Source organism: Cetorhinus maximus, chromosome 10 (genome assembly GCF_964194155.1).
Source record: "Cetorhinus maximus chromosome 10, sCetMax3.hap1.1, whole genome shotgun sequence".
NCBI lineage: Eukaryota > Metazoa > Chordata > Chondrichthyes > Lamniformes > Cetorhinidae > Cetorhinus > Cetorhinus maximus.
Window position 1 is genome coordinate 79,067,675 of NC_135888.1, and position 288,358 is coordinate 79,356,032.

Here is a 288,358-nt window from a genome sequence, read left to right on the forward strand (position 1 = left end):
TATTCTGATTAAAATACCTGCAGTGTGCTGGGATTTTCGTGGTTAAAATACCTACAGTGTGCTGAGATCATCCCGGTAAAAATAATTGCAGTGCGCTGGGATTATTCTGATTAAAATACCTGCAGTGTGCTTGGATTATTCTGGTTAAAATACATGCAGTATGATGGGATTATTCTGATTAACTTACCTGCTGAGTCCTGAGATTGTTCTGGTATTACTCTGGTTAAAATACCTGCAGTGTGCTGGGATTATTCTGGTTGAAATCCCTGCAGTGTGCTTGGATTATCTTGGTAAAAGTAGCTGCAGTGTGCTGGGATTACTCTGGTTAACATACCTGCAGTGTGCTTGGATTATCCAGGTTAAAATACCTGCAGTGTGCCTGCATTATCCCAGTAAAAATAGCTGCAGTGTGCTGGGATTATTCTTTTCAAAATACCTGCAGTGAGTTGAGATTAACCCGTTAAAAATACTTGCAGTGTGCTGGGATTATTCTGGTTAAAATACCTGTAGTGTGCTGGGATTATTCTGGTTACAATACCTGCAGTGTGCTTGGATTATCCCGGTTAATATACCTGCAGTGTGCTGGCATTATCCCAGTAAAAATAGCTGCAGTGTGCTGGGATTATTCTTTTCAAATAAAACCTGTAGTGAGTTGGGATTAACCCGTTAAAAGTACTTGCAGTGTGCTGGGATTATTCTGGTTAAAATACCTGTAGTGTGCTGGGATTATTCTGGTTAAAATACTTGAAGTGTGCTGGGTTTATTCTGTTTAAAATACCTGCAGTGTGCTGGGATTATTCTGGTTGATGTACCTGCAGTTTGCAGAAATTATTCTAGTTTGAAGACCTGCAGGTTGCTGGGATTATTCTGGTTAAAATAAATACAGTGGGCTGAGATTATCCCAGTCAAAGTACCTGCATCGTGCTTAGATTATTCTGGTTCAAATACCTGCAGTGTGCTGGGAATGTTGTGGTTAAAATACCTGCAGTGTGCTGGGATTATTCTGGTTAAAATACCTGCAGAGTGCTGAAATTATTCTGGTTAAAATACCCGCCGTGTGCATGAATTATTCTGGTTAAAATACCTGCAGTGTGCTGGGATTATCCGGTAAAAATACCTGCAGTGTGCTGGTCTTATTCTGGTTCAATTACTTGCAGTGTGCTGGGATTATCCTGTTTAAAATACCTACAGTGTGCTCGGATTATTCTAGTTTAAATACGTGCCGTTGCTGGGATTATTCTGGTTAAAATACCTGCAGTGTGCTTGGATTATTCTTGTTAAAATACCTGCAGTATGATGAGATTATTCTGGTTCAAATACGTGCAGAGTGCTAAGATTATTCTGGTTCAACTACCTACAGTGTGCTGGGATTATTCTGGTTAAAATACCTGCACAGTGCTGAGATTATTCTTGTTACATTAGCTGTAGTGTACTGGGATTATTTTGGTTAAAATACCTGCGGTGTGCTGTGATAAACTTGGTTAAAATACCTGCAGTGTGCTGGTATTATTCTGGTTAAAATACCTGCTGTGTGCTGGGATTGTCCTGACTAAAATACCTGCAGAGTGCTGAGATTATTCTGGTTAAAATACCTGCAGTGTCCTTGTATTATTCTGGTAAAAAATACCTGCAGCATTCTGGGATTATTCTGCTTCAAATACCTGCTGTGTGCTGGGATTGCCCTCACCAATATACCTGCAGAATGATGAGATTATTCTGGTTAAAATGCCTGCAGACTGCTGAGATAATTCTGGTCCAGATACCGGCAGTATTCTGGGTTTATTCATTTAACATTACCTGCAGAGTGCTGGGATTGTCCTGACCAAAATACCTGCGGAGATCTGGGACTTTTCTGTTTAAGATACCTGCGGTGTGCTGAGATTATTCTGGTTCAAATGCCTGCAGAATGCTGAGATTATTCTGGTTCAAATGCCTGCAGAATGCTGAGATTATTCTGGTTCAAATACCTACAGAGTGCTGGGATTATGCTGGTTAAAATACCTGCAGAGTGCTTGGATTATGCTGGTTAAAATAGCTGCACTGTGTTCGTATTATCCCGGTAAAAGTAATTGCAGTGTGCTGGGATTATTCTTATTAAAAACCGGCAGTGTGCTGGGATTATTTTGATTGATAAACCAGCAGTGTGCTGGGATTATCCAAGTAAAAGTAGCTGCAGTGGGCTGGGATTATTATGATTAAAATACCTGCAGTGTGCTGGGATTATCCCGGTGAAAATACCTGCACACTGCTTGGATAATTCTCGTTATAGTACCTACAGTGTGCTGAGATTATTCTGGTTCAAATATCTGCATTTTGCTGGTTAAAATACCTGCATTGTGCTTGGATTATTCTGGTTAATGTTCCTGCAGTTTGCTGGGATTATTCTGGTAAAAATACCTGCAGTGTGCTAGGAATTCTCTGGTTAAACTACCTGCACTTCTCTGAAATTATCCCGGTGAAAATACCTGCAGTGTGCTACGATTATTCTGGTTAAAATACCTGCAGTATGCTGGGATTGTTCTGGTTAAAATACGTGCAGAGTTCTGGGATTCTTCTGGTTAAAATTCCTGCAGTGTGCTGGGATTATTCTTGTTCAAATGCCTGCAGTGTGCTGAGATTATTCTGGTTCAAATGCCTGCAGTGTGCTAAGATTATTCTGGTTCATGTACCTGCAGTGTTCTGGGATTAATCTGGTTAAAATACCTGCACAATGCTGAGATTATTCTGTTTTAAATAGCTGCAGAGTGCTGGGATTATGTTGGTTAAAATACCTGCGGCGTGCTGGGATTATTCTGGTTAAAATACCTGCACAGTGCTGAGATTATTCTTGTTACATTAGCTGCAGTGTGCTGGGATTATTTTGGCTAAAATACCTGCGGTGTGCTGGGATTAACTTGATTAAAATACCTGCAGTGTGCTGGGATTGTCCTGACTAAAATACCTGCAGAGTGCTGAGATTATTCTGGTTCAAATACCTGCAGAATTCTGGGCTTATTCTGCTTAATATACCTGCGGAGTGCTGGGATTCTCCTGACTAAAATGCCTGCAGGGTGCTGCGATTATTCTGGTTCAAATACCGGCAATATTCTGCGATTATTCTGTTTAACATTCCTGCGGAGTGCTGGGATTGTCCCGGGTAATGTACGTGCAGTATGATGGGATTATTCCCGTAAAAATACCTGCAGTGTGCTGGTATTATTCTGCTAAAATACATGCAGTGTTGTGGGATTATACTGGTTAGAATACTTGCAGTGTTCTGGGATTATTCTGGTTAAAATACCTGCAGCGTGCTGAGATTAATCTGACTATTAAAACTGCTTTTTGCAGAAATTATTCTACTTTGAATACCAGCAGGTTGCTGGGATTATTCTGGTGAAAATAAATACAGTGGGCTGAGACTATACCAGTTAATGTACCTGCAGTGTGCTGGGATTATTCTGTTTAAAATAAATACAGTGGGCTGATATTATCCCAGTTAAAGTACCTCCAGTGTGCTGGGATTATTCTCGTTAAAATACCTGCAGTGTTTTGGATTATTCTGGTTAAAATACCTGCAGTGTGCTGAAATTATTCTCGTTAAAATACCTGCAGTGTGCTGGGATTATTCTGGTTAAAATACCTGCAGTGTGCTGAAATTATTCTCGTTAAAATACCTGCAGTGTGCTGGGATTATTCTGGTTAAATTACCGGCAGTGTCCTAGGATTATTCTCGTTGAAATACCTGCAGTGTGTTGGGATTATCCGGTAAAAAGTCCTGCAGTGTGCTGGAAATTTTCTGGTTAAAATACCTGCAGTTTGCAGCGATAATCCCGGAGAAAAAACCTGCAGTGTGCTGAGAATATTCTGGTTCAAATGCCTGCAGTGTGCTGGGATTGTCCTGACTAAAATACCAGCAGAGTGCTGGGATAATTCTGGTAATAGTACCTACAGTGTGCTGAGATTATCTCAGTTAAAATACCTGCAGTGTGCCGAGATTATTCTGGTTAAATTACCGGCAGTTTCCTGGGATTATTCTGATTGAAATACCTGCAGTGTATGGATTATCCGGTAAAAATTCCTGCATTGTTCTGGGAATTTTCTGGCTAAAATACCTGCAGTTTGCAGCGATAATCCCGGATAAAAAACCTGCAGTGTGCTGAGAATATTCTGGTTCAAATGCCTGCAGTGTGCTGGGATTGTCCTGATTAAAATACCTGCAGTGTGCTGGTATTATTCTGGTTAAATAACCTGCAGTGTGCTGGGAATTTTCTGGTTAAAATACCTGCAGTTTTCTGAAATTATCCCGGTGAAAATACCTGCAGTGTGCTGAAATTATTCTCGTTAAAATACCTGCAGTGTGCGTGGATTATTCTGGTTAAAGTACCTGCAGTGTGCTGGGATTATCCGGTAAAAATACCTGCGGTGTTCTGCGATTATTCTGGTTAAAATACCTGCAGTGTGCTGGTATTATTCTGGTTAGAATACCTGCACAGTGCTGAGATTATTCTTGTTACATTAGCTGCAGTGTGCTGGGATTAACTTGGTTAAAATACCTGCAGAGTGCTGAGATTATTCTGGTTCAAATACCTGCAGTATTCTGGGATTATTCTGCTTAATATACCTGCGGAGTGCAGGGATTCTCCTGAGTAAAATGCCTGCAGGGTGCTGCGATTATTCTGGTTCAAATACCGGCAATATTCTGCGATTATTGTGTTTAAAATTCCTGCGGAGTGCTGGGATTGTCCTGACGAAAATGCCTGCAGTGTGCTTGGGATTATTCTGGTTCAAATACTTGCAGTGTGCTGGGATTATCGTGTTTAAAATACCTACAGTGTGCTGAGATTATTCTGGTTTAATTACGTGCAGTTGCTGGGATTATTCTGGTTAAAATACCTGCAGTGTGCTTGGAATATTCTTGTTAAAATACCTGCAGTATGCTGAGATTATTCTGGTTCAAAGACCTGCAGAGTGCTAAGATTATTCTGGTTCAACTACCTACATTGTGCTGGGATTTTTCTCGTTAAAATACCTGCACAGTGCTGAGATTATTCTTGTTACATTATCTGCAGTGTGCTGGGATTATTTTGGTTAAAATACCTTCGGTGTGCTGGGATTAACTTGGTTAAAATACCTGCAGTGTGCTGGGATTATTCTGGTTAAAATACCTGCAGTGTGCTGGGATTATCCTGACTAAAATACCTGCAGAGTGCTGAGATTATTCTGGTTCAAATACCTGCAGTATTCTGGGAACATTCTGCTTAATATACCTGCGGAGTGCTGGGATTCTCCTGACTAAAATGCCTGCAGGGTGCTGCGATTATTCTGGTTCAAATACCGGCAATATTCTGCGATTATTCTGTTTAAAATTCCTGTAGAGTGCTGCGATTGTCCTGACCAAAATGCCTGCAGTGTTCTTGGGATTATTCTGGTTCAAATACTTGCAGTGTGCTGGGATTATCCTGTTTAAAATACCTACAGTGTGCTCGGATTATTCTAGTTTAAATACGTGCAGTTGCTGGTATTATTCTGGTTAAAATACCTGCAGTGTGCTTGGATTGTTCATGTTAAAATACCTGCAGTATTCTGAGATTATTCTGGTTCAAATACCTGCAAATTGCTAGGATTATTCTGGTTCAACTATCTACAGTGTGCTGGGATTATTCTGGTTAAAATACCTGCAGCGTGCTGGGATTGTCCTGACTAAAATACTTGCAGAGTGTTGAGATTATTCTGGTTAAAATACCTGCGGAGTGCTGGGATTGTTCTCTCCAAAATACCTGCAGAGTACTGAGATTATTCCGGTTAACATACCTGCAGAGTGCTGGGATTGTCCTGTCCAAAATACCTGCAGAGTGCTGAGATTATCCTGGTTAAAATACCTGCAGAATGCTTAGATTATTCTGGTTAAAGTACCTGCAGTATTCTGGGATTATTCTGCTTAAAATACCTGCAGAGTGCTGGAATTGCCCTCACCAAAATACCTGCAGAGTTCTGGGACTATTCTGTTTAAAATACCTGCAGTGTGCTGAGATTATTCTGGTTCAAATACCTGCAGAGTGCTGAGATTATTCTGGTTCAAATACCTGCAGAGTGCTGAGATTATTCTGGTTCAACTACTTGCAGTGTGCGGGGATTATTTTGGTTAAAATACCTGCAGAGTGCTGGGATTGTCCTGACCAAAATACCTGCAGAGTGCTGTGATTATTCTGGTTCAATACCTGCAGTATACTGGGATTCCTCTGGTTAAAATACCTCCAGAGTGCTGCGATTATCCCGGTTAAAATACCTGCAGTATGCTGGCGTTATTCACGTAGAAATAACTGCAGTGAGCTGGGACTATTCTGCTAAAATACCTGCAGTGTGCTGGTATTATACTGGTTAAAATACCTGCAGTGTACTGGGATTATTCTGCTAAAATACCTGCAGTGTGCTGGGGTTTCTCTGGTTGAAATACCTGCAGAGTGCAGGTATTACTCTTGTTAAAATACCTGCAGTGTGCTGGGAATATCCTGGATAAAATACCTGCAGTGTACTGGGATAAACCCGGTAAAGATACCTGCAGTTGCTGGGATAATTCTGGTTAAAATAACTGCAGTCTGCTGGGAATTTTCTGGTTAAAATAGCTGCAGTGTGCTGGCATTATCCCGGTGAAAATAGCTGCAGTGTGCTGGAATTATCCCGGTAAAAATAGCTGCAGTGTGCTGGGAGTATTCTTATCAAAATACCTGCAGTGTTTTGGGATTAACCCGTTAAAAATACTTGCAGTGTGCTGGGATTATTCTGGTTAAAATACCTGTAGTGTGCTGGGATTATTCTGGTTAAAATACCTGCAGTGTGCTGGGACTATCGTGGTCAAAATACCTGCAGTGTGCTGCAATTATCCCACTAAAGATAGCTGCACTGCCGCTGGGAATATTCTGATTAAAATACCTGCAGTGTGCTTGGATAATTCTGGTTAAAATACCTGCAGTGTGCTGGGATTTCCCTCACCAAAATACCTGCAGAGTGCTGAGGTTATTCTGGTTAAAATACCTGCAGAGGACTGGGATTGTCCTGACTAAAATGCCTGCAGAGTGCTGAGATTATTCTGGTTCAATTACCTGCAGTATTCTGGGATTATTCATTTTAAATTACCTGCAGAGTGCTGGGATTGTCCTGACCAAAATACCTGCAGGTTTCTGGGACTATACTATTTAAAATAACTGCAGTGTGCTGAGATTATTCTGGTTCAAATACCTGTAGTGTGCTGGGATTCTTCTGGTTAAAATACCTGCAGAGTGCTGGGATTCTCCTGACTAAAATACCTGCAGAGTGCTGAGATTATTCTGCTTCAAATACCTGCAGGATACTCGGATTTCTCTGGTTAAAATACCTCCAGAGTGCTGCGATCATCCCGGTTAAAATACCTGCTGTATGATGAGATTATTCACGTAGGCTACCTGCAGTGAGCTGGGAGTATTCTGCTAAAATATCTGCAGTGTTCTGGGGTTATTCTGGTTGAAATACCTGCAGTGTGCTGGGTTTATTCTGGTTAAAATACCTGCATTGTGCTGTGATTATCCGAATAAAATACCTGCAGTGTGCTAGGATTATAAACTTTAAAATACCTGCAGGGTGCAGGTATTACTCTTGTTAAAATACGTGCAGTGTGCTGGGAATATCCTGGATATAATAACTGCATTGTACTGGGATTAACCCGGTAAATATAGCTGCGGTGTGCTGGATTTATTCTGGTTAAAATACAAGCAGAGTGCTTGGATTATCCCCATTAAGATACTTGCAGAATGGACGGATTATCCCGGTAAAGTTACCTGCAGTTTGCTGTGATTACTCTGGTTAAAATACCTGCAGAGTGCTGAGATTATTCTGGTTCAAATACCTGCAGTATTCTGGGATTATTCTTCTTATAATACCTGCGGAGTGCTGGGATTGTCCTGTCCAAAATATATGCAGAGTGCTGAGATTATTCTGGTTAGAATACCTGCAGAGTGCTGGGATTATACTGGTTAAAATAGCTGCAGTGTGCTGGCATTAACCCGGTAAAAATAGCTGCAGTGTGCTGGGATTATCCCGGTAAAAATAGCTGCAGTGTGCTGGGAGTATTCTTATCAAAATACCTGCAGTGTTTTAGGATTAACCCGTTAAAAATATTTGCAGTGTGCTGGGATTATTCTGGTTAAAATACCAGTAGTGTGCTGGGATTATTCTGGTTAAAATACCTGCAGTGTGCTGGGATTATCGTGGTCAGAATACCTGCAGTGTGCTGCAATTATCCCACTAAAGATAGCTGCACTGCGCCGGGAATATTCTGATTAAAATAACTGCAGTGTGCTTGGATAATTCTGGTTAAAATACCTACAGTGTGCTGGGATTTCCCTCACCAAAATACCTGCAGAGTGCTGAGTTTATTCTGCTTAAAATACCTGCAGAGGGCTGGGATTGTCCTGACTAAAATGCCTGCAGAGTGCTGAGATTATTCTGGTTCAAATACCTGCAGTATTCTGGGATAATTCATTTTAAATTACCTGCAGAGTGCTGGGATTGTCCTGACCAAAATACCTGCAGGTTTCTGGGACTATACTATTTAAAATAACTGCAGTGTGCTGAGATTATTCTGCTTCAAATACCTGCAGGATACTCGGATTTCTCTGGTTAAAATACATCCAGAGTGCTGCGATCATCTCGGTTAAAATACCTGCTGTATGCTGAGATTATTCACGTAGACTACCTGCAGTGAGCTAGGAGTATTCTGCTAAAATACCTGCAGTGTGCTGGGGTTATTCTGGTTGAAATACCTGCAGTGTGCTGGGATTATTCTGGTTAAAATACCTGCATTGTGCTGCGATTATCCGGGTTAAAATACCTGCAGTATGCTAGGATTATAAACTTTAAAATACCTGCAGGGAGCAGGTATTACTCTTGTTAAAATACGTGCAGTGTGCTGGGAATATCCTGGATATAATAACTGCATTGTACTGGGATTAACCCGGTAAATATAGCTGCGTTGTGCTGGATTTATTCTGGTTAAAATACAAGCAGAGTGCTTGGATTATCCCCATTAAAATACCTGCAGAATGGACGGATTATCCCAGTAAAGTTACCTGCAGTTTGCTGTGTATACTCTGGTTAAAATACCTGCAGAGTGCTGATATTATTCTGGTTCAAATACCTGTAGTATTCTGGGATTATTCTTCTTATAATACCTGCGGAGTGCTGGGAATGTCCTGTCCAAAATATCTGCAGAGTGCTGAGATTATTCTGGTTAGAATACCTGCAGAGTGCTGGGATTGTCCTGACCAAAATGCCTGCAGAGTGCTTAGAGTATTGTGGTTCAAATACCTGCAGAGTGCTGAGATTATTCTGGTTCAACTACCTGCAGAGTGCTGGTATTATTCCGGTTAAAATTGCTGCAGAGTGCTGGGATTATGCTGGTTAAAATAACTGCAGTGTGCTGGGATTATCCTGTTTAAAGTACCTGCAGAGTGTTGAGATTGTTCTGGTTAAAATACCTGCAGTATGCTTGGATTGTCCCTGTTAATATACCTGCATTTTGCTGGGATTATCCTGGTAAAAATAGCTGCAGTGTGCTGGGATAATTCTGTTTGAAATACCTGCAGTGTGCTGGGATTAACACGTTAAAAATACTTACAGTATGCTGGGATTATTCTGGTTAAGATACCTGTAATGTGCCGGGATTATTCTGATTAAAATGCCTGCATTGTGCTGGGATTATTCTGGTTAAAATACCTGCACTGTGCTGGTATTATTCTGGTTAAAATAACTGCAGTGTGCTGGGATTATCGTGGTTAAAATACCTACAGTGTGCTAGGATTATTCTGGTTAAAATATTTGCAGGGTTCTGGCATTATGCCGATAAAATGCCTGCCGTGTGCTGGTAATATTCACATTAAAATATCTGCAGAGTACTGAGATTATTCTGGTTAAAATACCTGCAGAGGGCTGGGATTGTCCTGACTAAAAGGCCTGCAGAGTGCTGATATTATTCTGGTTCAAATACCTGCAATATTCTGGGATTATTCATATTAAATTACCTGCAGAGTGCTGGGATTGTCCTGACCAAAATACCTGCAGAGTTCTAGGACTATTCTGGTTAAAATACCTGCAGAGTGCTGAGATTATTCTGGTTCAACTACCTGCAGTGTGCTGAGATTATTCTGTTTAAAATACCTGCGGAGTGCTGGGATTGTCCTGACTAAAATGCCTGCAGAGTGCTGAGATTAGTCTGGTTCAAATACCTGCAGTATTCTAGGATTATTCTTCTTAAAATACCTGCGGTGTGCTGGCATTTCCCTCACCAAAATACCTGCAGAGTGCTGAGGTTATTCTGGTTAAAATACCTGCAGAGGGCTGGGATTGTCCTGACTAAAATGCCTGCAGAGTGCTGAGATTATTCTGGTTCAAATACCTGCAGTATTCTGGGATTATTCATTTTAAATTACCTGCAGAGTGCTGGGATTGTCCTGACCAAAATACCTGCAGGTTTCTGGTACTATACTGTTTAAAATAACTGCAGTGTGCTGAGATTATTCTGGTTCAAATACCTGCAGTGTGCTGGGATTCTTCTGGTTAAAATACCTGCAGGATACTCGGATTTCTCTGGTTAAAATACATCCAGAGTGCTGCGATTATCCCGGTTAAAATACCTGCTGTATGATGAGATTATTCACGTAGACGAACCTGCAGTGAGCTGGGAGTATTCTGCTAAAATACCTGCAGAATGCTAAGATTATTCTGGTTCAACTACCTTCAATGTGCTGAGATTATTCTGGTTAAAATACCTGCAGTATGCTGGGATTATAAACTTTAAAGTACCTGCAGGGTGCAGGTATTACTCTTGTTAAAATACGTGCAGTGTGCTGGGAATATCCTGGATATAATAACTGCATTGTACAGGGAATAACCCGGTAAAAATAGCTGCAGTGTGCTGGATTTATTCTGGTTAAAATAGAAGCAGAGTGCTTGGATTATCCCCATTAAAATACCTGCAGAATGGACGGATTATCCCGGTAAAGTTACCTGCAGTTTGCTGTGATTACTCTGGTTAAACTACCTGCAGAGTGCTGGGATTGTCCTGACTGAAATGCCTGAAGAGTGCTGAGATGATTCTGGTTCAAATACCTGCAGAATTCTGGGATTATTCTTCTTATAATACCTGCGGAGTGCTGGGATTGTCCTGTCCAAAATATCTGCAGAGTGCTGAGATTATTCTGGTTAGAATACCTGCAGAGTGCTGGGATTGTCCTGACCAAAATGCCTGCAGAGTGCTTAGATTATTCTGGTTCAAATGCCTGCAGAGTGCTGAGATTATTCTGGTTCAACTACCTGCAGAGTGCTGGTATTATTCTGGTTAAAATTGCTGCAGAGTGCTGGGATTATGATGGTTAAAATAACTGCAGTGTGCTGGGATTATCCTGTTTAAAATACCTGCAGAGTGTTGAGATTGTTCTGGTTAAAATACCTGCTGTGTGCTTGGATTGTCCCCGTTAATATACCTGCATTTTGCTGGGATTATCCTGGTAAAAATAGCTGCAGTGTGCTGGGATAATTCTGTTTGAAATACCTGCAATGTGCTGGGATTAACCCGTGAAAAGTACTTGCAGTATGATGGGATTATTCTGGTTAAAATACCTGCAGTGTGCTGAGATCATCCCGGTAAAAATAATGGCATTACGCTGGTATTATTCTGATTAAAATACCTGCAGTGTGCTTGGATTCTTCTGGTTAAAATACATGCAAAGTGCTGAGATTGTTTTGGTTAAAATACCAGCAGTGTGCTTTGATTATTCTGGTTGAAATCCCTGCAGTGTGCTGGGTTTATTCTGGTTAAAATACCTGCATTGTGCTGTGATTATCCGAATAAAATACCTGCAGTGTGCTAGGATTATAAACTTTAAAATACCTGCAGGGTGCAGGTATTACTCTTGTTAAAATACGTGCAGTGTGCTGGGAATATCCTGGATATAATAACTGCATTGTACTGGGATTAACCCGGTAAATATAGCTGCGGTGTGCTGGATTTATTCTGGTTAAAATACAAGCAGAGTGCTTGGATTATCCCCATTAAGATACTTGCAGAATGGACGGATTATCCCGGTAAAGTTACCTGCAGTTTGCTGTGATTACTCTGGTTAAAATACCTGCAGAGTGCTGAGATTATTCTGGTTCAAATACCTGCAGTATTCTGGGATTATTCTTCTTATAATACCTGCGGAGTGCTGGGATTGTCCTGTCCAAAATATATGCAGAGTGCTGAGATTATTCTGGTTAGAATACCTGCAGAGTGCTGGGATTATACTGGTTAAAATAGCTGCAGTGTGCTGGCATTAACCCGGTAAAAATAGCTGCAGTGTGCTGGGATTATCCCGGTAAAAATAGCTGCAGTGTGCTGGGAGTATTCTTATCAAAATACCTGCAGTGTTTTAGGATTAACCCGTTAAAAATATTTGCAGTGTGCTGGGATTATTCTGGTTAAAATACCAGTAGTGTGCTGGGATTATTCTGGTTAAAATACCTGCAGTGTGCTGGGATTATCGTGGTCAGAATACCTGCAGTGTGCTGCAATTATCCCACTAAAGATAGCTGCACTGCGCCGGGAATATTCTGATTAAAATAACTGCAGTGTGCTTGGATAATTCTGGTTAAAATACCTACAGTGTGCTGGGATTTCCCTCACCAAAATACCTGCAGAGTGCTGAGTTTATTCTGCTTAAAATACCTGTAGAGGGCTGGGATTGTCCTGACTAAAATGCCTGCAGAGTGCTGAGATTATTCTGGTTCAAATACCTGCAGTATTCTGGGATAATTCATTTTAAATTACCTGCAGAGTGCTGGGATTGTCCTGACCAAAATACCTGCAGGTTTCTGGGACTATACTATTTAAAATAACTGCAGTGTGCTGAGATTATTCTGCTTCAAATACCTGCAGGATACTCGGATTTCTCTGGTTAAAATACATCCAGAGTGCTGCGATCATCTCGGTTAAAATACCTGCTGTATGCTGAGATTATTCACGTAGACTACCTGCAGTGAGCTAGGAGTATTCTGCTAAAATACCTGCAGTGTGCTGGGGTTATTCTGGTTGAAATACCTGCAGTGTGCTGGGATTATTCTGGTTAAAATACCTGCATTGTGCTGCGATTATCCGGGTTAAAATACCTGCAGTATGCTAGGATTATAAACTTTAAAATACCTGCAGGGAGCAGGTATTACTCTTGTTAAAATACGTGCAGTGTGCTGGGAATATCCTGGATATAATAACTGCATTGTACTGGGATTAACCCGGTAAATATAGCTGCGTTGTGCTGGATTTATTCTGGTTAAAATACAAGCAGAGTGCTTGGATTATCCCCATTAAAATACCTGCAGAATGGACGGATTATCCCAGTAAAGTTACCTGCAGTTTGCTGTGTATACTCTGGTTAAAATACCTGCAGAGTGCTGATATTATTCTGGTTCAAATACCTGTAGTATTCTGGGATTATTCTTCTTATAATACCTGCGGAGTGCTGGGAATGTCCTGTCCAAAATATCTGCAGAGTGCTGAGATTATTCTGGTTAGAATACCTGCAGAGTGCTGGGATTGTCCTGACCAAAATGCCTGCAGAGTGCTTAGAGTATTGTGGTTCAAATACCTGCAGAGTGCTGAGATTATTCTGGTTCAACTACCTGCAGAGTGCTGGTATTATTCCGGTTAAAATTGCTGCAGAGTGCTGGGATTATGCTGGTTAAAATAACTGCAGTGTGCTGGGATTATCCTGTTTAAAGTACCTGCAGAGTGTTGAGATTGTTCTGGTTAAAATACCTGCAGTATGCTTGGATTGTCCCTGTTAATATACCTGCATTTTGCTGGGATTATCCTGGTAAAAATAGCTGCAGTGTGCTGGGATAATTCTGTTTGAAATACCTGCAGTGTGCTGGGATTAACACGTTAAAAATACTTACAGTATGCTGGGATTATTCTGGTTAAGATACCTGTAATGTGCCGGGATTATTCTGATTAAAATGCCTGCATTGTGCTGGGATTATTCTGGTTAAAATACCTGCACTGTGCTGGTATTATTCTGGTTAAAATAACTGCAGTGTGCTGGGATTATCGTGGTTAAAATACCTACAGTGTGCTAGGATTATTCTGGTTAAAATATTTGCAGGGTTCTGGCATTATGCCGATAAAATGCCTGCCGTGTGCTGGTAATATTCACATTAAAATATCTGCAGAGTACTGAGATTATTCTGGTTAAAATACCTGCAGAGGGCTGGGATTGTCCTGACTAAAAGGCCTGCAGAGTGCTGATATTATTCTGGTTCAAATACCTGCAATATTCTGGGATTATTCATATTAAATTACCTGCAGAGTGCTGGGATTGTCCTGACCAAAATACCTGCAGAGTTCTAGGACTATTCTGGTTAAAATACCTGCAGAGTGCTGAGATTATTCTGGTTCAACTACCTGCAGTGTGCTGAGATTATTCTGTTTAAAATACCTGCGGAGTGCTGGGATTGTCCTGACTAAAATGCCTGCAGAGTGCTGAGATTAGTCTGGTTCAAATACCTGCAGTATTCTAGGATTATTCTTCTTAAAATACCTGCGGTGTGCTGGCATTTCCCTCACCAAAATACCTGCAGAGTGCTGAGGTTATTCTGGTTAAAATACCTGCAGAGGGCTGGGATTGTCCTGACTAAAATGCCTGCAGAGTGCTGAGATTATTCTGGTTCAAATACCTGCAGTATTCTGGGATTATTCATTTTAAATTACCTGCAGAGTGCTGGGATTGTCCTGACCAAAATACCTGCAGGTTTCTGGTACTATACTGTTTAAAATAACTGCAGTGTGCTGAGATTATTCTGGTTCAAATACCTGCAGTGTGCTGGGATTCTTCTGGTTAAAATACCTGCAGGATACTCGGATTTCTCTGGTTAAAATACATCCAGAGTGCTGCGATTATCCCGGTTAAAATACCTGCTGTATGATGAGATTATTCACGTAGACGAACCTGCAGTGAGCTGGGAGTATTCTGCTAAAATACCTGCAGAATGCTAAGATTATTCTGGTTCAACTACCTTCAATGTGCTGAGATTATTCTGGTTAAAATACCTGCAGTATGCTGGGATTATAAACTTTAAAGTACCTGCAGGGTGCAGGTATTACTCTTGTTAAAATACGTGCAGTGTGCTGGGAATATCCTGGATATAATAACTGCATTGTACAGGGAATAACCCGGTAAAAATAGCTGCAGTGTGCTGGATTTATTCTGGTTAAAATAGAAGCAGAGTGCTTGGATTATCCCCATTAAAATACCTGCAGAATGGACGGATTATCCCGGTAAAGTTACCTGCAGTTTGCTGTGATTACTCTGGTTAAACTACCTGCAGAGTGCTGGGATTGTCCTGACTGAAATGCCTGAAGAGTGCTGAGATGATTCTGGTTCAAATACCTGCAGAATTCTGGGATTATTCTTCTTATAATACCTGCGGAGTGCTGGGATTGTCCTGTCCAAAATATCTGCAGAGTGCTGAGATTATTCTGGTTAGAATACCTGCAGAGTGCTGGGATTGTCCTGACCAAAATGCCTGCAGAGTGCTTAGATTATTCTGGTTCAAATGCCTGCAGAGTGCTGAGATTATTCTGGTTCAACTACCTGCAGAGTGCTGGTATTATTCTGGTTAAAATTGCTGCAGAGTGCTGGGATTATGATGGTTAAAATAACTGCAGTGTGCTGGGATTATCCTGTTTAAAATACCTGCAGAGTGTTGAGATTGTTCTGGTTAAAATACCTGCTGTGTGCTTGGATTGTCCCCGTTAATATACCTGCATTTTGCTGGGATTATCCTGGTAAAAATAGCTGCAGTGTGCTGGGATAATTCTGTTTGAAATACCTGCAATGTGCTGGGATTAACCCGTGAAAAGTACTTGCAGTATGATGGGATTATTCTGGTTAAAATACCTGCACGGTGCTGGTATTATTCTGGTTAAAATACCTGCAGTGTGCTGAGATCATCCCGGTAAAAATAATGGCATTACGCTGGTATTATTCTGATTAAAATACCTGCAGTGTGCTTGGATTCTTCTGGTTAAAATACATGCAAAGTGCTGAGATTGTTTTGGTTAAAATACCAGCAGTGTGCTTTGATTATTCTGGTTGAAATCCCTGCAGTGTGCTTGGATTATCCCGGTAAAAGTAGCTGCAGTGTACTGGGATTACTCTGGTTAACATACCTGCAGTGTGCTTGGATTATCCCGGTAAAAATATCTGCAGTGTGCCTGCATTATCCCGGTGAAAATAGCTGCAGTGTGCTGCGATTATTCTTTTCAAAATACCTGCAGTGTTTTGGGATTTACCCGTTAAAAGTACCTGCAGTGTGCTGGAATTATATGGTTAAATTACCTGCAGTGTGCTGAGATTATTCTGGTTCAAATACCTGCAGTGTGCTAGGATTATTCTGGTTAAAATACTTGCAGGGTTCTGGCATTATGCCGGTTAAAATGCCTGCCTGTACTGGTATTATTCTCATTAAAATATCTGCAGAGTGCTGAGATTATTCTGGTTAAAATACCTGCAGAGGACTGGGATTGTCGTGACTAAAAGGCCTGCAGAGTGCTGAGATTATTCTGGTTCAAATACCTGCAATATTCTGGGATTATTCATCTTAAATTACCTGCAGAGTGCTGGGATTGTCCTGACCAAAATACCTGCAGAGTTCTAGGACTATTCTGGTTAAAGTACCTGCAGAGTGCTGGGATTATACTGGTTCAACTACCTGCCGTATGCTGGGATTATTCACGTAGAAATACCTTCAGTGAGCTGGGACTATTCTGCTAAAATACCTGCAGTGTGCTGGGATTATTCTGGTTAAAATACCTGCATTGTGTTGCGGTTATCCCGGTTAAAATACGTGCAATTAGCTGGGACTATTCTGCTAAAATACCTGCAGTGTGCTGGGATTATTCTGGTTAAAATACCTGCAGTGTGCTAGGATTATTCTGGTTAAAATACTTGCAGGGTTCTGGCATTATGCCGGTTAAAATGCCTGACTGTGCTGGTATTATTCTCATTAAAATATCTGCAGAGTGCTGAGATTATTCTGGTTTAAATACCTGCAGAGGACTGGGACTGTCGTGACAAAAGGCCTGCAGAGTGCTGAGATTATTCTGGTTCAAATACCTGCAATATTCTGGGATTATTCATTTTAAATTACCTGCAGAGTGCTGGGATTGTCCTGACCAAAATACCTGCAGAGTTCTAGGACTATTCTGGTTAAAATACCTGCAGAGTGCTGGGATTATACTGGTTCAACTATCTGCCGTATGCTGGGATTATTCACGTAGAAATACCTTCAGTGAGCTGGGACTATTCTGCTAAAATACCTGCAGTGTGCTGGGATTATTGTGGTTAACATACCTGCAGTGTGCTGGGGTTATTGTGGTTGAAATACCTGCAGAGTGCTGGTATTACCCTTGTTAAAATACCTGCAGTGTGCTAGGATTATTCTGGTTAAAATACCTGCATTGTGCTGCGATTATCCCGGTTAAAATACGTGCAGTGAGCTGGGAATATCCTGGATAAAATACCTGCATTTTACTGGGATTAACCCGGTAAAAATACATGCAGTGTGCTGTGTTTATTCTGGTTAAAACACAAGCAGATTGCTGGGATGATCCCTATTAAAATACCTGCAGAATGCAGAGATTATCTTGGTAAAGATACCTGCAGTTTGCTGGGAAAATTCTGGTTGAAATACCTGCAGTGTGCTGGGATTATCCTGGTTAAAATATCTGCAGTGTGCTGGGATTATTCTGGTTAAAATACCTGCAGTGTGCCGGGATTATTCTGGTTAAATTACCTGCAGTGTGCTGGCATTATTCTGGTTGAAATACCTGTAGTGTGCTGGGATTATCTGCTAAACATTCCTGCAGTGTGGTGGGAATTTTCTGGTTAAAATACCTGCAGTTTGCAGCGATAATCCCGGAGAAAAAACCTGCACTGTGCTGGGATTATTTTTGTTCAACTATCTACAGTGTGCTGGGATTATTCTGGTTAAATTACCTGCACAGTGCTGAGATTATTCTTGTTACATTAGCTGCATTGTACTGGGATTATTTTGGTTAAAATACCTGCGGTGTGCTGCGATTAACTTGGTTAAATAGCTGCAGTGTGTCGGGATTATTCTGGTTAAAATACCTGCAGTGTGCTGGGACTTCCCTCAACAAAATACCTGCAGAGTGCTGAGATTATTGTGGTTAAAATACCTGCAGAGGGCTGGGATTGTCCTGACTAAAATTGGTGCAGAGTGCTGAGATTATTCTGGTTCAAATACCTGCAGTATTCTGGGATTATTCATTTTAAATTACCTGCAGAGTGCTGGGATTGTCCTGACCAAAATACCTGCAGGTTTCTGGGACTATACTGTTTAAAATACCTGCAGTGTGCTGGGATTATCGTGGTTAAAATACCTACAATGTGCTGAGATCATCCCGGTAAAAATAACGGCATTGCGCTGGTATTATTTTGATTTAAATACCTGCAGTGTGCTTGGATTATTCTGGTTAAAATACCCACAGAGTGCTGAGATTGTCCTGGTTAAAATATCTGCAGAGTGCTGAGATTATTCTGGTTAAAATACCTGCAGAGGGCTGGGATTGTCCCGACTAAAAGGCCAGCAGAGTTCTGAGATTATTCTGGTTCAAATACCTGCAGTATTCTGGGATTATTCATCTTAAATTACCTGCAGAGTGCTGAGATTGTCCTGACCAAAATACCTGCAGAGTTCTAGGACTATTCTGGTTAAAATACCTGCAGAGTGCTGGGATTATTCTGGTTAAAATACCTGCAGAGTGCTGAGATTATTCTGGTTCAACTACCTGCAGTGTGCTGGGATTATTCTGTTTAAAATACCTGCGGAGTGCTGGGATTGTCCTGACTAAAATGCCTGCAGAGTGCTGAGATTATTCTGGTTCAAATATCTGCAGTATTCTGGGATTATTCTGCTTAAAATACCTGCGGTATTTTATAAATACCAGCAGGCATTTCCCTCACCAAAATACCTGCGGAGTGCTGAGGTTATTCTGCTTAAAATACCTGCAGAGGGCTGGGATTGTCCTGACTAAAATGCCTGCAGAGTGCTGAGATTATTCTGGTTCAAATACCTGCAGTATTCTGGGATTATTCATTTCAAATTACCTGCAGAGTGCTGGGATTGTCCTGACCAAAATACCTGCAGGTTTCTGGGACTATACTGTTTAAAATAACTGCAGTGTGCTGAGATTATTCTGGTTCAAATACCTGCAGAGTGCTGGGATTCTCCTGACTAAAATACCTGCAGAGTGTTGTGATTTTTCTGCTTCAAATTCCTGCAGGATACTCGGATTTCTCTGGTTAAAATACATCCAGAGTGCTGCGATTATCCCGGTTAAAATACCTGCTGTATGATGAGATTATTCACATAGACTACCTGCAGTGAGCTGGGAGTATTCTGCTAAAATACCTGCAGTATGCTGGGGTTATTCTGGTTGAAATACCTGCAGTGTGCTGGGATTATTCTGGTTAAGATACCTGCAGTACGATGGGATTATAAACTTTAAAGTACCTGCAGGGTGCAGGTATTACTCTTGTTAAAATACGTGCAGTGTGCTGGGAATATCCTGGATATAATAACTGCATTGTACAGGGAATAACCCGGTGAAAATAGCTGCAGTGTGCTGGATTTATTCTGGTTAAAATAGAAGCAGAGTGCTTGGACTATCCTCATTAAAATACCTGCAGCTTGGACGGATTAACCCGGTAAAGTTACCTGCAGTTTGCTATGATTACTCTGGTTAAAATACCTGCAGGGTGCTGGGATTGTCCTGACTGAAATGCCTGAAGAGTGCTGAGATTATTTTGGTTCAAATACCTGCAGTATTCTGGGATTATTCTTCTTATAATACCTGCGGAGTGCTGGGATTGTCCTGTCCAAAATATCTGCAGAATGCTGAGATTATTCTGGTTAGAATACCTGCAGAGTGCTGGGATTGTCCTGACCAAAATGCCTGTAGAGTGCTTAGAGTATTCTGGTTAAAATAACTGCAGAGTGTTGAGATTGTTCTGGTTAAAATACCTGCTGTGTGCTTGGATTCTTCTGGTTAAAATGCCGGCAGTGTGCTTTGATTATTCTGGTTGAAATCCCTGCAGTGTGCTTGGATTATCCCGGTAAAAGTAGCTGCAGTGTACTGGGATTACTCTGGTTAACATACCTGCAGTGTGCTTGGATTATCCCGGTAAAAATACCTGCAGTGTGCCTGCATTATCCCGGTGAAAATAGCTGCAGTGTGCTACGATTATTCTTTTCAAAATACCTGCAGTGTTTTGGGATTTACCCGTTAAAAGTACCTGCAGTGTGCTGGAATTATATGGTTAAATTACCTGCAGTGTGCTGAGATTATTCTGGTTCAAATACCTGCAGTGTGCTAGGATTATTCTGGTTAAAATACTTGCAGGGTTCTGGCATTATGCCGGTTAAAATCCCTGCTGTGTGCTGGTATTATTCTCATTAAAATATCTGCAGAGTGCTGAGATTATTCTGGTTAAAATACCTGCAGAGGGCTTGGATTGTCCTGACTAAAAGACCTGCAGAGTGCTGAGATTATGCTGGTTCAAATACCTGCAATATTCTGGGATTATTCATCTTAAATTACCTGCAGAGTGCTGGGATTGTCCTGACCAAAATACCTGCAGAGTTCTAGGACTATTCTGGTTAAAATACCTGCAGAGTGCTGAGATTATTCTGGTTCAACTACCTGCAGTGTGCTGGGATTATTCTTGTTAACATACCTGCATTGTGCTGCGATTATCCCGGTTCAAATACGTGCAGTGAGCTGGGAATATCCTGGATAAAATACCTGCATTTTACTGGGATTAACCCGGTAAAAATACATGCAGCGTGCTGTGTTTATTCTGGTTAAAACACAAGCAGAGTGCTGGGATGATCCCTATTAAAATACCTGCAGAATGCAGAGATTATCTTGGTAAAGATACCTGCAGTTTGCTGGGAAAATTCTGGTTAAAATACCTGCAGTATGCTGGGATTATTCTGGTTAAAATACCTGCACTGTGCTGGGATTCTCCTGGTAAAAATACCTACAGTGTGCTAAAATAATCCAAGATAAAATACCTGTAATGTGCTGGGAATATTCTGGTTAAAATGCCTGCAATGTGAATGGATTATTCTGGTTAATATACCTGCAGTGTGCTGGGATTATCCGGTAAAAATACCTGCGGTGTGCTGGGATTATTCTGGATGAAATACCTGCAGTGTGTTGGGATTATTCTGGTTAAAATACCTGCAGTGTGCCAGGATTATTCTGGTTAAATTACCTGCAGTGTGCTGGCATTATTCTGGTTGAAATACCTGCAGTATGCTGGGATTATCTGCTAAACATTCCTGCAGTGTGCTGGGAGTTTTCTGGTTAAAATACCTGCGGTTTGCAGCGATAATCCCGGAGATAAAACCTGCACTGTGCTGGGATTATTTTCGTTCAACTATCTACAGTGTGCTGGGATTATTCTGGTTAAATTACCTGCACAGTGCTGAGATTATTCTTGTTACATTAGCTGCATTGTACTGGGATTATTTTGGTTAAAATACCTGCGGTGTGCTGCGATTAACTTGGTTAAATAGCTGCAGTGTGTCGGGATTATTCTGGTTAAAATACCTGCAGTGTGCTGGGATTTCCCTCACCAAAATACCCGCAGAGTGCTGAGATTATTGTGGTTAAAATACCTGCAGAGGGCTGGGATTGTCCTGACTAAAATTGGTGCAGAGTGCTGAGATTATTCTGGTTCAAATACCTGCAGTATTCTGGGATTATTCATTTTAAATTACCTGCAGAGTGCTGGGATTGTCCTAACCAAAATACCTGCAGGTTTCTGGGACTATGCTGTTTAAAATAACTGCAGTGTGCTGAGATTACTCTGGTTCAAATACCTGCAGTGTGCTGGGATTATTCTGGTTTAAATTGCTGCAGAGTGCTGGTATTATGCTGGTTATAATAGCTGCAGTGTGCTGGGATTCGTCTGGTTAAAATACCTGCAGAGGGCTGGGATTCTCCTGACTAAAATACCTGCAGAGTGCTGTGATTATTCTGCTTCAAATAACTGCAGGATACTCGGATTTCTCTGGTTAAAATACCTCCAGAGTGCTGCGATTATCCCGGTTAAAATACCTGCTGTATGATGAGGTTATTCACGAAGACTACCTGCACTGAGCTGGGAGTATTCTGCTAAAATACCTGCAGTGTGCTGGGGTTATTCTGGTTGAAATACCTGCAGTGTGCTGGGATTATTCTGGTTAAAATACCTGCATTGTGCTGCGATTATTCGGGTTAAAAAACCTGCAGTATGCTAGGATTATAAACTTTAAAATACCTGCAGGGTGCAGGTATTACTCTTGTTAAAATACGTGCAGTGTGCTGGGAATATCCTGGATATAATAACTGCATTGTACTGGGATTAACCCGCTAAAAATAGCTGCGTTGTGCTGGATCAATTCTGGTTAAAATACAAGCAGAGTGCTTGGATTATCCCCGTTAAAATACCTGCAGAATGCACGGATTATCCCGGTAAAGTTACCTGCAGTTTGCTGTGATTACTCTGGTTAAAATACCTGCAGAGTGCTGGGATTGTCCTGACTAAAATGCCTGCAGAGTGCTGAGATTATTCTGGTTCAACTAACTGCAGTGTGCTGGGATTATTCTGGTTAAAAAACTGCAGAGTGCTGGGATTATTCTGTTTAAAATATCTGCAGTGTGCTGGGATTATTCTGGTTAAAATACCTGCACTGTGCTGGGATAGTCCTGGCAAAAATACCTACAGTGTGCTGAGATAATGCAAGTTAAAATACCTGTAATGTGCTGGGAATATTCTCGTTAAAATGCCTGCAGTTTGCTGAGATTATCACTGTAAAAATAGCTGCACTGCGCTGGGATTAATCTGGTTAAAATACCTGCAGTTTGCTGGGATTGTTCTGGTTAAAATATCTGCAGTGTGCTGGGATTATTCTGATTAAAGTACCTGCAGTGTGCTGGCATTATTCTGGTTACAATACCTGCAGAGTGCTGAGATTATTCTGGTTAAAATACCTGCAGTGTGCTGGGCTTATTCTGGCTAAAATACTTGTAGAGTTCTGGGATTATGCTGGTTAAAATACCTGCCGTGTGCAGGTATTATTCTGATTACAATATCTGCAGAGTGCTGAGATTACTCTGGTTAAAATACCTGCAGAGGACAGGGATTGTCCTGACTAAAATGCCTGCAGAGTGCTGGGTTTATTCTGCTTAAAATACAAGCAGTGTGCTGGGATTATCCCCATTAAAATACCTGCAGAATGCAGGGATTATCCTGGTAAAGATACCTGCAGTTTGCTGGGATACTTCTGGTTAAAATACCTGCAGTCAGCTAGTATTATTCTGTTTAAAATACCTGCAGTGTGCTGGGATTATTCTGGTTAAAATACCTGCAGTGTGCCTGGATTATCCCGTAAAAATACTTGCGGTATGATGGGATTCTCCTGGGTAAAATAACTGCAGTGTACTTGAATTATTCTGGTTAAACTACCTGCAGATTGCTATAATTACCCTGGTTAAAATACCTGCAGTGTGCTTGGATTGTCCCAGTTAATATACCTGCAGTTTGCTGGGATAATCCTGGTAAAAATAGCTGCAGTGTGCTGGGATAATTCTGTTTGAAATACCTGCATTTAGCTGGGATTAACCCGTTAAAAGTACTTGCAATATGCTGGGATTATTCTGGTTAAGATATCTGTAATATGCTTGGATTAGTTTGATTTAAATACCTGCATTGTGCTGGGATTATTCTGGTTAAAATGCCTGCACGGTGCTGGTATTATTCTGGTTAAAATAACTGCAGTGTTCTGAGATTATTGTGGTTGAAATACCTACATTGTGCTGAGATCATCCCGGCAAAAATAACTGCAGTGCGCTGGGATTATTCTGATTAAAATACCTGCAGTGTGCTTGGATTATTCTGTTTAAAATACATGCAGTGTGCTGAGATTGTTCTGGTTTAAATACCTGCCGAGTGCTGGGATTATGCTGGTGAAAGTACCCATAGCGAGCTGGGATTATCCTGGTTAAAATACCAGCATTGTGCTGGTATACTATGGTTAAAATACCTGCACTGTGCTGGGATCATTCTGATTGAAATCCCTGCAGTGTGCTTGGATTATCCCGGTAAAAGTAGCTGCAGTGTGCTTGGATTATCCTGGTTAAAATACCTGCAGTGTGCTGGCATTATCCCGGTAAAAATAGCTGCAATGTGCTGGGATTATTCTTTTCCAAATACCTGCAGTCTTTTGGGATTAACCCGTTAAAAATACTTGCAGTGTGCTGGGATTATTCTGGTTAAAATACCTGTAGTGTGATGGGATTATTCTGGTTAAAATACTTGCAGTGTGCTGGGATTATCGTGGTCAAAACACCTGCAGTGTGCTGAGATTATTCTGGTAAAAATTCTTGCAGTGTGCAAGGATTATTCTGGTTAAAATACTTGCAGAGTACTGGGATTATGATGGTTAAAATACCGGCCGTGTGCAGGTACTATTCTCATTAAAATATCTGCAGAGTGCAAAGATTATTCTGTTTAAAATACCTGCAGTGTGCTGAGATTATTCTGGTTCAAATACCTGCAGAGTGCTGAGATTATTCTGGTTCAACTACCTGCAGTGTGCTGGGATTATTCTGGTTAAAATAGCTGCAGAGTGCTGGGATTATGCTGGTTAAAATACCTGCAGTGTGCTGGGACTATTCTGGTTAAAATACCTGCAGAGTGCTAGGATTCTCCTCACTAAAATAGCTGCAGAGTGCTGTGATTATTCTGCTTCAAATTCCTGCATTACACTGGGACTTCTCTGGTTAAAATACCTCCAGAGTGCTGCGATTATCCAGGTTAAAATACCTGCAGTGTGCTGGTATTATTCTCGTAGAAATACCTTCAGTTGGCTGGGAGTATTCTGCTAAAATACCTGCAGTGTGCTGGGATTATTCTGGTTAAAATACCTGCAGTCTGCTGGGATTATTCTGGTTAAAATACCTGCAGAGTGCTGCGAATATCCCGGTTAAAATACGTGCAGTGAGCTAGGACTATTCTACTAAAATACCTGCAGTGTGCTGGGATTATTGTGGTTAACATACCTGCAGTGTGCTGGGGTTATTCTGGTTGAAATACCTGCAGAGTGCTGGTATTACTCTTGTTAAAATACCTGCATTGTGCTGGGATTATTCTGGTTAAAATACCTGCATTGTGCTGCGATTATTCTGATTAAAATACCTGCAGAGTGCTGAGATTGTTCTGGTTTAAATACCTGCCGATGCTGGGATTATGCTGGTGAAAGTACCCATAGCGAGCTGGGATTATCCTGGTTAAAATACCAGCATTGTGCTGGTATACTATGGTTAAAATACCTGCACTGTGCTGGGATTATTCTGATTGAAATCCCTGCAGTGTGCTTGGATTATCCCGGTAAAAGTAGCTGCAGTGTGCTTGGATTATCCCGGTTAAAATACCTGCAGTGTGCTGGCATTATCCCGGTAAAAATAGCTGCAATGTGTTGGGATTATTCTTTTCCAAATACCTGCAGTCTTTTGGGATTAACCCGTTAAAAATACTTGCAGTGTGCTGGGATTATTCTGGTTAAAATACCTGTAGTGTGCTGGGATTATTCTGGTTAAAATACTTGTAGTGTGCTGGGATTATCGTGGTCAAAATACCTGCAGTGTGCTGAGATTATTCTGGTAAAAATTCTTGCAGTGTGCAAGGATTATTCTGGTTAAAATACTTGCAGAGTACTGGGATTATGCTGGTTAAAATACCGGCCGTGTGCAGGTACTATTCTCATTAAAATATCTGCAGAGTCCAAAGATTATTCTGTTTAAAATACCTGCAGTGTGTTGAGATTATTCTGGTTCAACTACCTGCAGTGTGCTGGGATTATTCTGGTTAAAATAGCTGCAGAGTGCTGGGATTATGCTGGTTAAAATACCTGCAGAGTGCTGGGATAATTCTGGTTAAAATACCTGCAGAGTGCTAGGATTCTCCTCACTAAAATAGCTGCAGAGTGCTGTGATTATTCTGCTTCAAATTCCTGCATTACACTGGGATTTCTCTGGTTAAAATACCTCCAGAGTGCTGTGATTATCCTGGTTAAAATACCTGCAGTGTGCTGGGATTATTCACGTAGAAATACCATCAGTTGGCTGGGGGTATTCTGCTAAAATACCTGCAGTGTGCTAGGATTATACTGGTTAAAATACCTGCAGTGTGCTGGGATTATTCTGGTTAAAATACCTGCATTGTGCTGCGAATATCCCGGTTAAAATACGTGCAGTGAGCTGGGAATATTCTGCTAAAATACCTGCAGTGTGCTGGGATTATTCTGGTTAACATACCTGCAGTGTGCTGGGGTTATTCTGGTTGAAATACCTGCAGAGTGCTGGTATTACTCTTGTTAAAATACCTGCAGTGTGCTGCGATTATTCTGGTTAATATACCTGCAGTGTGCAGGGATTTTTCTGGTGGAAATATGTTCAGTGTCCTAGGGTTATCCCGGTAAATGTAGCTGCAGTGATTTGGGATTACTCTGCTTAAAATACCTACAGGGTGCTGCGATTATTCTGGTCAAAATACCTACAGTGTGCTGGGATTATTCTGGTTAAAATACTTACAGTGTGCTGGGATTCTGCTGGTTAAAATACCTGCACTGTGCTGGGATTGTCCTGGCAAAAAATACCTACAGTGTGCTGAGATAATGCAAGTTAAAATACCTGTAATGTGCTGGGAATATTCTCGTTAAAATGCCTGCAGTTTGCTGAGATTATCACTGTAAAAATAGCTGCACTGCGCTGGGATTAATCTGGTTAAAATACCTGCAGTTTGCTGGGATTGTTCTGGTTAAAATATCTGCAGTGTGCTGGGATTATTCTGGTTAAAGTACCTGCAGTGTGCTGGGATTATTCTGGTTACAATACCTGCAGTGTGCTGAGATTATTCTGGTTAAAATACCTGCAGTGTGCTGGGCTTATTCTGGTTAAAATACTTGTAGAGTTCTGGGATTATACTGGTTAATATACCTGCCGTGTGCAGGTATTATTCTGATTACAATATCTGCAGAGTGCTGAGATTATTCTGGTTAAAATACCTGCAGAGGACAGGGATTGTCCTGACTAAAATGCCTGCAGAGTGCTGGGTTTATTCTTCTTAAAATACAAGCAGTGTGCTGGGATTATCCCCATTAAAATACCTGCAGAATGCAGGGATTATCCTGGTAAAGATACCTGCAGTTTGCTGAGATACTTCTGGGTAAAATACCTGCAGTCAGCTAGTATTATTCTGTTTAAAACATCTGCAGTGTGCTGGGATTATTCTGGTTACAATACCTGCACTGTGCTGGGATTGTCCTGGCAAAAATACCTACAGTGTGCTGAGATAATCCAAGTTAAAATACCTGTAATGTGCTGGGAATATTCTGGTTAAAATGCCTGCAGTGTGCTGGGGTTAATCTAGTCAAAATACCTGCAGTGTGCTGGGATTATTCTGGTTAAAATACCTGCAGTGTGCCTGGATTATCCCGTAAAAATACTTGCGGTATGATGGGATTCTCCTGGGTAAAATAACTGCAGTGTACTTGAATTATTCTGGTTAAACTACCTGCAGATTGCTATAATTACCCTGGTTAAAATACCTGCAGTGTGCTTGGATTGTCCCAGTTAATATACCTGCAGTTTGCTGGGATAATCCTGGTAAAAATAGCTGCAGTGTGCTGGGATAATTTTGTTTGAAATACCTGCATTTAGCTGGGATTAACCCGTTAAAAGTACTTGCAATATGCTGGGATTATTCTGTTTAAAATATCTGTAATATGCTTGGATTAGTTTGATTTAAATACCTGCACTGTGCTGGGATTATTCTGGTTAAAATTCCTGCACGGTGCTGGTATTATTCTGGTTAAAATAACTGCAGTGTTCTGAGATTATCGTGGTTGAAATATCTACATTGTGCTGAGATCATCCCGGCAAAAATAACTGCAGTGCGCTGGGATTATTCTGGTTTAAATACCTGCAGTGTGCTGGGATTGTCCTGACTAAAATACCTGCAGAGTGCGGTGATCATTCGGGTTCAAATACGTGCAGTACATTGGGATTTCTCTGGGTAAAATACCTCCAGAGTGCTGCGATTATCCCGGATAAAATACCTGCAGTATGCTGGGATTATTCACGTAGGAATACCTTCAGTGAGCTGGGACTATTCTGGTTAAAATACCTGCATTGTGCTGCGATTATCCCGGTTAAAATACGTGCAGTGAGCTGGGACTATTCTGCTAAAATACCTGCAGTGTGCTGCGATTATTCTGGTTAATATACCTGCAGTGTGCAGGGATTTTTCTGGTGGAAATATGTTCAGTGTCCTAGGGTTATCCCGGTAAATGTAGCTGCAGTGATTTGGGATTACTCTGCTTAAAATACCTGCAGGGTGCTGCGATTATTCTGGTCAAAATACCTACAGTGTGCTGGGATTATTCTGGTTAAAATACTTACAGTGTGCTGGGATTCTGCTGGTTAAAATACCTGCACTGTGCTGGGATTGTCCTGGCAAAAAATACCTACAGTGTGCTGAGATAATGCAAGTTAAAATACCTGTAATGTGCTGGGAATATTCTCGTTAAAATGCCTGCAGTTTGCTGAGATTATCACTGTAAAAATAGCTGCACTGCGCTGGGATTAATCTGGTTAAAATACCTGCAGTTTGCTGGGATTGTTCTGGTTAAAATATCTGCAGTGTGCTGGGATTATTCTGGTTAAAGTACCTGCAGTGTGCTGGCATTATTCTGGTTACAATACCTGCAGTGTGCTGGGCTTATTCTGGTTAAAATACTTGTAGAGTTCTGGGATTATACTGGTTAATATACCTGCCGTGTGCAGGTATTATTCTGATTACAATATCTGCAGAGTGCTGAGATTATTCTGGTTAAAATACCTGCAGAGGACAGGGATTGTCCTGACTAAAATGCCTGCAGAGTGCTGGGTTTATTCTTCTTAAAATACAAGCAGTTTGCTGGGATTATCCCCATTAAAATACCTGCAGAATGCAGGGATTATCCTGGTAAAGATACCTGCAGTTTGCTGAGATACTTCTGGGTAAAATACCTGCAGTCAGCTAGTATTATTCTGTTTAAAACATCTGCAGTGTGCTGGGATTATTCTGGTTACAATACCTGCACTGTGCTGGGATTGTCCTGGCAAAAATACCTACAGTGTGCTGAGATAATCCAAGTTAAAATACCTGTAATGTGCTGGGAATATTCTGGTTAAAATGCCTGCAGTGTGCTGGGGTTAATCTAGTCAAAATACCTGCAGTGTGCTGGGATTATTCTGGTTAAAATACCTGCAGTGTGCCTGGATTATCCCGTAAAAATACTTGCGGTATGATGGGATTCTCCTGGGTAAAATAACTGCAGTGTACTTGAATTATTCTGGTTAAACTACCTGCAGATTGCTATAATTACCCTGGTTAAAATACCTGCAGTGTGCTTGGATTGTCCCAGTTAATATACCTGCAGTTTGCTGGGATAATCCTGGTAAAAATAGCTGCAGTGTGCTGGGATAATTTTGTTTGAAATACCTGCATTTAGCTGGGATTAACCCGTTAAAAGTACTTGCAATATGCTGGGATTATTCTGTTTAAAATATCTGTAATATGCTTGGATTAGTTTGATTTAAATACCTGCACTGTGCTGGGATTATTCTGGTTAAAATTCCTGCACGGTGCTGGTATTATTCTGGTTAAAATAACTGCAGTGTTCTGAGATTATCGTGGTTGAAATATCTACATTGTGCTGAGATCATCCCGGCAAAAATAACTGCAGTGCGCTGGGATTATTCTGGTTTAAATACCTGCAGTGTGCTGGGATTGTCCTGACTAAAATACCTGCAGAGTGCGGTGATCATTCGGGTTCAAATACGTGCAGTACATTGGGATTTCTCTGGGTAAAATACCTCCAGAGTGCTGCGATTATCCCGGATAAAATACCTGCAGTATGCTGGGATTATTCACGTAGGAATACCTTCAGTGAGCTGGGACTATTCTGGTTAAAATACCTGCATTGTGCTGCGATTATCCCGGTTAAAATACGTGCAGTGAGCTGGGACTATTCTGCTAAAATACCTGCAGTGTGCTGCGATTATTCTGGTTAATATACCTGCAGTGTGCAGGGATTTTTCTGGTGGAAATATGTTCAGTGTCCTAGGGTTATCCCGGTAAATGTAGCTGCAGTGATTTGGGATTACTCTGCTTAAAATACCTGCAGGGTGCTGCGATTATTCTGGTCAAAATACCTACAGTGTGCTGGGATTATTCTGGTTAAAATACTTACAGTGTGCTGGGATTCTGCTGGTTAAAATACCTGCACTGTGCTGGGATTGTCCTGGCAAAAAATACCTACAGTGTGCTGAGATAATGCAAGTTAAAATACCTGTAATGTGCTGGGAATATTCTCGTTAAAATGCCTGCAGTTTGCTGAGATTATCACTGTAAAAATAGCTGCACTGCGCTGGGATTAATCTGGTTAAAATACCTGCAGTTTGCTGGGATTGTTCTGGTTAAAATATCTGCAGTGTGCTGGGATTATTCTGGTTAAAGTACCTGCAGTGTGCTGGCATTATTCTGGTTACAATACCTGCAGTGTGCTGGGCTTATTCTGGTTAAAATACTTGTAGAGTTCTGGGATTATACTGGTTAATATACCTGCCGTGTGCAGGTATTATTCTGATTACAATATCTGCAGAGTGCTGAGATTATTCTGGTTAAAATACCTGCAGAGGACAGGGATTGTCCTGACTAAAATGCCTGCAGAGTGCTGGGTTTATTCTTCTTAAAATACAAGCAGTTTGCTGGGATTATCCCCATTAAAATACCTGCAGAATGCAGGGATTATCCTGGTAAAGATACCTGCAGTTTGCTGAGATACTTCTGGGTAAAATACCTGCAGTCAGCTAGTATTATTCTGTTTAAAACATCTGCAGTGTGCTGGGATTATTCTGGTTACAATACCTGCACTGTGCTGGGATTGTCCTGGCAAAAATACCTACAGTGTGCTGAGATAATCCAAGTTAAAATACCTGTAATGTGCTGGGAATATTCTGGTTAAAATGCCTGCAGTGTGCTGGGGTTAATCTAGTCAAAATACCTGCAGTGTGCTGGGATTATTCTGGTTAAAATACCTGCAGTGTGCCTGGATTATCCCGTAAAAATACTTGCGGTATGATGGGATTCTCCTGGGTAAAATAACTGCAGTGTACTTGAATTATTCTGGTTAAACTACCTGCAGATTGCTATAATTACCCTGGTTAAAATACCTGCAGTGTGCTTGGATTGTCCCAGTTAATATACCTGCAGTTTGCTGGGATAATCCTGGTAAAAATAGCTGCAGTGTGCTGGGATAATTTTGTTTGAAATACCTGCATTTAGCTGGGATTAACCCGTTAAAAGTACTTGCAATATGCTGGGATTATTCTGTTTAAAATATCTGTAATACGCTTGGATTAGTTTGATTTAAATACCTGCACTGTGCTGGGATTATTCTGGTTAAAATTCCTGCACGGTGCTGGTATTATTCTGGTTAAAATAACTGCAGTGTTCTGAGATTATCGTGGTTGAAATATCTACATTGTGCTGAGATCATCCCGGCAAAAATAACTGCAGTGCGCTGGGATTATTCTGGTTTAAATACCTGCAGTGTGCTGGGATTGTCCTGACTAAAATACCTGCAGAGTGCGGTGATCATTCGGGTTCAAATACGTGCAGTACATTGGGATTTCTCTGGGTAAAATACCTCCAGAGTGCTGCGATTATCCCGGATAAAATACCTGCAGTATGCTGGGATTATTCACGTAGGAATACCTTCAGTGAGCTGGGACTATTCTGGTTAAAATACCTGCATTGTGCTGCGATTATCCCGGTTAAAATACGTGCAGTGAGCTGGGACTATTCTGCTAAAATACCTGCAGTGTGCTGGGATTATTCTGGTTAAAGTACCTGCAGTGTCCTGGTATTATTCTGGTTACAATACCTGCAGTGTGCTGAGATTATTCTGGATAAATACCTGCAGAGTGCTGGGATTATTCTGGTTAAAATACCTGCAGAGGGATGGGATTGTCCTGACTAAAATGCCTGCAGAGTGCTGGGTTTATTCTGGTTAAAATACAATTTGTGTGCTTGGATTGTCCCCGTTAATATACCTGCAATTTGCTGGGCTTATCCTCTTAAAAATAGCTGCAGTGTGCTGCGATAATTCTGTTTGAAATACCTGCAGTGTGCTGGGATTTACCACTTAAAGGTACTTGCAGTATGATGGGATTATTCTGGTTAAAATACCTGTAATTTGCTGCGATTATTCTGATTAAAATATCTGCATTGTGCTAGGATTATTCTTGTTAAAATATCTGCAGTGTGCTGGCATTATTCTGGTTAAAATACCTGTAGTGTGCTGGGATTATTCTGGTTAAAATACCTACAGTGCGCTGAGATAATCCCATTAAAAATAATTGCAGTGCGTTGGGATTATTCTGATTAAAATACCTGCAGTGTGCTTGGATTATTCTGGTTAAAATACATGCAGTGTGATGGGATTATTCTGATTAAAATACCTGCAGAGTGCTGAGATTGTTCTGGTTAAAATACCTGCCGAGTCCTGGGATTATGCTGGTGAAAGTACCAGCATTGTGCTGGTATTACTCTGGTTAAAATACCTGCAGTGTGCTAAGATTATTCTGGTTGAAACCCCTGCAGTGTGCTTGGATTATCCCTTTAAAAGTAGCTGCAGTGTGCTGGGATTACTCTGGTTAACATACCTGCAGTGTGCTTGGATTATCCCGGTTAGAATACCTGCAGTGTGCCTGCATTATCTCAGTAAAAATAGCTGCAGTGTGCTGGGATTATTCTTTTCAAAGTACCTGCAGTGTTTTCGGATTAACCCGTTAAAAATACCTGCAGTGTACTGGGATTATTCTGGTTAAAATACCTGTAGTGTGCTGGGATTATTCTGGTTAAAATACCTGCAGTGTGCTGGGATTATTCTGGTTAAAATACCTGCAGTGTGCTGGGATTATTCTGGTTAAAATACAAGCAGTGTGCTGAGATTATCCCAGTAAAAATAGGTGCACTGCGCTGGGAATGTTCTGATTAAAGTAACTGCAGTTTGCTAGGGTTCTTCTGTTTAAAATACCTGCAGTGTGCTGGGATTATTCTGGTTAAAGTACCTGCAGTGTGCTGGTATTATTCTTGTTACAATACGTGCAGTGTGCTGAGATTATTTTGGTTAAAATACCTGCAGAGTGCTGGGATTATTCTGGTTAAAATACTTGCAGAGTTCTAGGATTATGCTGGTTAAAATACCTGCCGTGTGCTTGTATTATTCTGATTAAAATATCTGCAGAGTGCTGGGATTATTCCGGTTAAAGTACCTGCAGTGTGCTGGGATTATTATGGTTACAATACCGGCAGTGTGCTGAGATTATTCTGGATAAATACCTGCATAGTGCTGGGATTATTCTGGTTAAAATACCTGCATATTTCTTGGATTATGCTGATTAAAATACCTGCCGTGTGCTCGTATTATTCTGATTAAAATATCTGCAGAGTGCTGAGATTATTCTGGTTAAAATACCTGCAGAGGGATGGGATTGTCCTGACTAAAATGCCTGCAGAGTGCTGGGTTTATTCTGGTTAAAATACAAGCAGTGTGCTTGGATTGTCCTCGTTAATGTACCTGCAGTTTGCTGGGATTATCCCCATTAAAATACCCGCAGAATGCAGGGATTATCCTGGTAAAGATACCTGCAGTTTACTGGGATACTTCTGGTTAAAATACCTGCAGTCTTCTGGGATTATTCTGGTTAAAATATCTGCAGTGTGCTGGCATTATTCTGGTTAAAATACCTGCACCGCGCTGGGATTGTCCTGGCAAAAATACCTACAGTGTGCTGATATAATCCAAGTTAAAATACCTGTAATGTGCTGGGAATATTCTGGTTAAAATGCCTGCAGTGTGCTGGGATTAATCTAGTCAAAATAACTGCAGTGTGCTGGGATTATTCTGGTTAAAATACCTGCAGTGTGTCTGGATTATTATGGTTAAAATACCTGCAGTATGCATCGATTATTCTGGTAAAATACCTGCACTTTGCTTGGATTATTCTCTTTAATTTACCTGCCGAGTGCCAGGGTTATTCTGGTTAAATTACCTGCAGTCTGCAGGGATTATTCTGGGTGAAATACCTGCAGAATGCTGAGATTATTCTGGTTCAAATACTTGCAGTGAGCTGGGATTGTTCTCGTTAAAATACCTGCAGAGCGCTGTGGTTATTCTGGTTAAAATGCCTGCAGAATGCTGGGATTATACTGTTTAAAATAACTGCAGTGTGCTGGGATTATCCTGTTTAAAATACCTGCAGAGTGTTGAGATTCTCCTGGTTAAAATACCAGCAGTGTACTTGGATTATTCTGGTTAAACTACCTGCAGAATTCTATAATTACTCTGGTTAAAATACCTGCAGTGTGCTTGGATTCTCCCGGTTAATATACCTGCAGTTTGCTGGGATTATCCTGGTAAAAATAGCTGCAGTGTGCTGGGATAATTCTGTTTGAAATACCTGCATTTAGCTGGGATTAATCCATTAAAAATATTTGCAGTATGATGGGATTATTCTGGTTAAGATACCTGTAATGTGCTGGGATTATTCTGATTAAAATACCTGCATTGTGCTGGGACTATTCTGGTTAAAATACCTTCACTGTGCTGGTATTATTCTGGTTAAAATACCTGCAGTGTGATGGGATTATCATGGCTAAAATACCTACAGTGTGCTGAGATCATCCCGGTAAAAATAAATGCAGTGTGCTTGGATTATTCTGGTTAAAATACATGCAGTGTGCTGGTATTACTCTGGTAAAAAAATACCTGCAGTGTGCTGGGATTATTCTGGTTGAAATCCCTGCAGTGTGCTTGGATTATCCCGGTAAAAGTAGCTGCAGTGGCCTGGGATTACTCTGGTTAACATACCTGCAGTGTGCTTGGATTATCCCGGTTAAAATACCTGCAGTGTGCTGGCATTATCCCGGTAAAAACAGCTGCAGTATGATGGGATTATTCTTTTCAAAATACGTACGGTGTTTTGGGATTAACCCGTTAAAAATTATTGCAGTGTGCTTGGATTATTCTGGTTAAAATACCTCTAGTGTGCTGCGATTATTCTGGTTAAAATACCTCTAGTGTGCTGCGATTATGCTGGTTAAAATACCTGCAGTGTGCTGGCATTATCGTGGTCAAAATACCTGCAGTGTGCTGAGATTATCCCAGTAAAAATAGCTGCACCGCGCTGGGATTATTCTTATTAAAATACCTGCAGTGTGCTGAGATTGTTCTGGTTAAAATACCTGCCGAGTGCTGGGATTATGCTGGTTAAAATACCTGCAGTGTGTTGGGATTATTCTGGTTAAAATACCTCTAGTGTGCTGCGATTATTCTGGTTAAAATACCTCTAGTGTGCTGCGATTATGCTGGTTAAAATACCTGCAGTGTGCTGGCATTATCGTGGTCAAAATACCTGCAGTGTGCTGAGATTATCCCAGTAAAAATAGCTGCACCGCGCTGGGATTATTCTTATTAAAATACCTGCAGTGTGCTGAGATTGTTCTGGTTAAAATACCTGCCGAGTGCTGGGATTATGCTGGTTAAAATACCTGCAGTGTGCTGGGATTATTCTGGTTAAAATACCTGCAGTGTGCGGAGGTTATGATGGTTAAAATACCTGCAGAGTGCTAGGATTATTCTGGTTCAAATACTTGCAGAGTTCTGGGATTATGGTGGTTAAAATACCTGCCCTGTTCTGGTATTATTCTGATTAAAATATCTGAAGAGTGCTGAGATTATTCTGGTTAAAATGCCTGCAGAGTGCTGAGATTATTCTGGTTCAAATAACTGCAATATTCTGGGATTATTCATCTTAAATTATCTGCAGAGTGCTGGGATTGTCCTGACCAAAATACCTGCAGAGTTCTGGGACTATTCTGTTTAAAATACCTGCAGTATGATGAGATTATTCTGGTTCAAATACCTGCAGAGTGCTGAGATTATTTTGGTTCAACTACCTGCAGAGTGCTGTGATTATTCTGTTTCAAATACCTGCAGTACACTGGGATTACTTTGGTTAAAATACCTGCAGAGTGCGGCGATTATCCCGGTTAAAATCCCTGCGGTGTGCTGGGATTATTCACGTAGAAATACCCTCAGTGAGCTGGGACTATTCTGCTAAAATACCTGCAGTGTGCTGGGATTATCCCGGTTAGAATACCTGCAGTGTGCCTGCATTATCCCAGTAAAAATAGTGGCACTGTGCTGGGATTATTCTTTTCAAAATACCTGCAGTGTTTTGGGATTAACCCGTTAAAAGTACTTGCAGTGTGCTGGGATTATTCTGGTTAAAATATCTGTAGTGTGCTGGGATTATTCTGGTTAAAATACCTGCAGTGTGCTTGGATTATTCTTGTTAAAATACCTGCAGTATGCTGAGATTATTCTCGTTCAAATACCTGCAGAGTGCTAAGATTATTCTGGTTCAACTACCTACAGTGTGCTGGGATTATTGTGGTTAAAATACCTGCACAGTGCTGAAATTATACTTGTTACATTAGCTGCAGTGTGCTGGGATTATCATGTTTAAAATACCGAAAGTGTGCTCAGATCATCCAGGTAAAAATAAATGCAGTGTGCTGGGATTATTCTGATTAAAATATCTGCAGTGTGCTTGGAGTACTCTGGTTAAAATACCTGCAATATGCTGGGATTGTTCTGGTTAAAATAGCTGCAGTGTGCCAGGATTATTCTGGTTAAATTACCTGCAGTGTGCTGGGATTATTCTGGTTGAAATACCTGCAGTGTGCTCGGATTATCTGGTAAAAATTCCTGCAGTGTGCTGGGAATTTTCTGGTTAAAATACCTGCAGTTTGCAGCGATAATCATGGAGCACAAAACATGCAGTGTGCTGGGATTATTATGGTTCAAATACCTACAGTATGATGAGATTATTCTAGTTTAAATATGTGCAGTTGCTGGGATTATTTTGGTTAAAATACCTGCAGTTTGCTTCGATTATTCTTGTTAAAATACCTGCAGTGTGCTAAGATTATTCTGGTTCAACTACCTACAGTGTACTGGGAATATTCTGGTTAAAATACCTGCACAGTGCTGAAATTATACTTGTTATATTAGCTGCAGTGCGCTGGGATTATTTTGGTTAAAATACCTGCGGTGTGCTGGGATTGTTCTGGTTAAAATACCTGCAGTGTGCCAGGATTATTCTGGTTCAATTACCTGCAGTGAGCTGGGATTATTCTGGTTGAAATACCTGCAGTATGATCGGATTATCTGGTAATAATTCCTGCAGTGTGCTGGGAATTTTCTGGTTAAAATACCTGCATTGTGCTTGGATTATTGTGGTTAAAAACCTGCACTGTTCTGGGATTATTCTGGTTAAATTACCTGCAGTGTGCTGTGATTATTCTGGTTAAAATACCTGCACTGTGCTGAAATTATACTTGTTATATTAGCTGCAGTGTGCTGGGATTATTTTGGTTAAAATACCTGCGGTGTGCTCGGATTATCATGGTTAAAATTCCAAAAATGTGCTGAGATCATCCAGGTAAAAATAAATGCAGTGTGCTGGGATTATTCTGATTAAAATATCTGCAGTGTGCTTGGATTATTCTGGTTAAAATACCTGCAGTGTGCTGGGATTATTCTGGTTAAAATAGCTGCAGTGTGCCAGTATTATTCTGGTAAATTACCTGCAGTGTGTTGGGATTATTCTGTTTGAAATACCTGCAGTGTGCTCGGATTATCGGGTAAAAATTCCTGCATTGTGCTGGGAATTTTCTGGTTAAAATACCTGCAGTTTGCAGCTATAATCACGGAGAAAAAAACCTGCAGTGTGCTGGGATTACCCTGTTTAAAATACCTACAGTATGATGAGATTTTTCTAGTTTAAATATGTGCAGTTGCTGGGATTATTTTGGTTAAAATACCTGCAGTTTGCTTCGATTATTCTTGTTAAAATACCTGCAGTATGCTGAGAGTATACTGGTTCAAATACCTGCAGAGTGCTAAGATTATTCTGGTTCAACTACCTACAGTGTACTGGGATTCTTCTGTTAAAACACCTGCACAGTGCTGAAATTATACTTGTTACATTAGCTGCAGTGCGCTGGGATTATTTTGGTTAAAATACCTGCGGTGTGCTGGGATTATCATGTTTAAAATACCGAAAGTGTGCTGAGATCATCCCGGTAAAAATAAATGCAGTGTGCTGGGAATATTCAGATTAAAATATCTGCCGTTTGCTTGGATTATTCTGGTTAAAATACCTGCACTGTGCTGGGATTATTCTGGTTGAAATACCTGCAGTGTGCTCGGATTATCTGGTAACAATTCCTGCAGTGTGCTGGGAATTTTCTGGTTAAAATACCTGCAGTTTGCAGCGATAATCATGGAGAAAAAAACCTGCAGTGTGCTGGGATTATTCTGGTTCAAATACTGGCAGTGTGCTGGGATTATCCTGTTTAAAATACCTACAGTATGCAGAGATTATTCTAGTTTAAATATGTGCAGTTGCTGGGATTATTATGATTAAAATACCTGCAGTTTGCTTCGATTATTCTTGTTAAAATACCTGCAGTAAGATGAGATTTTTCTGGTTCAAATACCTGCAGAGGGCTAAGATTATTCTGGTTCAACTACCTACAGTGTACTGGGATTATTCTGTTTAAAATACCTGCACTGTGCTGAAATTATACTTGTTATATTACCTGCAGTGCGCTGGGATTATTTTAGTTAAAATACCTGCGGTGTGCTCGGATTAGCATGGTTCAAATTCCGAAAGTGTGCTGAGATCATCCCGGTAAAAATAAATGCAGTGTGCTGGGATTATTCTGATTAAAATACCTGCAGTGTGATTGGATTGTTCTGGTTAAAATACCTGCACTGTGCTGGGATTATTCTGGTTAAAATACCTGCAGTGTGCCAGGATTATTCTGGTTAAATTACCTGCAGTGTGCTGGGATTATTCTGGTTGAAATACCTGCAGTGTGCTCGGACTATCTGGTAAAGATTCCTGCAGTGTGCTGGGAATTTTCTGGTTAAAATACCTGCAGTGTGCTTGGATTATTCTGGTTAAAATACCTGCACTGTGCTGGGATTATTCTGGTTAAATTACCTGCAGTGTGCTGGGATTATTCTGGTTAAAATACCTGCACTGTGCTGAAATTATACTTGTTATATTAGCTGCAGTGCGCTGGGATTATTTTGGTTAAAATACCTGCGGTGTGCTCGGATTATCATGGTTAAAATTCCAAAAATGTGCTGAGATCATCCTGGTAAAAATAAATGCAGTGTGCTTGGATTATTCTGGTTAAAATACCTGCACTGTGCTGGGATTATTCTGGTTAAAATACCTGCGGTGTGCTGGGATTATTCTGATTAAAATACCTGCAGTGTGCTTGGATTATTCTGGTTAAAATACCTGCGGTGTGCTGGGATTATCATGGTTAAAATACCGAAAGTGTGCTGAGATCATTCCGGGAAATATAAATGCAGTGTGCTTGTATTATTCTGGTTAAAATACCTGCACTGTGCTGGGATTATTCTGGTTAAAATACCTGCAGTGTGCCAGGATGATTCTGGTTTAATTACCTGCAGTGTGCTGGGATTATTCTGGTTAAAATACCTGCACTGTGCTTGGATTATTCTGGTTGAAATACCTGCAGTGTGCTCGGATTATCTGGTAAAAATTCCTGCAGTGTGCTGGGAATTTTCTGGTTAAAATACCTGCAGTTTGCAGCGATAATCACGGAGAAAAAAACCTGCAGTGTGCTGGGATTATTCTGGTTCAAATACTTGCAGTGTGCTGGGATTATCCTGTTTAAAATAACTACAGTATGATCAGATTATTCTGGTTAAAATATGTGCAGTTGCTGGGATTATTTTGGTTAAAATACCTGCAGTTTGTTTTGATTATTCTTGTTAAAATACCTGCAGTATGATGAGATTATTCTGGTTCTAATACCTGCAGAGTGCTTAAATTATTCTGGTTCAACTACCTACAGTGTGCTGGGATTATTCTGGTTAAAATACCTGCACAGTGCTGAAATTATACTTGTTGCATTAGCTGCAGTGCGCTGGGATTATTTTGGTTAAAATACCTGCGGTGTGCTGGGATTATCATGTTTAAAATACCGAAAGTGTGCTGAGATCATCCAGGTAAAAATAAATGCATTGAGCTGGGACTATTCTGATTAAAATATCTGCAGTGTGCTTGGATTATTCTGGTTAAAATACCTGCACTGTGCCAGGATTATTCTGGTTAAATTACCTGCAGTGTGCTGGTATTATTCTGGTTGAAATACCTGCAGTGTGCTCGGATTATCTGGTACAAATTCCTGCAGTGTGCTGGGAATTTTCTGGTTAAAATACCTGCAGTTTGTAGCGATAATCACGGAGAAAAAAACCTGCAGTGTGCTGGGATTATTCTGGTTCAAATACTTGCAGTGTGCTGGGATTATTCTGTTTAAAATACCTACTGTATGATGAGATTATTCTAGTTTAAATATGTGCAGTTGCTGGGATTATTTTGGTTAAAATACCTGCAGTTTGCTTCGATTATTCTTGTTAAAATACCTGCAGTATGATGAGATTATTCTGGTTCAAATACCTGCAGAGTGCTAAGATTATTCTGGTTCAACGACCTACAGTGTACTGGGATTCTTCTGGTAAAATACCTGCACTGTGCTGAAATTATACTTGTTACATTAGCTGCAGTACGTTGGGATTATTTTGGTTAAAATACCTGCGGTGTGCTGGGATTATCATGGTTAAAATACCGAAAGTGTCCTGAGATCATCCCGGTAAAAATAAATGCAGTGTGCTGGGAATATTCAGGTTAAAATATCTGCAGTTTGCTTGGATAATTCTGGTTAAAATACCTGCACTGTGCTGGGATTATTCTGGTTGAAATACCTGCAGTGTGCTCGGATTATCTAGTAAAAATTCCTGCAGTGTGCTGGCATAATTCTCGTTAAAATACCTGCAGTTTGCAGCGATAATCACGGAGAAAAAAACCTGCAGTGTGCTGGGATTATTCTGGTTCAAATACTTGCAGTGTGCTGGGATTATCCTGTTTAAAATACCTACAGTATTCTGAGATTATTCTAGTTTAAATATGTGCAGTTGCTGGGATTATTTTGGTTAAAATACCTGCAGTTTGCTTCGATTATTCTTGTTAAAATACCTGCAGTATGCTGATATTATACTGGTTCAAATACCTGCAGAGTGCAAAGATTATTCTGGTTCAACTACCTACAGTGTACTGGGATTATTCCGGTTAAAATACCTGCACTGTGCTGAAATTATACTTGTTATATTACCTGCAGTGCGCTGGGATTATTTTGGTTAAAATACCTGCGGTGTGCTCGGATTATCATGGCTAAAATTCCGAAAGTGTGCTGAGATCATCGCAGTAAAAATAAATGCAGTGTGCTGGGATTATTCTGATTAAAATACCTGCAGTGTGCTTGGATTATTCTGGTTAAAATACCTGCACTGTGCTGGGATTATTCTGGTTAAAATACCTGCACTGTGCTGAAATTATACTTGTTATATTAGCTGCAGTGCGCTGGTATTATTTTGGTTAAAATACCTGCGGTGTGCTCGGATTATCATGGTTAAAATTCCGAAAATGTGCTGAGATCATCCCGGTAAAAATAAATGCAGTGTGCTGGGATTATTCTGATTAAAATACCTGCAGTGTGCTTGGCTTATTCTGGTTAAAATACCTGCAGTGTGCCAGGATTATTCTGATTAAATTACCTGAAGTCTGCTGGGATTATTCTGGTTGAAATACCTGCAGTGTGCTCGGATTATCTGGTAAAGATTCCTGCAGTGTGCTTGGAATTTTCTGGTTCAAATACTTGCAGTGTGCTGGGATTATCCTGTTTAAAATAACTACAGTATGATGAGATTATTCTAGTTTAAATATGTGCAGTTGCTGGGATTATTTTGGTTAAAATACCTGCAGTGTGCTTGGATTATTCTTGTTAAAATACCTGCAGCATGCTGAGATTATGCTGGTTCAAATACCTCCAGTGTGCTGCGATTATCATGGTTAAAATACCGAAAGTGTGCTGAGATCATCCCGGGAAATATAGATGCAGTGTGCTTGTATTATTCTGGTTAAAATACCAGCACTGTGATGTGATTATTCTGGTTAAATTACCTGCAGTGTGCTGGGATTATTATGGTTGAAATACCTGCAGTGTGCTCGGATTATCTGGTACAAATTCCTGCAGTGTGCTGAGATTGTTCTGGTTCAAATACCTGCAGAGTGCTAAGATTATTCTGGTTCAACTACCTACAGTGTACTGGGATTCTTCTGGTAAAATACCTGCACTGTACTGAAATTATACTTGTTACATTACCTGCAGTGCGCTGGGATTATTTTGGTTAAAATACCTGCGTTGTGCTGGGATTATCAAGATTAAAATACCGAAAGTGTGCTGAGATCATCCAGGTAAAAATAAATGCAGTGTGCTGGGAATATTCAGATTAAAATATCTGCAGTTTGCTTGGATTATTCTGGTTAAAATACCTGCACTGTGCTGGGATTATTCTGGTTGAAATACCTGCAGTGAGCTCGGATTATCTGGTAAAAATTCCTGCAGTGTGCGGGAATTTTCTGGTTAAAATACCTGCAGTTTGCAGCTACAATCACGGAGAAAAAAACCTGCAGTGTGCTGGGATTATTCTGGTTCAAATACTTGCAGTGTGCTGGGATTACCCTGTTTAAAATACCTACAGTATGATGAGATTGTTCTAGTTTAAATATGTGCAGTTGCTGGGATTATTTTGGTTAAAATACCTGCAGTTTGCTTCGATTATTCTTGTTAAAATACCTGCAGTATGCTGAGGTTATTCTCGTTCAAATACCTGCAGAGTGCTAAGATTATTCTGGTTCAACTACCTACAGTGTGCTGGGATTATTCTGGTTAAAATACCTGCACAGTGCTGAAATTATACTTGTTACATTAGCTGCAGAGCGCTGGGATTATTTTGGTTAAAATACCTGCGGTGTGCTAGGATTATCATGTTTAAAATACCGAAAGTGTGCTCAGATCATCCAGGTAAAAATAAATGCAGTGTGCTGGGATTATTCTGATTAAAATACCTGCAGTGTGCTTGGATTATTCTGGTTAAATTACCTGCAGTGTGCTGGGATTATTCTGGTTGAAATACCTGCAGTGTGCTCGGATTAACTGGTAATAATTCCTGCAGTGTGCTGGGAATTTTCTGGTTAAAATACCTGCAGTGTGCTGGGATCATTCTGGTTGAAATACCTGCAGTATGCTCGGATTAACTGGTAATAATTCCTGCAGTGTGCTGGGAATTTTCTGGTTAAAATACCTGCAGTGTGCTGGGATTATTCTGGTTAAATTACCTGCAGTGTACTGGGATTACTCTGGTTAAATTACCTGCAGTGTGCTGTGATTATTCTGGTTAAAATGCCTGCACTGTGCTGAAATTATACTTGTTATATTAGCTGCAGTGCGCTGGGATTATTTTGGTTAAAATACCTGCGGTGTGCTCGGATTATCATGGTTCAAATTCCGAAAATGTGCTGAGATCATCCCGGTAAAAATAAATGCAGTGTGCTGGGATTATTCTGGTTAAAATACCTGCAGTGTTCCAGGATTATTCTGGTTAAATTACCTGCAGTCTGCTGGGATTATTCTGGTTGAAATACCTGCAGTGTGCTCGGATTATCTGGTAAAGATTCCTGCAGTTTGCTGGGTATTTTCTGGTTAAAATACCTGCAGTTTGCAGCGATAATCACGGAGAAAAAAAACCTGCAGTGTGCTGGAATTGTTCTGGTTCAAATACTTGCAATGTGCTGGGATTATCCTGTTTAAAATAGCTACAGTATGCTGAGATTAATCTAGTTTAAATATGTGCAGTTGCTAGGATTATTTTGGTTAAAATACCTGCACTGTGCTGAAATTATACTTGTTATATTAGCTGCAGTGCGCTGGGATTATTTTGGTTAAAATACCTGCGGTGTGCTGGGATTGTTCTGGTTAAAATACCTGCAGTGTGCTTGGATTATTCTGGTTAAAATACCTGCGCTGTGCCAGTATTACTCGGGTTAAATTACCTGCAGTGTGCTGGGATTATTCTGGTTGAAATACCTGCAGTGTGCTCGGATTATCTGGTACAAATTCCTGCAGTGTGCTGGGAATTTTCTGGTTAAAATACCTGCAGTTTGCAGCGATAATCACGGAGAAAAAAACCTGCAGTGTGCTGGGATTATTCTGGTTCAAATACTTGCAGTGTGCTGGGATTATCCTGTTTAAAATACCTACAGTATGATGAGATTATTCTAGTTTAAATATGTGCAGTTGCTGGGATTATTTTGGTTAAAATACCTGCAGTTTGCTTCGATTATTCTTGTTAAAATACCTGCAGTATGCTGAGATTATTCTGGTTCAAATACCTGCAGAGTGCTAAGTTTATTCTGGTTCAACTACCTACAGTGTACTGGGATTCTTCTGGTAAAATACCTACACTGTGCTGAAATTATACTTGTTACATTAGCTGCAGTGCGCTGGGATTATTTTGGTTAAAATACCTGCGGTGTGCTGGGATTATCAAGATATAAATAACGAAAGTGTGCTGAGATCATCCCGGTAAAAATAAATGCAGTGTGCTGGGATTATTCTGATTAAAATATCTGCAGTGTGCTTGGATTGTTCTGGTTTAAATACCTGCAGTGTGCTGGGATTATTCTGCTTAAAATAGCTGCAGTGTGCCAGGATTATTCTGGTTAAATTACCTGCAGTGTGCTGGGATTATTCTGGTTGAAATACCTTCAGTGTGCTCGGATTATCTGGTAAAAATTCCTGCAGTGTGCTGGGAATTTTCTGGTTAAAATACCTGTAGTTTGCAGCGATAATCACGGAGAAAAAAACCTGCAGTGTGCTGGGATTATTCTGGTTCAAATACTTGCAGTGTGCTGGGATTATCCTGTTTAAAATAACTACAGTATGATCAGATTATTCTGGTTAAAATATGTGCAGTTGCTGGGATTATTTTGGTTAAAATACCTGGAGTTTGCTTCGATTATTCTTGTTAAAATACCTGCAGTATGATGAGATTATTCTGGTTCAAATACCTGCAGAGTGCAAAGATTATTCTGGTTCAACTACCTACAGTGTGCTGGGATTATTCTGGTTAAAATACCTGCACAGTGCTGAAATTATACTTGTTACATTAGCTGCAGTGCGCTGGGATTATTTTGGTTAAAATACCTGCGGTGTGCTGGGATTATAATGTTTAAAATGCCGAAAGTGTGCTGAGATAATCCAGGTAAAAATAAATGCAGTGTGCTGGGATTATTCTGATTAAAATACCTGCAGTGTGCTTGGATTATTCTGGTTAAAATACCTGCACTGTGCTGGGATTATTCTGGTTAAAATACCTGCACTGTGCTGAAATTATACTTGTTATATTAGCTGCAGTGCGCTGGGATAATTTTGGTTAAAATACCCGCGGTGTGCTCGGATTATCATGGTTAAAATTCCTACAGTGTGCTGAGATCATCCCGGTAAAAATAAATGCAGTGTGCTGCGATTATTCTGATTAAAATACCTGCAGTGTGCTTGTATTATTCTGGTTAAAATACCTGCACTGTGCTGGGATTATTCTGGTTAAAATACCTGCAGTGTTCCAGGATTATTCTGGCTAAATTACCTGCAGTGTGCTGGGATTATTCTGGTTGAAATACCTGCAGTGTGCTCGGATTATCTGATAATAATTCCTGCAGTGTGCTGGGAATTTTCTGGTTAAAATACCTGCAGTGTGCTTGGAATATTCTGGTTAAAATACCTGCACTGTGCTGGGATTATTCTGGTTAAATTACCTGCAGTGTGCTGGGATTATTCTGGTTAAATTTCCTGCAGTGTGCTGTGATTATTCTGGTTAAAATACCTGCACTGTGCTGGGATTATTCTGGTTAAAATAGCTGCAGCGTGCCAGGATTATTCTGGTTAAATTACCTGCAATGTGCTGGGATTATTCTGGTTGAAATACCTGCAGTGTGCTCGGATTATCTGGTAAAAATTCCTGCAGTGTGCTGGGAATTTTCTGGTTAAAATACCTGCAGTTTGCAGCGATAATCACGGAGATAAAAACCTGTAGTGTGTTGGGATTATTCTGGTTCAAATACTTGCAGTGTGCTGGGATTATCCTGTTTAAAATACCTACAGTATGCGGAGATTATTCTAGTTTTACGATGTGCAGTTGCTGGGATTATTTTGGTTAAAATAACTGCAGTTTTCTTCGATTATTCTTGTTAAAATACCTGCAGTATGCTGAGATTGTTCTGGTTCAAATACCTGCAGAGTGCTAAGATTATTCTGGTTCAACTACCTACAGTGTACTGGGATTATTCTGGTTAAAATACCTGCACTGTGCTGAAATTATACTTGTTATAATAGCTGCAGTGCGCTGGGATTATTTTGGTTAAAATACCTGATGTGTGCTCGGATTATCATGGTTAAAATTCCGAAAGTGTGCTGAGATCATCCCGGTAAAAATAAATGCAGTGTGCTGGGATTATTCTGAATAAAATACCTGCATTGTGCTTGGATTATTCTGATTAAAATACCTGCACTGTGCTGGGATTATTCTGGTTAAAATACCTGCTGTGTGCCAGGCTAATTCTGGTTAAATTACCTGCAGTATGCTGGGATTATTCTGGTTGAAATACCTGCAGTGTGCTCGGATTATCTGGTAAAAACTCCTGCACAGTGCTGGGAATTTTCTGGTTAAAATACCTGCAGTTTGCAGCGATAATCACGGAGAAAAAAACCTGCAGTATGGTGGGATTATTCTGGTTCAAATACTTGCAGTGTGCTGGGATTATCCTGTTTAAAATACCTACAGTATTCTGAGATTATTCTAGTTTAAATATGTGCAGTTGCTGGTATTATTTTGGTTAAAATACCTGCAGTTTGCTTCGATTATTCTTTTTAAAATACCTGCAGTTTGCTTCGATTATTCTTTTTAAAATACCTGCAGTATGCTGAGATTATTCTGGTTCAAATACCTGCAGAGTGCTAAGATTATTCTGGTTCAACTACCTACAGTGTGCTGGGATTCCTCTGGTAAAATACCTGCACTGTGCTGAAATTATACTTGTTTCATTAGCTGCAGTGCGCTGGGATTATTTTGGTTAAAATACCTGCGGTGTGCTCGGATTATCATGGTTAAAATTCCGAAAGTGTGCTGAGATCATCCCCGTATAAATAAATGCAGTGTGCTGGGATTACTCTGATTAAAATACCTGCAGTGTGCTGGGATTATTCTGCTTAAAATAGCTGCAGTGTGCCAGGATTATTCTGGTTAAATTACCTGCAGTGTGCTGGGATTATTCTGGTTGAAATACCTTCAGTGTGCTCGGATTATCTGGTAAAAATTCCTGCAGTGTGCTGGGAATTTTCTGGTTAAAATACCTGTAGTTTGCAGCGATAATCACGGAGAAAAAAACCTGCAGTGTGCTGGGATTATTCTGGTTCAAATACTTGCAGTGTGCTGGGATTATCCTGTTTAAAATAACTACAGTATGATCAGATTATTCTGGTTAAAATATGTGCAGTTGCTGGGATTATTTTGGTTAAAATACCTGGAGTTTGCTTCGATTATTCTTGTTAAAATACCTGCAGTATGCTGAGATTATTCTGGTTCAAATACCTGCAGAGTGCAAAGATTATTCTGGTTCAACTACCTACAGTGTGCTGGGATTATTCTGGTTAAAATACCTGCACAGTGCTGAAATTATACTTGTTACATTAGCTGCAGTGCGCTGGGATTATTTTGGTTAAAATACCTGCGGTGTGCTGGGATTATAATGTTTAAAATGCCGAAAGTGTGCTGAGATAATCCAGGTAAAAATAAATGCAGTGTGCTGGGATTATTCTGATTAAAATACCTGCAGTGTGCTTGGATTATTCTGGTTAAAATACCTGCACTGTGCTGGGATTATTCTGGTTAAAATACCTGCACTGTGCTGAAATTATACTTGTTATATTAGCTGCAGTGCGCTGGGATAATTTTGGTTAAAATACCCGCGGTGTGCTCGGATTATCATGGTTAAAATTCCTACAGTGTGCTGAGATCATCCCGGTAAAAATAAATGCAGTGTGCTGCGATTATTCTGATTAAAATACCTGCAGTGTGCTTGTATTATTCTGGTTAAAATACCTGCACTGTGCTGGGATTATTCTGGTTAAAATACCTGCAGTGTTCCAGGATTATTCTGGCTAAATTACCTGCAGTGTGCTGGGATTATTCTGGTTGAAATACCTGCAGTGTGCTCGGATTATCTGGTAATAATTCCTGCAGTGTGCTGGGAATTTTCTGGTTAAAATACCTGCAGTGTGCTTGGAATATTCTGGTTAAAATACCTGCACTGTGCTGGGATTATTCTGGTTAAATTACCTGCAGTGTGCTGGGATTATTCTGGTTAAATTTCCTGCAGTGTGCTGTGATTATTCTGGTTAAAATACCTGCACTGTGCTGGGATTATTCTGGTTAAAATAGCTGCAGCGTGCCAGGATTATTCTGGTTAAATTACCTGCAATGTGCTGGGATTATTCTGGTTGAAATACCTGCAGTGTGCTCGGATTATCTGGTAAAAATTCCTGCAGTGTGCTGGGAATTTTCTGGTTAAAATACCTGCAGTTTGCAGCGATAATCACGGAGATAAAAACCTGTAGTGTGTTGGGATTATTCTGGTTCAAATACTTGCAGTGTGCTGGGATTATCTTGTTTAAAATACCTACAGTATGCGGAGATTATTCTAGTTTTACGATGTGCAGTTGCTGGGATTATTTTGGTTAAAATAACTGCAGTTTTCTTCGATTATTCTTGTTAAAATACCTGCAGTATGCTGAGATTGTTCTGGTTCAAATACCTGCAGAGTGCTAAGATTATTCTGGTTCAACTACCTACAGTGTACTGGGATTATTCTGGTTAAAATACCTGCACTGTGCTGAAATTATACTTGTTATAATAGCTGCAGAGCGCTGGGATTATTTTGGTTAAAATACCTGATGTGTGCTCGGATTATCATGGTTAAAATTCCGAAAGTATGCTGAGATCATCCCGGTAAAAATAAATGCAGTGTGCTGGGATTATTCTGAATAAAATACCTGCATTGTGCTTGGATTATTCTGATTAAAATACCTGCACTGTGCTGGGATTATTCTGGTTAAAATACCTGCTGTGTGCCAGGCTAATTCTGGTTAAATTACCTGCAGTATGCTGGGATTATTCTGGTTGAAATACCTGCAGTGTGCTCGGATTATCTGGTAAAAACTCCTGCACAGTGCTGGGAATTTTCTGGTTAAAATACCTGCAGTTTGCAGCGATAATCACGGAGAAAAAAACCTGCAGTATGGTGGGATTATTCTGGTTCAAATACTTGCAGTGTGCTGGGATTATCCTGTTTAAAATACCTACAGTATTCTGAGATTATTCTAGTTTAAATATGTGCAGTTGCTGGTATTATTTTGGTTAAAATACCTGCAGTTTGCTTCGATTATTCTTTTTAAAATACCTGCAGTATGATGAGATTATTCTGGTTCAAATACCTGCAGAGTGCTAAGATTATTCTGGTTCAACTACCTACAGTGTGCTGGGATTCCTCTGGTAAAATACCTGCACTGTGCTGAAATTATACTTGTTTCATTAGCTGCAGTGCGCTGGGATTATTTTGGTTAAAATACCTGCGGTGTGCTCGGATTATCATGGTTAAAATTCCGAAAGTGTGCTGAGATCATCCCCGTATAAATAAATGCAGTGTGCTGGGATTACTCTGATTAAAATACCTGCAGTGTGCTGGGATTATTCTGCTTAAAATAGCTGCAGTGTGCCAGGATTATTCTGGTTAAATTACCTGCAGTGTGCTGGGATTATTCTGGTTGAAATACCTTCAGTGTGCTCGGATTATCTGGTAAAAATTCCTGCAGTGTGCTGGGAATTTTCTGGTTAAAATACCTGTAGTTTGCAGCGATAATCACGGAGAAAAAAACCTGCAGTGTGCTGGGATTATTCTGGTTCAAATACTTGCAGTGTGCTGGGATTATCCTGTTTAAAATAACTACAGTATGATGAGATTATTCTGGTTCAAATACCTGCAGAGTGCTAAGATTATTCTGGTTCAACTACCTACAGTGTGCTGGGATTATTCTGGTTAAAATACCTGCAGAGTGCTAAGATTATTCTGGTTCAACTACCTACAGTGTACTGGGATTATTCTGGTTAAAATACCTGCACTGTGCTGAAATTATAATTGTTCCATTAGCTGCAGTGTGCTGGGATTATTTTAGTTAAAATACCTGCGGTGTGCTTGGATTATCATGGTTAAAATACCGAAAGTGTGCTGAGTTCATCCAGGTAAAAATAAATGCAGTGTGCTGGGATTATTCTGATTAAAATATCTGCAGTGTGTTTGGATTATTCTGGTTAAAATACCTGCACGGTGCTGGGATTATTCTGGTTAAAATACCTGCAGTGTGCTCGGATTATCTGGTAAAAGTTCCTGCAGTGTGCTGGGAATTTTCTGGTTAAAATACCTGCAGGTTGCAGCGATAATCACGGAGAAAAAAACCTGCAGTGTGCTGGGATTATTCTGTTTCAAATACTTGCAGTGTGCTTGGATTATCCTGTTTAAAATACCTACAGTATTCTGAGAATATTCTAGTTTAAATATGTGCAGTTGATGGGATTATTTTGGTTAAAATACCTGCAGTGTGCTTGGATTATTCTTGTTAAAATACCTGCAGTATGCTGAGATTATTCTGGTTCAAATACCTGCAGAGTGCTGGGATTATCCTGTTTAAAATACCTACAGTATTCTGAGAATATTCTAGTTTAAATATGTGCAGTTGATGGGATTATTTTGGTTAAAATACCTGCAGTGTGCTTGGATTATTCTTGTTAAAATACCTGCAGTGTGCTGGGATTATTCTGGTTATAATACCTGCGGTGTACTGGGATTGTTCTGGTTAAAATAGCTGCAGAGTGCTGAGATTATTCTGGTTCAAATACCTGCTGTATTCTGGGGTTATTCTGCTTATTATAACTGCGGAGTGCTGGGATTGTCCTGACTAAAATGCCTGCAGAGTGCTGAGATTATTCAGGTTCAAATACCTGCAATATTCTGGGATTATTCATTTTAAATTGCCTGCAGAGTGCTGGGATTGTCCTGACCATAATACCTGCAGAGTTCTGGGACTATTCTGATTAAAATACCTGCAGTGTGCTGAGATTGTTCCGGTTCAAATATCTGCAGTGTGCTGGGAATGTCCTGACTAAAATACCTGCAGAGTGCTGAGATTATTCTGCTTCCAATACCTGCTGTATTCTTGGATTATTCTGTTTAAAATACCTGCGGAGTGCTGGGATTGTCCTGTCCAAAATTCCTGCAGCGTGCTGAGATTATTCTGGTTAAAATACCTGCAGTATTCTGGCATTATTCTGTTCAAAATGCCTGCAGAGTGCTGGGATTGTCCTAACTAAAATGCCTGCACAGTGCTGAGATTATTCTGGCTCAAATGCCTGCAGTATTCTGGTATTATTCTGCTTAGAATACCTGCGGAGTGCTGGGATTGTCCTGTCCAAAATATGAGCAGAGTGCTGAGATTATTCTGGTTAAAATACCTGCAGAGGGCTGGGATTGTCCTGACTAAAATGCCTGCAGATTGCTGAGATTATTCTGGTTAAAATACCAACAGTGTGCTGAGATCACCCCGGTAAAAATAATTGCAGTGCGCTGGGATTATTCTGATTAAAATGCCTGCAGTGTGCTTGGATTATTCTGGTTAAAGTACATGCAGTATGATGGGATTATTCTGATTAAAATACCTGCAGAGTGCTGAGATTATACTCGTTAAAATACCTGCAGAGTGCTGAGATTATTCTGGTTCAACTACCTGCAGTGTGCTGGGATTGTTCTGGTTAAAATACCTGCAGATTGCTGTTATTACTCAGGTTGAAATACCTGCAGTGTGCTTGGATTGTCCCCGTTAATATACCTGCAGTTTGCCGGGATTATCCTCTTAAAAATAGCTGCAGTGTGCTGGGATAATTCTGTTTGAAATACCTGAAGTGTGCTGGGATTAACCCGTTAAAAATACTTGCAGTGTGATGGGATTATTCTGGTTAAAATACCTGTAATTTGCTGGGATTATTCTGATTAAAATACCTGCACGGTGTTGGTATTGTTCTGGTTAAAATACCTGCAGTGTGCTCGGATTATCGTGGTTAAAATACCTACAGTGTGCTGAGATCATCCCGGTAAAGATAACTGCAGTGCGCTGGGATTATTCTGATTAAAATACCTGCAGTGTGCTTGGATTATTCTGGTTAAAATACATGCAGAGTGCTGGGATTGTTCCAGTTAAAATACCTGCCGAGTGCTGGGATTATGCTGGTGAAAGTACCCATAGCGAGCTGGGATTATCCTGGTTAAAATACCAGCATTGTGCTGGTATTACTCTGGTTAAAATACCTGCGATGTGCTGGGATTATTCTGGTTGAAATCCCTGCAGTGTGCTTGGATTATCCCGTTATAAGTAGCTGCAGTGTGCTTGGATTATCCCGGTTAAAATACCTGCAGTGTGCCTGCATTATCCCAGTAAAAATAGCGGCAGTGTGCTGGCATTTTTCTTTTCAAAATACCTGCAGTGTTTTGGGATTAACCCGTTACAAGTACTTGCAGTGTGCTGGGATTATTCTGGTTAAAATAACTGCAGTGTGCTGAGATTATCCCAGTAAAAATAGCTGCACTGCGCTGGGATTATTCTGGTTAATGTACCTGCAGTGTGCTGGGATTATCGTGGTTAAAATACCTACAGTGTGCTGAGATCATCCCGGTAAAAATAATTGCAGTGCGCTGGGATTATTCTGACTAAAATGCCTGCAGTGTGCTGAGATTATTCTGGTTCAACTACCTGCAGTGTGCTGGGATTATTCTGGTTAAAATACCTGCAGATTGCTGTTATTACTCTGGTTGAAATACCTGCAGAGTGCTTGGATTGTCCCCGTTAATATACCTGCAGTTTGCTGGGATTATCCTGGTCAAAATAGCTGTAGTGTGCTGGGATAATTCTGTTTGAAATACCTGAAGTGGGCTGGGATTAAACCGTTAAAAATAGTTGCAGTTTGATGGGATTATTCTGGTTAAAATACATGTAATTCGCTGGGATTATTCTGATTAAAATACCTGCAGAGTGCTGGGATTGTCCTCACTGAAATGCCTGCAGAGTGCTGAGATTATTCTGGTTCAAATACCTGCAGTATTCTGGGATTATTCTTCTTATAATACCGGCGGAGTGCTGGGATTGTCCTGACTAAAATCCTTGCAGTGTGCTGGGATTATTTGGTTAAAATACCTGCACAGTGCTGGGATTCACCTGACTAAAATATGTGCAGTGTGCTGTGATTATTCTGCTTCAAATACCTGCAGTATACTGCAGTGGATTGTCCCGGTTAATATGCCTGCAGTTTGCTGGGATTATCCTAGTAAAAATAGCTACAGTGTGCTGGGATAATTCTGTTTGAAATACCTGCATTTAGCTGGGATTAACCCGTTAAAAATACGTGCAGTATGCTGGGATTATTCTGGTTAAGATATCTGTAATGTGCTCGGATTATTCTCATTAAAATACCTGCATTGTGCTGGGATTATTCTGGTTAAAATACCTGCACGGTGCTGGTATTATTCTGGTTAAAATACATGCAGAGTGCTGGGATTATTCTGGTTAAAATACATGCAGAGTGCTGGGATTGTCCTGACTAAAATACCTGCAGAGTGCTGTGATTATTCTGGTTCAAATACCTACAGTATGCTGGGACTATTTACGTTGACTACCTGCAGTTAGCTGGGATTATACTGGTTACAAAACCTGCAGTGTGCTGTGATTATTCTGGTTACAAAACCTGCAGTGTGCTGGGATTATTCTGGTTAAAATACCTGCATTGTGCAGCGATTATCCGGGTTTAGATACCTGCAGTCTGCTGGGATTCATCTGTTCAAATACCTGCAGTACGCTGGGATTCTCCTGGTAAAAATACCTACAGTGTGCTGAGATAATCCAAGTTAAAATACCTGTAATGTGCTGGGATTATTCTGGTTAAAATACCTGCAGTGTGCTGGGATTATTCTGGTCAAAATACCTGCAGTATGTGGGGATTACTATGCTTAAAATACCTGCAGTATGCTGGGATGATCGTGGTTAAAATTCCTACAGTGTGCTGAGATTATACCAGTAAAAATAGCTGCAGTGCGCTGGGATTATACTGATTAAAATACCTGCAGTGTGCTTGGATTATTCCGGTTAAAATACATGCAGTGTGCTGGGATTATTCTGGTTAAAATACCTACATTGTTCTGGGATTATTCTGGTTACTATACCTGCAGTGTGCTGAGATTTTTCTGGTTGTAATACGTGCAGTGTGCTGGGATTATCCCGGTAAAAGTAGCTGCAGTGATTTGGGATTACTCTTCTTAAAGTACCTGCAGGCTGCTGCGATTATTCTGGTCAAAATACCTAAAGTGTGCTGGGATTATTTTGGTTAAAATAACTGCAGTTTGTTGGGATTATTCTAGTTAAAATACCTGCAGTGTGCTGGCATTGTCCTGAATAAAATACCTGCAGTGTGCTGGGATTATTCTGATTAAATTCCCATCAGTTTGCTGTGATTATTCTGGTTAAGGTACCTGCAGTATGATGGGATTATCGTGGTTAAAATACCTACAGTGTGCTGAGATTATACGGGTAAAAATAGTTGCAGTGCGCTGGGATAATTCTGATTAAAATACCTGCAGTGTGCTTGGATAATTCTCGTTAAAATACATGAATTCTGCTCGGATAATTCTGGTTAAAATGCTGGCAGTGTGCTGGGATTATTCTGATTAAAATACCTGCTGAGTGCTGGGTTTATGCTGGTGATGATACCCGTAGCGAGTTGGTATTATGCTGGTTTAAATACCGGCATGGTTCTGGGATTGTTCTGATTAAAATACCTGCCAAGTTCTGGGTTTATGCTGGTGATGATACCTGTAGCGAGTTGGTATTATGCTGGTTCAAATACCGGCATGGTTCTGGGATTATTCTGATTAAAATACCTGCCAAGTGCTGGGTTTCTGCTGGTGATGATACCTGTAGCGAGTTGGTATTATGCTGGTTCAAATACCGGCATGGTTCTGGGATTATTCTGATTAAAAGACCTGCAGAATGCTGAGATTATTCTGGTCAAAATACCTGCACTGTGCTGAAATTATCCCAGTAAAAATAGCTGCAGTGTGCTGATATTATTCTGGTTAAATTACCTGCAGTGTGCTGGGATTACCCCGTTAAAAATAGCTGCAGTGTGCTGGGATTATTCTGGTTAAAATATCTGCATTGTTCTGTGATTCTGCTGGTTAAAATACCCATAGCGAGCTGTGATCATCCTGGTTAAAATACGTGCATCATGCTGATATTATTCTGGTTAAAATACCTGCAGCGTGCTGGGATTATTCTGGTTAAACTACCTACAGTGTGCTTGAAGTATTCTGGTTTAAATACCTGCAGAGTGCTGAAATTACTGTGGTTAAAATACCTGCAGTGTGCTGGCATTATCCCGGAAAAATAGCTGCAATGTGCTGGTATTATTCTGGTTAAATTACCTGCAGTGTGCTGGGATTACCCCGTTAAAAATACTTGCAGTGTGCTGGGGGTATTCTGGTTAAAGTACCTGCAGTGAGCTGGGATTATCGTGATTAAAATACCTGCAGTGTGCTGACATTATCCCGGTAAAAATAGCTGCACTGCGCTTGGAATATTCTGATTAAAATACCTGCAGCGTGCTTGGATCATTCTGGTTTAAATACCTGCAGAGTGCTGTAAGTACTCCGGTTAAAATACCTGCAGTGTGCTGGGATTATCCCGGTTAAAAATAGCTGCAGTGTACTGGGAATATTCTGATTAAAATACCGGTAGTGTTTTGGGATTATTCTGGTTAATATACGTGCAGTGTGCTGGAAGTATTCTGGTTAAAATACCTGCAGTGTGCTGGGATTATTCTGGTTAAAATACCTGCAGTGTGCTGGCATTATCCCGGTAAAAATAGCTGCAGTGTGCTGGGATTATTCTGGTCAAAATACCTGCAGTGTTTTGGGATTAACCCGTCAAAAATGCTTGCAGTGTGCTGGGAATATTCTGATTAAAATACCTGCAGCGTGCTTGAATTATTCTGGTTAAAATACCTGCAGTTTGCTGGGATTATTCTGGTTAAAATACCTGCACTGTGCTGTGATTATTCTGGTTCAAATGCCTGCAGTATGATGGGATTATCGTGGTTAAAATACCTACAGTGTGCTGAGATTATACCTGTAACAATAGCTGCAGTGCACTGGGATTATTCTGATTAAAATACCAGCTGAGTGCTGTGATTGTTCTGGTTAAAATACTTGCTGAGTGCTGGGTTTATGATGGTGATAATACCCGTAGCTAGTTGGTATTATCCTGGTTAAAATACCTGCTTTGATCTGGGATTAATCTGGTTAATATACCTGCAGATTGCTGTGATTATTCTGGTCAAAATACCTGAACTGTGCTGAAATTATCCCGGTAAAAATAGCTGCATTTTTCTGTTATTATTCTGGTTAAATTACCTGCAGTGTGCTGGGATTACACCGTTAAATATACCTGCAGTGTGCTGGGATTATTCTGGTTAAAATATCTGCAGTGTGCTGGGATTCTGCTGCTTAAAATACCTGTGGCGAGCTGGGATCGTCCTGGTTAAAATATCTGCAGTGTACTGGGACTATTCTGATTAAAATACCTGTCGTGTGCTGGGATTATTCTGGTTAAAATACCTGCAGTGTGCTGGGAGTATTCTGGTTAAAATACCTACAGTGTGCTGGGTTTATTCTGGTTAAAATACCTGCAGTATGCTGGGATGATCGTGGTTAAAATTCCTACAGTGTGCTGAGATTATACCGGTAAAAATAGCTGCAGTTCGCTGGTATTATACTGACTAAAATACCTGCAGTGTGCTTGAATTTTTCTGATTAAATTCCTGCAGTGTGCTGGGATTACTATGCTTAAAATATCTGCAGGGTGCTGGGATTATTCTGGTTAATATACCTGCAGTGTGCTGGGATTATTCTGGTTGAAATACATGTAGTGTGCAAGGATTATCCCGGTAAAAGTAGCTGCAGTGTTTTGGGATTACTCTGCTTAAAATACCTGCAGGGTGCTGGGATTATTCTGGTTAAAATACCTGCAGTGTGCGGGGATTACTATGCTTAAAATACCTGCAGGGTGCTGGGATTATTCTGGTTAAAATACCTGCAGTATGCTGGGATGATCGTGGTTAAAATTCCTACAGTGTGCTCAGATTATACAAGTAAAAATAGCTGCAGTGCGCTGGGATTATACTGATTAAAATACCTGCAGTGTGCTTGGATTATTCCGGTTAAAATACATGCAGTATGCTGGGATTATTCTGGTTAAAATACCTACATTGTTCTGGGATTATTCTGGTTAATATACCTGCAGTGTGCTGGGATTTTTCTGGTTGTAATACGTGTAGTGTGCTGGGATTATCCCGGTAAAAGTAGCTGCAGTGATTTGGGATTACTCTGCTTAAAGTACCTGCAGGCTGCTGCGATTATTCTGGTCAAAATACCTACAGTGTGCTGGGATTATTCTGGTTAAAATAACTGCAGTTTGTTGGGATTATTCTGGTTAAAATACCTGCAGTGTGCTGGCGTTGTCCTGAATAAAATACCTGAAGTGTGCTGGGATTATTCTGATTAAATTCCCAGCAGTTTGCTGTGATTATTCTGGTTAAGGTACCTGCAGTATGATGGGATTATCGTGGTTAAAATATCTACAGTGTGCTGAGATTATACGGGTAAAAATAGTTGCAGTGCGCTGGGATAATTCTGATTAAAATACCTGCAGTGTGCTTGGATAATTCTCGTTAAAATACATGAATTCTGCTCGGATAATTCTGGTTAAAATGCTGGCAGTGTGCTGGGATTATTCTGATTAAAATACCTGCCGAGTGCTGGGTTTATGCTGGTGATGATACCTGTAGCGAGTTGGTATTATGCTGGTTCAAATACCGGCATGGTTCTGGGATTATTCTGATTAAATACCTGCCAAGTTCTGGGTTTATGCTGGTGATGATACCCGTAGCGAGTTGGTATTATGCTGGTTCAAATACCGGCATGGTTCTGGGATTATTCTGATTAAAATACCTGCAGAATGCTGGGATTATTCTGGTCAAAATACCTGCACTGTGCTGAAATTATCCCGGTAAAAATAGCTGCAGTGTGCTGGGATTATTCTGGTTAAAATACCTGCAGAGTGCTGAAATTATTCTGGTTAAAATACCTGCAGTGTGCTGGGATTATCCGGTAAAAATACCTGCAGTGTGCTGGTATTATTCTGGTTAAAATACCTGCAGTGTGCTGGGACTATTCTGGTTAAAATACCTGCAGTGTGCTTGGATTATTCTGGTTAAAATACGTGCATCATGCTGGGATTATTCTGGTTAAACTACCTACAGTGTGCTGGAAGTATTCTGGTTTAAATACCTGCAGAGTGCTGTAATTACTCTGGTTAAAATACCTGCAGTGTGCTGGGATTATCCCGGTAAAAATAGCTGCAGTGTACTTGGAATATTCTGATTAAAATACCTGTAGTGTGCTGGGATTATTCTGGTTAAAATACCTGCAGTGTGCTGGCATTATCCCGGTAAAAATAGCTGCAGTGTGCTGGGATTATTCTGGTCAAAATACTTGCAGTGTTTTGGGATTAACCAGTCAAAAATACTTGCAGTGTGCTGGGAATATTCTGATTAAATCACCTGCAGCGTGCTTGAATTGTTCTGGTTAAATTAGATGCACTGTGCTGTGATTATTCTGGTTAAGATACCTGCAGTATGCTGGGATTATCGTGGTTAAAATACCTACAGTGTGCTGAGATCATCCCGGTAAAAATAACTGCAGTGAACTGGGATTATTCTGATTAAAATACCTGCAGTGTGCTTGGATTATTCGGGTTAAAATACCTGCAGTGTGCTGGGATAATTCTGGTTAAAATGCCGGCAGTGTCCCGGGATTATTCTGATTAAAATACCAGCTGAGTGCTGTGATTGTTCTGGTTAAAATACCTGCTGAGTGCTAGGTTTATGATGGTGATAATACCCGTAGCTAGTTGGTATTATCCTGGTTGAAATACCTGCTTTGATCTGGGATTATTCTGGTTAATATACCTGCAGAATGCTGTGATTATTCTGGTCAAAATACCTGAACTGTGCTGAAATTATCCCGGTAAAAATAGCTGCATTTTTCTGTTATTATTCTGGTTATATTACCTGCAGTGTGCTGGGATTACCCCGTTAAAAATACCTGCAGTATGCTGGGATGATCGTGGTTAAAATTCCTACAATGTGCTGAGATTATACCGGTAAAAATAGCTGCAGTGCGCTGGGATTACACTAACTAAAATACCTGCAGTGTGCTTGGATTTTTCTGGTTAAAATACATGCATTGTTCTGGGATTATTCTGGTTAATATACCTACAGTGTGCTGGGATTATTCTGGTTGAAATACGTGTAGTGTGCAAGGATTATCCCGGTAAAAGTAGCTGCAGTGTTTTGGGATTACTCTGCTTAAAATACCTGCAGGGTGCTGGGATTACTATGCTTAAAATACCTGCAGGGTGCTGGGATTATTCTGGTTAAAATACCTGCACATTGCTGTAATTACTCTGGTTAAAATACCTGCTGTGTGCTTGGATTGTCCCGGTTAATATATCTGCAGTTTGCTGAGATTATCCCGGTAAAAATAGCTGCAGTGTGCTGGAATAAGTTTGTTTAAAATACCTGGATATTGCTGGGATTAACCCGTCAAATATACTTGCAGTATGCTGGGATTATTCTGGTTAAAGTGCCTGTAATATGCTGGGATTATTCTGATTAAAATACCTGCATTGTGCTGGGATTATTCTGGTTAAAGTACCTGCACGGTGCTGGTGTTATTCTGGTTAAAATACCTGCAGTGTGCTGGGATTCTCGTGATTAAAATACCTACAGTGTGCTGAGATCATCCCGGTAAAAATAACTGCAGTGAACTGGGATTATTCTGATTAAAATACCTGCAGTGTGATTGCATTATTCTGGTTAAAATACATTCAGTGTGCTGGGATTATCGTGATTAAAATACCTGCAGTGTGCTGAGATTATCCCGGTAACAATAGCTGCACTGCGCTGGGATTTGTCTGATTAAAATACCTGCCGAGTGCTGGGATTATGATGGTGAAAGTATCCATAGCGAGCTGGGATTATCCTGGTAAAAATACCAGCATTGTGCTGGGATTATCCCGGTAAAAGTGGCTGTAGTGTGCTGGGATTATTCTGGTAAAAATACCTGCAGTGTGCTGGGATTATCGTGATTAAAATACCTGCAGTGTGCTGACATTATCCCGGTAAATATAGCTGCACTGCGCTGGGAATATTCTGATTAAAATACCTGCAGCGTGCTGGGATTATTCTGCTTAAAATACATGCAGTTTGCTGGGATCATTCTGGTTACAATACCTGCAGTGTGCTGAGATTATTCTGGTTAAAATACTTGCAGAGTTCTGGGTTTATGCTGGTTAAAATACCTGCCGTGTGCTGGTATTATTCTGATTAAAATATCTGCAGAGTGCTGAGATTATTCTGGTTAAAATACCTGCAGAATGGTGGGATTGTCCTGAATAAAGTATCGGCAGTGTGCTGGGATTATTCTGGTTCAATTACCTGCAGAGTGCTATAATTACACTGGTTAAAATACCTGCAGTGTGCTGAGATTGTTCTGGTTAAAAAAGCTGCATTGTGCTGGGAGTAATCTGGTTAAAATACCTGCAGAGTGCTGGGTTTATGCTGGTGATGATACCTGTAGCGAGTTGGTTTGTTGGGATTATACTGGTTAAAATACCTGCAGAGTGCTGTAATTACTCTGGTTAAAATATCTGCAGTGTGCTTGGATTATTCTGGTTAAAATACCTGCAGTTTGCTGGGATTATTCTGGTTAAAATACCTGTAGTTTGTTGGGATTATTCTGGTTAAAATACCTGCAGTGTGCTGGCATTGTCCTGAATAAAATACCTGGAATGTGCTGGGATTATTCTGGTTAAGGTACCTGCAGTATGTTGGGATTATCGTGGTTAAAATACCGACAGTGTGCTGAGATTATACGGGTAAAAATAGTTGCAGTGCGCTGGGATAATTCTGATTAAAATACCTGCAGTGAGCTTGGATTATTCTCATTAAAATACATGCAGTCTGCTTGGATAATTCTGGTTAAAATGCCGGCAGTGTGCTGGGATTATTCTGATTAAAATACCAGCTGAGTGCTGAGATTGTTCTGGTTAAAATACCTGCCGAGTGCTGGGTTTATGCTGGTGATAATACCCGTAGCGAGTTGGTATTATGCTGGTTTAAAGACCTGCATTGTTCTGGCATTATTCTGATTAAAATACCTGCAGAATGCTGGGATTATTCTGGTCAAAATACCTGCACTGTGCTGAAATTATCCCGGTAAAAATAGCTGCAGTGTGCTGGTATTATTCTGGTTAAATTACCTGCAATGTGCCTGGGATTACCCCGTTAAAAATACCTGCAGTGTGCTGGGATTATTCTGGTTAAAATATCTGCATTGTTCTGTGATTCTGCTGGTTAAAATACCCATAGCGAGCTGGGATCATCCTGGTTAAAATACGTGCATCATGCTGGCATTAATCTAGTTAAAATACCTGCAGTGTGCTGGGATTATTATGGTTTAAATACCTGCAGAGTGCTGTAATTACTCTGGTTAAAATACCTGCAGTGTGTTGGGATTATCCAGGTTAAAAATATCTGCAGTGTACTGGGACTATTCTGATTAAAATACCTGCAGTGTGCTTGGATTATACTGGTTAAAATACCTGCAGTGTGCTGGGATTATCCCGGTAAAAATAGCTGCAGTGTGCTGGGATTATTCTGGTCAAAATAACTGCAGTGTTTTGGGATTAACCCGTCAAAAATACTTGCAGTGTGCTGGGAATATTCTGATTAAAATACCTGCAGCGTGCTTGAATTATTCTGGTTAAAATACCTGCAGTTTGCTGGGATTATTCTGGTTAAAATACCTGCACTGTACTGTGATTATTGTGGTTAAGATACCTGCAATATGCTGGGATTATCATGGTTAAAATACCTACAGTGTGCTGAGATTATACCTTTAAAAATAGCTGCAGTGCACTGGGATTATTCTGAATAAAATACCTGTAGGGTGCTTGGATTATTCTGGTTAAAATACATGCAGTGTGCTGGGATAATTCTGCTTTAAATGCCGGCGGTATGCCGGGATTATTCCGATTTTAATATTCCATCTGAGTGCTGTGATTGTTCTGGTTAAAATACCTGCTGAGTGCTGTGTTTATGCTGGTGATAATACCCGTAGCTAGTTGGTACTATCCTGGTTAAAATATCTGCTTTGATCTGGGATTATTCTGGTTAATATATCTGCAGAATGCTGTGATTATTCTGGTTAAAATACCTGAACTGTGCTGAAATTATCCCGGTAAAAGTAGCTGCATTTTTCTGGTATTATTCTGGTTAAATTACCTGCAGTGTGCTGGGATTACCCCGTTAAATATACCTGCAGTGTGCTGGGATTACCCCGTTAAATATACCTGCAGTGTGCTGGGATTCTGCTGGTTAAAATACCTGCAGTGTGCTGGGATTATCTCAGTTAAAAATACCTGCAGTGTGCTGGGATTATCGTGATTAAAATACCTATAGTGTGCTGAGATCATCCCGGTAAAAATAACTGCAGTGAACTGGGATTATTGTGATTAAAATACCTGCTGTGTGATTGCAGTATTCTGGTTAAAATACATTCAGTGTGCTGGGATTATCGTGATTAAAATACCTACAGTGTGCTGACATTATCCCGGTATAATAGTTGCACAGCGCTGGGAATATTCTGATTAAAATACCTGCAGCGTGCTTGGATCATTCTGGTTACAATATCTGCAGTGTGCTGAGATTATTCTGGTTAAAATACCTGCAGTGTGCTGGGAGTATTCTGGTTAAAATACTTGCAGAGTTCTGGGATTATGATGGTTAAAATACCTGCATTGTGCTGGGATTAATCTGGTTAAAATACCTGCAGAATGGTGGGATTGTCATGAATAAAGTACCGGCAGTGTGCTGGGATTATTCTGGTTCAATTACCTGCAGAGTGCTAGGATTATTCTGGTTATAATACCTGCTGAGTGCTATAATTACTCTGGTTAAAATACCTGCAGAGTGCTGTAATTACTCTGGTTAAAATATCTGCAGTGTGCTTGGATTATTCTGGTTAAAATACCTGCAGTTTGCTGGGATTATTCTGGTTAAAATACCTGCAGTTTGTTGGGATTATTCTGGTTAAAATACCTGCAGTGTGCTGGCATTGTCCTGAATAAAATACCTGCAGTATGCTGTGATTATTCTGGTTAAGGTACCTGCAGTATGCTGGGATTATCGTGGTTAAAATACCTACGGTGTGCTGAGATTATACGGGTAAAAATAGTTGCAGTGCGCTGGGATAATTCTGTTTATAATACCTGCAGTGATCTTGGATTATTCTCGTTAAAATACATGCAGTCTGCTCGGATAATTCTGGTTAAAATGCCGGCGGTGTGCTGGGATTATTCTGATTAAAATAACAGATGAGTGCTGAGACTGTTCTGGTTAAAATACCTGCCGAGTGCTGGGTTTCTGCTGGTGATGATACCTGTAGCGAGTTGGTATTAAGATGGTTTAAATACCTGCATTGTTCTGGGATTATTCTGATTAAAAAACCTGCAGAATGCTGGGATTATTCTGGTCAAAATACCTGCAATGTGCTGAAATTATCCCTGAATAAATAGCTGCAGTGTGCTTTTATTATTCTAGTTAAATTACCTGTAGTATGCTGGGATTACCCCGGTAAAAATACCTGCAATGTGCTGGGATTATTCTGGTTAAAATATCTGCATTGTTCTGTGATTCTGCTGGTAAAAATACCCATAGAGAGCTGGGATCATCCTGGTTAAAATACGTGCATCATGCTGGGATTATTCTGGTTAAAATACCTGCAGCGTGTTGGGATTATTTTGGTTAAACTACCTACAGTGTGCTGGAAGTATTCTGGTTTAAATACCTGCAGAGTGCTGTAATTACTCTGGTTAAAATACCTGCAGTGTGCTGGGATTATTCTGGTTAAAATACGTGCAGTGTGCTGGAAGTATTCTGGTTAAAATAGCTGCAGTGTGCTGGGATTATTCTGGTTAAAATACCTGCAGTGTGCTGGCATTATCCCGGTAAAAATAGCTGCAGTGTGCTGGGATTATTCTGGTCAAAATACCTGCAGTGTTTTGGGATCAACCCGTCAAAAATGCTTGCAGTGTGCTGGGAATATTCTAATTAAAATACTTGCAGCGTGCATGAATTATTCTGGTTAAAATACCTGCAGTTTGCTGGGATTATTCTGGTTAAAATACCTGCAGTATGCTGGGATTATCGTGTTTAAAATACCTACAGTGTGCTGAGATTATACCTGTAAAAATAGCTGCAGTGCACTGAGATTATTCTGATTAAAATACCAGCTGAGTGCTGTGATTGTTCTGGTTAAAATACCTCCTGAGTGCGGGGTTTATGCTGGTGATAATGCCCGTAGCTAGTTGGTATTATCCAGGTTAAAATACCTGCTTTGATCTGGGATTATACTGGTTAATATACCTGTAGAATTCTGTGACTATTCTGGTCAAAATACCTGAACTGTGCTGAAATTATCCCGGTAAAAATAGCTGCATTTTTCTGGTATTATTCTACTTAAATTACCTGCAGTGTGCTGGGATTACCCCGTTAAAAGTACCTGCAGTGTGCTGGGATTATTCTGGTTAAATTACCTGCAGTGTGCTGGGATTACCCCGTTAAATATACGTGCAGTGTGCTGGGATTATTCTGGTTAAAATATCTGCAGTGTACTGGGATTCTGCTGCTTAAAATACCTGTGGCGATCTGGGATCGTCCTGGTTAAAATACCTGCAGTGTACTGAACTATTCTGATTAAAATACCTGTCGTGTGCTGGGATTATTTGGTTAAAATACCTGCAGTGTGCTGGGAGTATTCTGGTTAAAATACCTGCAGTGTGCTGGGTTTATTCTAGTTAAAATACCTGCAGTGTGCTGTGATTATTCTGGTTAAAATACCTGCAGTATGCTGGGATGATCGTGGTTAAAATTCCTACAGTGTGCTGAGATTATACCGCTAAAAATAGCTGCAGTTCGCTGTGGTTATACTGACTAAAATACCTGCAGTGTGCTTGCATTTTTCTGGTTAAAATACCTGCAGTGTGCTGGGATTACTATGCTTAAATTACCTGCAGGGTGCTGGGATTATTCTGATTAATATACCTGCAGTGTGCTGGGATTATTCTGGTTGAAATACGTGTAGTGTGCAAGGATTATCCCGGTAAAAGTAGCTGCAGTGTTTTGGGATTACTCTGCTTAAAATACCTGCAGAGTGCTGGGATTACTATGCTTAAAATACCTGCAGGGTGCTGGGATTATTCTGGTTAAACTACCTGCAGTGTGCGGGGATTACTATGCTTAAAATACCTGCAGTGTGCTGGGATTATTCTGATTAAAATACCTGCAGTATTCTGGGATGATCGTGGTTAAAATTCCTACAGTGTGCTCAGATTATACAAGTAGAAATAACTGCAGTGCCCTGGGATTATACTGATTAAAATACCTGCATTGTGCTTGGATTATTCTGGTTAAAATACATGCAGTGTGCTGGGATTATTCTGGTTAAAATACCTACTTTGTTCTGGGATTATTCTGGTTAATATACCTGCATTGTGCTGGGATTTGTCTGGTTGTAATACGTGCAGTGTGCTGGGATTATCCCGGTAAAAGTAGCTGCAGTGATTAGGGATTACTCTGTTTAAAATACCTGCAGGGTGCTGCGATTATTCTGGTCAAAATACCTAAAGTGTGCTGGGATTTTTCTGGTTAAAATAACTGCAGTTTGTTGGGATTATTCTTGTTAAAATACCTGCAGTGTGCTGGCATTGTCCTGAATAAAATACCTGCAGTGTGCTGGGATTATTCTGATTAAATTCCCAGCTATTTGCTGTGATTATTCTTCTTAAGGTACCTGCAGTATGATGGGATTATCGTGGTTAAAATACCTACAGTGTGCTGAGGTTATACGGGTAAAAATAGTTGCAGTGCACTGGGATAATTCTGATTAAAATACCTGCAGTGTGCTTGGATTATTCTCGTTAAAATACCTGCAGTATGCTCGGATAATTCTGGTTAAATTGCTGGCAGTGTGCTGGGATTATTCTGATTAAAATACCTGCCGAGTGCTGGGTTTATGCTGGTGATGATACCCGTAGCGAGTTGGTATTATGCTGGTTCAAATATCGGCATGGTTCTTGGATTATTCTGATTAAAATACCTGCAGAATGCAGGGATTATTCTGGTCAAAATACCTGCACTGTGCTGAAATTATCCCGGTAAAAATAGCTGCAGTGTGCTGGTATTATTCTGGTTAAATTACCTGCAGTGTGCTGGGATTACCCCGTTAAAAATACCTGCAGTGTGCTGGGATTATTCTGATTAAAATATCTGCATTGTTCTGCTGGTTAAAATACCCATAGCGAGCTGGGATCATCCTGGTAAAAATACATGCATCATGCTGGGATTATTCTAGTTAAAATACCTGCAGCGTGCTGGGATTATTCTGGTTAAACTACCTACAGTATGCTTGACGTATTCTCGTTTAAATACCTGCTGAGTGCTATAATTACTCTGATTAAAATACCTGCAGAGTGCTGTAATTACTCTGGTTAAAATATCTGCAGTGTGCTGGGATTATTCTGGTTCAATTACCTGCAGATTGCTAGGATTATTCTGGTTATAATACCTGCTGAGTGCTATAATTACTCTGGTTAAAATACCTGCAGAGTGCTGTAATTACTCTGGTTAAAGTATCTGCAATGTGCTGAGATTGTTCTGGTTAAAATACCTGCAGTGTGCTCATATTATTCTGTTTACAATACCTGCATTATGCTGGGATTATTCTGGTTAAAATAACTGCAGTTTGTTGGGATTATTCTGGTTAAAATACCTGCAGTGTGCTGGCATTATCCTGAATAAAATACCTGGAATGTGCTGGGATTATTCTGATTAAATTACCTGCAGTGTGCTGTGATTATTCTGCTTAAGGTACCTGCAGTATGCTGGGATTATCGTGGTTAAAATACCGACAGTGTGCTGAGATTATACGGGTAAAAATAGTTGCAGTGCACTGGGATAATTCTGATTAAAATACCTGCATTGAGCTTGGATTATTCTCGTTTAAATACATGCAGTCTGCGCGGATAATTCTGGTTAAAATGCCGGCAGTGTGCTGGGATTATTCTGATTAAAATACCTGCAATGTGCTGGGATTATTCTGGTTAAAATACCTGCACGGTGCTGGCATTATTCTGACTAAAATACCTGCAGTATGCTGCGATGATCGTGGTTAAAATTCCTACAGTGTGCTGAGATTATACCGGTAAAAATAGCTGCAGTGCGTTGGGATTATACTGATTAAAATACCTGCAGTGTGCTTGGATTACTCTGGTTAAAATACATGCAGTGCGCTGGGATTATTCTGGTTAAATTACCTGCAGTGTTCTGGGATTATTCTGGTTAATATACCTGCAGTGTTCTGGGATTATTCTGGTTAATATACCTGCAGTGTGCTGGGATTTTTCTGGTTGAAATACATGCAATGTGCTGGGATTATCCCGGTAAAAGTAGCTGCAGTGATTTGGGATTACTCGGCTTAAAATACCTGCAGTGTGCTGCGATTATTCTGGTCAAAATACCTACAGTGTGCTGGGATTATTCTGGTTAAAATACCTGCAGTGTACTGCGATTCTGCTGGTGAAAATACCCGTAGCGAGCTGGGATCATCCTGGTTAAAATATCTGCATCGTGCGGGGATTATTCTGGTTAAAATACCTGCAGTGTGCTGGGATTATTCTGGTCAAAACACCTGCAGTGCGCTGTGATTAACCCGTTAAAAATACCTGCAGAGTGCTGGGATTATTCTGGTTAAAGTACCTGCAGTGTGATGGGATTCTGCTGTTTAAAATACCCATAGTGCGCTGGAATCATCCTGGTTAAAAGACCTGCATCGTGCTGGAATTATTCTGGATAAATACCTGCAGAGTGCTGGGATGGTCCTGGTTAAAATACCTGCAGTATGATGGGATCTTTCTGGTTAAAATACCTGCAGTGTGCTGGAATGATTCTGATTAAAATACCTGCGGTTTGCTGGGGTTATTCTAGTTTAAATACCTGCAGTATGTTGAGATTATTCTGGTTAAAATACCTGAAGTGTGCTGGGATTATTCTGGTTAAAATACTTGCAGAATTCTGGGATTATTCTGATTAAAATACCTTCAGTGTTCTGGAATGACTCTGGTTAAAATACCTGCGGTCTGCTGGGTTTATTCGAGTTTAAATACCTGCAGTATGATGGGATTATTCTGGTTAAAATACCTACATTGTGCTGAGGCTATCCCAGTTAAAATACCTGCAGTGTGCTGGGAGTATTCTCGTTAAAATAACTGCAGTGTGCTGAGATCATCCCGGTAAAAATAACTGCAGTGTGCTGGGATTATTCTGATTAAAATACCTGCAATGTGCTGGGATTATTCTGGTTTAAATACCTGCACGGTGCTGGTATTATTCTGGTTAAAATACCTGCAGTATGCTGGGATTATCGTGGTTAAGATACCTACAGTGTGCTGAGATCATCCCGGTAAAAATAACTGCAGTGCGCTGGGATTATTCTGATTAAAATACCTGCAGTGTGCTTGGATTATTCTGGTTAAAATACATACAGTGTGCTGGGATTATTCTGATTAAAATACTAGGTGAGCGCAGAGATTGTTCTGGTTAAAATACCTGACGAGTGCTGGGATCATGCTGGTGAAAGTACCCATAGCGAGCTGGGATTTTCCTGGTTTAAATACCAGCATTGTGCTGGTATTACTCTCGTTAAAACACCTGCAGTATGATGGGATTATCCTGGTTGAAATCCCTGCAGCGTGCTTGGATTATCCCGATAAAAGTAGCTGCAGTGTGCTGGGATTACTCTGGTTAACATACCTGCAGTGTGCTTGGATTATCCCGGTTAAATTTCCTGCAGTGTTTTGGGATTAACCTGTTAAAAATAATTGCACTGTGCTGGTACTATTCTGGTTAAAATACCTGTAGTGTGCTGGGATTATTCTAGTTAAAATACCTGCAGTGTGCTGGGTTTATTCTGATTAAAATACCTGCATTGTGCTGGGATTATTCTGGTTAAAATACCTGCACGGTTCTGGTATTATTCTGGTTAAAATACCTTCAGTGTGCTGGGATGATCGTGGTTAAAATTCCTACAGTGTGCTGAGATTATACCGGTAAAAATAGCTGCACTGCGCTGGGATTATACTGACTAAAATACCTGCAGTGTGCTTGGATTTTTCCGGTTAAAATACATGCAGTGTTCTGGGATTATTCTGGTTAATATACCTGCAGTATGCTGGGAGTATTCTGGTTGAAATACGTGCAGTGTCCTAGGGTTATCCCGGTTAAAGTAGCTGCAGTGATTTGGGATTACTCTGCTTAAAATACCTGGAGGGTGCTGCGATTATTCTGGTCAAAATACCTACAGTGTGCTGGGATTATTCTGGTGAAAATACCAGCAGTGTGCTGGGATCATCCTGGTTAAAATACCTGCATCATGCGCGGATTATTCTGGTTAAAATACCTGCAGAGTGCTGGGATGGTCCTGGTTAAAATACCTGCAGTATGATGGGATTATTCTGGTTAAAATACCTGCAGTGTTCTGGAATGATTCTGGTTAAAATACCTGCGGTTTGCTGGGGTAATTCGAGTTTAAATACCTGCAGTATGCTGGGATTATTCTGGTTAAAATACCTATATTGTGCCGAGGCTACCCCAGTTAAAATACCTGCAGTGTGCTGGGAGTATTCTCGTTAAAATACCTGCAGTGTGCTGAGATCATCCCAGAAAAAATAACTGCAGTGTGCTGGGATTATTCTGATTAAAATACCTGCAATGTGCGGGATTATTCTGGTTTAAATACCTGCACGGTGCTGGTATTATTCTGGTTAAAATACCTGCAGTATGTTGGGATTATCGTGGTTAAGATACCTACAGTGTGCTGAGATCATCCCGGTAAAAATAACTGCAGTGCGCTGGGATTATTCTGATTAAAATACCTGCAGTGTGCTTGGATTATTCTGGTTAAAATACATACAGTGTGCTGGGATTATTCTGATTAAAATACCCGCAGTGTGCTTGGATTATTCTGGTTAAAATACATGCAGTATGATGGGATTATCCTGATTAAAATACCTGCAGAGTGCTGAGGTTGTTCTGGTTAAAATACCTGCCGAGTGCTGGGATTATGCTGGTGAAAGTACCCATAGCGAGCTGGGATTTTCCTGGTTTAAATACCAGCATTGTGCTGGTATTACTCTCGTTAAAATACTGGCAGTGTGCTGGGATTATCCTGTTTTAAATCCTTGCAGTGTACTTGGATTATCCCGATAAAAGTAGCTGCAGTGTGCTGGGAGTACTCTGGTTAACATACCTGCAGTGTGCTTGGATTATCCCGGTTATATTTCCTGCAGTGTTTTGGGATTAACCTGTTAAAAATAATTGCACTGTGCTGGTATTATTCTGGTTAAAATACCTGTAGTGTGCTGGGATTATTCTGGTTAAAATACCTGCAGTGTGCTGGGTTTATTCTGATTAAAATACCTGCATTGTGCTGGGTTTATTCTGGTTAAAATACCTGCACGGTGCTGGTATTATTCTGGTTAAAATACCTTTAGTGTGCTGGGATGATCGTGGTTAAAATTCCTAAAGTGTGCTGAGATTATACCGGTAAAAATAGCTGCAGTGCGTTGGGATTATACTGACTAAAATACCTGCAGTGTGCTTGGATTTTTCTGGTTAAAATACATGCATTGTTCTGGGATTATTCTGGTTAATATACCTGCAGTGTGCTGGGATTATTCTGGTTGAAATACGTGTAGTGTGCAAGGATTATCCCAGTAAAAGTAGCTGCAGTGTTTTGGGATTACTCTGCTTAAAAGACCTGCAGCGTGCTGGGATTACTATGCTTAAAATACCTGCAGGGTGCTGGAATTATTCTGGTTAAAATACCTGCAGTGTGCTGTAATTATTCTGATTAAAATAACTGCAGTGTGCTTGGATTATTCTGGTTAAAATACCTGCAGGGTGCTGGAATTATTCTGGTTAAAATACCTGCAGTGTGCTTGGATTATTCTGGTTAAAATACATGCAGTGTGCTGGGATTATTCTGGTTGAAATATGTTCAGTGTGCTAGGGTTATCCTGGTAAATGTAGCTGCAGTGATTTGGGATTACTCTGCTTAAAATACCTGCAGGGTGCTGCGATTATTCTGGTCAAAATACCTACAGTGTGCTGGGATTCTGCTGGTTAAAATACCCGTAGTGAGCTGGGATCATCCTGATTAAAATACCTGCATCGTGCGGGGATTATTCTGGTTAAAATACCTGCAGTGTGCTCGGTTTATTCTGGTTAAAATACCTGCAGTGTGCTGGGTTGGTCCTGGTTAAAATACCTGCAGTATGATGGGATTATTCTGGTTAAAATACCTGCGGTTTGCTGGGGTTATTCGAGTTTAAGTACCTGCAGTATGCTGGGATTATTCTGGTTAAAATACCTACATTGTGCTGGGAGTATTCTGGTTAAAATACCTGCAGTGCGCTGGTATTATTCTGGTTAAAATACTTGCAGAGTTCGAGGATTATGGTGGTTAAAATGCCTGCAGTGTACTGGGGTTATTCTGGTTAAAATATCTGCAGAGTATTGAGATTGTTCTGGTTAAAATGCCTGCAGTTTGCTGGGATTTTCCCGGTAAAAGTAGCTGCAGTGTGCTGGGATAATTCTGGTTAAAATACCCGCATTGTGCTGGGATTAACCCGTTAAAAATACTTGCAGTATGATGGGATTATTCTGGTTAAAATACCTATAATGTGCTGGGATTATTCTGAGTAAAATATCTGCATTGTGCTGGGATTATTCTGGTTTAAATACCTGCAGTGTGCTTGGATTATTCTGGTTAAAATACCTGCAGTGTGCTTGGATTATCTTGGTTAAGATACCTACAGTGTGCTGAGATCATCCCGGTAAAAATAACAGCAGTGCGCTTGGATTATTCTGGTTAAAATACCTGCAGTGTGCTTGGATTATCTTGGTTAAGATACCAACAGTGTGCTGAGATCATCCCGGTAAAAATAATTGCAGTGTGCTGGGATTATTCTGATAAAAATAGCCGCAGAGTGCTGAGATTGTTCTGGTGAAAATACCTGCCGAGTGCTGGGATTAAGGTGGTGAAAGTGCCCATAGCGAGCAGGGATTATCCTGGCTAGAATACCAGCATTGTGCTGGTATTAGTCTGGTTAAAATACCTGCAGTGTGCTGGGATTTTCCTGGTTGAAATCCCTGCAGTGTGCTGGGATTTTCCCGATAAAAGTAGCTGCAGTGTGGTGTGATTACTCTGGTTAACATACCTGCAGTGCGCTTGGATTATCCCGGTTAAAATACCTGCAGTGTGCAGGCATTATCCCGGTAAAAATAGCTGCAGTGTGCTGGGATAATTCTGGTCAAAATACCTGTAGTGTGCTGGGATTATTCTGGTTAAAATACCTGCAGTGTGCTGAGATTATCCCGGTAAAAATTGCTGCACTGCATTGGGAATATTCTGATTAAAATCCCTGCAGTGTGCTTGGATTATTCTGGTTAAAATGTCTGCGGTGTGCTGGGATTATTCTGGTTACAATACCTGCAGTGTGCTGGGATTATTCTGGTTAAAATACTTGCAGAGTTCTGGGATTATGCTAATTAAAATACCTGCCCTGTGCTGGTACTATTCTGACTAAAATATCTGCAGAGTGCTGAGATTACACTGGTTAAAATAACTGCAGTGTGCTGGGATTATTCTGATTAACATACCTGCAGTGTTCTGGAATGATTCTGGTTAAAATACCTGCGGTTGGCTGGGTTTATTCGAGTTTAAATACCTGCAGTATGCTGGGGTTATTCTGGTTCAAATACCTGAAGTGCGCTGGGATTAATCTGGTTAAAATACTTGCAGAGTTCTGGGATTATTCTGGTTAAAATGCCTGCAGTGTACTGGGATTATTCTGATTAAAATACCTGCAGAGTATTGAGATTGTTCTGGTTAAAATGCCTGCAGTTTGCTGCGATTATCCTGGTACAATTAGCTGCAGTGTGCTGGGATAATTCTGGGTAAAATACCCGCATTGTGCTGGGATTAACCCGTTAAAAATACATACAGTGGGCTGGGATTATTCTGGTTAAGATACCTGCATTGTGCTGGGATTTTTCTGGTTTAAATACCTGCACGGTGCTGATATTATTCTGGTTAAAATACCTGCAGTATGCAAGGATTATCATGGTTAAGATACCTACAGTGTGCTGAGATCATCCCAGTAAAAATAACTGCAGTGCGCTGGAATTATTCTGATTAAAATACCTGCAGTGTGCTGGGATCATCTTGGTTAAAATACCTGCATCATGCGGGGATTATTCTGGTTAAAATACCTGCAGTGTTCTGGAATGATTCTGGTTAAAATACCTGTGGTTTGCTGGGGTTATTCTTGTTTAAATACCTGAAATGTGCTGGGATTATTATGATTAAAATACCTACAGTGTTCTGGAATGATTCTGGTTAAAATACCTGTGGTTTGCTGGGGTTATTCTTGTTTAAATACCTGAAATGTGCTGGGATTATTATGATTAAAATACCTACAGTGTTCTGGAATGATTCTGGTTAAAATACCTGCGGTTTGCTGGGGTTATTCGAGTTCAAATACCTGCAGTATGCTGGGATTATTCTGGTTAAAATACCTACATTGTGCTGAGATCATCCCGGTAAAAATAACTGCAGTGTGCTGGGATTATTCTGGTTTAAATACCTGCACGTTGCTGGTATTATTCTGGTTAAAATACCTGCAGTATGCTGGGATTACCGTGGTTAAGATACCTAGAGTGTGCTGAGATCATCCCGGTAAAAATAACTGCAGTGCGCTGGGATTATTCTGGTTAAAATACACACAGTGTGCTGGGATTATTCTGATTAAAATGCCAGATGAGCGCAGAGATTGTTCTGGTTAAAATACCTGCCGAGTGCTGGGATTATGCTGGTGAAAGTACCCATAGCGAGCTGGGATTTTCCTGGTTTAAATACCAGCATTGTGCTGGTATTACTCTCGTTAAAATACCTGCAGTGTGCTGGGATTATCCTGGTTGAAATCCCTGCATTGAGCTGGCATTTTCCCGATAAAAGTAGCTGCGGTGTGCTGTGATTACTCTGGTTAACATACCTGCAGTGTGCTGGCATTATCCCGGTAAAAATAGCTGCAGTGTGCTGGGATTTTTCTGGTCAAAATACCTGCAGTGTTTTGGGATAAACCCTTTAAAAATACTTGCAGTGTGCTGGGATTATTCAGGTTAAAATACCTGCAGTGTGCTGGGATTATTCTGGTTACAATACCTGCAGTGTGCTGGGATTATTCTGGTTACAAAACTTGCAGTGTGCTGGGATTATCCTGGTTAAAATACTTGCAGAGTTCTGGGATTATGCTAGTTAAAATACCTGCAGTGTGCTTGGATTACTCTGGTTAAAATACCTGCAGTGTGCTGGGATTATTCTGGTTACAATACGTGCAGTGTGCTGGGATTATTCTGGTTACAAGACTTGCAGTGTGCTGGGATTATCCTGGTTAAAATAGTTGCAGAGTTCTGGGATTATGCTAGTTAAAATACCTGCAGTGTGCTTGGATTACTCTGGTTAAAATACCTGCCCTGTGCTGGTACTATTTTGATTAAAATATCTGCAGAGTGCGGAGATTGTTCTGGTTAAAATACCTGCAGTGTGCTGGGATTGTCCTGACTATAATACCTGCAATGTGTTGGGATAATTCTGGTTAAAATACCCGCATTGTGCTGGATTTACCCGTTAAAAATACTTGCAGTATGCTGGGACTATCGTGGTTAAGATACCTACAGTGTGCTGAGATCATCCCGGTAAAAATAACTGCAGTGCGCTGGGATTATTCTGGTTAAATACATACAAGGTGCTGGGATTATTCTGATTAAAATACCTGCAGAGTGCTGAGATTGTTCTGGTTAAAATACCTGCCGAGTGCTGGGATTAAACTGGTGAAAGTGCCCATAGCAAGCAGGGATTATTCTGGTTAAAATACCAGCAGTGTGCTGGTATTAGTCTGGTTAAAATACATGCAGCGTGCTGGGATTTTCCTGGTTAAAATCCCTGCAGTGTGCTGGGATTTTCCCGATAAAAGTAGCTGCAGTGTGGTGTGATTACTCTGGTTAACATACCTGCAGTGTGCTTGGATTATCCCGGTTAAAATTCCTGCAGTGTGCTGGGATAATTCTGGTCAAAATACCTGTAGTGTGCTGGGATTATTCTGGTAAAATACTTGCAGTGTGCTGAGATTATCCCGGTAAAAATGGCTGCACTGCACTGTGAATATTCTGATTAAAATACCTGCAGTGTGTTGGGATTATTCTGGTTAAAATACCTGCAGTGTGCTGTGATCATTCTGGTTAAAATACCTGTGGAATGATGGTATTATTGTAGTTATAATACATACAGTGTGCTGAGATTATACCGGTAAAAATAGCTGCAGTGCTCTGGGATTATGCTGATTAAAATACCTGCAGTGTGCTGAGGTTATCCCAGTTAAAATACCTGCAGTGTGCTGGGAGTGTTCTGGTTAAAATACCTGCAGTGCGCTGGTATATTCTGGTTCAAAGACCTGAAGTGTGCTGGGATTATTCTGGTTAAAATACTTACAGAGTGTTGAGATTGCTCTGGTTAAAAAGCCCGAAGTGTGCTTGGGTTATTCTGGTTAAAATACCTGCAGATTGCTGTAATTAATCTGGTTAAAATACCTGCAGTGTGCTTGGATTGTCCCGGTTAATATACCTGCAGTTTGATGGGATTATCCCGGTAAACATAGCTGCAGTGTGCTGGGATAATTCTGGTTAATATACCTGCATTGTGCTGATATTATCCTGTTAGAAATACTTGCCGTATGCTGGGGTAATTCTGGTTGAGATACCTGTAATGTGCTGGGATTATTCTGGTTAAAATACCTGCGGTGTGCTGGTATTATTCTGGTTAAAATACCTGCAGTGTGCTGAGATTATTCTGGTTAAAATACCTGCAGTGTGCTGGGATTATTCTGGTTAAAATGCTTGCAGAGTTCTAGGATTATTCTAGTTAAAATACTTGCCCTGTGCTGGTACTATTCTGATTAAAATATCTGCAGAGTGCTGAGAATGTTCTGGTTAAAATACCTGCAGTGTGATGGTATTATTCTGGCTAAAATACCTGCAGAGTGTGGGGATTGTCCTGAATAAAATACTGGGAGTGTGCTGGGATTCTTCTGGTTAAAATACCTGCCGATTGCTGTAATTACTCTGTTCAAAATACCTGCAATGTGCTTGGATTGTCCCAGTTAATATACCTGCAGTTTGCTGGGATTATCCCAGTAAAAATAGCTGCAGTGTGCTGGGATAATTCTGGTTAATATACCGGCAGTGTGCTGGTATTAACCCGTTAAAAATACTTGCAGTGTGCTGGGATAATTCTGGTCAAAATACCTGCAGTGTTTTGGGATTTACCCGTTAAAAATACTTACAGTGTGCAAGGATTATTCTGGTTAAAATACCTGCAGTGTGCTGAGATTATCGTGGTTAAAATAGCTGCAGTGTGCTGACATTTTCCCGGTACAAATAGCTGCACTGCGCTGGGATTATTCTGATTAAAATACCCGCATTGGACTTGGATTATTCTGGTTAAAATACATGAAGTGTGTTGGGATAATTCTGGTTAAAATGCCGGCAGTGTGCTGAGATTATTCTGATTAAAATACCAGCTGAGTGCTGAGATTGTTCTGGTTAAAATACCTGCCGAGTGCTGGGATTATGCTGGTGAAAGTGCCCATAGCGAGCTTGGATTATCCTGGTTAAAATACCAGCATTGTGCTGGTATTACTCTGGTTAAAATACCTGCAGTGTGCTGGGATTGTTCTGGTTGAAATCCCTGCTGTGTGCTTGGATTATCCCGGTTAAAATACCTGCAGTGTGCTGGCATTATCCCGGTAAAAATAGCTGCAGAGTGCTGGTATTATCCTGGTTGAAATCCCTGCAGTGTGCTGGTATCATTCTGGTTAAATTACCTGCAATGTGCTGGGATTAACCTGTTACAAATACTTGCAGTGTGCTGGGATTATTCTGGTTAAATTACCTGCAATGTGCTGGGATTAACCTGTTAAAAATACCTGCAGTGTGCTGGGATTATCGTGGTTAAAATACCTGCAGTGTGCTAAGATTATCCCGGTATAAATGGCTGCACTGCACTGGGAATATTCTGATTAAAATACTGACAGTGTGCTTGGATTATTCTGGTTAAAATACCTGTGGTGTGCTGGGATTATTCTGGTTAAAATACCTGTAGTGTGCTGGGATTATTCTGGTTTAAATACCTGCCCTGTGCTGGTACTATTCTGATTAGAATATCTGCAGAGTGCTGAGATTATTCTGCTTAAAATACCTGCAGAGTGCTAGGGTTTTTCTGGTTAAAATAATGGCAGTATGCTTGGATTATTCTGGTTAAAATAGCTGCAGAGTGCTGTAATTATTCTGGTTAAAATACCTGCAGTGTTTTGAGATTAACCCTTTAAAAATACTTGCAGTGTGCTGGGATTATTCTGGTTAAAATACCCGTAGTGTGCTGGGATTACCGTGGTTAAAATACCTGCAGTGTGCTGGGATTATTCTGGTTACAATAACTACAGTTTGTTTGGGATTATTCTGGTTAAAATACCTGCAGAGTGCTGGGATTGTCCTGAATACAATACCTGCAGTGTGTTGGGATTGTCCTGAATACAATAGCTGCAGTGTGCTGGGATTATTCTAGTTAAATTACCTGCCGTGTGCTGTGATTATTCTGGTTAAGATACCTGTAGTATGCTGGGATTATCGTGGTTATAATACCTACAGTGTGCTGAGATTATTCCGGTAAAAATAGCTGCAGTGCGCTGGGATAATACTGATTAAAATACCTGCAGTGTGATGAGGTTATCCCAGTTAAAATACCTGCAGTGTGCTGGGAGTATTCTGGTTAAAATACCTGCAGTGTGCTGGGATTATTCTGGTGCAAATACCTGCAGAGTGTTGAGATTGTTCTGGTTAAATTACCTACAGTGTGCTGAGATCATCCCGGTAAAAATAACTGCAGTGCGCTGGGATTATTCTGATTAAAATACATGCAGTGTGCTGGGATTATTCTGATTAAAATACCTGCAGAGTGCTGAGATTGTTCTGGTTAAAATACCTGCCGAGTGCTGGGATTATGCTGGTGAAAGTACCCATAGCGAGCTGGGATTATCCTGGTTAAAATACCAGAATTGTGCTGGTATTACTCTGGTTAAAATACCTGCAGTGTGCTGGGATTATTCTGGTTGAAATCCCTGCAGTGTTCTGGGATTATCCCGGTAAAAGTAGCTGCAGTGTGCTGGGATTACTCTGGTTAACATACCTGCAGTGTGCTTGGATTATCCCGGTTAAAATACCTGCAGTGTGCTGGGATTATTCTGGTCAAAATACCTGGTTAAAATACCTGCAGAGTGCTGGGATGGTCCTGGTTAAAATACCTGCAGTATGATGGGATTTTTCTGGTTAAAATACCTGCAGTGTTCTGGAATGATTCTGGTTAAAATACCTGTGATTTGCTGGGGTTATTCTAGTTTAAATACCTGCAGTATGCTGGGATTATTCTGGTTAAAATACCTACATTGTGCTGAGGTTACCCCAGTTAAAATACCTGCAGTGTGGGGATTATCCCGGTTACAATACCTGCAGTGTGCTGGGACTGTCCTGACTAAAATACCTGCAGATTGCTGTAATTACTCTGGTTAAAATACCTGCAGTGTGTTTGGATTGTCCCGGTTAATATACCTGCAGTTTGCTGGGATTATCCCGGTAAAAATACCTGCATTGTGCTGGGATTAACCCTTTAAAAATACTTGCAGTATGCTGGGATTATTCTGGTTAAAATATCTGTAATGGGCTGGGATTATTCTGATTAAAATACCTGCATTGTGCTGAGATTACTCTGGTTAAAATACCTGCAGTGTGCTGGGATTCTCGTGGTTAAAATACCTACAGTGTGCTGAAATCATCCTGGTAAAAATAACTGCAGTGCGCTGGGATAATTCTGATTAAAATACCTGCAGTATGCTTGGATTATTCTGGTTAAAATAGCTGCACTGTGCTGAAATTATCCCGGTAAAAATAGCTACAGTGTACTGGGACTATTCTGATTAAAATACCTGTAGTGTGCTGGGATTATTCTGGTTCAAATACCTTAAGTGTCCTGGGATTATTCTGGTTAAAATACCTGCAGTGTGCGTGGACTATTCTGATTAAAATACCTGCAGAGTGTTGAGATTGTCCTGGTTAAAATAGCTGCAGTGTGCTGGGATTATTCTGGCTAAAATACCTGCAGTGTGCTGGGTTTATTCTGCTTGAAATACCTGCAGTGTGCTGGGATTTTTCTTTTTAAAATACCTGCAGTGTGCCGGGATTATCCTGGTAAAATATCTGCAGTGTGCTGGGATTATCCTGGTTTAAATACCTGCAGTGTGCTGGGATTAGTCCATTAAAAATACCTGCAGTGTACTGGGATAATTCTGGTTAACATACCTGCAGTGTGCTGGGATTATCCTAGTTTAAATACCTACTGTGTGCTGTGATTATCCCAGTTAAAATACCTGCAGTGTGGGGATTATCCCGGTTACAATACCTGCAGTGTGCTGGTTAAAATACTTGCAGTGTGCTGGGATTATCCCATTTAAGATACCTGTGGTGTGCTGGGATTATTCTGGTTAAAATAACTGCAGTGTGCTGGGATTATGCCTGTTAAAATACCTGCAGGGTGCTGGGATTATCCTGGTTGAAATACCTGCAGGGTGCTGGGATCATCCTGGTTAAAATAACTGCAGTGTGCTGGGATTATCCTGGTTAAAATTCTTGCAGTGGCCTGGGATTGTCACTGGTAAATTTTTTATAGTGTCCATAGTAACAGGTTACTTGTAGATTTGTATTTAAGATGCTTTATTTTTCTGTGATTGTTATTGTTTAAATAGATTGGCATGAGTTCTTGATACTGTAGCATTGAAGATGCTTCTTCTGGGCCCCTGTAGTCATAAACTCATAGATAATTTTTCATTGATAAATTACACCTATACATCTTTACATTACTCCTCTCAGTTCTTCCTCATTCCAAAAACCCATCAAATTATCTCTTGAACACATTTATATTGTTCACTCCGCTTTCCTTGGCATCTTACCCAACTTTCTAGAACCCTGAAGGTAAACAAATTCTGTTTGATTTATCTTACTCCTAACTTCCTAATTTTTTACTTTTATCTCCTGGGGCATAAGAGGGGGGGCCCTGCACGTCAGCGCATAAAATAGCGCATGGTGATGTCGGGCAAACGTCCCAACATCACCACGCGCCATTGCGATATTTTGCTGGGTGGGCGCACGATGAAGTTCATCGCCCGCCCGCCATTAATTAACGGGCTAGTTAAGGCCCTTAAATCATCAATCGACAGCGGTTTTCAGGCGCCCGTGCAATCTTCCGGTTGGTACACGGGCGCAACGGGCAGGCGGGTAAGCGACTTTTCTATGAACCTCATGCAAGGGTGGAATAAGAGGGCTCAGAGGAGTCATCAAACTGGTGTGTGAGTATTTCTTGCAGAAAGTTTTTTAAACTTGCCTGTGTGATCTGTAGCAGTTCAGAATGAATTCCAGCAGCTTTCTGTGTGTTTTGAACCTTCAGGTCAGCGTTCTGCAGATAGTAATCTTAATCGGGCCTCCAGCTTTCCGGAGACCTCCCCTTAGCCAGGGTATGGGACCTGACATGTCCACTGGAGGCAGCTCCTCTGAGGAGGAAGGGAGGGTTAGAATGAGGAGGAGGCCAGGAGTGCACATTCAGCCTCCAGGGGAGCCACCTTTGGGAGGACAGGCACATGCACAAGGGGTGCAGGGCCAAGAGGTAGTCCAAGGTGGAAGGGGCCGCAAAAGATGCCAGTATCCTGCTGCCAGGGTATACAGGCAGCGAAGCAGCTACCTCAATATGTCTGAGGTGCAGTACCAAGGAGGCTCCGACTGTCAAGGGAGACAGTCAACTATATCTGTCAGATGATTGGGACTGAGATCTCCCCTAACTGTGTGGGCGGACACCCCGTGCCAGTGGCTCTGAAGGCCACACGCCCTCAACTTCTATGTCTCTGGTTCCTTCCAGGGCTTGGTGGGTGATCTTTGCAGTGTCTCCCAATCAGCTGTGCACACTTGTGTCAAACAGGTCACAGACGCTCTGTTCAGGCATGCATTGACCTTCATCCACTACTGTTGGGACCAGGCAAGCCAGACACAGCGAGCTAGAGGCTTCGCAGCCATTGCTGGCTTCCCCCGCGTCCAGGGTGCAATCGACTGCACACACATGGCCATTAAGGCACCAGTAGGTGAGCCCAGTGCCTTCGTCAACAGGAAGGGCTTCCACTCCATGAACGTGCAGATAGTGTGTGATCACAGGATGCTGATTCTACAAGTCTATGCAAGGTACCCAGGCAGCTCCCACGATGCCTACATCCTCGGACACTCCCAGGTGCCGGGGCTCTTCGGTGCTCCGGCACAGCTGGATGGATGGCTGCTGGGTGACGAGGGCTAAACCCTCAGAAGGTGCCTCATGATGCCTCTCCGCCATCCAATATCAGAAGCTGAGCAGCGGTACAATAGGAGCAACGCCTCCACAAGGGCTGTGGTGGAGAGAACCATCAGTCTTTTCAAGATGCACTTCCGATGCCTGGACCACTCAGGGGACGCACTCCAGTATCCCCCCAGATCGTGTCTCGGTGATAGTGGTTGCATGGTGCGCTCTCTGCAATCTTGTGCTGGAAAGGGAGGACGCAGTGGACAATGAAGACGTTGATGCAGTGGATGCGGCTGCACACGATGAGTCCAGCACTGATTCTGAGGATGAGGAAGCACAGAGGAATACTAAGGGGCTAAACACCGACCCAGGACTACACCAAGGAGGCAGGGACACCCGGGAGACTTTAATCCAACGATCCCTCAGCTAGCTTCACACAAATGGATCAGCAGGACCAGCCTTGCCTGGCGCTTCCATACTGGGCACTTAAACGCTACATCTGCCACTTCATCAGCTGCAACTAAGGGCTTTGGACATAAACTTCAATGTCGAAACAAACTCTCATGACATTTATCTTAAACATACAAATGCAGGACAAAGGAGCTACCCTCAGCCATGGTAACACATCTGGTTTTTATTTTAACCATCAGAAGTTCTCACAAATGCAAAACAAAACGTTAATCAAGCAGAAAAAAATTATAAGCACCTGATCTCGGGCCAACACAAAAGCACCAGTGAGAAACCCGTGTTGTGCCTAAGGTGCCTTATGCTTTCATTTACGGGTGCCACATCTTGGTGCCGCCCCATTGCTTGGAGTGGCATCTGAGACAGCCTGCTGACTCTGCTGTCCTGTTGGCCTCGATGACCTTAGTGGTCGTCCTCTGGCCTGTGGAGCCTGTGCTGGCCCTGCCTGGGAGGGATCTCCCAGTTCCACAGCTGCCATCTCCCCAGTCATCGCAGCCTCACCCAATGAAGCGATCACTGGGAGAGGGGCGGAGCAGCTGGTGCCCTCATCTGGAGCGCCCTGAGAGGAGCCCGCAGAGACGACAGGCAGCTGCTGCACCGATGTGAGGTTGCCCCGGACCTTCCTGCTCACCGTGGATGGATGAGTAATGAGCTGGGAAGCTTGAAGCCCACACCATCTGCCACATTGGCAGTGACCAGCTGTGGCCACTGGCGCTGTGAGGGCTTGCAGGTCCGAGTGTAACCCCAAGAGAACCTGATTGTTCTCCTGGAGGTGTCATGCTTCTTCCATGGAGAGAGTGGCGACTATGAGGCTCATTGCATCACTGATGCTCCAAGTGGACTCCTCCACCATGGACACCAAGCAAAGCATAGTCACATGTATCACTCCCAGATGCTCCTGCACACCCAGCCGCATTTCCTGCAGCTGCTGTGTCGGGGACGACTCCAGAGGCACATCATCAGGCACCGACTGAGCATGTGCCTGGTCCCCTGCAGTCCTCCAACTGCTGGCATCATGGGCACTCTCTGTCTCTGCCAGCTCCTCCAGCAATTGTGAAGTGCCCTCTCCACTGTGCCCCGGGACACTAGCCAATGTTGCAATGCTCAACGAGGTTCTAGTATATGCAGAAATGGTGTGATGCAGGTGACACTTGAGGGCCCTCAGGTGTGAGAGGGGGCATCTGCAATTCCTCCTGGCGGCCATGCTCTGGAGATGCTGAAATGAACAAGGATAGTGGATCAGTTAGCGTGCACACAGTGACACACTTCATCCCTTTCCCCCTGGCTCATTATGCGCTCAACCTTCCAGAACCTACAGACACGAATATTGGTGGGGTGGCTAATAGTAAGGAGGTTTACCCTTTCATTACAGACAGATACAGGTGGGCTGGTCAGATGGCTTAAGGAATGCCAAATGGAATGTTATGTGGATAAGTGTGAGGTGATGCACTTGGGCAGGACAAACAAGGCATGGGAATACACGATGAATGTTCGGACCGTGGAATGTAAGGAGGATCAGAGGGACCTTGCTGTACATGTCAACAGGCCCATTAAGGTAGCGGGACAGGTACATAAGGTGTTTAAGAAGGTAAATGCCATACCTTTATTAGCCGAGGAATAGAATATAGGATCAGGGAGGTAACGTTCCAAGTGCAGAAAACACTGCCTAGGTCACAGCTATAGTTCTGCGTGCTGTTGTGAAATGCATTTCTCGGGAGGGATGCGATTGGAGTGGAGAGAGTGCAGAGTACGTTGACCAGGATGCTGGCTGAGCTGGAGGGTTTGACTTATGAGGAGACATAGCATAGACTGGGGTTATTTCCCCTGGAGCAGAGGAGATTGAGGGGTGAGATTATTGAGGTTTATAAAATTATGAGGGGCATAGATAGGGTCGACAGAAAGGATCCTTTCCCCTTGGTGGAAGGATGAGTAACCAGGAGGCATAGATTTAAGGTAAGGGGCATGAGGTTGACAGGTAATGTGATGAGCAACTTTTGCACACAGAGTGTGTTGGGAATGTAGAACGCGCTGCCTGAAAGGGTGGTGGACACAGAAACCCTCCTAACATGTAATAAGTTTTTGGATGTGCAGTTGTGATGCCATGGCATACAAGGCTATGGGCATAGTGCTACGAAATGGGATTAGAAGACTTAGGAAGATGTTTGACCCATGCATCCTCAAAGGGACGAAGGACCTTTCTCTATGACCCACGCCTCTGACTCTATCAGTCTGTGACTGAGCAATGTTGCAACAATAACAAATCAAACAATCATCAGTGCTGTGGATGTTGGGAGGACACAGCGGATCTCACTGTTGGCCTCAAATACCTGGCCCTTCCACCCCAGCCTCACTGACGCCAGTTGACCTGGGCACATGGCGCCTTTCAAGCTCCAGGGCCTCATGTTCGAAGTGGCTTAACATCATCAGGTGAGCCTGGCCGCCTCCAGTCCTCAAACGCTCAGACGCATTGTGAGCATTCTTTTCCTGAAAAACAGAGAAGACCATTTGTTGCGGCAATTTGCACATGGACTCTGCACGTCCACGTCGCACCCCAACCACAGTGGCCCATGTCAGGCCTCCAGTGCTTTCTCTCCCCACTACTGCTGATCAGTCGCACAAAGATAGTACGCCTGCTCCCAACCCTCCCCCATCGGCCACCTTGGACACATTCTGCGTACATCACTTTAGGAAACACACGGACTTTGCTCCCATAGCAACTACGTGCAGCATCGATGGCAGTAGATGGTTCTTGGCCATGACACCTTGAGGCTCTCCTTCCACAATCTCATTACTGTGAATAGGACATGTGTTGGAATTCTGCGTATGCGCCTAGCTGCATCTCCTGCAGGTTGCCCCAGACTAGTCATGTGTGACTAAGAGCAACACATGGTGAGGGGGAGAACTCATCTCCTCATGAACCACTCAGGCTGATCTAAGCATGGGCACTATCTGCTTGCCCACCTAGCGTACGAGAAGTGCCCAACATGATTCAATGCAGTCACGACCGTAAGACTTGGGGAGGGGGGGCCTCAAAGGCTAAGGCTACCTGCTGGGTTGAATGCCCAATGCCAACATGGTACTCACCCTTCCAGAGTGCAACAAATCGTTGAAGTGCTTACGGCACTGGATCCAGGTGCGCTGCACCACATCGCGGGAGCTCACCACCTCCGCCACCTCCTCCCAGGCACGTTTGGTCATGTGGGGGGGCCTCCTCCTCCCATCCTAGGTGACCAACACCTCCCGTCATGCTGCCTCTACTTCAAGGAGGGCAGCAAGGCAGTCATCAGAAAAGCGAGGGGCACATTGGTCCCCTGCTGGCCTACCCTGTAGCCTGCCCTGCTCCTCTGCCCTTCCCTCCAGCCGACCCCCTGCGGTGTGATCTGGAAGTGGCCATTGTGAGCAGCATACAGGAGGCTGCCAGGCCTTCCTTTAAACAGACTGCCAGGTCGCCATTTGACCCGGCGGTCTGTGCACACCCGCCACAGCCCGCACGCTCCCGCTATTCAGGAGAGTTGGAAATGCGCTGGGCGGGCCTTAATTGGCTGCCCGCGCAAAATGGCAGCGCGGACCCATTTCGGCCGTGGCAATCAGCTGCCCGCTCACCATCGAGCCAGTGGGGCCTGCCTGCCCGCCCATCAAGGGCAAAATTCTGCCCTAGGTGTCTAGGACTGAATAAGGTGGAGTTTGTCCACTACTAATACAGCAATGATTTGACTTGTACACTATCATTATCGTTGCAAATACTGCACAGAACCTGGCTTGCCTTTTAATGCAGCTTCCATAGGTTTATCCATTGTAAACCCTTCATCTCTCTCCTGATTAGTAAAGTCTTCCAAGGCTTCATTTACACAATCTCTCCCTTTTGGTTTCTCACCCCATTACTATGTTTATCTACATTGAACTCCCTCTGATACCAGTTGATCTAAGTGCCTAAAAGGTCCAACTCCTTTTACATCTCATGTATCATTCCTTACTTCTTGCTCTGCCTTCACTCTTATCATTTACAAACTTGGAAATTTTGTTTCTGGAACTCTAATTAAAGCCAATGAGGCATATAAAAAACAGTAAGGATCTCCATCTGTAATTTCTTTCTACCCTGAAAATTCCCCAGCTCTGACACCTCATTTTCAAACCAATTCTTCATCCTGTGATAACTCTAACTCCCATTCTGTGACTCTTAAACTATTGATTGTTAATTTGGAATGTTGTCAAAAGCTTTCTCGAAATCAAAACATGTAACATCAATTGGATTTCCCTAGTTCACACATCCGTAATACTTTCAAAAAGTGTCCAAAGCGGCTCCAAAACATCAAGTTAAAAGTGATTTTACTTTCCTGATTCAATGTTGCAATTTTTTAATATGTTTGTCCAAAGTGCTCGCACACAAGAGATCTTAGAATTATTCCTAAACCTTTTCCTAAAAGTACTGCTCTTTAAGTCCAGGTATGTCTTTTGACCCTTTTTCAATTAACAATTATACTATTAGCTTTGCATTCCTCAGATATCCTTTCTGAATTTAGGAAACTTGTGAGATTATTCGTCAATACAGAGTGATGATATAGGTTCCCTCCTTCAATAGGCTTACCCTACACAAACGGAATGTTTGATCTCTGAGAGAGATCTAAGCCAACGCCATTCAGGCTCCCTGGTTAGTACTCATCCTGATGATGGTTCCAGCAGAGGAGTTTGTGGCTTCATGAAGCTCACCTTCCCAGATGAATCAAGATGCAAGGAAGCAAAGGGTTTTCAAAGAAGAATCTCATTCTACTTCCTTCCAGTAGCAAACATTGCTGTTACACTGCAAACTGCAAAGTAACCTGGCAGCAAGTGGGTTAAATGATTAAAAGCAAAGCAAAATGAAGCAGCAGTGTGCAAAATCCAGATGGAAGGATCAAACACATTAATTATCTGTTATAGTCATGCTCTGTCAGGTCCGAGTAATTGTTTGAGTAATTTTTTTGCTGTTGACTGAGCTGAATGTCTGTGTACTCACCGCAAGGTCTTGGAAGAGTAATATGTGATTATGGTTAATATTACTGGGTTGCTTTTCTGAGGATCATGGAATGATAGAAACGTAGAATGATTACAGCACAGAACAAGGCCTTTCAATCTGTCATGTCCATATTGGCTCTGTGTAAAAGCAACTCAGCTTTTCCTTGTGGCCCTGCAAATCTTTACTCTGCATATAATCCAATTCTCTTTTGAAAGTTTTCAGACTTGAAGCTACCTTCACCACTCTCTCAGGCACTGCACTCTAGGTTCTAACCACTCACTAGGTAAAAAAGTCTTTGTTCATGTTGCCTCTAGTTCTATTGCCAACACGTTAAATCAGTAAACAAAAACAAAATTACCTGGAAAAACTCAGCAGGTCTGGCAGCATCGGTGGAGAAGAAAAGAGTTGACGTTTCGAGTCCTCATGACCCTTCAGCAGAACTCAAACGTTAAATCAGTTGCTGGTTGAGTAGACTCTCCACAACTGTGAGCAGTGCTGCCCACTTTGTTGCCAACTGAAGTGAATGGTATAGCAAAGAGAGAGAATGCTTCAAGTAGTGCCAACATGTTGCACATTTCTACTGTTTACAGATGTTGAAGCCACTGTTGATTGAAACATTTCCTTATGCACACATACACAAATATATTGGCAAAAGCACATATATTTGGAGTTGCTTATCCTCTCATAATGCTGAACTGCTCAATGTCTACCTGTCCTATGTTTACCAATAATGTCTCAAGAATTCATTTTGAAACCAACGGAAGCTCCAACAGCTGCTGTAAAGTTGTGAGAAGTTAATTATTTTCCAATTACATCGTCACAAAGATTCCAGCCATTTTATTCTGATTTACAAAGTTCCCATATTCAGCAAGGCCACCAGAAGGATACGCTGAGGAGAAATAAGACGCTCTCCCTCAGTGTCCAATTTAATTGTTCTATTTATTTGTTCCATGGATGTGGATGTCACTGACAAGGCCAGCATTCTTTGCCCATCCCTAATTGCCCTTGTTGAGGTGGTGCTGAGTTGCCTTTGTGAACTGTTGTTGTCCCATGTGCTGTAGGTACTTCCACAATACTGTTTGGTGGCAAGTTTCAAGATTTTGACCCAACAACAATGAGGGAACAGCAATATATTTACAAGTCAGGATGACTTGGAGGGAAGTTTGCAGGTGTTGATGCTCCCATGCATCTACTGCCCTTGTCCTTCTAGTTGGTAGAGGTCATGGGTTTGAAAAGTGCTGCCGAAGAAGCCTTGGGGAGTTGCTGCAATGCATCTTGAATGTGGTACACACTGTTGTTGTTGGTGGTGGTGGGACTTAATGTTTAAGGTGGTGGATGGTGAATTGATTAAGTGAGCTACTCTGGATGGTACCAATTGTCTCCTGAGGGTTGAGCTGCACCAATTCAGGCAAGTGGAGAGCATTCCATCACACTCCTAACTTGAGCCTTGTAGATGGTGATATGGCTTTGGGAGTTAGGAATTGAGTTAGTTGGCACAGAATACTCAGCCTCTTACCTGCTCGTGTAGCCATGGTATTTTTGTGGCTGGTTCAGTTAAATTCTGGTCATTGGTGAGCACACCTGATGTTGATGGTGGGGGGATTCGGCTAAGCTAATGTTATTGAATGTCAAAGGGAAGCAGTTAGACTCTTGTTGGAGATGGTCATTTCCTGGCACTCATATCAGAATGTTACTTGCCAATTATCAACCCAATTCGGAATGTTGTCTAGGTCTTGTTGTAGTGGGCATGGACTGCTTCAGTATCTGAGGAATTGAGAATGGACCTGAATACTGTATAATCGTCAGGGAACATCCCCAGTTCTGACGATTGAAGAAAGGCCATTAATGAAGCAGCTCAAGATGGTTGGTCTTAGGACACTGTCCTGCAGCGATATCCTGGGTTCTCCAACAACTACAACCATCTTCTTTTGTGCTAGATGTGATTCCAGTCAGTGAGAGCTTTCCCCATGATTCCCATTGACTACAATTTTACAAGGGTTCCTTAAGGTGACATTCAGTCAAATGCTGCCTTGGTGTTAAGGGCCGTCACTCCCATCTCACCTTTGGAATTCATCTCTTTTGACCATATTTGAACCAAGGCGTGAATGAGGTCTGGAGACGAGTGGCCCTGGCAGAAACCAAACTGAGCACTGGTGAGTAGGCTAATGGTGAGTAAGTGTCACTTGATGACACTGTCAACAATACCTTTCATCAATTTGCTGATGATCGAGAACAGACTGATGGGGCCAGATCAGTTTTGACTTGCTGTGGACAGGACATACCTGGGCAATTTTCCATTTTATTAGGTAGATGCCAGTATTCTAGCTGTACTGGAAAAGCTTGGCTAACTTCTGTAAGTCCGTAAGCCCTACTCCTGCTCCTACTTTTGGTTCTATGTCATGGTGGGGACCTTAGAATGAGGCCGAGATGGATCATCCACTTGGCACTTCTGACTGAAGATAGTTCCAAATGCTTCAATCATGTCTTTTGCACTGATGAGCCTCCTCACTCCCATTAGTTGTTTAATTGTCCACCATCATACATGACTGGATGTGACAGAACTGCAGAGCTTTCATCTGATTCATGAGTTTTGGGATCAATTAGCTCTATCACATGCTGCTTCCGCCGGTTAGCATGCATGCAGCTCTGTGTTTCAGTGTCATCTGCCTGGCAACTCATTTTCAGGTATGCTTGGTACTGCTCCTGGCATACTCTTTTACACTCCTCATTGTACCAGTTGATCCCTTGGTTTGATGGTCATGACAGAGTGAGGGATATGCAGGCCACAAGATTACATGTTTGAGGAGGAATACAGTACTGCTGAGGATGATCGCCCACAGTGCCTCATGGATGCCTGGTTTTGAGCTCCCAGAATTGTTCCGTATCTCTTCCATTTAGCACAGTGGTACTGCCACACAACACGATGGAGGGTGTCCTCAGTGTGAAGATGCAATTTGGTCTCCATAAAGAGCTGCACCCTCTGGTGCCGGTGGGGCAGGACATACTTAGGGATGGCGATGGAGGTGGAACATTGTCTGCAAAGTGTGATTACGTGAGTATGGGCAGAATTTTCCCGTTGGCGTGCAGGGATGGGACCCGCACGCCGACGCATGACGCACGGTGACATCGGGCGAGCATCCCGACATCACCGCACGCCATCGCGATATTGCTGTGAGCGGGTGCGCGATGATATCCAATGCGCGCCCGCCATTAATTAACGGGCTACTCACAGCCCTTGAGGCGCCAATTGATGGCGATTTTTCAGCGATCTTCGGGTCGGCACACGGGCGCAATGGGCAGGCTGGTAGGATACATTTGTATAAACCTCATCCACGGGCGGGATAAGAGGGTCACTGGGGTCACAAATGTGCTCTGTCAGGTATTTAATTTGCAAAGCTACTGATACTTGCCTGTGTGATCTGCAATACTTCAAAACGCATACCAGCTGCTTAGTCTGGGCTCACAACCTTCAGGTCAGCACTCTGCAGTGAAGAATCTTTTTTGGGCCTGCAGGTTTCAGGAAGCCTTCCCTTAGCCTGGGAATAGGAGTTGAATTCTCCACTGGAGGAGGAATGGAGGGCTAGAAGGGGGAAGAGGCCAGAAGTGCACATTCAGCCTCCAGGGGAGCCACGTTTGGGAGGAGAGGCGCAGCCACAAGGGGTGCAGGGCCAAGAGGTAGTCCAAGACGGAAGGGGCCACAGAAGATGCCACTATCCTGCTGCCAGGGTATACATGTGGCAAAGCAGCTACCTCAACATGTCTGAGGTGCGGTGCCAAAGGAGACTCCATCTCTCAAGAGAGACAGTCAACCATATCTGTCAGATGCTTGGGCCTGAGATCTCCGCTAACTGTGTAGGTGGAGACCCCATGCCAGCGGCTCTAAAGGTCACAGCTGCCCTCAACTTCTATGCCATTGGCTCCTTCCAGGGGTCGGTGGGTGATCATTGCGGTGTCTCCCAATCAGCTGTCCTCACTTGTGTCAAGCAGGTTACAGATGCTCTGTTTAGGCATGCATTGACCTTCATCCACTTCCGTTGGGAGCAGGCAAGACAGAGGCTTCGCAGCCATTGCTGGCTTCCTCTGCGTCCAGGGTGCAATAGACTGCACACATGTGGCCATCAAGGCGCCAGCAGGTGAGCCGGGTACCTTCGTCAACAGGAAGGGTTTCCACTCCATGAACGTGCAGATAGTGTGTGATCACAGGATGCTGATTCTACAAGTCTGTGCAAGGTAGCTCCTGGCAGCTCCCACAACACCTACGTCCTCAGACACTCCCAGGTGCAGGGGCTCTTCAGTGTTCCAGCCCAGCTGGATGGATGGCTGCTGGGTGATGAGGGCTATCCCCTCAGAAGGTGGCTCATGATGCCTCTCCAAGAACAGAAGCTGTGCAGTGGTACAATAGGAACCACGTCTCCACAAGGGCTGTGGTGGAGAGAGCCATCGATCTTCTCAAAATGCATTTCCAATGCCTGGACCATTCAAAGGGTGCACTCCAGTACCCCCTAGATCGTGTGTCGCTGATAGTGGTTTCATGCTGTGCTCTCCACAGTCTGGTACTGGAAAGGGGAACGCAGTGGACGAAGAAGATGTAAACACAGTGGCTGCGGTTGCACATGATGAGTCCAGCAGTGAGTCCGAGGATGAGCATGCACAGGGAAATGCTGAGGGGGTAGACGCTGAACCGGGATGCGCTGGTGCCTGCCTGGTAGAAATGGTGTGACGCTGGTGAGTCTGAGACTTCAGGGCCCTCAGGTGTGAGAGGGGGCCCCGGCTGCTCCTCCTCCCAGCCCTGCTCTGCAGATGCTGAAGAGAAGAACGTGGGCATTGGATCAGTTAACGTGGAGACAATGTTAATCTGCATCCCTGTCTCCCGGATCATTATGCGCTCATCCTTCCATATGCAATGGTCAAGCCATGTTGCAAACTTCAATCACTGAACATTCAGCACTGCCATGGCTGCTGGGAGAACAATGATGACCTCATTGCTGGTCATACATACCTGCCCATGGCACCCCAGCCTCACCGACACCGGTGGACCTGGGCGCATGGCGCCTCTCCAAATCTAGGGCCTCCTGCTCAAACCAGCTAAGCATCGCCACCTGGGCCGACTTTCCGCCAGTCCTCACCTGCTCGGAGGCATTATGTGCATTCTTCTACTGAAAAGGACAGAAGAGCATTGATTTGCACTAATTGTACCTGAATTCTCTTTGCCGCCAGCCCACCCCAACCAGAGTGGGACATTGCAGGGCTTCAGTGCCTCCTCACCCCACTGCTGTCGAACACTCACACAAAGATGCCAGGCCTGTCCCCTCCGCCTCCACCTACCCCCTTGACCAAATGCTGCCCACATCACATTAGGCACCACACAGTCTAACCTTCCATAGCAAGGAGGTTCAAGCACGTGGAGCGCAGAGGACAGCAGATCGATCGGTGCCACACCACCTTGAAGCTCCCCTCCCAGCATGTCATCATCCTGACTTTGACATCTCCTGGAGTTCCAGCACTGTGACTAGATGCAGCTCCTCCAGGTTGCCCCAAAAACAGTAATGTGGGTCTCAGTGTACCACATGCTGCATCAGCAGAACCCATCTCATCACTAACCTCTCAGGCTGACCTCGGCATGGCCAATATCTGCTGGCCAACCAAGCAAAGGACACATGCCGTCAATGATTCAATGCAGTCACTGCACTCAGACTTGGGGGGATGGGGGTTTGTGGCACCAGGGGGGAAAGCCTACCTGCTGGGTTAAATGACCAATGCGAACATGGTACTCACCCTTCCCGAGTGCAAGAGGTCGTTGAAGCGCTTACGACACTGGATCCAGGTGCGCTGCGCCACATTGCGGGAGCTCACCACCTCCGCCACCTCCTCCCTGGCACGTTTGGTCATGTGGGGGGCCTCCTCATCCCATCCTGGGGTACGAGGATCTCCCGCCATGCTGCCACCTCCTCGAGGATGGCAGCAAGGTAATCGTCTGAAAAACGAGGGGCACAGTGACCCCCTACCCTACCGTCCTGCCTGGCCTGCTCAGCAGCAGCGCTCTGTGAAGGCCTTCCACTGGCCATGATTCGCAGCCTTTGAAAGGCTGCACCAGCTTTTTAAAACAGGCCGCGGGGTCGCCATTGGACCCAGCAGTCATTGTAGTCCCGCTGTCCTCGGGAGCTGCGATTCATGCTGGGCAGGCCTTAATTGGCCTGCCCGCGTAAATGGTGGCATGGACCCGATTGCGGACAGCGATCGGGTCCACACCCACCCGCTCCCGCTCCCGCTCCACCCACCAGCCAGCCAGAAATTTCTGCCCTATTCAGGCTGTTGCTTGACCAGTGTGTGAGACAGCTCTCCCAATTTTGGCACAAGTCCCCAGATGTCAGCGAGGATGACTTTGCAAGTTCAAATGGGCCTGTGGACTTTTGGCCTATCCAGTGCCTTGGTTAGTGCCAGTTCACTTTTATTATTATTGTTCTTTACAGAGCAAGATTGACAAACATTCTCATGGGAATTGTTTTCTTCTGTTTAAAAACCAAACACTGTTTGGACAGGGAGGTGGCATGTGCTGCAGGGGAGCTAAAAAGGCAGATTAATAAATTAAGCTATGTATGTGGCTGGACAAAATAAATTTGCCTCGAATTTTTTTTCCTCACACTCTCTGTTCCTCTCCTGAAGGTGATAGTTTATTCTATGGAGTTGTTCTATTACCAGCCTTCTAGTACCTCCCTCAGGTTCCCATTCTTCATGTGTACAGGATGCCTGACAATGATACACAATCAAATCCCATCAGGTCTTCACTGGGCATCCACACATGCACACTTTCCTTCAAGAATCTTGGTAGCCTAGGGATTATGAGGTCAAGTGTAGCATTCCTGCCAACACCTTGGTTAATATTAACCAACTTAGCAGACCACAGGTGGATCCTTAGATCTTCATCATAGAATTATAGAATGGTTACAGCACAGAAGGAAGCCATTTGGCCTGTTGTGTTTGTACCAAATCTCTGCAAGAACAATTCACCTCATGCTACTCATTTCCCATTTCCACATAGCCCTATAAAGATTTCCTCTTCTGATAATGATCCAAATCTCTTTTGAAAGCCATGATTGAATGCGTTTCCACCACACTCTCAGGCAGTGCTTTCCAGATCCTAATGACTCGCTGCATAAAGAAGCTTTTCCTCATTTCCCTCATTTCGTCGTTGCTTCTTTTGCCAATTATCTTAAATCAGTGTCCTCTGATTCTCAATCCTCCCACCAATGGGAACAGTTTCTCACTATCTACACTATCCAGACCCCTTGTGATTTTGAAAACCTATTTCAAGTCTCTTCTGAACCATCTCTCCTCCAAGAGCAGCTTCACCTTCTCCAATCTATCTATGTAACGGAAGTTCCTCATCCCTGGAACCATTCTCAAGCGTCTTTTCTGCACCTTCTCTCATGCCTTCACATCCTCCCTAAAGTGTGATGCCCAGAACTGAATTCAATGTTCCAGTTGAGGCTGAACCAGTGTTCTCTACAGGTTTGTCATAACTTTCTAGCTTTTGCACTTTAAGCCCCTATTTATAAAGCACAGGATCCTGCATGCTTTATTAACTGCTCTCTCAACTTGCCCTGCCATCGTCAATGGTTTGTGCACGTATACCCACTGGTCCATCTGCTCCTGCAACTGCTTTAAAATTGTACCCTTCAGTTTATATTGCCTCTCCAAATTCTTCCCACCAAAATGGATCACTTCATATTTCTCTGCATTAAATTTCATCTGCCATGTGTCCACCCATTCTAGCGACCTATGTCCTTTTGAAGTTTCTTCATAGTTCGCAATACTTCCAAGTTTTGTGTCATCTGCAAATTTTGAATTTGTGTCCCATACACCAAGGTCTAGGTCATTAATATATATAAAAGAACAGGAGTCCTAACACCAACCCCTGGGGAATCCCACAATGAACATTCTTCCAGTCTGAGAAACAAGCGTTCTCCGCTACACCCTGTTTCCTATCACTCAATCAATTTTGTACCATATTGATACTGTCCCTTTTATTCCATGAGCCCTAACTTTGTTCACAAGTTTGTTGCATGGCATTTTATCAGATGCCTCTTGGAAGTCCATGTACAACACATCAACTGCATTACCCTCATCAACCCTCTGTTACCTCATTAAAAAACTCCAGCAAGTTAATTAAACATGATTTTCCCTTAACAATTCCATGATAGCTTTCCTTAATTATTCATATTTGCCCAGGTGACTGTTAATTTTGTCCAGAATTATCATTCCTAGAAGCTTCCCCACCACCAAGATTAAACTGACTGATTGGTAGTTGTTGAGCTATCTTTATACCCTTTTTTGAACAAGGGTGTAACACTTACAGTTCTCCAGTCCTCTTACACCAACCCAAATCAAAGGAAGATTGTAAAATTATGGCCAATGCCTCTGCAATTTCTATCTTTACTTCCTTCAGTATCCTTGGACACATCGCATCGATTCCTAATGTCTTATCAGCTTTAAGTACAGTCAGCCTATCTAATGCCTCCTCTTTATCAATTTTTACCCCATCGTGGGTCCCAAATATTTCCTGTTTCACCATGGTCTGAGTAGCATCTTCTTCCTTAGTAAAGACAGATGCAAAGTATTCATTTAGTACCTTAGCTATATCACTGCCTCCATGTGTAAATCCCTCTTTAGTTCCGAATCAGCCCAATTCCTCCTTTTACCACCCTTTTATTATTTATATGGCTCAACAGCACAGCAGAGAGTGCATTTACTCACTGAATCATCTCACACTGACTGTTTTCAATTTCCAGCAGAAATATCAAGTTAAAGTGCCTCAGGGTAACAGATAAACATTCGCAACAGATCACCTCCTTCAGCACATTCTAACTTTCAATAATGGTTTTCAAAGAGGATGGAGTTTCAAACTGACAGAAACACAATATTTCAGAATGATGGGTGGTATCATGTGATTGCTGGGAAAAGGATCCTTAAAATCAGGTACAATATAATGGTTACTAATTGCACTAAATGTTACTTGGCAGTTAGTGCGAAAGGGAAAAGATTTATAGCTAATAACGGAATGTGGAAAGTCCAGTTTGTGCAAAGATTCCTGCCTCTGCTGGGGCTCGCAGCATCTGGAGCAGTTTAATGATCTTACTGGGAGTTGGATATATTGTTTGAAACTCAGTGCATTGGAGACATGTCAAACATCAGACAGGGGAAACCTTTGTTCTCTTTTGAGGCTGAATTCAGACACATGAAGCAGCAACCAACTCATTTATGGGGAGACCTTGACCCCAATATTAATGCAAAGAGGACTGGCAGGAACTTTGTGAGGTATAGACTGATGCGCCATGCATCTCCACAATATCAAATAGGATGGAGGAGTGCAACTCAATTGCTAGTGGATTGGTGGCGCAGATAATTACAAGAATGTCAGTCATGGAGAGAGTGAATGGCTCTCAAATGAGTCTATGCAGGCCATGGCTATGGTTGTACCGGAGATGTCTACCACTTTAAACATGATGACAGATATTTTAACCCTGGCCCTACAGTGTGTCGCTGATCTTCAGCATGCAGCTATCCAGCAGACTGGTAGAAGTGATATGACACTGGCCGGCCCCAGGAGAGGGATGATGGTGAAAGAGGACATATAGTCCACTCAAATACATTTGGAGTGAGTCACACCAAATGCTATGTTAGAGAAGGCGATAGTGTGCGGTGAATGACCTCCTGAAGTATGCATGAGGCCGTCTGCTACCCATTGTTGCATAAGGGAGGTCTCCATTTATTGAGGGCTAGCTACATTTCATTCTCTCTAGCAAGAGAGAAGCAGGCGAAGGGAGCACATAGCTTCATTAGTATTGCGGGCAGGCTCTCATTGACTGCACACACATCACTTTGAGACAGAGGCTTAATAGGAGCAGGAGGAAGAAGAGGAAAAGAGGAAACAGCTTAGATAGCTCCTTTCTGGTCAATGGGAGGATGAATGCCGTCTTCCTGAGAGAAGCCAACAGGTTTTTGGCTCCATGGAATCATTGCCACTCCTCCCTGGGACGGCACCTCAGCAATCCTAATAATCTGTTAGAGGACAGATTGCTGGACTGCGCTGACATCCTGCAAGCCCATTTCCACTCTGTAACACACAACCAAAATGGCAACAATCTGAGCTTGCAGGGCAGCAAGCTGACCTGGCGTGATTTCAGTCTGAGCTTCCGCTGCAGCATTTGGACATCTGGTGGAAGCTGCTTGTGCTGCAACGGAAGCTGAGACATCGGCCATCATGTTTAGGTCCACAAATGTGCTGATGGAGGTGGCCACCATGCAGGAAAGAATGGACTTCAAGCTCCACGCAAACCCTCGTGCCAAGTTTGTACTGGTCTTCCCTATGCTCCTTGTCATTGAGAGAAGCATTTCCAGCAGGATGTCCAACATATCAAGCAGCTCATTGTGCATTGCCCCATCAAAGTCTCATCTGAACCCTCTGCATCAACCCTCGTGTGGCCTTGCCCTCTGGTGAGCTGCCCCCTGCTCTGCTTGTGGGTGTCTTGTGCCGGTGCCCCACGTGCAGATCCCACCTCAATACTAGCCTCTAAATTATGTGCAGAATCAGAAGCTGGTTGTTGCAAATGTGAAATCGAGTGGCAGTGAGTCTTTGTCATCCTAATCCTCTTGCTGTTCCTCCACTGCTTGGCAAAGTTGCACTTCTTGGGTATCTAACAGGAGAAAGCCAAAAGGATAGGATTGTGGTGTGGGAGAAAGGGAAAGCAAGAGGTGTATGCTTACACTGCCTGCAGCTTTTATATCAGTGGCTCAGGATGAGATGGGATGTGAGAAGGAGGATTAGGGATGAGGATATTGTCATCTTCCGTGGTTTCAGCCACAACACTGCCACAGCCTCCATGGGGGTCAGGACATGCAGGCACACCTATCCTGCAGTGGTTACCTCCTGCTGCTTCTGGTTATGCACCACCTTGTCCTGTAAGAGAGAGGTGTGCCAGTAAATGTGGTGCACTCTGTTTCGTTTATGTGGCTGTCATGATTGAATAGCTGGCAGTTAGTTCAAGCTGTGAGATATGGGTGTGAAGCTTGTAGCAGTGCTAAGTATGTGAGGGAGAGATGAAGCTATGAACATTATGTACCAGTCCTGACTGATGAAGACTGTTTGTAGGCGAGTGAGGAGAGTGTGACAATTTGAGCAGTGTGTGAGGCTGGTGGTGTAGTTGGTAGGATATGGCATTTGGAGATGAATTAATTGACCTTGACCATTCGTGTGAGATAATTGAACTTCTTGTGCTGCTGCATCCAGGACTTGACAACTGGCTTTAACCTCCTGCTGCCTATCTGCTGCCACTATCTTCTCAGCATATGTCTGAAAGGCCTCCTGGCCCCTGGAAGATACAGGATATCTCATCTACTTTCCACCTCCTTCAACAAGGCCTCTAGTACAGTACCTGAAAATCTTGGAGCACACTGTCTCCCATGTTGTGCAGTTATTCACTGTTTCCCAGGTCAGATTTACTTCCTGTATGACTGCCAGTACCTGCTCCAGCCACCATGCACTGCCCCTTTAAGGAGTGCTTTAAGCAGTGTAAGCTAGCTTTAACCGATGGAAGTTACTTACACTATTGAGCCCTTGCTCAGGTGTCCAGCCAACATCAGCATAATTACAATAAAAGCAAAATACTGCGGATGCTGGAAATCAGAAACAAAAACAGAAAATGCTGGAAAAACTCCGCAGTTCTAACAGCATCTGTGGAGAGAAAGACAGAGTTAACGTTTCGAGTCCGTATGACTCTTCTTCAGATCTCTGCTTACTGGTGGCTGGAAGCTGAAATCATTTAAAACAGCAGACAGCACAAAGCTGGCGGGTGCTTGCAGTGCAGTCAATGAGCGTGGGTCAATTGAGCATCATAATCTCGGTGCCTGCTCTCAGGGATATCCAATTTAGCCCCCTGCTGCTTTCACTAGATGGTGAACTGCAAGATTCAGGCTTTGACTCAGGATTATCACAGGAAGAATAAAGGAGGAAGTTAGGCAAAATGTCTTCATACGTCATAATAGAACATGAAATGCATCGCTGCAAGCAGGTATTGAGATGGAATTTTACTTAAGAATTGAAAAAGAGGAAGAATGCGAGAGAATAAAAAAGTAGTGAATTGGAATTAAGTGACCAGCTCCAGCTGAAGGGCTAGTGCTAGAACAGGAACCACGGGCCAAATGACTTCTCCTGCACTAATTTCCACAAATTAGGATACTTGAAACATTGTAGACAACTTACAGTACAACCAAAAAAGGAAAGACTAAGTCACAAGACAACTATATTCACCAGTTTGTACTGTTCTCCAGTACCAGTTCTTCTGCTATGATAGGTCAGGAAGTGCACTAGAAGTGTACCACTCAAGTGGTACAATGTGTCATCACTTCCCTTCCAACAAAGACCTTGGATAAACAATTTGTCCCTGAGAAGTGCAAAACCATTGTCGGGATTACTACAAACCAGAACCAGTGCTGCCCAATTAATCAGAGGTTGTAAAAATACCTCTCTATAGTATCAATACTTCGGGAGATGATTAAATAAAATGGTGAGTGTAATTTAATTATAACATGTGTAACAAACTCACAATTCCAGAAATTGTTATAACTGTAGAAAGGTAAGAGATTAACTGAGGCTGCTCAATAATTTCAGCGTCTTTCATGCTATATATATTATACCCAGTAATACCAAATCTATGCTATGCACTTGGCAGTTTAAAGGGCCCCTTATGCCATTGCTGCTGTAAATTATGTTCTCTTATATCACCTGAAGAGTCTATTCTGATATAGAAACAAATACTTTGCATTACGAAGGTCAAGATTTTTTCCTTACTATCTTCATGCCTTAGGCATCAGGAAAACTAAGGCTTCAAGGCACTCACCCTGTAAACATTGCTTTACACTGTACACTGGTATCTTAGTGTGCAAGATGGTTAAAATGGCTTGTTGGCTCAGGTCATTGCAATGCACAGGTTAACTTTGTGATCTCCTGCTGAATACACTAGTAGGCAACCAATTCATCTCCCCCTTGCAATTCAGAGATGTTGAAACCATATCCTTTGATGGGATGACTGGTAGGATTGCTAGGTCAACATTAATGCCAACCTGGCAGTGCTCAGTTTGCGGTGAAATCAGTCAGATAATTCAACTAACAAAGTTCTATTTCTGATACTTAGTGCATTACTTTTTCTTATGTTAGAACATTTTATCCATCAGATTAAGGGTGAAGCTAACTTTTATCTTCTGTCAAAATTCTAATTTATTTCATTGGCGATTTCTAAATGTTCATTTCGAATCTGACATCTTGTCTGTTTCTTCTCAATACTGTTAACAAATTACAATGTCAGAATTCAAAAAGAATTAAATAAGGTGAAATTGCATTTCACTCCTATTGTCCTCTGAATTTTGATTTCCAAAGGCGTGTGGAGAGCTGTTAATTTACTTAAGTAGGATGTACAAAGTATGAATTTCATTTTATGTTAGCTAATAACATTTGTCTTTTGAATGAGACTTTGATCCGAAGCCTCATCTGCCCTCTCAGGTGAATACAAAAGATCCCATGACACTATTTCAAAGAAGAGCAGGGGAGTTCTCTCTCATGTCCTGGCCAATATTTATCCATCTGTCAACACCTAATAAAAACAGACTGTCTGACTTGTGGAAGCAGTGCAGCTCCCAGGTTTTCTACACCACAACTCTAACTACACTCATGCGTGCATGATTGTGTGCTTGCCAGTGCGTGTGTGCGAGTGAGCGTCTGAGTGAATGGGTGCATGAGTGAATGCGTCAGAGAGTGAGTGCGTCAGAGAGTGAGTGCGTCAGAGAGTGAGTGCGTTAGAGAGTGAGGGTATCAGTGACTGCATGAGTAAGTTAATGAGTGTGAGAGAATGAGTGCGTGCATGCAAGTGAGCGTGTGAATTAGTGCATGAGTGAGAGTGTGAGAGAGTGCATGAGAGAGTGTGTGAGAGAGTGCAAGAGTGAGTGCGTGAGTGACAGTGCATGCGTGAGTGAGTGCATGCGCGAGTGCATGTGTGAGTGAGTGCATGAGTGAGGGAGGGAAGGAGGGAGTGCATGTGTATGTGAGTGAGTGAGTGCCTGAGTGAGTGTGTGTGACTGAATGTGTGTGTGAGTGAATGAGTGTGTGCATGAGTCAGTGAATGAGTACGAGTGAGTGCGAGTGAGTGCTGGAGTGCGAGTGAGTGCATGACTACATGACAGAGTACATGAGCGAATGAAGCGTCAGGAAGTGAGTGCGTCAGTAAGTGAGTGTGTGAGTAATAGCAAGCATTAGAGAGTGCGTGAGAGAGTGCATGAAAGAGAGTGTGAGAGCGTCAGTGAGTGTGTGCATAAGAGCGAGCATGAGTGAGTGCTTGAGTGAATGAGTGAGAGCGTGAGAGAGAGCATGAGTGTGTCATTGAGTGAGTGCATCAGTGAGTGAGTGCATAAATGAGTGAGTGTATCATTGAGTGAGTGCGTAAAAGTGTTTGTGAGTGTGAGAGTGATAGCAAGCATGAGTGAGTGCGTGCATGAGAGAGTGCATGAAGAGAGCATGAGAGAGTGAGTGAGTGTGTTAGTGAGTGCATCATTGAGTGAGTGAGTGAGAGTGTCAGTGAGTGAGTGCGTCAGTGAGTGCGTAAGAGAGTGTGTGAGTGATAGCAAGCATGAATGAATGCGTGTGAGGGAGGGAGAGAGGGAGTGAGAGAGGGAAAGAGGGAGTGAGTGCATCAGCGCATGTGTGAGTCCATGCGTGTGTGTCAGTGAGTGTGTGCGAAAGTGATTCTGAGTGAATGAGTGCACGCATGCATGCGAGTGCGTAAGTGAGTGCATGAGAGTGTGTGGGAGAGTGCATGAGTGAGTGAGGGAGGGAGGGAGTGAGAGAGTGCGTGCATGAAAGCGTGAGTACAGAGTGAGCACGTGAATGAGTGAGAGCGTGTGTGAGTGAAAGTGCGTATGTGAGTGAGTGCGCAAATGCAACACGCGCACTCACGCATGCAACAGTGAGTGAGTGTTTGAGTGCATGCATGAGTGTATGGGTGAGTGTATGCATGAGTGCGTGAATACATGTCAGTGTGTGAGTACATGCGCATGAATGAGTGCGAGAGTGTGTGTGCATGCATGAGTGTGAGCGAGTGCATGGCTGTGCGAGTGCGTGAAAGTATGAGTGCATGTGTGAGTGTGTGGGTGAGTGCATGCGTCAGTGGGTGAGTGCGTCAATGATTGAGTACATCAGTGAGTGCGTGAGTGAGTGCGTAAGAGTGTGTGAGCGATAGTAAGCATGAGTGAGTGCGTGAGTGATTGCGTGAGTGCATGAGTAATTGCTTGAGAGTGCGTTAGAGAGAGTGAGTGCATCAGTGAAGGAGTGTGTCATTGAGTGTGAGTGAGTGCATAAGAGAGTGTGTGTGTGAGTGATAGCAAGCATGAGTGAGTACATGAGTGAGTGAATGCATGAGGAGTGAGGGATGGAGCAAGGGAGTGCTTACGTGAGAGCATGAGTGAGTGCATGAGTGAGCGTGTGAATGCGTGAGAGTGTGTGTGAGTGCAAGTGCGCGTGTGAGTGAGTGAGTGCATGCGTGAGTGAGTGAATGCGCGAGTGAGTGCATGCACGAGTGAGTGCATGCGCGAGTGAGTGCGAGCAACTGAATGAGTGTGTGAGTGTGAGCGAGTGCATGAGTGTGAGCGAGTGCATGGGTGAATGCATGAGTGTATGCCTAAGTGAGCAAGTGCATCAGTGATTGAGTGCATCAGTGAGTGAGTGCGTCCATGGATGAGTGAGTGCATGCACGAGTGAGTGCGAGCAACTGAATGAGTGAGTGAATGAGTGCATGAGTGTGAGCGAGTGCATAAGTGAGCGAGTGCGTGTGTGTGTGCATGCATGAGTGCATGTGTGGGTGAGTGCATGCATCAGTGAGCAAGTGCGTCAATGATTGAGTGCATTAGTGAGTGGGTGCGTCATTGAGTGAGTGCATCAGTGCTTGAGAGCGTCAGTGAGTGAGTGCGTGTGTGAGTGCATGAGTGTGTGGGTGAGTGCATGCATTAGTGAGTGAGCGTGTCAGTGAGTGAGTGCATCAGTGAGTGCGTGAGCGAGTGTGTGTGAGTGTGTGAGCGATAACAAGCATGAGTGAGTGCGTGAGTGAGTGAGTGAGGGAGGGACCGAGGGAGTGCATGCATGAGTGTGTGTATGAGTGCTTGCATCCAGTGTGTGCGGCAGTGAGTGTGCGAGTGAACGAGTGCATGCATGCGTGCAAGTGCCTGCGAGTGTGCGAGTGAGTGTGTGAGAGCGTGTGAGAGAGTGCATGAGAGAGTGCATGAGAGAGTGCATCAGAGAGAGCATGAGAGAGAGCATGACTGCGTCTGTGAGTGAGTGCGTCAGTGAGTGCATTAGAGTGTGTGAGTGATAGCAAGCATGAGAGAGTGCATGAGAGAGAGCGTGAGTGTGTGAATGAGTGTGTGTGAGTGAGTGCGTGAGAGCGTGAATGAGTGCATGTGTGCATGCGCGTGTTTGTGAGTGAGTGCATGAGTGAGCGAGTGTGTGAGTGCATGAGTGCATGCATGAGTGACTGCGTGGGTGAGTGCATGTGTCCGTGAGTGAGTGCATCAGTGAATGCGTGAGTGAATGAGTGCATGTATGCATGCGAGGGTGCGAATGAGTGCGTGAGAGTGTGCATAAGTGACTGAGTTACATGTGTGAGTGAGTGTGAGTGCACGCTGGAGTGCATGTGCGCATGACTGAGTGCGTGAATGAGTGCATGAGTGAGTGCGAGTGAGTGAGAGCATGTGTGAGTGCAAGTGCATAAGTTAGTGAGTGCATAAATGCAACAGTGAGTGCATGAATGCAACAGTGAGTGCGTGTGTGAGTGCTCATGTACATGAGTGCATGTGTGCGTACGTCAGTGCATGCATGAGTGCATGCAGCCTGCATGAGGGCCTGCATCAGCGAGTGAGTGAGAGAGCCATGTGCATGCCTGAGTACCTGCGTGAGGGTGTGCATGTATGCGTGCGTGCGTGAGTGAGTGTCTGAGTGAATAAGTGCATGTGAGTGAATGAATGTATGTGAGTGCGTGACAGACTGTGAGAGAGTGCGTGAGAGAGAGTGTGGGCGCATCAGTGAGTGTGTGTCAGTGAGTGAGTGCATGCGTGAGTGTGTACGTGCATGCATTTGTGCATGCATGCGTGAGTGTGAGCGAGTGCATGTGTGAGTGCGTGTGTGAGTGCATGCCAGCATGCTTGTGTGTGACTGAATGCAAGTGAGTGCGTGAGTGTGTGCATGCATGAATGCAACAGTGAGTGAATGTGTGAATGCGTGCATGAATGCTTGCGTACGTGATTGCATGTGTGAGTGCATGCATGAGTGAGTGCTTGAGTGCGTGCGGGAGTGTGTGCAGGAGTACGTGAGTAAGTGTGTGTGAGTGAATGAGTCTAGGTGAGTGAATTAGTGTGTGAGTGAGTGCGAGTATATGTGTGAGTGCGTGCATCAGTGCATGCATGAATACATGAGTGGGTGCAAGTGCATGTGCGAGTGAGGGAGTGCGTGAGTGCATGCATGCGTGAGTGAATTGAGAGCGAGTGAGAGCTTGTGTGAGAGCAAGTGCGTGCTTTAGTGAATGCGTGAACGCGACAGTGAGTGCGTGTGTGAGCGCTCGCGTATATGAGTAAATGAATGCGTGTGTGCATGCGTGCATGCGGCCTGCATGGGTGCCTGCATCAGCGAGTGCATGACAGAGCACGTGCATGCTTGAGAGCATGTGTGAACATGTGCATCCATGCAGGTGTGCGTGAGTGAGTGTCTGTAAGTGAATGAGTGTGTGTGAGTGAGCGTGTGATAGGGTGCGTGAGAGAGGGCGTGAGAGGATGAATGCATCAGTGAGTGAGTGCATGAGTGAATGCATAAGAGACTGTGTGAGTGAGTGATTACATGAGTGCATGCATCAGTATGAGAGTGCGTGAGTGCAACAGTGAGTAAGTGCGTGAATGCATGCATGAGTGCGTGCGTGAGTGAGGGAGGGAGTGTGTGAGTGAGTGCGTGCGTGGGTGCATGAGTGAATGCGTGAGTGGTGCATGTGTGCATGGGTGTGAGCAAGTGCATTAATGAACGAGTGCGTGAGTGAGTGTGTGCATGCGTGCCTGTGTGTGGCTGAGTGCATGAGTGAGTTTGTGTCAGTGAATGAGTGTGTGCACGAGTGAGTGAATGACTGCATGAGTGAGTGCGTGAGCACGAGTAATTGCATGACAGAGTGCAAGAGGGAGTGCGTGAAAGGTTGCGTGAGAGTGAGTGAGTGCATCAGTGAGTGAGTGCATGAGTGAGTGAGTACGTCAGTGAATGAGTGCATCAGGAGTGAGTACACCCATGATTGAGTGTGTACGTTTGCAAGTGCATGTGTGAGTGGGTGAGTGAGTGAAGGAGTGCGTGACTGCGTGCGTGAGTGAGAGCTTGTGTGAGTGTAAGTGCATGCTTTAAGTGAGTGCATAAATGCAACAGTGAGTGAGTGAATGCGTGAATGCAACAGTGAGTGTGTGTGTGTGTGTGCTCGCGTACATGAGTACATGAGTGCGTGTGTGCATGCATGTGGCCTGCATGAGTGCCTGTGTCAGTGAGTGCATGAGAGAGCGTGTGCATGCCTGAGTGCATGCGTGAGTGCATGCATCCATGTATTTGTGCGTGAATGATTGTGAGTGAATGAGTGTGTGATTGCTTGAGTAAGTGCATGAGTGAGTGCATGAGTGAGTGTTTGAATGAGTGCGTGAGTGTGAGCAAGTACATGAGTGAGCAAGTGCGTGATTGAGTGCATGAGTGTGTGCATGAGTGCATGTGTGTGTGGATGCATGCGTGACTGCATTGTATACGTGAGCGAGTACATGAGAGAACACATGTGTGAGTGTGTAAGTGATCATGTGAGTGAGTGCATGAGTGAGTGTCTGTGTGAATGCATGTGTGCATGGGTGCGAGTGAGTTTGTGTGCTTGTGCCTGAGTACGTACATGCATGAATGAACGCATGCATGCATGAGTGCATGCATGAGTGAGTGCAAACATGAATGAGTGTAAGCAAGTGTGTGAGTGCATGGATGCAAGCATGAGTGCCTGAGTGTATGCGTGAGCGAGTACACAAGAGAACACATGCCTGAGTGTGTGCATACGTGAGTGTGTATGTGCATGGATGCGAGTGCATGTGTGTGTGCATGAGTGCATGTATGTGTGAATGAGTGTGTGCTTGCACATGTGGGTGCATGAGTGAGTGAGTGCATGCGTGCATGAGTGTGAATGAGTGAGTGCATAAATGCATGTGAGTGCACGCATGGTTGAGTGTGAGAGTGCATGCGTGAATGCATGAGTCTATGCGTGTGTGCAATTGCCTGCATTAGCATGTGAGCAAGTGCATGTGTGCCTGCGTGTGACTGAGTGCATGAGTGAGTGTGTGAGTGAATGAGTGTGTGAGTGAATGAGTCTGTGTGAGTGAATGAATGAGTGCGAGTGAGTGCGTGAGTGCATGACAGAGTGCGTGAAAGGGTGCGTGAGAGAGTGCCTGAGAGGGTCACTGAGTAAGTGCGTCAGTGAGTGAGTGCATCAGTGAATGAATGAGTGCATGCATACGTGTGTGTGCGTGAGACTGCATGAGTGATAGCAAGCATGAGTGAGTGCAAGTGAGTGCATGACTGAATGCATGAGTGTGTGCATGAATGAGTGCAGCCTGCGTGAGTGCCTGTGTCAGCAAGTGCGTGAGAGAGCACGTGCATGCCTGAGTGCATGTGTAAGTGTGTGCGTACATGCATATGAGCGTGATTTAGTATCGGTGAGTGAATGAGTGAGTGAGTGCATGAGTGAGTGCATGAGAGAGTGTGTGAGAGAGAACATGAGTGCGTCAGTGAGACAGTGTGTGAGAGAGTGATTGCCTCAGTGAGTGCATGAGCGTGAGTGAATTAGTACATGAGAGAGTGTGTGAGAGAGTGCATGAGTGAGCAGGTGCGTGAGCGACTGGGTACATGTGTGAGTGATTGCGAGTGCATGAATGAGTGCATGTGTGTGAATGAGTGAAGGGAGTGAGTGAGGGATTGTGTGCATGTGTTAGTGAGTGCGTGAATGCAATAGTGTGAGTGAGCGCGTGAATTCATGCGTCACTGCGTGCATGAGTGTGTGTCTGTGTGAGTGCCTGGGTGAGAGTGTGTGAGTGCAAGTGAGTGAGAGTGGGAGAGTGTGTGTGAGTGCATGTGTGAGCGTATGCATGAGGGCGAGTGAGTGAGATTGTGCGTGAGTGAGTGTGTGAATGCAATAGTGAGGGAGTGGGTGAGTGCGAGTGAGTGAGTGAGTGCGTGTGTGAGTGCAAGTGCATGCGTGAGCGAGTGCAGAAATGCAATAGTGAATGATTGAGTGCATGAATGCGTGCTTGAGTGCATACGTGAGTGCATCAGTGAGTGCGTGAGAGTGTGCGAGAGAGTACAAGAGTGAGTGTGAATGTGAGTGAGTGAGTGTGTGTGTGAGTGAGTGAGTGAGTGCATGAGTGAGTACATGAGATAGTGCGTGAGCGAGTGCAGAAATGCAATAGTGAATGATTGAGTGCATGAATGCGTGCTTGAGTGCATACGTGAGTGCATCAGTGAGTGCGTGAGAGAGTGTGCGAGAGAGTACAAGAGTGAGTGTGAATGTGAGTGAGTGAGTGTGTGTGTGAGTGAGTGAGTGAGTGCATGAGTGAGTACATGAGATAGTGCGTGAGAGAGTGAGTGAGTGCATCAGTGAGTGATTGCGTCAGTGAGTGAGTGCATCAGTGAGTGAGTGCATCAGTGAGTGAGTGCATCAGTGAATGCGTGAGTAAGTGCGTAAGTAAGTGTGAGTGAATGTGTGAGTGATAGCAAGTATGAGTGAGTGCATGATTGTCTGCATGAGTGCATGTGTGAATGCGTGCTTGCATGAGTGTGTGAGTGCGTGTGTTAGTGAGTGTGAGTTAGTGAGCGCGTGAGTGAGTGTGGGAGTGTGTATGAGTGAGTGTGTGCGTGAGTGTGTCTGTGTGGGCATGAGTGAGTGCATGAGTGAGTATGAGTGAGTGAGTGCATGAGTGAGTGCATGAGTGTGTGCGTGTGCGCATGTGTATGCGTACTTGAGTGCACGCGTGTGTGCAGGTGAGTGCGTGCATGCATGCGCAAGTGAATGAGTGCATGCGAGTGCGTGCCTCAGCGAGTGAATGCATCAGTGAGTACATGAGTGCAAGTGAATGAGTGTCAGTGAATGAGTGCATGAGAGAGTGCGTGAGAAAGAGCAAGAGTGAGTGCGTGTGAGTGAGGGGGTGTGTGAGTGCAAGTGCATGCTTGAGTGAGTGCGTGAATGCAAGAGTGAATGATTGAATGCATGCATGAGTGCGTGTGTGACTGTGAGAGAGAGTGCATGAGTGAGTGTGTGTGTGAGTGAATGAGTGTGTGTGAGTGAGTACATGAGTGAGTGCATGAGAGAGTGCGTGAGAGTGCATGAGAGAGTGCATGAGAGATTGCATGAGAGAGTGCATGAGAGAGTGCGTAAGAGAGTGTGTGAGAGAGTGCGTGAGAAGGTGCATGAGAGAGTGTGAGTGCATCAGTGAGTGTGTGAGTGAGTGCGTAATTAAGTGTGAGTGAGTGTGTGTGATAGTAAGCATGAGTGAGTGCATGCATGTGTGAGTGCATGAATGCATGCTTGCATGAGTGCGTGAGTGCTTGAGCAAGTGAGTGTAAGTGAGTGCATGAGTGTGAGAGTGTGTGAGAGTGCGTGTGTGAGTGAGTGTGTCTGTGTGGGCATGAGTGAGTACAAGTGAGTGAGTGTGTGCGTGCATGAGTGCGAGTGAGTGCATGAGAGTGAGTGCATTACTGAGTGCATGAGTGAGCGAGTGCATGAGTGTGTGCGTGTGCGCGTTTGTGTGCATACCTGTGTGAAAGTGAGTGTGTGCATGCATGTGCAAGTGAATGAGTGCATGAAAGTGTGTGCGTCAGTGAGTGAGTGCGTCATTGAGTACAAGTGTGAGTGAATTAGTGCATGAGTGTTCGTGAATGAGTGCGTGAGTGAGTGTGTGAGAGAGTACATGTGAAAGAGCAAGAGCGAATGCATGCGTGAGTGCGAGTGAGTGAAAGGGTGTGCGAGTGCAAGTGCATGCGTGAGTGAGTGCGTAAATGCAATAGTGAATGATTGAGTGCATGAATGTGTACGCACGTGAGTGCGTATGTGAGTGCATGAGTGAGTGCATCCATGAGTGCATGTGTTGGTGCCTGTGAAAGAGAGTGTGTGAGAGAGTGCAAGAGTGCATGAATGAGTGTCTGTGTGAGTGAATGAGTGTGTGAGTGAGCGCATGCATGTGTGCGTAAGTGATGAGTGCATGCCTGTCTGAGTGAGTGGGTGCATGAGTTAGTGTGTGCGTGCAAGTGCATGCATCTGTGCATATGTGCATGAGTGGATGTGTGCATGCCTGCCTGCGTGGGTGCATGCATGTCTAGGTGCATGCATGGTTGCTTACGAGCATAAGTGAGTGCATGAGTGAGTGAGTGCATGCATGTGTGAGAGTGGGGACGTGAGTGAGTGGGTGCATGCATGCGTGCAAGTGTGAGTGCGTGCAAGTGTGCACGCGTGAGCAGGTATGTGATTGCATGCATGCATTGGTGCGTGTGCGCATCCGTCCCTGAGTGAGTGCGCAAGTGAGTGCGTGAGTGAGTGAGTGAGCGCACATGTGTGAGTGAGTGCGTGCAAGTGAGTGAGTGAGAATGAGTGAGTGCATGAGTGAGCGCATGCGTGGGTGCATGAGTGTGTGTGATTGAGTGCATACATGAATGCGTGAGTGAGTGCATGTGTGAGTACGTGCATGAGCATGTCCGTGAGTGCATACATGAGTGTGAGTGTGTGCAAGATGGAGTGTGTGGCTGAGTGAGTGAGTGCATGATTGAGTGACTGCGGAGTAAGTGAGTGTGTGCGTGAGTGCATGCGTGTGTGCAAGTGCATGAGTGGGTGCATGCATGAGTGTGAATGAGTGTGTGAGTGCATGATTGAGTGCAAGAGTGCGTGAGTGAGTGCATCCATGAGTGCATCCATGAATGCATGTGTTGGTGCCTGTGAAAGAGAGTGTGTGAGAGAGTGCAAGAGTGCATGAATGAGTGTCTGTGTGAGTGAATGAGTGTGTGAGTGAGCGCATGCATGTGTGCGTAAGTGATGAGTGCATGCCTGTCTGAGTGAGTGGGTGCATGAGTTAGTGTGTGCGTGCAAGTGCATGCATCTGTGCATATGTGCATGAGTGGATGTGTGCATGCCTGCCTGCGTGGGTGCGTGCATGTCTAGGTGCATGCATGGTTGCTTATGAGCATAAGTGAGTGCGTGCATGTGTGAGAGTGGGGACGTGAGTGAGTGGGTGAATGCATGTGTGCATGGGTGCAAGTGTGCACGCGTGAGCAGGTATGTGATTGCATGCATGCATGGGTGCGTGTGTGCATCCGTCTCTGAGTGAGTGCGCAAGTGAGTGCGTGAGTGAGTGAGCGCACGTGTGTGAGTGAGTGCATGCAAGTGAGTGAGTGAGAATGAGTGAGCGCATGCGTGGGTGCATGAGTGTGTGTGATTGAGTGCATACGTGAATGCGTGAGTGAGTGCATGTGTGAGTACGTGCATGAGCATGTCCGTGAGTGCATACATGAGTGTGAGTGTGTGCAAGATGGAGTGTGTGGCTGAGTGAGTGAGTGCATGATTGAGTGACTGCGGAGTAAGTGAGTGTGTGCGTGAGTGCATGCGTGTGAGTGCGTGTGTGCAAGTGCATGAGTGGGTGCATGCATGAGTGTGAATGCGTATGTGAGTGCATGATTGAGTGCAAGAGTGCGTGAGTGAGTGCATCAGCATGTCAGTGAGAGTGCGCGAGTGGGAGTGAGAGCATGAGTGGGTGCTTGCGTGCGTGAGTGCATCAGTGGCTGCAAGTGAGTGCATGAGTGAGCACGTACGTGAGTGAGTGTGTGAGTGAGCGCACATGAGTGAGTGTAAGTGAGTGAGCGCATGCGTGCATGAATGCATGAGTGAGTGCAATTGCATGAGTGTGTGCGTGAGTGTGTGCATACGTGAGTATGTGCTTGAATGAGTGCGTGAGTGAGTTAGTGCGTGCGTGTGTTGAGTGCGTGAGAGTGAGTGGGTTAGTAAATGAGTGAGTGTGAGTGAGTGTGTAGGTGAGTGCATGAATGGGTGCCTAAGTGCTGAGTGAATGGGTGCGTGAGTGGGTGCATGACTGAGTGCATGAGTGAGTGAGTGAGTGCGCTTGAGTGAGTGCACGATTGCATGAGTGAGCAAGTGCGTGAGTGTGTGCGTGCGTGAGTGAGTGCATGCATGAATGCGTGAGTGAGTGCAAGAGTGCATGCATGAGTGTGTGAGTGAGTGAGTGCATGAGTGAGTGTATACGTGAGTGCACACGTGGGTGAGTGCGAGTGTGTACGTGAGTCAGTGCATGGGTGAGTGCCTGAGTGAGTGAGTGAGAGTGTGTGCACATGTGAGTGAGTGCATGTGTGCGTACGTGAGTGAGTGCGAGTGAGTTTGTGTGAGTGAGTGCATGCGTGTGTGTGTAAGTGATGAGTGCATGCCTATGTGAGTGGGTGCGTGCGAGTACTTGTGTCTGTGCATACGTGCACGAGAGGATGCGTGCATGTCTACCTGCATGGTTGCGTATGAGCATGAGTGAGTGCGTGAGTGAGTGCATGAGTGAGTGAGTGCGTATGTGAGTGAGTGAGTGCCTGAGTGTGTACATGAGTGCGTAAGTTAGTGAGTGTGCATGCGTGAGTGCAAGTGAGTGACTGCGTGCGTGAGTGCATGAGTGTCTGAGTCACTGAATGCATGCGTGAGTAGTGAGTGCCTGAGTGAGTGAGTGAGTGAGTGAGTGAGTGAGTGAGTGAGTGAGTGAGTGAGTGAGTGAGTGAGTGCTTGTGTGCAACCTTGCATGAGTGGGCGCATGCGTGCATTCCTGAATGGATGCGTGCATGAGTACGTGAGCATGTGTGTGTACATGAGCAGTGCATGTATGAGTGAGTGGGTGCCTCAGTGAGTGCACGAGTGAGTGCACGTGTGAGTGCACAAGTGAGTGCCTGAATGAGTGAGTGCGCGGGTGAGTGCATGCCTGAGTGAGCGAGTGCGTGTGTGATTGAGCGAGTGCATGAGTGCATGCATGCAAGTACTTGCGAATGCTCGCATGTATGCGATTGCGTGAGTGATTGCATGCGTGAGTGTGAGTGAATGCTAGAGTGCAGGTGCGTGAGTGCGTCAGTGCAAATACGAGAGTGCATGAGTGCAAATGTGAGAGTGCATGAGTGAGTGCGAGTGTGTATGAGTGAATGCGTCAGTGTGTGAGGGTGAATGGGTGCGTGAGTGGGTGCATGACTAGGTGCATGAGTTGGTGCGTGAGTGTGTGCGTGCATGCCTGAGTGCATGCGTGCAAGTGAGTGTGTACGTGGGTTCATGAGTGAGTGTTTGAGTGAGTGTGGATGTGAGTGAGTGCGTCAGTGAGTACATGAGTGAGTGAGTGAGTGAGTGCGAGCCAGTGCATGAGTGAGCGAGTGCGTGAGTGAGCACATGCGTGAGAGAAAGTGAGTGAGCGAGTGAGCGCATGTGTGTGAGCATGAGTGCACGCATGAGTGAGTGAGATTTGTGCGTGGGTTCATGCATGAGTGCGTGCGTGAGTGAGTGCCTGAATGAGTGCGCGAGTAAGTGCCTGAGTGAGTGCGCAAGTGAGTGCCTGAGTGAGTGCGTGCATGAGTGAGTGCATGCATCCATGCATGAATAGGTGCTTGCATGCATGCCTAAGTGGTTGCATGCATGAGTGTGTGTGCGTGAGTGATTGGGTGTGTGAATGAGTTCGTGCGTGCAAGCGTGAGGTATGTGAGTGGGTGTGCGAGTGCATACATGGGCGAGTGAGTACCTGAGTGAGAGCATGCATTAGTGAGTGCATGCATGAGACCGTGAGTGCATGCGTAGATGCGTGTGTGTGCATGCATGCGTGCTAGTGCGTGAGTGAGTGAGTGGGTGCTACATGTGAGTACATGCGTGTGTGGGCGATTGCATGCGAGAGCATGCAAGTGCATGTGAGCATGAGTGAGTTTGTGAGTGAGTGTGTACATTAGTGCGTGAGTGAGTACATTAGTGCGTGAGTGAGTGCATGAGTGCATGCATGAGTGCGTGCATGCATGAGTCCCTGAGTGAGTGCCTGGGTAAGTGAGTGAGTGTGTGTATCTGTGCATGCCTGTGTGTCTGAGTGGGTACTTTCGTGAGTGCATGAGCAAATGAGTGCATGAATGCCTGTGTGGGTGAGTGATTGAGTGCATGAGTGAGTGAGTGAGTGAGTGAGTGAGTGAGTGAGTGAGTGTGAGTGAGTGAGTGAGTGAGTGAGTGAGTGAGTGAGTGAGTGAGTGAGTGAGTGAGTGCATGTATGGGTTGGTGCGTGAGTGTGTGTGTGTGCATGCGTGCAAGTGAGTGAGCGCATGGGTGCATGAGTGAGTGAGTGAGTGCACGCATGAGTGAGTGAGTGCATGCATGAGTGAGTGAGTGAGTGCGTGTGTGGGTGCATGAGTGCATGTATGGGTTGGTGCGTGAGTGTGTGTGTGTGCATACGTGCAAGTGAGTGAGTGCATGAGTGAGTGAGTGTATGCATGAGTTGAGTGAGTGTGTGCGTGAGTGCGAGTAACTGCATGAGTGAGTGCATGAGTGAGCGCATGCGTCAGTGTGAATGAGTGAAGGCGAGAGAGTGCATGAGTGAGCAAGTGCGTGAGTAAGCGCATGCATGAATGCAAGTGAGTGTGAGCGAGTGAGTGCGTTCATGCGAGCGTGAGTGAGATTTGTGTGTGAACGCATGCATGAGTGGATGCCTGCATGCAAGCGTGTGTGCATGCGTGAGTGCATGAGTGAGTGAGTGCATGCGTGAGTGTGTGCATGTGAGTGCCTGAGTGAGTGTGCGAGTGAGTGTCTGAGTGAGTGAGTGAGTGAGTGAGTGAGTGCGTGCGTGCATGCGTCCGTGCATGAGTAGGTGCATGCATGCCTGTGTGTGTGTGTGTGTGTGTGTGTGAATGATTGGGTGCGTAAATGAGTTTGTGCATGCAAGCGTGAGGGGAGTGAGTGGGTGTGCGAGTGCATGCATGCACAAGTGAGTGCCTGAGAGAGTGTGTCAGTGCATGATTGAGCGAGTGTGTGAGTGCATGCATGAGTGCATGCGAGTGAGTGCATGCATGCGTGTGAGTGTGAAAGTGAGTGAATGGTACGTGTGGGTGCATGCATGTGTGTGAGTGATTGCATGCGAGATAATGCAAGTGCGTGTGAGCATGAGTGAGTGAGCAAGTGAGCAATCGAGTGAATCAGCAAGTCAGTCCATGCAACCCAGCATACATGTTTCAGAGGGTGCGTGATTGTGATTTGTGCATGAGTGCATGCATGAGTGGGTGCCTGTGTGGCTGCCTGTATGCCAAAGTGTGCGTGCATGCATGTGTGATTGCATGCGTGCATGAGTGAGTGCGTGAGTGTGAGAGTGCATATGTGAGTGCATGTATGAGTGAGAGTGCGAGTGAGTATGCACATGAGCGTGCACATGTGAGTGAGTGAGTACGTGAGTGCATACGTGAGTGAGTGCATGAGTGAGAGTGTGTGACTGAGTGAGCCCATGCGTCTGTGAGTGAGTGTGTGTAGGCGTACATGCATGTGTGCATGAGCAAGTGAGTGAGTGCATGCCTGCGTGAGTGGGTGTGTGCATGCATGCGTGCATGTGAGTGAGTGCATGCATGCATGTGAGTGTGAAAGTGAGTGAATGGTACGTGTGGGTGCATGCGTGTCTGTGAGTGATTGCATGCGAGATAATTCAAGATAATGCATGAGGGTGTGAGTGCATGTGTGCATGCGTGAGTGGGACCTGATTGTGTGCGTGCATGGGTGTGTGTGTGTATGTTCATGTGTGCCTGAGTGAGTGTGCGAGTGAGTGCCTGAATGAGCGAGTGAGTGCATGCATGCATCTGTGCATGAGTGGGTGCAAGCCTGAGTGTGTGAGCGGGTGTGTGAGTGCATGCGTGCATGAGAAAGTGCCTGAGTGAGTGCACGAGTGGGTGTCTGAGTGAGTGCCTGAGTGAGAGTGCGCACATGAGTGCCTTAGTGAGAGCCTGAGTGACTGAGTGAGTGCATGCATGTGTGATTGAGCAAGTGCATGAGTGCATGCATGCAAGTGCATGAGTCAGTACATGCGAGTGTGAGTGAGTGTGAATGCGTAAGTACAAGTGCGAGAATGCGTGAGTGAGTGCGTGTGTGTGTGAGCAGGTGCGTGAGTATGTGTGTGCATGAGTGTCTGATGTGTGCATGCGAGTGAGTGCATGAGTGAGTGAGCGAGTGAATGCATGAGTGAGCGCATGCATGAGTGCGAGTGTGAGAGTGCGAGTGAGTGCACGAGTGAGCGAGTGCGAGGGATTAAGTAAGTGTGAGCGAGCGAGTGCGTGCATGCAAGCCTGAGTGAGATTTGTGTGTGAGCGCATGCATGAGTGGGTGCGTGCATGGGTGCCTGCCTGTGAGTGCATGTATGAGTGCGTGGGTGCATGCATGAGTGTGTGCATGCGTGTGTGCCTGTGTGAGTGCGTGAGTGAGTGCCTGAGTGAGTGCATGCATCCGTGCATGAGTTGGTGCGAGCATGCCTATGTGAGTGTGCATGTGTGTGAGTGATTGGGTGCATGAGTGAGTTTGTGCATGCAAGCGTGAGGGGTGTGAGTGGGTGAGTGAGTGCATGCATGCAAGTGAGTGTGTGCATGCATGCGAGTGCAAGATCGATTGAGTGTGTGAGTGAGTGGGTGATAAGTGTGAGTGCATGAGTGAGTGGGTGAGTAAGTGAGCAAGTTAGTGAGCGAGTAATCAAGTGAATCAGCGAGTGAGTGCATGCGTCAGTGGGTGAGTGAGAGCATGCCTGAGTGACATTTGTGCATGAGTGCGTGTGTGAGTGGGTGTGTGCATGGGTGCATGCGTGAGTAATTGCATGAGTGCATGAATGAGTGCGTGAGTGCATGCATGTGTGAGAGTAAGTGAGTGAGCGAGAGTACATGAGTATGTACGTGAGTTAGTGCATGAGTGAGTGCGTATGCACGTGATTGAGTGCGTGAGTGAGCACATGCATGTGTGAGTGCATGCATGTGTGCAAGCATGCGTGAATGAGTGCATGCCTGCATGTATGCATGCATGTGTAGGTGTGAGCATGAGTGTGTGCGAGAGAGCATGCGTGAGTGGGAGCATGATTACGTGCATGCATGGGTGCGTGCGTGCCTGAGTGAGTGCCTGAGTGAGTGAGTGCCTCTGTGCATGAGTCTGTGCATACGTGTGTGCCTGATTGGGTGCATGCATGAGTGCAAGTGGGCATGTGAGTGCATGCATGCCTGAGAGGGTGCCTGTGTGAGTGCGCGAGTATGTGCCTGAGTGAGTGAGTGCCTGTGTGCAAGGGTGCGTGCTAGTGCATGAGTGAGTGCATGCGTGAGTGTGAGACTGCGAATGCAAGAGTGCATGAGTGCAAATGCAAGAGTGCGTGAGTGCAAGTGCGAGAATGCATGAGTGAGTATGAGTGCATGAATGGGTGCATGAGTTGGTGCATGAGTGTGTGCGTGCGTGCATGCGAGTGCATCCATGGGTGCACGAGTGTGTGAGTGAGTGCGTACATGGGTGAGTGCATGAGTGAGTGCGAGTGAGTGCATGAGTGAGTGAGTGCATGCATGAGTGATTGAGTGCACGCATGAGTGAGAGTGCATGCATGAGTGATTGAGTGCATGCATGAGTGCATGCGTGAGTAAGTGTGTGAGTGTGATGAGTGCCAGAGTTAGTTAGTGCGTGAGAGATTGAGTGCATGCATATGTGCGTAAGTGCCTGAATGAGTGGGTGCGTGAGTGGGTGAATGGGTGTGCAAGTGCATGCGTGAGTGAGTGAGCACCTGATTGAGTGTGCAAGTGAGTGCCTGAGTGAGAGAGGTTGCAAGTGAGTGAGCAACTGAGTGAGTGAGTGAATGCATGAGTGAGTGTGGGTGTGTGTGAGTGGGTGCATGAGTGGGTGCATCAGTTGGTGCGTGAGTGTGTGCGTGCGAGTGAATGCGTGCGTGTGTGGATGCGGGAGTGCGTGCGTAGGTGCATAAGTGCCTGAGTGAGTGGGGACATGAGTGAGTGAGTGAGTGCATGAGTGCTTTAGTGAGCAAGGGCGAGAGTGTGTGAGTGAGTGCATGCGTGAGCGCATGTGTGCATGACTTTGTGCATGCATGAGTGATTGAGTGCATGCGTGAATGCGTGCGTGAGTGGGTGGGTGCGAGTGCCTGCATGAGTGCATGTGAGTGCGTGTGTACATCCGTGAGTGGGTGAGTGCATGCATGATTGAGTGCGTGAGTGCATACGTGGGTGAGTGCATGAGTGAGTGTGTGAGTACATACGTGAGTGCGAGTGAATGCGTGAGTAAATGCATGCGTGTGTGTGTAAGTGATGAGTGCGTGCCTGTGTAAGTGAGTGGATGGATGCATGCGAGTGTGTGCATCTGTGCATATGTGCTTGAGTGGGTGCATGCATACATGTCTGCACGGGTGTTTGCATGCGTGGGTGCATGCATGATTGCATACGAGCATGTGTGAGTGCATGGGTGCATGAATGAGTGAATGTATATGTGAGTGCATACATGAGTGCGTATGTGAGCAAGTGCACAAGTGAGTGCCTGAGTGTGTACGTGAGTGCGTATGTGAGTGAGTGCATGAGTGATTGACTGATTGCGTCAGTGAGTGCGTGAGTGTGTACAAGAGGTGCGTGTGTGTGCGTGAATGAGCGTGTGCATGAGTGTGTGTGTGCTCACTCACACACTCAATCCCTCAAGCACTCATTCACCCACACTCACTTGTGCGCTCACTCACACACACTCATGTACGCACTCACTCATGCACTCACTCGCACTCATGCATGCATGCATGTACACTCACACACCCACTCACGCTCCCACCCACTCACGCCCCCACCCACACTCACAAACTGAGTTGTGTATGTCATTCACTCATGCATATGTGACTGCGTGCGTGAGTGCAAGTGAGTGCGTGAGTTCGTGCGTGAGTGAGTGCATGAGTGTGTGAGAGTGAGTGCATGCGAGTGAATGCATGCATGCATGAGTACGAGTGTGTGTGAGTGAGTGCACACGTGAGTGCATGAGTGAGTGAGTGAGTGAGTGAGTGAGTGAGTGAGTGACTGAGTGAGTGAGTGAGTGAGTGAGTGAGTGAGTGAGTGCAAGTGTGTGTGAGTGCATCAGTGCTTGAGCGTGAGTGGGTGCGTGACTGAATGCATGGGTTGGTGCATGAGCATGTGTGTGTACATGCCTGAATGCCTGCGTGTGAATGAGTGCATGCATGTGTGCATGAATGAGTGTGTGAATGAGTGCATACATGAGTGAGTGCGTGAGTGAGTGCGAGTGAGTGCATGTGTGAGTGAGTGAGTGACTGCAAGTGCATAAGTGAGTGAGCGTGAGTGAGTGAGAGTGAGTGCATGAGTGAGTCGGTGTGTGTGCATGAGTGAGCACATGCGAGTGGGTGCTTGAATGTGAGTGCTTGAGTGCAAGTGTGAATATGCGTGTGTAAGTGCAACGATGCATGAGTGTGAATGAGTGTGTGAGTGGGTGCGTGAGTGTGTGTGTGTGCATGCATGCCTGAGTGCTTGTGTGTGAGTGAGTGCGCGTGTGTGTGCATGAGTTAGTGGGAATGAGTGCATACATGAGTGAGTGCATGAGTGACGGAGTGAGCGCACGTGCGAGTGAGTGCATGAATGAGTGAGTGAATGCATGAGTGAGCACATGCGTGAGTGCTAGTAAGTGAGTGAGTGCGTGCGAGAGCGTGATTTGTGCATGTGAGTGGGTGCGTGTATGAGTACCTGCGTGTGAGTGCATGCGTGCATGCGTGAGTGCATGAGTGAGTGAGTGCATGAGTGAGCACACACATGAGTGATTGAGTGCATGCGAGTGCATGTGTGAGTGCGAGTGAGCGAGTGCCAGTGCATGAGTGAGTGCATGAGTGAGTGTGTGAGTGAGTGCGTGCTTGCATGCGTGAGTGCCTGAGTGAGTGAATGCGTGCATGAGTGCATGCCTGGAAGTGTATGTGTGAGTGTGATTAAGTGCAAGTGTGCATGAATGAGTGAGTGCATGAGTGAGAACGAGTGAGCGTACACATGAGTGTGAGTGGATGAGTGAGTGCATGTGTGAGAGTGAGTGAGTGAGTGTGTGTGCAAATGCGAGAGTGCAAGAGTGCGCGAATGAGTGTGTCAGTGCATGAGTGTGAGTGGGTGCATGAGTGGGTGCATGAGTGTGTGTGCATGCATGCTTGAGAGCATGCATGCGTGCATGAGTGAGTGTGATTGAATGAGTGCATAAGTGTGACTGCGTGAGTGCAAGTGCGTGCATGAGCACATCAGTGAGAGTGTGAGTGAGTGCATATGTGAGTGAGTGAGCTCACACGTGAGTGTGTGCATGCGCGCATGAGTGCGTGCGTGCATGAGTGAGAGCAAGTGAGTGTGTGAGTGTGTATGTGAGTGAGTGTGTACATGAGTGAGTGCATATGAGAGTGAGTGCGTGAGTGCTTGAGTGTGTGCGCACACGCATGAGTGATTGAGTGCATGCGGGAGTGCATGCATGAGTGAGTGCTTAAGTGAGTGTGAGTGCTTAAGTGAGTGTGAGTGTGTGCATGAGTGAGTGCAAGCATGCGAGTGCGTGCGAGGGCATGCGTAAGCACACATGAGAGTGTGTGAGTGAATGCAAATGAGTGAGTGCGTGAGTGAGCGCAAGTGCATGAGTGTGTGCATGAGTGACTGAGTGAGCGCACATGTCAGTGTGTGAGTGAGTGAGTGCATGTATGAGTGTGAATGAGTTCGAGAGTGCATGAGTGTGTGCAGGCAGTGCGTGCATGCCTGCGTGAGAGTGTGTGTGTGCGTGAGTGCATGTGTGAGTGCGAGTGAGTGCATGAGTGAGTGCAAGTGAGTGTGCACATGCATGAGATATTGAGTGCATGAGTGAGTGCGTGCATGAGTGAGTGCTAAGTGAGTGTGAGTGTGTGCGTGAGTGAGTGTATGCATGTGACTGCGTGCGAGTCTGTGTGTAAGCGCACACGTGAGTGTGAGTGCATGAGTGAGCGCAGGCATGAGTGCGTGCGTGAGTGCAAATGAGTGAGTGCATGAGTGAGCACAAGTGCATGAGTGTGTGCATGAGTGACTGAGTGAGCGCACATGTATGTGAGTGAGTGCATGTATGAGTGTGAATGAGTTTGAGAGTGCATGAGTGTGTGCGGCAGTGCATGAGAGTGAGTGCGTGCGTGCATGCCTGCGTGAGAGTGAGTGTATGCGTGTGAGTGCATGAGTGAGTGCGAGTGAGTGCATGAGTGAGTACGTATGTGAGTGAGTGAGTGCACATATGAGTGAGTGTGAGTGGGTGCGTGCGTGCCTGAGTGCATGCGTGCATGAGAGTGAGTGCGTGAGTGAGTGCATGAGTGTATGCGACTGAGTGCATGCATGCATGTAAGTGCATGTGTGCGTGTGCGTGTGCGTGAGTGAGTGCATACATGAGTGTGAATGAGTGCAAGAGTACATGAATGAGTGCTTGTGAGTGCTTGAGTGAGTGAGTGAATGCGAGTGCGTGCATTCGTTAGTGCATAAGTGAGAGCATGTGAGTGCGTGAGTGGTACGTGAGTGAGTGTGTGAGTGAGCGCACGTGTGAGTGAGCGCAAGTGCATGCATGTGTCAGTGTTAGTGCATGGGTGGGTGTGTACGTGAGTGAGTGTGTACATGAGTGTGAGTGAGTGCATGCATGTGTGTGTGTGTGGGTGAGTGCGTGAGTGAGTGTGTGAGTGCATAAATGAACACGAGTGTGCGAGTGTGTGCATGAGTGAATGAGAATGAGTTTGAGAGTGTGTGAATGAGTGTGAGAGTGCATGAGTGAGTGTCAGTGCGTGAATGAGAGTGTGTGAGTGAAAGTGGATGCATGAGTGGGCGCATGAGTGAGTGTGAGTGAATGCATGAGTGAGTGCGTACGTGAATGAGTGAGCACACATGAGTGTGAGTGAGTGTGTGGGTGCACGTGTGAGTGAGTGCATGATGAGCTCATGTGTGAGCGCATGCTTGAGCACGAGTGAGTGCTTGAGTGCATGCGTGAGTCAGCGAGTGCGTGAGTGAGTGTGTGAGTCAGTGAGTGCGTGAGTGAATGAGTGCAAGTGCATGAATGTGTGTGTGAGTGCATGCATGCATGTGTGTGAGTGATTGACTGTGAGTGAGTGTGCACATGAGTGAGTGAGCACACACAAGTGTGAGTGAGTGTGTGGGTGAGCGCATGCCTGAGTGCGTGCGTGTGTGAGCATGTGCGTGCGTGAGTGCGAGTGAGGGAGTGAGTGCGTGCGAGTGTGTGCGTGCATGTGAGTGACTGTGTGCATGCGTGAGTGCGTGTGAGTGCATGCGTGAGTGCATGTGAGTGCATGCATGAGTGTGTGCGTGCGTGAGTGCGAGTGAGTGTCTGTGTGCGTGCGTGAGTGCGAGTGCATGAGTGAGTGCTTGTGTGAATGCGAGTGAGTGCGAGTGCGTGCATGAGTGCGAGTGCGTGCATGAGTGCGAGTGCGTGCGTGAGTGTGTTCATGTGTGAGTGCGAGTGAGTGAGTGTGTGAGTTCATGCGTGAGTGAGTATGTGCGTGCATGCGAGTGAGTGAGTGCATGCATGCATGAGTGAGTGCATGCGTACATGAGTGAGTGAGTGCATGCTTGCATGTGAGTGAGTGTGTGTGTGAATGAGTGCATGTGAGTGCATGTGTGTGTGCGTGCGTGAGTGTGTGCGTGCGTGAGTGTGTGCATGTGTGAGTGTGTGCGTGCGTGAGTGCGAGTGAGTGAGTGAGTGAGTGTGTGCGTGCATGAGTGCGAGTGCATGCGTGCATGATGGTGTGCGTGTGTGTGAGTGTGTGAGTGCATGCGTGAGGGAGTGAGTGCGTGCATGAGTGAGGGAGTGCATGTGTACATGAGTGAGTGAGTGCATGCGTGCGTGAGTGTGTGTGTGAATGAGTGTGTGTGAGTGAGTGCATGTGAGTGCATGCGTGAGTGAGTGCGTGCATGCATGCGAATAAGTGAATGCATGCGAGTGAATGAGTGCATGCATGAGTGAGTGGGTGCGTGTTCGCATGTGAGTGAGTGTGTGCATGCTTGAGTAAGTGGGTGCATGCGTGTATGCGAGTGAGTGCATACGTGTATGAATGGGTGCGTGTGTGCATGCGAGTGAGTGCATGCATGAGTGAGTGCTAAGTGAGTCTGACTGTGTGCTTGATTGAGTGTATGCATGTGACTGCGTGCGAGTCTGTGCGTAAGCGCACACGTGAGTGTGAGTGAGTGCATGAGTGAGCGCAGGTGTGAGTGCGTGCGTGAGTGCAAATGTGTGAGTGCATGAGTGAGCACAAGTGCATGAGTGTGTGCATGAGTGACTGAGTGAGCGCACATGTATGTGAGTGAGTGCATGTATGAGTGTGAATGAGTTTGAGAGTGCATGAGTGTGTGAGGCAGTGCAAGAGAGTGAGTGCGTGCGTGCATGCCTGCGTGAGAGTGAGTGTATGCGTGTGAGTCCATGAGTGAGTGCGAGTGAGTGCATGAGTGAGTACGTATGTGAGTGAGTGAGTGCACATATGAGTGAATGTGAGTGAGTGCGTGCGTGCGTGCCCGAGTGCATGCGTGCATGAGAGTGAGTGCATGCATGAGTGAGTGCAAGTGAGTGCATGAGTGTATGCTACTGAGTGCATGCATGCATGGAAGTGCATGCGTGCGTGTGCGTGAGTGAGTGCATACATGAGTGTGAATGAGTGCAAGAGTACATGAATGAGTGCTTGTGAGTGCTTGAGTGAGTGAGTGAGTGAGAGTGAGTGCGTGCATGCGTTAGTGCATAAGTGAGAGCATGTGAGTGCGTGAGTGGTACATGAGTGAGTGTGTGAGTGAGCGCAATTGTGAGTGAGCGCAAGTGCATGCATGTGTCAGTGTTAGTGCATGGGTGAGTGTGTACATGAGTGAGCGTGTACATGAGTGTGAGTGAGTGCATGCATGTGTGTGAGTGTGTGTGGGTGAGTGCGTGAGTGAGTGTGTGAGTGCATAAATGAACACGAGTGTGCGAGTTTGTGCATGAGTGAGTGAGAATGAGTCTGAGAGTGCATGAGTGAGTGTCAGAGCGTGAATGAGAGTGTGAGTGAAATTGGATGCATGAGTGAGCGCGTAAGTGCGAGTGAATGCATGAGCGAGTGCGTACGTGAGTGAGTGAGCACACACGAGTGTGAGTGAGTGTGTGGGTGCACGTGTGAGTGAGTGCATGATGAGCTCATGTGTGAGCGCATGCTTGAGCACGAGTGAGTGCTTGAGTTCATGCGTGAGTCAGCGAGTGCGTAAGTGAGCGTGTGAGTCAGTAAGTGAGTGAGTGAGTGCGTGCAAGTGCGTGAATATGTGTGTGAGTGCATGCATGCATGTGTGCGAGTGATTGACTGTGAGTGAGTGTGCACATGAGTGAGTGAGCACACACAAGTGTGAGTGAGTGTGTGGGTGAGCGCATGCCTGAGTGCGTGCGTGTGTGAGCGTGTGCGTGCGTGAGTGCGAGTGAGGGAGTGAGTGAGTGCGTGCGAATGTGTGCGTGCATGTGTGTGCGTGTGTGCATGTGTGTGCGTGTGAGTGCATGCGTGAGTGCATGTGAGTGCATGCGTGAGTGCATGTGAGTGCATGCGTGAGTGTGTGCGTGCATGAGTGCGAGTGAGTGTCTGTGTGCGTGAGTGAGTGCAAGTGCATGAGTGTGTGCGTGTGTGAATGCGAGTGAGTGTGTGCGTGCATGAGTGCGAGTGCATGCATGAGTGCGAGTGCGTGCGTGAGTGCGAGTGCATGCGTGAGTGTGTTCGTGTGTGAGTGCAAGTGAGTGAGTGTGTGAGTTCATGCGTGAGTGAGTGTGTGCATGTGAGTGAGTGAGTGCATGCATGCATGAGTGAGTGCATGCGTACATGAGTGAATGAGTGCATGCTTGCATGTGAGTGTGTGTGTGTGTGAGTGCATGTAAGTGCATGTGTGTGTGCGTGTCTGAGTGTGTGTGTGTCAGTGTGTGCGTGCGTGAGTGCGAGTGAGTGTGTGCGTGCATGCGTAAGTGGGTGCATGCGTGTATGTGAGTGAGTGAGTGCATACGTGTATGAATGGGTGCGTGTGTGCATGCGAGTGAGTGCATGCATGAGTGAGTGCGTGCAAGTGAGTGAGTGCATGGGTATGTAAGTGGGTGCATGCGTGCATGCGAGTGAGTGAGTGCACGCATGAGTGAGTGGGTGCGAGCTCATATTTGAGTGAGTGGGTGCATGCATGAGTGAGTGGGTGCATGTATGCGTGAGTGGGTGCATGTATGCGTGAGTGGGTGCATGTGTGAGTGAGCAGGTGCATGCATGCATGCGAGTGAGTGAGTGTGTGCATGAGTTAGTGGGTGCGTGTGTGCATGCGAGTGAGTGAGTGTGTGTATGAGTGAGTGGATGTGTGCGTGCATGCAAGTGAGTGTGTACATGAGTGAGTGGGTGCATACGTGCATGCGAGTGAGTGAGTGCATGCGTGAGTGAGTGGGTGCATGCGAGTGAGTGAGTGCATGCGTGAGTTGGTGCATACATGCATGCGAGTGAGTGAGAGCATGCGTGAGTGAGTGGGTGCATGCAAGTGAGTGCACGCGTGAGTGGGTGCATGCGTACGTGCATGCGAGTGAGTGCATGCGTGAGTGGGTGCGTACGTGCATGCGAGTGAGTGCATGCGTGAGTGGGTGCATGCGTGCATGCGAGTGAGTGTGTGAATGCATGAGTGAGCACATGTGTGAGTGCTAGTGAGTGAGTGCGTGCGAGCATGCATGCATGAGTGTGTGCATGAGTGAGAGTTGTGCATGCGTGAGTGAGTGAGTGAGTGCGTGCGTGAGTGCCTGCATGCGAGTGCATGCGGGCATGCGTAAGTGAGTGCATGAGTGAGTGTGAGTGCATGCATGAGTAGGTGCGAGTGCGTGCATGAGTGTGTGTACGTGAGTGAGTGCGTGAGTGAGCGCACACGAGTGATTGAGTGTACATGAGTGCATGCGTGAGTGCGAGTGAGTGAGTGCCAGTGCATGAGTGAATGTGTGTGTGCGTGAGTGAATGAGTGCGTGCATGAGTGCATGCGAGTGCATGTGTGGAAGTGCACGCGTAAATGTGAATAAGTGCAAGTGTGTGTGAATGAGTGAGTGCATGCGTGAGTGTGAGTGAGTGCATGAGTGTGAATGTGAGAGTGCAAGAGTGCACGAATGAGTGTGTCAGTGCATGAGTGTCAGTGGGTGCATGAGTGTGTGTGCATGCATGCCTGAGCGTGTGCGTGCGAGTGTGCATGTGTGCGTGCATGAGTGAGTGCAAATGAGTGAGTGCATGAGTGCGAGTGCGTGCACGCATGTGCATTTCAGTGAGTGTGTGAGTGAGTGCATACGTGAGTGAGTGAGCTCACACATAAGTGCATGCGTGAGTGCATGAGTGAGTGCATGCATGTGTGTCAGTGAGTGCATGCATGCGGGTGCGTGCCTGCGAGTGTGTGCCTGAGAGTGCATGCGTGTGAGTGCATGCATAAGTGTGAATGAGTGCAAGAGTGCATGATTTGTGTGTGCATGCGTGCGTGTGTGCGTGCATGAGTGAGAACGAGTGAGTGCGTGAGTGAGTGTGTATGTGAGTGAGTGTGTACATGAGTGAGTGCATAAGTGTGACTGCGTGAGTGCAAGTGCGTGCATGAGCACATCAGTGAGAGTGTGAGTGAGTGCATACGTGAGTGAGTGAGCTCACACGTGAGTGTGTGCATGCGTGCGTGAGTGCATGTGTGCATGAGTGAGAGCAAGTGAGTGTGTATGTGAGTGAGTGCGTACATGAGTGATTGCATATGTGTGAGTGCGTGCACACACGCATGAGTGATTGAGTGCATGCGGGAGTGCATGCATGAGTGAGTACTTAAGTGAGTGTGAGTGCTTAAGTGAGTGTGAGTGTGTGCATGAGTGAGTGCATGCATGCGAGTGTGTGCCTGCGACCGCGTGCGAGTGCATGCGTAAGCGCACATGTGTGTGTGAGTGCGAATCAATGCGAATGAGTGAGTGCGTGAGTGAGCGTAAGTGCATGAGTGTGTGCATGAGTGACTGAGTGAGCACACATGTCAGTGTGTGAGTGAGTGAGTGCATGTGTGAGTGTGAATGAGTTCAAGAGTGCATGAGTGTATGCGGCAGTGCATGAGAGTGAGTGCATGCCTGTGTGAGAGTGAGTGCGAGTGAGTGCATGAGTGATTGCGAGTGAGTGTGCACATGCATGAGTGATTGAGTGCATGCGTGAGTGCATGCATGAGTGAGTGCTAAGTGAGTGTGAATGTGTGCAAGTGAGTGCATGCATGCGACTGCGTGCGAGTCTGTGTGTAAGCGCACACGTGAGTGTGAGTGAGTGAGTGAGTGCATGTGTGAGTGTGAATGAGTTCAAGAGTGCATGAGTGTATGCGGCAGTGCATGAGAGTGAGTGCGTGCCTGCGTGAGAGTGAGTGCGAGTGAGTGCATGAGTGAGTGCGAGTGAGTGTGCACATGCATGAGTGATTGAGTGCATGCGTGAGTGCATGCATGAGTGAGTGCTAAGTGAGTGTGAATGTGTGCGAGTGAGTGCATGCATGCGACTGCGTGCGAGTCTGTGTGTAAGCGCACACGTGAGTGTGAGTGAGTGCGTGAGTAGCGCAGGCATGAGTGCGTGCACGAGTGCAAATGAGTGAGCGCATGAGTGACTGAGTGAGTGCACATGTGTGTGTGAGTGAGTGAGTGCATGCATGAGTGTGAATGAGTTCGAGAGTGCATGAGTGAGTTTGAGTGAGTGCATGAGTGAGTACATATGTGAGTGAGTGAGTGCACATGTGAGTGAGTGCGTGCGTGCGTGCCTGAGTGCATGCATGCATGAGAGTGAGTGCATGTGAGTGCATGAGTGAGTGCATACATGAGTGTGAATGAGTGCAAGAGTACATGAATGAGTGCTTGTGAGTGCTTGAGGGAGTGAGTGCGAGTGCGTGCATGCGTTAGTGCATAAGTGAGTGCATGTGAGTGCGTAAGTGGTACGTGAGTGAGTGTGTGAATGAGCGCACGTGTGAGTGAGTGAGCACGAATGCATACATGTGTCAGTGTTAGTGCATGGCTGAGTGCGTACGTGAGTGAGTGTGTACATGAATGTGAGTGAGTGCATGCATGTGTGTGTGAGTGTGTGTGGGTCAGTGCGTGAGTGAGTGTGAGTGCATGAATGAGCACGAGTGTGAGAGTGTGGGCATGAGTGAGTGAGAATGAGTTTGAGAGTGGGTGCATGAGTGGGCGCGTGAGTGAATGTGAGTGAATGCATGAGTGAGTGTGTACGTGAGTGAGCACACACGAGTGTGAGTGAGTGTATGGGTGCACGTGTGAGTGAGTGCATGATGAGCTCATGTGTGAGTGCATGCATGAGCATGAGTGAGTGAATGCTTGAGTGCATGCCTGAGTCAGCGAGTGTGTGAGTGAGTGCATGAGTCAGTGAGTGCATGAGTGTGTGAGTGCAAGTGCATGAGTGTGTGTGTGAGTGCATGCATGCATGTGTGCGAGTGATTGACTGTGAGTAAGTGTGCACATGAGTGAGTGAGCACACACGAGTGTGAGTGAGTGTGTGGGTGAGCACATACTTGAGTGCGTGCATGCGTGCGTGAGTGCATGCGTGTGCGTGAGTGAGTGCGAGTGAGGGAGTGAGTCCGTGCGAGTGTGTGCGTGCATGTGAGTGAGTGTGTGCATGCGTGTGTGCATGCGTAAGTGCGTGTGAGTGCATGCGTGAGTGTGTGCGTGCGTACGTGTGAGTGCATGCGTGAGTGTGTGCGTACATGAGTGTGAGTGAGTGAGTGTCTGCGTGCGTGCGTGAGTGCGAGTACATGCGTGCATGAGTGTGTGTGTGTGAATGCGAGTGAGTGTGTGTGTGCATGAGTGCGAGTGCGTGCGTGAGTGTGTTCGTCTGTGAGTGCAAGTGAGTGCGTGACTGAGTGCGTGCATGTGAGTGAGTGAGTGCATGCATGCATGAGTGAGTGCATGCGTACGAGTGAGTGAGTGCATGCGTGCATGTGAGTGAGTGTGTGTGAGTGAGTGAGTGCATGCATGAGTGTGTGCGTGCGTGCGTGTGAGTGCATGCGTGCATGTGAGTGCATGCGTGAGTGTGTGCGTGCGTGAGTGAGTGTGCATGTGTGAGTGCGAGTGCGTGCATGAGTGTGTGCGTGTGTGAGTGTGAGTGAGTGAGTGCGTGAGTGCATGCGTGAGGGAGTGAGTGCGTGCGAGTACATGCGTGCATGTGAGTGAGAGAGTGTGTGAGTGCGTGAGTGCGTGTGAGTGCGTGCACGAGTGAGTGAGTGCACGCATGCAAGTGAGTGGATGCGGGCATGAGTGAGGGAGTGCATGTGTACATGAGTGAGTGAGTGCATGCGTGAGTGAGTGAGTGAGTGTGTGTGAGTGAGAGCGTGTGAGTGCATGTATGAGTGTGTGCATGCGTGCATGCGAATGATTGAGTGCATGCGTGCATGCGAGTGAGTGCATGAGTGAGTGTATGTGTGCGTGTATGCATGCGTGTGAGTGCATGCGTGTGTGAGTGTGTGCATGTGTGCATGCGAGTGAGTGAATGGATGCATGCGTGAGTGAGTGCGTGCATGCGTACATGAGTGAGTGAGTGCATGCGTGCATGAGTGAGTGAGTATGTGTGAGTGAGTGCGTGTGAGTGCATGTGTGAGTGAGTGCATCCATGCATGCGAATGAGTGAGTGCATGTGTGCATGCGAGTGAGTGAGTGCGTGAGTGATTGAGTGTCTGTGAGTGAGTGCGTGAGTGCATGCGTGAGTGTGTGCGTGCGTGAGTGCTAGTGAGTGAGTGTCTGAGTGCGTGCGTGCGTGAGTGCGAGTGCATGCGTGTGTGAGTGTGTGCGTGTGTGAATGCGAGTGAGTGAGTGTGTGCATGCATGAGTACGAGTGAGTGCATGAGTGTGTTCGTGTGTGAGTGCGAGTGAGTGAGTGCATGAGTGCATGCGTGAGTAAGTGAGTGCGTGCATGCAAGTGAGTGAGTGCATGCATGAGTGAGTGCGTGCGTACATGAGTGAGTGAGTGCATGCGTGCATGTGAGTGTGTGTGTGAGTGAGTGCATGTGAGTGTGTGCGTGTGTGCGTTCATGAGTGAGTGCATGCGTGAGTGTGTGCGTGCGTGAGTGCGTGAGTGCAAGTGAGTGTGTGCGTGCGTGCGTGCGTGAGTGCGAGTGCGTGCGTGCATGAGTGTGTGCATGTGTGAGTGCGAGTGAGTGAGTGCATGAGTGCATGCGTTAGGGAGCGAGTACGTGCGTGCATGTGAGTGAGTGAGTGTGTGCGTGTGTGAGTGCATGTGAGTGCGTGCATGAGTGAGTGAGTGCATGCGTGCATGCGAGTGAGTGCATGCATGAGTGAGTGGGTGCATGCGAGTGAGTGAATGGATGCGTGCATGAGTGAGTGCGTGCATGAGTACATGAGTGAGTGAGTGCATGCGTGCATGAGTGAGTGAGTGTGTGTGAGTGAGTGCATGTGAGTGAGTGAGTGAGTGAGTGAGTGAGTGCGTGCATGCATGCGAATGAGTGAGTGCATGCGAGTGAGTGAGTGCGTGAGTGATTGAGTGTGAGTGCGTGTGAGTGCATGCGTGAGTGCACGTGTGCATGTGAGTGCATGAGTGAGTGAGTGCGTGCATGCGAGTGAGTGAGCGCTTGCGTGCATGTGTGAGTTAGTGTGTGTGTGAGTGCGTGCGTGTATGAGTGCATGAGTGAGTGCGAGTGAGTGCATGAATGAGTACATACGTGAGTGAGTGCACATGAGTGAGTGTGAGTGAGTGCGTGCATGCGTGCCTGAGTGCATGCATGTGTGAGAGTGAGTGCCTGAGTGAGTGAGTGCAAGTGCGTGAGTGCGTGCGTGAGTGCATGCGTGCATGTGTGCGAGTGATTGTGAGTGAGTGTATACATGAGTGAGTGAGCACACACATGAGTGTGAGTGAGTGTGTGGATGAGCGCGTGCATGAGTGCATGCGTGCGTGAGTGTGTGTGTGCGTGAGTGCGAGTGAGGGGGTGAGTGCGTGCAAGTGCGTGCGTGCATGTGAGTGAGTGTGTGTGTGTGTGTGAGTGAGTGCGTGTGAGTGTGTGCATGTGTGCGTGCGTGAGTGCGAGTGAGTGAGCGAGTGCATGTGTGTGAGTGCGTGTGAGTGCATGCGTGAGTGAGTGCCTGAGTGTGAGCGAGTGAGTGCCTGAGTGAGTGAGTGTGTACATGACTGAGTGAGTGAGCACACACGAGTGTGACTGAGTGTGTGGGTGAGCACGTGCATGAGTACGTGCGTGCGTATGTGCATGAGTGCGAGTGAGGGAGTGAGTGCGTGCGAGTACGTGCGTGCATTTGAGCGAGTGAGTGTGTGTGTGAGTGAGTGCGCGTGAGTGCGTGTGTGTGTGAGAGTGAGTGAGTGCGTGAGTGCATGCATGAGGGAGTGAGTGCGTGCGAGTACATGCGTGCATGTGTGAGTGAGTGTGTGCATGCGTGAGTGCATGTGAGTGCGTGCATGAGTGAGTGAGTGCATGCGTGCATGCGAGTGAGTGGATGCGTGCATGAGTGATGAAGTGCATGAGTACATGAGCGAGTGTGTGTGTGAGTGACAGCGTGTGAGTGCATGCATGAGTGAGTGCGTGCATGCATGCGAATGAGTGAGTGCATGCGTGCATTCGAGTGAGTGCATGCGTGAGTGAGTGGGTGCATGCAAGTGAGTGAATGGATGCGTGCATGAGTGAGTGTGTGTGTGAGTGAGTGCGTGTGAGTGCATGTGTGAGTGTGTGAGTGAGCGAGTGCATGTGTGAGTGAGTGCGTGTGAGTGCATGCGTGAGCGAGTGAGTGCCTGAGTGAGTGAGTGCATGCATGCGTGGAAGTGAATGCGTGCGAGTGTGTGTGTGCAAGTGCGTGAGTGAGTGAGTGCATACATGAGTGTGAATAAGTGCAAGGGTACATGAATGAGTGTTTGTAAGTGCTTGAGTGAGTGAGTGAGTGCGAGTGCGTGCATGCATTAGTGCTTAAGTGAGAGCATGTGTGTGCGTGAGTGGTACGAGAGTGAGTGTGAGAATGAGCGCACACATGAGTGAGTGAGCGCGAGTGCGTGCATGTGTCAGTGTTAGTGCATGGGTGAGTGTGTACGTGAGTGAGTGTGTACGTGAGTGAGTGAGTGCATGAGTGAGTGCATGCATGTGTGTGTGAGTGTGTGTGGGTGAGTGCGTGAGTGAGTGCATGCATGTGCATGTGTGAGTGCAAGCATGCGAGTGCATGCCTGCAACTGAGTGCCTGTGACTGCGTGCGAGTGTGTGCATGAGTAACCACGCATGTGTGTGTGAGTGCGTGTGGGAGCACAAGCGTGTGTGCGTGCATGAGTGCGAATGAGTGAGTGTGTGAGTGCATGAATCAGCACGAGTGTGCGAGTGTGTGTGTGAGTGAGAATGAGTTTGAGAGTGCGTGAATGAGTGTGAGAGCGCATGAGTGAGTGTCAGTGCGTGAATGAGAGTGTGTGAGTGAAAGTGGGTGCGTGAGTGGGCGCGTGAGTGAGTGCAAGTGAGTGCATGAGTGATTGCATACATGAGAGAATGAGTGAGCACACACGAGTGTGAGTGAGTGTGTGGGTGCACGTGTGAGTGAGTGCACGATGAGCTCATGTGTGAGCGCATACTTGAGCATGAGTGAGTGAGTGTGTGAGTGCATGCGTGAGTCAGCGAGTGCATGAGTGAGTGTGAGTGTGAGCGAGTGCAAGTGCATGAGTGCATGCGTGCATGTGTGCGAGTGATTGACTGTGAGTGAGTATGTACATGAGTGAGTGAGTGAGCACACACATGAGTGTGAGTGAGTGTGTGGGTGAGCGCGTGCATGAGTGCATGTGTGCATGAGTGTGTGTGTACGTGAGTGCGAGTGAGGGTGTGAGTGCGTGCAAGTGCATGCGTGCATGTGAGTGAGTGTGTGTGTACGTGAGTGCGAGTGAGGGTGTGAGTGCGTGCAAGTGCATGCGTGCATGTGAGTGAGTGTGTGTGAGTGCGTGTGTGCGTGTGTGTGCGAGTGAGTGAGCGAGTGCGTGTGTGCGTGCGTGAATGCATGCATGAGTGCGAGTGCGTGTGTGAGTAAGTGCGTGTGAGTGCATGCGTGAGTGAGTGCATACATGAGTGTGAATGAGTGTTTGTAAGTGCTTGAGTGAGTGAGTGCGAGTGCATGCATGCGTTAGTGCATAAGTGAGAGCATGTGAGTGGTACGAGAGTGAGTGAGAGTGAGCGCACGCGTGAGTGAGTGAGCGCGAGTGCATGCATGTGTCAGTGTTAGTGCATGGGTGAGTGTGTACGTGAGTGAGTGAATGCATGAGTGAGTGCATGCATCTGTGTGAGAGTGTGTGTGGGTGAGTGCGTGAGTGAGTGCATGCATGTGCATGTGCGAGTGCATGCCTGCGACTGAGTGCCTCTGACTGCGTGCGAGTGTGTGCATGAGTAAGCACACACGTGTGCATGAGTGCGTGTGTGAGCACAAGCGTGAGTGCATGCATGAGTGCGAATGAGTGAGTGTGAGTGCATGAATCAGCACGAGTGTGCGAGTGTGTGCGTGGGTGAGTGCAAGTGCATGAGTGCATGCGTGCATGTGTGCAAGTGATCGAGTGAATGTGTACATGACTGAGTGAGGGAGCACACACATGAGTGTGAGTGAGTGTGTGGGTGAGCACGTGCATGAGTGCGTGCATGCGTAAGTGTGTACGTGCGTGAGTGCGGGTGAGGGAGTGAGTGGGTGCGAGTATGTGCGTGCATTTGAGTGAGTGAGCCATGTGAGTGAGTGCGTGTGAGTGCGTGCATGAGTGTGTGCGTGCGTGAGTGTGAGTGCATGCGTGAGTGAGTGCATGTGTGCATGCGAGTGAGTGGGTGCGTGCATGAGTGAGGGAGTGCATGCGTAGATGAGTGAGTGAGTGTGTGTGTGAGAGAGTGCGTGTGAGTGCATGCGTGAGTGCGTGCATGCATGCGAATGAGTGAGTGCATGCGTGCATGTGAGTGAGTGAGTGCGAGTGATTGAGTGTGTGAGTGCGTGTGAGTGCACGCGTGAGTGAGTGCATGTGTGCATGTGAATGATTGCATGCGTGAGTGAGTACGTGCATGCGAGTGAGTGAGCGCTTGCGTGCATAAGTGAGTTAGTGTGTGTGTGAGAGTGCGTGTGTGAGTGCATGAGTGAGTGCGAGTGAGTGCATGAATGAGTACATATGTGAGTGAGTGCACACATGGGTCCCTGAGTGCATCAGTGCGTGAGAGTGAGTGCGTGAGTGAATGCAAGTGAGTGCATGAGTGTGTGCGAGTGAGTGCCTGAGTGAGTGAGTGCAAGTGCGTGAGTGTGTGCGTGAGTGCATGCATGCATGTGTGCGAGTGATTGACTGTGAGTGAGTGTGTACATGAGTGAGTGTGCACACACATGAGTGTGAGTGAGTGTGTGGGTGAGCGCGTGCATGAGTGCATGTGTGCATGAGTGTGTGTGTGCGTGAGTGCGAGTGAGGGTGTGAGTGCGTGCAAGTGCGTGTGTGCATGTGAGTGTGTGTGTGTGTGAGTGAGTGCATGTGAGTGCGTGCGTGTGTGCGTGCGTGAGTGCGAGTGAGTGAGCGAGTGCATGTGTGTGTGCGTGAGTGCGTGTATGAGTGCAAGTGAGTGAGCGAGTGCGTGTGTGTGTGTGCACGTGAGTGAATGCGTGAGTGAGTGAGTGCCTGAATGTGAGCGAGTGAGTGCCTGAGTGAGTGAGTGCATACATGCGTGGAAGTGAATGCTTGCGAGTGCGTGCGTGCAAGTGCGTGTGAGTGAGTGCATACATGAGTGTGAAATAATGCAAAAGTACATGCATGAGTGTTTGTAAGTGCTTGAGTGAGTGAGTGCGAGTGCATGCATGCGTTAGTGCATAAGTGGGAGCATGTGAGTGCGTGACTGGTACGTGAGTGAGTGTGAGAGTGAGCGCGAGTGCGTGCATGTGTCAGTGTTAGTGCATGGGTGAGTGTGTACGTGAGTGAGTGTGTACTTAAGTGAGTGAGTGCATGAGTGAGTGCATGCATCTGTGTGAGAGTGTGTGTGCGTGAGTGCGTGAGTGAGTGCATGCATGTGCATGTGCGAGTGCATGCCTGCGACTGAGTGCCTGTGACTGCATGCGAGTGTGTGCATGAGTAAGCACACACGTGTGCATGAGTGCGTGTGTGAGCACAAGCGTGTGTGCGTGCATGATTGCGAATGAGTGAGTGTGAGTGCATGAATCAGCACGAGTGTGCAAGTGTGTGCGTGAGTGAGTGCAAGTGCATGAGTGCATGCGTGCATGTGTGCAAGTGATCGAGTGAGTGTGTACATTACTGAGTGAGGGATGACACACATGAGTGTGAGTGAGTGTGTGGGTGAGCACGTGCTTGAGTGCGTGCGTGCGTAAGTGTGTACGTGCGTGAGTGCGGGTGAGGGAGTGAGTGGGTGCAAGTACGTGCGTGCATTTGAGTGAGTGAGCCGTGTGAGTGAGTGTGTGTGAGTGCGTGCATGAGTGTGTGCGTGCGTGAGTGTGTGTGAGTGCATGCGTGAGTGAGTGCATGCGTGCATGCGAGTGAGTGGGTGCGTGCATGAGTGAGGGAGTGCATGCGTACATGAGTGAGGGAGTGCATGCGTGCATGAGTGAGTGAGTGTGTATGTGAGAGAGTGCGTGTGAGTGCATGCGTGAGTGAGTGCGTGCATGCATGCAAATGAGTGAGTGCATACGTGCATATGAGTGAGTGAATGCGTGAGTAATTGAGTGTGAGTGAGTGCGTGTGAGTGCACGCGTGAGTGAGTGCATGTGTGCATGTGAATGATTGCATGCGTGAGTGAGTACGTGCATGCGAGTGAGTGAGCGCTTGCGTGCATAAGTGAGTTAGTGGGTGTGAGTGAGTGCGTGTGTGAGTGCATGAGTGAATGCGAGTGAGTGCATGAATGAGTACATACGTGAGTGAGTGCACACATGCGTGCCTGAGTGCGTCAGAGTGAGTGCGTGAGTGAATGCAAGTGAGTGCATGAGTGTGTGCGAGTGAGTGCCTGAGTGAGTGAGTGCAAGTGCGTGAGTGTGTGTGTGAGTGCATGCATGCATGTGTGCGAGTGATTGACTGTGAGTGAGTGTGTACATGAGTGAGTGCGCACACACATGAGTGTGAGTGAGTGTGTGGGTGAGCGCGTGCATGAGTGCATGTGTGCATGAGTGTGTGTGTGCGTGAGTGCGAGTGAGGGTGTGAGTGCGTGCAAGTACGTGTGTGCATGTGAGTGTGTGTGTGTGAGTGAGTGTGTGTGAGTGCGTGCATGTGTGCGTGCGTGAGTGCGAGTGAGTGAGCGAGTGCATGTGTGAGTGTGTGCATGTGAGTGCATGCGTGAGTGAGTGAGTGCCTGAATGTGAGCGAGTGAGTGCCTGAGTGATTGAGTGCATACATGCGTGGAAGTGAATGCTTGCGAGTGCATGCGTGCAAGTGCGTGAGTGAGTGCATACATGTGTGTGAAATAGTGCAAAAGTACATGAATGAGTGTTTGTAAGTGCTTGAGTGAGTGAGTGCGAGTGCATGCATGCGTTAGTGCATAAGTGAGAGCATGTGAGTGCGTGACTGGTACGTGAGTGAGTGTGAGAGTGAGCGCGAGTGCGTGCATGTGTCAGTGTTAGTGCATGGGTGAGTGTGTACGTGAGTGAGTGTGTATGTGAGTGAGTGAGTGCATGAGTGAGTGCATGCATGTGTGTGTGAGTGTGTGTGGGTGAGTGCATGAGTGAGTGCATGCATGTGCATGTGTGAGTGCAAGCATGTGAGTGCATGCCTGCGACTGAGTGCCTGTGACTGCGTGCGAGTGTGTGCATGAGTAAGCACACACGTGAGTATGAGTGCGTGTGAGCACAAGCGTGTGTGCGTGCATGAGTGCAAATGAGTGAGTGTGTGAGTGCATGAATCAGCACGAGTGTGCAAGTGTGTGCGTGAGTGAGTGAGAATGAGTTTGAGAGTGCGAGAGTGCATAAGTGAGTGTCAGTGCGTGAATGAGAGTTTGTGAGTGAAAGTGGGTGCGTGAGTAGGCGCGTGAGTGAGTGCAAGTGAGTGCATGAGTGAGTGCATACGTGAGAGAGTGCGTGAGCACACACGAGTGTGAGTGAGTGTGTGGGTGCACGTGTGAGTGAGTGCATGATGAGCTCATGTGTGAGCGCTTGCTTGAGCATGAGTGAGTGAGTGTGTGAGTGCATGCATGAGTCAGCGAGTGCATGAGTGTGTGAGTGCAAGTGTGTGAGTGCATGCGTGCATGTGTACAAGTGATTGACTGTGAGTGTGCACATGAGTGAGTGAGCACACACGAGTGTGAGTGGGCGTGTGGGTGAGCGCATGCCTGAGTGCATGCGTGAGTGCATGCGTGAGGGTGTGCATGCATGAGTGCATGCGTGAGTGCGTGTGAGTGCATGCGTGAGTGTGAGCTTGCGTGAGTGCGAGTGCATGCGTGCGTGAGTGTGTGCGTGTGTGTGAATGCGAGTGAGTGAGTGTGTGCGTGCATGAGTGCGAGTGCGTGCGTGTGTTCGTGTGAGTGCGAGTGAGTGATTGAGTGCGTGAGTGCATGAGTGAGTGAGTGCGTGCATTCAAGTGAGTGAGTGCATGCGTACATGAGTGAGTGAGCGCATGCGTGCATGTGAGTGTGTGTGTGTGAGTGCATGTGAGTGCGTGCGTGTGTGCGTGCGTGAGTGAGTGCGTGCGTGAGTGTGTGCGTGCGTGAGTGCATGTGAGTGCACGTGTGAGTGTGTGTGTGCGTTAGTGCAAGCGAGTGAGTGTGTGCGTGCGTGAGTGCGAGTGAGTGAGTGAGTGCATGCGTGAGGGAGTGAGTGCGTGCGAGTACGTGCGTGCGAGTGAGTGAGTGTGTGCGTGAGTGCATGTGAGTGCGTGCATGAGTGAGTGAGTGCGTGCATGAGTGAGTGAGTGTGTGCATGAGTGAGTGAGTGCGTGCATGAGTGAGTGATTGCATGCATGCGAGTGAGTGGATGCGTGCATGAGTGAGTGAGTGCATGCGTGAGTGAGTGTGTGTGAGTGAGAGCGTGTGAGTGCATGCATGAGGGAGTGTGTGCATGCATGCGAATGAGTGAGTGCATGTGTGCATGCGAGTGAGTGCATGAGTGAGTGAGTGCGTGTATGCATGTGTGTGCATGCGTGAGTGTGTGCGTGCGTGCGTGCGTGCATGCGTGAGCGTGTGCGTGCGTTAGTGCGAGTGAGGTAGTGAGCATGTGCATGCATGCGAGTGAGTGTGTGCGTGCATGTGTGCATGCGTGAGTTTGAGCGTGCGTGAGTGCGAGTGCATGCGTGCGTGAGTGTGCGCGTGTGTGGATGCGAGTGAGTGCGTGTGTGCGTGCATGAGTGCGAGTGCATGCGTGAGTGTGTGTGTGTGTGAGTGCGAGTGAGTGCGTGCATGAGTACATGCGTGAGTGAGTGAGTGCATGCATGCGAGTGAGTGCATGCATGAGTGAGTGCATGCGTACATGAGTGAGTGAGTGCATGCACGCATGTGAGTGAGTGTGTGTGTGAGTGCATGTGTGCGTGCATGAGTGAGTGCGTGCACGAGTGTGTGCGTGCATGAGTGAGTGAGTGCATGCGTGCGTGAGTGAGTGTGTGAGTGAGAGCGTGTGAGTGCATGCATGAGTGAGTGTGTGCATGCATGCGAATGAGTGAGTACATGCATGCATGCGAGTGAGTGCATGAGTGAGTGAGTGTGTGCGTGCATGCTTGTGTGTGAGTGCATGTGTGCATGCGAGTGAGTGCATGCGTGAGTGAGTGGGCGCATGCAAGTGAGTGAATGGATGCGTGCATGAGTGAGTGAGTGCATGCGTACATGAGTGAGTGAGTGCATGCGTGCATGAGTGAGTGTGTGTGAGTGAGTGAGTGCGTGTGAGTGCATGCGTGAGTGAGTGAGTGAGTGCGTCCATGCATGCGAATGAGTGAGTGCATGCGTGCATGCGAGTGAGTGTGTGAGTGATTGAGTGTCTGTGAGTGAGTGCGTGAGTGCATGCATGAGTGTGTGCGTGCGTGAGTGCGAGTGAAAGTGTCTGCGTGAGTGCGAGAGCATGCGTGCGTGAGTGTGTGCGTGTGTGAATGCGAGTGAGTGAGTGTGTGCGTGCATGAGTGCGAGTGCGTGCGTGAGTGTGTTCGTGTGTGAGTGCGAGATAGAGTGCATGAGTGCATGCATGAGTGAGTGAGTGCATGCATGCAAGTGAGTGAGTGCATGCGTGCATGAGTGAGTGCATGCGTACGAGTGAGTGAGTGCATGCGTGCATGTGAGTGAGTGTGTGTGTGAGTGCATGTGAGTGCATGCGTGTGTGCGTGCGTGAGTGAGTGCATGAGTGCGTGTGAGTGCATGCGTGAGTGTGTGCATACGTGAGGGCAAGTGAGTGAGTGAGTGTGTGCATGTGTGAGTGCGAGTGAGTGAGTGTGTGTGAGTGCATGCGTGAGGGAGTGAGTGCGTGCGAGTACGTGCGTGTATGAGTGAGTGTGTGTGTGCGTGAGTCCATGTGAGTGAGTGCATGCGTGCATGCGAGTGAGTGCATGCGTGCATGCGAGTGAGTGGATGCGTGCATGAGTGAGGGAGTGCATGCGTGCGTGAGTGAGTGAGTGTGTGTGAGTGAGTGCGTGTGAGTGCATGCATGGGCGAGTGAGTGTGTCCATGCATGCGAATGAGTGAGTGCATGCATGCAGGTGAGTGAGTGAGTGATTGAGTGTCTGTAAGTGAGTGCGTGTGAGGGCATGCGTGAGTAAGTGCGTGTGTGCATGCGAGTGAGTACATGAGTGAGTGAGTGCGTGCATGCAAGTGAGCGCTTGCGTGCATGACTGAGTTAGTGTGTGTGAGTGAGTGCGTGCGTGTGTGAGTGCATGAGTGAGTGCGAGTGAGTGCATGAATGAGTACGTACGTGAGTGAGTGCACATGAGTGTGAGTGATTGCGTGCATGCATGCCTGAGTGCGTGAGTGAGTGCAAGTGAGTGCATGAGTGTGTGCGAGTGAGTGCCTGAGTGAGTGCAAGTGCGTGAGTGTGTGCGTGAGTGCATGCGTGCATGTGTGTGAGTGATTGACTGTGAGTGAGTGTGTACTTGAGTGAGTGCGTGAGCACACACATGAGTGTGAGTGAGTGTATGGGACGGTGAGCGCGTGCATGAGTGCATGCGTGAATGAGTGTGTGTGTGCGTGAGTGCGAGTGAGGGAGTGAGTGCGTGCAAGTGCATGTGTGCATGTGAGTGTGTGTGTGTGAGTGAGTGTGTGTGGGTGCGTGCGTGTGTGTGTTTGCGTGAGTGCGAGTGAGTGAGCGAGTGCGTGTGTGGGTGCATGAGTGCGTGCATGAGTGCGAGCGAGTGAGCGAGTGCGTGTGTGAGTGAGTGCGTGTGAGTGTATGTGTCGGTGAGTGAGTGCCTGAGTGTGAGCGAGTGAGTGCCTGAGTGATTGAGTGCATGCATGCGTGGAAGTGAATGCATGCGAGTGTGTGCATGCAAGTGCGTGAGTGAGTGCATACATGAGTGTGAATGAGTGCAAGAGTACATGAATGAGTGTTTGTAAGTGCTTGAGTGAGTGAGCGAGTGAGTGCAAGTGCATGCATGCATTAGTGCATAAGTGAGAGCATGTGAGTGCGAGTGGTACGTGAGTGAGTATGAGAGTGAGCGCACGCGTGAGTGAGTGAGCGCGAGTATGTGCATGTGTCAGTGTTAGTGCATGGGTGAGTGTGTACATGAGTAAGTGAGTGCATGCATGTGTGTGATTGTGTGTGGGTGAGTGCGTGAGTGAGTGCATGCATGTGCATGTTTGAGTGCAAGCATGCGAGTGCATGCCTGCGACTGAGTGCCTGTGACTGCGTGCAAGTGTGTACATGAATAAGCACACACGTGAGTGTGAGTCCATGTGTGAGCACAAGCGTGTGTGCGTGCATGAGTGCAAATGAGTGAGTGTGTGAGTGCATGAATCAGCACGAGTGTGTGAGTGAGAATGAGTTTGAGAGTGCGTGAATGAGTGTGAGAGCGCATGAGTGAGTGTCAGTGCGTGAATGAGAGTGTGTGAGTGAAAGTGGGTGCGTGAGTGGGCGCGTGAGTGAGTGCAAGTGAGTGCATGAGTGAGTGCATATATGAGAGAGTGAGTGAGCACACACAAGTGTGAGTGAGTGTGTGGGTGCACGTGTGAGTCAGCGAGTGCATGAGTGAGTGTGAGTGTGAGCGAGTGCAAGTGCGTGAGTGCATGCGTGCATGTGTGCAAGTGATTGACTGTGAGTGAGTGTGTACATGACTGAGTTAGTGAGCACACACGAGTGTGACTGAGTGTGTGGGTGAGCACGTGCATGAGTACGTGCGTGCGTGTGTACGTGCATGAGTGCGAGTGAGGGAATGAGTGTGAGTGACTGCAAGTGCGTGAGTGCATGCGTGCATGTGTGCAAGTGATTGACTGTGAGTGAGTGTGTACATGACTGAGTGAGTGAGCACACACGAGTGTGACTGAGTGTGTGGGTGAACACGTGCATGAGTGCGTGCGTGTGTACGTGCGTGAGTGCGAGTGAGGGAGTGAGTGCGTGCGTGATTGAGTGCGTGCGTGATTGAGTGCATGCATGCATGAGAGTGCGTGCGTGCGTGCGTGCGTGAGTGAGTGCAAGTGAGTGCATGAGTGTGTACAAGTGAGTGTCTGAGTGAGTGAGTGCAATTGCGTGAGTGTGTGAGTGCAATTGCGTGAGTGTGTGAGTGCATGCGTGCATGTGTGCGAGTGATTGACTGTGAGTGAGTGTGTACATGAGTGAGTGAGCACACACATGAGTGTGAGTGAGTGTGTGGGTGAGCGCGTGCATGAGTGCATGCATGCGTGAGTGTGTGTGTGCGTGAGTGCGAGTGAGGGAGTGAGTGCGTGCAAGTGTGTGCGTGCATGTGAGTGAGTGAGTGTGTGTGGGAGTGAGTGCGTGTGAGTGAGCGAGTGCGTGTGTGTGAGTGTGTGTGAATGTATGCATGAGTGAGTGAGTGCCTGAGTGTGAGTGAGTGAGTGCCTGAGTGAGTGAGTGCATACATGCTTGGAAGTGAATGCGTGCGAGTGCGTGCATGCAAGTGCGTGAGTGCATACATGAGTGTGAATGATTGCAAGAGTATATGAATGAGTGTTTGTAAGTGCTTGAGTGAGTGAGTGAGTGAGTGTGAGTGCATGCATGCGTTAGTGCAAAAGTGAGAGCATGTGAGTGCGTGAGTGGTACGTGAGTGAGTGTGAGAGTGAGCGCATGCGTGAGTGAGTGAGCGTGAGTGCGTGCATGTGTCAGTGTTAGTGCATGGGTGAGTGTGTACATGAGTGAGTGTGTACGTGAGTGAGTGAGTGCATGAGTGAGTGCATGCATATGTGTGTGTGAGTGTGTGTGGGTGAGTGCATGAGTGAGTGCATGCATGTGTGAATGCAAGCATGCGAGTGCATGCCTGCGACTGAGTGCCTGTGACTGCGTGCGAGTGTGTGCATGAGTAAGCACACACGTGAGTGTGAGTGCGTGTGTGAGCACAAGCGTGTGTGCATGCATGCGTGCAAATGAGTGAGTGTGTGAGTGCATGAATCAGCACGAGTGTGCGAGTGTGTGCGTGAGTGAGTGAGAATGAGTTTGAGAGTGCGTGAATGAGTGCGAGAGTGCATGAGTGAGTGTCAGTGCATGAATGAGAGTGTGAGTGAAAGTGGGTGCGTGAGTGGGCACTTGAGTGAGTGCGAGTGAGTGCATGAGTGAGTGCATACATGAGAGAGTGAGTGAGCACACACAAGTATGAGCGAGTATGTGGGTGCATGTGTGAGTGAGTGCACGATGAGTTCATGTGTGAGCGCATGCTTGAGCATGAGTGAGTGAGTGTGTGAGTGCATGCGTGAGTCAGCGAGTGCGTGAGTATGTGAGTGGTACGTGAGTGTGAGAGTGAGCGCATGCGTGAGTGAGTGAGCGTGAGTGCGTGTGTACATGACTGAGTGAGTGAGCACACACATGAGTGTGACTGAGTGTGTGGGTGAGCACGTACATGAGTGCGTGTGTGCGTGAGTGCGAGTGAGGGAGTGAATGCGTGCGAGTACATGCGTGCATTTGAGTATGTGTGTGAGTGCGTGTGAGTGTGTGCATAAGTGTGTGTGTGTGCATGCGTGAGTAAGTGCATGCGTGCATGCGAGTGAGTGGGTGCATGCATGAGGGAGTGCATGCGTACATGAGTGAGTGAGTGCATGCGTGCATGAGTGAGAGAGAGTATGTGTGAGTGAGTGCGTGAGTGCATGCATGCGAATGAGTGAGTGCATGCGTGCATGCGAGTGAGTGCATGAGTGAGTGCATGTGTGCGTGTATGCATGCATGTGAGTGCATGCGTGAGTACGTGCGCGTATGCATGCGTGAGTGGGTGGATGCAAGTGAGTGAGTGCATGCATGCATGAGTGAGTTAGTGTGTGTGTGTGAGTGCGTACCTGTGTGAGTGCATGAGTGACTGCGAGTGAGTGCATGAGTACGTACGTGAGTGATTGACTGTGAGTGAGTGTGTACATGAGTGAGTGAGTGAGCACACACATGAGTGTGAGTGAGTGTGTGGGTTAGCGCGTGCATGAGTGCATGCATGCGTGAGTGTGTGTGTGCGTGAGTGCGAGTGAGGGAGTGAGTGCGTGCAAGTGTGTGCGTGCATGTGAGTGAGTGAGTGTGTGTGGGAGTGAGTGCATGTGAGTGAGCAAGTGCGTGTGTGTGTGTGTGAATGTATGCATGAGTGAGTGAGTGCCTCAGTGTGAGTGAGTGAGTGCCTGAGTGAGTGAGTGCATACATGCTTGGAAGTGAATGCGTGCGAGTGCGTGCGTGCAAGTGCGTGAGTGCATACATGAGTGTGAATGAGTGCAAGAGTATATGAATGAGTGTTTGTAAGTGCTTGAGTGAGTGAGTGAGTGAGTGTGAGTGCATGCATGCGTTAGTGCATAAGTGAGAGCATGTGAGTGCGCGAGTGGTACGTGAGTGAGTGTGAGAGTGAGCGCATGCGTGAGTGAGCGTGAGTGCACATGTGAGTGAGTGTGAGTGAGGTGCGTGCATGCGTGCCTGAGTGCATGCGTGCATAAGAGTGAGTGCGTGCGTGTGTGTGAGTGCAAGTGAGTGCATGAGTGTGTGTGAGTGAGTGCCTGAGTGAGTGAGTGCAAGTGCGTGAGTGTGTGCGTGACTGCATGCGTGCATGTGTGCGAGTGATTGACTGTGAGTGAGGGTGTAAATGAGTGAGTGAGCGAACACACACGAGTGAGAGTGAGTGTGTGGGTGAGCGCGTGCATGAGTGTGTGCGTGCGTGAGTGCGAGTGAGTGCATGCGTGAGTGAGTGGGTGAATGCATGCGAGTGAATGAGTGTGTGCATGAGTGAGTGGGTGCATGCTCACATGTGAGTGAGTGTGTGTGCATGCGTGAGTGAGTGGGTGCATGCGTGTATGTGAGTGAGTGCATACGTGTATGAATGGGTGTGTGTGCATGCGAGTGAGTGCATGCATGAGTGAGTGAGTGCGTGCAAGTGAGTGAGTGCATGCATGAGTGTGTGCGTGCGTGAGTGCGAGTGAGTGTCTGCGTGCGTGCGTGAATGCGAGTGAGTGAGTGCGTGAGTGATGAGTGCGTGCATGCGAGTGAGTGCATGTGTGCATGAGCGAGTGCATGCGTACATGAGTGAGTGCATGCGTGCATGTGAGTGTGTGCATGTGTGCGTGCGTGAGTGTGCGTGCGTGAGTGTGCGTGCGTGAGTGTGCATGCGTGCGTGAGTGCGTGTGAGTGCGTGCGTGTGTGCTTCTGTGAGTGCGAGTGAGTGAGTGAATGCGTGAGTGCATGCGTGAGGGAGTGAGTGCGTGCGAGTATGTACGTGCATGTGAGTGCGTGCATGAGTGAGTGGGTGCGTGCTCGCATGTGAGTGAGTGTGCACATGAGTGAGTGGGTGCATGCATGAGTGGGTGGGTACATGCGTGCATGCAAGTGAGTGCATATGTGTATGAATGGGAGCGTGTGTGCATGCGAGTGAGTGCGTGCATGAGTGAGTGAGTGAGTGCGTGCGAGTGAGAGTGAGTGCATGCGTGTGTGAGTGGGTGCATGGGTGCATGCGTGCATGCGAATGAGTGAGTGCATGCGTGAGTGCGTGGGTGCGTGCTCACATGACAGTGGGTGCATGCGTGCATGCGTGAGTGGATGCATGCGTGAGTGTGTGCATGCAAGTGAGTAAATGCATACGTGTGTGAATGGGTGCGTGTGTGCATGCGAGTGAGTGCGTGCATGAGTTAGTGGGTGTGTGCGTGCATGCGAGTGAGTGCATGCGTGAGTGAGTGGGTGCATGCGTGAGTGAGTGCGTGCGTGCGAGTGAGTGAGTGTGTGCATGCAAGTGAGTGAGTGCGTGCGAGTGAGTGCATGTGTTTGTGAGTGGGTGCATTCGTGTGTGAGTGGGTGCGTGCAAGTGAGTGAGTGCATGCGTGAGTGAGTGGGTGCGTGCTCGCATACGAGTGAGTGAGTGCATGCATGCATGAGTGAGTGGGTGTGTGCATGCATGCGAGTGAGTGTATGCGTGAGTGAGTGGGTGCATGCGTGCATGCGAGTGAGTGCATGCGAGTGAGTGAGTGCGTGCATGAGTGATTGGGTGCGTGCTCACATGTGAGTGAGTGTGCGCATGAGTGAGTGGGTGCACGCGTGCATGCGAGTGAGTGAGTGCATATGTGTATGAATGGGTGCGTGTGTGCATGCGAGTGAGTGCGTGCATGAGTGAGTGAGTGCATGCGAGTGAGCGAGTGCATGCGTGTGTGAGTGGGTGCGTGCGTGCATGTGAGTGAGTGGGTGCATGTGTGCATGCGTGAGTGGGTGCATGCGTAAGTGAGTGGGTGCATGCGAGTGAGTGAGTGCATACGTGTGTGGATGGGTGCGTGTGTGCATGTGAGTGAGTGAGTGCGTGCACAAGTTAGTGGGTGCATGCGAGTGAGTGAGTGCGTGGATGAGTGAGTGGATGCGTGCGTGCATGCGAGTGAGTGGGTGCGTGCGTGCATGCCAGTGAGTGAGTGCATGCATGAGTGAGTGTGTGCATGGATGAATGGCTTGAATTTTCAGCTCATTGGGTGAGTGCGATCGGCGGCACTGGAAGCAGATGTGAAATCCCCTAATTGGCCCACATGTCCGTCCTTGGCCTGCTGCAATGTTCCAGTGAAGCTCAACGCAAACTGGAGGAACAGCACCTCATTTTCCGATCAGGCACTTTACAGCCTTCCGGACTTAACATTGAGTTCAACAACTTCAGATCATCAACTCTCTCCTCCATCCCTACCCCCTTTTTTATCCCCATTTTTCAATATTCATTTTTTTTAATCCACTTATTTTCATTTTTATTCATTATTTTATCCCCACCTTTTATCCTATTTTCAATCTTTTTTCCCACCACCGTCCCCTTCCCCCACCCCACCCCCACAAGGGCCACCTGTCACTTGCTCATGTTATTCTTTCCAGAGTGCTTACCCTTTTCCTGCTACTTTGCTTTCTTACCTTAATGCCACCACTAGCACCTCCTTCAGCCAGTCCCAATACCATTAGCACCCCTTTGTCCTTTTGTTCATGACATCTTTGTCAATCTCTCCTTTGCCTCCACCTATCACTGGCCTTCTATCCAGCTTCACCTGCTGCATCCCCCTTAAACAGTATAAATTTCATCACATTTTTACTTCTCTTTAGCTCTGAAGAGTCATATGGACTCGAAATATTAACTCTGTTTCTCTCTCCACAGATGCTTTTAGATCTGCTGAGTTTTTCCAGCATTTTCTGTTTTTGTTTTAGATTTCCAGCATCTGCAGTATTTTGCTTTTACCGCTTTAAGGGAAACGTGCTCTGGACAATATTACAGACATCCTCCTGAGCGGTCCAGAGAGTGAAATCTCATTGTCAGGAGGCCTACTGTCCTCTCAATGATGGTCCTTGGGGAGGCGTGACTCCAGTAGTATCTCTCCTTCACGAGTGTCTTTGGGTGTTTGATGGGTGTCATTAGACAACTTTTGAGAGGAAATCCTTTGTCAACCAGCAGCCAGCCATCCAAGTGTGCTGGGGCTATGAACAGCCTTGGCACCTGGGAGTGACATAGAAGATACAAATCATGGCAGCTTCCATGATATCTGGCACAAACCTGCAGGATTTCATGTTGGTGATCGCACACTACCTTTAAATTCACAAAGGCCCCCGGCTCTCCCATAGGTGCCCTGATGGGCATATGTGCGGTCAATGGCTCCCTGAATCCTTGGAAAGCCTGCAATAGCTGTGAATCCTCTGGAACGCTCCGCCTGACTGCCCTCATTTGTCTTGTAGTGAATGAAGGTGTTTACCCTTCAGAACTGTGCATCTGGCACTAGTTTGGTGCAGCTGTGTGCTCAGCAAAGATCTCCCACAGACCCTTGGAACGAACCGGAGGCATAAAAATTAAGGGCAACTGTGACCTTCAGAGCCACTGCCATTGGTTGGCCACCTACACTGAGGCTATCTCGGTTCCTATCATGCCACATATTGATGTCACTGTCTCCCTTGAGAGGTGGAGCCTTCTTCGGCACTGGATCTCAGTCATCACAAGGTAGCTGGATATCAGCCTGTAGACTCTTGGAGCAGGGTATTTGTGCCATCTCCTGTCACTCCTCCCTTGCAATGCTTGCTGGCCTTCAACCCCTTCAGGTTGTGCCTCTCAATCTTCAGGGAAGACTCTATTATGCTGTCTGCAGCCATCTGGCTGCCTCTCCCTTCCTGCCCTCTCCTCCTCATGTGAGGAAGTCCCTCCAGCAGAATACACAATGCCTCTCTCAAACCTTCTGCTTGGCAGAGGTTTAACCTGAATTATGACGAGGCCTGTCCGCAGAAAGCCTCTGCAATGATGTAAGCCTTCTAACCTAATGTCAATGAACAGGATGTTTCACTAAATAATCAGTAATGAACAGACTCAGCTCAATTTGAAACTCCTATCTCCTCACCTCTCTATTCCTTCTGCCCCTTATATCCCGCCCTGGACCCAGGAAGTTGAAAGAATGCAATTCCCCCCTGCCCATTTGGCCCGTGCACCAAGCGTAAAAGTGCATGGGCCTCAAAATTGGAATTGGCACTTTAAAGGCCTTAATAGGCCATTTAATTGACAGTGGGCAGGCTTCCAACATTTGCATGCACCCGCCTACTGTAATCTTGTGATGCGGCGCGATGATGTTGGAGGAGTGCTGAGTCGGGACTGCTGGGTGCCTGGACGGGCCATGAAAAGCTCTGGCCAATGAGTGAGTGAGTAAATGAGCAAGGTGATCAAGGGAAAGATGTTGCCTGGCGCCCAGGCTCCTTAAAGTCAGCTATATCAGTGATTTCTTCAAAATTCACTGTTACTTTGCAAAATGTTCAACACCAGTAAGAAATAAACAAAAGAACATTTGGGTCTGAGGCAAAGCTATTATTAACAGAGCAAATCTAACACTAAAATGCAACAACATGTTTTCCACTATTTATCTCTCTTTGCCCTGTGGCTAAAATACAGAAAAGTGAAACAGGTGTGATAACAGGGAACCATCTGAGCAAGCCTGCACAGCAATAAACAAGAGATGACAGGAGGTTATTAAATCAAAGAATACCATAAATCAGGTTCCAGAAAGGTCTGATGCCAAATAGCCTTTGGCCAAGACTTGACGTGTAATTGAGTTTCCACTACCACTTACAGTATTTACACAAGGTCTTGAAAAATATTATGTTAAGCTCATCTCAATGATACTCCATTACAAAATTACCCACTGTGCCACCATGCAAGTGGGGCAAAATAGGAGCAAAATGTAGCATATCTGAGCGGATGGCTAGCCACCCTACAACCACTTCTCTTTCCTTAAACTCAACCATACTATATGTACTTGTGTATAATTTTCCCACATCAGTGCATATCTGCTTATCACATGAATAGTTGTGCACATATAGTTAGGAACAAATGTCTACAACTATATAGATACACCTGCACAGAAGTGCGCAGATGTCTTTCCTGTGTACCCATGTGCAGAGTGGTGCAGCCAAGTGTAAACCTGTATGTGCGTATATCTGGACATGTATGCTTGTGTCTGTGTCTACATCAGAATTTATCTGCAAATCCTTGTGCATCTGTGTGCACATGTAAATTTGTTTTCATGCATGTTTGAAGAAGGGCAAGGCTGGCTGGGCTAATGGTCTTTTTCCCTTGTTAAGGGCTGTGTGTGCATTTATGCACATAGTTTCCAGGTCTGTATCTGTGACGTGTCTGTATATTTACCCATGTGAGTGTACAAATGAGATTTAATTCATCCTTAGAATGTGGGTGTTGCTGACAAGACCAGCATTGCTGCCATCCCCAAGCTGTGCTGAGAAAAGTTTGATGAACCACTTCAGAGGGCAGTTAAGAGACATCCACGGGTGTGTGGGACAATGTACCCTCTTTTTTTTTGTAGTGCACAGCTGATTTATTTAAGTGCACAGGCCCTTTAGTTTTTTTTCCACAGTCATACACGTGCATTAAGTTAAAGGGGCCAAAATTGTGCTCGGCCCATGCGGGCACTCTCAGGTTGCTATACGTGGCCGAGCAGTTTAGAGGGAACATTGACATGGGACTTAAGTTACATATAGACCAGACCGAGTAAGGAGAGCAGGCTTCCTTCATTTACAGACATTAACAAGCCAGATTTTTTTACAACAATTCAACCATATCATTGTTACTTTACTGGATCTGGTGTTTTGCTTCCGGATATTTTTTGTGGAGATTCCCAACATTATAGAAAGCACGCTACAAATCCACAAAGACCACAATGCAGATCTACACCCAATAAACTCCAAAGACTCACTCTTCAAAATTAAAAGCCTTTTCATAATATTTAATTCCTATCATCAATTATGGTTCTAATGCTGGCTGCCTCACCACATGACTCAAACACCAAGTCTTACTTCCACCAGCAGATGCACGGCTCCTGAAGGCAGTGATTCATTCTACATCATGATTCTAGAGACCCCAAACCTTCAGTCAAGCATGAGCCTGAACAATAGAGCTCCACAAGCTATTCAACAAGGGGAGTTGGGGAGAAATCGTAGCCAATTGTAATCTCCAGAGATTAGTAATTGGTAATGGTAATTCCGCTCCCATGTGCAAGGACCTGAAGACCAGCTGTAGCATACCTTGTCAAGGTTACCCAGTTGAGCACAATTAAGATTGAACTGGGCACCATCCTGGTCTGCATGGCCCAGTGACACACCACAGGTTGTGGTGGGTCATACAGACTCAAAACGTTAACTCTGTTTTTCTCTCCACAGATGCTATCAGACCTGCTGAGTTTTTCCAGCATTTTCTGTTTTTCTTTCACCACAGGTTATGTTCAATTTAAGCAGCTTAATTGGTTTGGGAGCCTTCAGACTGCCGTTACTACTCAAACACACCAGTCTGACCTAGAACTTTAGTGATAATTGCAGGAAGTTGTTTATCTACATTCAAGGAGTAAACTGTCATCCAAGAAATGGCTCTAGGCTGCCTTAAGTTTCACTATAATGTGCAGTTTAAAAGCCCGATAAAAACTCTCCTGTTTTTCAACACGCCAGCAATATCCCTCCCCTTTGCCCCAGGCGCAGCAGTGCTGTAATGGGCACAGTGGGGACTTATCGCCAAACAGGGAGGTTGGTGGGAAAATCACCACCTTTGTTGTCATGGATACATCACAGGGGAAGAGATAAATGCTTCCATAAATTACAGAAATGTTCTTGCTATAATCAGTGACAGAAAGAACAACAACGTACCGAGGATTTACAGCCTTCCTTCTGCTTGTTTTTATCCGCAGGTATTCCAAATCTTAGCGCCGAAAGGCTGAAACTCTCTCAGTGTTAACCCTCTGCTTCCTACCTTGGACCAGGACCTTCCCCTTCCCCCACTCCCACTGTCTACTCTGAGGTAAATGTTGGCAATTCCACAGGTTGGGTGGTTTTCCCCCCTGTGCATCCACTGGCTGCTTCAACCACTCTGAAGATCTGGGTCTCCCGTAGCCACACCTAGAGAACACAAGCAGTTCAGCTCAAACACAAAGAAAGATCAGACTTTCCCGAGGTAACTCCACCGACCAGTTCACCCTACGTGGAATCCTTCACAATTGTACAAACTAGGATAAAATAGAAAGTTTCCTTTGACGGTCTGTCCCCAGCTGCCCTGCGCAGGAAAATGGTGTTTTCCGCTGACCCGCCCAGCAGCCGAGCAGAGAAATCCAAGGAAACACTTGGTGAGGTTCCCTCCATAACCTTCCACTTGGGAACTTTCACAGGAGGTGCAGAGTGCAGTCGACGATCACCATTAAATTCAACAGATTTTCCTCATGGAACTTATATGGAAATTCCTGACTACATTTTTTTTAACTTTCATTTTCCTAGCGCCAACCATCTTCTAACTTGGCAAGTGTAAAATATTAATTTGAAATAAAGGACCAGTACAGCCTCGGAAGAACGGATTTTTTTTTTTTAAAGTCCTCCCAGCGGAGAGGTGCAAGATCGGCGGGATTGTGAACGGGAAAAGCGCGGGAAGTTGATTCCGCGGATCAGGATCCGCAGAAAATCGCCAGAACGGCCAGTTCCACTATGTGACCACACTGGCTAGGCATTGTGTGCGCGAGAAGGCAGTTCAGTGCTTTAAACACTGTCTGTGATATTTTGTGCTCAAAGGGTTAAGATCTGAATTTTTCAGCACATGCAATAACTTAAGGAATAAAGGTGCAACCAACCTGCTGGGGGTGGAATTACTGCTGATTTGAAGTATTTGCTTGTGTACCAACAGGCAGGCAGAATCTCATCCTCTACTCCCATAATTATGGCACTAAAGTTGTTGCCTAGTTTGCATGTTTATGAATGAATCACTGACAACTGGCGTACTGGTTTGATTTGAAGACACTGGGAAACCAAGGGAGTAAAATGAAAGCATTACAGCAGGGTTTACTGTAGCATCACTGTTTTACAGCAGACATACCATAAAAACTGAGTCTGATTCTGCTCTACATAGACAAGAGTTGCCGCAGTTGACGAGGCAAATGAGAACATTTAAAATGAGTGCTCCCAATTCTCTTTTAAATTTCCAGGGAAGTGTTGAGCTTACATTTTTTTTTAACTATCAGATCTCCTGTGGTGCTGATAGCCTGGGGGTCTGAAGTACAGTTGATTGTATTGTTTAGAATAAACACCTTCACAAGCCCGGGGTAGGGCACACAATTTGGGACTTCAGAAAAGTAGGGTTTTCTATCTGATAATTTTTTTTAAAAAGGGAACTCACCAGTGTAATAAGAAAAAAATGAGTCTATTCCCATTATTACTATTACCGAGCAGGGAGAGCTAGCAGATAGTAGGGAAAAAAGCAAGAGCAAAAAAGAAGTGAAAGGTACCACAAGAGCGGCAGTCAGCAAAGGCAACTGAGAATAAGGTGTAGAAAAAGATTAAAAAGAGCAGAGACAATAGACAATAAGACACAAAAGGAATAGGTCAAAAGCAAGGAGTAGAAAGAGCATTGCACACTTTGTAGCATGGAGAGAATAAAATAGACTAAAAGGAGAGCAGTGAGCGGAGTGAAGAGAAAGGGAAGCCCAGGTAGTAGTGAGGAGAGAGGATTAAGAGGGAGCACAGATGACAATGCACAAAAAACTGACAGCAGGGGTGAGTGTGCAAGCAGAGAAAGCACAAAACCCTTGCACACGCCCAATGCATTAAACTGAAGTGCATTTTAATCTCAGTACACCATCAAGAACACAATTTTATGCACCTTTTGGAAGCTCAGATGTGTTAGGGTTCACTAATCCAATACATATGCAAGAATTCTGCTGAATAAACCAAGCAACAACTTCACCAGTATGAATAGTGCATAGTATGTGAGACCAGCTTTGGAGTGTGTCATTTTGGGGCAAAATAGAGGAGAAACACAGAAAGGATAAACTGCCCAGATTTAGTGGTGATGATTACAGCTCAGTAGATGGCATGAGTTGAACAGAGAAGTGTTATACTGGGTGTGGAGGGTAAAAGAGAGTAAATCAGGCATGGCAGACCATCGTCCTGGCTGTAAAAATTAGGCCATGTACCTCAAAGCTTAGACATATCTAGCAAAATATCTGATCCCAATAGCATGCCAATATGAGGAATGGAGCAGACAGCAAATTTAAAAAAAACATGCCAGCCAAACTTAAGTTACACTCCATACAACCAAATTGGTCAGTAACCATTTGAAGGTAACATAAGGAGAAATAACAAATATTAATGCAGGACAGCAGAAAGAAAATCACAGATTAGCAGATTAAAAACGGCCATTTTTATTCACACATGTAGTTGAGGACATGCATTCACTGAAATAAAGAATAGTAGCTGGATTTTACACTCTCCCACTGGTGGGTTTGAAGACGGGGGTGCTTGTTAAATCCAGCAGGTGGGCCTTCCTACCCCTGACCTGTCTGAAATTTTACAGGAGGTCAGGGGAGGCTTTTAGGCCAATAGGAGACAACCTCCCTAAGTTCCCTTTAACCTTCCCTTTAACCTTTTACCAGCTTCTTGACCCCAACTCCCAACCCCAATCCCTCAGCGAGAACCTCAAACTTACCTGAACTCCTTGGCATGTTGGCACTGCCTGTAGTCCCAGCAGTGGTCACTGCTCTCAGTGGCACTGCTGTACCTGCGGAGCTGCCGACCAATCTGATTGCTGTAAGGCAGTCATCAGGATCGTGGTTGGGATCCCCCCGACTTTTTAACTGGGGATGACAGAAATCACAGCACCCCATAAAATCCAGCCCAAAATGTCTCAACTTTATATTCTGCTTTTCTTTCCAAATGCGATGATCAACTGCCATAAGAAATGCAGCTGAAGAAAATGGTTATGCCTAATGAAAAATTCAAATAGATAATTGTATGTATTAAAGTGAAAGTCACCTCAACAAATATAATCAGAGCTGATTTTGATTCGGGTTGAAGGATGCAATTTATTTAGTGATAATTGTTAAATGAACAAGTGGCTAATTATGGTCATTAATCACCAAGTGAGAACTAGCTGAACGATCAATCAATGAGGAAGACAAAGGCATTTAAGACTGTTCTTCAACATTAACTGCCCCATATATCACGGAACTGTTATAACTGAATATTCTGATCCACTATGTCTCTTAACTTCTCCTGACAGTAGAATATGCCAACTGATCGTGGGACAACAGCATTAATCAAGATCCAGTATCGAAGTGCTCTGGAGATGACACTTTAGGCCCCTGCAAGTGTCAGCCCTGTGTGGTAAAGCCACGAGAAAAGCTGTGGATAAATTGACAACTTGAAGGAAAAATACTCAGAGAAGCACAATTTGTTCAGGAAGGTTCTGAATTTGCTGTGGTGTTCCTGCAATGTTTGGAACAGGAATGGAGGGACCTTCCAAATCTATGAAACAGGAGGAAGATGCTCAGTGTTGAATTACTCCAAATAAAAGAAGCTGCAAGAAGTGCAGAAAAAAGATCCAATCAAAACCATTAAGGAGATCTCAACTCCTTCAGAGGCGTAGGTGAGTAAAAAGTCACCAGGTGGAAACTCAGCAACAGTTTGATCCCTGAACTGTGCTAAGTTAACTGAGCAGTGGCACTCCCAGTGTCCCCATGATAGGTTAGGGAAAAATCAATTTGAGCACCTGCTTTCAGTTTCTATTCTTGCTGGAGAATATGATTGCGTTGGGTCTATTGAGGGTAACACTGGGCTCAGCTGTGATACCCTGTACAAGTCAATAGGCTGTCAAAACCCATTGCTTCACAGGGAGAGTGGCTACTTCACAAAGTACCGGAGGCTTCCAGTGCTCATGAAACCTTATCCCAGGCAGATTCAGTGGGTATATTTTCCAATTAGTAAAAGTCTGTGATTTTTGGCCAAGAAGTAGACATTACCTATTGGAACGTTAGTGGAGATTCACTGCATTTGATCTGTGTCCATTTTGGAAACCACGTGCATTTGTGATGGTGGAGCTACATTGATAGAGTTGTTACAGTGCAGAAGGAGGCCAATCAGCCCCTTATGTCCGTGCCAGGTCTCTGCAAGAGCAACTCACTGGTCCCACTCCCCCACCTTTTCCCCGTTGCCCTGATGCTGTACAATTTCCTGTGAGGTAACGTGTAGCCAGAGCGATTACACTGCAGTTGCTGTGGACCACTGATTAGTTTATGTTGATTGCCCCAGTGACAGCCTGAAAGGATTCCAAATTATAGAAAATTAAGGGCCTAACTGCAAAATAAGGAATTGATGCCTTGTTGCTAAAGCAAGCAAGTTCAGCACCTTGCCCATGGACAACCGATAGACATATGATTGCTGTGCAATTTTATAGAGTGGCAGTAAAGATGAACACTTCAAGTGACTGGATAGATCTGAGAGCATTATTCAATTTTAGGTATTGCATGTTACATGCTGACCAACTTTGCCCAGTAAAAGTTCATGATTATGAAGGCCCGAAGGAAGACTCCAAGACCATGAAGGGGTGCAGGAGGCTGCAAAGCAGAACTCAGTGCTACTTGTATGAACTGCTTAGCAAGCTGTTGTACAGGAAATGTGTCCACTGCATTGTTAGACTTATGTACAAATTCCCATTCCCTCCAGAAATATGCCCTCACCTACAGTCTTAAATCTTCCAGGCATCTCACACATTTTTATTTATTTACAGGATACGGGCATTGCTGGCTAGACCAGCATTTATTGCCCATCCCTAACTGCCCTTGAGAAGGTGGTGGTGAGCTGCCTTCTTGAACCGCTGCAGTCCACGTGGTATAGGTACACCCACAGTGCTGTTAGGGAGGGAGTTCCATGATTTTGACCCAGCAACAGTGAAGGAATGGCGATATATTTCCAAGTCAGGATGGTGAGTGGCTTGGAGGGGAACTTCCAGGTGCTGGTGTTCCCATGTAACTGCTGCCCTTGTCCTTCTAGATGGCAGCGGTTGTGGGTTTGGAAGGTGCTGCCGAAGGAACCTTGGTGAGTTTCTGCAGTGCATCTTATAGATGGTACACACTGCTGCCACTGTTTGTTGGTGATGGAGGGAGTGAACGTTTGTGGAAGGGGTGCCAATCAAGCAGGCAGGTTTGTCCTGGATGGTGGCAAGCTTCTTGAGTGTTGTTGGAGCTGCACTCATCCAGGCAAGTGGAGAGTATTCCATCACACTCCTGACTTGTGCCTTGTAGATGGTGGACAGGCTTTGGGGAGTCAGGAGGTGAGTTACTCACCACAGGATTCCTAGCCTCTGACCTAGTCTTGTAGCCACAGTATTTACGTGGCTAGTCAAGTTCAGTATCTGGTCAATGGTAACCCCCCAGGATGTTGATAGTGGGGGAGCCAGTGATGGTAATGTCATTGAATATCATGGGGCAATGGTTAGATTCTCGATATTGAGGGCTCAGGGCAACTCCCTCCCAACTGTATACCACTGTGCCGCCACTTCTGCTGAGTCTGTCCTCCTGGTTGGTCAGTACATACCCAGGGATGGTGATGGTGGTGCCTGGGAATGATCTGTAAGGTATGATTCCATGAGAATGACTATGTCAGGCTGTTGCTTGATCAGTCTGTGAGACAGCTCTCCCAATTTTTGCACAAGCCCCCAGATGTTACTGAGGATGACTTTGCAAGGTTGACAGGGCTGGGCTTACCATTGTCATTTCCTGTGCCTAGGTCGATGCCGGGTGGTCCATCCAGTTTCATTCCTTGTTATTAACTTTTTAGCGGTTTGATACAACTGAGTGACTTGCTAGGCTGTTTCAGAGAGTATTTAAGAGACAACCGCATTACTGTGGACCTGGAGTCCCATGTAGGCCAGAACAGGTAAGGACAGCAGATTTCCTTCCCTAAAGAACATTAGCGAACCAGATGGGTTTTTACAACAATCGACAATGCTTTAATGTTCATCATTAGATTTTTAATTCCAGATTTTTATTGAATTCAAATTCTACCATCTGCCGTCATATTCCTGCCATCTGATCAACCATGATCCTGAACCTTTGCAAGGACACTCGATGCACGCACGTCTTCATTGGAATTAGATTCTTATTGTCAAACCAGATTGTGTAATACTGCCTGGAGTTTGCTTTCTTGGTTCTTTTTCATGGTGGTGGTATGTGATGAATATGCTCTTAACACTAGCTGAGAGAACATGAAGAAAATGTCAACTCACAGACACTTCCTCCTACCTCTCCCTGGACCATGACCCCACCACTGAACATCAAGCCATTGTTTCCAGGACTGTCACTGACCTCATCTCCTCTGGAGATCTTCCTTCCACAGCTTCCAACCTGATAGTCGCCCAACCTCGGATGGCCCGCTTCTACCTCCTACCCAAAATCCACAAACAGAACTGTCCTGGCAGACCGATCGTGTCAGCCTGTTCCTGTCCCACGGAACTTATTTCTCGCTATCTTGAATCCCTTCTCTCTCCCCTTGTCCAGTCCCTTCCCACCTACATCCGTGATTCCTCTGACACCTTACGTCACATCAACAATTTCCAGTTCCCTGGCCCCAACCGCCTCCTCTTCACCATGGACATCCAATCCCTCTACACCTCCATCCCCCACCAGGATGGTCTGAGGGCTCTCAGCTTCTTCCTCGAACAGAGGCCCGAACAATCCCCATCCACCACTACTCTCCTCCGTCTGGCTGAACTCGTTCTCACACTGAACAATTTCTCCTTTAACTCCTCTCACTTCCTCCAAATAAAAGGTGTGGCTATGGGTACCCGCATGGGCCCCAGCTATGCCTGTCTCTTTATAGGGTATGTGGAATATTCCTTGTTTCAGTCCTACTCCAGTCCCCTCCCACAACTCTTTCTCCGGTACATCGATGATTACTTTGGTGCTGGTTCATGCTCTCGTCTGGATCTGGAAAAAATTATTAATTTTGCTTCCAATCTCCACCCCTCCATCATTTTCACATGGTCCATCTCTGACACTTCCCTTCCCTTCCTTGACCTCTCTGTCTCAATTTCTGGTGATAGACTGTCCATCAATATCCATTACAAGCCTACCGACTCCCACAGCTACCTCGACTACAGCTCCTCACACCCCGCTTCCTGTAAGGACTCCATCCCATTCTCCCAGTTCCTTCGCCTCCGTCGCATCTGTTCTGATGATGCTACCTTCAAAAACAGTTCCTCTGACATGTCCTCCTTCTTCCTTAACTGAGGTTTTCCACCCACAGTAGTTGACAGGGCCCTCAACCGTGTCCGGCCCAACTCCCGCGCATCCGCCCTCATGCCTTCTCCTCCCTCCCAGAAACATGATAGGGTCCCCCTTGTCCTCACTTATCACCCCACCAGCCTCCGCATTCAAAGGATCATCCTCCGCCATTTCCGCCAACTCCAGCATGATGCCACCACCAAACACATCTTCCCTTCACCCCCCCCACTCCGGCGGCATTCCATAGGGACCGTTCCCTCCGTGACACCCTGGTCCACTCCTCCATCACCCCCTACTTCTCAACCCCCACCTATGGCACCTCCCCATGCAAACGCAAAATATGCAACACCTGCCCCTTCACTTCCTCTCTCCTCACCGTCCAAGGGCCCAAACACTCCTTTCAAGTGAAGCAGCATTTCACTTGCATTTCCCCCAACTTAGTCTACTGCATTCGTTGCTCCCAATGCGGTTTCCTCTACATTGGAGAGACCAAACACAGACTGGGTGACCGCTTTGCAGAACACCTTCGGTCTGTCCGCAAGCATTACCCAGACCTCCCTGTCGCTTGCCATTTTAACACTCCACCCTGCTCTCTTGCCCACATGTCTGTCCTTGGCTTGCTGCATTGTTCCAGTGAAGCTCAACGCAAACTGGAGGAACAGCACCTCATATTCCGACTAGGCACTTTACAGCCTTCCGGACTGAATATTGAGTTCAACAACTTTAGATCTTGAACTCCCTCCTCCATCCCCACCCCCTTTCCGTTTCTTCCCCCTCCTCTTTTGTTTTTTCCAATAATTTATATAGATTTTTCTTTTCCCGCCTATTTCCATTATTTTTAAATGTATTCCATCCATTGTTTATTTCACCCCACCCCCACTAGAGCTACCTTGCTCGTCCTGCTCTCCACTCTTAATTAGCACATTCTTTTAGATAGTATCACCACCTTCAACATCTCTTTGTTCTTTTGTCTGTTGCATCTTTTGGTTATCTCCTCCTATCACTGCTTGCTTGTCCCAACAACCCCCCACCCCTTCTTTCCCCCCCTCCCCCCCCCCCCCCACTTAAACCAGCTTATATTTCACCCCTTTCCTATTTCTACTTAGTTCTGTTGAAGGATCATGAGGACTCGAAACGTCAACTTTGCTCTTCTCCGCCGATGCTGCCAGACCTGCTGAGTTTTTCCAGGTATTTCTGTTTTTGTTATGAAGAAAATATAGCTGAGAAACAGAAAGAAGAACAATAAAGCATTCCGCGGACAAGTCAGATACAAGCAGACATGCATTGGGTCAGTAAGAAATGAAAGCAGGGAGGTGATGTGAGAAGAGAGGTAAGTTTCTGAAATACACTGTAACCTTTTCAGTCTGAAACGCTCAGGACCAAGTCAGTTCTGGATTTTGGAATTTTCTGGATTATAGAATGATGTTGGAATGCCTAACCACAAATGTGTGAATGGAAAACACTGTAGATATAAATATTTAGCTGAAACATAAAACTGTGATAAAACATTATAAAGCACTAATAAAAATGTGTTTACTTATCCAAATACAGTATCTTCCATCCTTCTACTCCCAAAATACAGTACTAAAATGATGCCAATAATGTTAAAGAAAAGCCTGGATATGTCCAAAAAATTCCAATTGGTATTTCCAAACGATAGATTTCCAGACTGGAGAGGTTGGTGTATTAAACTGCTCCCTTGTGACAATGTTCACAAATGAAATAGAAAGTGAAATGCCAGAATTCAGGAAACAGTATAAATGATGAGCATTGACAAGAAAGTTTAAGAGTTTTCATTTCATTCACAGGTCTCCTCCAAGGAACCTTATCAGGTACTTTCTGGCAATCGAGGTATCCAACCTCCATCATATTATCCTTATCTAACCATCCTGTGGGGGCCTCAAAAGAACTCCAATCTACTTGGTAAAAATGAGTTCAAACTCTGGTTTGTTTTGGCATTTTTGCAATGAGGAAGATTTTAGTTTCGTCTTTATTTTGTATCTAAAGCGTGGTATCTAGTGCATCTTTTCTCATATTTCGGGCTTCAAGGGAAACAATAAAAATTGCACATATCAACGGTAGGAAATTCTGGAAGATGTTTACTAGCAGCAAAGTTTGTAGGGAAGTTCAAAATAAAAGTCCTTAATATAAAGAGAAACAGAAAATATTGGAAATACTCCACAGGCCTGACAGTATCAGTGGAGAGAGAGACAGAGGGGTGGGGTGGGGTGGGGCTAATGTTGGTGGGTGCTGGATTTTGCGTGGGGTGGTTGGGGGATGGGGAGTTGGAAGGGTTTGTTGATGGTAAATTTCAGTGTTTGTTGTTATTACTCTTCTGAAACTGTCCGCAATTTCAGGATGTCAAGTATGCACAGATTAGCACAGAAATTCTGAAGTTGTGGTCTGTCACTCAGTGCTTCGCCAGGTTGTGCAATGGAATCTCCCCTAGAGCCAGCAATCATTGAATTCAGCAAGAATTTCAACTTTCCCACTCCCACAGGTTGTTAGAAACCCCATAAAAAGTTGCACCTGGTTCAATGAGGTGCAACTAGGTTTTTAACAGCAATGTGATTAATTCCCTCTGAAACGGCCTGACAAGCCATTCAGTTCAAGGACAACTTGGAATGGGCAACAAATGCAGGCCTTGCCAGTGACGTCCACATCCATGAAAGAATTTTAAAAAAATGATAGACAACAGAACTCACCCTAAAAAATTAATTTTACATTAGTGGAATGTTGTTAAACAAGTAATTAGTAGATTTTTTAAGTTATATGTTTAAATCATTGTTTTAAGTTTTTTCAGAATATTTTGCCTTCTACCTTCACCCCATGTGTATGTCCCAATCTTGAATTTTCTCCATGTAAAAATGTATAAGTTACCTTATTTTACTGCTTTCTCTTTCCTGTTTCGGTGTCAGTGAAAATCTATTAAAGTGATTGGCTCCTTGGACGCTGCAATTGGTTGCAGTATGACTGCACAGTGATAGGGGTGAAATTCTCTGCAGGCAGATCACTTCCATTCACAGTAAGGGCAGAATTTTCTGCCTGTCGGGCGGGTGGGCCCGACCCAATCTCCAGCGGGCGGGGAGCCAATCCCCGCCAGAGAAGCAGGCCCCGCCAATTAAGGCCTGCCCAGCGTGACCCCCGCCGGGTGCGCTATGCGCTTCCTGTGCGGGCGGAGGGGTGATTCCCCAAATGCAAGAGTGCGCTCTTTCACACATGTGCACAAGAGAGCACACATCTCCCTGAGGCTAAGTGCTGCCTCAAGAAGATCGCTGACAGCTTTATAAACTTTAAAAATAGAAAAATTTAAAAATCCTTAACATGTTCCCCTCATGTAACAATGTCACACGAGATGGGACATGTTAATAAATTTCACTGAAACTTTAATAAACTTTTTTAAAACCTACATCATGTTTTCTCTATTTGCCGCTGGGACTCCTGGCCTGCTCGCCAACCTTAAGGTTGGACGGGCAGGTCCTTTAATTGTTTTAATTATCCTGTCAATGGCCTCAGTTGGCCTCAGTTGGCCATTGACAGGTCGGCGGGTGGATAGTTGATCGCACTGTTCCCCTGCCTTCCTGAAGGTTTAAGTGGGGCGGGATGACATCAGGGGTTCCCCCGACGTCATCCCACGTCATTTTTGCGTCGGTGAGCGGGCCCCACCCCCTGCTTGCCGACAGAACAATTCAGCCCTAAGACTTACTTCAAGATCAGTGGCAAACGTCCTAGCTTCACCGATTGCAAACTCTGGGCCGATGTTAACGTCTCATTCGATAAGATGTTGTCTAATCTAAGAGTACTTAACTGTTTTTAAGCGAGGCATGCAAAGGGAGGGATGGGAGGAAAGAACAGTCGGGAAGGTTTGCAGTGGGTGGAAGGCAGGAAGGGCACCTACCACAGATCTTCCCTTCTGTTCTTTCTTCCACTCCTGCTTTTCCTCGCCTTGCTTAAACATTGTTGCATCTCTAAGTCCTTTCATATCTCACAAAGGGTCATTAGCTAGAAATGTTAGCTCAGTTGCTCTCTCCATAGATTCTGTCTGACCTACTGAATATTTCCAGCATTTTATGCTTTTATTCAGGTTTCCAGCATCCATAGTGTTTTGTTTTTCCTAAATTTAAATATGTTTAATCAAAACTTCTACTTCTGCAGAGTTTTTCCATAAAGAAGGGACCATGCAAAGTAACTTTATCTTTTTTTTTAGATTTCTTGGTTTTCGCAATATCTTGGCTCAGCTGAATTCTGATTTGTTCTTATAGCCATGAACGAATTATCAAAGGAACTGTAAAGGAAAATTTGTTGAAAATTGGAAGAAAAATTGTTAGTTGAAATATTGAATTGTAACTCGGTTCATTTACTTTAATTAATGTTATCAGCCAGTAAGTTCTTATTTTCTAAACAATCTACATTTGATCATTTGTCTGGCTAATGATACCCTTGATTTGATGAAGCCATCTATGCAACTGATGAAAAGCCACTATTTTAAACACACCCAGCTGACTGTCAGGAAAATATAATAATTTTCATAATGTTATTGGAATTTATTGTAAGGATAGGAATAGTGTGTGTCTGCGTGTGTGGGACATAATTGAATTAAAGACAGTTGGCCTGAAGGCTTTGATGTGTTAGAAGAAAAGCTAGGTTTGAAATGTTAAATAGGTAAACATAGTTGAAGTGTGTAGAATGTGAGGTGTAAAAGAAAAATTTGCATTTTTAGACCCAAGTAGTGAATTTCAAAGAGGTGGTAATGTGTTACACCTAGCCAACAGAGGCTAAGCCAAACAGTGTGTTTATTTTTCCCAAAGCTTACTGATAAAATTAGTACTATGAAAGATCTTTATTATTAGAAAAGTTGAGTTGAAAAGACATATCGAAACAATGGGATTTACATTGAAAAGGGAGAAATCTGTATAAAGGAGATGAGGCTGTGTGTAGGAAAGAAGGCATTTTTAAGATCTAACACAAGTGTGAAAAGCCTCCAGTATCTAAGCCTCAAGCTGCTGTCTACAAGGAAATGAAGCTGAGAAAAACTCACTTTGAATTCAACTGTTCAGGGTATCGTGTTACTTTGCCTGGGTCTTTAAAATCTATGGGGAGAATTTTCTCCCCGTTGGGGGGGTGGGGCCTGAGTGGGAGTGGGAGGGGGTGCTCAGCCAATCACCACCCGTGATCGGCTGCGCGCTGCCATTTTACGTGGGCGGGCCAGTTAAGGACCTGCCCCTGCACGTCGACCGGAAGATTCAAGCCTTTGTGTCTTGCTGTTGCCTTAACGAAGGTGTAACTGGGAGCTAGGAGTTATCATAGTAGTAATTTGTAAACCTATGTATGTGCTTAAAATCATTTTTTGTATTAATGAAGGTTTAATTTAGTTTTGTAAGAAACTTGTAGGTTTCTCAGTGGTCTTATTACAACTGAATTCAAAGTATGCATCTCGAAATAAATACAAGCTGTAAAATAGTTGTGACAGTTATTTCAAGTTTCTCTCTGGGATTTGAACAACCTAGCATTTACCATCTGCTGTGCCATAACACCGACTCCACGATTAATTGTGCATGTGTTTGAGAGACACAGAACAGAAAATGAACCACAATCAAGATTAGGAACATGTATTTTCACCTCTCTAGCTAGGATTGCCAAGGCAAATTGTAGCTCTGTTCATCCCAGCTGTCTGCCAATTTAACATTCCACCAAACAACTGCTATGATTAGGTTAGAGGAGCTCTGCTTCCAAGTACCCAGCGAGGCCATGAGGAATTGGTGCTCCCTCTTGAAGAACATCTGCACCTTAGGGCTGATATTGTATTAGCTGTGTCCTCATATTCCCTGCCTCTGCCTCCTTCCCGCTGTGTTACAATGGTGTCCTATAGGGAGGGTGCTCTCCGATGACAAATGCCATCCTCACTATCATTTCACACAACACCATTTTCATTTCATATCTCAGGGCGTTCAAGTGGTGCAGTGCTACATCTCATAATGGGCCAAAGACTTGGTTTTCTTTCTTCACATTTAGCGTAGCCAAAAGAATTTTTCTGTTACCCAACTAACCTTTGCAGAGGCTATGTGTACATATTAAAACTATTGGAAAACCTCCATCAAACACTTTTTTCCCCTATATATACTCACTTAACTTTAAAAAGTTGTGTGCCTTTATTTTTCACCATTGCTCTGAGCAGTGACTGAAGGTAGCACTCTTACCTCAGAGTCTGAAGGTTGTAGGTTCATAGCTACCTGCAGAGCCTTGAACTCAAAATCTAGGCTGACCCTCCAGTGTAGTACTGACTGAGTGCCACACTGTTGGAGATGCCATCTTTTGGTTGAGACATTAACAGTTAAGTAAGACCCTGCTTACCCTCCCAAGTGAATGTAAAAGACCCTATGGCACGGAAGTTCTCCACAGTGCCCTGGCCAATACTTATCCCCATCTAATATCATAAAAAACAGATTATCTGGTCATTATCACATTACTGTCAGAACCTACAGTGTGCAAATTGGCTGCTACATTTTCTACATGACAACGTGACCACACTTGAAAAGTGCTTCAATGACTGTGGAGTGCTTTGCAATGTCCTATATAAATGCAAGTGTTTCTTTCTCTTTAGGGGTCACTTCTATGTGGTTTTCTACCCCATTGCTATCCCTGCATCAAACTCCGGATGCTGGGCCCAGCACAGGACAGAGTTCTCATTCTGCAAATAAAGCTGCTTACACAAAATCAGGCGGGGGGCTGAGGGGGTGGAGTGGGCGGAAGAACTAATAACCCATGGCCTAACCAGAATCTAATTGGAAAAATCCTGCTACTGTGTCAAATGTAAATGAGATGGAAATGCATGATAATAGCCAGTAATAACTCCAGTTTATTTACTGGAAATACAAGAGACAAAACAAAAGCAAGAGAAAAAAGAAACAAGAGAACAGGAGTGCATCTCGGTTTTTGAATGCCTTGTTTGTCCTTCAAAGTGAAGATGACCATATTCATACTCTGAGGTGTTTGGTAGGGTTCTGGTGGGTAAGCTAAGGCCAAAGTACACCCAGAAGGTTCTGCTGTAAATAGGACAGGATACCAGAGACGATTGAGTTTTGGATGAGTTGCTGGTTTAGGATTTCCTCTCCTTGCGTTTGGTCTCTGCCTCTGATACGTGCTTGCTTTCGAAGGAGGCTGCAGCCTTTTTGATTTGGTTGGGCCAAGTGCTGCGATCCTGGGCAAACTTCTCCCAGGACTCGAAGTCAATATCTAAACTCCAAAGTGAAAACTTCAGACTGTCCTTCTAGCGCTTCCTTTGACTGCCAAGGGAACACAACCGCAGGCTCATGCTCTCCATAGAAGCTTCACTTTGGTAAGCGAGTGTCAGGCATTCTGGCCACAAAACCAGCCCAACACTGTTGTAACTGTCTCAATATGGTGTGGATCCTTGACATGCCAACTCGGCTGAGCACCTCAGTGTCTGGTATTTTGTCCTGCCATCCGATCTTCTGAACCTCCCAAAGGCAGCTCAAGTAAAAGTGGGTGAGCTTTTTGGCATGACACTGGTACACAGTACAGAGCAGAGCAGAGTGGAACAGGGTGGACAGGATTATTCCTCTATTGATTTTCAGTTTGATTGGCAGACTTACTCATTCCCAGGCTGGTGTTTGAAGTCTGCTGAAGATTACTCTTGCTTTGGCAATTCTTGCATGCGTCTTGTCGGCATTATAGACAGCTTGAGAAAACGTGCAGCTGTGGTAAGTACTTTTCCACTGATGACAGGTTCTGGTTATGAACTGAAACCTTGGGTTCGAAATCAGGCTTTCCTGGAGCATAGTGATACCTTACTTCAGTTTTCTTCATGCTGATTATAAGGCCAAAGTTGTTGCATGCATTAGAGAACAAGTACTTGCTACACTGCATGTCCAGCTCTAAATGGCAGCTAGTGCACAGTCATCAGCAAACAGGAAATCATGAAGTATGTCCTTACAGACCTTAGCCTTTGCCTGGGTTCATCTCAGATTAGCAGCATCCTGTCCATGTGATAACTGATTTTGATGCTACAATCACCATTATGGAGGCATTGGAGAGCATGGCGGAGAAAACATGCTGAAGAGGGTTGGCATTAGCACACAGCCCTGTTTAACAACATTAGTGATTGGAAATGGGTCAGAAGACTCAATCACCCAGGACACACACAAGTATGACGTTATGGAATAACTGAACCACCGAACAGCCGAATTTTTCCATCACGTTCCAAAGGCCCTTTGTCAGATCAACAAGAGATGTAAGGGCTGTATGGGAGGGGTAACGTCTCTCACAGGTGGGCTCCTCGGACCCTTTGGAGTGGGTCATCCTGTATCGGTTCTCATCTTCACCCAGCTCTCACCTATGGCTCCAAGTAGTTGCTGGCAACAGAGTCCACACCCTGGTAAACTGTCTTGATGGCTGGGCCAAACCAGGTGAGGGTAGCCACCAGGTCCCTTGCCCTTGGCGACTTAGGGATTAGCCTACCCTGGCATGTGAAGGCTGATTCCGGTGGACTTGGCGGATGAGACCAATCTAAGGTCCAACAGTCTTGAAGGTGGGTCAGCACCGTGTTGTGGAATGGGTAGAGCTCGACAAGACCCAGGAGACATCCTGGTCACCAACTGCATCCGGAACTACCTCCAGCGAACTAAACTCGTCTTGCCACTTTTGTATGTAACACACAGAGAGTAAAGGGGACCAAGTGGGACAAGCCTAACAAGTGCTGATACTTTCCACAAGTAATTTGACAGAGCTGGACATCTTTCAATAATGTCTACAGATTCTTGCCACATTTAGTGTGATTTGCTGCCCGGGTAATAAAGTTTTAATTTTTTTAAATCACAGTGTGGTGAAAATGTAGCTTTCTGAGCAGTCATAAATCAGCCACTGCAACAAAATCCTATTACCCTATTGATGGTCCAGATCATTAATTACTTTAAAATGAAATGATGCTTTATCACTTTTCCCGGTTTTCCTAATCTAAAAGATACAGGACTTCTTATCTGAAATGCACTGGCTGTCCTGGTTTGACGAGTAATCCTGCTATTCATTCTTTGTCTGCCAGATGTAAACAGGTAGATTGAACAAGAGCTACTGCAGTCATGACCTATCAATTATAACTGAAAATAGTCCTTCCTGTAAATAAAACGCTTTGCTTCCCCCTTTCTTCCTCACAACTAAAAGTATCTATGACTGATAGTTCAGGTTCTCACGCCAAAGAAAAAACATATTCTTCCCGAACTTAAAAATCCTGAAGTTTAAAAAAAATAAAAGGCAAGAGCAGAGAATGTTTTGTGTTGTGAGTGACATTCAATCTGCGAACAGGTGTGAAGTCCCGGTGTACCATTTCCTCAGCTCAAATTCCTGTCATAATCAGGGATCCAAGGCTTTTCTTTGCAACGAGTTCCCCCAACCTCTGGTCAAACACTCAGTGCCCTGACTGCTAAAGGCAGAATTAGAGCAGAGAAAGGAAATCTCCCTTGACTTTCAACCCAGTTGCCACCTTTTTTATTACTCCCTCCTGCTATTTCCTCCATTGTTTAAAAACTCAATGGCCACAGCAAAGTTATGCATGAGGGACTGAGAGTTACACAGCACCTAATCAAAACACTGTCAGACTATCTCAACACACATGATCTGCTGCTGCACCAGTGACTTAGAAACAAGTTGGGAATTAGCCTTTCGGAGCTCCTCTTACACTATTTATTTGGAAACCATACATTAAAACCCACTAGATAAAAGCATCCAGTAACATTGGTTTCACTATCTATGCATTTATTTCAAACACATCATAGCCATAATAGCATAAATGTGCTTTCAATATAGCGAACATTTTCTATTTCCCCGTGACCAGCAATAAACTAAAACTGGATATCAGCTCAATCAAATTGTGCAGTATATTAGGCTCGTCCAAATCATGCGATACAATATTACTCCAGTTGAAATCATGTGATGGTCTAGCCCACCACATGATCTAGTCTGATTAGTCCAGTTGTGATTGTAGAAATCTTCCATCCATCAACGTCCATGACAACTTATGCCACTAAAAAAGGAGAAAATTCAAGAGTAGAATAGCATGGCTGACACGAACTTAAAATAAATACATCACATCAAAGATCCAAGTTTGAGATCCAAATTTAGGAGCGTGTACACAGATGGCATAAAGATGCTTGTGTTAGCAGCAGAATGAGCGGGCTTTGTCAAATTGTATAAGGCCTGTGCTTTCTCTTAATTTTAATATGCCCTGCAGATGTTAAGTGAGCACAGGACTCTTAGCCAGCAATGCAATTGGGATGGGATGGAATGGGATTTAAAGCAGCTTAAACAGTTTCTGCTTCTCCTTAAAGGGGCACTATTTTTAACTAGAAAAATTGACTGGACTGCAAACCAACTGTTAACGATACGCTAAACAATACGGAAAACATAAGCAACAGAGGTGGACCTGGATAACACGAGAAGCTGTCACACTTTGGCTCAAAGAAGCTTAGCACCACCCCCTCAGAATCTGTGGAAGGAGTAGAAGGATGGAGAGTTTAGAAGTGTGATGCCACCATTGTTCAAGCATCCTCCTTTAATTAGTCTGTTACCCTTACTGCCTCCCACTGTAACATGGAGGCATGCAGTGCACTACACAGTACAGTGGTAGATAACATGATCAGATTACAACCTAGAATCTCCCACTAAAGAGAATGAGTTGGTGTTTGAGGAAGAAACCCATGAGGAGTCTCTGGAGTTCAAGGATTTGTCTCGAACTCCTGTTTTACAGTTAGTGCAGGAAATGTGCATGAGAAAAAGAAAAAAGCTTGGGAATACCACCGTGCAAGATCCCAGTCAGTCAGAGGAAAAGCCATTGGGTGAATCTATGCCATCATTATGTAGACTCATTGGCAGGAAAAGGAGAATTTTCACTCTCCTGCCATAACTTTGGCAAATATCAATGGAACGCATAAACAAACACCACTTGCACTATATATCAAGGGTGTTGCTTATCTTTTACCAACTGTCAGTAGGAGATCAGTAGAACCCCACACAGAAATCTCACATCTTCCTTTTCTCTTCATGTAGGATCTTTGCAAGTTGTGGAGCCAAGATCTAGTTGTATTCATAACCTCAACGCTTTACAGCACATTGTCGCACAATGAGGAGTATCTGTACAATAGCAGGACATGATGATTTGATACAGCTTTGCTAGACTAGGCAGAAGCTCCCTGCCTGTCCGGTCCAAACCACAGAATCCCTCCTTCAACAGAGCAATGGTGTGTTCTACATTAACTATTTTTCACTTTTTAGGGGTTTCATTTAATTTATTCTCTGGGTGTGAGCTTCTCTGGCAAGGGCAGTGGCTATTGCCCATCCCTAGTTGTCCCCAAGAAGCTGGTGGTGGGTCAGTTTGGACACAACTTACTGAGCCACTTCAGTGGGCCACAGTAATAAAGGATGCAATTGCACATAGGACAGACTGGATAAGGACAGCAGGTTTTCTTCCATGAAGGACATTAGTGGCCCAGTTGGGTTTTTATGATAATCTGATCTCCTTGACCACATATTGTAAACGGAATTTACATTCTCAAGCTATCAAGGTGAGAGTTGAACTCATGTTCTCTGGATTATCAGTGCAGTACTCTGACTACTAGGCTTTGGTAGTCTTCTGATTCAGCTCCACGGTCGGGCCATTGGGTTCCTCTCCTTGCCAACTGGCAATAAAGGCCTGAACCATCCAAGTGGCTCACGCTTCTCACTGAGAGCATCTTGCCAGCAAGATGTTTATGTCCACCAACTATGAAAATCTTCTTCCAAACAGCCATCCCCCCCCCACCCCCCACCACCCTACCATGTCCTTTGTTTGCTTAATGCATCTATGGGCAACAGCCCACTTGCTCTGGCAGGTGTTCCTGCTATGAAGGATGCAGCAGCACAAAACATTTGTGCTGTGGTCACTCTCGCAGCTATGGGAAGAGCTGTACATCAGCCAAGAACAGATGGCATGGCTGTGAAGAAGTTGAGGTGGCAAAGACAGGTCCACTCTGATGTGCCAAACCACAGGTTCTTGACCTAATGCTGAAATTGTTTTTGCATCTGCCTTTGCTGTTCCCTCCTGAACTCAAAAGGAGTTTCTGCCTTCTGCACTGAGTTTGCTGCCAGGTAAATATTCCATTGCAAGAAAGGCTACTGCAGGAAAACAGTTGGCAAATGGCAGTATCATATTTCAATGCAAAGATTCAGTCCTCCACAGCAACACAAATAAATGTACTGAACTGGGAAAAGGAAATACTTAATGAAAAACAAATCACCTTTGGAAGTGATTTGCCAACATCTAATTCTGTTGGCATGGTCAATAGAGTAGCCAAGCCCCAATTAAATGAGTGAGGTCCATGCTGGAGATGGGCCGATTACTAAGTTTGAAGCTGAGCTCTGGATTGAGCAGAGGAATGGAGTTAAACACCACTACATGTGCTGGAGTATCCAGGGAAGATGATGGAATTGTGGACTAACATGTGGAATTTCTGGCTGGGCTTAAACAGAACAAGCTCGGTCTTTCTGATCTTACGCACTCAGTTTTCTCAGGTGAGGGGAGTTGGGTTTGCACACGTGCAGGGGGGTTTAAATCCCTGAAAAGGGAAGTAAGGTTGAGAGCCAAAAATATCCCACCCTCTTCCAGCTTTCAGCCAGAGGGTTCCATTAGGAATTCCTGACTAGTGTCAAGACACTCATTAAGATATAAAAATAGGAAATTAAGTCAGTCTTTAAACCTGCATTGTAATTTTAACTGCCAGTGCATCCGTTCCACATTGTCCCTGCATCTCACCAGGTTGGAGAAGGCAAGTGCACAGCGCAAAGCTGTTGTTGAATGAAATTGACCTGCCAGCCACAGTATAAAGGTTGAAACTATCAAGCTTGTAGTTAACCACAGTGAAAGATGGCACTGACTTCACTACTTCTCAACTTCCTGCCTGTGAAACTTCCATGCAACATAAGGACTGCCTATCTAGCTGGGTCCTGGTCAGGTTTACAGCCAGTCAAACAGATTCCCATTTAAGTCACATGTGGGGAATATGCACAAGGTCTTCCCTACACCACGGGCTTGTTAGGCCTACAGGATAGGAACATGGTGATTCTCAGTCTCTGCTTAGTCAGCTGGGTTGGTAATTGCAGCACCAGGATTAGAAAGTGGAAAAATTAGCCAGGGTTCCATTTCATGAACCTGGTAATTGGGGTACCAGTGAGGAAGTACACATTACTGGGTTAGCAGGGGGAGTTCAAACCAACCCAAGAATAATGCTACAGGGGCAATTTACTAGTCTCACTCCAGTTGAGTATAAACAGAGTAACTGAGAACCACAACAGGTAATGCTTGAACTGCAGCGATGTCAGCAGTTTCAAATATCCATGTCTTTAACACTTTCCCCTGAATAGGAACTAATTGGTAAAGCTCTGTGTTTTGACTGAGATGAATAGGTATTTACTCACTGTGAGCTTCACCTGTCAGCTCTCTGGTTTCTGCAGCAGCTTTTCTTCCAAACTCTTTCAGATGTGTACCAGAAGAAGAATAATATACTTAGGGCATAAGATTTCAACATCTTACCAGATACATACATTAAGATTACTTCCATAAAATTAAATAACTTGTCAAAGTAACACTATTCATCAATTCTATTCCATTGTTAGCACAGAAACTGGGGACAATGGATGGACAATGCTAAACCTATAAGGTCAGACTGATTGTTCAGATAGCACAAGATCAGCCTGGCTGTACTAGATCTACCCATCACCACAATGTCTATGTGTATTCACAAGCTCAGGCCACTGGGAGGAAGAGGTACTTTTCAGGTTGAATTCTAGAGGTGAGGTGAAAGTGACTGCCCTTGACATCAACACAGCATTTGACCAAGTGTGGCCTCAAGGAGCTTGAGTAAAACTGAATCAATGAACCAGCTTTGGTCCCCTGGATTGATAGTAATGGTAGAGCGAGGGATATACCGAGCCATGAGGTTATCCCTTGCTTCCCATCCCAACCCCACTTCCTTCACACCAACCTTCCTCTTTGTGTTCCCCTGTTTCCAGACCAAGAACTGCCCCCCTGCCCAGCCACAGCAACCCAAGGAGGAAGGGAAAGGTGCAGAAGTGGAGGCCCCATTAGTTGATCTGACACCTACATCCACCAGCTCAAATATTGGCACTGAACATGCATGGGAGGCTAGTATAGAGTTGGCATCAGCATGTGGTGAGTCGCTGGGCTGCAGCCAGGCCAGGGGAAAGCATTGTTTGACAGCTCACCAGAGGGCGAGGTTAAAGATGAGTTCTGCTGCACAGGACCTTAATGGAGTGGTATACAAGAGAGCACTGATGGGCATGCACACCTAGATGCATTAACTGGCTTGCCAGGTAGCCTCCTGTCACCATTAAGGAGCACAAAGGAATCCAGCTCCAAGCTAGCAGAGAGCATAGGGCAGAGCTTGCTCTCTCTGCAGCCTCAGCTCCATCTCTCAATCATGCTGAAGACCCAGATGCACCATTATTGCAACCCCATACTTGTTACAACCTTTGTGTGGACAGTCACTCCTTTGTCCTCCATGAGGGCATGCAGCAACACTCTCAGTAAATCCAGGAACTCACAACATCTCCAGAAAAAAACTCCAGATTATGTTAGACATCTTGCAACAAAAAAGTTCTTAAAATCATCTAAGATGTAAATTGAGTGTCTGACCATTTAAATAATGCTAGTCCTACTCACCCACCTACCCACATCACCCACTTCACCTACCTACCCGTTCACCCATCTACCCACCTCACACACCTACCCACTCACTCATTTACTCATTCATTCACTAACCCATACTCAAAGACTGGACCTTTAAACTTAACCGAATGCAGCAACTAGTGCCATAAAAATTGGGCATGTCCTCTCATTCTCCTGCCTCTGTTTGCTGGAGTTAGACAGGGGACGCTGTGCTGCACATTTTGCTGATCAGAAGATCCCAGAAAAAATGGGCTAATGCGGGCATCATTGCCACTGGCCAGAAGTTCAGGCCAATAACGTTTTTTTTAAATTGCATTTTTCTTCTTCATCAATAATTTTGCAGTAGTAACTCTTGCTAGCAAAGTACACCTGCTTGATGATGGATTCTCCCATCACTTTGACAGATGTGTGACATTTTGTTCACTGTCTAGCTTAGTATTGTCTCATACTTGATGTGAAACCAAATCTTGATTTGCAGATACGATTGCAATTTCTTCTTTTATTCATTCATGGGGTGTGAGCATTGCTGGCTGGGCCAGCATTTATTGCCCATCCCTAATTGCCCTTGAGAAGGTGGTGGTGAGCTGCCTTCTTGAACCGCTGCAGTCCATGTGGTGTAGGTACACCCACAGTGCTGTTAGGGAGGGAGTTAAGGGATTTTGATTCAGCAAAAGTGAAGGAACGGCAATATATTTCCAAGTCAGGATGATGTGTGGCACATGTAGTCATTGTTGGAAGGATGGGTGAAGACATTGTCTTTGTGGCATGCTTGCTTGTACTGTGGGAACCTGACTCTGTTCTTAAATGTTGAGATTGCTTGAAGACAAACTTCCCCATTTGGATCTGTCCAGAATTGTTTCTCCCCCCATGTAGTGAGGCCCAACTTACAGGCTTTGAGATTGGCTTCCAGAATGGCTTTGTATCTCAGCTTGGAAAGTCCTATAATGTGGGTTCCTGTGTTCAGCTGGCTGTAGAATACCACCTTCAGTATCCAGGAATCCTCCATACAAACCATATGGCCAACCCAACAAATCTTTGCTCTGATGAGCATGCCCTCGATTCCAGGTATGTGGCACCTTGCAAGAACGTCACCATTAGGGATTTGGTCCTGTCACTTGATGATACAGACAGATCTGCAAAGAACAACTACTTAGATGTTGCCAAAGAACACATACTTATTGTGTCTAAATTCAGAACATTTAATTCAGACCTACCCTCCTATCCCAAATGATGGTACGATCCTTCAATGTCTTTCTCTGCTGTTAACCCTTTCTCTGCTCTTCTTGTTTGTGTTCTCCCAGATACACATAGGGCAGGATCTTCCAGTTGGCGAGCAGGAGCGGAGCCTGCTCGCCGATGCTAAAATGACACAGGGTGACATCAGGTGCAACTCCCGAGAATATCGGACCACAGGAATATCATCATCCAAGTCAATGCCCAACATCCTGGTACAGTGTTATAAATGAGGATTAATTACATGATCCTCTTCTTCCAGCAGGGAAGCACATTCATCAGGAGTGTGTGCCAGCCAATCATAATGCAGCTTCATTTCCATCCCACATTCCCCATGAGGCAACTTCCTTTGTGGGAATGGAGGATTACATAATTAACCCTATGGTGCCTTTACTTTGAGATAGTTTGCTGCGCCAGGACTATTTTAAGGAATAGAGGAACTGAACCTGTGGCTCTCAGAAAACCAGGTCTCCCTTAAACCTGTATGATGATATGTGTGACACCAACAGAATGCAAGTACTACAATACCTGGACTGGAATTAGCGTGGAACACATGCTGGGTATACAGAAGCAAAGATTCCACTGCTTAGATCAATCAAGGGTTGAGGAACCTCTGAATCAGGGAATAATAAAACTTACAAAAGGAGGATATTTGCTGTGGTATGGTTCCAAAATGAGAGGCTTCTGACTCTTTCAGTAGCCTCCAAGCCAAAAATTTGGAGATTATTTTCTTTGAACCAAATGAAGCATCTGAAATTGGGTGGTCAGCAACGAAAGCTAGCACCTCCTGTAAACACAGAGAAAGCATACAGATGTTCGATTTTAGAAGAGTGGGGAATGCAGCCCTCCTTGTGCCCTTCCTTTCTTGTATACGTCCATTAAAATATAGCATGCTTGATAACCTGTGATCTGATTCCAAGCTATTTTTAAAATTGCAGTTGTTGGTTTTCATTATTGTTTTACACTTGGTGTGTGGTGCCTTCCCTCTGCTTTAATTGTGATTTGTTGCTATGAATACAAAATTTGAGCCAATCAGATACATGTGTGCCACACAAATTTATGATCATGATAGTATAATGTCAAAGCATGATGGACAAAATGTCTGCTAGATTCAACTTGTTTTTATGGCTATCTGTGCATATTCTATCCACCTTGCCTCATCAAGGCCTCCCTGATCCAAATACCATGGATTAAATTTAAAATAAAGTCATGCTGCATTTTCTCATTAACCACTCTGAGATAAGGTTAAATGTAATGTAAAGTTCCCACTACACTTTCTATTAAAGTCTCTCCTACATTCCCTAGCATTAACCTAGCTCTTGTATTAAGAGAGTGTGATCTCTCTATCACTCTGAAATCTCCATTTCCCACACATGCCATCTCTGTGACCTGTATACATGAACCTGCCACTGTTTAGGCCCAGACTGCCTCCCAACACTCTGGTCTTGCTCAAGGCAGAGAAGGTCATTTTCTTAAGCAGAAAGAATTTCCTATGAACCAAAACAGCATCTTTTTGCTTGGCATGTCTGAAGTAACATGCCCAAGGTGACCAATTATCATTCTGTGTCAGTATAGTGCACCAGAAACTGTGTGAAACCCGCTACATTTTCCAAACTTGGTGAATACAAGAATATTAGATGGTTACATTCCAACTCAAACTAATATACAGGTTTAATTACAATAGAGATAGTATGTAGAACTGTAAAACACAGCCAAAAACTGGGGGAGAGGGGATTTTAACATTGGGCGTCAGAGTAAAGTGGGTGACGTTGATGGAAAGGAAAATTGTGCGGAGTGGATAATGGGCAGTCAAATTAATATTGCCCATCTTACACTGTCACCCAAAGTTAAAATTACCCATTACGTGCATAGTACTTCAAGCAATAAATATCCAGTGAGTTCACAAGGGGTTAAAATATAGAACACATTTCAACACAGTTTGAGAAACCACAAGACATTTGAAACAAAATATCTTTTGTAGATTTCCCAATGCAATGTCATATGTTGGCAATGCAATTTCTATGCTGATAATATATCCACACCTTTCAAATTTCAACAACATAATGGAGTTGAGTCCTCACAGAAAGGCTGACCAGTGGCTACTCTCAGCTCTGCTTAACTAATAATGTTTTGACCACATTTGATTCAATCACCATTCACTGCCACTTGACTAATTTACAGGTTGCAAAATTTGGCCTAATCCTACAGTCAATTTATCTGCAGGTCTCTGCCTTGGAGTTGGAAAAGGAAAGTCACTTCCATCTCAACTCCAGTTATTACAAAACTCTATGGCATAAAATACGGAAGTTTAATGAGAACAAAGAACTGCTTTTATCACAGCTACTTTACAGCAACTAGACCGCAACTGATTACAGCTTTACAGTAGTCTTACATTTACTAGACATTTCTGAAGTTTTACTTGAGAAGGTTTGCAATTGTTCAAAAGAAGGGCTTGGGACCAAAGCCGGCAGCATTGAATTTAAATGTAAATTCCAGAGGACTTCACTTGGCACTAAGCACCAGTCCCTTTTTAAATATCCTGAGGTGAAAAGAGCAATTTCTGAGCTTTCCCATAAGTTTAATCATCAGCATTCTATTTTTGATTTACTGAGTTTCTCAGATATTTCCATCTATCTTTCCTTTCTGTTTTCTCACTATCTGTTGTTATGGTTGCCAAATGTTGCTGTGTTACTTTGTTTCATATAACAGAGGTGGAGAGGAGTGTTTCCCCAGAAGGAAAAAGCAGTAAAAATTGGGGAATAAGAATACTGGTCCAAACTGGTCTTGTGTATCTTAAAATGGAACACCAGTAAAACTGGGGAACAAGAATACTGGTCCAAACTGATCTTGTATACCTTAAAATGGAACGCCAGTAAAACTGGGAAATAAAAATACTGGTCCAAGCTGGTCTTGTATACCTTAAAATGGAACACCAGTAAAACTGGGAATAAGAATACTGGTCCGAACTGTTTTTTTTTCCTTCTGGGTTACAAGATAGCACTAGACCAGGGCTCTAACTGAGTTTGAGTAATTTAATTTTACATATATCTAAAGTTCATATTTATACTACAGTAGGCTGCACTGTTCCTAATATGTATGGAGTTATGATGAAGAACACAAGAATTTTTTTACATTGTGCACGGGATATGAGCCAATCCAATAAGACTGCATTCCAGTTGCTCTGAGAAGGAAATGGTGGGTCTTGTTCTTGAACTGCTGCAGTTTTTGTGGTGATGGTGCTTCCATGATGGTGTTATAGGTAGGGTTATGCCAAGTTATTGATCTAGGATGTTGAAAGAACAGCATTATATTTCCAATTTAGGATGGTGTTGGAGAGGAACTTGGAAGGTGATGGTGTTCCCATGATAATGCTGCTCCTGTCATTCTTGGTAGCGGAGGGTTGGCGGTGGGAAGTACCCTGTTGATAATACTTGCCATTGGAGTATACTGCACACACGCATATATAAATATCATCATGAGGATCTCTAACAGTCTAGCTAAATGGCAGAAGAAAAACTCATTTGCATTCCTGGTGACTCAGTGTGTTACAAGACAATTATTTTATGTTTGTAAATGAGGTCAAATGATTGGTTGACCATAATTAATGGTTTTAGATGAAATAGGTTTTTCCACTATTAATCCCTTCTCATCAAGATCAACTTTCACCACAAAATAGTTATTCCATAGTGCCAATGCCCCTGTGAGGTTACAAAAATAACCCATAAAAGGCAGTATTTCATTGTATTTCATTGCTTCATTTTCTGGCCTAAACAGTGGGAAAATCTGCATTATGACCTAAACCAAATATATCTGTCAAGTACAAGATGTAAGCAAGCACAAAATGGACAAGAACAAATCCATGTCCCAGCAATATTGTCTTTTCAATTTGCAAATGTTTAAGAAAACTTTGCTCACAAGAGTGTATGAAACACATGGATCATCCAGTAGCACCTTTAACAGAATAAATGACCAAGGTACTTCATAGGAGTGTTAGCAAACAAAAATTGACACAAAGCCACACAAGAGGATATTAGGTCAGATGACTGAAAGCTTGGTCAGAGGTAAATTTGAAGGAGTTTCTTGAAGGAGGAGAGAGTGGTAGAGAAGCCTAGAGATTTAGGGAGTGAATTCCAGGGCCTCAGCAAATGAAGTCACAGCCACCAATGGTGGGATAATTAAAATCAGGAATGCATAAGAAGCCAGAATTGGAGGGTGCAGATATCTTGGAAGGTTGTAGGGTTGGAGAAGGTTACAGAGATTGGGAGCGAGTGAGACCATGAAAGGATTTGCAAACAAGAATGAAAATTTTAAGATCGAGCCACTGCTCAACTGGGAACCAATGTAGGTTAAGAGTGATGAGTTAACGTCATTTGGTGCGAATTAGGATAGGGGAGCAAAATTTTAGATGAGCTTAAGTTTATGGAGGATGAAAGTTCGGAGACCATCCAGGAATGTATTAGAATAGTCATCTCTAGATGCAATGAAAGCATGAATAAGTGTTTAAGCAGCAGATGAAGGGAGGCAGTCACAGAGAAATGTGATGTTGGTTAGATGGAAGTAGGCGATCTTCTTGATGGTGCAAATGCATGGTCAGAGCTCATCTCAGGATCAAATGCAAGACCAAAGTTTCAAACAGTCTGGTTCCGCCTCAGACAGTTGCCAGGGAGAGGGATGGAGTCAGTGGTTAGAGTATTTTGGTATCTTTGGCAGGGACTGAAGACAATGGGATCTTCCAGTCCTGCCAATGTGAACAGAGATGTCAATGGCTCTCCGGCCCCTTCGCAGGGGAACCCGCTGCAGGGGGGGAGACTGGAAAATTCAGGCCAATGACTTTGGTATGCCCAATATTTAATTAGAAAAAGTTTCTGCGCATCTAGTACCGGATGACAGGCACCAGTCCGACAGTTGGTTGTCTGAACCAATATGTTAGGTCATCTTCTATTCTCTTTAGTTAAAAGACATCATAAGTCTCCAGTTCCTGTTTTTATTCACACAAGAAACTATGTTTCCTACCTGCCAGAAAGGCAATGGGCTTCATGCAATAGAGACTATATTAAGGCTAGATGAAAGAAGGATTCTGAGTAACTGAACACTCAATGCCAAACATATTTCAAATCACTTGCTTTCTCAGCCTGAGAACCACTTAATGTTTTACACAAGAGTTATGCTGTCAAATGAGTCACAGATAACAAGAAAATCATATTTTAAACCAATAATATATACAGATATTAGCAGTAATCTTTTGCCAGTAACAAAGTCAAGGGTTGCCATTCTAGAGTTTAGCACGTCTGTCTGTTTTCATAGTCAATATTATCTCCTGCCAAAACAGACCATAATTTGTAGAATCTGGGATATTTATGCATCTCTCCTTTTATTATTGTCTAAGTAGATAATGGCTATTAATAAAGAAAGCTTCTGGTTGACAGGAAATGCTATTAAAAGCAAAAAAAAATCCATTAATAGCATTATAACTCTTTCAGACAACTTTATCATCACATTGACTGCTTTGGAGAGGAGCCCACCACCTGGAACAGCACTAATGATGGTGAGTGACTTAACTCACCAAAAGAGAAAATGAGAAAGGGGGAGCAAGAAAGAGAGAAGTCAGTGATTTTTAAAAATTATATTCAAGTTTGAAACATTAATTCCAATATTTCTGCAGAACCTAGACTAGACTCAGTTGGATTAGCTCCCAATAAAGTGTTTTTGCAACAACCTGAAGTTGCCCTCGCGTCCCCACTCCAACATTCACAGAAGCAAGTGCCAGGTTAGGGTAAAGAAATGACAGCAGTGGAGGCTTGCTAATTCCATTGAAATGGAAAGGGAGATAAAGGATGAAGAGGAGTTATTTCTGAAGAATGGAATAAAACTGTGTGTAAGAAAGCTGTTTCACACAGAACACAAATGAGCAGTGACACATCAAGGTTGCCATTGTCTGGAGTATCAAGGAAATGAGGAATGTTGATGTCATTACTTCTGAAAATCTAACTGTACGCAAACAGCTGCAAAATATCATTCTTATCCTTGCACAACATGGATATGGGTTTGAATGTAGCCCAGACTAGTGGGATGCAAACCGTTTCTATCTGAAGGCTTCTCAGGGACTGATGTGAATAAGTTGCAACAATCCTGTTCACAGTGGGCAGGAAGCCACAACATTTAACTAGTCAATGTATAGTCAACTCTCTATTTACTACATTAAATATTTATTTTATTTCAAATACCTCTGTATAAGTTTGTAAAATTTGTGGTTGACTGTACCTTCTTGCTCAATAAGTCATGCAGAAAATAGGCAACAGACTATGCAAGTACACAGACACTACATGGAATCTCTCTTAGTCAACATCACTCTGAGGATAACATTTTACCTTGCTTACTAACTGAGTTAGAATATTTCTGATGACAAAATGATGTGGAGCTCTCTCATACTTGTGCATGCCAGGTAATTGAGAATTTTTAATGCCTTCTTTCTTCCAATGCTATGATAGTCAAGTCACATGTTTCTGTGTATTTACACACCAATTTTTAAATGCTATTCACTTTGATGTGAAGGTGAAGTTGGTGTGCAAACAGAGATAAACACAAGCAATCACATGGAGCAGCTAAGGGTTTCACACCTGGACTGCAGATCCCAGGCCACAGTGTAGACCGCAGTTCACGTTTAAAGTGCACAGTGAAACAAGAATATTCTGTCAGCAAAGTAAGTGAGATGGTTTTATGCTTTTAAATTAAGTTTCCAGTTGGTAGTTCCTGATAGAATGTATGAAATGCTTCACATTTGCAAAGGTTTTCAAATTGGCATGTACACATGCACTCTGAAGATCGTGACAGCAGCACATGCAGTGATGTGAAGAGACTTCAAACTGATTTGAAACCCAAGGAGTGAGGCTGAATTACCAGCTCTCCAAATCTAATGTGAACTTGGAAGGGATTCACTGAGCATCCTCTGTTACAATCTCCCAACAATATGCCACAATGACTCTGTGACTCCTGACTGCAGCCCCAACTCTTGGTGTTCCACTCATGAATTGCTACTTCAGCCCAAGCTCCTCACTTCCTTCTCCTCCCCAATTCACAACTTTGGTCCTGGTTTCCACTACTCTCTGATGCTGCAAATCATCATCTTCACACAAAACTCAAATTTTAATGTCAATAATGTACAGGGATAATTTGTGCTTTATATTTGAACTGCTCTTGCATAAAATTACATCACAGACAATTTGGTTCATTTTAAATCTACAGTATAGACAGGGATTCATCCCAACAATGTACTTGTCAAGCAGAATTGACCGTGTATTATCAGGACAAATATAAAGGTGACATGGCTTTGAAAATAAAAATGTGGTGACACTTTCTAAATCATTGTGCAGAGGGAGATTAAATATAGAAGCCTGTGAAGGTCTATTTTGGAAAAGAAGGTGATTCTATATGAAAGGACAACCACTGAGAGGTACTTACTTATACACATCTGAAAAGAAATATCCCCATTAAATCTGATTTACTATCATGAATCCACCCAGGCTGAACAATTGGGTGTCAAGGTGGGAGCCAGGTCAACAGATTCCCAATTCTCCCTCAATTATAAGAGCATCAGAACATTCAAACATCCAAATTCCAATCAAAGCATACATCCCTAGAGCCGTGACCACTGCTGATCCGACTGAATTCTCACCTTGTGTCAGTACACTAAAAAAACACATTTCTTACATTTACAGTCAAGTTATAAGCTCTGCATCATAATGGTTGCAATATTTTAAATATATATTAATTTTAGATTTCATTCCAATTTTTAACTTTTGAAATTTAGTTCCTTTTAAATTCCTCAGCCAGGAAGGTGAAGGCCTCTGCCCATGTCACTCTCGAGTCAGCTGGTAAATAGATTACAAAAATAGTGGAAGATGAATTACCATACAACCTCCCTCTTCTCCACCTTGGGAAATGCTTCCATTCAAAATTTTACAAATACAATTCTGTTGAGATTGTATGGAAAATCTTGTACACAAACCTAAATCCTTCAGTTTTATGCGCATCAATGTGTTATGTCCTTGTTCCACTTTGCAATAAGTACGTTTTAATCATCCATCACAGGTAGGATTTAAGTGTCAAATAAACACTATTTGATAAAAGCCCTTCATTACATTTAACTGTTGATGTGGTATATTTACATACGCAGGGACACACGTGGAATACATACACAGTAGTCTTAATCTGTGGCATTAGTGATAAGAGCTGAGGGAACTATTATCATAGGCATATACATAAGGTAAGAGGAAATGGTAGAAGCTTTATGAATGTAAGTTAGTAAAAATGCAGGCAACAAAGCAATAATTAACAACTACTATTAACCGTCAGGCAGAGAGCTGTTTAGGCAACTGAATGAGATCAATAGGAAATCACAATCAATAATCATAGGGGTTTCAATATCCCAGAAGAATGCAGAAAAAACAAGAAAAATAAAGTCCACTTATAGGACATGAGGAAAAAAATATCTCTATGAGAAAATAGAACAATAAAGCAAGGCCAATTTCTCAAGAATTGAATAGGGAGCTCAAAAATAACACTGGGCAGGGTGACTTCTGTGTATTCTGTGTGTAACAATATACATTTTCTTTGTAAATGTGGTTCACAATTTGTTAAACATCATGCGCAGAGCAAATCTTCCCCTCAAAGCAGAAATGTTTTAAGATACAAGGAAGCTGATATGACTAATGGTACAAAAGGACAGTTCAAATGAGTACTGGAAACAGGAAAGTAACAGAAAGTGGGAAAGAATCATGAGAGACTTGAGATAAAAACAAAAAACTACTGCGGATGCTGGAAATCCAAAACAAAAACAGAATTACCTGTAAAAACTCAGCAGGTCTGGCAGCATCAGCGGAGAAGAAAAGAGTTGACGTTTCGAGTCCTCATGACCCTTCAGCGGAACTGAGTAAAGTTAGGAGAGGGGTGAAATATAAACTGGTTTAAGGTTGGTGGGGGGGAGGTGGGGGGGAGAGAAGTTGGGGGGTGGTGGTTGTAGGGACAAGCAAGCAGTGATAGGAGCAGATAATCAAAAGATGTCACAGACAAAGGAACAAAGACAAAGTGTAAAAGGTGGTGATATTATCTAAGAGAATGTGCTAATTAAGAATGGATGGCAGGACACTCAAGGACGCATGGGCCCCAGCTATGCATGTCTCTTTATGGGGTATGTGGAACATTCCTTGTTCCAGTCCTACTCCGGCCCCCTCCCACAACTCTTTCTCCGGTACATCGATGATTACTTCGGTGCTGCTTCATGCTCTCGTTGGGACCTGGAAAAATTTATTAATTTTGCTTCCAATCTCCACCCCTCCATCATTTTCACATGGTCCATCTCTGACACTTCCCTTCCCTTCCTTGACCTCTCTGTCTCAATTTCTGGTGATAGACTGTCCATCAATATCCATTACAAGCCTACCGACTCCCACAGCTACCTCGACTACAGCTCCTCACACCCCGCTTCCTGTAAGGACTCCATCCCATTCTCTCAGTTCCTTTGCCTCTGTCGCATCTGTTCTGATGATGCTACATTCAAAAACAGTTCCTCTGACATGTCCTCCTTCTTCCTTAACCGAGATTTTCCACCCACAGTCGTTGACAGAGCCCTCAACCGTGTCCGGCCCATCTCCCGCGCATCCGCCCTCACGCCTTCTCCTCCCTCCAAGAAACATGATAGGGTCCCCCTTGTCCTCACTTATCACCCCACCAGCCTCCGCATTCAAAGGATCATCCTCTGCCATTTCCGCCAACTCCAGCATGATGCCACCACCAAACACATCTTCCCTTCACTCCCCCGGCGGCATTCCGTAGGGATCATTCCCGCTGTGACACCCTGGTCCACTCCTCCATCACCCCCTACTCCTCAACCCCCACCTATGGCACCTCCCCATGCCCACGCAGAAGATGCAACCTTCCCCTTCACTTCCTCTCTCCTCACTGTCCAGGGACCCAAACACTCCTTTCAAGTGAAGCAGCATTTCACTTGCAGTTCCCCTAACTTAGTCTACTGCATTCGTTGCTCCCAATGCGGTCTCCTCTACATTGGAGAGACCAAACGCAAACTGGGCGACCGCTTTGCAGAACACCAGCGGTCTGTCCGCAAGAAAGACCCAAACTTCCCTGTCGCTTGCCATTTTAACACTCCACCCTGCTCTCTTGCCCATATGTCTGTCCTTGGCTTGCTGCATTGTTCCAGTGAAGCCCAACGCAAACTGGAGGAACAGCACCTCATATTCCGACTAGGCACTTTACAGCCTTCTGGACTAAATATTGAATTCAGCAACTTTAGATCTTGAACTCCCTCCCCCATCTCCACCCCCTTTCCATTTCTTCCCCCTGCCTTTTGTTTTTTCCAATAATTTATATAGATTTTTCTTTTCCCACCTATTTCCATTATTTTTAAATCTATAACTGTAATGCCCTGTCAGTCTTTCCACCCCACCCCCACTAGAGCTGTACTTTGAGTGTCCTGCCATCCATTCTTAATTAGCACATTCTCTTAGATAATATCACCACCTTTTACACTTTGTCATTGTTCCTTTGTCTGTAACATCTTTTGATTATCTGCTCCTATCACTGCTTGTTTGTCCCTACAACCACCACCCCCCCCAAATTTCTCCCCCCCCCCTCCACCCACCTTAAACCAGCTTATATTTCACCCCTCTCCTAACTTTACTCAGTTCTGCTGAAGGGTCATGAGGACTCGAAACGTCAAATCTTTTCTTCTCCGCCGATGCTGCCAGACCTGCTGAGTATTTCCAGGTAATTCTGTTTTTGTTATGAGAGACTTGAACTTATTTTCTGCAACATGTGGGGATTTTTTTATTTGTATGCGGAATGTGAGCATCACTGGCAAGGTCTGCATTTGTTGCCCATCCCTAAATTCCCTTGAGAAGATGGTGGTGAGCCACCTTCTTGAACTACTGCAGTTCATGTGGTGTAGGTATACCCATAGTGCTGTTAGGGAGGGAGTTCCAGGATCTTGACCCAGTGACGGTGAAGGAACGGTGATATATTTTCAAGTCAGGATAGTGTGTGGCTTGGAGGGAACTTCAGATGGTTGTGTTTCCATGTATCTATTGCCCTTGACCTTCTAGGTGGTAGAGGTCACGGGGTAAAAGGTGCTGTCAAAAGAGACTTAAGGAATTGTTGCAATGCATCTTGTAGATAGTACACACCTGTTCCACTGTGCATCAGGCATGGAGGGGGTGAATTAAGGTGGTGGATGGGGTGCCCTTTTAGTGGGCTGCTTTGTCCTGGGTGGTGTTGAGCTTTTTGAGTGTTGTTGGAGTTGTGCACATTCCAGGAAACTAGAGAGTATTCCATCACACTCCTGACTGGTGCTTTGTAGATGGACAGGCTTTGCGAAGTCAGGAAGTGAGTTATTCGAATTCCAGAGAATTCTCAGCCTCTAACCTGCTCTTGTATTCACAATATTTTTATGGCCGGTCAGGTTAAGTTTCTGGTCAATGCTAACACCTAAGATTTTGATGGAGGGGGGTTCAGCAATGGTAATGCCATGGAATGTCAAGGGAAAATAGTTAGATAATTTCTCATTGGAGATGTTCATTGCCTGGCACTTGTGTGGTGCAAATGTCTCTTGCTACTTGTAATGGGCTCTTTAAGAAATTTATCAAGTTGAAATGGTAGCAGTATTATCGGCACATTACTACATGAAGTGGAGACAAATGACAGATCCAGTGACCATCCTTAGGAATACAACCATAAACAGTAAAAATGTGTTAAATGTGCAGATGGTAACTTGGTGAGAAGGCATCAAGAAAATTAAAAGGATTTTCTGAGACTCTGGTCAATGTTCTTAAAAATCATGGAAATCTCATCAATCAATGAGCTTTACCTGATGATTAGAGATTAGCATCTGCTATACTAATATTCAGAAAAGGAGTAAAACAGGAAGCTAGGAGTCACTGATTAGTTAGTTTAACATCTACAGTACAAAAAAATAACCTGGGGTATTTTTTAGGTTGCTATCACTGTTCATTTAAAGAACACAGGGGCCAGAGGGTGGCTAGAAAAGCAGCAAATGCTGCTTCAGATGTCTACAGAAATTCCTTGAAGAGATAAATAATTTATGAATGCAGGTAGTCTGGAGGTTAAATTTTCTGAAAGCTTTGAATGAGCTCCATTTGTAAGGTTCTTAAAGATTAAAGCAAATGGGATAAATCAAATTTAAAGGAAACCTACTTTGCAAATCCTGCAAAGCAGCAGGAAGCAATTGAAGAAGTAGGGGGAGGATGAGAAGGGGAATTAGCTTGAGAAGAAAGAAGAGTAAGAGGTCCTGAGCCTCCACAAGGCTCAGATGAAGAGGACAAGGAAGAGGAAACCAAACACTGGAGCCTTTTACTTCTGTTCTTCTCCAGAGTTCACTGTCTTTGGGAATGCCAAGCCCTCCTGACTTAATATCTATGTCATTCATCACACCTGTTCCAGGCACCAGCACAGAGACTAGCAATTTAGGAAACTATTTAGCAGGCGCCAGGAAAGCTCACCAAGCGAAACACCAAGCATGGGGGACCCATTAGAATGGCAAGTTAGGGAGGATGTGACTGCTTCTCCATTGAGGTTGAATGTAAGGCGGCCAATGACTTCAGAGATCTGAGATCTCGACCACATGGTTACATGTCTCAAAAGATGCATCGGGAGAGGTGAGTACTTTGGGAATGATCTCCCATTGGTTTGTGGCTAGTCACAGGTGTGGCTGCAGAGTCTACAGCTCTGATTTGCAGCAACATCACAGAGATGTCAGAACCAATACAGCAAAAGGCAGTTGCATTAAGGTCTTCAGGAGATCCCCTAAGTTGCAGCTAGGAACCAATTAGCACCATCACTTCCATGGAAGCATAGTTTGAAAGCTGCACATAATGGGAAGCACCTTTAAATGTGCTTTCCAGTCCTTGGTTAATTCAGTGATTCGGAGCTGCCATCATACCAACTGATAACTGGAGCCACAGATCAAAGGCCAAGTGCAAAGGCATCAGTTGAAGCCTGCTGCTGCCATTTCTCAATACAAGCAGCATATGCCAGGGTTCTGGCCTTCCCTCTGAGAATATCATGCCAGTGAATTTTGGCAGGCTGCCTCGGAGCTTCCTCCAGAGATGCAGCCAGTAGCAGCTCCATACCAGGAGCCAGGTGTGGTGAGTCGAGAACAACCTCATCCAGGAAATGCGCGTCACCTCTCTTCTTTCTGGTCCTCATGGCACTGGTGAACACAGCAACAGAACAGCAGTTCTAGGCACCAGAGAGATATATGGTTTTAGGAAGCAGTTGATAGACTGTTTGGCTGTATGTCAATTTCAAAGTGCACTTGCTTTGCTTGTAGTATTTCCTGGAGGCTGTTTTGTGCCTTGCCAGAACTATCTGATGCTTGAATATGCATTTGTTTTGCTGAATTATTGATGGAGGCCTGTTTGTCTTTGACCATTTCTGGGCTAAGGTTCAATTCTGTTCTTTGGAGACTGGTTTGTAATTTTCCATCAATGTAATGTTGAATGTGCAGTTATTTTTGTGCTTTGTCATTCATGGAGATTCAATCAAGGAAATCACAGTCAGACAAAAATGGGTGCATTTGTTCACGGCAGCCATTTACTCCAGTGATGATTCTTGGAGCATAATCACGTTGAGGGGAAGAAGCTTGATGTTTATGTCATGTCCTTGGGCAGATGTTGGTTTTAGACAATCTTTATTGACAAGGGTGAGGGAGTGAAGGTCGATAAGCTGTGTTCTGTAAATGGAGGTAATCAGACCTGTTCTGGTAGTTTCAAGTTACATGTCTGAGCAGGCATTATCAGGAGCTTTTGTGCCTGTAGCTCAGTGCCTTCTGGTGCAATGGTCTTCTCATGAGCTGTCCAAACTGAGCACTTCCTGTAAAGACACTATTATTCTTATGACCCTCCATGGCACACAATGTAAGACACCAAATGACTTGTCCAGGCATCTAACTTAGGCTTTCAGAAAACCCTTGGCCCTCTCCCACACCCTGCTGCTCACTGCATGGGCTTGAGTGCAACACTTCTCTGTTTCATTACAGGTCACATTGAAAGGTATCATTGGCTATGGTAATAGGTGTAAACCTTGACCTCAGGATCCATCCAGCAATTCAGCTCTGCTCTCCAAATAGCTGTATAGTGGCTGAATATCAAAGGATGATTGTCTCATGGTATCTTCCTGAGTGCTGTGCGTTGACATGGACTACCCTTTGCTGCACTGCAAAGGCAATCAGCACATTCAGTGACTAGGACGCCTTCTTATTGATGTATGACAGTGAATTCTGTGTTGGCATTTACAGAGCCACTTTCAGCGTGCGGTTCATCGCCCTCTGAACTCTAGCAAAGCCAATGAGCCTATAGAGTTGAATGCTTATGTCTCTCTGTTCTACATGGATCTCAGCATTGTTGATCAAGGCAAGTGCCTTTCAGCAAGAGCAACTATCATGTGTCATTTTCAGTCCCTAACCCGGATTGATTTTACCTAGATTCCCACATGGCTGATGGAAGGAGCCAAAGCCATTAAGATCCAGAGACATTGTGACCTTCATCTGTATGGATAATGCTCTGCGGGCAGTTGATTGTGGATTGAGGTCTTCTTCTAAAATGTTAAAATGTCTCACAGGTGGCTCATGGCTTCCTTGGAGAACCCCAGTCTCTTGTCACATTGCTCCTCAAAATGGTCTTGGTATGACCTACACTGTTTGTACACTCTGTGTCAGGGGAACAGCAAGTGGACTAACTGCCTTCTGCCAAGATGCCTCAATCTTACAACTCCTTACCTCTGCTGCTTCTCTTTCCCCTCCGTTTTAATAGAGTACACAGATATGGCCATTGGATAGTCCTTACCAGTTGTTCAGTCATTCTTAACACGACGTTGAGGGGGCTTGGGGAGGGGGGGGGGAGGTGGGGGACGTGGTGATTCACGTCCCAAAACAATCGTCGATGCAGTGCGAGGTGAGACTGGCAACACTGTGGTAAGGTATAATGCAGATCAGTCATAAAAATCAAAACAAAATCACTAGAAAACTTGAAAATAAACTGGCAACTGCCTGTATCCAACCAAAAATCTCTGGGGCTCTTCATTATTTGAACTCCTCGGTTATATTAAAATAAGATATATCCGGGCGTACATCTCCGCCAGGGTACTGAATGGAAGGCAACACAAAAACAGAAATACCTGGAAAAACTCAGCAGGTCTGGCAGCAACGGCGGAGAAGAACAAAGTTGACGTTTCGAGTCCTCATGACCCTTCAACAGAACTAAGTAAAAATAGGAGAGGGGTGAAATATAAGCTGGTTTAAGGTGGGGGGATGGGGGCCGATGCTGCCAGACCTGCTGAGTTTTTCCAGGTATTTCTGTTTTTGTTTTGGATTTCCAGCATCCGCAGTTTTTTGTTTTTATCTACTGAATGGAAGGCTCGTTGTGTCATTGATTGGCTGCGTTTGTGTACTTGAAACGTTGAATATTAATTAGAAAGAAGAGAATATTTGAAGCCGCATAATGTCTGTATCTCACAATATTCAGTAAATAATTACACATATTTATTTGTCAAATATTACCACAGTTCACGGAGTCAACCAATAAGCCAATCAATTGCTTGGATCTGATTTTTAGAAATGATGTTGCTTTGCACATCTGATGGAATCTTGGATGTTTGCTCGTTCCACTGACAGTAATTTTGGAAAGACTGTTCTAAGAAATCCTTATTTTTATTCCTTTCTGGTGTTTTGCAGAACCTAAAATGAATCTATAATATGTATTGGTACTTGTAAAGTGATATAATAATCTGCTACAACTAAAGCTTGAGCACAGAACTCAGCAAATATATACATAAATACAGCGAGACATAAATACAGACCCCGTGGACACGCACGTGCAGAGACATTTGTATAGTACATATAATTAACACATATTTGCAAAATACACATAGCAAGTGCGTATAAAATATGATATGAACAACACTCGGCATTAAAGTGCTAATGTTGTCCAGGAAACGGCTGGTTTTCTCATTACATTCTAAGTATTAATTAAAGAAAACTAATTATATCAATTGAAAAAAAAGCTGATGCAAACATAAAATCTAAGTAGCTGCAACTTTTGAAACTGTCGTGTGTGATGAGCAATTTAGGGTGCAGTTATAGTGTCACTTTCCATGCGAAGTGCTTTCGACTGTGAAAGTTCCTGTATGACTCTGAATTCACATTGGCAATCTGACTCCGGGTGCACTAAAACATGGTTCACAATTAGACTACATTGCGGGCCTTTTGGAGAATTATATGTTTAGTGTATCCATGCTTAATGTTGGTGGAAAGTAGGTGCTCCGTCACACTCCCCCAAAAATTCAGAAGTGGCCTTTTAGGGGAGCAGAACTCTGTGTATGAATCCAGGCATTTGTATGCTGAGCTTTTCTGACACAAGGTGACTTGCGGTGATATGTTACTAGCAGCATAAATCAAATCTTCCCAAGGAATATCACATTTTATTGATACCTGTCTCTGCAACATTGATCCTTCCGTAATTAAGTCTTTAATGCTTTAATCTCTGTGCCGTTTACAAGTTCATTACTTTAGAAAAACAGCCCCCACCCCCAGTTTACTCTAATCCTTTTTCTTTGCAGCCAAGGCTGTCCCGGGAGTTTGAGGTATGTTTAACATGCACATTAAGACTTCGCTTTTCTGATGTCTGAGTGTCTGAGTTGTACAAAACAGGAAGGTTCCAGTTTGAAGTCCCGCTCTCTGCTGCCTCAGCGGGAGCTGGTAGTGAGTGCCACAGCTGACCTCGCCACTCTTGCAATTGGAAGGAGAAAACGGACTAGGGGTTCCGCTCCTTATTGCTAGCCAACGACCCCTACTAATCATCTGGATCATTAGTCCAGGGCTCTGCGTTATCAACCCAGCAACAATAGCCACACACTCGTACCCAAGAAGCGCACAAACAGTAAACCCCAGTCACTGCTACTCCAGCACTGACTGCACCGTAATTCTACACAAAAAAAAATCACAATGCTGGTAAAAACTCGTTTTTGAACAGTGAGTGGTATAAAAAATTTTTTTTTACAGGCCTGCATGTACGACCTTGTTGCATGTGACTACGATTTGTTTAGTCACATTCAATATAATCCTGGAACGTGCAAAGGTAAAACGACATTATTGAGCTATTTGGAATGATTGTCGCTAAAACCAAATGTAAACTGTAATATTAAAGACTTCCCATAAGGGGAAACCAGATAGCTGCTCCATACAAACCAATGGAAGTCCCAGTTTTAATACCTGACCTACATTATTATCTGATTTTAGCCAGGACAGAGTAAGGAGTTCTACAATGAGCCTCAGAACCTGAATTAGGAACGAGGCAAAATCAGTTCTATGTCCTGGATTTAATTTGTGTACAGTGGCTTCTGGTGGAAATGCATCGACTGCAGGTAAGAAAATAATCAAGCTGGGCCCATGCCTTTGTGCATCCTCCATAATTAAACAGCTTGATAATTATCATCATCACAGTTCATCCACGATTATTGGCAGGTGGGTGAGATAGCAGAAGAGTGGAATTGTACCTTAGCAAGGAATCAATGGTTTAAGGAATAAGGAATAATGGAATATATTGTTTTAGAAGTAAGAAAACACAAATGTATAATTAGTGAGTGTTCCTGCTGTGTATTCTAGGCATCTTTTGTTACTTCCTGACAAATATGTCGAGCTTGGCTCTGGTAGCAGCACTCATCTCTTGAGTAGGAAAGTTATGGGTACAAATGCCACTGTAAGATTTGAAGCACAAATTAAACATATATCCAATCCACTCTCTTAGGTGGATGACAAAGGTTTCATAGAACTGTTTCAAAGAAGAGCAGTAGAGTTCTCCCATTGTCCTAGTCAATCTTTATCCCTCAGTCTTTATTTTTTATCCATTCACAGGATGTGGGCGTCCCTGGCTGGGCCAGCATTTTATTGCCCATTCCTAGTTGCCCTTGAGAAGGTGGTGGTGAGCTGCCTTCTTGAACTGCTGCAGTCTATGTGGTGTAGGTAGACCCACTGTGCTGTTGGGAGGGAGTTCCAGGATTTTGACCCAGCGACAGAGAAGGAATGGTGATATATTTCCAAGTCAGGATGGTGTGTGGCTTGGAGGGGACCTTCCAGGTGCTGGTGTTCCCATCTATCTTCTGCCCTTGTCCTTCTAGATGGTATTGTTTGTGGGTTTGGAAGGTGCTGTCTAAGCAGCCTTGGTGAATTCCTGCAGTGCATCTTGTAGATGGCACACACTGCTGGTAATGTGCATCGGTGATGGAGGGAGTGAATATTTGTGGATGTGGTGCCAATCAAGCAGGCTGCTTTGTCTGGAAGGTGTCCAGCTTCTTGAGTGTTGTGGGAGCTGCACTCATCCAGGCAAATGGGGAGTATTCCAACACACTCCTGACTTGTGCCTTGTAAATGGTGGACAGGCTTTGGGGAGTCAGGAGATGAGTTACTCATCGCACGATTCCTAGCCTCTGACCTGCTCTTGTAACCACAGTATTTATATGGCTAGTCCAGTTCAGTTTCTGGTCAGTGATAACCCCCAGGATGTTGATAGTGGGGGATTCAGTGATGGTAATGCCATTGAACATCAAGGGGCAATGGTTAGATTCTCTCTTGCTGGAGATGGTCGTTGCCTGACACTTGTATGGCGTGAATGTGACTTGCCACTTGTCAGCCCAAGCCTGGATATTGTCCAGGTCTTGCTGCATTTGGACATGTACTGCTTCAGTATCTGAGAAGGCACGAATGGAGCTAAACATTGTGCAATCATCAGTGACCTTATGATAGAAGGAAGGTCATTGATGAAGCAGCTGAAGATGGTTCGGCCTAGGACACTACCCTGAGGAATTCCCGCAGTGATGTACTGGAACTGAGATGATGTTGGACACTTGTTTTGAGTTTTGCAAGCATGAGCTGGTTGGGTACGGTCTGTACCCTGCCCATTGTTTTCCCCTTATATTGGTATTCTTGTGAAGTGTCCTGATGAGTGCAAGATGAAAAGCTTAGTCGTGTCTCTTTTTTCAGCAATACTCAAATTCCTTACTGACTTGTTTTTAACAGTTTGATATAACTGATTGGCTTGCTATGTCATTTCAGAGGGCAGTTAAGAGTCAACCACATTGCTGTAGATTTGGAGTCAAATGTAGGCCAAATGTAGCTAAGGGCCAGATCAGGTAAGGGCCAGATCAGGTAAGGACAGCAGCTATCCTTCCCTAAAGGACATTAGTGAACCAGATGGGTTTTTACAACAATCGACAATGGTTTCATGGTCATCATTAGACCTTTAATTCCAGATTTTTATTGAATTCAAATTTGAACCTAGGTCCCTACAGCATTACCCTTGGTCTCTGGGTTACTACACCACTACATCAATACCTAACTCAGGAGATCTGGGAAAGTATTCTCATTATTGTTTATGGGACATTGCTGTGTGCAAATTGGCTGCCATATTCTTTACATTGCAACAGCTGGTAGACTTGAAAAGTACTTTATTAGTTGTAAAGTGTTTTGAGATACATTTAGGTCATGAAAGTGCAATATAAATGCAAGTCTTTTTCTTTTCTCTGGCTGCTTCAACCACATAATGTCATGCTCACAATGCTTAATGAGGTTCTGAGGAGCAGTATTCACAAAAACCAAGACCCTGGTTATGTAGATTCTCAAATCGCATGACTTCCTTCTAATCATATAGTTCTTTCAATTTATCAAACTGGCATGTGAAACTTTTGCTATGAAATAATTGAAAAGCTTTGCTATTCTGAACCAGTTTTCTTAGTGAAGCTGTTTTACTTCAAGGCGCAGATTAAGAACCACACGCTTTCACTAATAGCAGAGGAGTCTCTTGGAATCTGAACAAAAATGTTTAATGATGTACAGCTCTGGCTGGAGACCATACAAAGAGCAGAGATTACAGGAAATCATCTCTAACTACAGCATGCACAGGGTTTGAATGTTATAATTAAGTGTTGTTGAAATGGAAATTAAAAATGAGTATATTTTGCATAAACAAAGGCACCAGCCTGATGAGAAACAATTTCCAGTAAAGTGCAAGTGTATATTACAGGCAATAATTCATGGGTTTAGACCCATCATTTATCATCATTTATGACCGCATTTATTTATTTGCATATGTGATTCTCTTGGATTTCCCTTAGTTGTACTATACCAGGCAGATATTGGGATCCAACAGCAGTTGAAGCATAACTGGGTTATTAGGTCCCTGATGGGATCTCGTCTGGCACTGGAGTGATCATGTGGGTATGCTTCAGGAGGAACACTTCGATGATTGAACCATGACTGATACAACAAAGGTTAAGGAAGTTGACTGCAATCAATGGGGGTGCAAGAACAGATTGATGAAAGGAAGAGTGCAAAGACTTAAGGACTGAGCCTGAAGCTGATAACATTGTACAAATTTGGAAGAAGTTATAGAAAGAGTGAAAGACAGATATTATGAGGAGAGCATGGAAGGAACAAAAAAACTGAGAAGGTATCAAAAAAAGGAGACAACAACAACTTGCATTTATACAGCCCCTTTAAGAAAGTAAAGCATCCCATGGTACTTGAGATGGGGCTTTGAGAACATCAGTAAAGTCCCCTGAAGTCCAATCAAAGATGAGAGATTTTTGGGCTCCCCACAGAAGCCAGGCTATGATGATGGTTAAAGGCTGGTACAAAAAGAAGGAAATGAGGAAGTAGAAAATGTAACCTGAGAGAGAACTAAGAAAAGGCTTGTGTGGCACAGAAGAATGTGCTGAAGAGTTAAAGAGGAAGTAAAGTTTATGCAGAGATGAAAATGAAATGATGATAGGCTAGAAATTATGATGTCCAATATTGGTGGATGAATGCTTGATGCATTCATAGGATGGTTTGTTGTCCAATATTTTAGCAGAGGTAATAACCCATTTAAATTAATTAAGTGAACACATGCTTTGAAATTGCTGACAAGGAAATGTTACACAATTGTGGTATGTGTTCTGTTAATATAGCTAAATATATATATATGGTGCCTGATAAAGGAAAGGTAGACAGTAAAAACCAATGTACTTGAGCCAGGGATAGAGGAGTTTGGGGAGTGGGTATACAGTTAGGAAAGAATAAAATAACAATAAAAGGCATGAAAAGGTCTGTAAAGTTGGGGGAAAGCAGTAATCACAGTGCACTTAGATTGAAATGTTTGAAGGAGAAATATATTTTATTGTCTTCCTCCAGGCAATAGTTTGTATGGAATAAAACAAGAGCTTACATGTTAATTGAAAACATTTCTCCACAATTATTTGATTTGCTTATAGTTTTATACAATGAAACTATCAATGTGCTACCACATTTCACTAATTGCTTTGTGAGTTAGGAAGTTAGTCACACAACCAGGCATCACATTGTAGTTATCACTCTTCTCAACTAAACGCCATAGATTTTTAAAACAAATATTAAAAAGCAACTGAAAAATTTGTTATAAGAAAATGGAAAATGTTCTGAAGAAAAAACTAAAATAACATAATAGGTAAAGCAAACTTCTCTTTCCTAGTTATTTGTTTCTGTCTCACTCTTTGCAAGCCAGTTATAGTAAATAGCTTGCACCAATGCAAAGTGTTTTTGGTTTCACATTGGCACAAATTGTGTCATGTAATTTAAGTGTGAAGTCGGCTGAATAGAATACATGTGACCACTTCCGGAGGCAGTGTTGGTGTTGCCAGACTACAGATACTTGTCTTCGTGTAGTGTGATAGTCAGCAGGCAGATGCACAAAGTGTAGGCTGTAGGGTTCACCAAGCTCAGTGACAAAGAACTTGTCTGCATATATGTTCGCAGCACCGTCTGCATTGTGTAACTAATTGTTAATGCTATTGAAAAGTGGGTGTGGAAGAGTCCACTGTCTCTAAACACTTTCTTTAAAAATTCCATACCACATTTAAACAGTTACAGTGTAACCCAATGTTGTGAAACTACCTTCTGGAATTGAATTCACACCTCCTGGTTTTTAGATGATTAAGGACTTACTCACTGCTAGCACTGCTTTTTTAAATCTATTCATGCCCAGAGCTGTTTCACTTAGTGATGGTCAAATGGCACTCTAACAGCACGTTGGCTTTGCACTGGCTGCAGTAATTTTGGTTTTGGCTGCAATATGCGATTGCATTTGGTTGCATGACTGAGTTGCTTATACAACTCCATCTGCATGTTTCTGTGGATGTTTGTGCATATGAATGTGTTGTGTGCATTTGTGTGTGCGCATATGTGTAGGAGGGTGAGTTCTTTTATTTTAACACTGAACCCAGCAATCAATAAATCAAATACTGTAGAACTTGTCAGAGGATGTCATGATCAAACTGTACAGTACACTTGTCAGTCCCCCACTTTGAGTACAGTGCACAGTTCTTGTCATTGAAACACAAGGGAGAAATGTAAGCCTTGGAGTTGGTGTAATGAAGAACCATAAGACTAATCCTAGTGTCAGAGATCTGAATCATAAGAAACGATTGAAAAAACTTGGGCTTTGCAACCTTCAAATATTGTACTGCAGAGGTAGTCTTTTGGGATAAGATGGTAAATGGTATGGGAAAAGTAAATCTAAAATGTTACTTTAAATTGCAAGGGGAGAACTAGCTGTCATGAATGCAAACAAGTAAATGGCAAATCAGCATTACTAATGGGAACTGACTCCATACAAATCTGACACTAGTCTCTCAACGTTCCATCTCTATAATCTCCTCCAGCCCTACAACCCTGCCAGAACTCTGCATTTCTTCAGTTGTCTGGGCCTTAAAGTCTGGAATTCTTACCCAAAACTATTTGCCTTTCCATGTATCTCTCTATTAAGATGCTGATTTGACCAAGCTTTTGGTCTCCCGTCCTAATGTTTCCATTTTTGGGTTCGTGTCCATGTTTGATTGATTGATTGTGCTATATAAATACAAGATGCTGTTGGAGGCCAAAACTCTGTAATCATCTAAGAATGAATTCAATACTGTAATTGGGAACTTGAGGGAAATCCTGGATGAATTAATTAAATGGCATGAATGACTTTCTTCACTGTAATTAGTTGGTCATTTACAATATTAGCTCTGTTTTTGTGTGTATCGATTCTAATACACAGCACACAATTTACCCAATTTTTGTCCCTTTCTATCAGTGGGTCAGAGTTGGAAATGTATTCATCACCTAGATTCTAAGATAATTTTCTGTTGGATTTGAATTGGGTGCCATTGTAGATGTTGAAGATTCTCCAAACGATCTACAATCACAAAGTTTATCATTTTTCATAACCCTATTTATATTCTGTGTGAGATGGTGTTGGGGGTGGGTGTGTTCTGTATGAGATGGTGTTGGGGGTGGGTGTGTTCTGTGAGATGGTGTTGGGGGTGGGTGTGTTCTGTGTGAGATGGTGTTGGAGTGGGTGTGTTCTGTGAGATGGTGTTGGGGGTGGGTGTGTTCTGTGTGAGATGGTGTTGGAGTGGGTGTGTTCTATGTGAGATGGTGTTGGGGGTGGGTGTGTTCTGTGAGATGGTGTTGGGGGTGGGTGTGTTCTGTGTGAGATGGTTTTGGAGTGGGTGTGTTCTATGTGAGATGGTGTTGGGGGTGGGAGTGTTCTGTGTGCGATGGTATTGGGGGTGGGAGTGTTCTGTGTGCGATGGTGTTGGGGGTGGGTGTGTTCTGTGTGTGATGGTGTTGGGGGTGGGCGCATGTGTGTTTTGGGTGAAGTGGCATTGGGGGTGGGAGCAGGTGCACACGTGTGTGCTTGCCTTTTGGACGAGGTGGCATGGGGGGTGGGCATGTGTGTGTGTGTGTGTGTTTTGTGTGAGATTGAGAGCTGGATTTTGGGCTCCTCTGTTGGTGGTTGTGAAGACATGGGGAGCTCATAAGATCCAGCAGGCTGCCTGCCCACTGCCTACCCACCCCTCGTGACCTGTCTGAAATTTTATGGAGAGTGGTGGAGGCTATGGGCAGCCGACCCACTCTTGGGCATATTGAGGCCCTTAAGGGGTTGATTAATGCCTCTAAAAGGCCTCAGTCTGCTGCTGCTGCTAGTTTACTCGTAGCCATGGCATGCAGGAAGCCTGGCAGTTTCAGCTGTGCAAGCTGGCAAGGGGGGATTCTCCTTTGGAAGCCCCCTGGGCCCATCAGAGGCACCCTCCCCCCAAAGTCATCTCCCCCTTTAATCCTCCTCTCGGCCATTTGAACCTAGCCCCCCTCACCTCCTCAATCCCCTACATCCCTCGCAGAGAGCCCCAACCCCAGATTTACCTGGGTTCTCTAGTGTAGTGGGACAGCCTATAATCCCTACAGAATCCGCCACTCCTGGTTGGCATTGCTGGGACTACAGAGTTGCTGGCCATTCTGATCAACCACAGATCTCTAAAGCAAGCTTCCTACCAAGATAGGGGCAGAATTCTCACCTTAAAGCAATTAATGCTGTTACCCACCCCCCCACCCCCACCCAACTTTTTATCCAGGGGGTGTGGACCATGGCACCCCATAAAATTCAGCCCTGTGTTGTGTATATGTTGTGCATGACTGTGCGCTTGTGTGTGTGTGTTGTGTGAGAATGTGTTTGTTGTTGTGTGAGTGTTTGTTGTTGTGTGAGTTCGTGTCTGCACATGTTGTGTGAGATTGTGTCATATTGTATTTGTGTATGTTTTGTCTGAGATTGAGTTTGTGTGTGTAAGGTTGTGTTTGTGTGTTTTTGTGTGAAATTGTTTGAGTGTTTTTGAGTGAAATAGTGTCTGTGTTTTGTGTGAGACTGTGTTTGTGTCTGTGTTTTGTGTGAGACAGTGTTTGTGTCTGTGTTTCATGTGAGATCGTGTTTGTGTCTGCTTTTCGTGTGAGACTGTGTTTGTGTCTGCGTTTTGTGTGAGACCGTGTTTGTGTCTGTATTTCATGTGAGACCATGTTTGTGTCTGTGTTTTGTGCGAGATTGTGTTTGTGGCTGCGTTTTGTGCGAGATTGTGTTTGTGGCTGCGTTTTGTGTGAGATTGTGTTTGTGCGTTTGTGTCTCTACGACTGCATAAAGTAAAATCGCAGCGTTTTTTTTTGATCATTCCAATCGCTGCAAACCTGTCGAAATTTCCCCGCATGGAAGGGAATATCCTCATGTTAAACTCGAACGGGTGTGTGGGGTCCCCAGCTGACGACAGTTAAAACCGTCCTGTATGTGTGTGTGTGTGTGAGCATATTGAGGAGACGGAGCAAGTCAGGCTCTCACTCAGCACGTCAGGCAGCATCTGGAGAGAGCCTGACCTGCTGAGTATTTCCAGCATTTTCTGTTTTTATTTCAGGTTTGCTGCATCTGCAGTATTTTGCTTTTAGGCTATTGAGAAGACTTGTTTCCAATTCCTAACCATTAGAAAGCATGTTTTTTTAATATATTTTATTGTGGAAAAAATATTTCCTTATTATTCTGTAATACAGACACGCCATTCGTGACACACATATATTTACAATCGACAATGAAGACCATTATAAAACAGATCTAGGGGTGGGGGGCGAGATAAGACATCAACAGGTACATCAAGAAACAGGAACCACATATTCATATACACGAGGTCCTCGGCGCTAAACTCCTACAGACCGTCCTTTTCTCTGTTTAAAAACCCGTAGAAACTTTTAAATGAGCCTTTCTCACTCACACTTTCAAGTGCGTGCAGGTGCGCCCGCTCTTGCGCGCACTTCCCTCTTTAAAAAAAAAATCCTCCGACCTAAAACGTGATTTTTAGAAAAAAAACACCATCCCCTGTAGCTCTATCTGCGGACATGCTGGATGCTACTTTAATCAAGTCCGCCTTAAAAAGAATTCAACTCTCAATGTATAGCGAACGGCGAGGCGGACTCCTTCCATGCTCGGCCTCCCAATCCCAAGGTCATTTCAAGCGGGGACGATCCGTCTTCAAGTTGCTGCAGTCGTTTTAAAAAAAATCTTTTTAATTAAAGCATAATCACACATTTGGAGTTTTTTTTTTAAAGTCCATCATGTGTCCTATGACTTGATTAGAAGTGGACTCGATAACTCCGCAATGGGCCAGTATAATAAAAGGTGTTGAATATATATATATTTATTATATCTGCTTAATGATCTCAGTCCATGTGCCCGGCTGCTTGGCGTGACCATTGCACGAATTATACTGAGAAGTTTGTATCGTTGTTTGTGCTTTAAATCCAAACTGCCTCTAATCTTCTGAAATGACATCAATGTCCTCTGGACTGGTCTGTCTGGTGGCCATTCTCCACCTGTTAACGTGCTGTGTCCCTTTCCGTTTTTGCTGTGTGTCAGGACTCTCCTCCTCCAGTTTCTGTCGCTTGTATTTAGTCCTTCTGTTCTGAAACCACACTTTTACCTGGCGAGAGAAACGGGAACATTTGAGAGACTTTGCACTTTTTATTGTGTTTCCAAGTAAGGAGGTCACATCTCAAAAATATTTTTCACTGTATTCCATTTAGATGCCGATGCACAACCCCCCGTGTGTCATGTTCACCAAACTAAGTTCACAGACTGGGTTTGCCCGTTTTTAACCTCCACAGCCCGCCGCTTTCCACCGTTCACTTTAATGGGAGGACAATCATGGGCTGAAGAGGGCAGGAGGGAAAAACCATGGCCACAAGCCTTAGCCCCGCCAGTTGTAGCCAACCATAGATTCTGTTGTTCAAGCTACTTCGTCAATGTCACTTTGAAACGATCTCGGCTACTTGCCCCTTGTGCCTCTTTGATGAACTATTCCAGAAACTGGCTGCCCTCTCAGTAAAGTAGCAGTTCTTTAAATGTAAGCCTACTTTTTTCCACTTATGCTCAAGTCTCCTACAATCGCCTACCAATTCCAACAGGCTTGATCCCTTCCCTGCAGCCCCGAGTCTTACCACTTTGAAAACCTCACTGGTATCTATCCTCTCCCCATCTCCTCTTCAATCAAGACTCGAGTTCCCCGTATCCCTCTTTGTGCTCTCTTCTTTCCTTACCATTTATGGTTTATTTTCTCGAAGTTTTTATCCAGTTCAACTGCATTCTTTCTGTCGCCAGGATTCCAGAACTGCACACAACACTCCCAGTGTGGCCTCGCCAATGCTTTATATGCAGGGTACTCCCATTGGGCTGCGCTCTATCGTTTTTATAACCTAACATCCCATTCATTTTTTTTTGAAAGCAGCCAAACATTGGCTTCATGTACTGATGGACCTAGAGTCAGTCATTTATAGCAGAACGAGGCCATTCAGCCCATCGAGCCCGAGTCCGGGCCCTCTCGAGAGCAAACCAATTTGTATAGCGCCTTTTGCAACTTCAGGGCATTCCAATAAAATTTAGTCAGGGGAAGTACTTTGGAAGTGTAGTCACTGTTGTAATGTAGTAAACCAATTTGTGCACAGCAAGCTCCCACGCACCAGCTAAATGGCCAGATCATATGTTTTAGCGATGCTGGCTGAGAAATAAATGTTATGTGCAGCGTATTTCAAGAACAGCCTCTTATCTTTGTCTTAGGTACCCTCTGGAATAAGAACTGATCTCGGACCTTAGTTATATCCTCATTATCAGCCCTGTTTCCATTTCATTCGTGTCCGCAAATTTTCCAGACCTCCTCCTCCCTTAGCTATGTGTAAAACCTTGCTATTTCTCTTTTCCACCCAGACAGAGATGATGTGCTGTATCACTCCACTTATCATTCGCTTCTGGATTGGACCCCATTCTCCTCATGTTTCAATTCTGATTTAACCCCCTGCATTCAAAATGTCAACTCAACCATTTTCTCTGCAGATACAGATCAACCTTGCTAAGGCATATTGTTTTCCAAGTCATTTGTAAAAATGAAGAGTATTTGGTTTAAACATCCATACTCCACGCATTCCTCTTGTCATGCCCCTACATCCGGGATATTTTCCTTTCGAACACCGTGTTTCTTATGTGCATCAATCCATCTCAACACACTGCTGCTAATACCATGTTTGCTCATCTTCTGGACTAGTTTTCTCAGGGACCAACTTTACTAAAAATCATTTTTTTCAAATGTACATTCTTACCCTTGATTTTATCTTTTCTTACATTATCAAGATGTCTATCGACCTGTTCTGACACGAGTTCCCTTTTGTAAATCCATTTCAACTCTTACCAATCGGCTTGCATCTTCCTAATGATTCCACTGCCTCTTTCCTTGATCATTAATTCTAAAATTTCCTTACTATTGATGTGAAACGAACCAACCTGGAGCAATCCAGATTAGCCCTCCTTGATCTTTTGAAACGCAGGCAGTGCATTATCCTTTCTCCAGTTGCCCACTATGACCCATTTCTAACCAATCGCTAGTTATTTCTGCTAATGTTTCTGTTAGTAGGTCCTTGAGTTTCCGGGAAGGAACCCTGGGGCGAAATCGATCTGGCCCAAGTGCTTCATTTGCTTAGATTGTATTCAAGCATCCAGCCACTAGCTCAATGTTAAGATTAGTTATTTTATACACCTCTATCTATTCTGGAACATCAACATTGCTATTGATCCTAAATTGTGCCTTGCGCTCATGGAGCTAAATAACTCTTTTCACTTAATGGGTTTAGTCAAGCACGAGAAATGAAAGTAACATTAAGCATCGTCTACCGTAACAGGTGGGCGGGGGGAATTGCGATAGCATAGTGGTAATGTTACTGGGCTAGTATTCTGGACACGGGTTCAATCCCACCATAGCAGCAGGACGAATTTAAATGAAATAAATTCATAAATCGGGAATTAAAATGCTGGTCCCGTTAACAATGATCATTAAACTACTGCATTGTCAAAACAAAACATCTGGTTCACTGATGTCCTTCAGGGGAAGAAATCTGCCGTCCTTAACTGGCCTGATCTACGTGTGTCTGCAACCCACAGCAGTGAATTGCTCTCTGAAAAGGGCGAGCAAGCCATTCAGTTGGAGGTGGCTCACCGCCGCCTGCTCAAGGGCAGTCAGGGATGGGCAATAAATGCTGGCCTTGCAACGACGTCCACATTCCAAGAAGAATAAAAGAAAACTAGCAATCCTGATCTGATATAGAAATATAGACTTGCAATCCTAATGTCCCAACAGGTTTTTATTCACTTCTATCCTCATTGTAAAGGTCGCAATGTGCCACGTCCATTCTCAATCGTTGTCCTGGACCGAATCCAAACACATCAAATCATTCTTATCCACTTCTATTTAATTCGACATAGATGAGATCCCACTCGGTATTAAAATGTTCACACGATTTCTTTTATCAGTACCTAGGCGCGCTGAAACGAATTGATCCGCTGCTCCCAACGTAACTTCGGCGGAAACCCGAGAAGCGTAGTAAACTGAGGGAGTCCTAGCGGAAAGTATTAGCGTGTGCGCGTGTTTATATATATATATATATATTCAGCGCATCTACAGTAATTTTCTACAATAGCCTAGATTAAGGTACAGAACGAATGTTTGCCATTGGCCTTAGTACAAACCTGACGGTTTTTACATGCCGTTTACAGAGGACGAGGGGGGGGAGGGAGGGAGGGGAGGGGGCTAGGTATAATGTGTTGTGGAAAGCTGTCCATCCTCCTCCCCAGCCCATCGGGTGTGAAAATGCACATGGTTCAAGAAGGAGTTTAAGAGGGGTTTAAGCGGAAGGAGGGAGGGGGGCAGTTTCATCCCTTCATTGTCAACCAGTCTTAGACACTTTCATGATCAACCCGATATTAAGTAAATGGAAACTAAGCTTCGCCCCCACTCCCATTCCCCAAATCGAGCCCTCTCGACCTTCTCTCAGAACTTTGCTTAGGTCTGGCTAGAATATTTTCATTGTTGCTAACGCTTTAGTTTCGCAGTACATTCCTGTCGGACGCCACTTTAAAAAAAAATAGTCCAAGTGTCATTTTAGGCTCGATCAACCGAGAAATGACGAATCCTTCTTTGTGTCTAATATCACCTCCAGATTTCGCTATGTTGGAATCCTGCAAAGGGAATGTCCTGTTTCTCCCTTCTTCCCGGAATCTGAAAGTGTTAATTACAACTACAATAAACGAAGTCTTGCTAAACTCTCGAGTTTTCTGAACCAGCAATACCATTTATCTTCTGTACAAACACCTCACTCAGGCCCCGCAAGTACATTTTAATTAATAGCAAGAAGACATGTTTTCTGTTTCATTTGCACATTGAACCCAGGGCGTCAACACTCCGTTATGATTATCACAAAAATAATACTGCATCGAGGATTATTCAGCATGACAACCAGATGAACATAGGGCAGTTTATTTATTTTCTTAAAACAGAAAATCCAGCACGTGCATTCTGTCCCTGGGCATCGATTTTCTCCGTTATCTGACACAGCCTGGAAGGCCCTGCTAACTGACCAATTTGCCTGCACCGTTTGTGCTTCGTGCACGGTATAAAAACACTGGGATTTAGCATTTATATTTACCCGTTGGTGCAGCAATAGGCTCGGGGTTCCCATTGAACTTGAACAAAAGCTAGAGAAAATCACGCATTGCTTATATATAAATGCTAACGTCGTTACGATCTGCGGGGGGTGGTGGGGGGGAGTGGGCGTTTATTCGGGATTTCTACGGGAAGCGTTCTACCGAATAATCCTAAACCCTGGATTAAAACAAAACTCCTGGCCGAAACGCAAAATCCCCGCAGAATGCGCCTCAAAGGCTGGGTGGTACTGGGCCATTTGAAGCGGCTTCAGATGGAGGTAGGAGCGACCCCTTTGCCTGTAGCTCAGGTGGGCAGTTGAGAATAACGGGGCGGGGGGGATGTTTTTAACTGGTCGGAGAATAGTTGATGTGTTATATCTGGATTGAGAGTTCTATAAAACAGGGGCTACAATCGTTTGATTTCCTTGTGCGTGTCAATTTGAACTTAGGGCGCTTTGCAACTGGTATGGGCAATTCGAGTTTAGGCAATTTGACATAACAGCTGATCAGTTCGTGAACACACTCCACACAGACATCACGTTCATTACATAAAATAGCCTATTTTAAAACAGTCTTTCCCAATCAATTCAGAGCCGAATTAATCCTGTAAATGTTACCTTGTCGTTTACCTGGAAAACTTAAAACTTTCAAATAATCAGAGAGAAGCCGACGCCGCTGCAACTACCCCCGGTCAGTGAGAGGGACCGCCTGCGCTCCCCAAATAAATCCTTTCCTTGCTATTTTCTCAGATGTACCGCGGAATAAATGTACAGGCCGGGTTTTTTTTTTAGAAAACAAGGTACATATGGAGGACCAAAGAAAAACTGCACAACCCGTTGTGTGTCTGAACTATTTGGAATGGACTAGTATAGATGAGGTGTGTATATATATATATATATATATAGATATAGATAAAACATATAAATATTGAACCCATTAACAAACATGTAATTACACATTTATTAATGTTGTTTGTGTGGATTGAATGACACATTTCGTGTTCATTCTCTGTAAAGGGCTTTGAGATTTTGAGGCGCTCACAATGCTCAATAAATGCACACGCTTGGAACATTCCCAAACCATTTTCCTTTTAATTATATTTTCTGCCCCGTTCTAAAAAGATTGAGGGTACACGTGCACAATTATTGGTTGTTAGTTTAGGGGAATCGCTCAGCTGTTGAACGCAGACAGACATTTTAGTCAGTTGGGTTGACGGGTGACGAGTCTTCACTTTGAACTCCAGAGTTCGTGTAACCAGCGTTTCCCTAAAGACTATTTTCTGATCTTTCGCAGCCGTGGTTCTGGCAAAGGTCAAGCTAACTGGATAGGAAAATATACAGTAATATTTGGACATGGAACTTGGTGGAAGCCCAGGGCTGAAATAACATCGAGCGGTACTATTGAAGGATGGGAACGAAACACCGTGTGCTGAGAGTGGGCTCCCTGGCAGGAGCAGATGATTTTACAAGGGCCCTGCAACTTTATTCGATCTACTTTCAACCTTCTCTCCTACCAAATACCTTTTATGACACATGGAATTTCTGGGATAAATTTCTGTCAAACCCGACCAAAACTAAATTCTCCCACCCCTGTGCCTTTTAACTCTGCTTTCTTCTATTCACTCACAGGGTCTCTGCCACACCCCCCCTCCCCCCCCCCCCCCCCGCCCTCTGCAGTGTCCCTGTTCTAAAGAGACTGAACTGCGGGGAACCCCGGCATTTTGTTTGAAGAAGGGCACATTACCATTGCATCGAGTGAATAGTGAAGGGATTAGCCACATCCCCGTCTTACTTTCATTACAGAAGGGATCTTTATTTCACACACTGCACCGAGGACTTCTTTGAATCCCCAGCACTCATGCTAAACTCGATCACCTTTTTTTTTCGCCCGCTAAAACTTGTTCGGCCTCCCGCTCCCAGAATAAACCCAAATCGAAGCCACCTCGGCGGCTCAGTCACTTCGGCATATCTGAAATGGCATATATCTGCAATAGGCTGCAAGGTGAATCCGTTAGCAATCAGTAGGGTGAGCAAAGCCCCAGCTGGTGAGTTGCCTGACGGTGCCCTTGCATCAGTCTCTGAGGCTGTTGGCACACACTGGTGAGCGGACATTTCTATTCCCCTGGGGTACATACTCAGCCTAAAGAGAGGGTAAATTAATACCCAGTGAAAAGTCATTTCTATCTCTACCAATTGTATCCGTTCACCTTCTAACGGAATTCCAGTTGTGTTTTTTAATATATATTTTACTTGCCCCAGAAAAGCGGATTAAAACATAAACCAATTGCAGGCAAGAAAGCCCATTTCTCTCAGGCAAGTTGCTCCTTCTAGAAGCCGAACGTCCCTGGTCCAGTATACAAAAACATGCCTATGTCCCAGTTCTTTGCGGCATACTACCCGGCGGGTGTAAGATATCTGTAATATATGACAGAGTATGTGCCTCAGGTCGTGCCCTAGACAGTATAGCCTGGAACTGATGCTGCAAGGCAGCATTAAGGGAGTTTTTCTTTAAAGGAACGAGCTCCTATGCGCGCACAGGGGAAGTTTTGAAAAGCTGTAAGCTATTTTCGTTCTGAAGTATTGCAGCATTTTGCTTAATCGGTGGCACGTTAACAAAATTAAAATGAATGACTGCACTTGGACAGAATGCCAATGAAAGAACCAGCACATTGTTAGCCTCGGGGCTGAACGTTGTGGTTTGATTGGTTTTTTTTGCATTATGTATATTTTTCAAATAGATATGAGTGGTAGCCGAGTTTGCAAATGCGGCTGCACATGACAACTGTGCCTTTAAAGGGGACTAGGAGGTCTGTCTGTTCCGTAAATGCTCGACCAGAACAGACCCGTAAACATTGCCGTTTTAATACGCCCTACAATATTAGGCAATACGATTCGTTTTCCCTGGCACCAATTCCAGACAAAATTATTGTACGGATACTTAACAAAAATAAACGATAAAGTATTAATGGACCGAGAACAAAAATAAATGTGAGAAAGTATTAATGGGCCAATGGTTAGATATGTAATACTTAGATACAAAAGACCTTCGATTGACAGATGCGTGCTTGATCCGTACTAAACACTGGAAAGTACAACTGGGCCTCAAATGGGTTTGGGCACCTGAGTTAGAATTCCTTATAATGCAAGTGAACCGAAAGCCATTTCCTCCTTTTTCTAGCCCATCGTAGAAGGAGTGCGAAGTGATTTGGGATCCAGTTCATATAAGGCAAGTCAGAAAAAAATGGGTCTACCCAGAATGAAAATGATGTGATTAAAGTCTATAAACAGAGGGAGTGAATAGCCATGAACGGTGGTTTGATATAGTACTGATCCGGGGTTCACTGCCAAACATTGATAATCTGAATTCTAGTGTTACAGTTAAAGGCCCACAACACACTTGCAAACTGATCTCTTCTTTGTAAATGTATTAAAACAAAAGTCATTTATTTTAAACTTGTACGTTGCACAATAGGATTCTCCACACTGGATTATTCAATCCGTTTTGAAGATTCGGAAATAATGTGAATGAAATGATGTATAATTCTGTTCCGGTATCTGAGATTATGGATCTGTATGTGTGAGTCAGTTTACTTCCGCCACTATGCCTGGGTGTTTGTGTTTATGGATCTGTACCTATGAGTCCCTGTATCTATAGATCTGTGTCCGTTAATTCCTGTCCTTGTGTCTGTGAGCATGTGTTGTATCTATGGATTTGTATGTGGGAGTCAGTGTATTTCTGTGCCCGTGTCTGTATATTTGTTATCGTGGATCTGGGTGTGAGAGTCAGTCTATGCTTGTACATGTATCTCTGTCTGTTTGTGCTTAAGGATCTGTATGTACGACTCAGTGAATTTCTCTGTGTGTGTGTGTTTCTATGGGCCTATATGTGTATGTCAATGTATATTTATATCAGTATTTGTGTGTGACAATCAGTCTATATCTATACATGTGTCTCTGTTTGTGTTTAAGAATCTGTATGTATGAGTCAGTGAATTTCTCTGTGTATGTGTGTGTGTGTGGATCTCCATGAGTCAATGTATTCCTCTATTTGTGTTCGTGTCTATGGACCTGTATGTCAGTTCATTTCTGTTTGTGTTGTGTGTGTCTATGGGTTTATATGTGTATGACAATGTACATTTATATTAATATTTGTGTGTGTGTTTCTATGGGCCTGTATGTGTATGTCAGTGTTTATTTATATCAGTATTTGTGTGTGTGTGTCAGTCTATGTCTGTACCTGTGTCTCTGTTTGTGTTTAAGGATCTGTATGTACGAGTCAGTCGATTCCTGTGTGTGTGGTTGTGTGTGTGTTTCTATGGGCCTGTATGTGTATGTCAATGTCTATTCAGTGAGTGTGTGTGTGTCTATGCGTTTGTATGTTTGAGTCCATATATTTTGGAGGTTGTGTCTGTGCGCCTCACTCTGTGCTGGTGTCTATATGAATGCTTCGTATGTCAGGGAAAGGCTTTTCGTAAACCTCTCTACGCTGGCAATATCCATTTGGATGGCGTTAAATTAACTTCAAAAGAATCAATTCGTGTTCTACTTGATTTATATTTTCTTCCTAACCTCTTTTTACACAGCACAGCCCTCCCAATCGACACACTTTATTCAACTAGACATCCTTGGAAATGTAGTCAAACCAGAATTCTGTAATGGATTTTCATTTCTTTGCGAAACAGGTTGGGAGTTGGTTAATATTTGAAAATAACTTTGTCCTATCTTTTGTTTTCTCTTCCGGATTCTAGATTGTCCTGTTCGCCGACAAGCAGCGGCTAAAACCAACTCTCATCTCCTTCAGAAGGCGGCAGGTGTTTCCGCTTAGGCCCGTTCATGGGACCTTAAGTCTGAAAGCCGTTGTCAAAAACCGAACTCGCGTCCACACCGTTACTAAAGGGGTCGAGAGCAATTTAAATAGATGACAGGCAGAAATGGGACGATTCCCCCATCGCTACACTGTCTCCTCGCCTGATCCGTTCTATCCTTGATAGCCACAGCTGAATATATGCATCGGAAATGCTTCTTCGGACAAGCCCTGCCTCCCATGTATTCACTTCAGGATCGTGCTAAACCGCTCTAAAATGACCGAGAATTATCTGCACTGCAAATATCAACCCTTCTTCAGTTGGATGACTTTAAACCTGATTATTGTTGGCGACATGTACTTTTAGAGGGTGGAAGTAATTTGCTATGTTGATGTATTGTTCTATTTATCAACAAAGGTTGATGGATAAATAATTAAGCAGAGCATGAATAACCCGCTCATATTGCCTTTCTAAGCACTGAAGTGCCTGTATTAATATATCATCGTTTCCATGTAGTGGGTGCTGATACTATTGTTACTTCATTGTGCATGGAAGGTCGCTTTTACAATTACAGTCAGAATCAACAACTACTGGATCAGGTTTCTTACCCGGGCTGATCTTCGTTGTACTAGCTGACTTGGGACTACAGCAGTGTAAATCAATCCATTGACGTGCAAATGTTATGTCCCTCAATTTCAGTGCAATACCAAAATGCAAGACTAAAGTGACACACGATTCGGGCCATTTATCGATGTAGAGTTGCGGGTAGTATAGTAGTTAACTATTTCAACCAATGTTTTTATATGGGCACACAAATGTCACTAGTTTATATTAATTAACAAAGTAGTTCACTCCAGACACAAGCAACCGTGATCTCGGCAACGATCACGGCATCTTTCTTTAAACAAAACCCCAATGGGCCATGCCACTTGGTATAATGCAGAATACTGGGGCAAAGTCAATTGCTGTATAAAATTCCAAAAAAAAGACACTTTCCTATCCACTCCCAATGTAGAGAACATATCAGCTAAGCATTTTAACGCACAGTCTGGATACAAGCAAACCTCCTGATTATTCATGTTTACAGTACTCAACACAATGAATATTCTAAGTCCTCCCCCATTCCTTTCACTCGAGCACTGCAAAGCTGTACCTAATAAATTTACACATTAACGCCTTCTGCAACTTATCCTCTTTTTGGATCATTTTATCACACTACAGTTTTGATTCAGACCTTGTTGCAGAATCGCTGTTTAAACAGGCTGAGGAGTACATTCTAACACATGTATTTGTTCATATGCAGTCTGTCCAAACGCCAAGCCAGCTGATAAATACTGACATTGCTTTTGTAAGCATTGTACATTTCTAGGGATGTAAATCTAACTGTATCTCTTTAGAATATTCCCTCGGATTGCGTGTTCTAATATTTGGTCCTTAGTAAGAGGCGAATAATTCCTGCGTGTTCATTTTTGTCGTTAGTGTTTTTATTTTGGAACGTGTGACCTGTTCCATTAGTAAAATGTGATAGTTTCCATTTTACACCAGGCTGAGTATGGAGATGGCACAATAATCACAAGAAATCCATGGTACAGCAACATTCGCACATGTCGACAGAATGTTCCATTTATTACCATTTGCATGTCATTCTCGTTTATAACAGTGTGCACGATTAAACAAGGTACACCTTCCTCTCCTGAGCTTCAATCGAACTGTCATGAGGCCGAATATGAACTGCTTTTTTCATTCTTTCTGCGTAAATGCAACAGTCTTAAAGACCGCAGGTGTCCAGATAATAAACAGGTACAACAACAAACTTAAAAACAAAAAGCTAAAAGCTACTGCGGATGCTGGAAATCCAAAACAAAATAAAAACAGAATTACCTGGAAAAACTCAGCAAGTCTGGCAGCATCGGCGGAGAAGAAATCAGTCAACGTTTCGAGCCCTCATGGCCCTTCGGCAGAACTCCTGCCGAAGGGCCATGAGGGCTCGAAACGTTGACTGATTTCTTCTCCGCCGATGCTGCCAGACTTGCTGAGTTTTTCCAGGTAATTCTGTTTTTATTTTGTTTTACAACAACAAACTTGCTTGACACTGCTCAAAGAGGGTTTTTTGCATGTTGGGTTAGTTCTATGATTTGCCCCTCCCTTTTCTTCTGATCATTCAGAACGGCAATGTTCTGAATATTTGCAGAAATTTCCCTTGATTTAACGAGAAAGAGCCCCCTGAGGTATTTGGCAGATCAAAATATCATGGAAGTATCTGGATTTTTTAAAAATTCTGCTTAATGTACGACTATTTGATTATTTAACGACGGCCTATATTAAGCTGCCCGCATACAAGTGGGGAAGGATTGACGGAGAAGTATAGTGGAACGTTTACAGCAACTGCCTCACATTATACAAATCCTATTTGGTGTTTTTGTGTGGAATCATGCAATTTAGAGGGGGGTATTCTGCCCATCGTGCCCGTGTTAGCTGTTTGGAAGAATGATCCAATTAGTCACAGTTCCGTGCTCTTTTCCCATCGCCCTGCCAATGTTTCATTTTCAACTAAATATAAATGCCCCTGTGAAAGTTGCTGTTGAATGCGCTGGCACCAAATTTTCGGCTAGTGCAGTCTGAGCCGAAAATCGCTGCGTTACAAACATTCTTCGCCGCACACCCTCCCTCCGCCCATGTTTCTTCCTGCCAAAACCAAGCATCAATCCGCCCCTCTCTCTAGCTATCTACTTCAACATTCTTACCTGGGTTTCTGTCAGACACAAGCTGTTTGCTAATTGTTTTCTCTCGGCTCCCACCACATAATGATTTTTCTCGAAGGCTCGCTCTAACCTCAGGAGCTGGGACGGGGAGAAGGCTGTTCGAATCCGCTTAGGTTTTCTGGTGAAAGGGCCGTGAAGGAGCAAACCCTCGGCTCCCCCCTCACTACCTACAAACAACAACAGAAAAATAACAAGGGTAAATGTATTAGGAGGAATTGGTTTCCGATTACTCCAGCATGAGATTTTTTGCTCTGCTTAGAAAATATGATCAAGAATAATGACTGGATAGAGTGTGCTCTGTACTCATAAGTGATTGTAATTGCACACAGACTGCTGTCACTACACTTCAACATATTGGGAGTCATACACTAGTAGAAATCGCACTTTAGCCAATATGCTTTATTTCTGTGCCAATCCGCGTGCTACTTTTAATTTATCACCTCAGATTGTTCCATAACCATCATTAATGACAGACCTGTTAACAGCGATACATCGCTCTAGTGTTGTATAGTTCAAAATGCTCTTTCCAAATCTAAGCCACCTTTGGAAGGACAATATCGGCAACGATATCGCTGAGTCTTTCCCGCGGTGCTAAGTGGATATGGTCCCGAATTTTCACGCGTCTGCTTTTCCACTCCACTCAACTCACAATCTACCTGATATCAAAATGTAACTATGAATTTTAAACCGTTACGTTGCTTTACGTGGCAATATATTAAGCTGTCCTTCAATGAGACAGAAACGAAACAGGTCCAAACCAATAATATTTTTTGCAACAAAGCAATTTGCATTAAATACGAATGATTATTAATTGTACAGTTATTAATATCTGAGCCGTTGCTGTACGATAATAAACGTGTTATAAATTAGATATGCGCAGTGTAATTAAACACTATTACACTGCAATGTGCCAACAAAATTCACACCTTAAAAGGAAAAGAAAAAGAACACTGGTATTGGCACAGTTCCCATTTAATCAACAACATCACTACCAGGATCAGCAGAAACTGTTATCTTACTTTGGGCCTAAACTTAATTAAAACCGCAATCGTTAGTTTAGTGGATATGGTTAAGGCTTGGTGTAAGATTAGTATAAATTGCGTCCCAGTTTTTGAGTTCAAAGTTATCTCGGTTAAAGTTGTCCGGAACCAGAGTTTTGCATTGGGATTATGGTGAAGGTTGGGTTGGGGTGGGGGGTGTGGTGGAATGTTTGGAGTTTGTAAGGTCTCGATCTACAGTTAGCGGAAACTATAGTCTCGTGTGGGGTTTAGAGTTATATCTAGGAGAAGGGTTTGGTTCAAGGGTTGGATTTCGCTTAAGGGCTGGGGTTGAGGTTAGTGTTTGGTAAGAGTTGGGGTTATGGAGTAGCTTAAAGGTTAGGGTAGTGGCTTGGTTTTAGTGTTAGGGTTGGGGCTGGTTTTAGTGTTAGGGTTGGGGCTGGTTTAAGTGTTAGGGTTGGGGCTGGTTTTAGTGTTAGGGTTGGGGCTGGTTTTAGTGTTAGCGTTGGGGCTGATTTAAGGGTTAGCGTTGGGGCTGGTTTTAGTTTTAGGGTTGGGGCTGGTTTTAGTGTTTGGGTTGGGGCTGATTTAAGGGTTAGCGTTGGGACTGGTTTTAGTTTTAGGGTTGGGGCTGGTTTTAGTGTTAGGGTTGGGGCTGATTTAAGGGTTAGGGTTGGGGCTAGTTTTAGTGTTAGGGTTGGGGCTGATTTAAGGGTTAGCATTGGGGCTGGTTTTAGTTTTAGGGTTGGGGCTGGTTTTAGTGTTTGGGTTGGGGCTGATTTTTTTGTTTGGGTCGGGGCTGATTTAAGGGTTAGGGTTGGGGCTGGTTTCAGGTTTAGGATTGAGATTGGTTTAAGTGTTAGGGCTGGAGCTGGTTTAAGTATTACCACTGGGGCTCATTTAAAGGTTAGGATTGGGGCTGGTTTAAGTGTTAGGATTGTGGTTGGTTTAAGGGTTAGTGTTGGGGCTGATTTAAGGGTTAGTGTTGGGGCTGGTTTAAGGGTTAGTGTTGGGGCTGGTTTTAGTTTTAGGCTTGGGGCTGGTTTTAGTGTTTGGGTTGGGGCTGGTTTAAGCATTAGGGCTGGAGCTGGTTTAAGTATTACCGCTGGGGCTCATTTAAGGGTTAGGGTTGGGACAGGTTCAAGGGTTAGGTTTGGGGCTGGTTTAAGGGTTGGATATCATCTGTTCTTTTTCTACCTTTGGCTTTGTATCCATAATAAGTCTATCATCCATACTTGTTAATCTATAAACTAATCCAATATGTATATTATCCTGTTACATATGTAACCATAGAGTAATTGGCATTTGTTGGGCACAGTAAAGTTTCCAAAAGCTCGATCACAGAGACAGATATGATGTAAATAAAAGCACAATGTATGCACCATGTGCAAAGTTTTATCATGTTAGATTTTTAAGTTTGTTTGGTAAGCCACCACTCTTTTCTTAAACAGACAAGAGGAACTTCTGGTCATTGCAGGACTAATATCGTTCTTTATGTGGAAATACATCAGGAATCCATACACATTTCAAAAATATATTTTCTTCTAAATATTGGATGGGGCACATCCAGGTCTTAATCATTTCTGATCTGCTAGTGAAATAGTGGGAAGGTATGTTTTTCATCATTCCTGTGACTTCCATTTGACCAATGGCAATATGACAATAACAGTCAATGGCAGCCATCAATAAAAAGGGTTTTTAAAGCCTCTCAATCACTTTTCCAGCCATTTAACCAGAACAGTCATTCTTTAATCCAGTAGTGCATTGCAATTTTCAAAGGAAATTACTAGGCAATTTGAGAACAGGTCTCATTTCATCAGCCAGATTCTGGATCCCTAGTGATGGGGAAATGCGACCTTGTATCATGGTGGGGTAGGAAATGATATGAAAATATTAATATGAAAATGTGTGAGGGAAAGAATGAAGGTTGTGCCAACAATACAGAATAATTGCTGGATGTTGAAATTAAGTTACAAGACTGAAGTAAGAGTACAAAGGCAGTAATGCAAAGTAACAGTACTGGATATAGGTAGACATGGAAAAAGTAATAGTCATTAAAATCTATGAGAAGTGCTACACTGACACAGGAAAATGTTAGCAAGGATATTGGAATTAAACAAAGTAAGTGTTTGAAAATTACCATATACATGTCATGATAGGAGAAAGAGAGTATACTGAGGAATTCATTTCCATGGGCCACAAAATTCTGTTTATTCCTTGCTGCCTGTATGTTTTAACCTGCATATAAACAGAAATATGAGCATGGAGCAAGTGGCAGATACTGAGATACAATAGTTCATTTTAACTGTACATTTGTTCAAGAGGGGGGGTTTGGAAAATCATGGGCCTTTGGAGATATTAGAGCTCAAGAGTTATGTAATGTTATATTACTATACTATGTTATGTTACTATATTATTTGAAAATTCACTGATTTGTACAATAGTAACATCACCAGACAAAATGATTATGCTCTAACTCTTGATGCTACCCTGTTAACATAGTAGCAAAATCGATAAATGTGGTCATTTACTCACAATGTAGCATCTGTTATTTTCACACAGCAAGAAGAACTGTTGTTCTCCAGCCACACCTGAACAGCACTACCGAACAACATATACCATGACCTTATGCAAAGCAGGAACCAACATAGCTATCCACACACTGCTAACAGCTAATGACTGAGGAGGAAGCCAACAAGAATTGGTGAGGAAAAGAGCAGTGGTGTGGCTAAAGAATGGTAGCTGATCTAGAACAGGGGTCCATTTTGCTGAGCTGAATGTGGAAACAAGTTTTAGTGAGACTCCTTCCAACACACTGATGCAACAACAGCCATATTGAGAAGTCATGTACGTTCATGTGTACTACATTGGAAGTTGGTCTGGATAATGTGGGAAAGTGCAACATGCAAATATGCCACTGCCCATGAGTACTGACATGGATCAATAATTGGCTGCACTACAGACTACCATTGAGCATGTGACATCTGCAGAGGCTGAAATTATACAGGCCATAAGCACAGCAGAAGCATCTCTCATGTATATTTCATCAATGCTTTGGAAGCTTAGAAGTCCAAGATACAGCAATGGCTGGATTTCTGTATCTCTTTGCAGAATGATTTCAGACAATAGAAAGGGAATATCAATACTTCATAGATGCCAATTAACCTATCTCAGACATGGCAATGAACCTCATGAAAGAAGCACTTCAGGAGATGCATGTGAGAAGTAGATTAAAGTGACAGGTAGGTATTCACATCAACTAGATCATATAATCTTGCACAAGTAGATACTATCTCTGAAGATACTGAAATCACTGCAACTCCAGCAAAGAGCCCTATCTGTGATCCAGATGTTTCAGAATTGGACACAGAGACAGGTGGGAGGCCTTTGTATCCTTTATATCTCATCATTGATCCGTCTCCACACACAAGTGCTTCCCTTCAACTACTCAAAATTAAGATATTTGCACAACCAAAATGAAGATATTCACAATGCATAAAAGACAAGCACACATAAACCGTACACATGCATAACTGAATGAAATTAATTCAGGTTTAATTTTTTTTGTAGCCTACAAATTATTTAACCATGTAGTAAAAAAAACATCAGATGTCTGAAAGACAAAGTGGTTGACTTCTGAAGGTGTTTGTTGAGTAGAATGTTGACCTTCACTGGCACTTGTTGAGAATTCCAGGCAGCTGATTGTTCCTCACCATAGTCTAGGCTTCTTTACACAGTGGTCCTGTATCATGCTCCAGAGCTAACTGCTGTGGACTCACTTCCCAGGCCAGGACTCACTGTGAATTTGTAATCCTATGGTTTTTACACTGTGTGTACTCCTCTTCTACATGTTGTTACATTGCAGTACCATTTGCCAATAGCAAATGCAGCTTTGCTGATGGACAAATGGAACACCCTGTTTACCTTTCACTTCTGCCACTGCTTGTTGATAGTTTGACATTTTCCCCTTCAGTAAGCTCAGTAACTCCAAGTCTGAGCTGGAGTAAAATCCTCACTTCTACATTTGACTGTACAGCTGTACAATCCTTCATAAAATCATTACTAATGGAACTAACAAAGTACTAACATGTACAAGTTTGCATTTTCTCTCAATTATTTTCTACTGTTTGTTAAAACAATTCTGGAGGAATAGAAGTATAGGAACAACACTAAAGAGACAAATAGCCACAGTACTTTTTACTTGCATTACGCTGTTTTACTCACTACTTTTTTTTTTACTGAACTTAATGAAACAAGCAACATATGGCCTTTAGTGTCCAACCTAGCTATAGGAAAATAGTGATAGAATATCAGGTTAAGTTTTTATTTTCTACTGAATATAAATGTCTATTGCTGATGTTAATAACAAAATTCTGAGCAATAGGACATAATCAAATATCTACTGAAGCACCAATGGCAAATCAAAAATCCTCTTGCCACACCTATTAGCTAAATAATTTGCGGTGCATTATTCCGTTTCTCATCAATTTTCCACCTTCTTTTCTGTCCTCTCCTGAAGATGCTAACTCTTTGTTAGGATACCATTTCCTTTAGTGCCTTTACCCATGTGTCATTATTCCTGTGTGATCTTTGACAACAAGAATGTGAAAGTCGTTCAACTACAGAAGACATCATAGCCAAGTTCAATTCTGTTGTTACCTGATATCCAATCACACAAACTTTAGGAATGTAAACTCTGGCTACTTTAGATTTCCTTGACCTAATGCTGGGAAGACGTATTCACTGTCCCTACAAGAACCTGGTTAAGATGAGGTAACAACCAGGCTGAACCTGGGATCTTCCTGATCTGATGTCAAAGTTGTGTGTTTCGGTGAAGGCACTGATAGTATATAAACTGTTGAAGAGGATAATCCAAAAGCATCTGTGGCCATTTAAATTAAGTTTCCATGTTGACTCAGTACTGTGGAGACATTCCATCTCTTACCCTGTGATACTTCACTCTACTCCATTAACTACAGAAATAGGAAAGGTGGATTGTTTGAAGTTTACCTGGTTAAAGTTACTTGCTGGGTAATTATATTCATGGCCCAAATTCACAGCAATTTTATTGGAAATAATTATTTGAATAGATGGCATAAAGTCTTCAGACCTCCCTTGGATTTATTTTTTGTTTGTGTGCACATTTTTAGAAGAGATCTCAGCTGATTTTGAATCAGATGCTTTGTAACTGAAGTGATTATTCTTGATTTGCATCAAAGTATGGCTGATGGGATGACCCAAGGAGGCCTGTGCTTGGGGAAATCAAGCTGGTTCAGTTCAGAACAAGCTAATGGTGATTGAATCCAGATGTTGGACTCATTCACCATTATGATATAGTGCTACTGTAAATTTTATATGTAGTGACTACTGCTTTATTCAGGCAGGTGCTCTACTTAACTAGATTACAGAGGAAATGGCTGTTTAAAACAGATGAAGGTAGCCATGTGAATTTGTTGCGCCATAATTGACACTTTAATTTCTATTTACAAACAAATTAATAATGTGCAGGAGTTAACTAGAACTATGCATTAATGGCAGACTCATTACCTTCTCTCCAAATATGTTACTTTAAATTCCCCAGTTGAGACAGTGCCTTTTAAATCAAGGATTTAGATGGAACTATTTCTTAAAATGTATCCATAATCTCAGGAAAATCACTAAGTGGCTATTTCTTAAATGAATATACAATCCCAGGAAGAATAATTATTCCTTAATTGAACCATCAATCCTACAAGCAGTATTTGCTCCTTAATTGGGCCACCAATCCCAAAATCAGTGACTTTCCTGAAATAGATTCTAAATCCTGGGGACAGTGTCTCTGACACATTTTCTATTCAAACCAACAGTCTCAAGAAAATTGTCAAGGAAAAAACTCTAAACATCCAGCTAAACCATATTCTACTATAAAGCAACTTATTGCCTTTACTTAGAAATATAGAAATGTACACTTCAGAAGGGGGCCATTCAACCTTCTCTGTTGATGCTGGCTCTTTACTAGAACAAGCCCACTGCCCTGCTCTCTCCCTTTGGTTCTGTAGCTTCTTCTGCTTTAGAAGTTTATCAACTTTTTCTTTAAGATATGTAATAGTAATGCTTCAATGGGTTTACATGGCAAATTTCTAATACATTTCTGTGTAAATAAATTTCCCCTAGCTTCTCACCTCTCTCTCTCTGATTAGTCATTTTGAATTAATAACCCCTTGTCTCAGACTTCTAAACTGGAGAAAATGATCTTTCACCCTATCAAAACTCCTCATGATTTTAGAAGTCTCTAATAAATCTCCTCATAGGCTTCTTCACTCCAAAGAAAATAGTCACAGTATCCAAAATCTCTGGTCATATTATTAGTTTCTAATCTCTGTGTTGTATACCTCAGCACAAATTGTGTTGTATGCTCCCTATGGCTTTATGTCCTTCCTATAAAGGGGCATCCAAAAATACACACAATCCTCTAACTATACCCTAACTGTTGCCTTCTATATATTCATCATTACTCAATTTTCTTGTATTCTATGCCCTTATTGAGAAAACCTAAAAATATGAATAGGTGTTGTGGTTATGCATTTACATTTTTATAAATAGCACTATATTTGTGGTTTTCATTATAAAATATTTACATTGAAAAGCTGTATAATGTGATTCATCCAGTTAAGACATCAACAGATGAGTATATTATACAGTTTCACTTTAAGAAGTTAGACTTGTTTAAATCATCAAGATTTGGACTTTATCTCTTTAAAGTGGAAGATCTAGGCAGGAGCAATGATGGAAATAACTGTCAACACCCATTGGTGATGCTTCAGAAAAAAAAGTTGTTCTCTGAATGTTGTTGTCAATTGCAGAGAGAGAGACTCACATGTTTTCAGACCTTACACTAGAAAAAAACATTTCATCAAAGGATTGCAAATATAAACATTTAATAAAATTGTGGGCAAAAATAACTTACTTAGGTATAACTTTATAATTATATTTTTTAATGATCTAAACAATACCATCTTTGTATAGTATTTACATTGCAAATATGCAGCCTATTCATGACAGAAAGCCCATAGAAGTTAAAATATGTGATCACACATGGCCTATCAGTAACACAAGGTCAGTCGGTATTACCATGTGGCTTACTGGTGACAAAAAGCTTGCAAGAGTTACCATACATGTCATGTACTGGTCGAGAGGTGCAAAATCTTTGCAAGTCACATACACTGTCATACATGGTCCAACTTTAATGTTACAGGGACATTCTAACAGTCTGGTTTAACCAGCTACTCTGCAAACAACAATAAGGTCACTGATAATTTTAGGACATTTCTCCTTCAATAAAATGTCTTCAATTTGCATATGTTGCAAATGTGAAACATTTGTATAAATGATTAGGTTTAATTATGTAAAGCAAGGTTACATCGCCTATATTAAAGGATTACTCAGAATGACCTCTACGTTGTATCTTTCTGATTGTTTTGCTCATCAGTTAGATAGTAAGTCTGGAGCAACAATCCATAGCACATCTGATACACATTCAATATAGTGTTCAGAAAATGTAGTTTCAGGGAATAAAGTTCGATATTGGAGAATTGTTTCTCCATATAAACTCTGCTTATGAAAAACAGCAAATATATATATATATATACACACACAAATATATGAGGCTAAGTCGCACGATACTACTTTAATCAAGGGGTCCAGGTCATGTCATAAACAGCAGAATGATATTTCGAGTTTCAAGTACTGTCGTCCCTTCAACTTTTGAGCACCATTACTGTACCCCTTACTAAATTAAATAATATTTAAATTCAGCTTTTTTCTACATCAGAGAATTACATTTTCAATTGCGTCATCGCTATGTCCCTAATACGTATGGGAGTGAAAAAGCGAGTAATAGATCTAACACTTCGTTAATATTAATGGAGGTGTAATTAAAACATGTACTAAGTGCTTCGAAATCTATAGGTTTATATCACACTTCAAATGATCTATACGTTAAAGAAATTGCACTTAGCTTTGAAAGACAATGTTAGTAAGTCAGGCACACGCACCGCAGCCCTAACCACTCATGATGGGTAATCCATTTCAAAGTGTTTACAGGTCTGTGGCACGCAAAGTCACAAAGTTTTCCTCATAAGATTAGCGAAGTATTTACATACTCTGTCACATTCTCTGCGGACTTTTAATGTACTTTGCATGTTGTGCGCTGGGAGGAAGTTTCCCCTGAATCTAGCATGCTGTCAGTGTTGTGCGCGAGGTCAGTCGTGGGCTCTTTTCAGTTTGTGACATGCTTTACATGTTTTTTTAACCTGCATCGTATGTGGATATCGAAGTCTACATAGGTAAAGTGCTCTGCACAATAATGTAATACACTCTACATGAACTGTCTACTGTGCACAGCGTAAGGTACATTTGTTTTATGCACAGTATACAATAGCCCTATAGATTATGGACTTGCAATGGACAGTCTATTACATGCCTCCAACTCTGCAGACTCTATAACACGCGCTGCACGGCCTGTAATGTGCTGTGTAAGATAAACTTGTGCCGACCACGGTCCCATGCTGTACAGTCTGCTGTGTGCGTATGGGCCGTACAAGTAATCATTTTATTGTTTTACTCCGCGCGTCGCTTGTGATAAAGTTAACTTGTTATCGCCAGTTTATATTTACATGTGAAGGTACAACTGAAATTCTCTACAGGGGTGATACAATATTTCAGGGTTAATTTGTGTTTGGTTGCATTTCTTGTTTTAAACTTATAGATTGTTACAAAAAAAACTTCCTTCAAATTATCTCAAAATCAAGCTTCACTAAACAGATAACGCCTGGTCACTCGAAACAATGTGTCAACGAATTTTCGACTTTTCCGAAGAGGCTGCATTTTCCCTCCTCCAGCTCCACCGCTGATCCTGATTTCTAATTCAGTCACGAGGAGCAATGTCATTCTGCCCCGCCATCTTCCTCTGAGACCCACCAACTTTTAATGCCCCGAAGAATGGGTGGAATTTAAAACTAATTTGGACGACTTCGTCCCTCACTCCTGGAAATTTATAAGTTCAAAGAGTGATTCAATGGAATTTTACACCCAATCTATTTCCTTCACAATGATTGTGTTTATATTCGAAAAAAATAATCAAGATGCAAATTTCATTAAGCAAGAACTTGGGAGTTGTAAAGCGCCTTTCACATCCCGAATATGTGATAATCTTTATATATGGACTATCAGAGTGTTTTACAACAGTTCCAGTGAATTATATGGGTCACGCTGTATCACGTATAATATAAATCAAATGATTCTGGTGTATAAATATCAGAAGACAACTTTAAAATATCCGCGCATTACAACTGTTACATAGGAATTCAATCTTTCTGTGCTAAACCTCATTACTAGAATCATGCAATTCAGTTGTGCGAGTGTGTGTAAATTACTTACACAAGCAAATTGCCATTTTAAACTTATTGAATTAAACTGGTGGAAAAGCGCAGGCTAATCTATACACTGCGCACATATTCTGCTTTTACAGCAAGGCTTTTGCAGTGCGTTTCCTCAGATCTTCCAGGAGAGCTATGTTTGTATAATTCACAATATATTTAAATGCTTTCCGCCAAGTCGTTTTTCTTAAAGTCTAGACGGTGACTAGGTAAACAGACTGCGTACATGTGCAACAAAGAATATTATACCACAAGCACTTGCGTCGTAATGGCTGATTTTTAATAGGGTACAGGTTGTAAAGGTATTGAGGCCATCAGTAGGAGACAATTAAACCCAGATCTGATTCATTTCAAATTGATGGCGCTGCGCTGTTCAGATGTATAACAGAATAAACAGTGTTGTAATTTAACGTGGCTTTCCTCTGATTGATGTACATTGATAGAAGGAATACTCACAACTTACTGAACTTACAGAGACTAAAGCAAAATACTGCGAATGCTGGAAATCGGGAATGAAAACACGACGAAGGGTCATCCACCTGAAACGTTAACTCAGTTTCTCTCTCCACAGAGGCTGCCAGACCTGCTGAGTATTTCCAGCTCGGCTTGTGTTCAGGACCTAGAGAGACTGTGAGCCACAAATAAGGTGCGCCTTTGCCTGGAGTGTGAACGCATATTAAACCAGCAGTTTTACTACAGTACCAAAGGTGATCCATGTGACAATTTGCAGCAAATAAATCGGTTTGCATTAAAAAAAAACTCGATTGCAAACGGTATTTTTAAAAATTAATCCAACTCTCCTAAATTCAGTGGGAGTGCGGCCAGTTTGCAAAACAAGGTGCACCCTGCACATTTCAAACCTCTTTCTGTGTTTTCATTCCAGATTAAAATTCCTAATCGTAGTGTGGTGTTTCGTTAACTTTAGATGGAACCAGTAGCTTGCTAACTGGATTCGGAGCCGCCGAGGACAGGAGCATCAGAACGTTCGTGGCCACCTTTCCAATCTTATATTTAAATCCGCAACAACGGGTGATTGAGCCCAGGCAGTCCTGTGGCCGTGAGGACCCCAAAGTTCAGGAACTCGGCGGAAGCTGTGGCAATCAGTCAGGTGAGCTGCAGCCCAGTGTATCCCAAGTGAAGTGGCGGCGCTTTTCTAGAATTGGTGCTAACGCCTGGTTATTACAGAGCCTTCTCATTTATATTTTTAAACCATCCCCTGATCTTCGTTCAAATTGAACCCTTACTCATTCGCGCGGAGTTTACTTTTGAACTCAAATTTCCATCTGAACTGACCTGTGGTTTCAGTTCCAGTCATATCTAACCGGTATTGTACACTACTACATAATCCTGATTTACATGCTTAACGACGTGTTTATGTTTTGAGAATCGAAAATCGAATAAAGAGCCTGCACAGGATATGTCGGTAGTCTAACGATGTAAAAGTGGTCGATTTTCTTTTTCAAACTAACCCCATGCCTAGCAAGAGCTGTTTAAAACATAACTCGTAGACACACAGGATGTCTGAGCTGAGATTAGGAGTTTGTCTAACCGATCTGTAAAGTAAGAGTTGGTTAGTGAGTTTTTCTCAGATGCAATTTAATATTTTATACCTTTTTCTTTGGATACGATACTTACAAACTGTCATTACTTAAAATGCTAACAATTTACCTTGAAACCTGTGACCCAGGTATCTGTTCCTTAATACCCATGGGTAAAAACTCAGCGCTTCTCTCTGCTGCGGTGCAAAGAAAGACTGTGCGGGGAGATGGTGCGGGTTCCCCGGGTGCATAGAGAGAGCGGGGCTGGCCGCGTGTGTCACCGGCTCCGGGAACAGGAGCTCGGGGCTGCCGTAGAGAGTCCTGCCGGCGTTCTGAAAGCCGCTCCCAAAGGGAGAAGCGTGCACCGAATCGGCGTATCTCAGAGCTGTGGGTCGAAGGGGCTCATCCCCGAGTGTGGAGGAGCTGTCTTTGCCTACCAGAGCCTCGATGGTGAAGCATTTCTTGGTCGCAGGCTGGAACATGGCTTTCGCCAAATGGGTTGGCTCTGATGGCAAAGATCAGGAAGGTTTGAGAAAGTCCAAAAACAGGGCCGAAAGAAGGTTTGCTTTTCCCCAGTAGGCACAATTCCTTAGATCCAATGTGGACTCCAATCCATATCACAATCCATATGCGTACCTGGCAATGTGTGATTCGGTTTAAAAAAAAACTTGTGTTAACGATTTGGAGCTAGATGATCTAATTAAAAGGGGGCTGACACTAAACAGCCCATTGATTGCCAGCAGTTTCTCACCGATTGGCTCCATTACCTGCCCCGCAGCTCGTCTCAGTTACAGGCGTGGTGGACATGCGCAGAATGCGCAAGAGGAAAGGGTCCAACCTCCCTCCCCAGGCAGACTGACCGAAAACCCCCACTCCGAACCAAACAGCGCGGGTCTGCCTACCTGTGCGTGCAAGCGTTGAATGGGCAGGGGCTGATGAAATCTCCGCTGGTAAAGCTACCAAATCCTTCAGTAACAGCCAGCTTCGCTAAGGCCGTAGCATTAAAATGATTAAAAACTTGCTCTTGTGAAATAAATTCAAATAACTTCTCCGGGGTGAGAAACAGCAATGCGGCATCTATCACAGTCTCTATAGGAATCCATCGAAAGATTTGCCTTCTCTACACCTAATAATCTATTCACTTCTATATAGATTAAAATTTGTCCATCCACATTTATCTAGTAAACGATATATATTAACTGTATGTGTATATCTACCTCTATCTAAACTGCCTAATTACCTAACAATCTACCTCTATATCCATCAATATGTCATTGTGTGTCTATCTATATATCTCCCAATCTAAGCTTTACCCAGCTATCTCTCCATCGATGGTCAATCTATCTCTAAGGTGTAACAGGATGCTGAGTCCCACTCTTGCCTCCTTGTGCCCGAACCCCTGCCCCATGTGAATACACCAGCCTGCGCTTTCTTCCCGCCGGCTGGGCTGCAGCGGCTGCCGCTTCCCGCGAGTCAGATCGCCCAACAACAACAGCACAGGCGTTCAGAAGGCCAGGGCCGCGCGGTGCCATGAACTTTAGCCCATTGAAAACTCTGACTCTGACCAAACTTGTTCGGAACCCGGGGGAGGTAAAAAAAAACAAGGAGATCATAAAGTATCCGCAGACGTAAGAAATATTCAGATGAAAAAGTCGGAGCATCATGCTAAACTGGAAGCAGCAGTTCTGCAGGTGAAGGGGCGCTGATCCCAGCACTTCCAAAGTCACTGAAACCACATATGTTTAAATTAACCCTTTGCCTCCTCCTGCTGGAGAAATGCTGCACATTTCACTGGGCAGATTCCAAAGCAAATTAAGAGCAATTAAAATTGAGAATAACTTCTCCATTTAAGTGTTGTAAATGTAAATTTACCACCAGAATGCTGCAGTATTTGATTAACAATCTGCTTTGCTGTGGTACAGCTTTACTATTTGCCTATTCAGAAATGACTTTCTTTTCTTTAAATGTGTTTGATTTATTAATGGTCCTATTAATGATTTTAATCCGTTGCCGTAACAATTAATATTACTCCTTCGCTCTTTAATCTTGACATCACATTCACACAGAATCGTGCTTCAGAGCGCAAGTTCCTGCGAGCGGGTTGGTTCTCGGTTGCAAATCCTAGCAAACCTTTTGATGCTCATTGTGCAATATTTCCAGTCTGGGGTCTGTGTTTGCCGGGATTTGTACAGAAGCGAAACATTACCGGAGACATGGTCAGATTCCTGTTTACCTCAATAGCTAGAGGATTAAAGCACTTCCTCGCCCCATTTCGTTCGGGATATTTTCACACTGCGAAAAAACCGGTGGCGTTGATTAACTCCACTGGAGAATATCAATATTAAGTAACATGGAACAATCCCTGCTATATCCAATATTGCTGTTACTTTTCGCAATCACGCGAAAGTGCAATCTGGTAGTGTAAGTAAGGGCAGGGTAGACGGATCTACTCTGGACATTTATTTAAATACTAACCTCTGGGATCCAGTACTCAGTGGGACGCCATTACAGGCAATTGCATGTTCCCCATAATTAAATATTACTTAAGGTAACGGCATTTTTCTCTTAATGAAGCGTTACTACAGCTAAATGCAATTACCTCTCCATGAAAATTACCACAGGTTATTGCTCTTATCAATCAAACATTACTCATTAATCAAACATTACTACAAGTATCTACACTTCCTTATCAATCAAACATTACTGCAAGTAACTACATTTACTTATCAATCAAACATTACTGCAAGTAACTACACTTACTTATCAATCAAACATAACTGCAAGTAACGACACTTACTTATCAATCAAACATTACTGCAAATAATTACATTTACTTATCAATCAAACCATACTCATTAATCAAACATTACTGCAAGTATCTACACTTTCTTGTCAATCAAACATTACTGCAAGTAACTACACTTACTTATAAATAAAACATTACTGCAAGTAACTACATTTACTTACCAATCAAACCTTACTCATTAATCAAACATTACTGCAAGTATCTACACTTCCTAATCAATCAAACATTACTGCAAGTAACTATACTTTCTTATCAATCAAACATTACTGCAAGTAACTACACTTTCTTATCAATCAAACATTACTGCAAGTAACTACACTTACTTATCAATCAAACATTACTGCAAGTAACTACACTTCCTTATAAATCAAACATTACTGCAAGTAACTACACTTATCAATCAAACATTACTGCAAGTAACTACACTTACTTACAAATAAAACATTACTGCAAGTAACTACACTTACTTATAAATAAAACATTACTGCAAGTAACTACACTTACTTATCAATCAAACATTACTGCAAGTAACTACACTTTCTTATCAATCAAACATTGCTACAGGTAACTGTATTTCCTTCCGTGTGAAACATTCCCACAGGTAACGGCAGTTGCCTTTATGGCGAATCCATTTTCGCTCAGGTTATATATACCCTTTGTCTCACTGATACTAAAATTACATGCACTCCTTTTCTGTAGAGTGCTCCAAACCGCCGCAATACTATTTACTGTTTGCCCAAAGTGATAAAGTGAAAGAGAAATAAGTTGATTTTAATAATGGACATTAGATTGGAAATAGACGGTCAAGTTCACCCGCCGCCCACTGCACGGAGTTAACTCCGAATGAGCTCTTAAGAAGGAAATATTTATCATCTGAATTTGTGAGTAAACATGGCATTCACTCATGTTGCAGATTGCTCTGTGCACATTTTGAATCCGGTTCTTGCATAAAGATCAGATTGATTACACTTCGAATGGAAGGCCCATTGTAGTTTGTGTTTGGCTTTTGTTTGTTATGTTGAATATCAGATGGTGTAAATGTAAAAGCTGCATTTTCACTGATATACGTTCCACTGAATACACCCTGCAGTCAGGTTAATATTATGTAGCAATATTAGTAAATTTCTGACATTGAACCTGTGGTGGCTTTCTTTGCTTCGTTTTGTTTCACAGATTGAAGTGTTATTTTACCACTGCCACTTTCGATCAGCCAGCACCCAAGGTCACGATCTTAAGCCGCTTCGAAAAAAGTACCAGATAGGACTGTTTTTGAAAATGCAGCGGCAGCACAAAACTATATAATGATGGAATTGCGGTTAAACTCTGGCAGTGGGTACGCCTGCATTATTGGTATTAGAGCGACCGTGCAAACTTATGTTCACTGGATTAATGCGATCAGAAATTGGGCATCAGGTATCGACTTAATAAACACTCTCGCAAGTTCAGTTATTGACGAGGCACTAATACAGGGCGGACAGAACTTAATTGAAGATCAGGTGTTATTTAGGGAGCGTTTTATAAACAGTCAAGTAGCAGGGGCAGTGGGTACATGTTTAAAGATATGTTCTCAATGTAAATCCACATTCCAGTGTACAACGTGCTGCTGGAAGTAGGCGCTGGGCACCTTGCGAGTGATGGCTAATTAGGAATTCAATGAGTAGTGGAGTCGCTGAAACATCACTCGCAGATCATGAAAGGACATCACAGAAGAAAAACTGCCAGCCACAGCACTATCTACCGTACAATGATGTGCTTTTAACTGCTGATACTTCCTAATGGCATTACATTCTTGGCAGCCAGAAATGGCTAATTCAGGCTACAGACCATTTGAAATGTTGAAACCAGTATATAAATTTAGTTTGAGGCGGCAGCTGGTTTATGTACTAACGTTTCTGGTTAGGCGTTAAGGGTCAACACATACAGCCGATGTCTAATAATTCACCTGGCTTTGCTCAACATGACCTTATTTAGAAGCTCTCTCGATGATTCAGCTGCACAGGCGTGTCACTAAATTAGTCAACAAATACATCGTTTCAGAAAATGCATTTTAAAATCGCTCCTCAAGCGCAAACATTTATATTCAGTAGCTAACTCACATTTAGAAAATTGAGTTAGCGATTTCCTGTTTGCGGGATTTTACAATGTGCAAATTACCCGTCTCTCCTAAGTAAATTATTGCTTACCACAGACGTTGGACAGTCCAGAGGACGGAAAGAGATTTCATTATAATGTGTACATATAATTTCGATACAATTTGCCAATTATATGCAATCACATGGAAGATGTTAGCTACAATAACTGCCGATTTTATGAAGCCGAAACTAAAATTAATGTCACTATTTCACCATATATTTACTTAGTATCGAGCTGGTAAAATTTACTGCTCCACAAATACACCCAATTGTTAATATAACCCCCACAATCTGAGTGGGTAACCTCATTCCAAACGGCAGCTCTTATCCAACCTCGGCTGTGCGGTTTGTGAAAGCCGGGCTGACACGTGTGACCATCTCAAATTAACTTTTTTTAGACATAAATTTGAGGTCACACAAATCAAAACATTTGTGGGGGAGGAGGGGGGGGGGGGTCGTCGAACCTGAAGAAAAGTCAATCCTAAAATTCAATTGGTACATTGAATTCTGATTAAGTTTAAGATCCTTGCTATTCGAATTGCATTTTGAACGGTGTAATGTCGATGGTGTAATAAGTTAGCAATTGCGAGCGTTGGACCTGTCTGGCTACATAACAATAATCAGGGCGCTTCAAAGTAGCTCATTGAAGATGAAGAGCTTTGAAACATATACAACACTCAATCTTTTTACTATACTGTAAAATTAGCAAAAAAGGGCAGAATTACTGTAGATTTGTGATCCTCCTTCTAAGGCACGATTAGTTCAATGCCTACTTAATGCACGATATCAATTCCCTCATTATTGAAACTTACTAATGTAATTAATTTAAATTGTTAAAAACGTTTGTGCAATTCTGCAACTGATTTTCCTCTCAAAAGAATTACCAGGCTGGTTCCGTCTTTAAAAATAATCCTGTTGGGGATTCTATATTGTTCATCCTCTTAACCATATAATGTAGTGCACTCTCACTGCAACTTCTAACTTAGATACTATTTCAGTGCTACAGGCATGCCATAAAATGAGTAAGCTCGTTCCCACCTAGTGCAGTGGCAGTGAGTGCTTACAACTTTAATATTGCTGCAAAGTGGTTTCTGTTTCATATTTACACACGAGATCAGAGTTAATTCAATCTGGCATTCTTCACTTTGACATGACATGGATTCTACTCTAATGTCAAAACGAGCTGAAAAAAATGCTCAGGGATTTCATTGGACCTCTTGGATGGTTTTTAAACATACTTGTGGTTATTTTAAATGTTTACAGATTGATGATTCCCACAAGCGCAACAATTACATTCGAAATACTGGGAGAAGTCTCTGCCGGGGAGAGGAGATGGAGTTCCAGCCAGGTAGTTGAAATGGAATCCATATTGGAACTACCTGTCAGAGACTAGCAACTATAGTATAAATGCAGCATAAAGCACCATTAGCTCTTAATGTTACTCCTCTACACAGTCAATAACTGAACCATGCAACCAAAACCAAGACCCAAGCTTGATCAATGAATTGAGAAGGTTCCAGGCTCAAGTTGCATTCCAGGACTTGAGCAAATTCAAGGCTGAAACCCAGTGCTGGGGCCTCAGCTTGATGTAGATTTACAATCTATATTAATGGCTCGGATGAAGAGACAGAGAGTATTTTATCTAATTTGCTGATGATACAAAAATAAATGGAAATGTAAGCCGTGGGGGAAGACACAGAGAGTTGCAAAGAGATATAGACAGGTTAAGTGAGTGGGTAACAAGATGGCAGATGGACTATAATGTGGGGAAGTGTGAAGTTACTCATTTTGGTCATAAGAAAAGCAAAATATATTTTAAAAGGTTTGAAATTTGTATGTGTGATGTTCAGCAAGTCTTGAGTGTGTTCATACAAGGAATGCAGAAAGTTAACATGCAGGTACAGCAAGCAGTTAGGAAGGCAAATTGCATGTTGGCCTTTATTGCAAGGGGATTAAAGTACAAGAATAAAGAAGTCTTGCTACAGTTGTACAGGGTTTTGATGAGACCACATCTGGAGTACTGTGTGCAGTTTTGGTCTCCACACAGAAGAAAGGATATATTTGCACTGGAGGTGGTACAGTGAAGGTTCACTAAATTGGTCACCGGGATGAGTGGGTTGTCCTATAATGATAGGCTGAGTAAATTGGGTTTATATTCCCTGAAGATTAGAAGAATGAGAGACAATCTCATGGAAATCTACAACATTCTGCAGGGGCTTGATGCAGTAGACACTGAGAGATTGTTTCCACTGGTTGGGGAATCTAAAACACATAAGCACAGTCTCAGGATAAGAGGCTGAGACCAGGAGAAATTTCTTCTCGTAAAGAGCTGTGAATCTTTGGAAATCTGTACCCCAGAGTGTTGTGGATGCTCCATCGTTGAATACTTTTGAGGCTGAGATAGGCAGATTTTTGGGCTGTCAGGAATGAAGAGATATATATAGGGAATAGGGCGGGGAATGGAGCTGAAGCCCAAGATTAGTCATAATTGTATTGAATGGTGAGCGGGCCTTATGGTGTACTCCGGCTCCTTGTGTGTTCTTGTGCTTGGGCCGATGTAAAAACTCTACTTCGAAGAAAAGCAGGGCAGTTCTCGCCGGTGTCCTGGTTATTGCTTGTTGTGAGCAAACTGGCTGTCTACATTAAAACATTGACACTTCAAAAGTACGTCATTGACTAGGGAGTCCTGAGGTCGTGGAAAGTGTTCTAAAAATCTAAGTGTTTATTTTTAAACCGGTTTAGAGAGAGGAAAAATCGGCCACATTTCCCGCATTGCCATATCCGGTGACCTTTGTCGCTTGAATTGGGCCTGTGTTGGATATCAGGCGAGGATAGAAACAGAAATAAAACAGATATTGGAAATAATCAGCACAACTGGAGGCATCTGTAGAGAGATGAACAGATTTAACATTTCAGGTTGATGACTTTTCATCAAAACCAGACTCGATTGTGATGTCCCTATTGGTCAAATTGCCTGCTGACCCTCCGAGTCAGGACTCATACATCAATAATACCCAGTCGGATTTGTCTTGTAGCCCTAACCCAGCAAACAGTCAGGCCTCATGCTGAAAGAGGAGAGGGGCGAGCTGGTGAGAAAGAGAGGTGGGGAAAAAAGTTACTCATCCAGAGAGAAGTGATAATAACAAGAAACAGATTACAAGAACGACATTGAAAGTAAGGAGGCAGACAGCATACCTGGAGAAAATTAGCAACAAAAAAAAAGCACAAAGCGAGGAGATGAATGAAAAGGAAAAGCAAAGAAAGCCCGAAACAAAAGGCTGAAAAATTAAGACAGCAAGAAAGAGGGAAGGTGAGAAATAAAGTGTGAAATGAAATGTGAAATATAATGGGAAGACATTAAATCAGAAAGTAATGAAAAGGAAAAGCGGTGCAGATGGGAAAGCAGAAAATAACAAAATAGAGAGACAGGCGGAATGCAAATAATATGGGATTAGCACAGAAACAGAGAGGACGGAAGTGTGAAGAAATTAACTACATCACTGACAACACAACTGCTGTATCTGGAATAAATCCCAGAACGGTAACATTTCAAACTCTACCAGCAACAAACAGGCAAGCGGCAAGGCTTCAACTTACTATTCTGTCATTTATTATGTAAGATCAATATTGACCACAAGAATCTCTTAGATATACTGAAACAACATTAAGGCCTTGAGAGCAGATTATATCCAGTACCTGTAACAAGTATGGGGGCTGCGAATTCGAGAAGTTACATCGTTTAGATCAACGGAATCAGTGATCATTAATCACCTCGGCAATAATAGCATACTTATCTACCTTGTCAGTGCATCTACACAGACTGTATCAGAAATAGACACGTGAACTGTAACTTGCTCTTCCTTCCCAGTATGGAAAATAAACAGTAAATGTATTATCTATTCCACCCATGGGGAGTAACCGCACAGTGGAGCAAACTCTATCAGTGGCGTATTTGGTTTCATCACGTTTGGGTAGAATCGGCTTGATGGACTGAAGGGTCTTTCCCTGCCTTTTTTAAAAATTGTCCTTTGAATCGTTAACAATTTCTGTTTTTATTGCAACAGTGTTAATCCTTTTTATGGTATAATTCTTGCGGCAGGCACTTGCCATTGGAAGCTTCCGTGGATTTCTTCAGTCCAAGGGCTTTCTTCAAGACCTGTATCCAGGTTGTAGATTTACCTTCGGTCAGTAAGTGTCTGGCAAACAGGAAAACCCATCGCCGTGTTTGAGAGTTTCCAAATCCAGCTACTGAGGAATCTGCAGCTTACCCATAGGATTTCTATTTGTTCAAAAATGAGGGCATGCACTCTCCTGTTGCGGACACATCTCCCTTCAAGTTGACAGAGCCAAAGCAAGTGTGCCCAAGGGTATGGCTGGAGTTCCATTATCTAAAAGTCACACACCTTGCAGTAGTTGCCACTTTCCTTCATGCTTGCTGGGCTATTGCTGTTCAGGAGCACCACGCTATAGCAGGATGGTTCTCCTACCCCTCATTTTCTGCTTTAGGAGCTCAAGTACAAGATCAACAGAGGCAAAACTTCTCGGTCAGAAACCCCCCCACATTTCACAGCAATATTAATCCTTAGACTGATTTCTCCTTGCCTAAGCTATTTAATTATTCTTTTTAATTCGTACATGGGACGTGCACATTACTGGCAAGAGCAGCAATTATTACCCATCTCTAATTACTCTTGAGAAAGTGGTGTGGCGCTGCCTTCTTGAACCATTTCATCCATGTGGTGTCGGTATATCCAAAGTGCTGTTAAGAAGGGAGTTCCAGAATTTGGACTCAGTGCAATGAAGGAACACAGTACACTTTCAAGCTATGATGCTGTGTGACTTGGAGGGAAACTTGCAGGTGGTGGTGGTATTCCCAAGCTGCTGCCCTTGTTCCTCCAACTGGCAGAGGTCACAGGTTTAGAAGATGCTGTTAAAGTTACTGCAATGTATCTTGTAGATGGTGCATACTGCTGTCACAGCACAGGCCGGGGAGGGAATGAATGTTTAAGGTGGTGGCTTACATGCTGCTCAAATAGGCTGCTTTGTCCTGGATAGTGTGGAGCTTCTTGAGTGTTGTTGAAGCTGCACTCATCCAGGCAAGTGGAGAGTATTCCATAACACTCCTGACTTTTGCCTTGCAGATGGTGGACAGGCTTTGGGGAGTCAGGAAGTGATTACTTGCTGCCGAATACCCAGCCTCTGACTTGTTCTTGCAAATGTATTATTTATGTTGCTGGTCCAGTTAAATTTCTGGTCAAATGGTAATCCCCAGGATCTTAAAAGTGGGAGAATTCAGCAATGGTAATGCCAGAGATGATTAGATTCTCTCTTGTTATTTTGCCCACACTTCAGTAACTAGAGTTTATCGAGCTTCCACATCCTTCTCAAGAAGAGCAATATTAGATTTTAAGGGGAAGACAAGAATTTCTCCAAAACATTTGACAACCCATTGTTAACCCCCAAATACAGTAGCAGCAACACATTTCTGGCAGTTGACTCTGTAATAAGTACTTGAGCTGCAGTTTCATTTAGATTTAAAACTGAGTTGCTTCTTTTTCCAGATTAGCTTTAAATGTTAATGGGAGGTGAAATCACAGCAGTGCTCCAATTGGGAACATTGCAGTGGTGGCTCTGTGTGAGTCAATGACACATTCAGATACAATCTATTCTCATTACAGCAAAATTATCACATTTCTCAAGCCTCAGATTAAAGGTGTGAAAGCTGGCTGCTGTTTGAAGTTTCTTTAATCACTTGGTGGGTAGGAGGACATGCTGTACTGAAATTCAGCTTTTAACTAATGAGGTCGGTTATTATGAGAGATTCAACAATATTCTACTAAACAGGTATCAAAGCAGAGCATCTCATAAAAGTACACAACTTTACAAGCAATTTACACCTTGAGTTCAAAAGTATTATAGTAAAGTTTTTTTTCACCTTACTCAGTCCTATTTACATCTCTGCTGTTATTTCCTTCCCACTTTGATTTTCATGTGTTCTTCTCCCTCCCTTCTATTTTGCCATCTTGTCTTTTCCACAATTGGTTTCCTTTCTTTTAATTACATTCTCTGTTCTTTGTTATTATATATTTATGTTCATATCCCTACTATTTTCATTTATCTGGATACATTGGACACAATTTTACCTCATCTTTAATTTTCTTTACTCAATAAGTTATGAGTTGCATTCCATGTAGCTATAATTCAAATATATCCCATATAATTACGTCCCAAATGTATCCCATGCAACTGTTCTTTGAAAGTATCATGTGTAACCTTACTTACACATATTCCATGCAAGTGTATCACATACCAATCTTTGAGTACCATTTTATCCCAGGCAGGTATATCCCAATTGTATCCCAAACAATTATATCCCAAGTGTTTCCATTATAAGTATCTCATATGGCATATTTCAACTGTATTATATACAAGCACACCCCATTCACTGTACCTTGATTATCTTCAGCATTGGCTGTCCCTTGATTCAAGGATGATGTGTACTCAGATCACTAGTTTCTGCCATGGGCCTTCATGTGAGTGAACAGGCCAGTTCTCAACCCACATATCTGTATATGGGGAAAGATGTCCCATGAAGCACGGTGATCTGGAATGCGGGATTTGCTTCCTTTTCTTCTCTGCCGCAGTTCTGCCTCATCATTAAGATGTTGAGACTCAAGACGTGATGGACAAGTTGTCGCCATTCTGAATGATTAGTAACAACTCCTCCCAGTCATTATGGTCGATGCTGCTGTGCTTCAAGGAGGGCTTCAGAATGTCATTGAAGCATTTTCTTTGTCGTCTTCTGGAATGTTGGCCACTTGAGAGTTGAGAGAACAGGACGTGGTGGGGGAAATGCTTTTCAGCCACCCAGACACAGTGTCCAGTCCTTCAAAGTTGACTTTGTAGGTACTTTGCCTGAATGCTTTTGGAGCTGGCTTCAAGAAGAGCACTAGTGTTTGTTTGAGCATTTTCCCATTGAATCCGGAGGATGTGGCAGAGGCATTATTGATGGAATTTCTCAAGTATTCTTATGTGTCGCTGATACACAGTCCAGGTCTCACTGCAGTACAAGGACATGGTGACGGCAACTGCTCTGTACACTAGGACTTTTGTTGACTTTGTTGTCATACACTCGCTGCCATAGTTTGTAGAAGGTTGAGCTGAAGCAGCCAATCCAGTGTTGGATCTCCTTGTCAATGGCTGCCTTTTGAGAAAGGTGATCAAACAAGTGACATGATGACATATGTATGCAACATGCATACTGACATCACTAACGCAACTCTCCATCCAAGGACTGGACTTTCATCACCAAATTTGGTAACCAAATTTAATATATAAGGGAAAATGGGATAGAGGATTATGTTGACAGGGTTAGATAGAATGTAGCACCAAACCTCAAGGCTGGCTGAATTCTAATGGATGGAATGGACTCCTGTTTTATCTCGTGTTCAGATTTTGTTCCTTTTGATTGCTTGTTTTTTTAAAGCACACTTGCATTTACTATTTTGGATATTTTCTGCTTCTTTCTCAAATTGATTGTATTTGCAGATTATGCCAGAAATATCCTTCCCTGTACTCCAAAAATAATGCAAGGAGGTCATGGGCTTCTTTGTCACTAAGGCAGAGACCACCTGATCAGCTGCGTCTGCCACATCCTGCCCTTCCAAAACCCCTCTGGCAAAACTTCTTCTAATGCTTCCCCACTGCCCTAGCCCTGAACTCGCATCTTTCTCTAGTTCTCTCTGATCTCCCCTCATGCCTTCTCCAAGCTCACCTTGTGCATGAGGCCCTGTTTCCTTGATCCTATTCCCACTAAACTGCTGACAACCCAACTTCCCCTCCTGGCCCCCAAATTAGCCGATATTGTAAATGGTTCCCTCCCTTCAGGTGTTGCCTCTCTCTCCTTTAAATCTGCTGTCACCACCCTCCTCCTTAAAAAAAAACACTCGACCCCACTGTCCTTGCAAACTACTGCCCCATCTTCAACCTCCTTCCCTCTCCGATATCCTTGAACAATTTGTTGCCTCCCAAACCTGTTCCAACCTTTTCCAGAACTTCATGCTTGAATCCCTCTAATCAGGTTCTTTCCCCTGCCAGAGTACCAAAACAGCACTTATCAAAGTCACAAATGACATCCTATGTGACTGTGGCAACAAATAATCTTTCCCTCCTCAATCTTCTCAACCTGTCTGCAGCCTTTGACACAGCTGACCACATCATCCAGCTGGGTGGAACTGCTCTCACATTGCTCCATTCTTATCTATCTAACCATAGCCAACCCCATCCCTCTCCATAACAACAGTCTCAGATTTGTTTGTTCGCAATCTTGGTGCCACATTTGATCCCAAGATGAGCTTCTGACCTCATATTGGCACCATAACTAAAACTGCCTATTTCTGTCTCCATAACATCGTCTAACTTCATCCCTGTCTCAGCTCATCTGCTCATGAAACTCTTATTCATATCTCCATTACCTCTAGACTTGACTATGCCATGACCTAGACTGGCTGCCCAATCAAGTAATGTCTTGATTTCAAAACTCTCATCCTTATTTTCAAATGCCTCCAACGCTTCACCGCTCCCTCCATCTGTAATCTCCTCCAAGCCCACCACCCTCCATGATAAATGCTTCTCTAATTCTGGCCTCTTGTGCATCCCCAATTTTAATTATTTCACTATTGATCATCATGCCTTTGGTTGCCTCGGCCCTAAGTTCTGGAATACCCTCACTACGCCACTCCCTATCTCACTTTTATCCTTTAAGACATTCCTTAAAACCTACCTCTTTGAAGATGCTTTTAATGATTTGACATGATATCTCCTTATGTGGTTTGCTATCATTGTTCTATATTGCTCATGTGAAGTGCCTTGGGATGTTAAAGGTGCTCTATAAATATAAGCTGTTGTTACTGTTGTTGTTGCACTCCACTTTTGTCCATTCTTTTTTCCAATTGCATTTATTTAATTTCTTTGAATTATTAGGAAGTTAATTTTATTTGCAGAAAAATTATAACCACAAAGCCAACCTGTACACACACAAATGAACACATGCAGAGATCATTCACACACATATGCCTGCATATACTAACAGACATACAAACTCATGTGCATATACACAAGATCTACACAAGAATACAAATGCCCAGCTAGCTACATCACACACAGGAACAAGGAAACATATGAAGAAGTATAAATACAGAAGGCTGGATGTACTGATCATGCAATGCCCACAGTTGCCTTGCATTTCACTTTTATTTATCTATTGAAGTCAAGGTCAAACCTATTCTCACACAACATTCACAGATTTGCTGCTGGAAAATGTGTAGAACTTGGCTAAAAATAGGGGCAGATTCCACTGTGGTAACCCAGTAATAAACACTTAACTGCATATGTAAAATAATGACCACTTGCACAAGATTACTCAGAACAGCTGACACCTGTGGAATCAAACCCAAGCTTGAGTTAGTGTTTTGAGGAGAATAAGGGGAGAGATTAGTGGGGGAGGGGAAATAAATAAATACACAAAGATTATTATTGTTGAAGTAAATCTGAAATTATATTTGAATGCATCAATCATATCACTGTAAGACTAAGTTACATCTTGTGTTATAAACTTAAAACCAGTATTAAAATGGTGTACCGGACACCAGGCAGAGCACCTGTTGCTATGTGTGCTTGTTGTAATCAAGCACAGTGTACTCAGTTTTGGTCCAATGTAAATCTGCCTCTTCTAGGAACTGAATCTTACTCAAGTTCTGAAAAACACATCTCAAATGCTTTAAGTGGATCAACACCTTACAGGTTACTGAGATTCTGCTATTGATAGATTCCAATTTGATCACAAATTAATGCTTGGAACCTACAGTCATCAATGATCAGCAGAATCTGCTGGGGTCAGTTATTAATTGCCAGCAAAACCTGTGGGGATCAGCTCACAACTGGAAAACATTTGGTGGGGGAGTCTGGAATCAGATATCATAAATCACCAGAATCTGCTGGAATTGGTAACAATCAGAAAAAACTTAGGGTTGTCAGATGCCAACATCCTGTAACTACTACTACTAAACATCAGCAGGACTTTACAATTTTATTATCAAGTCAGTGGAATCTTCTTGGTTCAGCTGATGAACTCATCAGTTTTTCTCTACTCCCTTGTGTGCGATGTTTGCTTATGCGTTCTTAACTTGAGGGCATTACCCCCATATTGGGGCGTGGCTTCTCTGGTTTTGAATGTGCTCTAGTATATTGCTGAACTGGACATTATTCTTGAGTAAGTTTAATAGCAAAATGCTGACATGCTTATTTGACATCATGGGGCTTCACAGCTGAACCCGCTCCTGCCCTTATTCAATATCCAGAGGCACACACTTTGAGTAGCGATCTCTGGAAAATCAACAGCATTTGGATATCTCCCTCTCTAGCCCAGTGATGCGGAATACAGTTGCAGCATCCCTGGAGCTACATTAGCTGAGATTAGATAATCAGCACAGACCATAAACTAAACTAGGTATTGTTGTTCAAGATCACGGTCATTCCCTCCCACCTTACCAAGAGCAATTTGTCACACCATCAGTTAGTGCAGAATCCATCTCTTCCCAAAGTATTCTGACTGGCTCAACTATTCATTGGGTTAACTTGTTGTATTACTGGATGAGCACTTCTTAGAATTCGATGGTTACAATCACCTTATACAATCCTCTTTTATCAAGTGTGTGCAAATACCAGTTTCTGGTAAATACACACAATTTCAGAGTCTGCATGTGACAGAAATCTACAAATCTCAAGGATTAAGATGAGATATCAACAGTTCCAGAGTCAGCTGAGATTTGACTTCTACCATCTCCAAAATCTGTGCTTAGCTACAATCCCAGAATTTACTATTCCAAGTCATAGCAAACACTGGTGTCTGTTGATCCAGCCTTAATTTGGCTCATTCTGAAATCTGGCTTCTTTAATGTTTTTTGTTCCCTTCTTCTGAACAAAATGCTATGATTCCCTTGAAAAGCGCCTCCCTGCTGTTGTTCACTATTTCGGCTCAGCAATCCCATGTGAACCTGGCAGGAGAGGGATTGTCCGGGTGACCAAGTAGGATTACAATCTAGCTGGCTCCCTCTGTCCACATCCCCTTAATTCCCAGGTATTTAATTAATACCTAACATGCTGGCTTTATATCAGCCATTGTCCCGATCATCAATTAACATTCATTACTTTTGCCTCCAGCAATTAATTATAAGCGAAGAACTGGTAGTGTGCTGAAAGAAAGCATTATGCAGGGTTTAGTGGTCGGACTTTGCAGGGAAGTAAAGGCGAACAGAGGCTGTGGTTCAGTTAAAAGTAATTATTTCCCGTTGTATGAGCAAAGCTTCACAGAACTAACTGTCTTTTAGTCTCTGTACAAAGAGGACACCTTAGACAGCTATTACTGAGACTCTTGGTGGCAAGAAGCCATGAAGAAGGAGATTACAGGAGTTACGGGACCTGTAACTGACAAACAAATGAGGGCAACTGCCAAGGACTTTGTCATTAACCCCTTCCAGTGACAACATACTTCTGGTTTGCTCAAGCACACTCGGAACACTGGAGGCCTGCTCATAGTCAGAAGATCTCATTTTTTAAAATTCCTTTCCTGTGATGTGGGTGTCGTTGACAAGGCTGGCATTTTATTGCTCACCCCTAGTTACCCTGAGAAGGTTGGTGGTGGTTCTTTTTGGACTGATCCAACTGAGTGGCTTGCTAGGTCCCTTATGAAGGCAGGTAAGAATTGGTTGGTGTGGGACTGGAGTCACATGCAGCTTTGACCAGGTAAAGGGGGTTGGGGGAGGGGGGCAGGTTTTCTCCCCTAAAGGGAATGAGCAAACCAACTGGGTTTTTAACAATCTGACAGCTTAGATTAGAGACCGAAAGCAGTTCTTTTTAAGCTTTCCAATTTTAAAGAAATCGAATACAAATTCTCAAGCTGCTGAGGTGGGATTTGTACTCTCACTTTCTGGATTATTAGTGCAGGCCTACTGGATTGGTAATCCAGTAACTACTATGTTACCACACTCGGTGAAAGAACTTTTTTTAAGTTGCCGTTCATTTTAAGTAGGGAGCACTAATTTATCAGACATCACCACCTAGTGATGTCAAGTTGAGTCACTCATGATTGTGATTGGATTGAGTAAACTTGGTGCTGACTTATTTAATGGTTTATTTCCCAATAACCACTGCTCTTTGTTCCTTATCAGATTTATATGATAGACTCTGCGAACCAACCTGTTTTTCGCCAATGTTCTCATTATATCTCCTAAAGGCACTTACAATGGGTGGGGTTCAGTTCCCCAGCTCTCAGTCATCCTCCAGTAGACCTGCGTCATTTGTGAGCTCATAGCTCTAAATGCTTAGACCACAAGTGCCAAGCCTCTTCCTGGCCTCACCTCACATCCATGTGGTGAAACTTTCTGGGTGGAGTCACTAGATGTCAATCAGAAGCAGAAACCCAAGCTGATTTTTTCTCTCTCTCCCTCACCCAAACCCACCCAAAATCAATTTTAACTCTCCATTTGCCATCATGACTGAGATTCGCTAATTGAGCACAGAACAAGGACTAAAGCTATAACCTTCCTCACCTGTACTCTCAGTTCCAGAACTAATGGTGCATTTACACTAACTACAATTCTGAAGGTGAGCAGAGGAATGCATCATGCTAGATGTCCCTGGCTATTAGAAATGATAGTTAAAAATTCCCAGATTCAACACCTGGACAGAAGCTGTCGGTATAATTGACCTCAGTGTCCCTTGGGGCAAGGAGCAGGAAAAAAGAGCCAGGGTTCCCACTCCTGACCAGAGTCCAGTGATCACTTGTGAAAAGTGCTTCTATGCAGAGAACAGCTGGGGATAAGATGGGGCTCAATTTTGACACTTTCCAAGTATTAAGCTATCAACTCTCACTATGTTGCCTCATGTGAAGAATGGACATGCGATGAAGTATGCAATGGCTAATAGAAGTGTACTGCAATGACAGTCAGTCCCTTCAAGGAAAGAGGAGAAGAGAAGCTGGAAAATTGAGGTAAAAAAACACAAAAAATTAACAGGGAAGCAGACCCTCTCTAATCATGGACCTTTTGAATAAAAGGTAAATGGTTGACTCAGAAAAGGGTTCATGTCAGTCAAGAATCACTGAGCCAAATTCATCATTTCAATAAACAAGCCAACCACAACCTGCATTTATATAGCATTTTTAACCTAATAAAACATCTTCACGGGAGTGTAGGCGGACAGAAATTGACACCAAGCCAAAGAAGGCGATATTAGGATAGGTGACTAAAGGCTTGGTCAAAGTGGTAGGTTTTGAGGAGTGAAAGGCAGGGAGGTGAAGAGGTTTGGGGAGGGTATTCCAAGACTCTGGGTAGGCAGTTGAAAGCACGGTTGTCAATAGTGGGCAAAGGAAGTGGGGGATGTACAAAAGGCCAGAGTTGGAGGAACGCAACAATGTTGGAGTATTGTAGGTCTGTAGAAGTTTCGGAGATAAGGAGGGATGAGGTCATTGAGGGATTTAAACATGAGGAGAGTAGCCAAAACACTGCCTCCACTTTGGTTACGGTGCCAATGTACATGAACATATGAAGGAATAAAATAGTTCATGTTAAAATGTCTGATGGAAACTCAAATTCAGTCTCCCAAAAACCAAACTATAATGACTCTGCTGTCCTCATGCCTTTGCTAATATCCAGTGACTCTAGCTGGAAGTGCAGATGAGTAAACAGACCAAGTTTAGCTGTGATGCCTTTCATGGTCAAGTAAACCTCACAACACTCAGCATCCATCTCACTTATGAAAAATGGTCATTGAGCAAGGTACAGTTCTGGGAGGCTGGGGCCGTATTATCCCAATGACAGCTCTAATTCCATTTTGACTTCAGTGTTCTCTTTTGTTTCCTTTCCTGCAACCCAGGTTACTACTGCAAAAACATTTGCAGAATATACCAGTGGAAAAAAAGGTACAAAACAAGCAACAGCTGGTGAAAATGCACTGCTGCAAATACAAAAAAAACACCAAAATGTCAGCAAACATTTTGAGGTATAAGGCCAAAAACACTTTGAATCTGAGGTACAGACCTAGACTGCCATCTGCTGGGAGTTATCATAACTACTAGTCACTTATGTCACCATGAAAACTCAGTATTTCAAATAGCTCAGCTGCCTTCTAATTCATGTCTGTTCTTTGTTTGTCTTCCCTTACCTACTCTTTTCAAAGGCTAACACACAGCTCCAGTCGGCATTGGTAGCTCTCCTGGACTGTGCTGTACTGGCCATTCTATATGGACAAAGCCCAGGCAATGAACGCAACTTAGTACAGCTGACCCAAGTGGGAATCAGTGGATTATGATCAGAAGTTAGAAATATGGTTTATTCTTCCATTCTGAGGCCCAGGTAAACTAAGGCTAATTCCAGTCCTTGCACTGTTGCCTAGTTGAGACCAGCTAACCCAACACAGATTAGAAACCAAATCCTAGGACTTTCCTAATCGATTTGGCTCACTATCTCCCCATGCAGCATCCTTCAGCTAGGAAGAGTGTTAAAATCAGTCCAGATTCCCAATGCTGATCACTGTCCTGTGATCCCTGATAAAAAGGCTAAGCACATAGGTCAGGGTCATCCTTCCTGCTCCCATGTCAAAAGCCTGTTAACACCCAGTGTCTGGGATTACATATGGAGAATGGACAATGGGGGAAGATAGCAAGTGGTTTCCCGCGGAACCATACCTCATCATATGCCACTCCAGTGAGAGAAGAAAGCAAATGCTAAAGAAAAGAAAGCCATTTAACCAGTAACGACAACCTGACAATGTCAGAGAACCCAAAAGATCCATTAAAAGATGATGAAGTACAAGAAGTTTACATCCAGTGATGTGGATATGCATAGGCATTCATCATAGGCATGTTTCTTGGCACCAGAAAAGAGCTACAGCCTCACTACAAGGCTAAAGAATATGGAGGCCATACCAGGAGACCTTGGTCATCTCTGAGGGCACTGAGCTAATGACAGTGACTCAGTTGATCTATAAGGGGAAGTGTGCTATCTAACAGTGCTCATTGATAAGGACGTATGACCACATATCAGGAAAGTGCAGTAATCACATGGCCATCTACCAAAACTTGTGTAGAGTCAGCCTCGAAAAGTAAACTGAAGGTCAGTAGTGCAGTGCTGCTCACAGCTCTTGTATGGGGCAAGGATGTGCAACAGATTCCAGGTGACGAAATTGTGTGTGCATCACTTGCTATCGATACTACAAATCAAAGGGCAAAAAACAAGATCTGACACTGTGGGTGTGCAAGAAGTGACAGAACTGATGAACTATGCAACAGCTGTAACAACGATGGCCTCCAAACAGAGTATCCTACACTTTGAGCAGTGAAGTCCTGCACTTCCAAATACTTTGGAGGACGTAATACACTTCTGATGATCCAATCACAATCAATATGAGGTAAGTTAGGCAGCATGGCCTTGGTAACCCAAGGATAACTGACTTTATCACAGAGATGAGGGTCTAGTGTGCCAATAAGTTTCCGATTTTTTTCTTTCATAGATTACATAGACTTTTACAGCACAGAAAGAGATCATTCAACCCAACTGGTCTAATCTGGTGCTTATGCTCCACACAAGTGCCCTCCCACCTTACTTCATTTCACTCTATCAACATACATTTCATTCTTTTCTTCCTCAAGTAGTTATCTAGCTTTCGCTTAAAGACATCCATCACCTCAATACTGCTGTTGTCGTGAGTTACACATTCTCACCGCTCTCTGAAAAGATGATTGTCCTGAATTCCTTATTGGATTTAATTGTGACTAACTTTCTATTAAAAGGGAATTGGACAGGTACTTGAGAATGAGGAACTTACAGGGATACAGACAAAAAACAGAGATGTAGGACTAATCAGAACTGCAGTTTCAAAGGGCCAGCACAGGCATGATGGGTCGAGTGGCCTCCTTCTGTGCAATAAGCTTCTTATGATGCTATGACTCTATCTTATAATTTTGGCTTCCAGGTGTGAACTGCCCCACAAGTAGAAACATCTGCTCGACCACACCCTTTCGTAGTTGTAAAGACCTTCCTCAGGCCACCTCTCAGTCATCTTTTTTCTAGAGAAAAGGGTTAAATCTTTCCCTACAGGAAGGACTTAATTGCTCTGGAGAGAGAACAGAGGAGATTTACAAGAATGTTGCCAGGTCTCAAAAATTGCAGCTATGAGGAAAGGTTGGGTAAGCTGGGGTTGTTTTCCTTATAACAGAAGAGGCTGAGGGGGTGACTTGATTGAGGTGTATAAGGTTATGAGGGGCATAGATAGAGTAGACAGGAAAGACTTGCTTCCCCTAACAGAGAGGTCAATTACCAGAGGCACAGATCAAAGGTGATTGGTAGAAGGGTTAGAGGGGACATGAGGAGAACTTTTTCACCCAGAGGATGGTGGGTGCCTGGAATTCACTGCCCACATTGGTGGGGTGAGGCAGAAACCCTCAACTCATTTAATAGGTATCTGCTCCCTGACGTGCTATAACCTGCAAGGCTATGGACCAGGGGCTGGAAGGTGGGATTAGAATGGGCGGCTAGCTTTTTCCAGCTGGCACAGACACGATGGGTTGAATGGTCACTTTCTGTGCCATAACTTTTCTATGGTTCTATGGTAGTTGTAGCCTCTCAATTTTGGTATCACCTTTGTAAATTGTTTTTGCGCCTTCTGCAATTTTTCAAATTGCAAAGAGTTGCTATAAAACTGCACATTAAATTTTGAAATGAAGATAAACCGTAGTGTCGTCTAATCATAAACCTGTAAGCACCATATAACATGGCAGGTTTTTGCATTTTTATTTGGCAGGTTGGTTTGTTTCAGTTATTTCCCCACATGTCTATTTCACCATCATTGCAGGTTGTGTACCAAACACCGACACCAAATATTCTTGGTAATGTTTACATGCTCATACTGTTTACATTCTCAGAAATGTTTCTGTGACACCTGGGAAATTGTAGCAAAATATAGACTTTAAAAATAAAATGAAGGACCTCAGAATGTGGGTTGCACTACCATTACAATAATGTTGGTGGGACCAGAAATGAGGCATCAGGGGGCATTCCTAATGTTTATGTGATCTGTGATCAATTACAAACATAGGAAAATGTTATCATGTCAAGGAATCTCAAAGAGCTCAAGATGAAGTATGAACCCAATGCTGAACCATAAAATAAAAGGAAAGCAAGACTCACATTTATATTGCACTTTCTATGACTTCAGGACATCACAAAATGCTTTACAGTCAATTAATTATCTTTTGAAGTGTAGTCACTATTTTAATGTAGGAAACATATTACGTTATACAGGATAACGCTTTGTTCGGATCTGACCGATATTAGTGGAATCAAAGGAGACAACTGATTATAAATGTTACTTTATTATATTTACACGACTACAAGTAATAATCTCACATCCTTCTGCTTGTCGGGGACCCCACGGCGACGGCTGGTCGAGAGATAGCCTTATGTTCCTTGGCACCGGTCGCGAACCCAGTTCATAGGTGAAGTCCAAATTTGATTGGAAGGTCCCCGCTTTTATAGTATAGTATAAGCAAAGGACTTATCTTGTTTGCTACATTCTTTCTTGAGTTAGTCATGCCACCTGGTACTTGCAAGCATTAGACAGATTATACTATATTAACACATGAGTATCAATCTGAGATCGTGGCAATTCGCAGATTCCCACAGCATGGCAGCCAGTTTATGCACAGCAAGATCCCAAAAATAGCAATGAAATAAATGGCCAATTCATCTGATTTAGGTGTTTGTTAAGGGATAAAAATTGGCCAAGTCACTGGGAAAACTCCCCCACTCTTCTTCAAATAGAGCTATGGGATCTTTTATGTCCTCCTAAGAGGGTTGACAGTGTGTCAATTTAGCATCATCTGAAAAAGCACCTTAGAGGGTGTAACACTGAGATAGTGCTCCACTAACTGTCAGCCTGGATTTTGTGCTCAAGGGTGGCTAGTATAGGAACAAAAACAAAAATAGCTGGAAAAACTCAGCAGGTCTGACAGCATCTGCGGAGAGGAATACAGTTAACGTTTTGAGTCCGTATGACTCTTCATCAGAAAATATTCTTGAAACGTTAACTGTGTTCCTCTCCGCAGATGCTGTCAGACCTGCTGAGTTTTTCCAGCTATTTTTGTTTTTGTTTCAGATTTCCAGCGTCCGCAGTATTTTGCTTTTGGCTAATATAGTAATTGAACCCACAACCTTCTGACTCAAAAGAACATAGCAACATAAGAAATAGAAGCAGGAGTGGGCCTTGCACCACCCCCCCACCCCTCCCCCCCCCACCCAACCCTGCATCCCCACCCCCCCCCACCCAGCCTGTTCTGCAATTCAATAAGATCATTGCTAAACCTCTACATCAACTTCACTTTCCAGTGCTGTCCCCATATCCCTCGGTTCTCTTAATGCCCAAAAATCTATCAATCTCAGCCTGGAATATATTCAACAATTAGGAGCATCCATAGCTCTTTCAAGAGAGGTGGCCTGAGAATCCCAAAACCTCACAAGCCTCTGAGTGAAGCAATTTCTCCTCATCCCAGCCCTAAATGGCAAGCCCTTTATTCTGAGACTATGACCCTTAGTTATAGGAGAAATAGCCTCTCAGTATTTACTGTGTCAAGCCCTACATTTCAATGAGATCACCTCTCATTCTGTTAAACTCCAGAGAATGTAGGACCATCCTGCTCAATATCTCCTCATAGGACAGCACTCTCTTCCCAGGAATCAATCTAGTGAGCCTTATCTTCCTTAAGCCAAGTATACCCTTCCTTGGGTAAGGCGACCAAAACTGCATATAGTACTTCAGGTTTGGTCTCACCAAAGCCGTACATAATTGCAGCAATTAATTTCTCACTCCAATCCCCTTACACCAAAGGCTAACCATTTGCGTTCTCAATTACTTGCTGTACCTGAATGTTAACCTTCTATAATTATTGTACGGGGGCATCTCAATTCTCTTTGAACAACTGAACATTTACTAACCTCTCAGATTTTTTCAAACTATTCTGCTTTTCCATCTTCCTAATAAAGTGGAGACTGTACTTTCATCATCTCCACATTATACTCCATCTGCTACCTTCTTGCCTAATATGAGTCACAATTTCCTCTAACTAAATACTCATAAGACCCCCATCATAAACTCCACCACTTACTACCAATTCCATCCCTCTGCACTGCCTTTGTCTCAGATGAAAGCAGTCTGTTTGTAACTTCAACAGCCTAGTCAACACCCCGAGCTGAGCTTTCGATCCCATATCCTCCCACACTAAAGATTACCTACTTTCACCTTTATAATATCACTGTCTATAACTCTGCCTTAGTTTTTCTGCTGCTGATATCCTCATCCATTGCTCTGTCACCTCCAGAATTAACTGCTATAATGCTCTCCTAGATGACCTTCCATCTTACACTCTCTATAAACTCCAGACCAAACAAAACTCTGCTACCAATCCAATCCTGCACCAAATATTGCTCACCCATTACCGACACTGCTCACTGACCTACATTCAGTCCCCCTTTGCAAGAAATTCAAAATTCTCATTCTTGTACGTCAATCCCTTCATGCCTGGCTCCAGAGGCAAAGGGCAGTCAGCATCACTTGGACCCAGGCTCGCTTGCTTGATTCTGGCCATCAATGGTCTGAGCTTTCAGTGCACCTATATTAACCAGCAGCAGGTTTTTGATAAGCTTCCCCTGCCAATATCAAGGTTTGCAACTCATGTTGCTCCAATGTGGCTGTTTCCACAAACAATATGAATAGGACAGATTTGGTACTCACGAAACTGAATTGGAATTCGTACCATAATATAATCAGTATTAAAGAGACAGAAGAAGAAACTGTAGCCCCGGGCAGAGGACCAGTGGCCACAGGATAAAGATTTATAGATTTCTACAGCTTTTTACAGATTTCTAGAACTAGGGGTCACTGTTTCAACATATTTAAGACAGAGATGAGGAGAAACTTTTTCTCTCAGAGGGTTGTGAATCTTTGGAACTCTCTTCCTCAAAAGACAGTGGAAGCAGAGTCTTTGAATATTTTTCAGGCAGAGCTAGATAGATTCTTGATTAACAAGAATGGTGAAATGTTATTGGGGGTAGGCAGGAATGTGGGGTTGAGGTTACAATCGGATCAGCCATGATCTTATTGAATGGCGGAACAGGCTTGAGCGGCTGAATGGCCTACTCCTGCTCCTATTTCGTATATTCATATTTTAGATAACTGCCAAAAGAACCAGAGAGGAAAGAATTTTTTTTTTTTACACAGCGTGTTGTTATGATGTGGAATGCATTACCTGCAAGGGTGATGGGAGCAGATTTAATAGCAACAATCAAAAGGTAAATGGATCTATGTTGGAAAATGTTTCATGGTTGTGAAGAAGGAACATGGGGAGTGGGACTAATTGGATAACTCTTTCAAAGAGGCATGATAGGCATAGGCATGATGGGCCAAATTACAGCCTTTTGTTCTGGAAGATCCTTTGATAAAGACAAAAAAAGGGAGGCAAAGTGCTTGATTAAGTTACTAACACAATAATTACACCAAATGTGAAGCCTCAAGAAATTGCAGAGAAGTAATGAAGTGTAAATTGATAACCCAGCAGAATTAGAAGTGAATGAAGGAAGATTCAGAGCAGGCTCCCTGGGTGAGTACTTGGATCATTATTTTTATCACAATCTACAAACAGCGCCTAGACAAGAAGATTCAAAGTGGAATTTCTAATTTTCTTGATGACAGAAAGCTTCTTTGAGATGCAAAGTGTTTACAAGAGGCTGATTATAATTCAAAGGCACTGGAGAGGCTCAACAGTCAGGCTGATGCCTAGTAAATGACATTTAATGGGGATAAGTACATGGCAATGCAAATCACTGTAAATAACATTAAACTGGAATTACGAGATGAGTGGCTGAGTGAGAAGGAGGCAGGAAAGATGCTGTGACACAACTATTATCTAGCATTTCTCAACTGTGTTAAATCTCGTGGTGTTCCAGTCACTTTTATACTGATTCTTGTTCATATTGGATTCCATGCAGAGACCCACATGCATGTGCTTCCTCTCCACATTTGCACTGTTAAGCAAAGTACCTTAATCCTGGAACACTGAACCAGGCTTAATCTCTCAGTTTTTTCTCCTAATTTTAATAAAGGTGACATTGGCTCAATATCACCAACCGCAAGACATCTCCACAATTGCCCCTTCTTAAGAAGGCATCACTAATATAACTTAGACATCAAGTCTAATTAACTATAGAAATCTATAATTCTAAATCTTTGTGTCAATTAGATACTCTTATACCTTGCTGTGGAAGGCTAAACCTGTTGCATGTTTTCAGAAATTTCTGTTCCAATTTCAGATTTAGAGTTTCTTTTAACCTGAAGACATCGGTAACTTTTGTTACTCCTGCCTTATTTTATACCTGCTTCACTTGTGTTCAGCAGTTGTCTATTTGATATATTCTCTAGCTTCCTCCCCCCTTTCCTGAAGGCAATGACTCATACTGGGACAGTTTCACCAACACCAGGAATTCTCTGACAATTTGCCACTTTCGTGTGCAAGACTGGGCACTAAATGTTGACAGCCTTCATGATTATTAGATGCATCACAGCTGATTCCGAACCTGGCACCCAGCAATTCGTCACTGAGTTGCAGTGTGGAATGGAAACCCTGGCTGAGCTCCTCCCTTTCTTTATATGAGGACATTAAGCACAATCATTCCTGCTCCAGGTAAGATCACCCAATTAATATAGGCCAGAATCTGGATCTGGGTCCTTCTTGATATATATAGCTGACGGACACCACACCAGGAATTGCAATTATCCACTGAATCATTAAGATTGAGTGTTATATTTTCTATAGATCTTTTCCCCCAATTGATAAAAGTCGGCACTTTTGTTGCCATTTCCTCTTATACCGTTAACATAGAAAGAGTCAAACATTCAGTTGGAACATCTCAACTCCATTTAAACACTTTGATTCCCATATGCCCTACCTAACAAAAACTTATCAGTTTTTAATTGGCCTAGCCTCAGCAGCATTTCAAAGAGAAGTCCCCAATTCCAACCTCTGTAAATGGACTATTACATGAGAATTGACAGAATCTCATCCACTAATATCATAAAAATGAATTTCCAGAATTTGACAATTTTCTGAAAGAGTCTGAAGGCTCTTTTATATCCAAGCTTCTATAGATTTGATGACAGGAAAGTGCTATACATCCAGAATATCATTGGTCTATAATTCTGCCACAGGAGCACTGGAGGTGGTTTTAGTAATGTAAAACCTGGATACTTTCATACAGGCACAGCTCATCATCAACAGCAGGTTCCAGCGATAAAAGTACCTCAGCATTAATACCCACAACAAAAATAAATCAATGACTCTACTGCTGGTATAAGGGAGCTGCTATGAGCAGTGTAGAATTTTTATATATATATATATATATATATATATAATGGGGGCCAATGCACTGGTATCCATCTCCCAAGATCCAAGCTAAACAGGCACCAATTGAAATAGAAATAGTGCCTGCAGATTCAGTCAGGAGCAGGCCCTTATTACAAAGGCAGGACTTGACTCCCTGAATTTTCTGGAAGCTTGTCAATGTTTCTGTAATGGCCTTCCCACCACCTCTGCACCCCCCACAACTTCTAATGTGCTTTAATTTAATTTGCCCTGATGAAAGGTCACAGATGTGAAATGTTAATATTGTTTTTCTCTCGCTCCCCACAGATGCTGCCAGACCTGCTGAGAATTTCCAGCATTCCCTATCTTTATTTTAGATTTTCAATATTTTTTTTCTCTACTCTATCTTGCTCAATTTTAAATGGGTAACCTGCTGCATATGCTGGTCCAACTAAAAGTCTTAAGGTAAACTATTGGCCAACAATTGCTGCCCAAACTGTGAATTATCTACAAACAAGCATTCATTAGCTTAAACAAATACACGTGCATTGTAGGTTTTGGACCCATTCTTTAATTTACTACATATCCAGTGTATCTTGCAATTCCATTTAGGATATCACAGGACTATATGAGGGAACACTGGCTACTGTGATATAGCATTTGATTCTTCAGGAATGTGTACCACCAATGCTTAACTTCATGAGGTTAGATCATTAGAGCTAATTCGACAAGGAAAGAAGCAGAGCAACTTCTGAAACCTGATTTAAATCCAAAACAAAGATAAAAATAAAAAGCTAAAAGCTACTACTTTAAATCCAATCTGTTTTTTGATTAAAGAAAATGATTTCGAGAATTATATTTTTATCAGAATAAGGCGGCGTTTTCCCCTTTTAAAAGGTGACATCGCGGTCGTTTTCAACAAATGGCAGCAGTTCCCACAATTTGAAATGTATAATTCGGATCCCTCGTGCCTGGATTTCTTTGAACTCTTTTCTGACAAGTCCTTAAAATTCTTTTTGGGCTCTTCAAATATGTTTGCTCCGATAAATCAAGTCCAGGCCTGCCTAACCCCTTTTGTTATTTCTGACCCCACAGTTGAATGGTGCCGATTAATATTCAAGCCCTCTCCGTGGGGACTGAGCGAAGGGATTTTGAAATTCCAAAGGAGAAAATGCAAGGAAATCGCTCCGCAGGTGATCCGACACAATTATGTGTAAATGGTTATCTCCATAGACTATTAACTGCAATTCATTCATTAAGGAGTTTAATGAGACAAAACCCATCACATTGATACTTTAACCTGCTGTCTGATGATAAGAGGCTCACCTCTTGTCTGTTTGTTTATTGACCGTCTGGGCTTCCTGGAAATGACGCACTGTCTACTGTACCTGGAGGCAGGAGAGTAACAGGGTGAGGGTGATTGGAGTTTCCAACTTTTCCCCCAGGCAAGCAGCAGACAAATTAAGATCAGTACAACAACCTCCCCTGCTTGACTGTCACTGAAAATGGACAATACCAGAGATGTAGATGGCAGAGGAGGGAATGTTCAACCGTGCAGTAAGGAGCCATGACTACACTCAATCACTGATGACTATCGTCAGCATGATATTTGTGCCATGGGCGGGTGGGAGAGTTGGGTGCATAGCCTACCTTTAACAAAAACAGAATTACCTGGAAAAACTCAGCAGGTCTGGCAGCATCGGCAGAGAAGAGAAGAGTTGACGTTTCGAGTCCACATGACCCTTCAGCAGAACTGAGTGAAGTTAGGAGAGGGGTGAAATATAAGCTGGTTTAAGGTCAGGGGAGGGGGAGGGGGAGAGAAGTTGGGGGGGGGGTGGTAGGTTGCAGGGACAAGCAAGCAGTGATAGGAGCAGATAATCAAAAGATGTTACAGACAGAAGGAACAAAGAGGTGTTAAAGGTGGTGATATTATCTAAAAGAATGTGCTAATTAAGAATGGATGGCAGGACACTCAAAGTACAGCTCTAGTGGGGGTGGGGTGGAAAGACTGACAGGGTATTATAGCTATAGATTTAAAAATAATGGAAATAGGTGGGAAAAGAAAAATCTATATAAATTATTGGAAAAAACAAAAGGGAGGGGGAAGAAACGGAAATGGGGGTGGGGATGGGGGAGAGAGTTTAAGATCTAAAGTTGTTGAATTCAATCTTCAGCCCGGAAGGCTGTAAAGTGCCTAGTCGGAAGATGAGGTGCTGTTCCTCCAGTTTGCGTTGGGCTTCACTGGAACAATGCAGCAAGCCAAGGACAGACATGTGGGCAAGAGAGCAGGGTGGAGTGTTAAAATGGCAAGCGACAGGGAGGTTTGGGTCTTTCTTGCGGACAGACCGCAGGTGTTCTGCAAAGCGGTCGCCCAGTTTGCGTTTGGTCTCTCCAATGTAGAGGAGACCGCATTGGGAGCAACGAATGCAGTAGACTAAGTTAGAGGAAATGCAAGTGAAATGCTGCTTCACTTGAAAGGAATGTTTGGGCCCTTGGACGGTGAGGAGAGAGGAAGTGAAGGGGCAGGTGTTGCATCTTCTGCGTGGGCATGGGGAGGTGCCATAGGTGGTGGTTGAGGAGTAGGGGGTGATGGAGGAGTGGACCAGGGTGTCCCAGGGGGAACGATCCCTACGGAATGCCGCCAGGGGGGGTGAAGGGAAGATGTGTTTGGTGGTGGCATCATGCTGGAGTTGGCGGAAATGGCGGAGGATGATCCTTTGAATGTGGAGGCTGGTAGGGTGATAAGTGAGGACAAGGGGGACCCTATCATGTTTCTGGGAGGGAGGAGAAGGTGTGAGGGTGGATGCGCGGGAGATGGGCCAGACACGGTTGAGGGCCCTGTCAACGACAGTGGGTGGAAAATCTCGGTTAAGGAAGAAGGAGGACATGTCAGAGGAACTGTTTTTGAAGGTAGTATCATCAGAACAGATGCGACGGAGGCGAAGGAATTGAGAGAATGGGATGGAGTCCTTCCAGGAAGCGGGGTTTGAGGAGCTGTAGTCGAGGTAGCTGTGGGAGTCGATAGGCTTGTAATGGATATTGGTGGACAGTCTATCATCAGAAATTGAGACAGAGAAGTCAAGGAAGGGAAGGGAAGTGTCAGAGATGGACCATGTGAAAATAATGGAGGGGTGGAGATTGGAAGCAAAATTAATAAATTTTTCCAGGTCCCGACGAGAGCATGAAGCCGCACCGAAGTAATCATCGATGTACCGGAGAAAGAGTTGTGGGAGGGGGCCGGAGTAGGACTGGAACAAGGAATGTTCCACATACCCCATAAAGAGACAGGCATAGCTGGGGCCCATGCGGGTACGTATAGACACACCTTTTATTTGGAGGAAGTGGGAGGAGTTAAAGGAGAAATTGTTCAGTGTGAGAACGAGTTCAGCCAGACGGAGGAGAGTAGTGGTGGATGGGGATTGTTCGGGCCTCTGTTCAAGGAAGAAGCTAAGGGCCCTCAGACCATCCTGGTCGGGGATGGAGGTGTAGAGGGATTGGACGTCCATGGTGAAGAGGAAGCGGTTGGGGCCAGGGAACTGGAAATTGTTGATGAGACGTAAGGTGTCAGAGGAATCACGGATGTAGGTGGGAAGGGACTGGACAAGGGGAGAGAGAAGGGAGTCAAGATAACAAGAAATGAGTTCCGTGGGGCAGGAACAGGCTGACACGATCGTTCTGCCGGGACAGTTCTGTTTGTGGATTTTGGGTAGGAGGTAGAAGCGGGCCGTCCGAGGTTGGGCGACTATCAGTTTGGAAGCTGTGGGAGGAAGATCTCCAGAGGAGATGAGGTCAGTGACAGTCCTGGAAATAATGGCTTGATGTTCAGTGGTGGGGTCATGGTCCAGGGAGAGGTAGGAGGAAGTATCTGCGAGTTGACGCTCAGCCTCCGTGAGGTAGAGGTCAGTGCGCCAGACAACAACAGCACCACCCTTGTCAGCGGGTTTGATGACAATGTTGGGGTTGGACCTGAGAGAACGGAGTGCAGTAAGTTCAGAGAGAGACAGATTAGAATGGGTGAGAGGAGCAGAGAAATTGAGACGAGTAATGTCACACCGACAGTTCTCAATGAAAAGATCAAGAGAAGGTAAGAATCCAGAGGGAGGGGTCCAGGTGGAGGGACAATATTGGAGGTGGGTAAAAGGATCCATTGAACGGGGAGAGGACTCCTGCCCAAAGAAGTGAGCACGGAGATGAAGACGGCAGAAGAAGAGTTCAGCCTTTAACCCTGCTACCCTGACTAACCACAAGCATTGACACTGGTGTAAAATAACAGCAGAAAATGCTGGAAACGCTCAACAGGTCTGACGGCATCTATGGAGTGAGAAGAACATTTCAGCTCTGGGACCATACATCAGAACCCAGTTCTCCCGAAAGATCAGAGAGCTGAAACGTTAACTCTGTTTCTCTCTCCACAGATGCCGTCAGAGGTGAAGTATTTCCCGTGTTTTCTGTTTTTATTTCCGATTTCCAGCATTCACAGTATTTTGCCTTTGCATTGACACTGGTGCCTCTGTTGACCTTCTCAACCATTGCCTTGCCTCAGTTTCTGATGTAATTATCCCCACCAGATTGCTGACCATGTCCCACTGTATCCCTAGTATAACACCCATCTCTATGGTCTCAAATCCACATGCTGGGAACTGGAGTGTGTGTGGTTACACACCATTAGATCTGACTGGACCACCTTAAACAGTCCTCTCTCTCTTCCCAAGCACATCCTTATATTGCTCTAGGGTCAGCCAGGAGAGAGGAGAGTTCTCAGTGCCATCAATAATCAGTTCCTCTGACCTCCCTTTGCTACATTCTCCACCCTCATCTCTTATCCTAGAAGTGAAGAGCTAATGGACTTTTTTGTTCAAAAATCAGGGCTATTCATTTCAATTCATTGCCACTGTTCACTCACTTCATATTCCCCACTCCTCAGAATCCCCTCCCAACCCTTACACTCTGCTGTTTCTCCCTATCTCCTCCCAGTACTCAGATTCATTTCCTCCATAAATCCCACTTCTTGCTCCTTCAATTGCTCTAAATCCCATCTGAACAAAATGTTCTTCTTCTCAGCCCCATATTCACTGACACTGTTGTCATATCCTTATCTTCAGGCATTTTCCCTAACATCTTGGTGTCAAATGTTGTCTGATAATCACAGAATAACACAGTGCAGAAGAGGCCCTTCGGCCCATCGAGTCTGCACTGACACATGAGAAACACCTGACCTACCTACCTAATCCCATTTACCAGCACTTGGCCCTTAGCCTTGAATGTTATGATGTGCCAAGTGCTCATCCAAGTACTTTTTAAAGGGTGTGAGGCAACCCGCCTCCACCACCCTCCCAGGCAGCGCATTCCAGACCGTCACCACCCTCTGGGTAAAAAAGTTTTTCCTCATATCCCCCTAAACCTCCTGCCTCTCACCTTGAACTTGTGTCCCCTTGTGACTGACCCTTCAACTAAAGGGAACAGCAGCTCTCTACCCAACCTGTCCATGCCCCTCATAATCTTGTACGCCTCAATCAGGTCACCCCTCAGTCTTCTCTGCTCCAACGAAAACAACCCAAGTCTATCCAACCTCTCTTCATAACTTAAATGTTTCATCCCAGGCTACATCTTGGTGAATCTCCTCTGCACTCCCTCCACATGACATCCTTCCTATAATGTGGCGACCGGAACTGCACACAGTACTCCAGCTGAGGCCTCACCAAGGTTCTATACAACTCCAATATGACCTCCCTACTTTTGTAATCTATGCCTCAATTGATAAAGGCAAGTGTCCCATATGCCTTTTTCACCACCCCACTAACATGCCCCTCCACCTTCAGAGATCTATGGACACACACGCCGAGGTCCCTTTGTTCCTCAGAACTTCCTAGTATCATGCCATTCATTGAATACTTCCTTGTCAAATTACTCCTTCCAAAGGGTATCACCTCACACTTTTCAGGGTTAAATTCCATCTGCCACTTATCTGCCCATTTGACCATCCCGTCTATATCTTCCTGTAGCCCAAGACACTCAACCTCACTGTTAACCACCCGGCCAATTTTTGTGTCATCCGTAAACTTACTAATCCTACCTCCCACATAGTCATCTATGTCGTTTATATAAATGACAAATAGTAAGGGACCCAGCACAGATCCCTGTGGTATGTCATTGGACACTGGCTTCCAGTCACTAAAGCAGCCTTCTGTCATCACCCTCTGTCTCCTACAACTAAGCCAATTTTGAATCCACTTTATCAAATTACCCTGTATCCTATGTGCATTTGCCTTCTTTATAAGTCTCCCATGTGGGACCTTGTCAAAGGCTTTGCTGAAATCCATATAAATTACATCACCGACACTACCCTCATCTACACACCTGGTCACCTCCTCAAAAAATTCAATCAAATTTGTTAGGCATGACCTCCCTCTCACAAAGCCATGCTGTCTGTCCCTGATCAAACCTTGCCTCTCCAAGTGGAGATAGATTCTCTCCTTCAAAATTTTTTCCAATAGTTTCCCTATCACTGACGTTAGACTCATTGGTCTGTAGTTCCCTGGCTTATCTCTACAACCCTTCTTAAATAGCGGAACCACATTAGCTGTTCTCCAGTCCTCTGGCACCTCCCTCATGGCCAGAGAGGAATTAAAAATTTGGGTCAGAGCCCCTGCGATCTCCTCCCTTGCCTCCCTCAGCAGTCTGGGACACAAATCATCCGGACCTGGAGATTTGTCCACTTTTAAGCCTGCCAACACCTCCAATACCTTGTCACTCCCTATATCAATTTGCTCAAGAACCTCGCAGTCTCTCTCCCCGAGTTCCATACCTTCATCCTCATTCTCTTGGGTGAAGACAGATGTGAAGTATTCGTTCAACACTCTACTGATGTCCTCTGGCTCCACCCATAGATTGTCCCCTTGGTCCCTAATGGGCCATACTCTTTCCCTGGTTATCCTCTTCCCAATGATACACTTATAGAATTTCTCGGGATTTTCCCTACTTTTACTAGCCAGAGCTTTCTCATATCCCCTCTTTGCTCTCCTAATTGCTTTCTTAAGCTTCACCCTGCACTTTCTGTACTCCACTAATGCCTCCGCTGATTTGCTCCCCTTGTACCTGCTAAAAGCCTCTCTTTTCCTTCTCATCGTATCCTAAATATCTCTGGTCATCCATGGTTCTCTGGGCTTGTTACTCCTTCCTATCACCCTAGAGGGAACATGTTGAGCCTGTACCCTCCCCATTTCCGTTTTGAATGCCCCTCACTGCTCTTCTGTAGATTTCCCCAAAAGTAGCTGTTCCCAGTCTACCTTGGCCAGATCCTGCCCTATTTTACTAAAATCCACTCTCCCACAATCCAAAACATTTTTTTTGCAACTTGTCTGTTTCTTTGTCCATAACAAGCTTAAATTGTACCATGTTGTGGTTGCTATCACTAAAATGCTCCCCCATCACCACCTCAGCCACCTGTCTGGCTTCATTCCCCAGAATTAGGTCCAGCACTGTGCCGTCCCTTGTTGGACCCTCTACATATTGACCTAAAAAGTTTCCTGTACACATTTCAAGAAATCCACTCCATCCAAGCCCTTAACACTATGTCTATCCCAATAAATGTTGGGAAAGTTGAAATCACCTAATTTACCCTATTGCTATTGTTTTTACCTCCGCGAATTGTGCACATATTTGCTCCTCAATTTCCCACTGACTATCTGGGGGTCAATAATAAACACCTAACAATATGGCTGCCCCTTTTTTATTCCTAAACTCAACCTGCAAAGCTTCATTCAATGCCCCCTCCAAGATAGCATCTCTCCTTATTGCAGTAACTGACTCCTTAACTAATAATTTAATTCCTCCTCCTCTTTTAACCCCTCCTCTGTCTCACCTGAACATTCTATATCCCGGAATGTTGAGCTGCCAATCCTGCCCCTCCCTCAACCACGTCTCTGTGATGGCTACTATATCACAATTCCACGTGTCAATCCTCACCCTTAACTCATCTGTTTTACCCGTAATACTCCTGGCATTAAAGTAGAGGCCATCCAGCCTTGCCTTACTCCCTTGAAACTTAATGCAGCTGTACTCTCTCTGACTTGATTGTTTTACTATATCATGTGTCCCTATTCTGCTAACATTCTGTGTCCCCTCCCCCTGCCAACTTAGCTTAAACTCCTCCCAACAGCACTAGCAAATCCGCCTGCAAGGATGTTAGTCCCGTTCCGGTTCAGATGTAGACCATCCCGCTTGTACAGGTCCCACCTTCCCCAGAAATGGTCCCAGCGATCCAGGAATTTAAAACCCTCCCTCCTGTACCAACTCTTAAGCCATGTATTCATCTGCACTATCCTCCTATTTCTGTGCTCGCTAGCACGTGGCACTGGGAGTAATCCAGAGATTACAACCCCCGAGAGGTCCTGCTTTTTAGTCTACTGCCTATAATGCTCCTGGGAAGCATCTTGAGATGTTTTCTGCTGTTAAAGGTGTTACATAAATACAAGAAATGTTGTGCCATTACCCAGTCTTTAAAAATGCCATCCCCAATCCTTTTGTCCTGCACACTTCAGCGAACCAACCATTTCACCCTAAAGATCTTCGGGCGCATCTCTTGCATGACTCCCATGGCAATCCATTTTCAACCAGCCCACAACACTGACAATGCCTTGGTGAACACCACTAACATCCTGTCTAACTATAGCTGAGGCCGAATGTTCATCAACATTTTTTCTGTCCTCTCCACCTGTTTTGACAATTGTTACCTCCTGTAGCCCAGCTCCTCTGTCTTGTGCTTCCACGCTTACCACTCATAAAAGAGTTCCTCCATTCACACAAATTACATATATGTGTACTGTATATATTTACCCCTGAAATTCAAAAGCAGATTGCTAGTTGTGAGAAGCAAGGGTAGGGGAGGGGGAGAAGTTGTGGTGGTCTGTTGGGGTAGCGGGGAAGTGGTTTAATGATATGGCTGGTTGCATGGAAAACAAACCTGTCTTATCCTCTACAATGTACCTGGAACAATGCACAGTTTTGGCACAAAAGACTGAGACATGCCAGAGCTTAGCACAATTTTAAAGTAAGTGCAGGACAAAGAGACCAGAGGGAGTCAGGCATGGTGGGGCGGAGGGAAAGTTTATGTACGCCAAACTTTGAAGGTGGCAGGACAAGGCATATTTTTAAGCATACCTAAAAATGAGGTTTTAACCTGGTGAAGCTACAACACAGACCATGTCCAACTATATCCCTAGTATAACATCCATCTCTGTGGTCCCAAATCCACATGCTGGGAACTGGGGTGTGTGCGGTTACAACTACCTGCATGCCAAATAGCAAAAGCAGTACGCGATAGACAGAGCTAAGCAATTCTACAACCAACGGATCAGATCTAAGCTCTGCAGTCTTGCCACATCCAATTCTGAATAGTAGTGGATAATTAAACTCACTGGATGAGGAGGCTCCATAAAAATCCCCATCCTCAATGATGGAGGAGCCCAGCACATCAGTGCAATAGACAAGGCTGAAGTATTTACAAACATCCTCAGCCAGAAGTGTTGAGTGGATGATCCATCTCGGCCTCCTCCTAATATCCCCAGCATCGCAGATGTCAGTCTTCAGCCAATTCAATTCACTCCACGTGATATCAATAAATCACTGAATGCACTGGATACTGCAAAGGCTATGGGCCCTGACAACATTCCAGCATTGATACTGAAGATATGCTCCAGAACTTGCCGTGCCCCTAGCCAAGCTGTTCCAGTACAGCTACAACACTGGCATCCACCCACCAATGTGGAATATTGCCCAGGTATGTCCTGTCCACAAAAAGCAGGACAAATCCAACCCAGTCAATTAAAATCCCATCAGTCTACTCTCAATCATCAGCAAAGTGATAGATGGTGTCATCGACAGTGTTATCAGGTGGAACTTACCAATAACCTACTCACTGATGCTCAGTTCAGATTCTGCCAGGGCCACTCAGCTCCTGACCTCATTACAGCCTTGATCCAAACATGGACAAAAGAGCTGAACTCCCGAGGTGAGGTGAGAGTGACTGCCCTTGACATCAAGGCTGCATTTGACTGAGTGTAGCATCAAGGAATCCTAACAAAACTGAAGTCAATGAGAATCAGAGGGAAAACCCTCCACTAGTTGGAGTCATACCTAGCACAAAGGAAGATGGTTGTGGGTGGTTGTTGGAGGTCAAGCATCTCAGTCCCTTGACGTTGCTGCAGGAGTTCCTCAAGGTAGTGTCTTACACCCAACTATCTTCAGCTGCTTCATCAATGACCTTCCCTCCATCATAAGGTCAGAAATGGGAATGTTTGCTAATGATTATAGTTCATTAGTTCCATTCTCAACTCCTCAGACACTCAAGCAGTCTGTGCCCGCATGCAGCAAAATCTGGACAACATTCAGACTTGACATAATAAGTGGCAATTAACTTTTGTGCCACTCAAGTGCCAGGCAATGGCCATCTCCAACAAAAGAGAATCTAACCATTTCCCCATGATGTTCAATAGCATTATCATTGCTGAATCCCTCACCATCAACTTCCTGGGGGTCACCATTGACAAGAAACCTGACTGGATCAGCCATTAAATTACGATGGCCACATGAGCAGGTCAGATGCTGGGAATTCTGACATGAGTAACTGACTCTCCAAAGCTTGTCCATCATCTACAAGGCAAAAGATAGGAGCGTGATATGCTCTCCACTTGCCTGATGAGCGCAGCTACTACTTATTACAGCCAAAAATTTTCATTTTTAGTACAATTGATAGTTTCATGGTCAACATTACTGAAACTATTCCAGATTTATTGATTAAATTTCACCAGTTGCCATGGTGGGATTTGAATCCATGTCCCAAGGGCATTAGCCTGGACCTCTGGATTGCTATAATATACTGAAGAAGAGTCATACAGACTCGAAACATTAACTTTATTTCTCTCTCCACAGATGCTGCCAGACCTGCTGAGTTTTTCCAGCATTTTCTGTTTTTATTTCAGATTTCCAGCATCCGCAGTATTTTGCTTTCACCTCTGGATTACTAGCTTAGTGACACTAATTCTATGTTACCATCTCCCCATTACATGGTGTTGTTCTCCTTAGAGCAGAGGTTAAGGGAAAATTTAACAGTTCAAAATCATGAAGGGCTTTAATCCGGTAAATGGTAGTGGTGTGTTACTGTTCACTCAGGATGTTCAAGTTGCTGTTTTCTTTTTTAATTCATTCAGGGAATTTGGATGTCACTGGCCAGGCCAACATTTATTGCCCATGAGAAGGTGGTGGTGAGCTGCCTTCTTGAACCACTGCAGTGCCTGTGGTGTAGGTACACCCACAGTGCTGTTAGGGAGGGAGTTCCAGGATTTTGACCCAGAGACAGTGAAGGAACGACGATACATTTCCAAGTCAGGATGGTGAGCGGCTTGGAGGGGAAATTCCAGGTGGTGGTGTTCCCATCTATCTGCTGCCCTGGACCTTCTAGATGGTAATGGTTGTGGGTTTGGGAGGTGCTGTCTAAGGAGCCATGGTGAGCTGCTGCAGTGCAGTACACATTACTGCTATTGTGCGTTGGTGGTGGGGTAAGTGAATGTTTGTGGGTGGGGTGCCAATCAAGCAGGCTGCTTCGTCACCTGTGGCAGCATGCACTTAACATGCATGTTGTAGTTTGGAGCTATGGATAGCAATGGTGGAAGCTCCAACTTTCTTTCCATCACATGGTTGACCATAAATCTCTCCTGTGCTTGCAGCTTGATACTCAACCTGTATGGAGCCATTATAAATGCACCTTCCTTGTCCATCAAGTCCTGGGGTGGGACTTGAACCCTGAGCTTCTAGCTTAGATGTGGGGACACTACCCACTGTGCCACAAAATCCCATGATCTAGTAAATAAGGAGAAACTATTTTGAGTCACAGAAGTGGTAATCAGAGGACAAATGTTTAATAATAATTAGCAAAGGACTAGGGGCTAGACAAGAATTTTTTACACATGTTTGATTAGCTGGAATGTACTACCTGAAACGGTGGTTTAAGCAGAGTCAATAATAACTTTTTATTGAATTTGCTTCCACCGCCCTTTTAGACAGCGTTTTCCAGATTTTTTAGAATCATAGAATGGCTACAGCACGGGAGGCCATTCGACTCACGTCAATGCCGCTTCTTTGCAAGAACAACTCAGCTACTCCCACTCCCCTGCCTTTTTCCCATAGCCCTTCAAATCTTTTCACCTCAGATAATTATGCAATTCCCTTTTGAAAGCCACAACTGAATCTGCCTCCATCATCCTCTCAGGCAGTATGTTCCAGATCCTAACCACTTAATGCATAAAAATGTTTTCCCATGTTGTTTGCTTCTTTTGTCACTCACTATAAATTGGTGCCCTCTAGTTTTCGACCTTTCGACCAAATGGAACAGTTTTTCCCAATCTACTTTGTCCAGACATCTCATGATTTTGAGCAAATCTATCAAATTTCCTCTCAATCTTCTCTTCTCTAAAGAGAACAGCCAATCTATCCCTCACTGCTGTAACCAGTCCTGTAAATCTTTTCTGCACATTCTTGAATGCTGTACTTATTTTTACCTTTTAGGTCAGTTCCCCTAACTGGACTGAGCCTCGGTGTATGTACATGATACAGAAACAACCATGTTAAAGTAATAACATTTATTGTGATAAAACTGATAATTTGGGTGCTGTAAGGTTCAGTCTGTCACTGTTGACTGGTCAAATACCTGTTGTATGTAAAGTAAAACCTACTCTTTTTATTGTCCTATTAGGATGACAGCCCCAGTGTCATATTATTTATATATTCTAAAAGTCTCCCCTTTTTAAAGAGGCACAAACAATAAATCCACAGATTATAATTAAATCAAAGGAAAGTATTAACTAAATCAGAATGTTAATGTCTGTGATTACAATGTAGGCCAGAATTCAGCTGCTAACTCAGCATCAAGTTTTATGATGACAACATAAATTACTCCACACAATGGCTGTTATATTAATGAATTAAAACTTTGGATTAACTTTAAATGTTTTGGAAGGAACTGGGTTCAGTTTTATGTATGTCAATTATTTATTATTCTTTACCTAGTCTGCAGACGGAATACTAGGGATGAGGGCTATAGTTAATGAAAATGGAGTGGGTAGATAGAAAGTGCTCCTGATTTTTACATGCAAAGTAATCATCGCCATTTTTTAATGCCAGTTGTAATTTTTTTAAGATCAGGAGAATGTTTTGCCATTTGATTGATGACCTACAGTTTTAGCTTAGTATTTGCTGTGACTGGGAAGACCGAGATTACCTCGGTTATTGAGGATTTGATTCTGGTTGTCTAACCCTCAATAAAATAGAAGTTACATGTGTTTAAATTGGCATTCAGGATCAATGATTTCATCATCTATTCTCTGGTATGATCTGGAGATAAATACAAGTGGATAAAAATGCCCTGAAAAAGCTAGGAGCAGCCAGGGTGATGGGTCAAGTAACACAAGGATCACATGCAGCACAACCTGTGCCCTCTGAGAGTGCACTTTCAAGACTGAAATTTATTAGGTAGGAGGATCCAGATATATGAGGTCAGCCGTTATCCAACTGCATTCTGGAACAGGCTCCAGGAGCCGAGTGGCCTATTCTTTTTTCTAATGTTGTTAAGCTACCAAGGGAGCAGGACTTCCCCCTCAGGCCTGCCTCCCCTGCCATTTTCTCAGGACACTGCAGCACCTCTCCAATGCCCTTTGCTTTCTCTGCCCGGCTCTGACGGTGGGTCCACAAAGTTCACCGATAGGCTGACTTTCCATGGATTTGCCATGAAGAGAACCCTGATCCTTGCTGATAACTCTGTCTGAAATTACACTGCACCCTGGTTAAGCTCCAGCCAGTATGCGATAACTACTGCAGGACGTTTCAGATCCCGCCAGCCAGAGTTATACACTGTCGACACGTTGATCGCCACTTAAACCTACTGATACCGAAGTGTCAGGGTAACTATAGCCCTGGTTCGGTGAGCAAGCCGCCAAATAAGAACGGAGGATCACTCTCAACCTTAAACCTGGAGAACAAATAATAAGCGAACAAGAGATCCTGATCAATTGTGATTTAAATTAAATCAATCCGCATCTCCATAAAACGGAGCTCCATAACAGCCAGCCAGTCATTTACAAGGCGATCAATCTTGTTTAACAAGTCTTGTGTTTTCCTTATGTACAAAAATCTAACGAGTTATTTTGAAAAAGGAGAGTCTGGAGGGTGAAGTTGGTCGGGGGATATCCGCAGCGGCCCAGGCGCTTCCCCTTTCGCCGGGAGATCGCTGGCCTGTCCCTTGGTTGATGGGCCCTCCTCAGCGGCTGCCTGGAGGGTCCCCGGTCGGCCCTTGGTCGAACGCTGCTTGACCGTTTTGAGTTTTCTCGGCGTCCTTCTTCCATTTGATCCGCCTGTTCTGAAACCACACCTTCACCTAGAATAAAGCAACAACCAATCACTGCCAAACTCTACCAACTCTCCTGCTTGTTTTGAAATGATGGCTTGGGCAAATTTGTCGTGGGAATTAACCCTAATCAAGCAGCATACATGCAAAGCCATTGCCATAAGTTTCTGATTAATCCATTATTTTGAAAGGACTATTGCTAGCGTTAATACTGTAAAAGAAATATTATATAAACGAGTAATTGAAAAGGACATGAAACTACAACAAGAAATTGCGTGCACTTTCGAGTAGGCTGCCCAACATTCCGCTCTCTGATTGAAGTCCACATCATACATGTGAAATCCGCACTCACCTGCAGTACTGTTAGGCCCAGGGCAGCAGCCAAGGACACCCTCTGAGGGCCGACTATGTAGTGGTTTTTCCTGAACTCCCTCTCCAAGACTGCGAGCTGCTCCTGGGTGAAGATGGCCCTGAAGCGTTTGAACTTGACCTCTTTGGCGTGGGTCGGGGACAGCAGAGGGGCTGGACTGAAGTTCCAATCTGAAACAGAATTGGAATGAAGGCAGGACATTGGCTATAGCAGACATCTGAAATCAGAACGACACGGCCTCGGCTTCCACAGCCCTCTGTCCTACATTTAATCCAATATCTACACCCTCCCCCTCTCTAGCTTTTTAGTTACTTGTTTCTACCCACCCTGTCCCATTCTTTCATTATTTTAGACATTTTAATTCCATCAAATTGCCACTTTTAACATCCTCAGTTCAAATGGAGAACAACCCATCAGGATAAGTTTAACATCAAGCAGAAGGAAAGCTTCCTTCACCTTGGGGGATAAGGGTTTTATCACTGAAGGCCACTGACCCTTTGTCTGGGTCACCGAGAAAAAAGTGCCAGCCTCTCAGAGATTTAAACAGACACTAACACTCTAAGATACAGAGAAAACAAGCTGAGGAAAATAGCAGGAAGTACATTTATCCTAATAGAACATGTAAACTCTATACCTATAAAAGGTGCCAATGTAATATATTTTAATATAACTGTACCCAAATTAAGACACACATCACATTCAGGGAGTAAATAATACCAGTCAAGATAAATGAATATAACACGCACACACAAACGTCTCCGTGGGATAGAAAATGCCAAGAACTAAAATCCCCTACCTGCACCGTACATGTTCCATCTGCTGTACCAGGGTTGACTATAATAACCCGGAGCCGGGCAGAGGACCGGGTACACCCCGGACACCGGGACACACGCGGCTCCCGGATAAACGGGCACCCGAGGCTGAAGCAGCTGTTCGCTGCTTCCACCTCCCTCTGGGGGAGCTTTAGAGAGGAGAAACTCAACGGTGAAGGGTCGCTTCTTGGCTGGAGCCTCCTCCTGAGGGTTGGTGCAGGGAGAGGAACACGGTGCCGGGTAAAAAGCACAGGGTTCAGGGAGGAAAGCTGGGTAAAGGGCTCGGTCTAAGAACATCGGCTGCATTTTGGGTCCAAGGCGTTGGTTATTTGAAGGGCCGAGACGAGTCTGATGTGAATGTGTTTGGGACATTCTTATACTGTGCCCCCAGCCCTCCCCCCTCATCCCCAACCTGTGACATGCAGAAAGTCCCGAAGGCTTTTGTTCTGAGAAGCGGTAGTGAGAATCATTGATGACACTGAAATTAGGATTAATTAGATTAATTGTTCCAGGTAATTGTTTGGGTAAATAGTCCTTAGTGTTAGTTTTAATGTTGCACGTCCTGTATTGAACCGATTTCTCGTTAGATGGGGGGAGGGTGTTGAAACGATTACAAATGATTAGATTAAGTGGGATTGAGAAGTTTAAGGGGAGATTTAATAGGTGTTCAAAATTCTGAGGGGGTTTTGTGAGATAGACAAAGAGAAACTGTTTCTAATGGCAGAAGGACCAGTAATCAGAGGCGCAGATTTCATATAATTGAACCGGGGAGAGAAGAGGACAATTTGGTTTACACAGCGGGGGCTGCTATGATCCTCAGTGGACCGCCTGAATGGGCAGTGAGAATGGATTTAATTATAATTTTCAAAAAGGAACTTGAAAGAGGAAAAACAATAGCAGTGGTATGAGGAAAGAGTGAGGTTAATTGAATGGCACTTTCAAAGAGCCAGCACAGGCATGATGGTCTGAATGGCCTCCTTCTGTGTTGTCTGATCCTATGATTCTATATTGTGAAATGTCTTCAATTCCTTTGACAATATAAACTTAATTAACAATAATTACCTTACCTCCGCAGATGATTCCTTTACACATGTATCCTCTGTTAGTGGTTGAAAGCACAGCACCAGGTTGGTGGGTGAGGAGAGTGATGGCCACAATGACGATAGTGAAGTGGGGACGACACAGTCCCCAAGGAAAAGGGATTTGTACTCTGACTCAGAGAGCCTGAGGACAACTTCACCTCTTGGGCAGGATCTTCCACAGAATCATATTTGGATGGTGCTGTACAAACTGGAGAGTGCAATAGACAGACATGGCGGCACATTAGCTAGTACATACAGGTACAGCCCCTTCAAAGCACAGCCAAATCATGCATGTAGCGGCCTTAGAGCATTCTAAATGTCTCTGAAGCTGTACTGTCTGCCTTCATCCAGATATACTGTGAGAATATGGCATTATACTATATACATTTGGTGGGCACAGTGCAAAGCAGATTGACAATCACTTCATCACATTGATCGCTAACTAATAAGTTGCCTCCTCACAACCTCAGCTGTTTAAAGCTTCATCAGATGTGTGGGAATTGTTCAGTCATTGCAGATTAAAGTTTTTTTCTCTATTCCAAGTTCCTTGCTCTTTTTCTGAAGGGACTGGATTAGGATTCCACAGGCAGCAAGGGAATTCTCCAGGAATCCAAATTTAGAACGTCCTGGTCTGAGTGTCTCAGTTGCAGATGAGGTGATGTATTTAGTCACTCAGCCCATGGCTGTTCTTCCTTCACAGGAATAGGCTTGTCCAGGCCTGTCGGCAGACTCAGACAGTGAGATCTTCTGTGGCTGGACTCTGCTAAGTTAACACGTTAGCATTTGAATAGTCAAAATGGGGTGAGTTGGACTGCAGAGTTATCAACTACTTTTAAATTGCTGTCACTTTAATTGGATTCTGAGATTCTGGCATGGCTGAACTGCCTCCCAACATTTATGCTGGTAATTCCACTGCCCATCCCCTGCGCTTTCCCACCAGCACCTCGATAAATGCAATGGCTCTTTGCTAAGCAGTTCTGTGAGTCAAAAACAGAAAATGCTGGAAAAGCTTAACAGGTCTAACAGCATCTGTGGAGAAAAAAAACAGAGTTAACATTTCGAGTCCTTATGACTCTTCAGAGCTAAAGAGAAGTAAAATGTACAAACGGAAATTCTGTCGGAGAGAAGAGCAGTACTTCTTCAAGGTAGGCATTCCTGGAAGAGGAGTTGCAGTAAATTAAACACTAAGATAAAAGCAAAATACTGCGGATGCTGGAAATCTGAAACAGTTCTGTGAGTGCTGACCAACCTCTGGTAGTTTTCCAAGCTGCCATTCTTCCTGTGTTACCAAGTGTTGACAAGCTATGCTGTGGAGACCAAATCTGTCCTTACCCAACATCCCAGCCAAGCACATTTCCAGCAGAGATCACTGGATAGCAAACTGTTACAGACACCCTGTCAATGTTTTTTTTCCCAAAATATACTTCATTCATAAAATTTATAAAAGTACATTACATAGCTGTTCAAAGTCGACATTACATAAGATGCAAACTAAATCAGTTTCTTCCAATACTCTTGCAGTTACTCACTGCATTAACAATTACAGTTAATATTTACAATCTTCATTTCATGTCAAACACACAGCCCAGGGGGTTCTACACAGTTTCTGCCTCTTGGTGCACTATGTCTGAAGGGTCTTAGACAGCAACCTTTCCCCATTGTGTGTTTGTGGCAGCTGTCCCAAACATTTAGTGCATCCCTCAGCACATAGTCCTGGACCTTGGAATGTGCCGGTCTGCAACACTCGGTCATGGACAACTCTTTGCAATGGAAGACCAGCAAATTTCGGGCAGACCAAAGAGCGTCTTTCACTGAGCTGATGGTCCTCCAGCCACAGTTAGTGTTTATTTCGGTGTGCGTCCCTGGGAACAGCCCATAGAGCACAGAGCCCAGGGTCATGGAGCTTCTCAGGATGAACCTCAACAAAAACCACTGCATCTTTCCCAGACCTTCTTTGCAAAGGCACATTCCAGAAGGAGGTGGATGACGGTCTCTTCCCCTCGTAGCTGCCTCAAGGGCAACATGTGGCGGGAGTGAGGCTTGGTATAGGTGTGGAGGAAGGATCTGAAGGGGAGGGCCTTTCTCACCACCAGCCAAGCAATGTCTTGGTGCTTGTTTGAAAGTTCTGGTGATGAGGCATTCTGCCAAATAACTTTGACAGTCTGCACAGGAAACCATCTGATAGGATCCACCATCTCCCTTTCCTGCAGGGCCTCAAGGACGTTACATGTGGTCTACTGTCCGATGAACTTGTGATCAAAGATGTTTTTCTGCATAAAACTTCTCCACAAAGGACAAGTAGTACAGCATGGTCCAACTGAAATGAGTGTCCTGCAGCAACATGGCCAGACCCATCCTTCACAACACCTGGGACAGGTAGGACCTGAGCACATAGTGACACTTAGTGTTTATGCACAGCTAGATGCAGCCACACACAAAGTTGGCCATCAGGGTGAGGACAACATTGGATACATTCTTCCCCCTGCTTATCTAGAGATTTGTACATCATGTCCCTGTGGATCCAGTCTATTTTGGATCTTCAGATAAGGCAGAAGATGGCTTGAGTGATTGCCGACACAGGAGTGGGGTATAGGCCGGACCTGCACTGTTTCCAGCAATGCCAAGAGTGCCTCACACCTGATAACTAGGCTCTTATCCACAATGAAGAGAGAGTGTCACTCCCACATGCCCAATTCTTGTTTCACCATGGCTACCCAATTCTTCCAGTTTTTTGCGGACACCCCGGACCCTCTGAACCATATCCCCAGCACCTTCAGGCAGTCTGACCTGCCAATAAAGAGGGCAAAGGATCAGTCGACTCAGTTCCCAAAGAACATGGCCTCACTCTTGCCACAATTTTATTTGGCTCCCGAGGGCAATTTGAACCGTTCGCAGATGCTCATCAGTCTGTGCGCTGATAGCAGATCCAAGCAGAAGACAGTGACCTGAGTGCCTCCACAGCCTGGGTGTGTCACCCGTCTTATGCCTACATCCTTCCTGATGGACTCAGCGAAAGGTTCTATATAGCACACAAACAGGAGAGAGGATAGTCCTGCCTGACTCCAAATTTGTTTGGAAAGCTTTCTGATTCCCATCCATTGATTGAAACTACATTACTGACACTTGCACAGAGCAGTTGGATTCAATTTCAGATTCCCTCCCTAAACCCCATTTTGGAGAGCAGATCTACCATGTAGGTGTGTGATATTCTGTCAAAGGTCTTCTCCTGGTCCAGGCTGATGAGCAGGTGCCTTCCTGCCCTGCACATGGGCAATTGTATCTCTTGAGTAGTGTGAGGATGTCAGAGATCTTCCTGCCAGGTGCAGTGCAGTTCGGATCAGGATGGATCACCGATTCCAGAGCCAACTTGACCTGATTGAATGCAACCTTAGGCAGAATTTTGTAATCCACATTAAGCAGTGAAATGGGCTGCCAATTTCTGATTTCCACCCTCTTCCCCCTTCTTCTTGTAGATGAGGGTGATGATACATTTCCTCATGGAATTTGACATGCTGATGGCCAGAGGCATACTCTCTTACACTTCTAGCAGGTCTGGGCTGATCCAGACCCACAGAGCCGAATACAACTCAGCCGGTAAGCCATCAATTCTGGGAGTTTTACTCGTCTCGAAGGACTTGGCAGCCTTCGCCAGCTCATCCAGAGTTAGCAGTTTGTCCAGACTCCCCTGCGTACTGTCATTTAAGGCCTCCACGACAGAGGACAGGGAGGTCTTGGAGGCCGTGTTTTCTGTGGAATTCATGCTTTACAATCCAGAGTAAAATGATTTGCTGATCCTCAATACGCCAGACTGCAATGACGTTACTGAGTAGTCTTCTTCTTTCAGGCTGCTGATCACAGATGTGTCTCTGCGTACCATTTGGAAGAAGATGTGAGCACATCTCATCCTACTCCATGGATCAGACTGTGGACCGGAAGATGACTTAGGAGACCTCCGTAGCAAAGAAGGAGGCTTGCTGGCTCTTCACCTCTTGAAGATCCTCTTTGACATCAATCCTCATTGACTGCAACGGGGACAGATTCTGCAAGCTTTTCTAAATTTGAGACATTTCCCTCTGTCTCTCTTACTTTCTGAATACTTTTGAGGATGAAGAACTTCTTGATGTTCACTTTGATTGCTTCCCACCAGTGCGTTGGGGACTCAAAGAGGCGTTTCACGGGTCTCCAACCTTTGCGAATGCTTTTGAGTTCCTTGGTGTTTTCTGGGGTCAAAAAACTCACATTCAGCTTCCATATCCCGCACCAACTCCTAGTCTTCCTGTCAATGGCAGATGACCAATAACAGGCAGTGGTCTGAGAAGAACACCAACTTAACGTCAATGGATCTGACTGTGAATGCTCATGGCACAAAAGTGAAGTCTATCCTGGCTTCAAGCACAGCGCACCATCTTCAGGGTTGCAGAAGATGCCATGCAGCTTGACATCTTTTATTATTTCCATCAGGAATCAGGACATGGTGTTCAGTTTGCTGGCAGCCCTGCCAGATCATCCAGCGGCATCGATGATGCAGCTGAAGTCACCGGCTAGAATGACTGGCCTAGGCATCATCATCAGCAGCAGGAGCTGCTGAAGAATGGCCAGACAATCAATCTTTAGAGCCAGGGCAAACACATTGTTTAACCGGAGTGGAGTGTTTTTGTACATTTATGTCTGCTACGAGGAGGACCCCGCCCACCACCTCCTTAGCTTCGGAGATGGTGAAATTACCTCCCCCTAGCAGAATACTGAGACCGGAAGAACGGGAATTGTTTCCTGCTGACCAGGTCGATAGCCCATGGAATCACCATCACGACCATTGCCTGTAGGAGCTGAGGTGCAGTATCCCACACTCCTGGAGAAACAGAAGGTCAGCTTTGACCTTGGTAAGGTGACCCAAGTTTGAAACACATCACATAGCAGACTTGGCGCTATGCATATTAATAGAAGCAATCTTTAGATCCATTTTAAAGCTGTTTGTTGCTTACCAAACAACTGTTGTCTTTAATCATTACCCTGAGGGTTACCATCGATCAGAAACTGAACTGAACTAGCCATACAAATACTGTGGCTACAAGAGCAGGTCAGAGGCTGAGAATCCTGCGGTGAATAACTCACCTCCTGACTCACCAAAGCCTGTCCACCATCTATAAGGCACAGCTCAGGAGTGTGATGGAATACGCTCCACTTGTCTGGATGAGTGCAGCTCCAACAACACTCAAGAAGCTGGACACCATCCAGGATAAAGCAGCCCACTTGATTGGCACCACATCCACAAACATTCATCCTCTCCACCACCAATGGACAGTAGCAGCAGTGTGTACCATCTACAAGATGCACTGCAGGAATTCAACAAGGTTCCTTAGACAGCACCTTCCAAACCCACGACTGTTACCATCTAGAAGGACAAAGGCAGCAGACACATGGGAACACAACCACCTGCAAGTTCCCCTCCAAGCCACTCACCATCCTGACTTGGAAATATATCGCCATTCCTTCATTGTCACTGGGTCAAAATCCTGGAACTCCCTCCCTAATAGCACTGTGGGTGTACCTACACCACAGGGACTGCAGCAGTTCAAGAAGATAGCTCACCGTCATCTTCTCAAGGGCAATTAGGGATGGGCAATAAATGCTGGTCTAGCCAGCGATGCCTGCATCCCATAAATAAATTTTTAAATATTCTGCCCCTTAGGTGTGCTGCCACAACAAACAGTCTCACTTTTGTTAGATAGAGGAAGCCATCCTGGTCTTCCATGCGAGTATTGCTCCACCTGGATGGCATCAATGGTGGGCCTTATCAATTGCTTTCCCCAAAAATATACTTTATTCATACAATTTGTAAAAGTACATTACAAAATCTCTCAACTTGAAAATTATAGGAAGTTCCATGAAACTCGACTTGTCTCCATGCAGTGTGTTCCATTCTTAAGTGCCACCATACAATTGTAATTCGTTTGATATTTACAATATACTTTCCATGTTAGGCATACAACCTGAAGGCAAAACATTTCAAATTGAAAATTACACAATGCACAATAAAATTCAATTTTTCTACATAAAATGTGTTTCTCCCTGAGGTGCCTCAATACAATTTCAATCATTTTGTATTCATATTGCATGTTTGGCATGCAGCCCAAGGGATTCTACCAATTTTCCTAGTCCCTCGGAGCACCATGGCTGAAAGGCCTTAGACAGTGAATTTTGCCCATTGCAACTTTTCCCCATTGTGCCTCTGTGGCGGCTGCCTCAAGCTTTAGTGCTTCCCTCAGCATTTAGTCCTGGATCTTGGAATGTGCCAGTCTGTAACACTGGGTTGAGGACAACTCTTTGCACTGGAAGACCAGCAAGTTTCGGGCAGATCAAAGAACGTCTTTGGTCGAGCCTTATCAATGTTTACCTTCCCTCACCCAGGGCAACAGTAGCTAGCTTTAACATTGCCCCAACTGAAAGATAACTTGAACAGACTGAACACACTTACAGCAGAGGAGGTGATACATTCACCAAGTTAGCTCTCAAGGGAGATAAAACATGTTTTTATTTACTCACAAGACTGGACTTGTTCAAGCTCTGTTGGCAAAACTCAGTCATTGGCTGAACTCCATTTAGTTAACTGATTAGCATATCCATGGTAAGAATGGGGAGTGATGGACTGCAGATTTATTAACAATTTTTTTACTGACCAGCTTTCTTTCTTCCAAAGTTCTCCCCTTCCTTTCCTCAAAGGATGGACTCCTTAGTGGGATGTACTTCCATGGATGACTGTACCCTCTTGTACCTTGTCCAAGGAGCCTTGGAGCGAACATTTTTAAGGCTATTCAACCATGATGGAAGGATTATGTCCCTACTCACTAGTCACACGGACACAGTAGGGGTCGCTGGATAATAATCATGGGTAGAGATCTGGCCAATTTTCACCTCCCTGGCAAGGGCACCTATACTGCTGTTATCAAATGGTACAGTACAAATAAAGAGGCTTATTCCAATACCTATGGGGACTCATTCTTCTTTCTGTAGGTAGGTTTTCTGACTTTGTTCCTTTCTCTCTGAAATATGTCATGTCAGTGTTGGAAGAATATTTGACTGCGGGAGTTTTGAAATCGAATATGACCCCACCCTCACTCAAATCTCTCACACGCACATTTTAAGATGGGAGTCACTAGATATCAAACTGAGGCAGTTCACACCAGCACATTCCAGGCACCATCTACTATATAAATAATGTGGGGGGAGAGTTTCCTCTAGTCTATGCTAGAATTATCAATGCAAAATAGCTACCAGGTTACTATGCTTGAATACGTGAAAGAATATATTTTAATGCAAAGAAAAAAATACAATTACATTCTAAAATGCTGTCCAATTCTGCTGGCTCCTGGAAGATTTTATGTTTGTGATGATGCAAATAAGTTAGGGTGGAATATTGAACCACAAGTTCACCAGAAAAACAACACAATTTCTCACACAATTTACACTCAGTTTCCTGAATGCACCCTAAGTGAAAACTCCACCTCAATTGGTTGGATCCTTTGAGTTATCCAAGGTTTAAGCCTCAATTTTAACAAACTGCAATTTCAAGAACATACTTTATTTATAAGTTTCACTACAAAGGTTAGTTACGAAACTTTCCAGAAACTCTCAGTGTGAGCACAATCGGGTGTGTTCTGCAGGTAGGAGGCCAGTGAGGTTGTGGTCTGTCCTGTAAATGGCAAATCTGACTAAGATTATAGTCTCTACTTCCAGGAACTGTCCACATAAAATTATAACATTGGGCCAAATCTTCTGAGGAGTGGCAATCACCGTCAGACTGTCATTCCGTTCTTAATTACTTACCTTGCACCAGAGCTCCACATTTCTCATCCAGACTTCTGAACCAAGCTTCCTCAGAAATGTGGAGCATAGATTCCGTCTTCACAGTGCAAGATCATTCGGGGAAGCCAAACCAGTCTCCCTTTTTACGGCACGAGCTGCTGTGTTCCGGTAAGTTTAAGTGTCCCAAAGCTACTTTGAGAAGCTACAAGAGAAGGTGAGTGTGTAAGGCGAGTGGGTGAAGGGGTAGGGCAGCAGATGGGTGAGGGGTTTGGGTAGCATGTAAGTGGGTGAGGGGGTAGTGCGGGATCAGGGGTAGTCGGGTGGTCAGGTGTAGTTGGTTGGGGGAGTCGGGGGGTCGTCCGGGGTTCAGGGGAGGCAGTCGGGTGGTCATGGGGGTAGTCAGGGGGTCTGGGGGTAGTCAGGTCGGGGTGTTGTCAGGGGTCGGGGGGAAATCGGATCGGGGGGGGCTAGTTGGGGGTCCAGTGGGGAGTCGGGGGTGTCAGTAGTATAGTTTTAATTCTTCTAACCTATCCTGTGTAACTTTACTGGTATCTGAGTCAGAACCATCTGGAGTCTCCAATTTTAACTCAGAGTTTTGGAGGCTTCCAGACACAGGGAAATTACCCATCAGAAGTCCAAACTTCCCTCGCAATTCCTGTGTAGTCAGTGCATGGGACTTCTGAAGGGTCCACAGTGCATCTTGGGGTTACCTCCAGGGCACGACCATCCGGGAATCGCAAGTTCTGGGCCATTATCTATTGAAAACTAAGGTTTGGAAAGCATGATGTCCTCATTCCTCAATCCAGCTGGCTGCACTGCCATCTTCTGTCTGACTGAGTCACTGCAGCAGAGCACCAACTATGTCACTGATATATAACATGGTATTTAACATGTCCTATTTAATGTGGGTTACACTGCATTTCTGTTGCACACTTTCTGGTGAGTGTGCGTATGGAAAACATGTTACTTCCCTGGTCACTTGGAACAACATGAGGTTACATGTCTCACCTCAGAGGTGACACGCCTGAAGCAGGATGAATATATTTTCATACATTTCAAACACTTGATTACTTGCTTCTTTCTGTGCTGTAAACTTTCTATGATTCTCTGTTATTGGTAAGTATATATATATATATATATACATATATAAAATATATATATATATATATTCATATCTGACCTATCTATCTATTTCCTTTTTAATGTTTCTTCTCGAACCCTGGGAAATAATTAGTTACTAATTTTTGCCAAACCTTGATAATGAACAAATACAATTGGTTCCTCATCCAATGAATAGGACAAAGTCTAACTGGAACCTTGGGAGAACAGTAACATTAGAATAGAGCTAACGTAAATTAATTTTTGTCAGAACACCTTTGGTCTGTCCGCAAGCATGACCCAGACCCCCCTGTCGCTTGCCATTTCAACACTCCACCCTGCTCTCATGCCCACATGTCCGTCCTTGGCCTACTGCATTGTTCCAGTGAAGCTCAACGCAAACTGGAGGAACAGCACCTCATCTTCTGCCTTCCGGACTGAATATTGAGTTCAACAATTTTAGATCATGAACTCTCTCCTCCATCCCCACCCCCTTTCTGATCCCCCCTCTTTTTTCCAATAATTCATATAGATTTTTCTTTTCCCACCTATTTCCATTATTTTTAAATGTATTTCCATCCATTGTTTTATCTCTACCTTTTAGCCTATTTCGATTCCTTCCCTTCACCCCACCCCACCACCACTAGGGCTATCTGTACCTTGCTTGTCCTGCTTTCTATCCTTAATTAGCACATTCCTTAGATAATATTACCATCTTCAACACCTCTTTGTTCTTTTGTCTATGACATCTATTGACATCTATTGGCTATATCCACCTATCACTGACCCTCTATCCAGCTCTACCCCCGCCCCCCCCCTTAAACCAGCTCACCTCTTTTCTATTTTTACTTAGTTCTGTTGAAGTCATACAGACTCAAAACGTTAACTGTGTTCCTCTCCGCAGATTCTGCCAGACCTGCCGAGTTTTTCCAGGTATTTTTATTTTTGTTTTTAATTTTTTGTTTATTCGTTTATGGAATGTGGGAATCTCTGGCTAGGCCAACATTTATTGCCTATCCCTAGTTGCTTTTGAGAAGGTGGTTGTGAGCTGTCTTCTTGAACTGCTGCAGTCCATGTGCTGTAGGAACACCCACAGTGCTGTTAGGGAGGGAGTTCTAGGATTTTGACTGTGAAGGTATGGCGATGTAGCTCCAAGTCAGAATGGTGTGTGACCATAAGACCATAAGACATAGGAGCAGAAATTAGGCCATTCGGCTCATCGAGTCTGCTCCTCCATTCAATCATGGCTGATAGGTTTCTCAACCCCATTCTCCCGCCTTCTCCCCGTAACCTTTGATCCCCTTATCAATCAAGAACCTATCTATCTCCATCTTAAATACACTCAATGACCTGGCCTCCACAGCCTTCTGTGGCAATGAATTCCATAGATTCACCATTCTCTGGCTAAAGAAGTTTCTCCTCATCTCTGTTCTAAAAGGTCTTCTCTTTACTCTGAGGCTGTGCCCTCGGGTCCTAGTCTCTCCTACTAATGGAAACATCTTCCCCACGTCCACTCTATCCAGGCCTCTCAGTATTCTGTAAGTTTCAATCAGATCCCCACTCATCCGTCTAAACTCCATCGAGTATAGACCAGAGTCCTCAAACGTTCCTCATATGTTAAGCCTTTCATTCCTGGGATCATTCTCGTGAACCTCCTCTGGACCCTCTCCAGGGCCAGCTGGAGAGGGTCTTCCTGAGATACGGGGCCCAAAATTGCTCACAATATTCTAAATGTGGTCTGACCAGAGCCTTATAAAGCCTCAGTAGCACATCCCTGCTTTTATATTCCAGTCCTCTTGAAATAAATGCCAACATTGCATTTGCCTTCCTAACTATCGACTCAACCTGCAAGTTAACCTTAAGAGAATGCTGGACTAGGACTCCCAAGTCCCTTTGCACTCCAGACTTCTGAATTCTCTCCCCATTTAGAAAATAGTCTATGCCTCTATTCTTCCCACCAAAGTGCATGACCTCACACTTCCCCACGTTGTAATCCATCTGCCACTTCTTTGCCCATTCTCCTAACCTGTCCAAATCCTTCTGCAGCCTCCCCTCCTCCTCAATACTACCTGTCCCTCCACCTATCTTTGCAACTTTAAAGCAAAACGCTGAGCAAGAGAACTCTGCAGACATTTGATCCAGCGAACCATTGTTGAAACTTTTTTCAAGTTGAGCACGGCCATTATTGTAACGGAGCCCACCAAAATTGGCAACACAGGAAATCCCTCTTTCTCCAAGTGAATGGTGACACCATCTTGAAATTCAGATAACTCTTAAAGCAGAACATACATCTTTAAATTTTTAACCATGGATCAGAATTCCACTCTTCCAGAACAATTTTGCTTTATCCAAGGGCCAACCTAATGGAAAATTGGGTGTCCTAGCGAAGAGAATTTCTAGACTACTGGAGTACATCAGGTCTAGGTAGAAAGTCAGAATAAGTTCTGATTAATACCTTTTTATACTGATTTGGTGAACTTGTTGATGAAGAAATCCTAATGCTGTGCACTGATGAGTCCTCGACCAGCTCCAATGAAATACAATGAAAAACGCTGGTTAGGCCACAACTGGAGTACTGCATGCAGTTCTGGTCACCACATTACAGAGAGGATGTGTTTGCACTGGAGAGGGCGCAGAGGAGATTTACCAGGATGCTGCCAGAGCTGGAGGGTCTGAGCTATGAGGAAAGATTGGATAGGCTGGGGTTGTTTTCCTTGGAGCAACGAAGGTTGATAGGGGACCTGATAGAGGTGCATAAGATTATGAGGGGCAAGGATAGGGTGGATAGGAAGGTGCTTTTTCCATTAGTAGAGGGGTCAATAACCAGGGACATAGATTTAAGGTAAGTGGTAGAAGGCTAAGAGGGGAGTTGAGGAGAATTTTTTTCACCCAAAGGGTGGTGGGAGTCTGGAACTCACTGCCTGAAAGGGTGGTTGAGTCAGAAACTCTCGTAACATTTAAGAAGTGTTTAGATATTAATTTGTGTTGCCATAGCCTCCAGGGCTATGGGCCAAGTGCTGGAAAATGGAATTAGTGTAGTAAGATCTTTGTTGACTGGCGCGGACATGGTGAGTCGAATGGCCTCCTGTGCTGTAAACGTCTATGAGTCTATGAGAATATAAATGTATGATCGTAATAACAATGGTAGACATAAGGTAAACAATAATCACTTAAAATGTATTTGTTAAAGACTTGGGGTGAGGTGTAGTATAAGGGTCTGGCACATACAGGGCTAATGTGGGGCTCGTTACAGTACCGCCCACACAATGATGTAGGAGAGCATATGACCCGCACCCAGGGTCAATTGAGTTTGGACAGAGTCATGTGTACCAGCAATGGAGATAGTTCCTAGCTTGTACCTTTACTGTATATTTGTACATAGGTCTATGAGTCAATAAAGACTTACAGTTAACCTATGTATGACTGCAAAGGCCCCTTCAGACCTATCGAACTGTAACGAACACCCTACAACAGTGATGTGCCCATGCCACAGCTGCCCTTGTCCTTCTAGGTTGTAGAGGTCGCACTTTTGAAAGGTGCTGTTGAAGGACCCTAGATGAGTTGCTACAGTGCATCTTGTAGATGGTACACACTGCTACCTGTGTGTGTTGGTGGTGGAGGGAGTGAATGTTTAAGGTGATGGATGTGGTGCCAATCAAGTAGACTGCTTTGTCCTGGATGGTGTCAAACTTCTTGAGTGTTGCTGGTGCTGCACTCATCCAGGCAAATGGAGAGTATTCCATCACACTCCTGACTTGTGTCTTGTAGATGGTGGACAAGCTTTGGGGAGTAAGGAAGTGAGTTAATCTCCGCAGAATTCCCAGCCTCTGAATTGTTCTTTTAGCCACAGTATTTATATGGCTAGTCCAGTTCCGTTGCTGGTCAATGGTAATCCCCAGGATGTTGATAATGGGGGATTCAGTGATAGTAATGCCATTGAAGTTCAAATGGAGATGGTTAGATTCTCTCTTCATGGGGATGGTCATTGTCTGACACTTGTGTGGTGTGAATGTTACTTGCCAATTATCAGCCCAAGGCTGAATATTGTCCATGTCCTGCTATATATGGACATGGACTGCTTCAGTATCTGAGGAGCCATGAATGGTGCTGAGCATTGTACAATCATCTGCGAACATCCACACTTCTGATCTTATCATGAAGCAGCTGAAGGTAGTTGGGCCGAGGACACTACCCTGAGGAATTCCTGCAGTGATGTCAAGGGACTGAGATGATTGACCTCCAACAACCACAACCATCTTCCTTTGTGCCAGGTATAAGTCCAACCAGTGGAGAGTTTTCCCCCTGATTCCCATTGATTTCAGTTTTGCTAGGGCTCTTTGATGCCATACTCAGTCAAGTGCTGCCTTGATGTCAAGGACAGTCATCCTCACCTCACCTCTGGAGTTCAGCTCTTTTGTCCATGTTTGGACCAAAATTGTAACGAGGTCAGGAGCTGAGTGGCCCTGATGGAACCCAAACTGAGCGTCAGTGAGCAGGTTATTGCTGAGTAAGTGCCACTTTATAGCACTGTACATGACACTTTCCATCACTTTGCTGATGATGGAGAGCAGACTGACAGGGCAGTAATTGGCCAGGTTGGATTTGTCCTGCTTTTTGTGGAAAGGACATAGCTGGGCAATTTTTCACACTGCTGGGTAGATGTCAGTGTTGTAGCTGTACTGGAACAGCTTGGCTAGGGGTGTAACTAGTTCTGCAGCACAAGCATTCAGTACCATTGCCTGAATGTGGTCAGGGCCCATAGCTTTTGCAGTATCCCAGCCATTTCTTGATATCACATAGAGCGAATCAAATTGGATGAAGACTAGCATCTGTGCTGCTGGGAACCTCAGGAGGAGGCTGAGATGGCTCATCCATTCGTCGCCTCTGGCTGAAGGTTGTTGGGGATTGAAAAGCAATCAAGTACTAAAGGTCCTCCCTGGCTTGCCATAGTCATGTGACCTCTGCCATGCGGCACTGGCTGGAGGCAGCAATGTAACACTGAGTTCTAATAAAGACATTGTACTAGAAACACTGTATTCTTTGAGCTTGTAATAAGGTGTCAGAAGTGAAGCTCAGGTTGAGTTTTGAAGAGCTGGTGAGAAGCTATAGGCATTGAAAGAGGAACACAGAAATGTTCAGAGCTGCAGAAAGCAAAAAAAACAAAAGCCACTGAAAAGGAAAGCAAACCAGTTGGGTGAGTCTAAATGGCTGCTAATTTTCCTCTCCCAGGTCCTGTCAAAATGAAACATGCTATGCTGCAGAACTGGCAGCATTTTCTACTTGAAATGGTAAAATGACGAGATTGCAAGAGATTTAATTAACAAGCCAGAACCAATATGAGCAGCCACACTTTTATCGCTGTTGGGAAGAGACTGCTACAAATTGTATTTCACCCTAAATCTCTCTGAAGAACAAGAAAAAATAAACAGCAGAAATCTTGAAAATCTTGAAGGCACATTTTGAACTCCAAGGGAATGTAACTTATGAGCACAATATGTTCAACATTAGGGCTCAAGATGATCATAGACAGTAAGCAAAAGCCACTCATTTCAGTCAGAGTAAGTCTAAAGTTTGGACTAGAAACCCTAAACATGCCAAAAAAGATTTACAATATGTCGCAGCACACTAAACCATTGACTGCCAAACAGATCCTAGAGGAGTACAAAGATGTGTTAACAGAGTTTAGATGTCTACCTGGAGAATATCATCTTGAAGTGGATGTGAGTGTAAGACCAATTCAGCATCTGCTGAGAAGAGTTCCAGCTGCCCTCAAGTCCAGCCTAAAGAACAAGATAGAAGAGCTGAAAAAGAAGGGAATAATCAAGAAAGTGACAACTCCTACAGATTGGATTAGCAGCATGGTAACAAGCGAAACAACCTGGAATGCTGAGAGTATGCATAAACCCAAAGGATCTAAATAAAGTGCTGAAAAGATCTCACTACCCCATGCCAACCATCAAAAGAATTTTGCTACAACTTGCCAAAGCAAAGATCTTTGCTACCCTAGATGTGAAGGATGATCACTGGCAAGTGAAGCTGGATGAAAGCAGCAGTTTACTAACTACAGTCTGTATGCCATTTGGGAGATACAGATGGTACCGCAAACTGTTTGGCATTTCCACAGCTCCAGAAGAGCATCAATGCAGACAGCATGAGATAGTCAGTAATCTTCCCAGAGTGGAAGCTATAGTGCAGCGCTGGCCAAACTGCAGCTCGTGAGCTACATACGACTCTTTTAAACATTGAATGCGGCTCATTCCTGGTGCACATTGGAGGGAGATAAACAGCCAGGTGCAGATTGTTCAAACTCGCAAATTCGTTTCAGTACAATGACCCAGGCAATGATTAAAAACCCAACCAAAACCATTCAGCTCTTTAGCCCTGTTCAGTGAAAGTTCCTGCTATTACACCAATCAGTCAACTGTTGCATGAGTTCTATTCTAACAGTTTAATGAATTGCAATATGTGAATGATTTTAAAAATGACAATAAAAGGTACATTTTTTGGTAGCACATTAGAGAGGCAGAATCTCATCTGCTGGGAAAACAGATACTCTGTGCGGCCAGAAATGGACAGGAAAGGAGCGCATTTTATACCTAGCTGCTCAGATCACCCACCATAATGGTGACCAGAGAGATTGAAGTAGACTGGCAGCACAAGTTATTCTTGAACACCCCAGTTGCACATAATATGAATTGCTCCCTGAGTCAAATCAATATGACATTAAACAGTTCTGCAGAGATCTTATCCATGTGGTAATGAATCACATGTTGATGATGGGGTGAAATTAAGAAATGTACGGGGTGGCTCATGTGGAGTTTTATAAGGTGGAATTTAATTTAAGCAAACACATTAATTGAATACAGGTAAAATATAAGAACTCAGATTTAGAAACTGTGTCATATGTATTTTATGGTTCTTGAAATTAAGAGAAATACATACATAAACTTTTTATACTATTTGCACTTACATTTTTGTTAAATATATTTCCTCACAAAAGTGTGTGCTATTGTAATAAAAATGTCTGTAAAGGTTATCCATCCTTGCAGCTCTCGAATGTCTGAAGACATGTGACTCTAAGATTGAGAAAGTATGGCCACCCTTACTATAGTGGATGACCTGCCATTTACAAGAATGGTTTCAGGGATGAGAAACTTGAGTTATGAAGATAGATTGGAGAGGTTGGGACTGTTCTTCTTGGAGAGGAGAAGGCTAAGAGGAGATTTGATCAAGGTGTACAAAATCATGAGGAGGCTGGATAGAGTAGATAGGGAGAAATTGTTCCCACTCATAAAAGGATTGCAAATGAGAGGACACAAATTTAAAGTGATTTGCAAAAGAAGCAAATGTGATGTGAGAAAAAGTCTTCACGCAGCGAGTGGTTCAAGTCTAGAGTGTACTTCCTGGAAGTGTGGTGGACGCATGTTCAATTGTGGCATTCAAGAGGGCATTAGATGATTATTTGAATAGAAACAATATCCAAGGGTACAGTGCAAAAGCAGGAGAATGGCACTAAGTCATGACCCTCAATTGGAGAGCTGGTGCAGACATGATGGGCTGAATGGCCTCATTCTGCACCATAACAATTCTGTGGTATGGATGTGGAGACACAGTGGAAGAAGCCATTGCTGACCAAGATCAGAATCTAGTGTGATTGCTAGAGAGAGCTCGCCAGATGACCTGAAGCTGAACAAGAAAAAACTGCAATTGAAGATGCCTCAAGTCAAGTACATAGGACATGTACTGACAGCAAAAAGTCTTCGCATGGACCCTGACAAGGTGAAAGCCGTAGCAGTAATGTAGCGTCCAACAGATGTGAAAGCAGTACAATGATTTGTTGGATATGTGAACGATTTAGCAAAATTTTTGCTTAATTTGTCGTCGGAGTGTGAGGCATTGCGCAAGCTCACTGCCAAGGAGGCACAGTGGTATTGGAGAGCAGAACAAGGAGCAGCATTCACTAAAATCAAACAACTAGTGATGACAATGCCACTGCTAAATTACTATGACTTCAATGATTAGGTCACATTGCAGCGTGATGCCAGCGAGGTAGGTTTTGGAGCAACCCTGATGCAGCAAGGACAACCAGTCGCCTTTGCATCCAGGGCATTTACTCAAACTGAAAGACACTATGCTCAGATCGAGAGCATGCCTGATTATTGTCTTTGCTTGTGAGCATTTTCATCAATACCTGCTTGGGAAAGACAAAGTGACAGGGGCTCCGACCACAAGCCACTTCAAAGCATTTTCCTCAAACTGCTATTATCTGCTCCAAAGCGTCAGCAAAGAATGCTACTTCATTTACAGAGATATCATCTGGACGTGACATACAAGCAAGGGAAACAGATGTACATTGCTGACATGCTGTTAGAAGCAACACTCCCAATGAAGAAAGTTGAAGATGCTGAAACGGAATGTGAAATCTTCCGGATTCACCATGAATCAACAGCTCAACATACTCTAGAAGCAATCAACTCAGCAGAGACATTGAATCTGACAGACAAGCGCCTTGCTCAAATCAAGCAAACAACCAACAGGAAATATCATGGGATTAGACAAAGTCAACATGGATTTATGAAAGGGAAATCATGTTTGACAAACCTACTCAAGTTTTTTGAGGACATAACTAGCAGAATAGATAAAGGAGAACCAGTGGATGTGGTGAATTTGGATTTTCAGAAAATTTTAGATAAAGTCTCACATAAGAGCTTAGTGTGCAAAATTAAAGCACCTGGAATTGGTGGTAATACATTGGCATGGATTGAGAATTGGTTAGCATACAGGAAACGGAGAGTAGGAATAAATTAGTCTTTTTTGAAGTGGCAGGCAGTGACTAGTATGGTACGGCAGGGATCAGTACTTGAGACCCAGCTATATACAATATGTATCAATGATTAGGATGACAGAATCAAATGTAATATTTCCAAATTTGCTGATGACACGAAATTTGATGGGAATGTGAATGGTGAGGACGATGTTAAGAGGCTTCAAGGCTATTTAGACAGGTTGAGTGAGTGGGCAAATACATGGCAGATGCAGTATAATGTGGATAAGTGTCAGAAGTAAAACAGTATAGCAGAGTATTACTTAAATGATGATAGATTGGGAAATGTTGATGTAAAAAGGGACCTGGGTATCCTTGTACACCAATCACTGAAAGCAAGCATGCAGCTGCAGCAAGCAGTTAAGAAGGCAAATGGTATGTTGGCCTTCATTGCAAGAGGACTTGAGTACTGAAGCAAGGATGTCTTCCTGCAGCTGTACAGGGCCTTGATGAGAACACACACGGAGTATTGTGTGCAGTTATGGTCTCCTTACCTAAGAAAGGATATACTTACCATAGATGGAGTGTAGCAAAGGTTCACCAGACTGATTCCTGGGATGGCAGGATTGTCGTATGAGGAGAGATTGGGTCGACTAGGCCTGGATTCACTGGAGTTTAGAAGAATGAGAGGGGATCTCATTGAAATGTATAAAATTCTGCCAGGGATGGACAGACTAGATGCAGGGACGATGTTTCCTCGGGGGGTCTAGAACAAGGGATCACAGTCTCAGGATACTGGGTAGGCCATTTAGGACTGAGCTGAGGAGAAACTTCTTCACTCAGAGGGTGGGGAACCTGTGGAACTCTCTACCACAGAAGGCTGTGGAGGCCCAGTCACTGAATATATTTAAAAAGGAAATTGATAGATTTCTGGACTTTAAAGGCATGAAGGGGTATGGGGAGAGAATGGGAGTATGGCATTGAGATAGAGGATCAGCCATGATCATATTGAATGGCGGAGTAGGCTTGAAGGGCAGAATGATCTATTCCTGCTTCTATTTTCTATGTTTCTACCCAACAGGATCCAGCTCTCCAAGTGTTGCAAGACATAGTGATGAAGGGATAGCCTCGGAGCATCAAGGATGCATCTGTGGTCACAAGAGCATATTGGGCATTCAGAGATGAATTGACAGCTCAAGATGGCATTCTGTACAAAGGAAATAGATTGCAGTTACTTCCTCAGAGGGGCAATCAGAATGGGATTGCCACTCCATGCCAAATTACTTGCACGATTTCTCTTCCGAGCATGTCTCGCCCAACCTTCCAACTCTGGCTAGGCGAGGTCCAGGCAGTGCAGTTCATCCTCAAGGCCCAGCGTCAAAGTGAAGGAGACATGCCTCCTTTTTTTACGGCAGCAGCTGCCGTAAACCAGGTAAGTAAAAGGTCCCATTGAAATTTAAAGGTCCTTGGCAGGCCAGGTAGAAAGCAAGTGTCTAATGTAAGTGGGTAGGTAAGGGGTATCATAGGAGGTGTGGGGGTGGTGGGGGGTGGGGGGTGGTGGAGGCATGTTGGAGGTCCCGGGGAGGGATCAGGCCTTGGGGGGTTGGGGTCAGACCTTGGGGGGTAGTCGGACATCGGCGGGGGGTGGTTTGTCAGACCTCATTGTGATGGGTGGGGGCTGGGGGGTCTCAGACCTTGGGGAGTTGTCGGACCTTGGTGGGGGGTGCGGTGGGTCAGGCCTCGGTGGGATGGGGTCAGACCTCTGGAGGGGGGTGGGGGCGGGCATCAGACTTTGAGGGGGTCGGACCTCAGGAGGGTAGGGTGGTGGGGGTCAGTCCTCAGTGCAGGGGGTTTGGGGGGGGGGTCGGACCTTGGTGAGGGGGAGGGTGTGGGGTGTCAGTCCTCACTGGAGGGGATGGAGGGGTTTGGAGCTTGTGGGGGGGGGAGGCCGGACATTTGAGGCTATTAGGCATTGGGTCGGGTCGGGCCTGCGGGGTGGTGGGTGTCAGGTTGGGCATGTGGTGGGGGGGGTTGGGTGGGTCAGGTTAGGGGTGGGGTTCGGGTTGGGTTGATGTGAGGGGGAGGTCAGGCCTTGGGCAGGTGAGGGATTAAGAGTCGGGCCCGTGGGGTAGGAGGAGTCCCGTGCTGGTGGTGGGTATCCCATTGTGGGTTGGGAGGCTGGGGAATGTGGGAGGGGGGAGGTGGGAAGTTGGTTAGTAGGGGGGTGGGTGTAGTCCCTGGGAGGGGCGAGGGGGTAGTGGGTGGTGTCCCATGGGGGGAGTCCAGTGGTGGCCGGGGTTATGGGTGGAGTCCTGTGGGGGGCTCAGTCAGAGTCTTTACAATAGTTACCCACAAGCTAGAAGAGATTTTAATTCTTCTAACGTTTTCTGGGTAACTATTGGTGTAACCCTGTCGGAACCATACGATTTGTGATTTAAATCATATTTTCGGATGGTTTCCAGCACAGGGCAATTGCCTAGAGGAAGCTTGCGCTTCTGGGAAATTGCCCTGCAAACCCTTCCCTGTGAAATCCCAACAGGGGTTCCCCAGTGTATCCGTCAGTGTACAATCTGACGGTGGGGAGCTTTGAAGTTATGGCGGAGTTATTATCCCTAAAGAGATGAGAGGAGAGATCCTGAAGCGCATCCATGCAAGGCATCAAGGAATTGAGTCAAGTCTGCGGAAGGCAAGAGAAGTGTTTTACTGATAAAACATGAACAATGAAATTAAGGACTACATCAGCCAGTGTAGAGCTTGTAATGAGTACCAAGCTAAGCAAGATAGAGAGCCACTGATGACGCATGACATCCCAGACAGACCATGGATGAAGCTGGGAGTGGACCTCTTCACTCTAGCAGGAACTGATTATCTTATCACTATAGACTACTGTTCTGACTACTGGGAGTTAGACCAGCTGACTTCAA

At 43.9% G+C, this 288,358-nt stretch overlaps 1 protein-coding gene across 2 annotated transcripts; it reads right to left on the reverse strand.

Moving 5' to 3' along the window:
- Nucleotides 1-84,249: 84,249 nt before the first annotated feature.
- emx3 (empty spiracles homeobox 3) lies at nt 84,250-224,488 on the reverse strand. Of its 2 annotated transcripts, none has more exons than XM_078549683.1 (3): nt 223,838-224,488; nt 211,738-211,922; nt 84,250-85,117 (listed from the first exon to the last, which is right to left on the reverse strand). In XM_078549683.1, the coding sequence occupies exons 1-3, from the start codon at nt 224,187-224,189 to the stop codon at nt 84,953-84,955; spliced, it is 702 nt and encodes a 233-aa protein (XP_078405809.1). In that variant the 5' UTR covers nt 224,190-224,488; the 3' UTR covers nt 84,250-84,952. The 2 variants fall into 2 exon arrangements, with proteins under 2 accessions (XP_078405809.1, XP_078405808.1); XM_078549682.1 differs by lacking the exon at nt 84,250-85,117 and adding an exon at nt 198,519-200,146.
- Nucleotides 224,489-288,358: the final 63,870 nt, after the last annotated feature.

What these genes read in the sequence shown, in the direction of transcription:
- emx3 (XM_078549682.1), bottom strand. Translation starts at nt 224,189, where the DNA reads ATGTTCCAGCCTGCGACCAAGAAATGCTTCACCATCGAGGCTCTGGTA. An exon ending in CCTGGGTCACAGGTTTCAAG is followed by an intron (nt 211,923 to 223,837) that starts GTAAATTGTTAG and finishes TGTTGTTTGTAG; the next exon opens with GTAGTGAGGGGGGAGCCGAG. An exon ending in TGTGTCTGACAGAAACCCAG is followed by an intron (nt 200,147 to 211,737) that starts GTAAGAATGTTG and finishes TTCTCTCGCCAG; the next exon opens with GTAAAAGTGTGGTTTCAGAA.